This window comes from Hirundo rustica, chromosome 14, assembly GCF_015227805.2.
Source record: "Hirundo rustica isolate bHirRus1 chromosome 14, bHirRus1.pri.v3, whole genome shotgun sequence".
Classification (NCBI taxonomy): domain Eukaryota; kingdom Metazoa; phylum Chordata; class Aves; order Passeriformes; family Hirundinidae; genus Hirundo; species Hirundo rustica.
Window position 1 is genome coordinate 16,074,525 of NC_053463.1, and position 214,394 is coordinate 16,288,918.

Consider the following 214,394-nt stretch of genomic DNA (forward strand, 5'->3'; position numbering starts at 1 on the left):
CTGCTGGACAACACTTCATTATACCTCTTAATCATCACCTTAGTACAGAACAAATCTCTCTGCAAAGCTTTAGAAGCTTTCTAAATATCCTGCAACACGTTCAGGAGACTGCATTACGTGATGCATCTTCCATTCAGGAATTCTTTGAGTGGATTGTACTTACTGCTGTTGACCTCTGTGATGGGGTCATGGATCTCTGACAAAAATTGATGTCCAGCATCGTGGTGGCTGCCCCTATGTGCCTTACACAGCTTGTGCATTGTGGTAATGTTACAACTAGATTTCAAATTACTGAGCTGACAACAGATGGATGGCTTCTATATAAGAGCAGAAAGCAGGAGGATGTTTCAGAAAATGGTGTCTCTTTCCTAAAATATTTATCTGTTCCTAAAGGCAGCGTAAATCAGAAGTTGTTGAACAGAGGCTGTCAGTAGTACTAGATTTGTGTGATTATCTCTCAGAATTTCTTCTCCCATCAACTACAAACAAGCCTATTTTTTTGTTGTTGTTGGTTTGAAATTAAATAAGATTCTCAGTCTTATCACATTAGAGCTGTTGCTGTAATCCACCTCTTTGTTGGTACCAGGCCTCACTGGTTTTCTCCCTTGCAACATCCTGGACCAGTTTGGACATTTCCGTGTGGGAGCTGTGTTTTCAGCCAGCTGTGTCTCACTGTTCCAAAGCTGCTGAGCAGCTGGGCCATCATTCTGAATCCTACGTAAATGAAAACAGTATTATCATTTTTGCTTTTGTTGTTGCTGCTGTTGTGGTTCACCTTTAGGCAAGACTGCTCCTAAGAAAATTTTTGCTGTGTCTGGTGATGCTGGACCTCAATTATCTGTGCAGTTTGACATCTGTCTTGATTTTTCTGATGTTCTACTTGTGAAACTCGTGCATAAACAAGTAAAGATTATGTACAAGGCGAGAACACAGGTTCATTCTGTTCATCTTAAATGTTTTGCCAAATAGATTCTCAGATGCCTTTTAATGCACATTTAGTAGGAAGTGGGAGTCACTTGGTTTAGCATTTTAATGTAAATAGCTCCTACTCCACCTACCGAACAACTCTGCAGTGAGCATTTGTCTGCTCCTGTCACTGTATCCAGTACCCCGGCTTTCCCCTCAGAATGGCAGATGTTTCTGTATTGGGCACAGAGCCTTTTTCCCCATATGTTCCAAAGAATATTCACTTGAGTTTAGGGATTTAAAGGTTCAATTTAAGAGATTTATTCACCCAGACAGCCCACAGTAATCCTTAACCTCTCTCAGAATCACCTATGATTGGGTTTTGGGGTGCTTTTTCTGACTATTTCTTGCTTTAGTTACCTTGATTAATACATCAAGGAATAGAATGTGGTAGATGAAAGAAAAGAATGAGGAAGAAAAGACTTAGGTGTTAACTGCCACTTGCTAATGAGTGTAATGCATATTTTGAGTGGAAGGCTAAGAATCTCTCCAGTCCAGCGCTGAAGTTCCTGTCATCAGATATCCAGAGGTGATACCTTCTTTAAGTATCACTTTTAGAAGAAGAAAAAAGGAGACAAGCTTCTACCTTAGGGATTTAAGTGGGAGATTTGTAGTAGCGCAGGATATGATTGTTTCTCAAGATGTATTTTAAATCACTAAATCAGTCATGGACAAACCTGGGAATTGTACTTTAAACTAAGGCATGTGCTAAGAAATATTCTGTGTATGTATTCCTGACAGCTACATCTCTGAAGAGGTGCCTCTGACCCCTTTCCTTGTCTCTGTAAAGATTAAACAGAGGACAAGCATGTAGTAATGACTGTGGGCACAATTCTTTAAGCATGTTTTAAATGCTACAAGTACTTTCTGCATTAGAGACTCCGGCTTGACAGGGAAGCAAGTTAGGAGATTATTCAGCTGCTGGTGTCCCCTACACCAATCCAGATTCCCAGGGTTTAAGCTGGCTGCTGTCCTCACTTGCCCTGCAGCTGGGAGAAACCAGCACACTGCTCGATACTGCTGCAATTTCATTTCTGTTCAGTGGCAAGGGCAGAAAGCCAGCGCTGGGACCCCAAGGGATAAACCGATCCCCGTGGCTGCTCCATGACCTACATCCCCTCCCAAACCCCGCTCAGCCCAGCACTCTGGATCCCCCCTCACAATCTCACCCCTTCACTCATGAGCTCACATCTCCCCCTTCTCCCCAGCCTCTTGCTTGTGAGTCCCTGGATCTGAAATGGTTTCCCTGGATCTGAGTGTGTGCTCCTTTCCCCAGGGCCCCGAGCAGCACAACAGAACCCAGACCCTGAGGACAAGGGTGCTGATGGATGGATGGATAGCAGATGAATGGATGGGTAGATAGATAAATAAATGGATTAATGGATGGATACATTAATAGGTATATATATAAATGAAGAGATAGATAGATAGATAGATAGATAGATAGATAGATAGATAGATAGATAGATAGATAGATAGATATAATAGAGATAATAGAGATAATAGAGATAATAGAGATAATAGAGATAATAGAGATAACAGAGACCTGCCTCTCTCCGGGAGATTATCCCTTCCCCAGCCTGCCCCGCGGTGCTGCCGAGCCCGGGTGTTCCCGGCGCAGCCCCGCCGCGCCTTCCCGTGACTTGCATATTCTCCGCTGGGTCTTTCCTTTGTGGCGGCTGCGATCTGGTGGAAAAATTGGGAATTGCAGCAGCCGAATTCGAGCCTGTCGCCTCTGCCGTTCCCAGGGCAGAGTTCAGGACAAGGACCGACTTGTTGCTGGTCAATAAACTGCATTTAAGTGATCCCAAGGAGCGTCCAAGTCTCAGCTGATCAAGCCTGACCAAAAAAAAAGCGGCAATAGTTTTATATATGACAGATATACAGGGAGTACAAGCTGTTTTCTATTAGCCCTCCCCATCACTGATACAATCCAGAGGTTTTAATATAAAAATACTTTTTCTCCCCATCCCAAATGTATAAACCTGGCAGAAGAAGTATCATGACATCAGGATTGTGCTTCATCTATCCAGATATAAACTCTTTGGAAAATAAATTAGCTGTTATGCACTTTCAGTGGTATCTGCTAAATGTATTGTGTTTGTATCTCTTTACTTTATCATTTTTCACTAGGAATGGTATTTTTGCATCTGTCTTGAAATTGATTTTCAGTTTGTCTTTGCAAGTGTGTTCCCTCCTTTAGGAAATGGGATATGGACGTGAGTACCTGTCTGTTGCCTAAAAAATTAATAAGCTTTTTCTGGATTTCTGCCTACAGAATGGATGTTTTCTTTTTTTTTTCTGTAAGTCCCTTTTCTTTCAGAATATCTACATGCTGCTGGTCAAAAGCACTGAGCATGTCAAAGGATCATCCAACAGAAAGACGGCTTTTCACTGCCCAGTTTTGTCAAAATACAAAAGCATTTAAAAATAAAATAAAAGACAAGACACCAGGGTATGTTGGATAACAAGAGTGTAAACAGCACTGCTTTGTGTAAACAATGACCCACTGGTGAATGGTTTAGCTGTGTCAGAGGTCCGAGGGCTGTCCTGTGATCCCAAAGGGTGTCAGGTTTGCAGATGCTACTGGAATCACATGGGAGAAAGCGACCTGCAGCTGAGGACAAAGGAAGTTAAACAGAGGGCCCCAAACTCCTTTGGTTTCCTGAGTATCCTCCCCAAAGAAGGACATCTCTGCTCTTTCAGTAAAACGTAAGCCAGATTTCCCTTATGCTGGGATTACACCACCCTTAGCACTTAGCTGGGTTTGGTTTAGAAATAGCATTGGGCACTTATTTAACAGCTGAACTGGTCACTGTGTCTTCAGAAGCACTGGACATGAGCTGAGGGGTCATCTAACCCTCATCTGTGTTCACCTGTGCCATGAGTAAACACCATAACTCCCTTGATCTCGGTCTCCTTTGAAAACCTCAGTTCAGAACTTCTGCTTTCCTTCAGTGACTGGGCTGTCCATGAAGCTGTGCTTGAATCCCTTCTGCCCTGCCCTTCCCTTTAGATAGCACTGGGCCAAGTGTTTCTCTCGGCACTGGGCCAAGAGAGCTGATCTCGGTAGGTTAAGGCCAGCCAAGGGTTAAAGGATTTGGAGCCTGGCTTGCAGAAGGGTCAAACCTTGCATCAGGAGACACAAAGTTGGGTACTGGAGACTTCTTGTTACACTGGCTGAGACAGAAGGGTTCCTTTTGGTTTGCTGCTACCTTCTGATAATTTTTTTGCTCTCCCATTGGACAGAAAAGCATTCTGAGGAAGAAAGGTGGAAGTGAGGAAATCAAAGTCTTAAGCCAGACACTGAGAATTGAAGAAAGACCGGTGCAAGCTTAAAGGATCACATATACACTTTCTCCCTCCTACCTAACTCATTTGTTTCTTCCTTCTTTGTGTCTATTTTGGCTCCTTTCTGATCCGTGCACCTGCTTTGACTTCAAACTGCATTTACTGCCCTTCCTGCTTCTCCACAGAATTCCCTGTACCCTTTTCACTCTGGTTGATTGGACCCCAATTTCCCTTTAATGCCTGTTGTGATTCTCTTCTCACAGGTGCCACATCAACCAGCCCTTCCTAAGCTGCTCTCAGGATAGATCCTGCTGGTGTTTCTTTGTCCCTTCCCTGCTTGATCAGCCTTGTCAACCAAACAGCTTCGTGCTTGTCCTCTCTTGGTCCCTCTTGCACAGCATCTTCCCCTCCTCTAAGCTCTGCTGTCCCTTCCTTCTGCTCTCCCCTTCTCTCCCTCACTTTCAAATTTGCTTCCCAGCTGAATCCCTGTTTTCTTGCTCAGATCACCAGACAGATTTCTAAAATTAGCCCATCCAAATACAACCTCTTCCCATATCCATTCCTTCCTGACACATCCTTTTAAGACAAAATGCACTATTTCCCTGCTCAGGATGGCATATAGTCTACTAGCTGTTACTTTCTTATTATAATGCTCAGTTGTTTGAGCTTTTACTTCAAACAATTCTAATTCCTATCTTCAGGTAGCCAATCATAGAAAGATTTCTTCACAAGCCTGAAGATTCTTGCCCTTGCTCATGAACGCTTGTGTGGCACTTCCGTCCCTGGAATGTCTTTTTCAAGGCTTTCCAAATGTCGTTGAGAAAATCATCCTGTTCTCTGTCGCTTCATGAAAAACACACAGAAAGCCAAGGCTGTTTACCCAGTGAACTTGAATTACCTGACAACCTTGTGCTGCTTGACTGTTGAACACGTGAGTTTCCATTTGAATCTGTCTCCTCTGAGTCAACTGAAACAGCCTCATCAGGAAACTGTAGAAGGAGTCATAAAGAAATTGAAGAGAAAAATACAGGGAAAAGACCTCAGTACTTGCCCCACAGCTTCTAGACACTGAAATATTATTTGTTGGCCACCTGAGATCTCAGGACAGAAAAACTCCACATCAGTTTAGGGATTTGTGAGGAAAATTTCTGCATATTTGACTTAGGTGTGAGATTGAAGATGGAAAAATTGAATCCCAGTAAGCACAAAGTTTAAAATGACGGAAATACTTACTTGCCTTCAAAAGACATTTGTGGTAGTGAAGGGTTGCAGCTGAGAGAATTTATTTTCAAATTAGAAAAGAAAAAATGAGATTGTCATGGAGAGGAAAGAGAGAATTTGATGTCTTTGAAGGATAGAAAAGATCTAAGCACACATAGACTCACAGACTGGTTTGGGTTGGAAAGGACCTTCAAATCATCTTGTTCCAACCTCTTTCCATGGGCAGGGACACCTTCCACTGTCCCAGGTAGCTCAAAGCCCTGTCCAGCCTGGCCTTGGACACTTCCAGGGATGGAGCTGCCGCGGCTTCTCTGGGCAACCTCAGGGCCTCGCCATCCTCACAACAAGGGATTTCTTGTTAATACCTAATCTAAACCCACTCTCTGTCAGTGTGGCAGGCGTCTTCTGTCCAGAATTGTCTTTGGAGACTGGAGAAGGCACAATATCACTGAAAACACATGTGAACTCAGACTTTTGAAGCAGGGAGTTTTCCTCTATTCTTTAGAACTGGATGTGCACAGGGAGGTTTTAGAGCAGATGGACTCATGAACCGGTGTCATTAGAAAGCAAGTACTGCTGCCTAGGAAGAAATGTGCTCTCCATTGCATCTGAGGAGCAGCAGCAGCACAATTTCTGCCTCAGTCAAAACACTGAAGTCCTGACTTGAAAGGTGTCACGGTACCAAGGGCAGAACTGTCCGCACAGCAATGCCTGCAGGCTCACCTTTAAGATACTCTTTGGAAATCTATTGCAGCCGACCCACGGGGCAGCAGAGGTCCTGCTGTTAATTAACAGTGCTGCTGTTAATACTGAATTGGTTCTTGGCTGTGGAATACTTTAGGAGATCTCATCCCACAGATGGAGATCTCCTTCTGAAACAGAAAGTACTCAAAACTCAGCCCCCCACAAATAGCCTGTGCTTGAAAACGCCTTTATTTCCTGAGTTCTGGAAAATGCAGTGCACAGCACATGAGCAATGCTTGCTACGTTTGCCCGTGTCTTTGTTAAGCACACTTGACGGAAGGTCTGTGTAGGACGTTTCACGTTTGCCTGGAGTATTAATGCCAAACCAAAGTTCTCAACAAACACTAAGGGAGAGCATTTATGTGCCAAAAAGGGAAAAAATATTCCGGAATTTGCCCTTGCAATAGGCGGAAGGTGAGAGAGCAGATGCCTGCCGAGGCTCGGGGGAGACGCCCCTGTGCAGTTCCAGCGCTGGCCGCCCAGAGGCGCTCTTGGCCAGCGCTGGGCGCGCATTGCCGCTGCTGGGGGGCGGGGGGACACCAGCGAGCCCCGGGCGCGGGTGGCACCGGCTGAGAGCCCCGCAGAAACGCCCCGGTTGCTCCGGAATACGCCCTGGCTTAGAGCCTTTCCAAAGGATGTGCTGGGAATCGCCGCATGGAGACGTGCCCGGAAAAGCCAAGGGCGAAACAGAGAATGTGAAGGACGGAGACGGCCTCCCAAGGGTTTGGAAGGATTACACCGGAGGTCTGGGGTGACTCGGGGTCGGTTAGCTGGTAAGCACCGAGTTACGACCGGGAGAAATAAGTGTTTGCTTTGAACAGACTGACGGGGAAAGCACTCGCTGTGCTGAATGCAGACAGAGGCTGGTTTATCTCTCGGAAAATGAGCCTCGGAACAGGTACCTGTGGTATTTACAATACAACCTGGAGCCGGAGGGTTAGGAACCATTCTCCCAGCTTTGCTCACGTTTGCTGAGAGCTCCGGCCACCAGTTCCGCAGGATAGCTGGGAATTAGGAGCGCTGCCTGACTGTTACAGAGACGAAAGAAAAAAAAACCAAACATCCTGGGAGCTGTCTGGGAAGGAGAGGTCGGGAGTGTTGGTCCTTCTTCGCACTCAGGCGTGGAAAACGCTGTGACTCTGGGAAGTGTCTGTTCTTCTGCTCTTCAGGCTCCACCCGAGCCATCCTCTCCTCAGGGTGCTGGGGCCGGGGAGCGGACAGTGGCTCCAGGGGTGGAGAAGAAGCCTTTATCCGAGAGGACCACAAAACCTGGCACGAGACCTCTGAGATTTCACTCGGCAGATCGGAATTCCAAGATGAAAGACCAAGAAGGATTTTGGAAATTGAAATTGCTCATGCTTCAGAAGTGCGGGCAGAATTTTCTTTTAGCACCGCTGTGTTCCGGAACACAGAGCGATACCAGGAACTGAGCAAGAAAGATATGCTGCTGTAGTGCTTTTCTAGCATAAAGTTTTAAATGACAAAGTGAAGAGAACTGGGGGGTTTTTTTGTTCTTTTTGGATAAAGATGTCATCACTAAAACAAAAGATGAGGAAGCCTGCAATATCACTGTATGCCCAAGGAGATAGGTGAATTCTCTGGCACATGTATGCAAACCTTTCTTATTATGGGTATAGTTCCCTCGTTTGTCCTAAAATGCAGTGTGCCTCAGTCTGACAGTATTCAAACTTCTTTTTCATTAATTAATAACCATCCATTTCGCTTTTGTGGCCAAAAGGAAAATACCAGCATGGCTTTCTGGCACTGCACGGTAAGGGACCCTCTTTATCATTATCCTAAAATCTGAAAGAATATCGGTCACAGAGCAGCAGCATCATCTGAGCAGATATTGTTACAGCCAAGAGCTCCGTCAAGGATCGCTGTTTTTACACCCTTCTACACCTGAAGCTGGACGACACTATTTCCTTTCTGAAATGATGGGAGCGACAATAATTGGGCTCTTGCACGCAGGGTAGGATGTGTCTGTGGAAGCTCTTCTCGGCCTGTGTCTTTCCCCCTGCTGCGTAGTGATGCCAAAGATTAGGATAAGCGGAAGGAAATACACATTTTCCCCTCAGGAGGAGCCTACAGCTGAAAAAACGGGCACAGAGCAAGTGGATTAAAGGCGTCACAGTTATTTTTGCTCGGCAAAAAATGAGAGAAGCGACTTTCCCAGCAAATCTGTGCTGTGCTCGGCCTGTGGTTTGACTTCTCTGTTGGTGATGATTGCAGCTGGAGAGATGGACGTGTCCCTGGAATGGAAGAAAGGAGGAGCTGACCTTTGATGAATGTTAGTGGTTTAGATCTTATCACGCTTCCAAGTCAAGGGGCGATAAGAGGAAGTCGCCGAAAATTGCTTCGTTCGTGCAAGGTCTTTTAGTAGCTAAAGTTTCCGGGGATCCTAAAGTAAACCCTAGTTGCTACTTTCTCCTGCTGATACAGTCACGAAGTTTTTATTTTAAAGCAAATTAAGACATCGGAGAATTTCTAGGACATTGACCTCTTGAGTATTGTTTGACAGCTTAACTCCTTTTAGCAAACAAAAATAAGGGGAAAACAGCTAGGAAATTAAAGAAAATGTGTCAAAACCAAGGGAGTTATGATACTTTAAATTTTTTTTTTTTTAAAGATTAGTTCATTTTATAGTAAAATCTGAATTACAAATGGTCGAACTACAGGTAAATCGTGCAAGCTCTGTTTTGTTTTCTCCTTCGTTTTTTCATTCTATAAGAGGAAGGTTGGGCTGGGCTCGCAGGCAGTTGTGCACATCCTCAGCACAGTGTGTGCATTCGTCGCAGAAGCAGTCGAGCTGTAAATCTCTCTCCGGGGCCAGCCATACCTGCCTGACCCAGAGGCTTTTATCCGGTTTCCGGCAAGAATCCTGCCTCAGAATACCCGAATAATACTCGGTTTCTCCTCCTACCTCCGTTTTCCCACGGTTGTTCCTAACAGGGCTGCTGGCATCTCCCTCTTAGCGAGTTTGATTCTGCCTCTAATCATCTCATGATAAGCCTTGCAAATTCCTGGAGCCCCCTTCAAACACCTCGATATCAATTAGTTCTCTTCCATGACACTTTTTCTGATAATCCTTGATAATCTTTAGAATCCTTTTCTTTTCCTTTTACTGACTTTCTTGTTGAACCTCCAGAGTCTACATTTCAATTTTTCTGTTAATGGCCCATCAATTAGTGTGTTGGGAGCCTTATCTGTACTGTTGTCTCCGTTAGCTCCTCGTTAGCCTTTGTGTATCGAGGACTTTAACTCAGCGGCTCCCTCTTTGTTTCCCTGCCTTTCGTATTAACTGGTTGTTGGCCCTATACCCTTGGGCAGATACAGGACTCCAAGTTTAACATCTTTTTCACATAGAAACGTGTAAAAGTCGCGCGTGACATCCACTAAGGAAAAAAGAGCATTAGGGTGATGTGCCCCAGAACAGCATTCTCTTCCGGCTGTGATGGTGAAACCTTTAGTTAGGGACGATTTCTTGGCAGCTGCCTGGCACCAGCTTTCATTCTCAATAGCTTCTCTGGCTCTCCACACTTACTAATCGCCCCGTGCTGATTAACAAGTGGGGAAGAGAAGGGAAAACTCTGCTGTGGCAGTGGATCTTGCTGTGACCACCCAACGCAGAGCAAAAGCTGTGTATGAAGAGTCTGTGGTTGCAGCTCTCTGTACGCGGGCAGGGATCCCACTTCCGAGAGACGAGAGCATTTACACCGCATCTTTTTCCTTCTCTTTGGCACAAAGAGTGCGGATTCAAGCAGCAAACCCCGAACCAGCAGCGCTGCCCCGATTGAGAGGAAATATTCTCCCTTCGGACGCTGGGTGGGGATGTTGGCCGCGGACAGACGCGTTCCTCGGCCCGCCCCGGGTTTGCAGTCACAGGGAGACAAAAAAAAAACCCCGTGTGAGCTGAGCTGCTCTCAAAGGAGTCGGAGCACTCGGGGGCTTCCAGATTCCTACACCCCAGGGCAGCTGGCCAACACCGCTCTGCTCCGGACGCTGCTTAAAGATGCTGGGAGCCGCCGAGGACGGTGGATGGCTTTTTTGGAGAGTGATGGCGTGTGGGAGACAGAGCAGAGACAGGAAGAGGCAAGTGATCTTATTCATTCTGAGTGTTTGCGTGTGTCAGAGCGGGGCTGAAACCCTCCGCTACTCTCTGCCGGAGGAAATGGAGAGGGATTCCTTTGTCGCTAATATTGCAAAGGACCTGGGGGTTCCTCTGAGCCAGCTTGCGGCTCGCAAGGCCCGCGTTGTGTCCGAGGGGAACGAGCAGCTTTTCCGACTCGATCAAAACACCGGTGTCCTGACAGCAAAGGAATCGCTGGACCGAGAGGAGATCTGTCCGCAGAGCGATACCTGCACCCTCGTCTTTAAGATATTCTTTGAAAATCCATTGCAGCTTATCCGAGGGGAGGTGGAAGTTCGTGACGTAAACGACAACTCGCCCGTGTTCCCGGAGAAGGAGATGGTTTTAAAAATTATAGAAACAGCATCTCCTGGGTCCCGCTTTCCCCTGGAAAGCGCCCAGGACAAGGACGTGGGCATTAACGGTTTGCAGAACTACAGCCTCGGGCCCAATCCTCATTTCTCCCTCGATATTGGAACAGCGAAAGATGGAGTAAAATACCTGGAACTTGTCCTACAGCGCCAGCTCGATCGTGAAGAGCAGGGAGAGCTGAATTTACTTCTCACCGCCACCGACGGGGGGTCACCACCCAGGTCGGGCACTGCTCAGGTCCGGATCGTGGTGGTGGATGTCAATGACAACATCCCCGTCTTCGATCGGGAGGTGTACGAGGTGCGCCTGGCTGAGAACAGCCCCCTGGAGCAGCTGGCGGTCAGAGTCGCTGCCGCGGATCCCGACGAAGGGTCCAACGGGGAAGTGCGTTATGCCTTTACCCAGACATCGGAGCGATCCCGGCAGCTCTTCCAGCTGAACCGCACCACCGGTGAAATAAGAGTGGTGGGCAACCTGGATTTTGAGGAAGCAAAATCCCACAAGATGGTGGTGAAAGCCACGGACGGCGCGGGGCTTTCTGCGCATTGCAAAGTGCAGGTGGAGGTCCTGGACGTGAATGACAACGCCCCGGAGATAGCGCTCACATCCCTCACGGCCTCCATTCCCGAGGACGCCCCGCCACGCACCGTGGTGGCTCTGTTCAGCGTGCGGGACCGGGACTCCGGGGACAACGGCAGGACGGAGTGTTCCATCGACGGGGACTTGCCGTTCAGTCTCACCCCCACTTTTGATAATTACTACGAACTGAGAACAAATACGGCTCTGGACAGGGAGAGGAGGGCGGAGTATAACATCACCATCACAGCCACGGACTGGGGCACGAAGCGGCTGAGCTCTCGGGAAGGCATCTTCGTGCAGATATCGGATGTGAACGACAACCCCCCGGAGTTCACCCAGGAGGTTTACACCATGTCTGTCACGGAGAACAACAGCCCCATGCTCCGGATCGGCAGACTGAAGGCCACGGACGCCGACGAAGGAAAAAATGCCCGTGTGAACTACGCGCTGGTGCGGCAGGAGGGCAAAGAGCAGCGCGAAGTGTCAGTCAACGCTGAAAGCGGGGATGTTTATATCCTCCGCCCTCTGGACTACGAGAAGGTGCGCTCCTTCGAGGTGACAGTTCGCGCAGCCGACGGCGGCTCCCCGCCGCTCAGCGCCCAGGCCGTGCTGCGCGTGGTCGTGCGGGACGAGAACGACAACGCGCCCGTGCTGCTGCACCCGGCCCCCGACAGCAGCGCGGCCGGAGAGCTGGTGCCGCGCTGGGCCCCCTCCGGCTACCTGGTGGCCAAGGTGGTGGCGGTGGACGCGGACGCGGGGCAGAATGCGTGGCTGTCCTACGAGCTGGCCAAGGCCACGGAGCCGGCGCTGTTCCGCGTGGGGCTGCACAGCGGCGAGGTGCGCACGGCGCGGGCCGTGACAGACAGGGACGCGGCCCGGCACAGGCTGATCGTGCTGGTGCGGGACCGCGGGCAGCCGCCGCGCTCTGCCACTGCCACCCTCGCCGTGGTGCTGACGGACGGCTTCTCCGAAGCCCATTTACGGGTGAGCGAGGAGGCACCGGCCGCCGAGCCCGACGGGCCGCTCACTCTTTACCTCATCGCCTCCCTCGTCTGCGTGTCGGCGCTGTTCCTCGCCACCGCGGTGGCCGCCGCGGTAGCGAAGGTGCGGCGGGCCAGGCGGAGGGAGGCGGAGACTTTGCCCACCTTCCCCGCGACTACCACGGAGAGCAACGCGGGCTCCCTGCCCCGCAGCTACGTGTACGACGTCTGCTTCGCCGCCGGGACCGTCAACAGCGAGTTCCGTTTCCTCAGGCCCCTCTTCCCCTGCTTCCCCGCCGGGATGCCCCCCGGGCCGGGCGAACAGCGGAGCTCGGTGTGCTCGCAGGACGCGGCCAACCTCGGGGGCGAAGGCGGCTGGATAGCAGCACAGGTGAGGGACTGACAGGGCTGAGACGACAGGGCAGGCGGGGGGAGGTGTGCCACGTCCTGCCAGCAAGAGCTGTTGAGGTGGCAGAATTGCTAGTGGAGGAGTCCCTGGGGTGGGAGGAAGTGTTAGAAGGCGTCTCACAGAAGGCCGCTGGAGAGGCCTCCCAGGAGGATCCAGCAGGGCTCAGCTGCTCCCCAAATGCTGACTAACCACGCTGCCCTGCATCACAGAAGCATAGAATATTTTGGGTTGGAATGGACCTTTAAATGCTGTTAAGTCCAAACCCTCATGGAACGAGCACGGATAACAACCTAGATCATGTTGCTCTGAGCCCCGTCCGACCTGACCCTGGATATTTCCAGGGATGGGGCACCCACCCCCTCTCCTGGCAGCTGCCCCCATATCTCTGCTGAGTATTCGTGTTAGATCAAGTCTTTGGTGTCACTTCAAAGGGGAGGAGTTGGTCCATGAGAAGGGGAAAAGTACAGGTAGAGATGTATCCCCATAGGGAGTCCTGCCTACGCACTGTGTAGAGCCCATAGGGACCTGGAGCAGGAATGACACCATTCCTAGGGATATGACACCATTCCTAGGGATATGACACCATTCCTAGGGATACGTCCTCCCGGAGGTGGCAGTATAGGAATTTAGTGGCTTCTGCAACGTCAGGTGGGACTGCAGGGACAGCTGTGCAAAGGGGTGTCACCTGCGATGTCATCACGTACCATTCTCCAGGGTGGCGACAGTGCTGAATTCCAGCTGTCTTAAAAAACTGCTGGAGGCTGCTGAGGTGGGAACCTCTGCCATTAAATTCATTTATATTTTTGTGACTTGCACGGATACTGTTGGCCAGAAAAGTCATCGAAGTCAGTCACCCCTTAATATGGGATTCGCTGGGGACTCCGTGGAGAGTTTCCAAGGATCCATCCAGCACTTCACAGTAGACTGGATGAGGTTGGAGAATCACAAACACCTCCAGGGTCAGTTAATATTTTTGTATTTCATAAACACTGATGACTTGGAACTCACTTTACTGCAGGGTGTCAGAATCACAGTAGCCCCAGGGAAGACAAAGACCCTTCTTGATATATCAACGTTAAATCACATTTACTGTTTGTGAGAAAGTGGTCTAAGTTTGGGGCTCTTACCATTTTGAATTACTCAAAACTCATGAAAGTTTTATTCAGATTCAAAAGTTTTGCATTGATACCTTTTTGGAGGATGGTTTCTGACTTCATGTGATTTCCATTCAGGTCAGGGACCCACCAAGTCTTGTCTTCTCTTTGGCTCTCGGTAGAGAGGAGCGGTGTGACACAGGCAGTGGTGTAAGATATCCCCTAAGCTTCTCGGTGACGCCTGCTCTCCTTCAACACCCAAATGACAACCGCTATCTCTCTTCTTTCCAGGGCAGTGCTCCCCTCTCTGAAGACGCAGGGCCCAGAGCTGCAGATGCAGTTTCCCCTGCAAACAGGGAGCTGGAGCTAAATGTCAGTTCTGAGCAAAACCCTTGGCTCGCCCATCAGTAAGTGAAGAGAAAGACAAGTTTGTCTGTCCTCACAGGGAAAAGGGAACAGAGACCAAACACCTACCTAAAAGGGAGATGAAGCCTTCTCTGTGAGAGTACTTTCCCCTTGAGCAGTACTTTATTCATGAAGGTGTTTTGTGACTGTGATGTCGATGGAGGAGGAGAACCGTGCTGCATGTTAGTTACATAATAATGTGTGATTGTGAGAGTGCTACTGCTTCTACACTCTTCGAGAAATACCGAAAGCTGGCAGCAGATCTTTAACTTCCTGTTACACCGCCTTCTCGGGGGGTTTTCCTTTCGTGCTTTGCTTGTTTCTTTTGATGGAGAGAGCTTTGTAATAATATCCTAATTTTCTGCCGTGCATTCAACAACAGGCGAAACAAATATTATGCAAAATTAAGTGGTGCTTGCAAAGGAATTTCTTACAAAATAAGCAGAAGCTGTTTACATTTTGTACTGCTGGCATTGGCACACTTGGTGTATTTGACCAGGAGTTTACAGGTTCTCATAATCGTAAAGAGTGGTCTTTGAGCAATGTATTCTTTCTTCCTTTCTTTTTCTTCCCATAAAGTTGAAGTAACCATTTCACGATTTAAAAAAAGTAAGATAGTTACAAGTATTGTTTGTGGTTTTTCGGTAAAATAGACAAAACCATTTACTATTAACTTAGGACACTGTAGAATATAGCGTGGCAAGAAGCTTTCTGTTTTCTCTTTTGTCAGTCGGTATTAATCTATAAAATAATATGATAATTCCTGTCGTTGAACCATTTTAAAGAGTCAAATGAATGATGACAGAAAACAGTAAAATATACTTGGAACTCCCCCGGGTGAGTGTGCTATCTCTAGATCACCCACCACAGACATCGCTGAGGAAACAGCCAGCCCAAGAACAGGATTTCGGGAATAAATCCATGCATCTGGAGTGGAACTTTTGCAGGGGAAATCCTGGGAAACAGGACGGTCTCAGAAGCAGCAACTCCTCGGAGCAAGGCGGAGTTGTTTTTTTTCTGAGTGGAGCTAAGGTCTGAGATGCTGCCTCCGGCCGATTCCCAAAGGCTCCAGGCCTGAGAGGTCGTGAACTGCGGGAACAATCTCGGTCCATTCCAAGAATGACTCTGGCGATAGCTGCCGTGGCTAAAAGACCACCTCACCCGGCGGCTGGACCCCTGTAACAACACACAGCTGTTTTACCTGAACAGCCGGAAAGCAATTTATTCATCGCGTTCACACTGGGGGGAAGGGAGGGGGAACCAGAACAAAAGGAACAAGCCAGCTTTAAATAAATTCCGTTTTGAAGCAGAAGGCAAACAGAGGCACTGCTCATTCAGCCAGTGGCCATACTTTGAATACAGTTGTACGGACAGTTAAATCTCTATGCCTTGACCTCTGAAGAGAGAAATCGAGCCATTAATCTCTGCTTTCCGGGCTTTGCGCTGGGAAATCATCGAAGCCTTCTGCAGATCGGCCGCCGGGTGCCGCTGCTGACCGCGGAGGCTCCGCGCAGCTCCCAGTTCCGCCGGCCCCGCGATTCGGGCGGGCGGGGCTGCACCACCTCGGGCTGCTGCGTTCGGGGGTCGGCAGGCTGTATCGGCAGCTCCATCCCGCTTACAGGAGAGGAGACTGGGTCACTGGAAGGGAATGAAGCTCGGGAAGAACGAGGAACAGCTCCCGGGGCGAGCGGTGGCTCTGATCCTGGTCCTCTGCATCTCGGGAATGAGAGCAGAAACCGCTCGGTACTCTGTGCCCGAGGAGGTGGAGAGAGGTTCTTTTGTGGCGAATATCGCAAAGGATTTGGGGCTAACTGGAGAGGAATTACTGGCTCGTCGGGCTCGACTCGTTCCTGAAGGAGAAAAGCAGTATTTAGAGCTGAACCGGCACACCGGGGATTTGGTGGTGAGAGAGCAAATGGACCGGGAAGAGCTGTGTGGACAGAGCGAGCCCTGCTTGGTGCGTTTTGAGATGCTGCTGGAGAGCCCACTGCAGTCCTTCCGAGCTGAGGTAAGACTCACCGACATAAATGATAATTCTCCTGTGTTCTTAAATAAAGAGGTAGTTTTAAAGATCCCAGAATCTGCAACACTGGGGACTCGGTTTTTGTTGGAAAGCGCTCACGATCCAGACGTGGGGAACAATAGTCTTCAGTATTACAGTATCAGCTCGAACGAATATTTCCATGTGTACACCCAGCGGCGAAATGATGGCGGGAGGTACGCCGAGCTGGTGTTGGATCGAGCCCTGGACCGGGAGCAGCAGGCAGAAGTTGCTTTCAGCATCTCAGCTGTGGATGGTGGGACTCCACCTCGGTCTGGCACAGCTTTAATCCGCGTGGTAGTTCTGGATGTAAACGACAACACCCCGGTATTTACCCAGACTCTGTATAAAGTCTCTGTAATGGAAAACAGCTCCCAGGATACCTTAGTGGTGGTAGTGTCTGCTAGCGATTTAGACGCAGGAACGAATGGGGAAATAGTGTATTCCATATTTCAAAATTCAGAGGAAAATCTCCAAACGTTTAAAATAAACCCAGAGACAGGCCAGATTCGACTCAAAAAGCCTTTGGATTACGAAGAAAAAAAGACCTATGAGATAGACGTCCAAGCCACAGATGGAGGGGGGCTATCCACGCACTGCAAGGTGGAGGTGCAGGTGAAGGACATGAACGATAATGCCCCCGAGGTGATCATCACCTCTCTCACCAGCACCCTCTCCGAAGCCGCCCCGCCGAACACCGTAGTGGCCCTCTTCAACGTGCGGGACCGGGACTCGGGGAACAATGGCAGGACGACCTGCGAGCTGACAGGAGAGCAACCCTTCAGGATCACCCTGCTTGCAGCTGACGCCTACGCGCTGGTGACATCAGAGACACTGGACCGGGAGCAGGTGGAGGAATACAACGTGACAGTGCGGGCTCGTGATGAGGGCTCCCCCGCCCTCTCGGCATGGAAGACCCTGCTCGTGCGGCTCTTGGATGTGAACGACAACGCGCCCACCTTCACCCAAGATATTTACACCATGCTGCTGAGCGAAAATGAGCCCGCGGGGAGGAGCCTGGGCCGCCTCAGTGCCACGGACCCCGACGAGGGAGAAAACGCCCGCGTGAGATACGTGCTAGTGCCGCCACCGACAGGCACCCCTGCTGCCGCATCATTCGTGTCCGTGGACGCAGAGAGTGGAACCGTCCGTAGTTTGCGCCCGCTGGACTACGAGAAGGTGCGCTCCTTCGAGGTGACAGTTCGCGCAGCCGACGGCGGCTCCCCGCCGCTCAGCGCCCAGGCCGTGCTGCGCGTGGTCGTGCGGGACGAGAACGACAACGCGCCCGTGCTGCTGCACCCGGCCCCCGACAGCAGCGCGGCCGGAGAGCTGGTGCCGCGCTGGGCACCCTCCGGCTACCTGGTGGCCAAGGTGGTGGCGGTGGACGCGGACGCGGGGCAGAACGCGTGGCTGTCCTACGAGCTGGCCAAGGCCACGGAGCCGGCGCTGTTCCGCGTGGGGCTGCACAGCGGCGAGGTGCGCACGGCGCGGGCCGTGACAGACAGGGACGCGGCCCGGCACAGGCTGATCGTGCTGGTGCGGGACCGCGGGCAGCCGCCGCGCTCTGCCACTGCCACCCTCGCCGTGGTGCTGGTGGACGATTTCGCCGATGCCTTCCACCAGCTTGGTCACGATCCTGCCAGCGGACAGCAGCCGCAGGTAGTCGAGGAGGAATTGCTCACTACCTACCTCATCGCCTCCCTGTGCTGTGTCTCATCCCTTTTCCTCTTGTCCATCCTCGTCTTGACGGTGAGCACGCTCTGCAAAGCTCGCGTCCGGGCAGAACTTCCTCCTCCTTCTCCCAGCTGCTACGCGGACGGAGACTTCGTGAGTGACTTTGTGGGCGTGGGCAGCACGGGCACTCTGTCGCCAGCTTACCGCTACGAAATGTGTCTGACCAGCGGCTCGGGGAGGAGCGAATTTCCCTTCCTGAGGCCCATCCTGCCAATCCGTCATAGCAATGCTGAGGTGGGGCTTGACAAGGACGAGGAGCCACAACGCCAGTCGCAGGCTCCCTGCGACAGGGAAGCCCACGCGGCGAGCACAGCCGCTCCTCTCTTTTAGCCATAAGACAGGCCGGTAGGTGTGTGCGCCCATGCCTGAGCCGTGCTGGGATGCACCTCCTTTCCCCACTCTCGGCCTGAGATTCCCCTGTAGTTGTAGTGCCGTTCCCAGCTGTTACAGGCGTACTCTCCCTGCGTAGGTTCTAGGCTGGTTTCTCCTGCCGTGATGGTGGCTCAGCCCCTCCGAGTTCAGCCGCTGCCTCACCCTGCCTGGGAAAATGCGTTGTGCCCCTCTTCCAGCGCGTTTCTCGGGGGGCGCGGATTTGCCCCCGGCTAGCCGAGAGCACAACAGATCGCAGGCTCGGGGAAGCGAGAGGTGAGGAGGGACATGAAGCACCTGCCGACCACCCCCCGGTGCCAGGACTGCTCCAGAGCTACAGCCCACCCTCCCTAGCGCATCTGTCCCCAGCGGATGTCAGCTCGTCCCGCTGCAGGAGCGCCCGAGGGCGTGGGCGGGGCGAGCGGCAGCGCGGGCTGCGGGCGGCGGCGGGTGCAGTCCCAGCGCACACCGCTGGGTGGTGCCCTCGGCCAAGGCGGCGCCGAGCGGCTGCGGCAGCGGAGGCGGCCGAGCCCGGAGCAGCGCAGCGCAGCTCAGAGCAGCGGAGCTCAGAGCAGCGGAGCTCAGAGCAGCGGAGCTCAGAGCAGCGGAGCTGAGAGCAGCGGAGCTGAGAGCAGCGGAGCTTAGGGCAGCGCGGCTTAGAGCAGCGCAGCTTAGAGCAGCGGAGCTTAGAGCAGCGGAGCTTAGAGCAGCGGAGCTTAGAGCAGCGCGGCTTCGAGCAGAGCAGCTTCGAGCAGCGCAGCTCAGAGCACCTCAGCTTAGAGCACCGCAGCTTAGAGCAGCGCAGCTCAGAGCACCTCAGCTTAGAGCACCGCAGCTTAGAGCAGCCCAGCTCAGAGCAGCGCAGCTTAGAGCAGCCCGGCGCAGCCGGGCGGAGGTGGCAGCGGCTGCGGCGGCGAGCGCTGCCCCGGGTCACCCGCTGCCGGGACACCCCGGCTGCCCTAAGCGCCGCCGGCGGAATCGGACTCAGCGAGGGAAGGCGCCCGGCCCGCACTTGGCCGCTTTCCGCGGCGAATCGCCCGGGACATCCGATCCGCCACAGCGACACCGGCCGCCGCCGCCGCCGCGCCATGGCGATCGCAAGGCAAGTGCTTTGTGTCTGTGCTTTCCTCTCACTGCCGCACGCTGGCGCCGAGCCCATCCGCTACTCCGTAGCCGAGGAGGCGGAAAGCGGCTCCCTGGTCGGCAAGCTGGCCGAGGACGCGGGGCTGACGCCGGCGCAGCTCTCGGCTCGCCGCGCCCGCCTGGTGTCGGACGACGGCCGGCAGCATTTTCGCTTAGACCGCGCCTCCGGCCGCCTCGTCGTGGCGGGGAGGCTGGACCGGGAGGAGCTGTGCGGCCAGGCCGCCAGCTGCATGCTCCCCTTCGAGCTGCTGCTCGCCGAGCCGCTGCAGTTCTTCCGGGTCGAGGTGGCTCTGGAGGACATCAATGACCATTCACCTCTTTTCCCCGAGGAACGGGTCAGTTTTGACATCGTGGAAACGAGTGACCCGGGTTCGCATTTCCCGCTGGAAGTGGCTCATGATCTCGATATTGGCCACAATGGCATCCAGGCATACAGCATCTCTCCCGAGAATGAGTATTTCAGTATTTCCTATGAAAGTCACAGTGACGATGATACTTCTCTTGAACTGGTGTTGGAAAAAACCCTAGATAGAGAGGAGCAGGCAGAGATGAGTTTCAGTGTTATTGCTGAAGATGGGGGCTCTCCTCCCAGGAGTGGAACCACCCAAGTTAAAATTGTCATTCTAGATGCAAACGACAATGCTCCTGTCTTCACAAAAGAGCGTTATGTTGGGAAGGTTCTGGAGAACATGCCAGAAGGTTCTGTGGTTCTGACAGTGCTGGCAACTGATCAGGATGCAGGAGTTAATGGGGACATTTCCTATCAACTGAGCCAAGCAGTGGGACAGAGTGACTCAGCATTTGTGATTGATCCCAAAAGTGGAGAAATTAAAATCACAAAACCTCTGGACTATGAGGCAGCAGAGACTCATGAGCTCAGTGTGAGGGCCAGAGATGGAGGGGGCCTTTCAGCAATCTGCAAGGTGTTGGTGCAGGTGGTGGATGTGAATGACAATGCCCCAGAGCTGGTGGTCAGTTCCTTCAGCAGTCCCCTCCCCGAGAACACAGTGCCCGGCACAGTGGTTGCCCTGTTCTCGGTCAGGGACCGGGATTCTGGTGCCAACGGGAAGATCTCGTGTGCCCTGGAGGATCAGCTCCTCTTCTCCCTGCGGCCAGCCTATAAGAATTACTACGAGCTGGTGACAGTGAGCGCGCTGGACCGCGAGGAGACGGCTCAGTACGTGCTGAGTGTCACAGCAACAGATGCGGGGTCGCCTCCTCTCACGACCACGCAGACCTTCACCGTGGACGTCTCGGACGTCAACGACAACGCGCCCGTCTTCAACCAGACGTCCTACACCATGTACGTGCGTGAGAACAACGTCCCCACGGTGTTTGTTGGAGCGGTCAGTGCTGCAGACGCTGACGTGGGGCTCAATGCCAAGGTGACCTATTCCCTGGCCCCAGCGCAGGCGGCAGAGCGGCCCCGGTGCTCCTGCATCTCGGTGAACTCTGAGAACGGACACGTGTTTGTGCTGCGGCCCCTGGACTACGAGCACTTGCGGCAGACCGAGGTGACGGTCGTGGCCTCTGACGCGGGCTCTCCTCCGCTCAGAGCCAACGTCACCGTGCGCCTCGTCGTGCTGGACGAGAATGACAACGCGCCGCTGGTGCTGTACCCAGGCCAGGAGAGCGGCGCGGCGTCCAGCGAGCTGGTGCCCGTGTCGGCTGAGGCGGGCTACCTCATCACCAAAGTGGTGGCCGTCGACGCCGACTCCGGCCAGAACTCCTGGCTCTCCTACCACCTGCTGAGGGCCACCGAGCCCGGGCTGTTCACCGTGGCTGTCCAAAGCGGGGAGGTGCGTCTCAGGAGGCCGGTGACAGACAGGGACAGCGTCAAGCAGAAGCTCGTTGTCCTGGTCCGAGACAACGGCCAGCCCCCGCTGTCAGCCACCGCAGCTCTGAGCGCGCTCCTGCTCAAGGACTTCTCAGACGTGCGCCTCCCGCACAGCAGCGCGGCCACGGAGGAGCAGGACGGCTCCCTGACCACCTACTTAATCATCTCCCTGGCCTTTGTCTCACTCCTCTTCCTCATCTCCGCCGCGGTCTTTGTGGCTCGCAAGGTGTGCAGGAGAAAGGAGCTGCAGGCCGGCCATGTGCTTTATGGTGCCGACAACTTGCAGAGCGGCCTGGCCGATGCAGCCGCTGCAGGGACCCTGCCCCGCGCCTACTGCTACGAGATCAGCCTCACAACGGGCTCGGGCAACAGCGAGTTCAAATTCCTCAAGCCCATCCTCCCCAGCCTGCCACCACAGCACTGTGCCACGGGCCAGGGCCCTGAGGAGGGACAGGATTTCCCCTGTGTCCCTGTCAGCACAGAGGACATGGCACCAGACAATCCTGGGACTCTCTCTGCGCGACAGTTCAACGCTCTTTCCTTCGACTAGCTGGGCTCTGCACAGACAGAGGCTTCATGGCTAATTTTAGAATGTGAATCAGACTGCAGCATGTGCAATGGTTTCTCCAGAGATAATCTGTCTTTCCGTTTGGCATAATCAATTTCCTGCAAAGTCTAAGTCAGAATAAAAGTTGTCAGCTTCTCCAAAAACAGCGGGAAGAACATAAAAGAAAGACAGGCTCTCAATATAACACTAAAGTTGTTTAAGTTTGTATAGTCGTTTCTGTTTGTCTTTAAGAGAGGGGTTGGCAATCCAGCTCTGCACTCTTGCTGTCAAACCAGACCACGTGCCTCTTGCTGATTGCCATAAAACAGTAGCACAACTGAGTAGACAAATTTCACACTTACTGAAATGGCCCAAAGGCCTTTTCCAGTTCAGAAAAGCAAGGCAGTTCTGAATACTGTGCCACGATGTTCTGTTGGCATAGGGTTTTTCTTCCTCAGGTTTTGGCTGTCTCAGTCTGAGATGTATGGGCTCTCTGTGGTATTCTTATTTCTCTCAGTATGTCTGTTTGTAGAGCTCTTGTGCATCGGCAGGTCCTTCACTACTGCTGCCTGGTGAAACAGTGAATTTGTCCCATCCAGCCATTGCAATGCTGGCAATTCCAGCTCTGCAGGGTAAAAGGCTATTTTGGCCCTATGAGTACAGGGGATGTCATCTTCTTCAAGGCAGAGAGGAGCAGAAAAATGCGCAACTAATTTTTTCCTTGGCCAATGTGTGGGTTTGGTTTTCTGTCCCCTTCAGATTGTCATGGAAATAAAGCAGCAGATGATGTGTTAGGGTAGGCTATACCTGTAGAGAGCCATGAAAACTTACTGATTATCATTGTGTGCGTGAAAAGGCCACATGTCCATCAAAGAGAATTTTCTGACTTTAGAATCAAGAAGAACTTGAAAACAGGACTTTGACTTTTGTTTCCTCATTCTTCTTTCTGAATTCAGTGGCTTCTTGTTGGCACTAGAAAACTATCCATAAAGGATTTCTTTGTTTGTGTTAGAGCATTTGCATTCCCATTTCTGCCCTTTGTTCTTCTACCCTCTGCATTGTACTGTGCATTATTTTGCCTATTCCGCTAGAGAAGCACTGCCTCATCATTTATAATAACAGGTTGTTGGAATGATGTCTGTGACGCATGGAATTTTCTGAAAGCCTCACTCACTCTGTGTTGTGCAGAAGTTTTATAGTTTAAAATTGTGAGCTGTTATGCCACTGAGTTTGAAATATTGAAAAAAGTATGTAGAACTGAAATAAAGAGAACAACCTAATTCCTTTTGTGGAGATTGAATACTTTGTAGAAACGTTCTCTCTCTGGAAAGCTCGTTCAAGGCTTTTCAAAATTCGGCGACCCTTTTTCTCTCTCTGTCCCTTGTCTGAAGCGCTGTTCCGGACTGGATGCAGTTCCGGAGTTTGTGCATGCAGCCGGGAGAGTGTTGGTTAGCGTGCCCGTGCTTTTACCACTACCCTATCCGTGTGCGGTGTGTCCTGCCGGGCAGTGCGGTTTGGCCGTTGTTGCCGGAACCCCGGCATCAGGCTGTCCGGGGCAAAGCCGCGTTCCGTTCCTGGCCGCGGGTGTCTCGAAAGCTTCGGGACCGCGGGCGGGGCGAGCGGCAGCGCGGGCTGCGGGCGGCGGCGGGTGCAGTCCCAGCGCGCACCGCTGGGTGGTGCCCTCGGCCAAGGCGGCGCCGAGCGGCTGCGGCAGCGGAGGCGGCCGAGCCCGGAGCAGCGCAGCGCAGCTCAGAGCAGCGGAGCTCAGAGCAGCGGAGCTCAGAGCAGCGGAGCTCAGAGCAGCGGGGCTCAGAGCAGCGCGGCTTAGAGCAGCGCAGCTCAGAGCAGCGGAGCTCAGAGCAGCGGGGCTCAGAGCAGCGCAGCTTAGAGCAGCGGAGCTCAGAGCAGCGGAGCTCAGAGCAGCGGAGCTCAGAGCAGCGGGGCTCAGAGCAGCGGAGCTCAGAGCAGCGGAGCTCAGAGCAGCGCGGCTTAGAGCAGCGCAGCTCAGAGCTGCGGAGCTCAGAGCAGCGCAGCTCAGAGTAGCGCGGCTTAGAGCACCGCAGCTTAGAGCAGCGCAGCTTAGAGCAGCGGAGCTTAGAGCAGCGCAGCTCAGAGCAGCGGAGCTTAGAGCAGCGCAGCTCAGAGTAGCGCCAGCTTAGAGCAGCCCAGCGCAGCCGGGCGGAGGTGGCAGCGGCTGCGGCGGCGAGCGCTGCCCCGGGTCACCCGCTGCCGGGACACCCCGGCTGCCCTAAGCGCCGCCGGCGGAATCGGACTCAGCGAGGGAAGGCGCCCGGCCCGCACTTGGCCGCTTTCCGCGGCGAATCGCCCGGGACATCCGATCCGCCACAGCGACACCGGCCGCCGCCGCCGCCGCCGCCGCGCCATGGCGATCGCAAGGCAAGTGCTTTGTGTCTGTGCTTTCCTCTCGCTGCCGCACGCTGGCGCCGAGCCCATCCGCTACTCCGTAGCCGAGGAGGCGGAAAGCGGCTCCCTGGTCGGCAAGCTGGCCGAGGACGCGGGGCTGACGCCGGCGCAGCTCTCGGCTCGCCGCGCCCGCCTGGTGTCGGACGACGGCCGGCAGCATTTTCGCTTAGACCGCGCCTCCGGCCGCCTCGTCGTGGCGGGGAGGCTGGACCGGGAGGAGCTGTGCGGCCAGGCCGCCAGCTGCATGCTCCCCTTCGAGCTGCTGCTCGCCGAGCCGCTGCAGTTCTTCCGGGTCGAGGTGGCTCTGGAGGACATCAATGATCATTCACCTGTTTTCCCCGAGGAACGAGTCAGTTTTGAAATTCCCGAAACGAGTGACCCGGGTTCGCGTTTCCCCCTGGAGGGGGCTCAGGACCTCGATATTGGCAGCAACAGCATCCAGGCATACAGCATCTCTCCCGAGAATGAATATTTTAGGGTCTTCTATGGAAGCCGGATTACAGGCAAGAAGTATCTCGAACTGGTTTTGGAAAAGCATCTTGATAGAGAGGAGCAGGCAGAGATGAGTTTCAGTCTCATTGCCGTGGATGGGGGCTCTCCTCCCAGGAGTGGTACCACCGAAGTTAAAATTGTTGTTCTAGATGCAAATGACAATGCTCCCGTCTTCACGCAGGAGGAGTACATAGGGCAGATTTTGGAGAACATGCCAGAAGGCTCTGTGGTTCTGACTGTGCTGGCCACTGACCAGGATGCAGGAGTTAATGGGGACATTTCCTATCAACTGAGCCAAGGAGTGGGACAGAGTGACTCAGCATTTGTGATTGATCCCATAACTGGAGAAATTAAACTCACAAAACCTCTGGACTACGAGGCAGCAGCAACTCATGAGTTCAGTGTAAGAGCCAGAGATGGAGGGGGCCTTTCAGCAATCTGCAAGGTGTTGGTGCAGGTGGTGGATGTGAATGACAATGCCCCAGAGCTGGTGGTCAGTTCCTTCAGCAGTCCTCTCCCCGAGAACACAGTGCCCGGCACAGTGGTTGCCCTGTTCTCGGTCAGGGACCGGGATTCTGGTGCCAACGGGAAGATCTCGTGTGCCCTGGAGGATCAGCTCCTCTTCTCCCTGCGGCCAGCCTATAAGAATTACTACGAGCTGGTGACAGTGAGCGCGCTGGACCACGAGGAGACGGCTCAGTACGTGCTGAGTGTCACAGCAGCAGATGCGGGGTCGCCTCCTCTGACGACCACGCAGACCTTCACCGTGGACGTCTCGGACGTCAACGACAACGCGCCCGTCTTCAGCCAGACGTCCTACACCATGTACGTGCGTGAGAACAACGTCCCCACGGTGTTTGTTGGCGCGGTCAGTGCTGCAGACGCTGACGTGGGGCTCAATGCCAAGGTGACCTATTCCCTGGCCCCAGCGCAGGCGGCAGAGCGGCCCCGGTGCTCCTGCATCTCGGTGAACTCTGAGAACGGACACGTGTTTGTGCTGCGGCCCCTGGACTACGAGCACTTGCGGCAGACCGAGGTGACGGTCGTGGCCTCTGACGCGGGCTCTCCTCTGCTCAGAGCCAACGTCACCGTGCGCCTCGTCGTGCTGGACGAGAATGACAACGCGCCGCTGGTGCTGTACCCAGGCCAGGAGAGCGGCGCGGCGTCCAGCGAGCTGGTGCCCGTGTCGGCTGAGGCGGGCTACCTCATCACCAAAGTGGTGGCTGTCGACGCCGACTCCGGCCAGAACTCCTGGCTCTCCTACCACCTGCTGAGGGCCACCGAGCCCGGGCTGTTCATCGTGGCTGTCCAAAGCGGGGAGGTGCGTTGTCACCGAGACACACAAAGCAATCACACGCAGACAAGAGATTTTCGCAGAGGTTCCTCTGATCCAGCTCCCAGCTGAAAGAGCGGAGAGAAGAGACCCCTTTGTTTATTCTTTTACTTTTATACATTTGTGGGTCTAGCAGAAGATTGGCTTTTTGGGGTTTCCACCCCTCAGCCTCAGTGGCCAGACGAATTGTCAGTTACAATTGTTTTCAGGTTAGAAATATGCAAACAAAGGACAAAGAATGAAAAACAAAGGGTTTGTTTATATTACTTCTGTGGGAAAGGTAGAAAAACTGCTCTAATATTCTACAGTAACTAAAAGATCTGACTCCATTTATGAAAATCAAAAGGCTAATAAAAAACTCAGAAAAACCAGGGTAACATCTCACCCTTTTAACTTTAAAAAAAGAAAAAACAGAAAAAGAAAAATGAACAAATTTACAAAGGGAATATATACAAGTTCAATCACTGTCTGTGGAGGAATCATCAGAGTGATCACTCGAGGATTCATCCACTTGGTGGCTTTCAAGTTGATCACGGCTTCCACCTTGCCTGTCAGCTGAATTCTGCCTCTGTGGTCGCAGGTCAGGACGGACACACTTTGAAGGTAGCCAGCGTGTCCCAGTGTCCGTGGACACACACGCATACCCTCGCCCCATAGCGATTAGGTCATAGGGTCCTTCCCATTGCTTGGTGACTAAATTCCGGACCCGTACCTTCGCTCGAGGCTGTTGCTCACCATCCGAAGCCTGCAACGAGAGATGATGGTTCAAAATGACAGGATTATTTGAGTTCTGTGGCACCGTAAGGTGATTGATGGTGTACAAAGCCTTTGCCAACCGACTGTTTGGGGTTTCACCCTGCATTCCCCGTTTCTGCTTCTGAAGAACACGCTTGAGTGTACCATGATTGCGTTCTACAATCGCCTGTCCCGTCGGAGAATGAGGGATGCCAAAGTTATGTGACACACCCCATGACTGTAGGAACTGCCGTACCTGCTGCGAGGCATAAGCAGGACCATTGTCGGTTTTCACAGCAGAAGGTATTCCGAGAACAGCAAGGGCCTGCCTCCAGTGGGCAATGACATCACGGGCTTTCTCTCCTGTGTGAGCAGAAGCCCACATCGCAGATGAGAACGTGTCCACCGTGACATGCACATACTTGAGCCGGCCAAACTCGGCGACCTGGGTAACATCGGTCTGCCAAAGCTCCAAGGCTTTAAGGCCTCTGGGGTTAACCCCTGCCGGCAATGGCGCACCAAGGGCGTGACAGTCATCACATGACTCGACAATTTCACGAGCCTCAGTGGCCGTCAGTTGGAACTGCTTCTGCAGCGTATGCGCATTTTGGTGGAAAAACCCATGTGATGCCTTGGCCTGCGCGAGCACGTCAGGCTGAGGGGCTACCCACGCCGGGTTAGCCAACTTGTCAGCCCTCGCGTTACCTTCCGCTACAAATCCTGGCAAATTAGTGTGACTCCGTACATGCAGAACGTAGTATGGATGAACTCTGGCCTGAATTGCACACCACAGGGCTTTCAGTAAATCAAACAAGGCAGGGTTACTGACCTCCTTCAAAACTGAACAACTCAATCGCTGTGCGATGTCGGCAACATAGGCAGAGTCCGTGATCAAATTGAAAGGTTCCTGGGAAAATTTCTCAAATGCCATGACAGCAGCCTTTAGTTCAACCAGTTGGGCTGAGCCATCCTCATGGCCTTCCAAAACCTGCCACTCAGATCCATCCTGCCAGGTAACAATGGCTTTTCCTGTTTTCCCCGAACCGTCAGTGAAGACGGTGGGACCTTGCACTGGCTCTTGGCTACTTTTGGGTCGTAGAGAAAATTGAGTATTTTTGGCCACTTGCAATAGCTTGTGGCTAGGCAGATGATAAGTGATCTGCCCTGAAAAACCCTCGAGAGCACTTTGCAGCGAAACATTGTTCGCATAGCTCCAATCAAATTCCTCCCTCTGAACTGGGAGTATGATCTTTGAGGGATCTGCACCCATCAATTGCAAACAGCGTTGCCGGCACTTGATTATCAAGCGCGCAATCAATTCAAACAGCGCTGTCGCCGTCTTATGCGGCTGATGAGGCAGGAAGACCCATTCCAAGACGTGCAGAGGATCAGTCCAATCATCATTCCACTGGCCGATGATACCTGTAGGATGTAAATCAGGAGTGGTGATGAACACAGTAACATCAATGGAAGGTTCAATGCGGTACACCTGGCAAGCCGAAACAGCTTGCTGAACCTCCTCCAGCACTTTTCGTGCCTCAGGGGTCAATTCACGAGGTGACTTTAAATCAGTGTCCCCTTTCAACAATTCAAATAAGGGAGACAGTTGTGCTGTGGTCAGTCCCAAGTAAGGACGTAACCAAGTGATAACACCTACCAGCTTCTGAGCATCATTCAGTGTCTTCACTGATTGCACAAATTGCACCTCCTGGTGACGGATTGTCCGTTCCAGAATTTTGACTCCCAAATATTTCCAGGGAGGTTGTTGTTGTACCTTTTCTGGAGCCACCTGCAGTCCATGTGAATGCAGAGCATTCAACAACTGAGGCTGTAGCCTCAGCAGCTCTTCCTGAGTGGGCGTAGCCACCAAAATGTCGTCCATATAATGATAGACGTGAGCATCAGGAAACCGCTTGCGAACTCCAGACAAGGCACGGGCTACATACCATTGGCATAACATTGGGGAATTCCGCATTCCTTGAGGCAAAACTCTCCATTGATACCGCTGTGCGGGCTCGGCATTATTTATTGTTGGCACCGTGAAGGCAAATTTTGGTCTGTCATCGGGATGTAGAGGGATCGTAAAAAACAATCCTTCAGATCCACGATGAGGACCGGCCAGTCCGCAGGAAGCATGGTAGGCGATGGCATACCAGCCTGCAATGTCCCCATGCCTTCCATCACGGCATTGACCTTTCAGAGGTCTTGTAGCAACCTCCATTTCCCAGACTTCTTTTTGATACAAAAGACAGGAGTATTCCAGGGACTGGTAGATGGTTCCAAATGCCCCTGATCCAACTGCTCCTGTACAAGTTCACGAAGGGCGACTAGCTTGTCATGAGGGAGGGGCCACTGATTCTCCCAGATGGGTCTGTCCACCAGCCACCGTAAAGGAGGCGTGGGACATTCTGTGCCCTTCATCACAGTGGCCCCAATCAAAAATCCGTCCCCAGTCGCACCCCCCACGCGGCCAAAACGTCCCTCCCCCAGAGGTTCTGAGGAATCTCAGTAACATGAGGCCAAATTATGGCGGTCTGTCCCTCCGGGTTCGTGATGGCCACGGGATTCTGGCTCACGTAGCATTGCTTCGTTCCTCCTAAGCCCGAGATCGATGTCTGTGCCAGGGTCAAAGGCCACTGCGGGGGCCAAGCAGCCAGGGAGAGAATGCTCACGTCAGCCCCCGTATCTAGGAGGCCACGAAGGTGAATCTCCGATGGCGTGGCACCAACCATGGACACGGTACACAGCGTCTCAGGACGGTCTTTGGTCAGGACAGCAGTCCAGCGCACTTGAGGTGGCCCTGTAGAGCCGAAGCCACCGTCTCCCCGTGACCGGTCCTCGGTCCTGGAAACAGAAGACTTAAAAGGAACAAGTTGAGCAATTCGTGTGCCTTTTGGGATAGTCAGAGGGGGGGTGGGTGTGGAGACCATTGCATGAATCTGCCCTGAAAAATCTGCATCAATCAGTCCCAGGTGCACTATGATGCCCTGAATGGTGGCACTGGACCTCCCCATCAGGAAAGCACTCATGCCATCACCCAAGGGACCAAAGGCATCCAGGGGAACCTTGTGTATTTTGTCCGAATCAATCACGACAGACTCGGCTGTGCAGACATCAACACCTGCTGAACCGCGGGTGCTGGCTGCAAGCCTGCTGAGCAGATCTCCATTGGCTGGGGCTGAGGCAGAGACATTTGTGTCTGCACGCGTCTCACCTTCGCGCTCTGCGTCGCGTTTCCCGAATTGCCCAACGGCTGACCATTCACATGCACCGTTGCCTTACACGCATTCGCAGCGTGATTCGGCCTTCCACACCGTGCACAATAAAACAAGACAGCCGTAGGCTTCTGCGCCTTCCTCTGTTTCTTCCTGGCCTGAGCACCCCACTGCTGCTGTTGCACCCCTTGGGGAACAACCCAAGCAGGCTGCACAGCAGCAGCCACAGCCGGTTGCACGGCCGCAGGCACGGCCGGCTGGACCGCTGTAGCCACTGTCGGTTGGACAATCGTAGCCACAGCTGGCTGCACAGCTGTATGCACGGCAAGCACCTCTTGGCTGGAAGGGGATATCTTTGCACAGGCCCCAACCATGTCCGACATGGATGGTTCCCCGGGAAGGGCCTCAATAACCCTCTTGCAAACAGCATTACAGTTGCCCTGAGCAACAGACTGAATCATGAGCTTCCTTGCTGCCGGATCACTCACCTGCTTCTCAACCGCAGCAGTTAACCTCCCTGCAAAGCACAGGAAGGGCTCATCAACTCCCTGGACGATAGTCGCAAAGGGCTGCTGTGGAGTAGCCAGCTGTAAGGTCTGAACCAGGGCTGCCATGCCTGTCTGCTGGCACTGCTCCTGGACCAAGGGCTCATAACCAGCCTGCCCTTCGGCCCTGGTATAATTGCCTGTTCCCATTAGCATATCAATATTAACCATATGCCTAGGATCTCCTGGACCCAGTGTCCTATTCCGTTCCACCGCTCTGACTGCCAACTGAGTCCATTTACTCTCAAAGAAGTCATATTCGACCGGTGGGAAAAGGGCCCGAGCCAAGCTCCGAATGTCAAAGGGTGTCAAAAGACTGGCATTAAAAGAACGGAGAACCTGCATCACCTCAGCTGAGCCCAAACCATATTTCCCAACTGCATCACGCAGTTCTGACAAGGCCTGCCAAGCCAAGGGTTGATAGGTGTTATGAATAGCACCCTGAAGGACAGGGAAGGCCTGAAGACCCTCAGATGAAGCAGCAGCATCTGCCCTATCCTGCCCTGTGGACCCCACAGGGTCAGAGGCAGGCACTCGACTGGGAACCAGCTGAACATCAGACACGGCAGGTTCAGCACCAGCATCAGCATCTCCACTTAGTCCTTCAACCTTAGCCTTCACTTCCCCCCAAAAGCGCCCGCGGTCTTTTGGGCGTACAGTCACCTGACAAGGGGGTAGCGTCCAGGCTGTGGACGAAGAGCCAACAGCACGGGAATTTCTGCTCTTGTCAAAGACCGGCCGCATTTCGGCCGTGTCCCCGTTCGCACTGAACTTAAACACCTCGGCGCCTGCAGCCGGCGCAACGCTAGCAGCAGGAAGCGGAGGCGGGGTCGGACCAGCCACTGGCACTGGCCCCGCCGCATCCTCAGCGGCGCTGGAGCCCGCGCCAGCTGCCGGAGACCGGTCCGACGGCTCCGCGGTGGACACGCATCCCTGCGCGCCTGAGGAGCCCGTGCTGCGTTCAGGAGGAGGCGGCGACCGCGCCCCCGTGACTGGGGGTGCCGCGCCAGTCCCTGCTGGCAGCCCCTTAGAAGTAGCCGCACCAGAGCCTCTCCCCGCCCCGCCAGCACCGCCTGCAGCCCATGGGGCTGGTGCGGGAGGCGGAGTATCTGGAACCCCCCCGAGAAGGGGTCCCGCGGGGGCCCGGGAGCTCGTGGGCCCCCCCATCCCGGAGCCGGGCGAAGCTGTCAGCCCGCGCAGGGAGCCCCGCGCTGCCGGCGGCGCGGGGGCAGAGGCGGCCGACGCAGCCGCCTCCGGGCTCGGCCCAAGCGGCAGAGCGGGAAACTCCACACCGCCCGACCCCATCGGATACGTAACGGTCGTGCGGCAGAACAGACAATGCACCGTGACCGAATCACGGCCAAAAGAGAGGGGAGCCCGCTTTTCCGGGGCGCCCTCACCCACCAACGCCGGAAAGGCTTGGAGAGGAGGCGGCCCAGCCCCGCTCCGGCGGCTCCGCTGCGCGGGGCTCGGCAGGACCGGCGGGGCCGGCCCCAGGCTCGGCAGGGCTCTGCCCCCCCTCTGCCCGAGACCAGCGCCAGAACCCGAGGGGGGGGAAACCCCCCGCGCAGGAACGGGGGAGGAAGGGGAAGAATCCACATCACAAAGCAGCTGAAATTCAGATTCCGGGTCTGACATAACGACCCCACCCCCTCCCAGCTCTCCGTCCCGCTTCGGACTGGGGCTCTCAGCCTTCGAACTGTAAGGAGTCGACTTAAATACAGCTCTCTCAAATAATTTCAACTGCAATAAAAGTTCCGCAATGTCTTCATCGTATTCTATATCAAGAGAGTCTAACATACAGTCCCCCAGGAGGTACCACTCCCGTCGACTAAGCACAGACCCTGGCGTGGGAAAGAACCCATGCCGCCTGCCCCATGCAAACAGATCCTGTAGTCCCTCCTGGGATATCTGAGCATCCTTCCGCTCCAAGAGATCTCCCCAAAGTTCCAAAACTAAAGAATCCTCCATGATAAACACAAAACAGGGAAAAGGAGAAAGGAAGAACCTCACCACACTGTTCACCCACACTCAGGGTCACCAGATGTCACCATGAAACACAAAGAAATCACACGCAGACAAGAGATTTTCGCAGAGGTTCCTCTGATCCAGCTCCCAGCTGAAAGAGCGGAGAGAAGAGACCCCTTTGTTTATTCTTTTACTTTTATACATTTGTGGGTCTAGCAGAAGATTGGCTTTTTGGGGTTTCCACCCCTCAGCCTCAGTGGCCAGACGAATTGTCAGTTACAATTGTTTTCAGGTTAGAAATATGCAAACAAAGGACAAAGAATGAAAAACAAAGGGTTTGTTTATATTACTTCTGTGGGAAAGGTAGAAAAACTGCTCTAATATTCTACAGTAACTAAAAGATCTGACTCCATTTATGAAAATCAAAAGGCTAATAAAAAACTCAGAAAAACCAGGGTAACAGTGCGTCTGAGGAGGCCGGTGACAGACAGGGACAGCGTCAAGCAGAAGCTCGTTGTCCTGGTCCGAGACAACGGCCAGCCCCCGCTGTCAGCCACCGCAGCTCTGAGCGCGCTCCTGCTCAAGGACTTCTCAGACGTGCGCCTCCCGCACAGCAGCGTGGCCACGGAGGAGCAGGACGGCTCCCTGACCACCTATTTAATCATCTCCCTGGTCTTTGTCTCACTCCTCTTCCTCATCTCCGCCGCGGTCTTTGTGGCTCGCAAGGTGTGCAGGAGAAAGGAGCTGCAGGCCGGCCATGTGCTGTATGGTGCCGACAACTTGCAGAGCGGCCTGGCCGATGCAGCCGCTGCAGGGACCCTGCCCCGCGCCTACTGCTACGAGATCAGCCTCACAACGGGCTCGGGCAACAGCGAGTTCAAATTCCTCAAGCCCATCCTCCCCAGCCTGCCACCACAGCACTGTGCCACGGGCCAGGGCCCCGAGGAGGGACAGGATTTCCCCTGTGTCCCTGTCAGCACAGAGGACATGGCACCAGACAATCCTGGGACTCTCTCTGCACGACAGTTCAACGCTCTTTCCTTCGACTAGCCACGCTCTGCACACACAGACCCTTCAATGCTCCTGGGAGGAGGGGATCCAGGCTGCAGCATGTGGCAATGCTTTCTCCTGAGTAAATCTGTATTTGCAATTGGTTTAACCAACGTCCTGCAAGTTCTGTTAAGAATAAATATCTGCCACTCCAAAAAACAGTGAGGGAAATAAAAGAAGTCAAAGTTCTCTCATTTATTTAGCAATGACTTTGATCTCTGTTTCTGCCATTTCCCACAGGCTTTAAGTATGTGGCTAGCACTCCCAGCTATGGTCTTGTTTCTCTTGCTGTCTGAAAAGACAGAAGATGTTTTTATTCTGCGTTTTAAGACAATGTCATGGCCAAAGAATCATCTGAACTGAAATGGAAAAAATACTTTTTCACAGCTCTGCAAAGCAAGCAAGTCTTGAGCGCTGAGTCACAATGTCAGGTGAGCACTAGGCCCTTTCTTCCCTGGCTTCTGGATGTCTCTATCTGAGATGTGAGCTCTGTGTGCTTTGCTTTCTTGTCCCTGAGTTTGTCTGTGCAGACACTGACTATCTGCAGATGATTCCATAGTGCTGCCTGCTGAAGCAGGGAGTTGCTCCCACCCAGCCATGGCCACACAGGCAAGGCCAGCTCTGCAGGGAAGGAGGTGATTCGGGCCCTTTTGGAACAGCAGTCTCGTCTTCCTTGTCTAGCTCAGAGTAGAGCAGCAAAATTCACAACAGAATCTTCCTTTGATGTACCAGAAGTGCTTGGGTGTTCTGTCACCTCAGGATTGCCTTGGAAATACAGCAGCACAAACATTGTTAGGAGAGACTGTAACTGAACAGAGTTGTCGAAACAAGTTCATTGTCATTGTGTGCATTGAAGGAAAACTCCACAAATACTAAAAGACAATTATTGGAACTTAGATTCTTGAAGAACCTTTAAAATAACATGAAATTTGGTCTTTTCATTGTTGTTCCTGAATCCCAAGGCTTCCTGATGGGAGAGGAAAACTGTCTCCACAAGATTTTCTGCATTTTTGCTAGACCATTTGCATTCCTGTGTTTGCCCTTTCTCCTTCTGCTCTCTGAAGTGTCCTGAGCATTGTACCGAGCCTGTTCCTCTAGAGAAGGACTGCCACTTGATCTATAACATCTGTTTATTTGAATGATGTCTGTGATGCATGAAATACTGGGAAAGCCTCCCTCACGCTGAGTTGTGCCGATGTTTTATAGTTTAACCTTGTAAATTGGTATAACTCTGGGCGTAGAAACTGAAATAAAGGGAACAGCCTGACTGCTTTTGTGCAGACGGGATTCTTTGCAGCGGCGTTCTTTCTGGGAGAGGTCTTTCACGGCTTTTTAAAATTCTGAGAGTCTTGTTGTCAATTTGTGCCTTCTCTGAAGCAATATTTGATGGGTACAGCTCCTGAGTGTGGACATGTATCCAATAAGGGAGTGTTCACTGCCATGCCTGTGCTGTGACCACTGCACTATCCCTGCTCGGTTTCTGCTGATGAGGGATGAAGCTCTGTCCCTGTGGGCTGAGCCTGCAGTTTAAGCTGACCTGGGAAAAGCCGTGTTCTTTCCAAGAGGCTTAAAGTATGTAGTCAGAACTCCCAGCTGTGCTCTTATTTCTCTTGATGTCTGAAAAGACAGAAGATCCTTTATTTCGAGCTTTAAAGCAATGTCACGGCCAAAAAATCATCCTCACAGAAATGCAAAAAGACATTTCCCAGCTCTGCAAAGCAAGGAAATCTTGAATACTGAGTCACAGTGTCAGGTGAGCACTAGGCCCTTTCTTCCCTGGCTTCTGGATGTCTCTATCTGAGATGTGAGCTCTGTGTGCTTTGCTTTCTTGTCCCTGAGTTTGTCTGTGCAGACACTGAATATCTGCAGATGATTCCATAGTGCTGCCTGCTGAAGCAGGGAGTTGCTCCCACCCAGCCATGGCCACACAGGCAAGGCCAGCTCCGCAGGGAAGGAGGTGATTCGGGCCCTTCTGGAACAGCAGTCTCGTCTTCCTTGTCTCGCTCAGAGTAGAGCAGCAAAATGCACAACAGGATCTTCCTTTGATGTACCAGAAGTGCTTGGGTGTTCTGTCACCTCAGGCTTGCCTTGGAAATACAGCAGCACAAACATTGTTAGGAGAGACTGTAACTGAACAGAGTTGTAGAAACAAGTTCATTGTCATTGTGCGCATTGAAGGAAAACTCCACAAATACTAAAAGACAATTATTGGAACTTAGATTCTAGAAGAACCTTTAAAATAACATGAAATTTGGTCTTTTCATTGTTGTTCCTGAATCCGAATCTTCCTGATGGGAGAGGAAAACTGTCTCCACAAGATTTTCTGCATTTGTGCTAGACCATTTGCATTCCCGTGTTTGCCCTTTCTCCTTCTGCTCTCTGAAGTGTCCTGAGCATTGTACCGAGCCTATTCTTCTAGAGCAGGACTGCCACTTGATCTATAACATCTGTTTATTTGAATGATGTCTGTGATGCATGAAATACTGGGAAAGCCTCCCTCACGCTGAGTTGTGCTGTTGTTTTATAGTTTAACCTTGTAAATTGGTGTAACTCTGGGCGTAGAAACTGAAATAAAGGGAACAGCCGGACTGCTTTTGTGCAGACGGGATTCTTTGCAGAGGCGTTCCTTCTGGGAGAGGTCTTTCACGGCTTTTTAAAATTCTGAGAGTCTTGTTGTCAATTTGTGCCTTCTCTGAAGCAATATTTGGTGGGTACAGCTCCTGGTTGTGGACATGCAGCCAATAACGGAGTGTTCACTGCCATGCCTGTGCTGTGACCACTGCACTATCCCTGCTCGGTTTCTGCTGATGAGGGATGAAGCTCTGTCCCTCTGGGGTGAGACTGCAGTTTAAGCTGACCTGGGAAAAGCTGTGTTCTTTCCAAGAGGCTTAAAGTATGTAGTCAGAACTCCCAGCTGTGCTCTTGTTTCTCTTGATATCTGAAAAGACAGAAGATCCTTTATTTCGGGCTTTAAAGCAATGTCACGGCCAAAAAATCATCCTCACAGAAATGCAAAAAGACTTTTTCCCAGCTCTGCAAAGCAAGGAAATCTTGAATACTGAGTCACAATGTCAGGTGAGCACTAGGCCCTTTCTTCCCTGGCTTCTGGATGTGTCTGTCTGAGATGTGAGCTCTGTGTGCTTTGCTTTCTTGTCCCTGAGTTTGTCTGTGCACACACTGACTATCTGCAGATGATTCCATAGTGCTGCCTGCTGAAGCAGGGAGTTGCTCCCACCCAGCCATGGCCACACAGGCAAGGCCAGCTCCGCAGGGAAGGAGGTGATTCGGGCCCTTTTGGAACAGCAGTCTCGTCTTCCTTGTCTCGCTCAGAGTAGAGCAGCAAAATGCGCAACAGAATCTTCCTTTGATGTACCAGAAGTGCTTGGGTGTTCTGTCACCTCAGGATTGCCTTGGAAATACAGCAGCACAAACATTGTTAGGAGAGACTGTAACTGAACAGAGTTGTAGAAACAAGTTCATTGTCATTGTGCGCATTGAAGGAAAGTCCACAAATACTAAAAGACAATTATTGGAACTTAGATTCAAGAAGAACTTTTAAACTAACATTAAATTTGGTCTTTTCATTGTTGTTCATGAATCCGAAGGCATCCTGATGGGAGTGGAAAACTGTCTCCACTTGATTTTCTGTGTTTGTGTTAGAGCATTTGCATTCCATGTCTGCTCTTTCTCCTTCTACCTCTGAAATATATTGAGCATTGTGCTGAGCCTGTTCCTCTAGAGCAGGACTGCCACCCCATCTACAATAACTGGTTGTTCGATTGATGTCTGTGATGCATGAGATATTCAGAAAGCCTCCCTCAGACTGAGTTGTGCTGATGTTTTACAGTTTAACGTTGTAAATTGGTATAACTCTGGGCTTAGAAACTGAAAAAAATGGGTTAGACTGAAATAAAGAGAGCATCCTAATTCCTTTTGTGGAGACAGAATGCTTTATAGAAACGTTCTCTCTCTGGAAAGCTCCTTCAAGGCTTGACAAAATTCGGCGAGTGTTTTTCTCACTCGGTCCCTTCTCTGAAGCATTGGTGGGTGGATGCAGTTCCTGAGTTTGGAGATGCACGAGACACGAGAGTGTCAGTTTGCGTGCCTTTGCTGTTCCCACTGCCCTATCCACGTGCGGTTTATCCAGCCGAGCAATGCGGTTTGGTCGTTGTGCGTTGAGCCTCGTCTTTAAGGGTCCCTGGGCAAAGCCGCGTTCCGTTCCTGGCCGCGGGTGTCTCGAAAGCTTTGGGACCGCGGGCGGGGCGAGCGGCAGCGCGGGCTGCGGGCGGCGGCGGGTGCAGTCCCAGCGCGCACCGCTGGGTGGTGCCCTCGGCCAAGGCGGCGCCGAGCGGCTGCGGCAGCGGAGGCGGCCGAGCCCGGAGCAGCGCAGCGCAGCTCAGAGCAGCGGAGCTCAGAGCAGCGCAGCTCAGAGCAGCGGAGATTAGAGCAGCGGAGCTCAGAGCAGCGGAGCTGAGAGCAGCGGAGCTCAGAGCAGCGGAGCTGAGAGCAGCGGAGCTCAGAGCAGCGGAGCTTAGAGCAGCGGAGCTCAGAGCAGCGGAGCTTAGAGCAGCGGAGCTCAGAGCAGCGGAGCTTAGAGCAGCGGAGCTCAGAGCAGCGGAGCTCAGAGCAGCGGGGCTCAGAGCAGCGGAGCTGAGAGCAGCGGAGCTTAGAGCAGCGCAGCTCAGAGCAGCGCAGCTTAGAGCAGCGGAGCTCAGAGCAGCGGAGCTCAGAGCAGCGCAGCTCAGAGCAGCGCAGCTTAGAGCAGCCCAGCGCAGCCGGGCGGAGGTGGCAGCGGCTGCGGCGGCGAGCGCTGCCCCGGGTCACCCGCTGCCGGGACACCCCGGCTGCCCTAAGCGCCGCCGGCGGAATCGGACTCAGCGAGGGAAGGCGCCCGGCCCCCACTTGGCCGCTTTCCGCGGCGAATCGCCCGGGACATCCGATCCGCCACAGCGACACCGGCCGCCGCCGCCGCCGCCGCGCCATGGCGATCGCAAGGCAAGTGCTTTGTGTCTGTGCTTTCCTCTCGCTGCCGCACGCTGGCGCCGAGCCCATCCGCTACTCCGTAGCCGAGGAGGCGGAAAGCGGCTCCCTGGTCGGCAAGCTGGCCGAGGACGCGGGGCTGACGCCGGCGCAGCTCTCGGCTCGCCGCGCCCGCCTGGTGTCGGACGACGGCCGGCAGCATTTTCGCTTAGACCGCGCCTCCGGCCGCCTCGTCGTGGCGGGGAGGCTGGACCGGGAGGAGCTGTGCGGCCAGGCCGCCAGCTGCATGCTCCCCTTCGAGCTGCTGCTCGCCGAGCCGCTGCAGTTCTTCCGGGTCGAGGTGGCTCTGGAGGATATCAATGACCATTCACCTCTTTTCCCCGAGGAACGGGTCAGTTTTGACATCGTGGAAAGGAGCGACCCGGGTTCTCGATTCCCGCTGGAGGTCGCTCGGGACCTCGATATTGGCAGCAACACAGTCCAGGCATACAGCATCTCTCCTGAGAACGAGTATTTCAGTGTCTCCTATGGGACTCGGCTTACAGGCAAGAAGTATCTAGAACTGGTCTTGGAAAAACCTTTAGACAGAGAGGAGCAGGCAGAGATGAGTTTCAGTGTTATTGCAGAAGATGGGGGCTCTCCTTCCAGGAGTGGCACCACACAAATAAAAATTATCATTCTAGATGTAAATGACAATGCTCCAGTCTTCTCAGAGGAGGTGTACATTGGACAGGTTTTGGAGAACATGCCAGAAGGTTCTGTGGTTCTGACTGTGCTGGCCACTGATCAGGATGCAGGAGTTAATGGGGACATTTCCTATCAACTGAGCCAAGCAGTGGGACAGGGTGACTCAGCATTTGTGATTGATCCCAAAACTGGTGAAATTAAACTCACAAAACCTCTGGACTACGAGGCAGCAGCAACTCATGAGCTCAGTGTGCGGGCCAGAGATGGAGGGGGCCTTTCAGCAATCTGCAAGGTGTTGGTGGAGGTGGTGGATGTGAATGACAATGCCCCAGAGCTGGTGGTCAGTTCCTTCAGCAGTCCCCTCCCCGAGAACACAGTGCCCGGCACAGTGGTTGCCCTGTTCTCGGTCAGGGACCGGGATTCTGGTGCCAACGGGAAGATCTCGTGTGCCCTGGAGGATCAGCTCCTCTTCTCCCTGCGGCCAGCCTATAAGAATTACTACGAGCTGGTGACAGTGAGCGCGCTGGACCGCGAGGAGACGGCTCAGTACGTGCTGAGTGTCACAGCAGCAGATGCGGGGTCGCCTCCTCTCACGACCACGCAGACCTTCACCGTGGACGTCTCGGACGTCAACGACAACGCGCCCGTCTTCAGCCAGACGTCCTACACCATGTACGTGCGTGAGAACAACGTCCCCACGGTGTTTGTTGGAGCGGTCAGTGCTGCGGACGCTGACGTGGGGCTCAATGCCAAGGTGACCTATTCCCTGGCCCCGGCGCAGGCGGCAGAGCGGCCCCGGTGCTCCTGCATCTCGGTGAACTCTGAGAACGGACACGTGTTTGTGCTGCGGCCCCTGGACTACGAGCACTTGCGGCAGACCGAGGTGACGGTCGTGGCCTCTGACGCGGGCTCTCCTCCGCTCAGAGCCAACGTCACCGTGCGCCTCGTCGTGCTGGACGAGAATGACAACGCGCCGCTGGTGCTGTACCCAGGCCAGGAGAGCGGCGCGGCGTCCAGCGAGCTGGTGCCCGTGTCGGCTGAGGCGGGCTACCTCATCACCAAAGTGGTGGCCGTCGACGCCGACTCCGGCCAGAACTCCTGGCTCTCCTACCACCTGCTGAGGGCCACCGAGCCCGGGCTGTTCACCGTGGCTGTCCAAAGCGGGGAGGTGCGTCTCAGGAGGCCGGTGACAGACAGGGACAGCGTGAAGCAGAAGCTCGTTGTCCTGGTCCGAGACAACGGCCAGCCCCCGCTGTCAGCCACCGCAGCTCTGAGCGCGCTGCTGCTCAAGGACTTCTCAGACGTGCGCCTCCCGCACAGCAGCGCGGCCACGGAGGAGCAGGACGGCTCCCTGACCACCTACTTAATCATCTCCCTGGTCTTTGTCTCACTCCTCTTCCTCATCTCCGCCGCCGTCTTTGTGGCTCGCAAGGTGTGCAGGAGAAAGGAGCTGCAGGCCGGCCATGTGCTTTATGGTGCCGACAACTTGCAGAGCGGCCTGGCCGATGCAGCCGCTGCAGGGACCCTGCCCCGCGCCTACTGCTACGAGATCAGCCTCACAACGGGCTCGGGCAACAGCGAGTTCAAATTCCTCAAGCCCATCCTCCCCAGCCTGCCACCACAGCACTGTGCCACGGGCCAGGGCCCCGAGGAGGGACAGGATTTCCCCTGTGTCCCTGTCAGCACAGAGGACATGGCACCAGACAATCCTGGGACTCTCTCTGCACGACAGTTCAACGCTCTTTCCTTCGACTAGCCGGGCACTGCACAGACAGAGGCTTCAATGCTCCTGGGAGGAGGGGATCCAGGCTGCAGCATGTGGCAATGCTTTCTCCTGAGTAAATCTGTATTTGCAATTGGTTTAACCAACGTCCTGCAAATTTTATTGAGAATAAATATCTGCCACTTTAAAAAACAGTGAAGGAAATAAAAGAAGCCAAGGTTCTCTCATTTAGTTAGCAATGAGTTTCATCTCTGTTTCTGCCATTTCCCGTAGGCTTTAAGTATGTGGCTGGCACTCCCAGCTATGGTCTTGTTTCTCTTGCTGTCTGAGAAGACAGAAGATGTTTTTATTCTGCGTTTTAAGACAATGTCATGGCCAAAAAGTCATCTGAATTGAAATTGAAAAAATACTTTTTCCCAGCTCTGCAAAGCAAGGAAGCCTTGAGCGCTGAGTCACAATGTCAGGTGAGCACTATGCCCTTTCTTCCCCGGCTTCTGGATGTCTCTATCTGAGATGTGAGCTCTGTGTGCTTTGCTTTCTTGTCCCTGAGTTTGTCTGTGCAGACACTGACTATCTGCAGATGATTCCATAGTGCTGCCTGCTGAAGCAGGGAGTTGCTCCCACCCAGCCATGGCCACACAGGCAAGGCCAGCTCCGCAGGGAAGGAGCTGATTCGGGCCCTTTTGGAACAGCAGTCTCGTCTTCCTTGTCTCGCTCAGAGTAGAGCAGCAAAATGCACAACAGAATCTTCCTTTGATGTACCAGAAGTGCTTGGGTGTTCTGTCACCTCAGGATTGCCTTGGAAATACAGCAGCACAAACATTGTTAGGAGAGACTGTAACTGAACAGAGTTGTAGAAACAAGTTCATTGTCATTGTGTGCATTGAAGGAAGACTCCACAAATACTAAAAGACAATCATTGGAACTTAGATTCAAGAAGAACTTTTAAACTAGCATTAAATTTGGTCTTTTCATTGTTGTTCCTGAATCCCATGGCTTCCTGATGGGAGAGGAAAACTGTCTCCACAAGATTTTCTGCATTTGTGCTAGACCATTTTCATTCCCATGTTTGCCCTTTCTCCTTCTGCTCTCTGAAGTGTCCTGAGCATTGTACCGAGCCTATTCTTCTAGAGCAGGACTGCCACTTGATCTGTAACATCTGTTTATTTGAATGATGTCTGTGATGCATGAAATACTCAGAAAGCCTTCCTCACGCTGAGTTGTGCTGATGTTTTATAGTTTAACCTTGTAAATTGGTGTAACTCTGGGCGTAGAAACTGAAATAAAGGGAACAGCCTGACTGCTTTTGTTTAGACAGGATTCTTTGCAGCGGCGTTCTTTCTGGGAGATGTCTTTCACGGCTTTTTAAAATTCTGAGAGTCTTGTTCTCAATTTGTGCCTTCTCTGAAGCAATATTTGATGGGTACAGCTCCTGGTTGTGGACATGCAGCCAGTAAGGGAGTGTTCACTGCCATGCCTGTGCTGTGACCACTGCACTATCCCTGCTCGGTTTCTGCTGATGAGGGATGAAGCTCTGTCCCTCTGGGCTGAGCCTTCATTTTAAGCTGACCTGAGAAAAGCTGTGTTCTTTCCAAGAGGCTTAAAGTATGTAGTCAGAACTCCCAGCTGTGCTCTTGTTTATCTTGCTGTCCGAAAAGACTGAAGATCTTTTACTTTGAGCTTTAAGGCAATGTCACAACAAACTATACCCTCACTGAAATGCAAAATACATTTTCCCAGTTCTGCAAAGCAAGGAAGTTACGAATACTGAGTCACAATGTCATGTGACCACCAGGCCCTTTCTTCCCTGGCTTCTGGATGTGTCTGCTGAGATGTGAGCTCTGTGTGCTTTGCTTTCTTGTCCCTGAGTTTGTCTGTGCAGACACTGACTATCTGCAGATGATTCCATAGTGCTGCCTGCTGAAGCAGGGAGTTGCTCCCACCCAGCCATGGCCACACAGGCAAGGCCAGCTCCGCAGGGAAGGAGGTGATTCGGGCCCTTTTGGAACAGCAGTCTCGTCTTCCTTGTCTCGCTCAGAGTAGAGAAGCAAAATGCACAACAGAATCTTCCTTTGATGTACCAGAAGTGCTTGGGTGTTCTGTCACCTCAGGCTTGCCTTGGAAATACAGCAGCACAAACATTGTTAGGAGAGACTGTAACTGAACAGAGTTGTCGAAACAAGTTCATTGTCATTGTGTGCATTGAAGGAAACTCCATAAATACTAAAAGACAATCATTGGAACTTAGATTCAAGAAGAACTTTTAAACTAACATGAAATTTGGTCTTTTCATTGTTGTTCCTTAATCCAAAGGCATCCTGATGGGAATAGAAACTGTCTCCACATGATTTTCTGTGTTTGTGTTAGAGCATTTGAATTCCATGTTTGCCCTTTCTCCTTCTGCTATCTGAAATTTCCTGAGCATTGTAGCGAGCCTATTCTTCTAGAGCAGGACTGCCACTTGATCTATAACATCTGTTTATTTGAATGATGTCTGTGATGCATGAAATACTGGGAAAGCCTCCCTCAGACTGAGTTGTGCTGATGTTTTACAGTTTAACGTTGTAAATTGGTATAACTCTGGGCTTAGAAACTGAAAAAATGTGTTAGACTGAAATAAAGAGAAGAACGTATATCATTTTGTGGAGATGGAATACTTTATAGAAACGTTCTCTACCTGGAAAGCTCCTTCAAGGCTTTTCAAAAGTCGGCCAGTCTTTTTCTCACTCCATCCGTTCTCTGAGCACTGTTGGGTGGGTGATGCTCCTGAGTTCGGAGATGCAGCCAGGAGAGTCTCATTCAGCTTGCCCGTGCTGTTACCACTACCCTATCCGTGTGCTGTTTATCCAGCCGAGCAATGCGGTTTGGTCGTTGTGCGTTGAGCCTCGTCTTTAAGGGTCCCTGGGCAAAGCCGCGCTCCGTTCCTGGCCGCGGGTGTCTCGAAAGCTTCGGGACCGCGGGCGGGGCGAGCGGCAGCGCGGGCTGCGGGCGGCGGCGGGTGCAGTCCCAGCGCGCACCGCTGGGTGGTGCCCTCGGCCAAGGCGGCGCCGAGCGGCTGCGGCAGCGGAGGCGGCCGAGCCCGGAGCAGCGCAGCGGAGCTCAGAGCAGCGGAGCTCAGAGCAGCGGAGCTCAGAGCAGCGGGGCTCAGAGCAGCGGAGCTCAGAGCAGCGGAGCTCAGAGCAGCGGAGCTCAGAGCAGCGGAGATTAGAGCAGCGGAGCTCAGAGCAGCGGAGATTAGACCAGCGGAGCTTGGAGCAGCGGAGCTCAGAGCAGCGCAGCTTAGAGGATCGCAGCTTAGAGCACCGCAGCTTAGAGCAGCGCGGCTTAGAGCACCGCGGCTTAGAGCAGCCCAGCGCAGCCGGGCGGAGGTGGCAGCGGCTGCGGCGGCGAGCGCTGCCCCGTGTCACCCGCTGCCGGGACACCCCGGCTGCCCTAAGCGCCGCCGGCGGAATCGGACTCAGCGAGGGAAGGCGCCCGGCCCGCACTTGGCCGCTTTCCGCGGCGAATCGCCCGGGACATCCGATCCGCCACAGCGACACCGGCCGCCGCCGCCGCCGCCGCGCCATGGCGATCGCAAGGCAAGTGCTTTGTGTCTGTGCTTTCCTCTCGCTGCCGCACGCTGGCGCCGAGCCCATCCGCTACTCCGTAGCCGAGGAGGCGGAAAGCGGCTCCCTGGTCGGCAAGCTGGCCGAGGACGCGGGGCTGACGCCGGCGCAGCTCTCGGCTCGCCGCGCCCGCCTGGTGTCGGACGACGGCCGGCAGCATTTTCGCTTAGACCGCGCCTCCGGCCGCCTCGTCGTGGCGGGGAGGCTGGACCGGGAGGAGCTGTGCGGCCAGGCCCCCAGCTGCATGCTCCCCTTCGAGCTGCTGCTCGCCGAGCCGCTGCAGTTCTTCCGGGTCGAGGTGGCTCTGGAGGACATCAATGACCACTCACCTGTTTTCCCCGAGGAACGAGTCCGTTTTGACATCCCGGAAAGCAGCGAGCCGGGTTCGCGTTTCCTGGTGGAAGGGGCTCGGGACCTCGATATTGGCAGTAACAGCATCCAGGCATACAGCATCTCTCCTGAGAACGAGTATTTCAGTGTCTCCTATGCGTCTCAGAGTGCGGATGACAAATATGTTGAACTGGTTTTGGAAAAGGCACTAGACAGGGAGGAGCAGGCAGAGATGAGTTTCAGTGTTATTGCTGAAGATGGGGGTTCTCCTCCCAGGCGTGGAACCATACAAGTCCACGTTATAATTCTAGATGCAAACGACAATGCTCCTGTCTTCACAAAAGAGCGTTACGTTGGGAAGGTTCTGGAGAACATGCCAGAAGGTTCTGTGGTTCTGACTGTGCTGGCAACTGATCAGGATGCAGGAGTTAATGGGGACATTTCCTATCAACTGAGCCAAGCAGTGGGACAGAGTGACTCAGCATTTGTGATTGATCCCATAACTGGAGAAATTAAACTCACAAAATCTCTGGACTATGAGGCAGCAGAGACTCATGATCTCCGTGTGATGGCCAGAGATGGAGGGGGCCTTTCAGCAATCTGCAAGGTGTTGGTGGAGGTGGTGGATGTGAATGACAATGCCCCAGAGCTGGTGGTCAGTTCCTTCAGCAGTCCCCTCCCCGAGAACACAGTGCCCGGCACAGTGGTTGCCCTGTTCTCGGTCAGGGACCGGGATTCTGGTGCCAACGGGAAGATCTCGTGTGCCCTGGAGGATCAGCTCCTCTTCTCCCTGCGGCCAGCCTATAAGAATTACTACGAGCTGGTGACAGTGAGCGCGCTGGACCGCGAGGAGACGGCTCAGTACGTGCTGAGTGTCACAGCAGCAGATGCGGGGTCGCCTCCTCTCACGACCACGCAGACCTTCACCGTGGACGTCTCGGACGTCAATGACAACGCGCCCGTCTTCAACCAGACGTCCTACACCATGTACGTGCGTGAGAACAACGTCCCCACGGTGTTTGTTGGAGCGGTCAGTGCTGCAGACGCTGACGTGGGGCTCAATGCCAAGGTGACCTATTCCCTGGCCCCAGCGCAGGCGGCAGAGCGGCCCCGGTGCTCCTGCATCTCGGTGAACTCTGAGAACGGACACGTGTTTGTGCTGCGGCCCCTGGACTACGAGCACTTGCGGCAGACCGAGGTGACGGTCGTGGCCTCTGACGCGGGCTCTCCTCCGCTCAGAGCCAACGTCACCGTGCGCCTCGTCGTGCTGGACGAGAATGACAACGCGCCGCTGGTGCTGTACCCAGGCCAGGAGAGCGGCGCGGCGTCCAGCGAGCTGGTGCCCGTGTCGGCTGAGGCGGGCTACCTCATCACCAAAGTGGTGGCCGTCGACGCCGACTCCGGCCAGAACTCCTGGCTCTCCTACCACCTGCTGAGGGCCACCGAGCCCGGGCTGTTCACCGTGGCTGCCCAAAGCGGGGAGGTGCGTCTCAGGAGGCCGGTGACAGACAGGGACAGCGTCAAGCAGAAGCTCGTTGTCCTGGTCCGAGACAACGGCCAGCCCCCGCTGTCAGCCACCGCAGCTCTGAGCGCGCTGCTGCTCAAGGACTTCTCAGACGTGCGCCTCCCGCACAGCAGCGCGGCCACGGAGGAGCAGGACGGCTCCCTGACCACCTACTTAATCATCTCCCTGGTCTTTGTCTCACTCCTCTTCCTCATCTCCGCCGCGGTCTTTGTGGCTCGCAAGGTGTGCAGGAGAAAGGAGCTGCAGGCCGGCCATGTGCTGTATGGTGCCGACAACTTGCAGAGCGGCCTGGCCGATGCAGCCGCTGCAGGGACCCTGCCCCGCGCCTACTGCTACGAGATCAGCCTCACAACGGGCTCGGGCAACAGCGAGTTCAAATTCCTCAAGCCCATCCTCCCCAGCCTGCCACCACAGCACTGTGCCACGGGCCAGGGCCCTGAGGAGGGACAGGATTTCCCCTGTGTCCCTGTCAGCACAGAGGACATGGCACCAGACAATCCTGGGACTCTCTCTGCGCGACAGTTCAACGCTCTTTCCTTCGACTAGACGGGCACTGCACAGACAGAGGCTTCATGGCTAATTTTAGAATGTGAATCAGACTGCAGCATGTGCAATGGTTTCTCCAGAGATAATCTGTCTTTCCGTTTGGCATAATCAATTTCCTGCAAAGTCTAAGTCAGAATAAAAGTTGTCAGCTTCTCCAAAAACAGCGGGAAGAACATAAAAGAAAGACAGGCTCTCAATATAACACTAAAGTTGTTTAAGTTTGTATAGTCGTTTCTGTTTGTGTTTAAGAGAGTGGTTGGCAATCCAGCTCTGCACTCTTGCTGTCAAACCAGACCATGAGCGTCTTGCTGATTGCCATAAAACAGTAGCACAACTGAGTAGACAAATTTCACACTTACTGAAATGGCGCAAAGGCCTTTTCCAGTTCAGAAAAGCAAGGCAGTTCTGAATACTGTGCCACGATGTTCTGTTGGCATAGGGTTTTTCTTCCTCAGGTTTTGGCTGTCTCAGTCTGAGATGTATGGGCTCTGTGTTGTATTCTTATTTCTCTCAGTATGTCTGTTTGTAGAGCTCTTGTGCATCGGCAGGTCCTTCACTACTGCTGCCTGGTGAGACAGTGAATTTGTCCCATCCAGCCATTGCAATGCTGGCAATTCCAGCTCTGCAGGGTAAAAGGCTATTTTGGCCCTATGAGTACAGGGGATGACATCTTCTTCAAGGCAGAGAGGAGCAGAAAAATGCGCAACTAATTTTTTCTTGGCCAATGTGTGGGTTTGATTTTCTGTCCCCTTCAGATTGTCATGGAAATAAAGCAGCAGATGATGTGATAGGGTAAGCTATACCTGTAGAGAGCCATGAAAACTTACTGATTATCATTGTGTGCGTGAAAAGGCCACATGTCCATCAAAGAGAATTTTCTGACTTTAGAATCAAGAAGAACTTGAAAACAGGACTTTGAGTTTTGTTTCCTCATTCTTCTTTCTGAATTCAGTGGCTTCTTGTTGGCACTAGAAAACTATCCATAAAGGATTTCTTTGTTTGTGTTAGAGCATTTGCATTCCCATTTCTGCCCTTTGTTCTTCTACCCTCTGAATTGTACTGTGCATTATTTTGCCTATTCTGCTAGAGAAGCACTGCCTCATCATTTATAATAACAGGTTGTTGGAATGATGTCTGTGATGCATGGAATTTTCTGAAAGCCTAACTCACTCTGTGTTGTGCAGAAGTTTTATAGTTTAAAATTGTGAGCTGTTATGCCACTGAGTTTGAAATATTGAAAAAAGTATGTAGAACTGAAATAAAGAGAACAACCTAATTTTTTTTGTGGAGACAGAATGCTTTAGAGAAACGTTCTCTCTCTGGAAAGCTCGTTCAAGGCTTTTCAAAATTCGGCGACCCTTTTTCTCTCTCTGTCCCTTGTCTGAAGCGCTGTTGGGTGGGTGCAGTTCCGGAGCTTGTGCATGCAGCCGGGAGAGTGTTGGTTAGCGTGCACGTGCTTTTACCACTACCCTATCCGTGTGCGGTGTGTCCTGCCGGGCAGTGCGGTTTGGCCGTTGTTGCCGGAACCCCGGCATCAGGCTGCCCGGGGCAAAGCCGCGTTCCGTTCCTGGCCGCGGGTGTCTCGAAAGCTTCGGGACCGCGGGCGGGGCGAGCGGCAGCGCGGGCTGCGGGCGGCGGCGGGTGCAGTCCCAGCGCGCACCGCTGGGTGGTGCCCTCGGCCAAGGCGGCGCCGAGCGGCTGCGGCTGCGGAGGCGGCCGAGCCCGGAGCAGCGCAGCGCAGCTCAGAGCAGCGGAGCTGAGAGCAGCGGAGCTGAGAGCAGCGGAGCTCAGAGCAGCGGAACTGAGAGCAGCGGAGCTCAGAGCAGCGGAGCTCAGAGCAGCGCAGCGCAGAGCAGCGGAGCGCAGAGCAGCGGAGCTCAGAGCAGCGCAGCTCAGAGCAGCGGAGCTCAGAGCAGCGGAGCTCAGAGCAGCGGAGCTTAGAGCAGCGGAGCTTAGAGCAGCGCAGCTCAGAGCAGCGGAGCTCAGAGCAGCGGAGCTCAGAGCAGCGCAGCTCAGAGCAGCGGAGCTCAGAGCAGCGGAGCTTAGAGCAGCGGAGCTTAGAGCAGCGCAGCTTAGAGCAGCGGAGCTCAGAGCAGCGGAGCTCAGAGCAGCGGAGCTTAGAGCAGCGCAGCTCAGAGCAGCGCGGCTTAGAGCAGCGGAGTTTAGAGCACCGCAGCTTAGAGCACCGCAGCTTAGAGCAGCCCAGCGCAGCCGGGCGGAGGTGGCAGCGGCTGCGGCGGCGAGCGCTGCCCCGTGTCACCCGCTGCCGGGACACCCCGGCTGCCCTAAGCGCCGCCGGCGGAATCGGACTCAGCGAGGGAAGGCGCCCGGCCCGCACTTGGCCGCTTTCCGCGGCGAATCGCCCGGGACATCCGATCCGCCACAGCGACACCGGCCGCCGCCGCCGCCGCCGCCGCGCCATGGCGATCGCAAGGCAAGTGCTTTGTGTCTGTGCTTTCCTCTCGCTGCCGCACGCTGGCGCCGAGCCCATCCGCTACTCCGTAGCCGAGGAGGCGGAAAGCGGCTCCCTGGTCGGCAAGCTGGCCGAGGACGCGGGGCTGACGCCGGCGCAGCTCTCGGCTCGCCGCGCCCGCCTGGTGTCGGACGACGGCCGGCAGCATTTTCGCTTAGACCGCGCCTCCGGCCGCCTCGTCGTGGCGGGGAGGCTGGACCGGGAGGAGCTGTGCGGCCAGGCCGCCAGCTGCATGCTCCCCTTCGAGCTGCTGCTCGCCGAGCCGCTGCAGTTCTTCCGGGTCGAGGTGGCTCTGGAGGACATCAATGACCATTCACCTCTTTTCCGAGATGACCGTGTCAGTTTAAAAATCCCTGAAACCAGTGAGCCGGGTTCGCGTTTCCCGCTGGAAGTGGCTCATGATCTCGATATTGGCCGCAATGGCATCCAGGCATACAGCATCTCTCCCGAGAATGAGTATTTCAGTATCTCCTATGAAAGTCACAGTGAGGATGACACATCTCTTGAACTGGTCTTGGAAAAGTCACTAGACAGAGAGGAGCAGGCAGAGATGAGTTTCAGTGTTATTGCTGAAGATGGAGGCTCTCCTCCCAGGAGTGGCACCACACAAGTAAAAATTGTCATTCTAGATGTAAATGACAATGCTCCTGTATTCACAAAAGAGCGTTATATTGGACAGGTTTTGGAGAACATGCCAGAAGGCTCTCTGGTTCTGACTGTGCTGGCCACTGATCAGGATGCAGGAGCTAATGGGGACATTTCCTATCAACTCAGCCAAGCAGTGGGACAGAGTGACTCAGCATTTGTGATTGATCCCAAAACTGGTGAAATTAAACTCACAAAACCTCTGGACTTTGAGGATTCAGAGCATCATGAACTTCGTGTGAGAGCCACAGATGGTGGGGGCCTTTCAGCAATCTGCAAGGTGTTGGTGCAGGTGGTGGATGTGAATGACAATGCCCCAGAGCTGGTGGTCAGTTCCTTCAGCAGTCCCCTCCCCGAGAACACAGTGCCCGGCACAGTGGTTGCCCTGTTCTCGGTCAGGGACCGGGATTCTGGTGCCAACGGGAAGATCTCGTGTGCCCTGGAGGATCAGCTCCTCTTCTCCCTGCGGCCAGCCTATAAGAATTACTACGAGCTGGTGACAGTGAGCGCGCTGGACCGCGAGGAGACGGCTCAGTACGTGCTGAGTGTCACAGCAGCAGATGCGGGGTCGCCTCCTCTCACGACCACGCAGACCTTCACCGTGGACGTCTCGGATGTCAACGACAACGCGCCCGTCTTCAACCAGACGTCCTACACCATGTACGTGCGTGAGAACAACGTCCCCACGGTGTTTGTTGGAGCGGTCAGTGCTGCAGACGCTGACGTGGGGCTCAATGCCAAGGTGACCTATTCCCTGGCCCCAGCGCAGGCGGCAGAGCGGCCCCGGTGCTCCTGCATCTCGGTGAACTCTGAGAACGGACACGTGTTTGTGCTGCGGCCCCTGGACTACGAGCACTTGCGGCAGACCGAGGTGACGGTCGTGGCCTCTGACGCGGGCTCTCCTCCGCTCAGAGCCAACGTCACCGTGCGCCTCGTCGTGCTGGACGAGAATGACAACGCGCCGCTGGTGCTGTACCCAGGCCAGGAGAGCGGCGCGGCGTCCAGCGAGCTGGTGCCCGTGTCGGCTGAGGCGGGCTACCTCATCACCAAAGTGGTGGCCGTCGACGCCGACTCCGGCCAGAACTCCTGGCTCTCCTACCACCTGCTGAGGGCCACCGAGCCCGGGCTGTTCACCGTGGCTGTCCAAAGCGGGGAGGTGCGTCTCAGGAGGCCGGTGACAGACAGGGACAGCGTCAAGCAGAAGCTCGTTGTCCTGGTCCGAGACAACGGCCAGCCCCCGCTGTCAGCCACCGCAGCTCTGAGCGCGCTGCTGCTCAAGGACTTCTCAGACGTGCGCCTCCCGCACAGCAGCGCGGCCACGGAGGAGCAGGACGGCTCCCTGACCACCTACTTAATCATCTCCCTGGTCTTTGTCTCACTCCTCTTCCTCATCTCCGCCGCGGTCTTTGTGGCTCGCAAGGTGTGCAGGAGAAAGGAGCTGCAGGCCGGCCATGTGCTTTATGGTGCCGACAACTTGCAGAGCGGCCTGGCCGATGCAGCCGCTGCAGGGACCCTGCCCCGCGCCTACTGCTACGAGATCAGCCTCACAACGGGCTCGGGCAACAGCGAGTTCAAATTCCTCAAGCCCATCCTCCCCAGCCTGCCACCACAGCACTGTGCCACGGGCCAGGGCCCCGAGGAGGGACAGGATTTCCCCTGTGTCCCTGTCAGCACAGAGGACATGGCACCAGACAATCCTGGGACTCTCTCTGCGCGACAGTTCAACGCTCTTTCCTTCGACTAGCCGGGCACTGCACAGACAGAGGCTTCAATGCTCCTGGGAGGAGGGGATCCAGGCTGCAGCATGTGGCAATGCTTTCTCCTGAGTAAATCTGTATTTGCAATTGATTTACAAAATGTCCTGCAAGTTCTATAAAGAATAAATATCTGCCACTCCAAAAAACAGTGAAGGAAATAAAAGAAGCCAAGGTTCTCTCATTTAGTTAGCAATGAGTTTCAGCTCTGTTTCTGCCATTTCCCGTAGGCTTTAAGTATGTGGCTAGCACTCCCAGCTATGCTCATGTTTCTATTGCTGTCCGAAAACACAGAAGGTCTTTTTATTATGCATTTTAAGACATTATCACCACCAAAACGTCATCAGCAGTGAAATGCAAAATAAACTTTTTCCCAGCTCTGCAAAGCAAGGAAGTCTTGAGTGCTGAGTCACAATGTCAAGTGAGCACTAGGCCCTTTCTTCCCTGGCTTCTGGATGTGTCTGTCTGAGATGTGAGCTCTGTGTGCTTTGCTTTCTTGTCCCTGAGTTTGTCTGTGCAGACACTGACTATCTGCAGATGATTCCATAGTGCTGCCTGCTGAAGCAGGGAGTTGCTCCCACCCAGCCATGGCCACACAGGCAAGGCCAGCTCCGCAGGGAAGGAGGTGATTCAGGCCCTTTTGGAACAGCAGTCTCGTCTTCCTTGTCTCGCTCAGAGTAGAGCAGCAAAATGCACAACAGAATCTTCCTTTGATGTACCAGAAGTGCTTGGGTGTTCTGTCACCTCATGATTGCCTTGGAAATACAGCAGCACAAACATAGTTATGAGAGTCTGTAACTGAACAGAGTTGTAGAAACAAGTTCATTGTCATTGTGTGCATTGAAGGAAAACTCCACAAATACTAAAAGACAATAATTGGAACTTAGATTCTAGAAGAACTTTTAAAATAACATGAAATTTGGTCTTTTCATTGTTGTTCCTTAATCCCAAGGCTTCCTGATGGGAGTTGAAACTGTCCCTGCATGATTTTCTGTGTTTGTGTTAGAGCATTTGCATTCCCATGTCTGCCCTTTCTCCTTCTACACTCCGAAATGTCCTGAGCATTGTACTGAGCCTGTTCCTCTCGAGAACGACTGCCACTTGATCTATCACATCTATTTATTTGAATGATGTCTGTGATGCACGAAATACTGGGGTAGCCTCCCTCACGCTGAGTTGTGCCGATGTTTTACAGTTTAACACTGTAAACTGGCAAATCTCTGGGCTTAGAAACTGAAAAAATGTGTTTGACTGAAATAAATAGCACAACGTTAATTCCTTTTGTGGAGACTGAATGCTTTGCAAAAACGTTCTCTACCTGGAAAGCTCCTTCAAGGCTTTTCAAAATTTGGCGAGTCTTTTTCTCACTCCGTCCCTTGTCTGAGCACTGTTGGGTGGGTGCAGTTCCTGAGTTTGTGGATGCAGCCGGGAGAGTGTTCGTTAGCGTGCCTTTACTGTTCCCACTGCCGTAAACACGTGCGGTTTATCCTGCCGGGCAGTGCGGTTTGGTCGTTGTGGGTTGAGCCTCGTCTTTAAGGGTCCCTGGGCAAAGCCGCGTTCCGTTCCTGGCCGCGGGTGTCTCGAAAGCTTTGGGACCGCGGGCGGGGCGAGCGGCAGCGCGGGCTGCGGGCGGCGGCGGGTGCAGTCCCAGCGCGCACCGCTGGGTGGTGCCCTCGGCCAAGGCGGCGCCGAGCGGCTGCGGCAGCGGAGGCGGCCGAGCCCGGAGCAGCGCAGCGCAGCTCAGAGCAGCGGAGCTGAGAGCAGCGGAGCTGAGAGCAGCGGAGCTCAGAGCAGCGGAGCTCAGAGCAGCGGAGCTCAGAGCAGCGGAGTTTAGAGCAGCGCAGCTCAGAGCAGCGGGGCTCAGAGCAGCGGAGCTCAGAGCAGCGGAGCTTAGAGCAGCGGAGCTCAGAGCAGCGGAGCTCAGAGCAGCGCAGGTTAGAGCAGCGGAGCTTAGGGCAGCGCAGCTCAGAGCAGCGCAGCTCAGAGCAGCGGAGCTCAGAGCAGCGGAGCTCAGAGCAGCGGAGCTCAGAGCAGCGCAGCTCAGAGCAGCGGAGCTTAGAGCAGCCCAGCGCAGCCGGGCGGAGGTGGCAGCGGCTGCGGCGGCGAGCGCTGCCCCGGGTCACCCGCTGTCGGGACACCCCGGCTGCCCTAAGCGCCGCCGGCGGAATCGGACTCAGCGAGGGAAGGCGCCCGGCCCGCACTTGGCCGCTTTCCGCGGCGAATCGCCCGGGACATCCGATCCGCCACAGCGACACCGGCCGCCGCCGCCGCCGCCGCCGCCGCGCCATGGCGATCGCAAGGCAAGTGCTTTGTGTCTGTGCTTTCCTCTCGCTGCCGCACGCTGGCGCCGAGCCCATCCGCTACTCCGTAGCCGAGGAGGCGGAAAGCGGCTCCCTGGTCGGCAAGCTGGCCGAGGACGCGGGGCTGACGCCGGCGCAGCTCTCGGCTCGCCGCGCCCGCCTGGTGTCGGACGACGGCCGGCAGCATTTTCGCTTAGACCGCGCCTCCGGCCGCCTCGTCGTGGCGGGCAGGCTGGACCGGGAGGAGCTGTGCGGCCAGGCCGCCAGCTGCATGCTCCCCTTCGAGCTGCTGCTCGCCGAGCCGCTGCAGTTCTTCCGGGTCGAGGTGGCTCTGGAGGACATCAATGACCACTCACCTGTTTTCCCCGAGGAACGAGTCCGTTTTGACATCCCGGAAAGCAGCGACCCGGGTTCTCGATTCCCGCTGGAGGTCGCTCGGGACCTCGATATTGGCACCAACACAGTCCAGGCATACAGCATCTCTCCTGAGAATGAATATTTTACCGTATCTTATGGAAGTCGGAGTAATGATGACAAATATGTTGAACTTGTATTAGAAAAGGCACTAGACAGGGAGGAGCAGGCAGAGATGCAGTTCCTTGTTATTGCTGTGGACGGTGGCTCTACTCCCAGAAGCGGGACCATTGAGATCTCCGTTTTCATTCTAGATGTAAATGACAATGCTCCTGTCTTCACAAAAGAGCGTTATATTGGACAGGTTTTGGAGAACATGCCAGAAGGCTCTCTGGTTCTGACTGTGCTGGCCACTGATCAGGATGCAGGAGTTAATGGGGACATTTCCTATCAACTGAGCCAAGCAGTGGGACAGAGTGACTCAGCATTTGTGATTGATCCCAAAACTGGTGAAATTAAACTCACAAAACCTCTGGACTACGAGGCAGCAGCAACTCATGAGCTCAGTGTGAGGGCCAGAGATGGAGGGGGCCTTTCAGCGATCTGCAAGGTGTTGGTGCAGGTGGTGGATGTGAATGACAATGCCCCAGAGCTGGTGGTCAGTTCCTTCAGCAGTCCCCTCCCCGAGAACACAGTGCCCGGCACAGTGGTTGCCCTGTTTTCGGTCAGGGACCGGGATTCTGGTGCCAACGGGAAGATCTCGTGTGCCCTGGAGGATCAGCTCCTCTTCTCCCTGCGGCCAGCCTATAAGAATTACTACGAGCTGGTGACAGTGAGCGCGCTGGACCGCGAGGAGACGGCTCAGTACGTGCTGAGTGTCACAGCAGCAGATGCGGGGTCGCCTCCTCTCACGACCACGCAGACCTTCACCGTGGACGTCTCGGACGTCAACGACAACGCGCCCGTCTTCAACCAGACGTCCTACACCATGTACGTGCGTGAGAACAACGTCCCCACGGTGTTTGTTGGAGCGGTCAGTGCTGCAGACGCTGACGTGGGGCTCAATGCCAAGGTGACCTATTCCCTGGCCCCGGCGCAGGCGGCAGAGCGGCCCCGGTGCTCCTGCATCTCGGTGAACTCTGAGAACGGACACGTGTTTGTGCTGCGGCCCCTGGACTACGAGCACTTGCGGCAGACCGAGGTGACGGTCGTGGCCTCTGACGCGGGCTCTCCTCCGCTCAGAGCCAACGTCACCGTGCGCCTCGTCGTGCTGGACGAGAATGACAACGCGCCGCTGGTGCTGTACCCAGGCCAGGAGAGCGGCGCGGCGTCCAGCGAGCTGGTGCCCGTGTCGGCTGAGGCGGGCTACCTCATCACCAAAGTGGTGGCCGTCGACGCCGACTCCGGCCAGAACTCCTGGCTCTCCTACCACCTGCTGAGGGCCACCGAGCCCGGGCTGTTCACCGTGGCTGCCCAAAGCGGGGAGGTGCGTCTGAGGAGGCCGGTGACAGACAGGGACAGCGTCAAGCAGAAGCTCGTTGTCCTGGTCCGAGACAACGGCCAGCCCCCGCTGTCAGCCACCGCAGCTCTGAGCGCGCTGCTGCTCAAGGACTTCTCAGACGTGCGCCTCCCGCACGGCAGCGCGGCCACGGAGGATCAGGACGGCTCCCTGACCACCTACTTAATCATCTCCCTGGTCTTTGTCTCACTCCTCTTCCTCATCTCCGCCGCGGTCTTTGTGGCTCGCAAGGTGTGCAGGAGAAAGGAGCTGCAGGCCGGCCATGTGCTTTATGGTGCCGACAACTTGCAGAGCGGCCTGGCCGATGCAGCCGCTGCAGGGACCCTGCCCCGCGCCTACTGCTACGAGATCAGCCTCACAACGGGCTCGGGCAACAGCGAGTTCAAATTCCTCAAGCCCATCCTCCCCAGCCTGCCACCACAGCACTGTGCCACGGGCCAGGGCCCCGAGGAGGGACAGGATTTCCCCTGTGTCCCTGTCAGCACAGAGGACATGGCACCAGACAATCCTGGGACTCTCTCTGCGCGACAGTTCAACGCTCTTTCCTTCGACTAGCCGGGCACTGCACAGACAGAGGCTTCAATGCTCCTGGGAGGAGGGGATCCAGGCTGCAGCATGTGGCAATGCTTTCTCCTGAGTAAATCTGTATTTGCAATTGATTTACAAAATGTCCTGCAAGTTCTATAAAGAATAAATATCTGCCACTCCAAAAAACAGTGAAGGAAATAAAAGAAGCCAAGGTTCTCTCATTTAGTTAGCAATGAGTTTCATCTCTGTTTCTGCCATTTCCCACAGGCTTTAAGTATGTGGCTCGCACTCCCAGCTATGCTCATGTTTCTATTGCTGTCCGAAAACACAGAAGGTCTTTTTATTATGCATTTTAAGACATTATCACCACCAAAACGTCATCAGCAGTGAAATGCAAAATAAACTTTTTCCCAGCTCTGCAAAGCAAGGAAGTCTTGAGTGCTGAGTCACAATGTCAGGTGAGCACTAGGCCCTTTCTTCCCTGGCTTCTGGATGTCTCTATCTGAGATGTGAGCTCTGTGTGCTTTGCTTTCTTGTCCCTGAGTTTGTCTGTGCAGACACTGACTATCTGCAGATGATTCCATAGTGCTGCCTGCTGAAGCAGGGAGTTGCTCCCACCCAGCCATGGCCACACAGGCAAGGCGAGCTCCGCAGGGAAGGAGGGGATTCGGGCCCTTTTGGAACAGCAGTCTCGTCTTCCTTGTCTAGCTCAGAGTAGAGCAGCAAAATGCACAACAAAATCTTCCTTTGATGTACCAGAAGTGCTTGGGTGTTCTGTCACCTCAGGATTGCCTTGGAAATACAGCAGCACAAACATAGTTATGAGAGTCTGTAACTGAACAGAGTTGTAGAAACAAGTTCATTGTCATTGTGCGCATTGAAGGAAAACTCCACAAATACTAAAAGACAATAATTGGAACTTAGATTCTAGAAGAACTTTTAAAATAACATGAAATTTGGTCTTTTCATTGTTGTTCCTTAATCCGAAGGCTTCCTGATGGGAGAGGAAAACTGTCTCCACAAGATTTTCTGCATTTGTGCTAGACCATTTGCATTCCCATGTTTGCCCTTTCTCCTTCTGCTCTCTGAAGTGTCCTGAGCATTGTACCGAGCCTATTCTTCTAGAGCAGGACTGCCACTTGATCTATAACATTTGTTTATTTGAATGATGTCTGTGATGCATGAAATACTCAGAAAGCCTCCCTCACGCTGAGTTGTGCTGATGTTTTATAGTTTAACCTTGTAAATTGGTGTAACTCTGGGCGTAGAAACTGAAATAAAGGGAACAGCCTGACTGCTTTTGTTTAGACAGGATTCTTTGCAGCGGCGTTCTTTCTGGGAGATGTCTTTCACGGCTTTTCAAAATTCTGAGAGTCTTGTTGTCAATTTGTGCCTTCTCTGAAGCAATATTTGATGGGTACAGCTCCTGAGTGTGGACATGCAGCCAATAAGGGAGTGTTCACTGCCAGGCCTGTGCTGTGACCACTGCACTATCCCTGCTCGGTTTCTGCTGATGAGGGATGAAGCTCTGTCCCTCTGGGCTGAGCCTTCATTTTAAGCTGACCTGAGAAAAGCCGTGTTCTTTCCAAGAGGCTTAAAGTATGTAGTCAGAACTCCCAGCTGTGCTCTTGTTTCTCTTGATGTCTGAAAAGACAGAAGATCTTTTATTTCGGGCTTTAAAGCAATGTCACGGCCAAAAAATCATCCTCACAGAAATGCAAAAAACTTTTTCCCGGCGCTGAAAAGCAAGGAAGCCTTGAGTGCTGAGTCACAATGTCAGGTGAGCGCTAGGCCCTTTCTTCCCTGGCTTCTGGATGTCTCTGTCTGAGATGTGAGCTCTGTGTGCTTTGCTTTCTTGTCCCTGAGTTTGTCTGTGCACACACTGACTATCTGCAGATGATTCCATAGTGCTGCCTGCTGAAGCAGGGAGTTGCTCCCACCCAGCCATGGCCACACAGGCAAGGCCAGCTCTGCAGGGAAGGAGGTGATTCGGGCCCTTTTGGAACAGCAGTCTCGTCTTCCTTGTCTCGCTCAGAGTAGAGCAGCAAAATTCACAACAGAATCTTCCTTTGATGTACCAGAAGTGCTTGGGTGTTCTGTCACCTCAGGATTGCCTTGGAAATACAGCAGCACAAACATTGTTAGGAGAGACTGTAACTGAACAGAGTTGTCGAAACAAGTTCATTGTCATTGTGTGCATTGAAGGAAACTCCACAAATACTAAAAGACAATCATTGGAACTTAGATTCAAGAAGAACTTTTAAAATAACATGAAATTTGGTCTTTTCATTGTTGTTCCTTAATCTGAAGGCTTCCTGATGGGAGTTGAAACTGTCCCCGCATGATTTTCTGTGTTTGTGTTAGAGCATTTGCATTTCAATGTTTGCCCTTTCTCCTTCTGCTCTCTGAAATGTCCTGAGCATTGTACCGAGCCTATTCCTCTAGAGCAGGACTGCCACTTGATCTATAACAACTGTTTATTTGAATTATGTCTGTGATGCATGAAATACTGGGGAAGCCTCCCTCACGCTGAGTTGTGCCGATGTTTTGCAGTTTAACACTGTAAACTGGCAAATCTCTGGGCTTAGAAACTGAAAAAATGTGTTAGACTGAAATAAATAGCACAACGTTAATTCCTTTTGTGGAGACTGAATGCTTTGCAAAAACGTTCTCTACCTGGAAAGCTCCTTCAAGACTTTTCTAAATTTGGCGAGTCTTTTTCTCACTCCTTCCCTTGTCTGAGCACAGCTGGGTGGGTGCAGTTCCTGAGTTTGTGGATGCAGCCGGGAGAGTGTTCGTTAGCGTGCCTTTACTGTTCCCACTGCCCTATCTACGTGTGGTTTATCCAGCCGAGCAATGCGGTTTGGTCGTTGTGCGTTGAGCCTCGTCTTTAAGGGTCCCTGGGCAAAGCCGCGTTCCGTTCCTGGCCGCGGGTGTCTCGAAAGCTTTGGGACCGCGGGCGGGGCGAGCGGCAGCGCGGGCTGCGGGCGGCGGCGGGTGCAGTCCCAGCGCGCACCGCTGGGTGGTGCCCTCGGCCAAGGCGGCGCCGAGCGGCTGCGGCAGCGGAGGCGGCCGAGCCCGGAGCAGCGCAGCGGAGCTCAGAGCAGCGGAGCTCAGAGCAGCGGAGCTGAGAGCAGCGGAGCTCAGAGCAGCGGAGCTCAGAGCAGCGGAGCTCAGAGCAGCGCAGCTCAGAGCAGCGCAGCTCAGAGCAGCGGAGCTCAGAGCAGCGGAGCTCAGAGCAGCGCAGCTCAGAGCAGCGGAGCTCAGAGCAGCGGAGCTGAGAGCAGCGGAGCTCAGAGCAGCGGAGCTCAGAGCAGCGGAGCTGAGAGCAGCGGAGCTCAGAGCAGCGCAGCTCAGAGCAGCGGAGCTCAGAGCAGCGGAGCTTAGAGCAGCGGAGCTCAGAGCAGCGCAGCTTAGAGCAGCCCAGCGCAGCCGGGCGGAGGTGGCAGCGGCTGCGGCGGCGAGCGCTGCCCCGGGTCACCCGCTGCCGGGACACCCCGGCTGCCCTAAGCGCCGCCGGCGGAATCGGACTCAGCGAGGGAAGGCGCCCGGCCCGCACTTGGCCGCTTTCCGCGGCGAATCGCCCGGGACATCCGATCCGCCACAGCGACACCGGCCGCCGCCGCCGCCGCGCCATGGCCATCGCAAGGCAAGTGCTTTGTGTCTGTGCTTTCCTCTCGCTGCCGCACGCTGGCGCCGAGCCCATCCGCTACTCCGTAGCCGAGGAGGCGGAAAGCGGCTCCCTGGTCGGCAAGCTGGCCGAGGACGCGGGGCTGACGCCGGCGCAGCTCTCGGCTCGCCGCGCCCGCCTGGTGTCGGACGACGGCCGGCAGCATTTTCGCTTAGACCGCGCCTCCGGCCGCCTCGTCGTGGCGGGGAGGCTGGACCGGGAGGAGCTGTGCGGCCAGGCCGCCAGCTGCATGCTCCCCTTCGAGCTGCTGCTCGCCGAGCCGCTGCAGTTCTTCCAGGTCGAGGTGGCTCTGGAGGACATCAATGACCATTCACCTCTTTTCCCCGAGGAACGAGTCAGTTTTGAAATTCCCGAAACGAGTGACCCGGGTTCGCGTTTTCCCCTGGAGGGGGCTCAGGACCTCGATATTGGCAGCAACAGCATCCAGGCATACAGCATCTCTCCGGAGAATGAATATTTTAGGGTCTTCTATGGAAGCCGGATTACAGGCAAGAAGTATCTCGAACTGGTTTTGGAAAAGCAACTTGATAGAGAGGAGCAGGCAGAGATGAGTTTCAGTCTCATTGCCGTGGATGGGGGCTCTCCTCCCAGGAGTGGTACCACCGAAGTTAAAATTGTTGTTCTAGATGCAAATGACAATGCTCCCGTCTTCACGCAGGAGGAGTACATAGGGCAGATTTTGGAGAACATGCCAGAAGGTTCTGTGGTTCTGACTGTGCTGGCCACTGACCAGGATGCAGGAGTTAATGGGGACATTTCCTATCAACTGAGCCAAGGAGTGGGACAGAGTGACTCAGCATTTGTGATTGATCCCATAACTGGAGAAATTAAACTCACAAAACCTCTGGACTACGAGGTAGCAGCAACTCATGAGTTCAGTGTAAGAGCCAGAGATGGAGGGGGCCTTTCAGCAATCTGCAAGGTGTTGGTGCAGGTGGTGGATGTGAATGACAATGCCCCAGAGCTGGTGGTCAGTTCCTTCAGCAGTCCCCTCCCCGAGAACACAGTGCCCGGCACAGTGGTTGCCCTGTTTTCGGTCAGGGACCGGGATTCTGGTGCCAACGGGAAGATCTCGTGTGCCCTGGAGGATCAGCTCCTCTTCTCCCTGCGGCCAGCCTATAAGAATTACTACGAGCTGGTGACAGTGAGCGCGCTGGACCGCGAGGAGACGGCTCAGTACGTGCTGAGTGTCACAGCAGCAGATGCGGGGTCGCCTCCTCTCACGACCACGCAGACCTTCACCGTGGACGTCTCGGACGTCAACGACAACGCGCCCGTCTTCAGCCAGACGTCCTACACCATGTACGTGCGTGAGAACAACGTCCCCACGGTGTTTGTTGGAGCGGTCAGTGCTGCAGACGCTGACGTGGGGCTCAATGCCAAGGTGACCTATTCCCTGGCCCCGGCGCAGGCGGCAGAGCGGCCCCGGTGCTCCTGCATCTCGGTGAACTCTGAGAACGGACACGTGTTTGTGCTGCGGCCCCTGGACTACGAGCACTTGCGGCAGACCGAGGTGACGGTCGTGGCCTCTGACGCGGGCTCTCCTCCGCTCAGAGCCAACGTCACCGTGCGCCTCGTCGTGCTGGACGAGAATGACAACGCGCCGCTGGTGCTGTACCCAGGCCAGGAGAGCGGCGCGGCGTCCAGCGAGCTGGTGCCCGTGTCGGCTGAGGCGGGCTACCTCATCACCAAAGTGGTGGCCGTCGACGCCGACTCCGGCCAGAACTCCTGGCTCTCCTACCACCTGCTGAGGGCCACCGAGCCCGGGCTGTTCACCGTGGCTGCCCAAAGCGGGGAGGTGCGTCTGAGGAGGCCGGTGACAGACAGGGACAGCGTGAAGCAGAAGCTCGTTGTCCTGGTCCGAGACAACGGCCAGCCCCCGCTGTCAGCCACCGCAGCTCTGAGCGCGCTCCTGCTCAAGGACTTCTCAGACGTGCGCCTCCCGCACAGCAGCGCGGCCACGGAGGAGCAGGACGGCTCCCTGACCACCTACTTAATCATCTCCCTGGTCTTTGTCTCACTCCTCTTCCTCATCTCCGCCGCGGTCTTTGTGGCTCGCAAGGTGTGCAGGAGAAAGGAGCTGCAGGCCGGCCATGTGCTTTATGGTGCCGACAACTTGCAGAGCGGCCTGGCCGATGCAGCCGCTGCAGGGACCCTGCCCCGCGCCTACTGCTACGAGATCAGCCTCACAACGGGCTCGGGCAACAGCGAGTTCAAATTCCTCAAGCCCATCCTCCCCAGCCTGCCACCACAGCACTGTGCCACGGGCCAGGGCCCCGAGGAGGGACAGGATTTCCCCTGTGTCCCTGTCAGCACAGAGGACATGGCACCAGACAATCCTGGGACTCTCTCTGCACGACAGTTCAACGCTCTTTCCTTCGACTAGCCGGGCACTGCACACACAGACCCTTCAATGCTCCTGGGAGGAGGGGATCCAGGCTGCAGCATGTGGCAATGCTTTCTCCTGAGTAAATCTGTATTTGCAATTGGTTTAACCAACGTCCTGCAAGTTCTGTTAAGAATAAATATCTGCCACTCCAAAAAACAGTGAGGGAAATAAAAGAAGTCAAAGTTCTCTCATTTATTTAGCAATGACTTTGATCTCTGTTTCTGCCATTTCCCACAGGCTTTAAGTATGTGGCTAGCACTCCCAGCTATGGTCATGTTTCTCTTGCTGTCTGAGAAGACAGAAGATGTTTTTATTCTGCGTTTTAAGACAATGTCATGGCCAAAGAATCATCTGAACTGAAATGGAAAAAATACTTTTTCACAGCTCTGCAAAGCAAGCAAGTCTTGAGTGCTGAGTCACAATGTCAGGTGAGCACTAGGCCCTTTCTTCCCTGGCTTCTGGATGTGTCTGCTGAGATGTGAGCTCTGTGTGCTTTGCTTTCTTGTCCCTGAGTTTGTCTGTGCAGACACTGAATATCTGCAGATGATTCCATAGTGCTGCCTGCTGAAGCAGGGAGTTGCTCCCACCCAGCCATGGCCACACAGGCAAGGCCAGCTCCGCAGGGAAGGAGGTGATTCGGGCCCTTTTGGAACAGCAGTCTCGTCTTCCTTGTCTAGCTCAGAGTAGGGCAGCAAAATGCACAACAGAATCTTCCTTTGATGTACCAGAAGTGCTTGGGTGTTCTGTCACCTCAGGATTGCCTTGGAAATACAGCAGCACAAACATTGTTAGGAGAGACTGTAACTGAACAGAGTTGTTGAAACAAGTTCATTGTCATTGTGTGCATTGAAGGAAAACTCCACAAATACTAAAAGACAATTATTGGAACTTAGATTCTAGAAGAACCTTTAAAATAACATGAAATTTGGTCTTTTCATTGTTGTTCCTGAATCCCAAGGCTTCCTGATGGGAGAGGAAAACTGTCTCCACAAGATTTTCTGCATTTTTGCTAGACCATTTGCATTCCCGTGTTTGCCCTTTCTCCTTCTGCTCTCTGAAGTGTCCTGAGCATTGTACCGAGCCTGTTCCTCTAGAGCAGGACTGCCACTTGATCTATAACATCTGTTTATTTGAATGATGTCTGTGATGCATGAAATACCGGTAAAGCCTCCCTCACGCTGAGTTGTGCTGTTGTTTTATAGTTTAACCTTGTAAATTGGTATAACTCTGGGCGTAGAAACTGAAATAAAGGGAACAGCCTGACTGCTTTTGTTTAGACAGGATTCTTTGCAGCGGCGTTCTTTCTGGGAGAGGTCTTTCACGGCTTTTTAAAATTCTGAGAGTCTTGTTGTCAATTTGTGCCTTCTCTGAAGCAATATTTGATGGGTACAGCTCCTGAGTGTGGACATGCAGCCAATAAGGGAGTGTTCACTGCCAGGCCTGTGCTGTGACCACTGCACTATCCCTGCTCGGTTTCTGCTGATGAGGGATGAAGCTCTGTCCCTCTGGGGTGAGCCTGCAGTTTAAGCTGACCTGGGAAAAGCCGTGTTCTTTCCAAGAGGCTTAAAGTATGTAGTCAGAACTCCCAGCTGTGCTCTTATTTCTCTTGATGTCTGAAAAGACAGAAGATCCTTTATTTCGAGCTTTAAAGCAATGTCACGGCCAAAAAATCATCCTCACAGAAATGCAAAAAGACATTTCCCAGCTCTGCAAAGCCAGGAAATCTTGAATACTGAGTCACAGTGTCAGGTGAGCACTAGGCCCTTTCTTCCCTGGCTTCTGGATGTCTCTATCTGAGATGTGAGCTCTGTGTGCTTTGCTTTCTTGTCCCTGAGTTTGTCTGTGCAGACACTGACTATCTGCAGATGATTCCATAGTGCTGCCTGCTGAAGCAGGGAGTTGCTCCCACCCAGCCATGGCCACACAGGCAAGGCCAGCTCCGCAGGGAAGGAGGTGATTCGGGCCCTTTTGGAACAGCAGTCTCGTCTTCCTTGTCTCGCTCAGAGTAGAGCAGCAAAATGCACAACAGGATCTTCCTTTGATGTACCAGAAGTGCTTGGGTGTTCTGTCACCTCAGGCTTGCCTTGGAAATACAGCAGCACAAACACTGTTAGGAGAGACTGTAACTGAACAGAGTTGTAGAAACAAGTTCATTGTCATTGTGCGCATTGAAGGAAAACTCCACAAATACTAAAAGACAATTATTGGAACTTAGATTCTAGAAGAACCTTTAAAATAACATGAAATTTGGTCTTTTCATTGTTGTTCCTGAATCCCAAGGCTTCCTGATGGGAGAGGAAAACTGTCTCCACAAGATTTTCTGCATTTGTGCTAGACCATTTGCATTCCCGTGTTTGCCCTTTCTCCTTCTGCTCTCTGAAGTGTCCTGAGCATTGTACCGAGCCTATTCTTCTAGAGCAGGACTGCCACTTGATCTATAACATCTGTTTATTTGAATGATGTCTGTGATGCATGAAATACTGGGAAAGCCTCCCTCACGCTGAGTTGTGCTGTTGTTTTATAGTTTAACCTTGTAAATTGGTGTAACTCTGGGCGTAGAAACTGAAATAAAGGGAACAGCCGGACTGCTTTTGTGCAGACGGGATTCTTTGCAGAGGCGTTCCTTCTGGGAGAGGTCTTTCACGGCTTTTTAAAATTCTGAGAGTCTTGTTGTCAATTTGTGCCTTCTCTGAAGCAATATTTGGTGGGTACAGCTCCTGGTTGTGGACATGCAGCCAATAACGGAGTGTTCACTGCCATGCCTGTGCTGTGACCACTGCACTATCCCTGCTCGGTTTCTGCTGATGAGGGATGAAGCTCTGTCCCTCTGGGGTGAGACTGCAGTTTAAGCTGACCTGGGAAAAGCTGTGTTCTTTCCAAGAGGCTTAAAGTATGTAGTCAGAACTCCCAGCTGTGCTCTTGTTTCTCTTGATGTCTGAAAAGACAGAAGATCCTTTATTTCGAGCTTTAAAGCAATGTCACGGCCAAAAAATCATCCTCACAGAAATGCAAAAAGACATTTCCCAGCTCTGCAAAGCCAGGAAATCTTGAATACTGAGTCACAGTGTCAGGTGAGCACTAGGCCCTTTCTTCCCCGGCTCATGGATGTGTCTGCCTGAGATGTGACCTCTGTGTGCTTTGCTTTCTTGTCCCTGAGTTTGTCTGTGCAGACACTGACTATCTGCAGATGATTCCATAGTGCTGCCTGCTGAAGCAGGGAGTTGCTCCCACCCAGCCATGGCCACACAGGCAAGGCCAGCTCTGCAGGGAAGGAGGTGATTCGGGTCCTTTTGGAACAGCAGTCTCGTCTTCCTTGTCTCGCTCAGAGTAGAGCAGCAAAATGCACAAGAAAATCTTCCTTTGATGTACCAGAAGTGCTTGGGTGTTCTGTCACCTCAGGCTTGCCTTGGAAATACAGCAGCACAAACATTGTTAGGAGAGACTGTAACTGAACAGAGTTGTAGAAACAAGTTCATTGTCATTGTGCGCATTGAAGGAAAGTCCACAAATACTAAAAGACAATTATTGGAACTTAGATTCAAGAAGAACTTTTAAACTAACATTAAATTTGGTCTTTTCATTGTTGTTCATGAATCCGAAGGCATCCTGATGGGAGTGGAAAACTGTCTCCACTTGATTTTCTGTGTTTGTGTTAGAGCATTTGCATTCCATGTCTGCTCTTTCTCCTTCTACCTCTGAAATATATTGAGCATTGTGCTGAGCCTGTTCCTCTAGAGAAGGACTGCCACCCCATCTACAATAACTGGTTGTTCGATTGATGTCTGTGATGCATGAGATATTCAGAAAGCCTCCCTCAGACTGAGTTGTGCTGATGTTTTACAGTTTAACGTTGTAAATTGGTATAACTCTGGGCTTAGAAACTGAAAAAATGGGTTAGACTGAAATAAAGAGAGCATCCTAATTCCTTTTGTGGAGACAGAATGCTTTATAGAAACGTTCTCTCTCTGGAAAGCTCCTTCAAGGCTTGTCAAAATTCGGCGAGTGTTTTTCTCACTCGGTCCCTTCTCTGAAGCATTGGTGGGTGGATGCAGTTCCTGAGTTTGGAGATGCACGAGACACGAGAGTGTCAGTTTGCGTGCCTTTGCTGTTCCCACTGCCCTATCCACGTGCGGTTTATCCAGCCGAGCAATGCGGTTTGGTCGTTGTGGGTTGAGCCTCTTCTTTAAGCGTCCCTGGGCAAAGCCGCGCTCCGTTCCTGGCCGCGGGTGTCTCGAAAGCTTTGGGACCGCGGGCGGGGCGAGCGGCAGCGCGGGCTGCGGGCGGCGGCGGGTGCAGTCCCAGCGCGCACCGCTGGGTGGTGCCCTCGGCCAAGGCGGCGCCGAGCGGCTGCGGCAGCGGAGGCGGCCGAGCCCGGAGCAGCGCAGCGGAGCTCAGAGCAGCGGAGCTCAGAGCAGCGGAGCTCAGAGCAGCGGAGCTGAGAGCAGCGGAGCTCAGATCAGCGGAGCTCAGAGCAGCGGAGCTCAGCGCAGCGGAGCTCAGAGCAGCGGGGCTCAGAGCAGCGGGGCTCAGAGCAGCGGAGCTCAGCGCAGCGGAACTCAGAGCAGCGGAGTTCAGCGCAGCGGAGCTCAGAGCAGCGGAGCTTAGAGCAGCGGAGCTTAGAGCAGCGCAGCTCAGAGCAGCGCAGCTTAGAGCAGCGGAGCTCAGAGCAGCGGAGCTCAGAGCAGCGGAGCTTAGAGCAGCGCAGCTCAGAGCAGCGCAGCTTAGAGCAGCGGAGCTCAGAGCAGCGGAGCTCAGAGCAGCGCAGCTCAGAGCAGCGCAGCTTAGAGCAGCGCAGCTCAGAGCAGCCCAGCGCAGCCGGGCGGAGGTGGCAGCGGCTGCGGCGGCGAGCGCTGCCCCGTGTCACCCGCTGTCGGGACACCCCGGCTGCCCTAAGCGCCGCCGGCGGAATCGGACTCAGCGAGGGAAGGCGCCCGGCCCCCACTTGGCCGCTTTCCGCGGCGAATCGCCCGGGACATCCGATCCGCCACAGCGACACCGGCCGCCGCCGCCGCCGCCGCGCCATGGCGATCGCAAGGCAAGTGCTTTGTGTCTGTGCTTTCCTCTCGCTGCCGCACGCTGGCGCCGAGCCCATCCGCTACTCCGTAGCCGAGGAGGCGGAAAGCGGCTCCCTGGTCGGCAAGCTGGCCGAGGACGCGGGGCTGACGCCGGCGCAGCTCTCGGCTCGCCGCGCCCGCCTGGTGTCGGACGACGGCCGGCAGCACTTTCGCTTAGACCGCGCCTCCGGCCGCCTCGTCGTGGCGGGGAGGCTGGACCGGGAGGAGCTGTGCGGCCAGGCCGCCAGCTGCATGCTCCCCTTCGAGCTGCTGCTCGCCGAGCCGCTGCAGTTCTTCCGGGTCGAGGTGGCTCTGGAGGACATCAATGACCATTCTCCTGTTTTCCGAGATGATCTTGTCAGTTTAAAAATCCTCGAAACGAGTGACCTGGGTTCTCGATTCCCGCTGGAGGGTGCTCGGGACCTCGATATTGGCCACAATGGCATCCAGTCTTACAACATCTATCCGGAGAGTGAGTACTTTAGTGTCTCTTACGGAAGTCGGAGTCAGGATGACAAGTATCTTGAACTGGTCTTGGAAAAGCCACTAGACAGAGAGGAGCAGGCAGAGATGAGTTTCAGTGTTATTGCTGAAGATGGGGGCTCTCCTCCCAGGAGTGGAACCACCCAAGTCCATGTTGTAATTCTAGATGCAAATGACAATGCTCCCATCTTCACAAAGGAGGTGTACATTGGACAGGTTCTGGAGAACATGCCAGAAGGTTCTGTGGTTCTGACTGTGCTGGCAACTGATCAGGATGCAGGAGTTAATGGGGACATTTCCTATCAACTGAGCCAAGCAGTGGGACAGAGTGACTCAGCATTTGTGATTGATCCCAAAACTGGTGAAATTAAACTCACAAAACCTCTGGACTTTGAGGATTCAGAGCATCATGAACTTCGTGTGAGAGCCACAGATGGTGGGGGACTCTCAGCAATCTGCAAGGTGTTGGTGGAGGTGGTGGATGTGAATGACAATGCCCCAGAGCTGGTGGTCAGTTCCTTCAGCAGTCCCCTCCCCGAGAACACAGTGCCCGGCACAGTGGTTGCCCTGTTCTCGGTCAGGGACCGGGATTCTGGTGCCAACGGGAAGATCTCGTGTGCCCTGGAGGATCAGCTCCTCTTCTCCCTGCGGCCAGCCTATAAGAATTACTACGAGCTGGTGACAGTGAGCGCGCTGGACCGCGAGGAGACGGCTCAGTACGTGCTGAGTGTCACAGCAGCAGATGCGGGGTCGCCTCCTCTCACGACCACGCAGACCTTCACTGTGGACGTCTCGGACGTCAACGACAACGCGCCTGTCTTCAGCCAGACGTCCTACACCATGTACGTGCGTGAGAACAACGTCCCCACGGTGTTTGTTGGAGCGGTCAGTGCTGCAGACGCTGACGTGGGGCTCAATGCCAAGGTGACCTATTCCCTGGCCCCGGCGCAGGCGGCAGAGCGGCCCCGGTGCTCCTGCATCTCGGTGAACTCTGAGAACGGACAAGTGTTTGTGCTGCGGCCCCTGGACTACGAGCACTTGCGGCAGACCGAGGTGACGGTCATGGCCTCTGACGCGGGCTCTCCTCCGCTCAGAGCCAACGTCACCGTGCGCCTCGTCGTGCTGGACGAGAATGACAACGCGCCGCTGGTGCTGTACCCAGGCCAGGAGAGCGGCGCGGCGTCCAGCGAGCTGGTGCCCGTGTCGGCTGAGGCGGGCTACCTCATCACCAAAGTGGTGGCCGTCGACGCCGACTCCGGCCAGAACTCCTGGCTCTCCTACCACCTGCTGAGGGCCACCGAGCCCGGGCTGTTCACCGTGGCTGTCCAAAGCGGGGAGGTGCGTCTGAGGAGGCCGGTGACAGACAGGGACAGCGTGAAGCAGAAGCTCGTTGTCCTGGTCCGAGACAACGGCCAGCCCCCGCTGTCAGCCACCGCAGCTCTGAGCGCGCTGCTGCTCAAGGACTTCTCAGACGTGCGCCTCCCGCACAGCAGCGCGGCCACGGAGGAGCAGGACGGCTCCCTGACCACCTACTTAATCATCTCCCTGGCCTTTGTCTCACTCCTCTTCCTCATCTCCGCCGCGGTCTTTGTGGCTCGCAAGGTGTGCAGGAGAAAGGAGCTGCAGGCCGGCCATGTGCTTTATGGTGCCGACAACTTGCAGAGCGGCCTGGCCGATGCAGCCGCTGCAGGGACCCTGCCCCGCGCCTACTGCTACGAGATCAGCCTCACAACGGGCTCGGGCAACAGCGAGTTCAAATTCCTCAAGCCCATCCTCCCCAGCCTGCCACCACAGCACTGTGCCACGGGCCAGGGCCCTGAGGAGGGACAGGATTTCCCCTGTGTCCCTGTCAGCACAGAGGACATGGCACCAGACAATCCTGGGACTCTCTCTGCACGACAGTTCAACGCTCTTTCCTTTGACTAGCTGGGCTCTGCACACACAGACCCTTCAATGCTCCTGGGAGGAGGGGATCCAGGCTGCAGCTTGTGGCCATGGTTCCTCGACTGAAAACCTGTATGTCCAATTGGTTTAATCAGATCCCTGTAATTCTAAGTTGGCACAGATATTTTCTGCCACTCCGAAAACACAACCACCAAACAAACGAAACTCAGGTTCTCTCCCTGAGGCTATAGTATGTTTCACCTCTGTTATGGTCATTTCTGATCATCTTTAAGGAGGGTGTTAGCACTCCAGCTCTGCTCTTTTCTCTTTTGCTGTCCAGAATGACTGTGGAGCTTTTCTTCTGTCCTCTGACACAAGGGCACAGCTTGTCTGACAGGTCTCCTCCTTCACAGAATGTACAAAATCCCTTTCCCACCTCAGGAAAGCAAAGATGTTGAGAGTACAGTGTCACAATATTGAATGAGGAGTGGGCTCTTTCTTCCCTGGGTTCTGGATGCCTCTGTCTGAGATGTGTGGGCTGTGTGTGCTTTGGTTTCCTGTCAGTCAATACAGCCACTGTCTGTGTGCATATGATTCACCCGTGCTGTCCAGGGAATGGTGGAGTTGCTCCCGTCCAACCTTTGCAATGCAGGGAATTGCAGTTCAGCTGGGAAGAAGAGTATTCCGACCCTCTGAGTACTGGAGTCTCATCCTCTCCAGGGCAGAGGAGAGCAGTAAAATGTACAACCAGATATTCTTTTTGCCCTATAAAGCAGTGCTCAGTGTTCTGTCTCATTGAAATACAGAAATACAAATGGTGTTTGATTTACTATAGCTGTACAGAGTTTTGAAAACATGTTCATTTCCTTTGGCTATATTTCATGAAAACTACCTAAGTCTTTCAGAGAACATTTTGTGAAGGGTAGAAATCAACATGAAATGGTAAAAAGGAGTTTGATGTTGGTCTTCTTATTTTTCCTATATACAGTAGTTTCTTGCTAGGAGTCGAAAGCTGTCCCCACATGATTTTCTCCATCTGTGTTGGAGCATTTTCATTCCTATTTTTGCCCTTTCTCCTGCCACTCTCTGAACTGAGTTTGAGCATTGTCTTTCCTTTTCTGCTTAAGAGCTGTCACCCCACGTATAATAACTGATTACTTGAATGATATCTGTGATGCATGGAATATTCAGAAAGCCTCACATTGAGTTTTGTTGAAGTTATAAAGTTTAACATTGTAGACTTGGATACCCCTGAGTTTAAAACTGAAATAAAGAGAACACCTAAATGCCTTGTGTACCCCTGAGTTTAAAACTGAAATAAAGAGAACACCTAAATGCCTTGTGTGGAGACAGTCTTTGTATTTTCCTTTGGCCAAGGTGGTGGGTGAGTGGGTGCATTTTCCAGTTTCAAGATCAAGCTGAAACAGGATTCAGGAAAATTGGGAGGACAATGGAATTGCTATCAGGCCTCTATGGTTCTTTTGAGCACTGACCTTCTGTCTGGGATGGAGCCCAGTAATAAGCAGTTCAGGGGAAATGGGGCCGTACCTCAACAGAGGCCCTAGGTGTGCTCTGCCTCTGTAAAGCTGTGATGTGGGGGAGTGGCCTTGAGTGGGCTTCTCAAATCTTCTGACAGCTGCATCTGCAGATGGCAATTATGAGGTGTTTGTAACACTTATGGTATAGGAATTTTGGAAAAGAATGGCACAAAAATAGGAAGTTCTTCCCTTGAGAAGTATTTTTTGGGAGTGCCTGGAGGTGGGAATTTGGTGAGTAAAAACTACTACCAGGGAGAAGCTTTGGAATCACGAAATGCAGAGGACTTCAGCAGGAGGACTTCCACAAGGCCCAGATGAAAGGGTAAGTCCTGGGGAGGGAATGGTGTAATGATGCTGACCAGAAGACTGACAAACATCAAGGATGAAGTGATCCATAATCCAGTTGATCTGGGAAGACACAGCCCTCTGCTGTGCTGTGTCCTGCTCCACAAACACATTGGTGGAGAGTTAGATCCATCTCGTTTTGACCGAGGAACCTGCAGGCAGGTTCCCCCTTGCCACTGTTGAGAAAGCCACCTGCGAGCAAAAAGTCTGCATGCAAACTTTTTATGGAACTCTAAAAATAATTAATAAAACTGATTTACTGTATGAAAGTCCTGTGATGTCCTGACTGAGTGGAACAAGGGCACTCTCCCTTTCCTAGGAGCAGGATCTGCTTGGCATTCTGTGTGTGTCTGAATTCCTGTGTGAAGTTACTTTTACTAAATGTTCTCCACATCTAAAAGGATGTGGGACTACCTGTGCTAATCTCTTCCACCAGTATGTGTTACAAAAGAGAGTTGGTGTGTCTCTCTTACCAAGATCACGAGGGACCATCACCCTCTGTTGTTAAACTTCTGGGGTTTGGGTCATTCCAGTTTGAGGCTTAAGTGTCTGAGGCAGTTCATAAACGGATGGTTTATTATGGCTTTTAGCATGTGAGATGGGGGGGGGGGGGGCACTGTCCTGTCTTAAAAGGCCTGAACACACTGCTGAGTTCTCCCAAGAAGCTCACTGGAGGTGCCCTTTAGGAAGGATTAAGACCTTAGTCCAGCCCTCCTTACTAGAAGAAATGTTTTTCTGGACTTGTTGGTCATCAACACGGATGAGCTAATCAGAGATATCAAGACTGGAAGCAGCCTGGGCTGCCATGATCATCCACTGGTCAAGTTCATAGTCCTGAGGGATATGGATCAGGCAAAGAGTAAAGTCAGGACTGTGAATTTTAGGAAAGGAAACTTCCAGCTCTTAAATGATTTAATCAATGGGGCTCCTCAGGGGAATGTGCCCTGAAGGACAAGGGAGCAGAATAGGCCTGGCAGTTCTTTAGGGATGCTTTCCATACAGTGCATGATCTCTTGAACCCATGTGCAGGAAATCAGAAGAAGGGAAAAGACCAGCATGGCTGAGAGAAGTCTTGCTGGTCAAACTGAGGGGCAAGAAATAAATGTGTAGCAGTGGGATCAGGGACACGTGTCCTGGGAAGAGTATAGGGATGTTGGCTGATTGTGTCGGGATAGAGTCAGGTTGGCCAAGGCATGGCTGGAGCTGAACTCTATAAGGAATGCAAAAAACAGCAAGAAGAGCTTCTAGAGGTAAGTCAGATTGATGAAGAAGGTTAAAAATCCCTGTATGTCTCCTGATGAGCACAACTGACAAACTGATAAAAACAGACCACGAGAAGGCTGAGGTACTCAGCCATATCTTTGCCTCAGTCATCACTGACTAGGTCTCTTCCCATACCTATCAAGTGGATGGAGTTCAAGGCAGGGATTTGGGGAAAAAACGTCCCTCCCACTGTAAGAAACGATCAGGTTTGGGACCATCTGAAGAACTTGAACAGAGAAAAGTCCGCTGCTGGCTTGTGCTATCACATGGAGTTTGGAAATCTGAGGTTGCTAATGGCATTCCAATATTAAGATATATTGGCAGAAAAGGTGAGGGGAATAAAAAGATCATCCAATAATGACTGCTGAAAACGCTGGGCTATTAGCGGGGGAAATTGTGGTTTTGAACTAATGGACTCTGACTAGTAATACTTCTGCTTGTTCAGAGAACTTTATATCAATATTGTATCACCATTACAAAAACATTTTCCTGTACGGTAGAAACAGCACAAAGACGCCTCTGCCTTCTTACCAGTCTTGATCAGCTTCTCAAAGAAGAGATGGGCTGGAGAAAAGCAGAGGCAGGAGATCCCCGCTGGACGGGGCCCGATGTCTCCGTGGCGCCATGCAGTCCCCGAGAGGCTCCCGTGTGCGAGGCAGCGCTGGGCAGCGCTGGGTGCCTGCAGTGCCGGGAGGAGGCTGCGGGCGCCGCTGCTGACCGAGAGGAGCGAGAAGAGATGGGAGCGCTGCCGGCAGCCCCGCCCGCTGCGGACCGGCTCCATCGCTCGCTGCCTGTCAGGCTCGGCGACCGAGAGGTTTGCGATCGTCCCTGGGGTGCGGAACCGCGCTGCGGAGAGGCGGCGGTTCCGACAGAAGCGAGCTGAGAAGGAGCGGGAGCGGAATCGGCGGAGTGACCGGCGGGGAGCGGCCGAGGTGTTTGCAGTGCCGGCGGTGCCGCGGCGGAGATGTGCGCGGCGGGGAGGCGCTGGGGCCGGCGGCAGCGAGCTCTGCTCTGGGCCGTCCTGCTGGCGGCGTGGGAGGCGGCGTGGGGGCAGCTGCGCTACTCGGTGCCCGAGGAGATGCCCAAGGGCTCCTTCGTGGGCGACGTGGCCAACGACCTGGGGCTGCAGCTGCCGGCGCTAAGCGAGCGCGGCGTTCGCATTATAGAAAGAGGTAGGACTCAATACTTCTCTCTGCACGGGAGGACGGGACATTTAGTGACGGCGGAGAGGATCGACAGAGAGCAGCTGTGCCGGCTGGTGGAGAAATGCGTGCTGCGCTGTGAGCTGATCGTGGAAGGCGAAATGAACATTTATGAAGTAGAAGTGGAAATCATGGACATTAACGACAACGCGCCTAGCTTTCGAGAGGCAGAAGCAGAGCTGAGAATAAGCGAGATGACAGCCCCGGGGTCACGGTTTCCCCTGCCAGACGCTCACGACCCGGACTCGGGCCGGAATTCCCTGCAGAGCTACGAGCTGAGCGGTGACGAGCACTTCTCGCTGGCCGTGCAGGCGGGCCCCGGCGGCGATCAGCGTCCCGAGCTGGTGCTGGCCAAGGCGCTGGACCGGGAGGAGGCGGCGTTTCACGAGCTGGTGCTGAGGGCGAGCGACGGCGGCGATCCGGCACGGACGGGCACGGCTCGGATCCGTGTGACGGTGGTGGACGTGAACGACAACGCGCCCGTGTTCAGCCAGGCGGAGTACACGGTGCGTGTGCCCGAGGACGTGCCCGTGGGCTCTGTCCTCGTCACCGTCACAGCCATGGACGCCGATGAGGGGTCTAGCGGACACGTGAAATACAGTTTGCATAGAATTTCAGAAAGGGCAACCGAACTTTTTCACATTGATTCAAAGACAGGAGAAATAACTGTTAAGGACAACTTAGACTTCGAGGAAATTTCCTCATTTGAAATGGAGGTGCACGCACAGGACGGTGGAGAGTTATTCGATGCTGCTAAAGTAACGATCTCCGTGACAGACGTCAACGACAATGCCCCTGAACTGACAGTATCATCGGCATTGACTGAGATCTCTGAGGACGCCCCATCGGGGACAGTGGTCGCCCTCCTGCACGTGCAAGACCGGGACTCCGGGGCGAATGGCGAGGTGCACTGTTCGATCGACGGGGGCGTCCCGTTCCGGCTGCAGAGCTCACACGGCAGCTACTACCGCGTGGTGACAGCGAGAGAGCTGGACCGAGAGCAGGTGTCGGAGTACAAGGTGACGGTGCGGGCGGCGGACGGCGGGTCGCCGGCGCTGCAGAGCAGCGCGGTGCTGGCGCTGCGGGTGCTGGACGTGAACGACAACGCGCCGGTGTTCGCGGAGGAGCGCTACAGCGCGCGGCTGGCGGAGAACAACGCGGCGGGCGCGCTGGTGCTGAGGGTGCTTGCGACGGACGCGGACGCGGGGCAGAACGCGCGCGTGCGGTACCGGCTGCGGGAGGGGCGGGTGCGGGGCGCGCCGCTGTCGTCGTACGTGTCGGTGCAGGCGGAGACGGGCGCGCTGTACGCGCTGCGCTCCCTGGACTACGAGCAGGTGCGCGAGCTGCAGCTGTGGGTGGTTGCGGAGGACGGCGGCGCGCCGGCGCTGAGCGGCAACGCGTCGGTGCGGCTGCTGATCGCGGACGAGAACGACAACGCGCCGCGGGTGCTGTACCCGCCGGCGGGCGCGGGCTCGGGCGGCGCGTGGTCGGGCGTGGAGCTGGCGCCGCGCGGGTCGGAGGCCGGCGCGCTGGTGGCCAAGGTGGTGGCGGTGGACGCGGACGCGGGGCAGAACGCGTGGCTGTCGTACGAGCTGGCCAAGGCCACGGAGCCGGGGCTGTTCCGCGTGGGGCTGCACAGCGGCGAGGTGCGCACGGCGCGCTTGCCGCTGGCCCGCGACGCGGCGCGCCACAGCCTGGTGGTGGTGGTGAAGGACCACGGGCGGCCGGCGCTGTCGGCCACGGCCACGCTCAGCGTGCTGCTGGCCGACAGCGTGGCCGAGCTGCTGGCCGAGCTGGGCGGCGCGGCCGAGGCGGCGGCGCCGGGCGAGCCGGCCGGCGGCCTGACGCGCTGGCTCGTGCTGGCCGTGGCCGCCGTCTCCTGCCTCTTCCTCGCCTTCCTGCTGCTGCTGCTGGCGCTGCGCCTGCGGCGCTGGCGCCGCCGCCAGCTGCTGCCGCCCGCCGCCGCCGCCGCCTTGCGCGGCGTGCCCGTCTCGCACTTCGTGGGCATCGACGGCGTGCGCGCCTTCCTGCACTCCTACTCGCACGACGTGTCGCTCACGGCCGACTCGCGCAAGAGCCACCTGCGCTTCTCCCGCGACAGCTGCTGCGACACCCTCCCGGCCCGGCCGCTGCCCGACGAGCCCAAGCCGCTGCTCGGCGACGAGGATTCTGCCGGCCTTTGTCCCCAGGACCCCGCCTCAGTCCCGGTGAGTTACACACGCCGGAAGCTAAAATTTCGTTCGGCGACGCTTTCGTTCGTTTCACCACGGGGCGATGGACGTATAAGCCAGTTTTGGAGGAGATAGAAGTGGGGCTGCTGCCTGGTGCGTGTTTTTCTCGGGTCTTTGATTTTTTTCTCTGCCGCCCGGTCTCTTCTCGTTTTGCCCCCTCACCCGTATAATATAGTTTTTCTCTCCGTCTTAGTTCTTTCGAATGGATGTATTGCATTGTTAGCTAAGGGAATTTTGCATTATTAGCAGAATCTCTTTTCTTCCCGACAGCACATATGTCTGAGTGGAATGAAATACTCTTGTATGGGGTGCTGCCCTCGTTTTTATTCCTCTCTGAGAGTATTAGTCAGCCTTTAGTTTTTCTCATGATAAGCCAGTGAGAATTGTCTTTGCATTCATCTTTGTTTGGTCTTTGTGCACTTTCTGGAGGAACGTGTATATCTGTGTATGAAGGGCCACTGGAGGAAACAGTAGAGAAACTTTGCTGATCCCATGTCTTTTAAATTATTTTTCCTAAGTACTGCATATGCCTTAGCTTGAAAACTTCTCTTATGGCAAGAGCTGTACTAGAGGAGAAGGGGACAGTTTCCGGTTACAGATGGCATGGTGAGGAGGGGGAGAATGCCCTTATGCAGATTTTCACCATCTTAGTCTCTCCTAGAGGACTGCTCCTTTTTCCCTTCCTGAAGTTCGAAATGTCTTCCCAGTTCTCTACTGACCAAGCAGACGTGTCCTCCACCTTCATCACAGAGATGTGGAGACAGCTGTGTTAAGTCCATGGTGTGATGGTGTGTGCCGAAGAGAGCGGTCTAGGCCAGAGGGTGACTTCCATCTTTTCAAAGAGGCTTGACTAGAAGATTTTATTCCAGCTGTATTGGGAGCCCTGGGTGGTCTTTCCTGTGTATTTGCAGGTTGGTGTGACGTTTCTAATAGTTCCTGCTAAAGACTGAAATTATGTCTCTAGTCCAAGTGCCATAATCTGCAAGAGTTGGTTCTGACCTCTCATTTTCTGCACGCTTTGTTGTTAAGAGCTGAAGGTAAAATGACTCTAAAGATGTCTTATTTTTGACATCACAGTGCTCAGAATGTGACTGGTTAAGCATTGGGTTCATCAGGCTGCTTTCTTGTAGTCTCTTTCCTGTGAATGGCAGTTATTGAGCATCAGCATACAGTGAATGTCAAGGTCTGAGAGATACGAATCTTCCAAGCTGCACAACATGCTGAAGTGGGATGATGGTGTCTTTGAGCTGCTACTCTGATGACTGGGTTTTTAACAGATGTGCGTATTGCTCAATCACTTCAGGACATTTTAAATTTCTTTGAAGCATCATGATGAGCAAAGATATATCTTTGCATGCATGCATGTTGTGACTCTCATTCTCAGTACAGAGAAGTTGTGTGTGCCACTTTTCTCTCCTGGTGTCTCAAGAAGATAGAACAACTGAAACCATTTGCTGTGGTGTGATTAGAAATAATTGAAATATGGAAGGATAATGTAGAAGTCCAGTTTGTCTTAGTTGTTATACGAGTCCCACTGTAATGGTTGCATGCATTTCCCCCTTTTTTATTGTCCAGAGAAATTACACAGGGAAACAGAGGTTTTGGTCTTTGGTGTGAGCTCCAGTGTGAATGTTCTTTTGACTGTTTACCAACTAGGTGCCCTGCTTGAGGACCTACTACTGAAATATTAAGGTATTGAAGCTTGCCGAGGGAGGCACCTCCCCTTCCTGGTAAATGTTCACAGCCGGATCACAGGGCATGTTACATGTTGGTGGGGTTTTTGTTCCGTTTTGTTTTGGTTTTTTCCTTGTTTGTTTTGTTTGTTTGTTTGTTTTTTGTTTTGTTTTTTAGTTTTTGGGGTTTTTTTTCTGTGCATCTGGGAGTTTTATTCCATATTCTTGCAATTTATGAGGGTCTAAACTATGTAAGTTTAGAAGGCCTGGAGGTAGGAGTCCTGGGAGCTGTGTGTGTAGGTCTCTTTAAAGACACAAGAAATATGGTTTGCCCTTTTCCCTGACCAGTGCCTGGTTGTAGGATTATGCAATGTGGGTTTGATCATCCCAGAATGTTTAGCTGGATGACAGCTTGTTCCACCTGTATGGGGAGCCCCGTGAGATTCTCCCTATGAGTTTGCATCTTTTCATCGATTCTTAGCTAACAGCTAGAGTGTGTACTTATAACAAATACCACAATGGAAGATTTGGGAAGATCAAACACTTCACTTGCTACCTACTAAATACTGGAATAATGAAGCTACTCTGAGTGCCGCAACCTAGAACTGTATGGGATGATCCCTTCCCTTGTGCATGTGTTGATTTGTCGTGCTGCTTGATCTAATGAGCTAAAGATGGGCCTTTTTCTCTGAGAGTGTGTGGAAGATCACATCTGTTAGAGTTGTCTGACTGACCTGCATGTCCCTTCCATGTTTTCAGATCTAAAGAAAAAGACTTTCGTGGATGCCTTTTCACTAATCAGCACTTTATGAAACACTCCTTCTTGTCCAGTTTTCATGGTGAGAAGTCAGTGGAAGATCAGTGAGAGACTGGCCTCAGAAGGAAAGGAAGGGATTGTATGCTCCACCGGGCTCCGTGTGCTTTCACAGCATTCCCGGTGCCAAGGCCTGTGTGACTTATAGAATCCCCCCTTTCCCGGTATCCCAAAAAGACAGACTTGGATGAAGTTGTCTGCAGGCATACCCATGAAAGTGCAAACATGCTTCAGAGATTCTGTGGCTAAGAACTGTTGCTTTTCCAGCTATATGTCCTTGTAAGACGGTGATATAAAGTCTTGTCTTAGGTGTACTGAGCTTTCCCCAGCCGTGACCAACCTTCAGATGTTATTAATGGATCTTGCTCATAGGAAGTAACTGCTGACGTTTTGTTAGTGTTTAAACTGTTTGTTTGTGAAGAATGTAGGGCATGGGATGGTCGTTTTGTTAGGAAATTCTGGTTGGGGGACTTGAACATTTCCCATTCCTTGAAATGAGTGTGATGTGCAGAGACGTTTATGTGTGTGGATCTGTGCTGTGATCCTTATTCTCCATAAGGAGAAGCTGTGTGGGAAACCTGTCTTTTGAATGTGTCTGTTGACCAAGTTGTCCCTGGTGGGTGATGTTTGGCACATTGAAGCTTTCTGTCTGCACAGAGACAAGGCGAATAGAAGAGTTTGCTGTGGTATAGTTTGAGCCGTCTAAAAGGTTGGTATAAACATTCAATTTTCACTCTTTTTGTTCCCATATTTATGGTCGTGTGCACTTTTCTTGTTTTCCAAATAAATTATTTGGAGAACCATGCCTGTGGTCTTTGGTGTAAAGTCCATGTGATCCCCCTGCGTACCTGTTGCAAGGTAGATGGTGCTTCTTGTGTACCTACTACAATTGACAGAGTGTGAAGCGTTAAGCCGTGATTCTTAACCGTGATTCCATGATTCTGTGGCTTTCCTATTCCTTCCTGGTTTCTTATGTTCCACAAGTAGGCCTTGGCTTGGCTGATAGTCCTTGAATGTAGAGATCTGGTCAGATTATAAGCCCTGGGAGGTGTTCTCATCCATTTTCCCTGTGATGGTGTTCAGCTGCCAGCAGAAAGACTTTGAACCACTTATATTTTCCTAGAATGTCAGAAAATTATGTGATCTTTTGCTTGTGGCTGATGTACAGCCAAACGTTGGGTACGGCCTGTAGTATAAGTAGAAGTTGTTAATTGAGAGCAAAGAAGATGAGGGACTAGCTTGGAACCATGAAACGAGGTGGGTCCATGTGTTTTTGGATGAGCAGTGGTTTGGTTTCATGCCTGGTGCCAAGGCCTGTGCCATTTATGTTATGAGCCTGATTTCTGTGTTTTGAAAAGGCAACGGTAGTCATCTGACAATAAGGTGTTAGAATGTGTGTACCTAGAACAATGATGTCTGAGTAGAATGGCTTGTGATTCTTGTGTGAATCCTCCTTTATCCATCTCTGTGTCCCTGGAACATTATGATACACGCTTTCTTCACCATTGTAATTACACTTCCTTTCAGGCCTTTGTTTCCTGGAAGGTCATGGTTCATATTCCCTGCTTCTGGAGAAAAGGCATTTTGCATTAGAAGATGTAAGTGTTGTTTTGCAGCAAAAACTCGTTTCAATCACCCAAACCAGGATTTTTGGTGTGCAGAAAATGAAGAAAAAGCTAAAAAGCAGTCTCTCATATTTTCTCATAGTATGGGAACCAGGCCCATTTGAAAGCGGCCCATTCAGAGAATTTTATTTGTAGGGAAGTCCAGGCCACAGGTTGTGGAAAAACAACACACGAGAGCTGATGATGAATTAATAAAATGAAATTAGATGTGTACCACGCAATTTGTTTTGCTTCTACTCAAGAAATAAGTCTTGCCTTGCTTTTTGTTTTGAGCGTGACCTCAGGGTACCTGATCTCTTGTGGAATGTCCCATCCGTTCCTGTTGTCCAAGCGCAGGTGGAGTGCAAAGTGTTATAGACAGTATCTCAAGGCCCAGCTGGAAACTGCCAATGGGTGGTGTCTTCAAAGGCCTGTACTTGGACCAATACCTTCAGTATCTTTATCAGTGACACAGCTAATTGGATTGAGAGGACCCTCTACGGGTTTGCAGCTGACACCAAGCTGAGGAGTGCCATTGATTCAGTAGAAGGATGGGATGTCACCCCAGGGACCTTGGCAGCCTGGAGGAGTGGACTCATGTCAGCCTCATTAAGTTCAGCAAGATCAAGTACAAAATCATGCACCCGGGTCTGGGCAAGCCCCTTTTGATACAAACAGATTGAGAGCTGCCCTGTGGAGAAGGACATGGGGTCCTGGTGGGTGACAAATGGGATATGAACTGGCAGTGAGTCCTTGCAGGCCAGGAAGTCAATCATATTCTGTGCTGCATAACAAATAGTGTGGGCAGCAGGACAAGAGAGGAGATTTTCTGTGTTCACAGTGCTTTTGTGAGGCCTGTTAGAGGATGTTCAGAGAAGGACGACAAAAAATGTCAAAGGGATGGAACGTCTTTGCTGTGTAGATGGGCAGAGAGAAGTGCCTTTCACCCTCAGCCTGAGGTGAAAAGGTGCTGTGAAGAACTGATTGCAATGTTTACTGTATCAAATGTGTGAAAGAAATATGGGGAGTGACTTCCGATAGGGCTCATCTTGATAGGATAAGGTCAGTGGTTTGAAACGGAGAGAAGGTAGGGTTAGCCTGGTCATAAAGAAAACATGCTTTTTGATGAGCGTGCTGAGACATAGGAACACCTTGTCCAGAGAAGATATTGATGTACCGTGTTTGAAAGGGTTCAGGTTCTGGATGGATGGGGCTGTGAGAAAGCTGACTAGTGAGGTGTGGGGTCCATGACAAGATAGAAATGACATTTCCTTCAATGTGTTTCTGAATATTATTGACTATTCCAACACAACTATTACTTTCAGGGTATTTTTCCCAATTAATATAACAATTCAAAATATACTCGAATGCTAAAGCGCTTTTAAAGTCTTCCCCAGCTGTACTGTATTTTCTTCTTTGAATAATTGCACCTTCAATTTATTAAGAGTAGCAGACTTTCTTACTCTGCCACCAATATTTATTTCTGACTGTTCACTGCGACAAAAGGAAATGACCAAAAAGTACGGAAACTACCTTCTCAAATTTAATCGCCTTTGGAGTCGCATAAAGAAGGAGCTTCTGCTGTTGGTGTCGGCAGCAGCGGAGAGAGGCCGGTGCCGGTGTCGGCCCGAGCCCCGCCCAGAGCCGGGCCCCGTTGAGCGCGGCCGTGCGGCGGCTGCAGCGGCGTCGCGGCGCCTCCGGGTGCCGCTGTTGGCCGCCGCCGAGCGGCGCTGGAGCCGCGGCCGCCGCAGCGTCCTGCCCCCGCAGGCTGCTCGCTCGCCCGGCGCCGGCCGCAGCGGCAGCGGCAGCGGCGGTGCCTTTCAGGCAGCTTTCTGTCAGGCGAGAGCGGCCGCGAGGGAGGCAGGGCAGCGGCGGCGGCGGTGCGGGAGCGCGGCGAGCGCTGCGGGCCGGAGAATGGCGGAGAGGCGGCGGCAGAGGCGCGGGCCGGGCGGCGGGCGAGCGCTGCCGGCCGCGCTGCTGCTGTGCCTGTGGTGCCGGGCGGCGGCCGAGCGGGTCCGCTACGCCATCCCCGAGGAGCTGGCCGCAGGCTCGCTCGTGGGGCCGCTGGCGCGGGACCTGGGGCTCAGCGCGGACGAGCTGCCGGCGCGCAAGCTGCAGGTGGCGTCTGCCGGCAAGAAGCAGCCGAAATATTTCAGCGTGAATGAGGAGAACGGGAACCTGTACGTGAACGAGAGGCTGGACCGGGAGGAGATGTGCGGCGACTCGGCGACCTGCTCCGTCAGCTTCGAGGCGCTGGTGCACAACCCGCTCAATGTTTTCCGTGTCGAGGTGGCGATCGAGGACGTGAATGACAACTCCCCGGTGTTCAGCAAGGCTGCTCTGGACCTGGAGATCGGAGAATTAATCCCTCCTGGAGCTCGTTTTCCCCTGGAGACCGCACGAGACGCGGACGTTGGGAGTAACTCGCTGCTGACTTATCAGCTCACCAGCAACCCGTCTTTGACATTGGCTGTTACAGAGAACCCCGACGGAAGCAAGCAGCCGGAATTGGTGCTGGAGAGAGCGCTGGACCGGGAGAAGCAGAGCTCCTTTGAGCTCGTGCTGACGGCAGTGGACGGCGGGGATCCAGCGAGGTCTGGGACTGTCCAGGTTCGTATCAACGTGACAGACGCCAATGACAACCCGCCCGTGTTCAGCAAAAAGATGTACGAGGCGCGAGTGGCGGAGAATCTGCCGGTGGGGTCTCTGGTTCTAAAGGTGCGGGCCACGGATGCAGACGCGGGCACCAACGGGCGGGTTTCTTACTCCTTGGGCAACGTCCCTGACAGTATCAGCGCACTGTTTGCTGTCGAAAGGGAGAGTGGCGAGGTCATGACTGTGGGTCCCCTCGATTTCGAGGAGAGGAATAAATACAGCTTCGTCCTGGAGGCGAGGGACGGGGGGGGTTTGGTATCACACTGCAAAGTGCAAATAGACGTCACGGACGAGAATGACAACGCGCCCGAGATCACCATTCTGTCACTGTCGAGTCCTGTGCCCGAGGACGCACCTGCAGGCACAGTGGTGGCTCTCCTGAACGTAAATGACCCAGACTCCGGCGAGAACGGTCAGGTGTCGTGCGAGCTGTCGGGAGAGGCGCCGCTGTCGATCGTGGCGTCGGCGGGCGGCTCGTACAAGGTGGTGACGGCGAGCGCGCTGGACCGCGAGCAGGCGGCCGAGCACCGCGTGACGGTGGTGGCCCGGGACCGGGGCAGGCCGGCGCTGCGGAGCAGCGCGGAGCTGGTGCTGGAGGTGTCGGACGTGAACGACAACGCGCCGGTGTTCGAGGAGGCGGCGTACAGCGCGTACGTGGCGGAGAACAACGCGGCGGGCGCGCTGGTGCTGCGCGTGCAGGCGCGGGACGCGGACGCGGGCGCCAACGGGCGCGTGAGCTACTGGCTGGCGGGCGGCAGCGCGGGCGCGGCGGGCGCGGCGCCGCCGGTGTCGGTGGAGGCGCGGAGCGGCGCGCTGTACGCGCAGCGCTCCTTCGACTACGAGCGCTGCCGCGAGTTCGCGGTGGCCGTGCGGGCGCAGGACGGCGGCGCGCCGGCGCGCAGCTCCACGGCCACGGTGCGCGTCTTCGTGCTGGACCGCAACGACAACGCGCCGCGGGTGCTCTGGCCGGCGCCGGCGGCGGCGGCGGCGGGCGAAGCGGCGGGAGCGGCGGCGAGTCCTTTCGAGGTGGTTCCGCGCTCGGCCGAGGCCGGCTACCTGGTGGCCAAGGTGGTGGCGGTGGACGCGGACGCGGGGCGCAACGCGTGGCTGTCGTACGAGCTGGTGCAGGCGTCGGAGCCGGCGCTGTTCCGCGTGGGGCTGCACAGCGGCGAGGTGCGCACGGCGCGGGCCGTGTCCGAGCGGGACGCGGCCAAGCAGCGCCTGGTGGCCGTGGTGAAGGACCACGGGCAGCCGGCGCTGTCGGCCACGGCCACGCTGCACGTGGTGCTGGCCGAGAGCTTGCAGGAGGCGCTGCCGGAGCTGAGCGAGCGGGCGGCGGGCGCCGAGGCGCCGGCGGCCGAGCTGCACTTCTACCTGGTGCTGGCGCTGGCGCTGCTGTCGGCGCTCTTCCTGCTGAGCGTGGCGCTGGCCGTGCTGGCGCGCCTGCGCCGGGCCGGGCCGCCCGCCGTGCTGCGCTGCCTGGGCGCGCAGCGCTTCTCGGTGGCCGGCGCCGCCTTCCCGGCCGACTTCTGCGAGGGCACCTTGCCCTACTCCTACAACCTGTGCGTGGCGGCGCCGGCCCGCGCCCTGCCCGAGGCCGCTTGGCCGCCGCCGCCCGTGCCCGTCCTGTCGGCGGAGGAGCTGCTGAGCGGCGATTCCTGCCAGAAACCGAGCCCCAACAGCGGCGCCGAGACCGGGGAGCCGCCCGCCGACCCCGATGCACCGCAGGTCTGTAAAGCCTCTCGCTCGCGCTATTCGCATTGAGCATTTCCAAACTTTCATCCTCCTTTCCCTCTGTTTGCCTGAGATGTGTCTCTCTGCAGTGCCCGCGGGCTCCCACCCTCCTTCGGTGGTTACAGTTTCTGGAACAGTTTAGGGACTTTGACTACCTCTGCCATTTATACTTCCGGCTGTGAATGCGGTAAATCAATTTTCTTGGAGATTTTCCCTTCGATTCCTGTTTCTTAAGATTGATCTAGCTGACCTCTTTGTCAGCTGGGTGAATAATACTGTTTCGGTATGGGACAGGCACAAAGAAACACTTCCTGTGACATCCTGAACCACAAAGTTGCATATGATTCCTAGCCCTTTTCTCTTTATCCTCCCATGTGTTGCAGGTATGTTGATGTAGAAATGGTGGCCTTGCGGAGGGTGACTCTTATTTTCGAGGAATTATTTACCTGATGACAGGGCGTTAGCACCGCTGTTTCACTAATTAAAGTTGTAGATTGTTCTTCCCTATTGAATATTTCCACCTTCGGCTGTGTGTCCTTCCGGATTTTGCAAAGGCTGCTACAGAAATGGCAGCAGTAGTGGGATGGATAAATTGCATCCAGGCACGGTTTGTCCCGATCTTTGTAAAGTTCTTTTCTTGCCCTGTAGAATGTGACTGTCAATTCCTTTTACAGAGCACTGCTGTTTCATGGCAGACTTCTCTTAAAGGAAATCACGTTTGCAGTAGGATTTTTTCACTGAAATGTACGTGCTTTCACCACGAAGTCTTGTTCCTTCACCTTCATGGTGATGTAGGAGAGTGTTTGTCATGTTTCAGGGTTCGGTTTCTGTAGAGCTGGGAGCCTAAGTGGGACAGGTTACTTATTCCAGGATTCCAGGCATCGTTTCTCCCTGAAGGTATTTTTCTTCAGGTTTTGTGTTTATTTGTTTTGTTGGTTTTTTGGTATTTTTTCCCCCCATCCTCGGTGGTAGTTTCTTGTATTGAAGGCAGCAGTGAAGGTGCAGAGTGGGATATCAAAAGAAAAAAAAGTAAAATTCACAGGTGTAGTCTCAGTGAGGAGATTCTTGGCGTTCTACTTCTGCTGAGTGAAATATTGGAAATGTTTTGAAACTCCTCTTTGTTTCATCACACATTCAGGTTCAACTGAGGATATTTGTCTACAAATATTTTCATATTTTTTAGGATTTGCTTTACTCCTTAAAATGATTAACTTCCTGGTTGTTCTTTCCGGAAGCAATGTACATGGAGCTGGTTTATAGCTGGGCAAAACCCCGTCGGTTAATGCTCTTGAGATGCTGGGCTTCCAAAGGAGGTGCGTGGGGATCCGTGAATAGGAATTTACAGCTTGTTCCTCTGCCGTGTGCCTTCCCATCTTTTGAGGCATTGAGCAAATGCTTACACTGCAGGACGGATTTCTTTTGTTCAGACATTATTTAGCTGCAGCTAAGCCACAGAATTGGATCTTCAAAAGCAAAACTCTGGCGCTTCAGAGCCTGATTTGTATTTGTATGTCCCTTGTCCCAAAGAGACATTCGCTTTTTGGTGGCTTTTGTTTTTATTTTGGAATGGATGGCCAAGTTCCTGGGCATGGTTGGTGCCTGCTGTCCACGAAAGAACTGTGTGATGGGGGTAATGTGTGTAATCACGAGCTGTGCTGTTCCAGGCTACAATGAACAATCTGAAAGTGATGGCTGGAGAAGGTAAAACAACACAGGCTGATCCAGAGCATCCGACGAAGTGCAGGTGCAGGCTCACAAAGTCCGTAAAGGGAGGTCAGTCCCTTGGACAATTCACTTTGAGCGGGGATCGTCATCACTGCATCTGGTATGGTGGGGATTGGCAGACGAACGTCACTGATGTCATTCCAGTGAGTGTCGTTTTGGTTTATACAAAGGCAGAGACAAAATAAATCAAGCAAGGTGACTTATTAAAGAAAATATGGGTCCTGATGTAGTATCGATACCCAGCTGTGAGGGACAAAAGCTCTGTAACAGTTTAATGTTAGGAAGTGTATGTTTATACACGGGCAGCGGGCAGCGTGCGGGATAGCTCCCAAATACACAGCGGAATTTACAGGTGATCACAGAGTGCTTTTATTGACAAAAGCATTGAATACCCCAAACACAAATGCGTATTCATTACCCTGGTACATCCCATTCCCCGCCTCGTATGGTAATTAGCTCAAAAGCTATTAAGCAAGCGTAGTTTGTTCTTTGAAATGGGTCGGTGGTCCTTTTCATGGGGAGGGGTCCCCAAAATGAGGAAGTAAGGAAGTCTTCCTCGTTCTGACCTTTTCGATGCAAATGAGATAAAAGAACCCTTGGTAGGACTCCTATTTCCCGTCTTCGTGACAGTTCAATGGGTTTCTGGGCAGAGAAGGCCTACACTTGTCTTATGTTCCTAAAAGGTATTTATCAGCTTCTGCATTCTTCATTATAAACGCAGCTAACCAAACATAAATTTGACAAGTAATCAGTTATTCTAATACGGAAGATCGCGATGAGCTAAAAGGTCAAAGTCGAGATCTGCTGGAGACAAGCACAAGGCTGAAGGGGACCGCAGGACTCGGGGACGGCGGTGTGACCCCCGAGAGCCTCCCGTGTGCGAGGCAGCGCTGGGCAGCGCTGGGTGCCTGCAGTGCCGGGAGGAGGCTGCGGGCGCCGCTGCTGACCGAGAGGAGCGAGAGGAGATGGGAGCGCTGCCGGCAGCCCCGCCCGCTGCGGAGCTCGCTCGGTCGCTCTCGCGGTCTGTCTCTGCGGCGGACGGCCTGCGATCATCCCCGCCGGGAGGAACTGTGCAGCGGAGAGATAGAGTGGCCGGCAGCAGCGGCTGTGAGAGGCGAGCCGGAGAGTGAGCGGGAATTGGAGCAGGATCGACATTAGCGCGGCGGAGATGTGCGCGGCGGGGAGGCGCTGGGGCCGGCGGCAGCGAGCTCTGCTCTGGGCCGTCCTGCTGGCGGCGTGGGAGGCGGCGTGGGGGCAGCTGCGCTACTCGGTGCCCGAGGAGATGCCCAAGGGCTCCTTCGTGGGCGACGTGGCCAACGACCTGGGGCTGCAGCTGCCGGAGATCCGAGACCGCGGCGCCCGCATTGTTTCCGAAGGTAGGACGCAGTATTTTGCTCTGCACGGGAAGACGGGACATTTAGTGACGGCGGAGAGGATCGACAGAGAGCAGCTGTGCGAGAGTGTGCAGCAATGCGTGCTGCGCTGTGAGCTGATCGTGGAGGGAGAGATGCAAGTGTACGGAATCCAAGTGGAGATCACGGACATTAACGACAACGAGCCGAGCTTTCGAGTAGCGGAAAAAGAATTGAGAGTGAGCGAGACGACAGCCCCGGGGTCGCGGTTTCCCCTGCCTGATGCTCATGATCCGGACTCGGGCCGGAATTCCCTGCAGAGCTACGAGCTGAGCGGTGACGAGCACTTCTCGCTGGCCGTGCAGGCGGGCCCCGGCGGCGATCAGCGTCCCGAGCTGGTGCTGGCCAAGGCGCTGGACCGGGAGGAGGCGGCGTTTCACGAGCTGGTGCTGAGGGCGAGCGACGGCGGCGATCCGGCACGGACGGGCACGGCTCGGATCCGTGTGACGGTGGTGGACGTGAACGACAACGCGCCCGTGTTCAGCCAGGCGGAGTACACGGTGCGTGTGCCCGAGGACGTGCCCGTGGGCTCTGTCCTCGTCACCGTCACGGCCACGGACGCCGATGAGGGGCTGTACGGGCTCGTGAAATACTCGATTGAGAAAATGTCAGAGAAAGCATCGCAGATTTTCCAACTGGACGGCGACACGGGAGCTATCAGCCTGTTACAGAGCCTGGATTTCGAGGAGGACGATTCTTACGAACTAGGGGTGCAGGCACATGACGGGGGCGGCCTTTTTCACACGACAAAAGTCGTGGTCACTGTGACAGACGTCAACGACAATGCGCCCGAGATTTCAGTGCGGTCAGCACTGAGCGAGATCTCTGAGGATGCTCCATCGGGAACTGTTATTGCCCTGCTGCACGTGAGGGACAAGGACTCGGGGGCCAACGGCGCCGTGCGCTGCTCACTCGAAAAGGACGTCCCGTTCCGGCTGGAGAAGTCCTTTGATGATTACTACCGCGTGGTGACAGCGAGAGAGCTGGACCGAGAGCAGGTGTCGGAGTACAAGGTGACGGTGCGGGCGGCGGACGGCGGGTCGCCGGCGCTGCAGAGCAGCGCGGTGCTGGCGCTGCGGGTGCTGGACGTGAACGACAACGCGCCGGTGTTCGCGGAGGAGCGCTACAGCGCGCGGCTGGCGGAGAACAACGCGGCGGGCGCGCTGGTGCTGAGGGTGCTTGCGACGGACGCGGACGCGGGGCAGAACGCGCGCGTGCGGTACCGGCTGCGGGAGGGGCGGGTGCGGGGCGCGCCGCTGTCGTCGTACGTGTCGGTGCAGGCGGAGACGGGCGCGCTGTACGCGCTGCGCTCCCTGGACTACGAGCAGGTGCGCGAGCTGCAGCTGTGGGTGGTTGCGGAGGACGGCGGCGCGCCGGCGCTGAGCGGCAACGCGTCGGTGCGGCTGCTGATCGCGGATGAGAACGACAACGCGCCGCGGGTGCTGTACCCGCCGGCGGGCGCGGGCTCGGGCGGCGCGTGGTCGGGCGTGGAGCTGGCGCCGCGCGGGTCGGAGGCCGGCGCGCTGGTGGCCAAGGTGGTGGCGGTGGACGCGGACGCGGGGCAGAACGCGTGGCTGTCGTACGAGCTGGCCAAGGCCACGGAGCCGGGGCTGTTCCGCGTGGGGCTGCACAGCGGCGAGGTGCGCACGGCGCGCTCGCCGCTGGCCCGCGACGCGGCGCGCCACAGCCTGGTGGTGGTGGTGAAGGACCACGGGCGGCCGGCGCTGTCGGCCACGGCCACGCTCAGCGTGCTGCTGGCCGACAGCGTGGCCGAGCTGCTGGCCGAGCTGGGCGGCGCGGCCGAGGCGGCGGCGCCGGGCGAGCCGGCCGGCGGCCTGACGCGCTGGCTCGTGCTGGCCGTGGCCGCCGTCTCCTGCCTCTTCCTCGCCTTCCTGCTGCTGCTGCTGGCGCTGCGCCTGCGGCGCTGGCGCCGCCGCCAGCTGCTGCCGCCCGCCGCCGCCGCCGCCTTGCGCGGCGTGCCCGTCTCGCACTTCGCGGGCATCGACGGCGTGCGCGCCTTCCTGCACTCCTACTCGCACGACGTGTCGCTCACGGCCGACTCGCGCAAGAGCCACCTGCGCTTCTCCCGCGACAGCTGCTGCGACACCCTCCCGGCGCGGCCGCTGCCCGACGAGCCCAAGCCGCTGCTCGGCGACGAGGATTCTGCCGGCCTTTGTCCCCAGGACCCCGCCTCACTCCCGGTGAGTTACACGCGCCGGAAGCTAAAATTTCGTTCGGCGACGCTGTCGTTCGTCTCACCACGGGGTGATGGACGTATAAGCCAGTTTTGGAGGAGATAGAAGTGGGGCTGCTGCCTGGTGCGTGTTTTTCTCGGGTCTTTGATTTTTTCTCTGCCACCCGGTCTCTTCTCGTTTTGCCCCCTCACCCGTATAATATAGTTTTTCTCTCCGTCTTAGTTCTTTCGAATGGATGTTAGCTTTGCATTGTTAGCTAAGGGAATTTTGCATTATTAGCAGAATCTCTTTTCTTCCCGACAGCACATATGTCTGCGTGGAATGAAATACTCTTGTATGGGGTGCCACCCTCATTTTTATTCCTCTCTGAGAGTATTAGTCAGCCTTTAGTTTTTCTCATGATAAGCCAGTGAGAATTGTCTTTGCATTCATCTTTGTTTGGTCTTTGTGCACTTTCTGGAGGAACGTGTATATCTGTGTATGAAGGGCCACTGGAGGAAACAGTAGAGAAACTTTGCTGATCCCATGTCTTTTAAATTATTTTTCCTAAGTACTGCATATGCCTTAGCTTGAAAACTTCTTTTATGGCAAGAGCTGAACTAGAGGAGAAGGGAACAATTTCCGGTTACAGATGGCATGGTGAGCAGGGGGAGAATGCCCTTATGCAGATTTTCACCATCTTAGTCTCTCCGAGAGGACTGCTCCTTTTTGCCTTCCTGAAGTTCGAAATGTCTTCCCAGTTCTCTACTGACCAAGCAGACGTGTCCTCCACCTTCATCACAGAGATGTGGAGACAGCTGTGTTAAGTCCATGGTGTGATGGTGTGTGCCGAAGAGAGCGGTCTAGGCCAGGGGGTGACTTCCATCTTTTCAAAGAGGCTTGACTAGAAGATTTTATTCCAGCTGTATTGGGAGCCCTGGGTGGTCTTTCCTGTGTATTTGCAGGTTGGTGTGACGTTTCTAATAGTTCCTGCTAAAGACTGAAATTATGTTTCTAGTCCAAGTGCCATAATCTGCAAGAGTTGGTTCTGACCTCTCATTTTCTGCATGCTTTGTTGTTAAGAGCTGAAGGTAAAATGACTCTAAAGATGTCTTATTTTTGACATCACAGTGCTCAGAATGTGACTGGTTAAGCATTGGGTTCATCAGGCTGCTTTCTTGTAGTCTGTTTCCTGTGAATGGCAGTTATTGAGCATCTGCATACAGTGAATGTCAAGGTCTGAGAGTAACGAATCTTCCAAGCTGCACAACATGCTGAAGTGGGATGATGGTGTCTTTGAGCTGCTACTCTGATGACTGGGTTTTTAACAGATGTGCGTATTGCTCAATCACTTCAGGACATTTTAAATTTCTTTGAAGCATCATGATGAGTAAAGATATATCTTTGCATGCATGCATGTTGTGACTCTCATTCTCAGTACAGAGAAGTTGTGTGTGCCACTTTTCTCTCCTGGTGTCTCAAGAAGATAGAACAACTGAAACCATTTGCTGTGGTGTGATTAGAAATAATTGAAATATGGAAGGATAATGTAGAAGTCCAGTTTGTCTTAATTGTTATACGAGTCCCACTGTAATGGTTGCATGCATTTCCCCCTTTTTTATTGTCCAGAGAAATTACACTGGGAAACAGAGGTTTTGGTCTTTGGTGTGAGCTCCAGTGTGAATGTTCTTTTGACTGTTTACCAACTAGGTGCCCTGCTTGAGGACCTACTACTGAAATATTAAGGTATTGAAGCTTGCCGAGGGAGGCACCTCCCCTTCCTGGTAAATGTTCACAGCCAGATCACAGGGCATGTTACATGTTGGTGGGGTTTTTGTTCCGTTTTGTTTTGGTTGTTTCCTTGTTTGTTTTGTTTTTGTTTTGTTTGTTTGTTTGTTTGTTGTTTTGCTTTTTAGTTTTTGGGGGTTTTTTTCTGTGCATCTGGGAGTTTTATTCCATGTTCTTGCAATTTATGAGGGTCAGAGGACCCTATGTAAGTTTAGAAGGCCTGGAGGTAGGAGTCCTGGGAGCTGTGTGTGTAGGTCTCTTTAAAGACACAAGAAATATGGTTTGCCCTTTTCCCTGACCGGTGCCTGGTTGTAGGATTATGCAATGTGGGTTTGATCATCCCAGAATGTTTAGCTGGATGACAGCTTGTTCCACCTGTATGGGGAGCCCTGTGAGATTCTCCCTATGAGTTTGCATCTTTTCATGGATTCTTAGCTAACAGCTAGAGTGTGTACTTATAACAAATACCAGAATGGAAGATTTGGGAAGATCAAACACTTCACTTGCTACCTACTAAATACTGGAATAATGAAGCTACTCTGAGTGCCGCAACCTAGAACTGTATGGGATGATCCCTTCCCTTGTGCATGTGTTGATTTGTCGTGCTGCTTGATCTAATGAGCTAAAGATCGGCCTTTGTCTCTGAGAGTGTGTGGAAGATCACATCTGTTAGAGTTGTCTGACTGACCTGCATGTCCCTTCCATGTTTTCAGATCTAAAGAAAAAGACTTTCGTGGATGCCTTTTCCCTAAACAGCACTTTCTGAAACACTCCTTCTTGTCCAGTTTTCATGGTGAGAAGTCAGTGGAAGATCAGTGAGAGACTGGCCTCAGAAGGAAAGGAAGGGATTGTATGCTCCACCGGGCTCCGTGTGCTTTCACAGCATTCCTGGTGCCAAGGCCTGTGTGACTTATAGAATCCCCCCTTTCCCGGTATCCCAAAAAGACAGACTTGGATGAAGTTGTCTGCAGGCATACCCATGAAAGTGCAAACATGCTTCAGAGATTCTGTGGCTAAGAACTGTTGCTTTTCCAGCTATATGTCCTTGTAAGACGGTGATATAAAGTCTTGTCTTAGGTGTACTGAGCTTTCCCCAGCCGTGACCAACCTTCAGATGTTATTAATGGATCTTGCTCATAGGAAGTAACTGCTGACGTTTTGTTAGTGTTTAAACTGTTTGTTTGTGAAGAATGTAGGGCATGGGATGGTCGTTTTGTTAGGAAATTCTGGTTGGGGGACTTGAACATTTCCCATTCCTTGAAATGAGTGTGATGTGCAGAGACGTTTATGTGTGTGGATCTGTGCTGTGATCCTTATTCTCCATAAGGAGAAGCTGTGTGGGAAACCTGTCTTTTGAATGTGTCTGTTGACCAAGTTGTCCCTGGTGGGTGATATTTGGCACATTGAAGCTTTCTGTCTGCACAGAGACAAGGCGAATAGAAGAGTTTGCTGTGATATAGTTTGAGCCGTCTAAAAGGTTGGTATAAACATTCAATTTTCACTCTTTTTGTTCCCATATTTATGGTCGTGTGCACTTTTCTTGTTTTCCAAATAAATTATTTGGAGAACCATGCCTGTGGTCTTTGGTGTAAAGTCCCATGTGATCCCCCTGCGTACCTGTTGCAAGGTAGATGGTGCTTCTTGTGTACCTACTACAATTGACAGAGTGTGAAGTGTTAAGCCGTGATTCTTAACCGTGATTCCATGATTCTGTGGCTTTCCTATTCCTTCCTGGTTTCTTATGTTCCACAAGTAGGCCTTGGCTTGGCTGATAGTTCTTTGAATGTAGAGATCTATAAGCCCTGGGAGGTGTTCTCACGATTTTCCCTATGATGGTGTTCAGCTGCCAGCAGAAAGACTTTGAACCACTTATATTTTCCTAGAATGTCAGAAAATTATGTGATCTTTTGCTTGTGGCTGATGTACAGCCAAACGTTGGGTACGGCCTGTAGTATAAGTAGAAGTTGTTAATTGAGAGCAAAGAAGGTGAGGGACTAGCTTGGAACCATGAAACGAGGTGGGTCCATGTGTTTTTGGATGAGCAGTGGTTTGGTTTCATGCCTGGTGCCAAGGCCTGTGCCATTTATGTTATGAGCCTGATTTCTGTGTTTTGAAAAGGCAACGGTAGTCATCTGACAATAAGGTGTTAGAATGTGTGTACCTAGAACAATGATGTCTGAGTAGAATGGCTTGTGATTCTTGTGTGAATCCTCCTTTATCCATCTCTGTGTCCCTGGAACATTATGATACACGCTTTCTTCACCATTGTAATTACACTTCCTTTCAGGCCTTTGTTTCCTGGAAGGTCATGGTTCATATTCCCTGCTTCTGGAGAAAAGGCATTTTGCATTAGAAGATGTAAGTGTTGTTTTGCAGCAAAAACTCGTTTCAATCACCCAAACCAGGATTTTTGGTGTGCAGAAAATGAAGAAAAAGCTAAAAAGCAGTCTCTCATATTTTCTCATAGTATGGGAACCAGGCCCATTTGAAAGCGGCCCATTCAGAGAATTTTATTTGTAGGGAAGTCCAGGCCACAGGTTGTGGAAAAACAACACACGAGAGCTGATGATGAATTAATAAAATGAAATTAGATGTGTACCACGCAATTTGTTTTGCTTCTACTCAAGAAATAAGTCTTGCCTTGCTTTTTGTTTTGAGCGTGACCTCAGGGTACCTGATCTCTTGTGGAATGTCCCATCCGTTCCTGTTGTCCAAGCGCAGGTGGAGTGCAAAGTGTTATAGACAGTATCTCAAGGCCCAGCTGGAAACTGCCAATGGGTGGTGTCTTCAAAGGCCTGTACTTGGACCAATACCTTCAGTATCTTTATCAGAGACACAGCTAATTGGATTGAGAGTACCCTCTATGGGTTTGCAGCTGACACCAAGCTGAGGAGTGCCATTGATTCAGTAGAAGGATGGGATGTCACCCCAGGGACCTTGGCAGCCTGGAGGAGTGGACTCATGTCAGCCTCATTAAGTTCAGCAAGATCAAGTACAAAATCATGCACCCGGGTCTGGGCAAGCCCCTTTTGATACAAACAGATTGAGAGCTGCCCTGTGGAGAAGGACATGGGGTCCTGGTGGGTGACAAATGGGATATGAACTGGCAGTGAGTCCTTGCAGGCCAGGAAGTCAATCATATTCTGTGCTGCATAACAAATAGTGTGGGCAGCAGGACAAGAGAGGAGATTTTCTGTGTTCACAGTGCTTTTGTGAGGCCTGTTAGAGGATGTTCAGAGAAGGACGACAAAAAATGTCAAAGGGATGGAACATCTTTGCTGTGTAGATGGGCAGAGAGAAGTGCCTTTCACCCTCAGCCTGAGGTGAAAAGGTGCTGTGAAGAACTGATTGCAATGTTTACTGTATCAAATGTGTGAAAGAAATATGGGGAGTGACTTCCGATAGGGCTCATCTTGATAGGATAAGGTCAGTGGTTTGAAACGGAGAGAAGGTAGGGTTAGCCTGGTCATAAAGAAAACATGCTTTTTGATGAGCGTGCTGAGACATAGGAACACCTTGTCCAGAGAAGATATTGATGTACCGTGTTTGAAAGGGTTCAGGTTCTGGATGGATGGGGCTGTGAGAAAGCTGACTAGTGAGGTGTGGGGTCCATGACAAGATAGAAATGACATTTCCTTCAATGTGTTTCTGAATATTATTGACTATTCCAACACAACTATTACTTTCAGGGTATTTTTCCCAATTAATATAACAATTCAAAATATACTCGAATGCTAAAGCGCTTTTAAAGTCTTCCCCAGCTGTACTGTATTTTCTTCTTTGAATAATTGCACCTTCAATTTATTAAGAGTAGCAGACTTTCTTACTCTGCCACCAATATTTATTTCTGACTGTTCACTGCGACAAAAGGAAATGACCAAAAAGTACGGAAACTACCTTCTCAAATTTAATCGCCTTTGGAGTCGCATAAAGAAGGAGCTTCTGCTGTTGGTGTCGGCAGCAGCGGAGAGAGGCCGGTGCCGGTGTCGGCCCGAGCCCCGCCCAGAGCCGGGCCCCGTTGAGCGCGGCCGTGCGGCGGCTGCAGCGGCGTCGCGGCGCCTCCGGGTGCCGCTGTTGGCCGCCGCCGAGCGGCGCTGGAGCCGCGGCCGCCGCAGCGTCCTGCCCCCGCAGGCTGCTCGCTCGCCCGGCGCCGGCCGCAGCGGCAGCGGCAGCGGCGGTGCCTTTCAGGCAGCTTTCTGTCAGGCGAGAGCGGCCGCGAGGGAGGCAGGGCAGCGGCGGCGGCGGTGCGGGGAGCGCGGCGAGCGCTGCGGGCCGGAGAATGGCGGAGAGGCGGCGGCAGAGGCGCGGGCCGGGCGGCGGGCGAGCGCTGCCGGCCGCGCTGCTGCTGTGCCTGTGGTGCCGGGCGGCGGCCGAGCGGGTCCGCTACGCCATCCCCGAGGAGCTGGCCGCAGGCTCGCTCGTGGGGCCGCTGGCGCGGGACCTGGGGCTCAGCGCGGACGAGCTGCCGGCGCGCAAGCTGCAGGTGGCGTCTGCCGGCAAGAAGCAGCCGAAATATTTCAGCGTGAATGAGGAGAACGGGAACCTGTACGTGAACGAGAGGCTGGACCGGGAGGAGATGTGCGGCGACTCGGCGAGCTGCTCCGTCAGCTTCGAGGCGCTGGTGCACAACCCGCTCAATGTTTTCCGTGTCGAGGTGGCGATCGAGGACGTGAATGACAACTCCCCGGTGTTCAGCAAGGCTGCTCTGGACCTGGAGATCGGAGAATTTATCCCTCCTGGAGCTCGTTTTCCCCTGGAGACCGCACGAGACGCGGACGTTGGGAGTAACTCGCTGCTGACTTATCAGCTCACCAGCAACCCGTCTTTGACATTGGCTGTTACAGAGAACCCCGACGGAAGCAAGCAGCCGGAATTGGTGCTGGAGAGAGCGCTGGACCGGGAGAAGCAGAGCTCCTTTGAGCTCGTGCTGACGGCAGTGGATGGCGGGGACCCCGTGAGGTCTGGGACTGTCCAGGTTCGCATCAATGTGACAGACGCCAATGACAACCCGCCCGTGTTCAGCAAAAAGATGTACGAGGCGCGAGTGGCGGAGAATCTGCCGGTGGGGTCTCTGGTTCTAAAGGTGCGGGCCACGGATGCAGACGCGGGCACCAACGGGCGGGTTTCTTACTCCTTGGGCAACGTCCCTGACAGTATCAGCGCACTGTTTGCCGTCGAAAGGGAGAGTGGCGAGGTCATGACTGTGGGTCCCCTCGATTTCGAGGAGAGGAATAAATACAGCTTCAGCCTAGAGGCGAGGGACGGCGGGGGTTTGGTATCACACTGCAAAGTGCAAATAGACGTCACGGACGAGAATGACAACGCGCCTGAGATCACCATTCTGTCACTGTCGAGTCCTGTGCCTGAGGACGCACCTGCAGGCACTGTGGTGGCTGTCCTGAACGTAAATGACCTAGACTCCGGCGAGAACGGTCAGGTGTCGTGCGAGCTGTCGGGAGAGGCGCCGCTGTCGATCGTGGCGTCGGCGGGCGGCTCGTACAAGGTGGTGACGGCGAGCGCGCTGGACCGCGAGCAGGCGGCCGAGCACCGCGTGACGGTGGTGGCCCGGGACCGGGGCAGGCCGGCGCTGCGGAGCAGCGCGGAGCTGGTGCTGGAGGTGTCGGACGTGAACGACAACGCGCCGGTGTTCGAGGAGGCGGCGTACAGCGCGTACGTGGCGGAGAACAACGCGGCGGGCGCGCTGGTGCTGCGCGTGCAGGCGCGGGACGCGGACGCGGGCGCCAACGGGCGCGTGAGCTACTGGCTGGCGGGCGGCAGCGCGGGCGCGGCGGGCGCGGCGCCGCCGGTGTCGGTGGAGGCGCGGAGCGGCGCGCTGTACGCGCAGCGCTCCTTCGACTACGAGCGCTGCCGCGAGTTCGCGGTGGCCGTGCGGGCGCAGGACGGCGGCGCGCCGGCGCGCAGCTCCACGGCCACGGTGCGCGTCTTCGTGCTGGACCGCAACGACAACGCGCCGCGGGTGCTCTGGCCGGCGCCGGCGGCGGCGGCGGCGGGCGAAGCGGCGGGAGCGGCGGCGAGTCCTTTCGAGGTGGTTCCGCGCTCGGCCGAGGCCGGCTACCTGGTGGCCAAGGTGGTGGCGGTGGACGCGGACGCGGGGCGCAACGCGTGGCTGTCGTACGAGCTGGTGCAGGCGTCGGAGCCGGCGCTGTTCCGCGTGGGGCTGCACAGCGGCGAGGTGCGCACGGCGCGGGCCGTGTCCGAGCGGGACGCGGCCAAGCAGCGCCTGGTGGCCGTGGTGAAGGACCACGGGCAGCCGGCGCTGTCGGCCACGGCCACGCTGCACGTGGTGCTGGCCGAGAGCTTGCAGGAGGCGCTGCCGGAGCTGAGCGAGCGGGCGGCGGGCGCCGAGGCGCCGGCGGCCGAGCTGCACTTCTACCTGGTGCTGGCGCTGGCGCTGCTGTCGGCGCTCTTCCTGCTGAGCGTGGCGCTGGCCGTGCTGGCGCGCCTGCGGCGGGCCGGGCCGCCCGCCGTGCTGCGCTGCCTGGGCGCGCAGCGCTTCTCGGTGGCCGGCGCCGCCTTCCCGGCCGACTTCTGCGAGGGCACCTTGCCCTACTCCTACAACCTGTGCGTGGCGGCGCCGGCCCGCGCCCTGCCCGAGGCCGCTTGGCCGCCGCCGCCCGTGCCCGTGCTGTCGGCGGAGGAGCTGCTGAGCGGCGATTCCTGCCAGAAACCGAGCCCCAACAGCGGCGCCGAGACCGGGGAGCCGCCCGCCGACCCCGATGCACCGCAGGTCTGTAAAGCCTCTCGCTCGCGCTATTCGCATTGAGCATTTCCAAACTTTCATCCTCCTTTCCCTCTGTTTGCCTGAGATGTGTCTCTCTGCAGTGCCCGCGGGCTCCCACCCTCCTTCGGTGGTTACAGTTTCTGGAACAGTTTAGGGACTTTGACTACCTCTGCCATTTATACTTCCGGCTGTGAATGCGGTAAATCAATTTTCTTGGAGATTTTCCCTTCGATTCCTGTTTCTTAAGATTGATCTAGCTGACCTCTTTGTCAGCTGGGTGAATAATACTGTTTCGGTATGGGACAGGCACAAAGAAACACTTCCTGTGACATCCTGAACCACAAAGTTGCATATGATTCCTAGCCCTTTTCTCTTTATCCTCCCATGTGTTGCAGGTATGTTGATGTAGAAATGGTGGCCTTGCGGAGGGTGACTCTTATTTTCGAGGAATTATTTACCTGATGACAGGGCGTTAGCACCGCTGTTTCACTAATTAAAGTTGTAGATTGTTCTTCCCTATTGAATATTTCCACCTTCGGCTGTGTGTCCTTCCGGATTTTGCAAAGGCTGCTACAGAAATGGCAGCAGTAGTGGGATGGATAAATTGCATCCCAGCACGGTTTGTCCCGATCTTTGTAAAGTTCTTTTCTTGCCCTGTAGAATGTGACTGTCAATTCCTTTTACAGAGCACTGCTGTTTCATGGTAGACTTCTCGTAAAGGAAATCACGTTTGCAGTAGGATTTTTTTTTTTCACTGAAATGTACGTGCTTTCACCACGAAGTCTTGTTCCTTCACCTTCATGGTGATGTAGGGGAGTGTTTGTCAGGTTTCAGGGTTTGGTTTCTGTAGAGCTGGGAGCCTAAGTGGGACAGGTTACTTATTCCAGGATTCCAGGCATCGTTTCTCCCTGAAGGTATTTTTCTTCAGGTTTTGTGTTTATTTGTTTTGTTGGTTTTTTGGTATTTTTTCCCCCAATCCTCGGTGGTAGTTTCTTGTATTGAAGGCAGCAGTGAAGGTGCAGAGTGGGATATCAAAAGAAAAAAAAGTAAAATTCACAGGTGTAGTCTCAGTGAGGAGATTCTTGCCGTTCTACTTCTGCTGAGTGAAATATTGGAAATGTTTTGAAACTCCTCTTTGTTTCATCACACATTCAGGTTCAACTGAGTATATTTGTCTACAAATATTTTCATATTTTTTAGGATTTGCTTTACTCCTTAAAATTATTAACTTCCTGGTTGTTCTTTCCGGAAGCAATGTACATGGAGCTGGTTTATAGCTGGGCAAAACCCCGTCGGTTAATGCTCTTGAGATGCTGGGCTTCCAAAGGAGGTGCGTGGGGATCCGTGAGTAGGAATTTACAGCTTGTTCCTCTGCCGTGTGCCTTCCCATCTTTTGAGGCATTGAGCAAATGCTTACACTGCAGGACGGATTTCTTTTGTTCAGACATTATTTCGCTGCAGCTAAGCCACAGAATTGGATCTTCAAAAGCAAAACTCTGGCGCTTCAGAGCCTGATTTGTATTTGTATGTCCCTTGTCCCAAAGAGACATTCGCTTTTTGGTGGCTTTTGTTTTTATTTTGGAATGGATGGCCAAGTTCCTGGGCATGGTTGGTGCCTGCTGTCCACGAAAGAACTGTGTGATGGGGTAATGTGTGTAATCACGAGCTGTGCTGTTCCAGGCTACAATGAACAATCTGAAAGTGATGGCTGGAGAAGGTAAAACAATACAGGCTGATCCAGAGCATCCGACGAAGTGCAGGTGCAGGCTCACAAAGTCCGTAAAGGGAGGTCAGTCCCTTGGACAATTCACTTTGAGCGGGGATCGTCATCACTGCATCTGGTATGGTGGGGATTGGCAGACGAACGTCACTGATGTCATTCCAGTGAGTGTCGTTTTGGTTTATACAAAGGCAGAGACAAAATAAATCAAGCAAGGTGACTTATTAAAGAAAATATGGGTCCTGATGTAGTATCGATACCCAGCTGTGAGGGACAAAAGCTCTGTAACAGTTTAATGTTAGGAAGTGTATGTTTATACACGGGCAGCGGGCAGCGTGCGGGATAGCTCCCGAATACACAGCGGAATTTACAGGTGATCACAGAGTGCTTTTATTGACAAAAGCATTGAATACCCCAAACACAAATGCATATTCATTACCCTGGTACATCCCATTCCCCGTTTCGTATGGTAATTAGCTCAAAAGCTATTAAGCAAGCATAGTTTGTTCTTTGAAATGGGTCGGTGGTCCTTTTCATGGGGAGGGGTCCCCAAAATGAGGAAGTAAGGAAGTCTTCCTCGTTCTGACCTTTTCGATGCAAATGAGATAAAAGAACCCTTGGTAGGACTCCTATTTCCCGTCTTCGTGACAGTTCAATGGGTTTCTGGGCAGAGAAGGCCTACACTTGTCTTATGTTCCTAAAAGGTATTTATCAGCTTCTGCATTCTTCATTATAAACGCAGCTAACCAAACATAAATTTGACAAGTAATCAGTTATTCTAATACGGAAGATCGCGATGAGCTAAAAGGTCAAAGTCGAGATCTGCTGGAGACAAGCACAAGGCTGAAGGGGACCGCAGGACTCGGGGACGGCGGTGTGACCCCCGAGAGCCTCCCGTGTGCGAGGCAGCGCTGGGCAGCGCTGGGTGCCTGCAGTGCCGGGAGGAGGCTGCGGGCGCCGCTGCTGACCGAGAGGAGCGAGAGGAGATGGGAGCGCTGCCGGCAGCCCCGCCCGCTGCGGAGCTCGCTCGGTCGCTCTCGCGGTCTGTCTCTGCGGCGGACGGCCTGCGATCATCCCCGCCGGGAGGAACTGTGCAGCGGAGAGATAGAGTGGCCGGCAGCAGCGGCTGTGAGAGGCGAGCCGGAGAGTGAGCGGGAATTGGAGCAGGATCGACATTAGCGCGGCGGAGATGTGCGCGGCGGGGAGGCGCTGGGGCCGGCGGCAGCGAGCTGTGCTCTGGGCCGTCCTGCTGGCGGCGTGGGAGGCGGCGTGGGGGCAGCTGCGCTACTCGGTGCCCGAGGAGATGCCCAAGGGCTCCTTCGTGGGCGACGTGGCCAACGACCTGGGGCTGCAGCTCCTGGAGCTCGGCGATCGTGGAGTGCGCTTCCTGAACAAAGGTAGGACGCAGTATTTCACTCTGCACGGGAAGACGGGACATTTAGTGACAGCGGAGAGGATCGACAGAGAGCAGCTGTGCCGGCTGGTGGAGAAATGCGTGCTGCGCTGTGAACTGATAGTGGAGGGACAGATGCAGGTTTACGGAGTCGAAGTGGAAATCACGGACATTAACGACAACGCGCCCAGCTTTCGACAGGCAGATAAAGACCTGAGACTGAGCGAGACTGCAGCCCCGGGGTCGCGGTTTCCCCTGCCAGACGCTCACGACCCGGACTCGGGCCGGAATTCCCTGCAGAGCTACGAGCTGAGCGGTGACGAGCACTTCTCGCTGGCCGTGCAGGCGGGCCCCGGCGGCGATCAGCGTCCCGAGCTGGTGCTGGCCAAGGCGCTGGACCGGGAGGAGGCGGCGTTTCACGAGCTGGTGCTGAGGGCGAGCGACGGCGGCGATCCGGCACGGACGGGCACGGCTCGGATCCGTGTGACGGTGGTGGACGCGAACGACAACGCGCCCGTGTTCAGCCAGGCGGAGTACACGGTGCGTGTGCCCGAGGACGTGCCCGTGGGCTCTGTCCTCGTCACCGTCACGGCCACCGATGCCGACGAGGGGCTGAATGGTCACGTGAAATACAGCTTCCATAGAATTTCAGACCGAGCCTCAGAACTTTTTTATCTCGACTCTGAGACAGGAGAAATAACTGTTAAAGATGACTTGGATTTCGAGGAAATCTCCTCCCACGAACTGGAGGTGCAGGCACATGACGGAGGAGAGCTCTTTGACACAACCAAAGTCGCGATCTCTGTGACAGATGTCAATGACAATGCACCCGAACTGAAAGTATCATCGGCAGTGAGTGAGATCTCCGAGGATGCTCCGCCGGGGACAGTTGTGGCCCTGATACACGTGCAGGATGGTGACTCGGGGGTCAACGGCGCCGTGCGCTGCTCACTCGAAAGGGACGTCCCGTTCCGGCTGGAGAAGTCCTTTGACGATTACTACCGCGTGGTGACAGCGAGAGAGCTGGACCGAGAGCAGGTGTCGGAGTACAAGGTGACGGTGCGGGCGGCGGACGGCGGGTCGCCGGCGCTGCAGAGCAGCGCGGTGCTGGCGCTGCGGGTGCTGGACGTGAACGACAACGCGCCGGTGTTCGCGGAGGAGCGCTACAGCGCGCGGCTGGCGGAGAACAACGCGGCGGGCGCGCTGGTGCTGAGGGTGCTTGCGACGGACGCGGACGCGGGGCAGAACGCGCGCGTGCGGTACCGGCTGCGGGAGGGGCGGGTGCGGGGCGCGCCGCTGTCGTCGTACGTGTCGGTGCAGGCGGAGACGGGCGCGCTGTACGCGCTGCGCTCCCTGGACTACGAGCAGGTGCGCGAGCTGCAGCTGTGGGTGGTTGCGGAGGACGGCGGCGCGCCGGCGCTGAGCGGCAACGCGTCGGTGCGGCTGCTGATCGCGGACGAGAACGACAACGCGCCGCGGGTGCTGTACCCGCCGGCGGGCGCGGGCTCGGGCGGCGCGTGGTCGGGCGTGGAGCTGGCGCCGCGCGGGTCGGAGGCCGGCGCGCTGGTGGCCAAGGTGGTGGCGGTGGACGCGGACGCGGGGCAGAACGCGTGGCTGTCGTACGAGCTGGCCAAGGCCACGGAGCCGGGGCTGTTCCGCGTGGGGCTGCACAGCGGCGAGGTGCGCACGGCGCGCTCGCCGCTGGCCCGCGACGCGGCGCGCCACAGCCTGGTGGTGGTGGTGAAGGACCACGGGCGGCCGGCGCTGTCGGCCACGGCCACGCTCAGCGTGCTGCTGGCCGACAGCGTGGCCGAGCTGCTGGCCGAGCTGGGCGGCGCGGCCGAGGCGGCGGCGCCGGGCGAGCCGGCCGGCGGCCTGACGCGCTGGCTCGTGCTGGCCGTGGCCGCCGTCTCCTGCCTCTTCCTCGCCTTCCTGCTGCTGCTGCTGGCGCTGCGCCTGCGGCGCTGGCGCCGCCGCCAGCTGCTGCCGCCCGCCGCCGCCGCCGCCTTGCGCGGCGTGCCCGTCTCGCACTTCGTGGGCATCGACGGCGTGCGCGCCTTCCTGCACTCCTACTCGCACGACGTGTCGCTCACGGCCGACTCGCGCAAGAGCCACCTGCGCTTCTCCCGCGACAGCTGCTGCGACACCCTCCCGGCGCGGCCGCTGCCCGACGAGCCCAAGCCGCTGCTCGGCGACGAGGATTCTGCTGCCGCCCGCCCCTCGGACCCCTCCGCTCCCTCGGTGAGTTCCTCTGGCCACGTTTTCTCCCAGGCCAATTCCCCCGATGCTTCCCTGCCCTTCCCCCGCTCTGTTCCCTGCCTTGTGGAAGGAGCTTTGCTGCCAAGGAAGGTCACCTTTCGTTTCCCGACGCGCTGTGTTCTCGTGCAGATTCTTGCTGGGGGGAGATGGACGTGGGCTCGGTGCACAGTCTCATCTGGGTGGAAGCTGTGGCAGAAGGGAGGCTGCTCCTTGATAGACATTTTTAGACCATGGCTTAATTTTTTTATCAAGTGCCAGATTGTTTGTCATTGTGTTTCCAGACTGTGCCATTAGTTCTCCTTCTAACTTCTTCTGAATGGATGAATTAAGTTCCTAAGTTATTAGGGAATGGATGTTAAGTTATTGGTAGGATCGGTTTCTTTCCTAAAGCCCGTGAGTTTGCTTGGGTGAGGCCGTCTGAGTACTGTAACTCCACTTTTCTTCTTTCATTCTGCTCTCAGGATTTACGTTTCTCCATGATAATGCACGTTGGCCAGGAAATGTCTTGGCATTCGTCTATTCTGTCATCTTTGAGCCGCATGTAGAGCAATGGTCCAGGCAGCAGCTGGCCATTGACAATGTCTGTCTGCCTGTCAGGGAGAGCAAAGAGGAACCTGAATGTTCTTCTTCAGATGGGTTTCCTGATGCGTGGTGCTTCCTGTGACAGGCTGTTCTTGAGCACAGGTGGACACTTCACATTAAGGGTTGAGAGTTCTCTTCTCCATCTTGGGTGTGTGCTGTAACAGGATGAGGGGGTCTTGGAGCAGATTCTTTGATACCTGGGCTTGTATCAGAGCTCTGTATCGGTCGTGCAGTCGAGAACACTTTATTTCTGATAAGCAGAGAAGTCTCTTAGTGTCCATCCATGTTCTGATCTTTTTTCCCTGTAAGTTTCTCCATCCAGATTTTCTCCACCACGCTTTCTGCTGGTGCTCCCCTGCCCTTTCCCTGCCGTGTTCCCTGGCTTGCCTGGGGGATTTGGTTTAAAAGCAAGGTGGAGTTTCCTCTGGTGACATTCTGAAGGCTGGTGCCCGTGGGTGTCATTGTGTAAGCACAGGGTCGCTCCTCAGCGTTCCAGTTAGTGAGGAAGGAAGGAGGGAGAAGGCTGCTGCTGGCAGAGGCTGTTTGTGAGGTCAGAAGTTTGGGTATTTATCAGGTTCCTGCTGTTCTTCCCCTGTGTCAGCAGTGCTGTGTAGAATCCGTGTTCCTGTCAGTATCTGATCTTCTGAAGGGGTGTGTCACGTTTGTAAGAAGTACAACTTTTTAGCAGGCTCTTGTGTCTTCCCAACAGCAGATGTGCTTGAATAGGCTGAATGTGTCCTGAACAAAATGCTGGTGGCTTTGCCTGGAACTTCTCTGCACCTTGCTCTCAGCCTTTATCGTTCTCCATGATCCACAGTGGAGGACAGGAGAGAAAGATTTTGTGTCATCCATGCTTTGATCTTTGTCCACAACAGAGGATTGGGCCGAGCAACAAGTGTTCCTTGATGATGTCTGTCTGTCTGTCATGGAGATGAAGGATGCTCTTGAAGTTGTGACTCTTTGAAAAGCCTGTGTGGGGCTGCGTGTGGAGGAGGAAATGCAGGAGGAAATGGCAGAACTGATTTGGGTCGTGTGCTTTTCTTGTTTTTTAAAGTAGAGGTGTGTCAAATGGAGCTGGATGAGCCTTGGCTATGAAATATTTAGCATGGCAAGAGAATTGCGTGGGTGGGAAGGGAGAGATTCAAGGTGCAGTGGGAGATATAAGGCGGGCATAATTCCCCCTGTGCAGATATTCTCTGACTCAGGCTGTCTCTGAAGGCTGCTGGGCTCTTTCCTTTTGGGCCTATGAGGTGTCTTCACAGAACTTCAATGATGAGGCAAATGCAACTTCCATAGCACAGAGAAGTGAAGATAGCTCTGTGAAATGAGTGGTGTTCAGAAGCGTGCTCTGGGGAGCTGGGCCTCCCCTGTCAGGTGTTTTTAAGGTGTATGGGTGGAAGAACCGCATGGATGATGTGAAGGGTTGGAAATCTGAGTCCTGTGAGCTGTGTGTGGATGTCTGCTGAAAGACTCAAGGGAATGATTTCCTCCATGCCCTGTCCAGTTCCTATCTCTAGTGTGAGGCAATGTGAGGTTTTTCTTCTCATAGTAATTGTCTAGAGGATATGTATTCCAGCTGCATGGAGAACCCTGGGATGTTCTAACTAAGTATTTGCACACCATCATAATTGTGTCACTAAAAGCTTCATGTTGTACTTATGAAAGATGCCGTATGGGAAGATCAAGGTATGTTTGTGGTGCCTATAAACAAAGTTATTAATCATCTACTCTGAGTTATATGACCCAGAAGAGTGTTGTGAGCTCCTCAGTTCTGCAGGTGATGACTTTCTGTGTCACTGTTCTGATGATGTGAAGAAGGTTCCTTCATGTGTGTAGGTGAAAAGAGAGAGACTTCCATCGAGGTGTTTCTTTAAAATGTCTCTGTCAGAAATGCTTTTCTTGTCCCATGGCTGGGGTGAGAACTCAAATATTATCCGTGGTAAGGAGATACTGTGTGAGCAGCTTTCCATCTGGTGGAGTCTCTAAATTCGGAAGATCTGTGATAACCCCATGGGCTGTGAAGGGCCCGGGGGCAGTGTTGGGGGTGTGGTGTGTGAGGAGGCACTGCTGGAGACATGGCATGTGTTTTGTTGGTGCCCAGGGCTATTGCTGGCCTTATGAACACGAGTCAGGAGGAGTCTGATGGTTTGATGTTGTGTGCTTTGGGCTCAAATGGCCTACTTTGGGTTGGGTACTCTTTGGAATCCAGAGTGGTGGGCACACATGCTGTGAGGAGTCCATGTGCTGAAGAACGGTGATGTTGCCTTGGAGCTGACCCTTGGCTGCCTGGGTCTTTGACAGAGCTGGTAACCATTTATTGCCCATACGACATTTTCCACTTGTTGAAATAATTGGGAGGAACAGAATAATCTTAGTTGTGATGCTTGGGATCTGAGAAGCTGTACACACAGCTTTTCTTCTACCGACGTTCGTTGACAAACTTTGCTTTCCTGTTGTGTTTGGCCAGAGAGAAGAAGTCTGTCTATCCTGAGACAGGGCCGCTGCTGGAGTTCACTGTGATAGAGTCCAAAATGAATGAATGGATTGTGTCGAGTTCTATTTGTCCTAGTAGTGAGATGAGGCCCACAGCTGAGGTTCCAAGCTCTTTCTTTATCTTTCTCTGCAGGGAAATGACTGTCTGGGGTGAGCTCCTGTGTGAGGCCTCCTGTGCATCTGTTACAATCGAGTGTCCTGTGCTGTGTATATACTACAGCTGACACGATCTGAGATGTGAGGCCGTGATTGACACTCTCCTGGTGTTTTCCCATTCTTGGCTGGGTTGATTAAGTTTGTTTGGATGATTTGGTTGGGTTGGGTCCTTTGTTTGTTTGCTTGTTTTCTTGTCAAGGAGTAAAGTTGATGCTGATTGTGCCTGGCAATCCTGCAAACTCCAAACCATAGAATGATCCAGTAGGGAGGGTGTCTCTCATCCCTACCTTGAAGCTGTTCATGTAATCATAGAATCACGGAAACACAGAATCATAGAATGGTTTGTGTTGAAAAGGACCTTAGAGAAGATGTTGTTCCAACTCTTCTGACGTGGGCAGGGACATCTTCCACCAGACCAGGTTGCTCGTAGCACCTCCCAGCCTGACCTTGAATATTTCATTAAAGACATACAACTTCATAAATATATGTTTCCCCAAGGTGTTGTTTTCTCTGTGGCCAAGACACAACCAAAATGTTGGTATATGCTGATGGTGAACCTGAAGGCTGTGAATGCAGAGTGAGGAGGGTGAGAGCTCAGTTCTGTGCCAGGAAAAGCGGTGAATCTGTGTGGGTTTGGCTGAGAAATGGTTTGATTTGCTGCTTGGGGCCAAAGCCAGAGCCATTTCTGTTCTGTTCTGATCCTGGTTTCTCTCTCATCAAGGACAATGACCTCAACAGTAACTGTTCCTGTAGAACCATAATTCTTGTCTAGAACAGCTAATTAATCCTGTGTGAAACCTCCATCATCCATCTGTATTTCTGTGCAGGATTGCAATGTAGAATTTCTTCAGAGCTGTAATTGCACTTTCACTCAGGCCTTTGTTTCCAGGTTGGGTTGCAGCTCATTTTCACAATTCTCATCAGTACTTTTAAATTTGGAATTGTGCCAGTTGTTTTCCAGCAAATCCGTACTTCAGCCACCTAGGAAAGAATTGTGTGTGTGTGGGAAAGAGGAAGAATGGGAAGCAGAAGCAGTAAGAGAATCTGTTATCATTTGTCAGAAGATGTAACTTGAGAAAGAGGCGGATGAGAAGCTGTTTAAAGTGCTGGTTTCATAACTGTGCAAGGTGAGCAGGCCATGCAGTAGAAAAGTTGCTGAGGCCAGGACTAATTCTTCAAATGAAGGCCCCTGTCCTGCTGTCCAGTGTCAGTCTTTAGGGCCACACTTGCAGCTTGAGACCTGAGTGACTTCTCGGTGCTCTCAGGGATGAATTTGAAGGCCAAGGCCTAGAACCAAGGTCTAGAACCAAGGCCTTCACTGTGAGCATCTCTGAGAGCTTGTTGTCTTCTAATGTTTCCCTGCCTTATCTGATTCATGGTTTGGGGTTTTCTGCAGGCTTTTCTTTTTCATTTTGTTTTTCCTGGATTTACTCTGTATGTGGGTACACCTACAGTTATCAACAACCTATCTTTTTTAGGAATGTATGGTGTGTTCATGTCTCTTGCTCTTGTTCCAGTGGGAGTGGAAGGCAGGAGATGTGAGAGTGACTTTGTGTTCTGTTCCTGCTGCGAGAAATAGATGGAAATATGACTTTAGCAGAGGCTGCATGTGTGTGGTGGAGAAGAGCAGGTGATAAAGACAGGGAGGAGATTCCCTCTAAGCCAATGGTTTGATGAGCCACTCTCACTTGGATGAGTGCTGATCTTTTAGGATGGTTGTTTATCAACTGTGTGCTTTAGAATCCTTCAGTTCCTTACCATGATGGTGGTGAGCAGACAAATGTACCTCCCTTCTGGGTGTGGCTGCAGGGAACTATCATCTCATGATCAAGTGGACCAGAGAGGAGATGGCCACAAGCAAAACCTCCCAGCTGCATGGCGCAGAAGAAGAAGAAGAGGAGAGGGGAGCTGTGTGTGTGAGGCTGGAGAAGAAGTCGGTCATTCCCTTGCTTGTCATATGTCACAGATAACACAGGCCCGTGCCTGATGGAGTGCAGTGTGATTGGAGTTGCTTCTGTGGAGCAAGTGAGCCCTACAAAATGTTATTGCATCTGTTCATTTCTCTGTGTTCCTGACTCTTGCACTGCTTGTTGTCATGAGCTCAGCCTGAGCGTGTCTGATCTTGTGTGGAAGGTCTCCTCTGTCCCGATTGCCCGAGTGCAGGTGCAGTTCCCACACGCACCTGGGATGGTTCCAGCTGTAAAGAGGAAGGGTTTCATAAGCACAGCTGTGCTCCCCCAGGAACACTTTGTCTGTCGTGTAATAATGCAGAAACATCTCTGCTGCGGTCGTCAAAGTGCAGAGCAGCCACCCAGCCCAGCCAAGGTTTCCATGAACAGATCAGGGGCCAGGGGGAGAACCTGTGCAGTGTCCCCCACATCATCACCTGGAGGAAGATGCTGGGCAATCATCTGGAGGCTGTTAAATGGCAGAGGAACAGGCTGCACAGCCATCTCCAAGGAGTTATTGGCAGTGGCTCCATGTCCAGCTGGAAAGCAGTAACTTGTGTTGTCCCTCAGGGGTCCTTACTGGGACCAGGACTGTTTAGTACCTCCATGGACAATGGGATCGAGTGCACCCTGAGAACATTTGCAGCTGCCACCAGTGTGAGTTGATTCCCCAGAGGGCAGAGATGCCACCGAGGGCTGGGCTGGAGAAGTGGCCCCGTGCAACCATCACGGAGGTGAACAGGGCAAAGTGCAAGGTCCTGCACCCGGGGTAGGGCAATCCCCAGTGTGAACAGAGAGCAGGGGACAGGGAAGCGCTTAGCAGAGAAGTACTTTGGGTTCTGGGTGGGTGACAAGATGGGCCATGAGCCGCCCATGGGCACCTGCTGCTCCGATTGTGTCCTGCACTGCACAACAAGTTTTGTGCCCGGCAGGTCGAGGGAGATCCTTCCCCACCTCTAAACGCTTTTTGTGAGACCATAGACTGCATGCAGATCCTGGGCCAGTATCCCAAATGGACATGCTGGAGTCCCCAGAGGGATCATGGAATTGATCTGAGGGTTGGAACATCTCTGCTGTGCAGAAGGACTGAAGGAGTTTAGGTCTTCAAGCATGGAGAAATGATACCTCTGTGATGCCTTTTCAAATTATCTCGCTGTATGTATTTTTAAAATAAGTTGATAGGAAATATGGACAGATCCGCTTTTACAAGTGCTGGTGGTCATCGGACAGCAGAGAAGTGTTTTTAACTAAAAGAAGCGAGGTTTTGATTCGGAGAAAGCTTTGCAGTGTGTGTTGTGAGAAATTGGAACATGTTACCCAGAGCGGTTTTGGATAAACCTCCAAGGTTCAAGTCTAGCAGAAAGTGTTCAAGCTTATGGCAGGTGGTGTGGATTAAATGACCTTTAAAGAAAATTTCAAGTGTGCAACTGAACACATTGTTTAGCTCTTTGAAGGACTCAGCGTTGATTTGCACTTCCCACTGTCAGGCGCTCAGCTATGGAGATGCAGATGAAACAACTTTAATGAGTCAAATCAAAAGAGTAAACGTTTTTCTGCTATCTTGGCATGGGGGTTGCTGACATTGCTGTGGGCTGATTTATAGCTCCGATTAATTCATCCCAGTTAATGAAAGGCAATTCAAGAGATGTGATAAAGTTCGAAAAAACTCTTGCAATCGTCCCTAAATTATCGTTTATTGCAGCAGTAGATATGCCGTGATTTTATTAAAAAGAGCTAAATTCCATTTTTACTGCCCTTCCATGAATGTCTGCTTCCGAGTGTTCACTGTGACTGGAAAGAATGCGCTAAAAGCGGCGGAGAGCACATCTGAGAGAGGAGCGCCGTGGAATCGAATTAAGCCGGTGCCGGTGCTGTTGGTGTCGGCAGCGGCGGAGAGAGGCCGGTGCCGGTGTCGGCCCGAGCCCCGCCCAGAGCCGGGCCCCGTTGAGCGCGGCCGTGCGGCGGCTGCAGCGGCGTCGCGGCGCCTCCGGGTGCCGCTGTTGGCCGCCGCCGAGCGGCGCTGGAGCCGCGGCCGCCGCAGCGTCCTGCCCCCGCAGGCTGCTCGCTCGCCCGGCGCCGGCCGCAGCGGCAGCGGCAGCGGCGGTGCCTTTCAGGCAGCTTTCTGTCAGGCGAGAGCGGCCGCGAGGGAGGCAGGGCAGCGGCGGCGGCGGTGCGGGAGCGCGGCGAGCGCTGCGGGCCGGAGAATGGCGGAGAGGCGGCGGCAGAGGCGCGGGCCGGGCGGCGGGCGAGCGCTGCCGGCCGCGCTGCTGCTGTGCCTGTGGTGCCGGGCGGCGGCCGAGCGGGTCCGCTACGCCATCCCCGAGGAGCTGGCCGCAGGCTCGCTCGTGGGGCCGCTGGCGCGGGACCTGGGGCTCAGCGCGGACGAGCTGCCGGCGCGCAAGCTGCAGGTGGCGTCTGCCGGCAAGAAGCAGCCGAAATACTTCAGCGTGAATGAGGAGAACGGGAACCTGTACGTGAACGAGAGGCTAGACCGGGAGGAGATGTGCGGCGGCTCGGCGACCTGCTCCGTCAGCTTCGAGGCGCTGGTGCACAACCCGCTCAATGTTTTCCGTGTCGAGGTGGCGATCGAGGACGCAAATGACAACTCCCCGACCTTCAGCAAAGCTGCTCTGGAACTGGAGATTGGGGAATGGGCGCTTCCTGGTGCTCGTTTTCCGCTGGAGACTGCACGAGACGCGGACGTAGGGAGCAATTCGCTGCTGACTTACCAGCTCACCAGCAACCCGTTCTTCTCACTATTCATGATGGAAAAGGCGGGTGGAAAAAAGCATCCGGAATTAGTGCTGGAGACAGCTTTGGACCGAGAGAAGCAGAGCTCCTTTGAGTTGGTGCTGACAGCGGTGGACGGCGGGGATCCAGCGAGGTCCGGAACTGTCCAGGTTCGCATCAATGTGACAGACGCCAATGACAACCCGCCCGTGTTCAGCAAAAGCCTCTACGACGCGCGAGTGGCGGAGAATCTGCCGGTGGGGTCGGTGGTGCTGCAGGTGCGGGCCACGGATGCGGATGCAGGCTCGAACGGGCGAGTGTCCTACTCCTTCGGCAACGTCCCGGATACTGTCAAGGCGTTGTTCGCTGTCGAAAGTGACAGCGGGGAGGTCAGGACGGTGGGTCCCCTCGATTTCGAGGAGAGGAATAAATACAGCTTCAGCCTGGAGGCGAGAGACGGCGGCGGGCTCACCGATCACTGCGAAGTGCAGATCGACATCATGGACGAGAATGACAACGCACCCGAGATCACAATTCTGTCACTGTCGAGTCCAGTGCCCGAGGATGCCCCGACTGGCACCGTGGTGGCCGTGCTGAACGTGAACGACCCAGACTCGGGCGAGAACGGTCAGGTGTCGTGCGAGCTGTCGGGAGAGGCGCCGCTGTCGATCGTGGCGTCGGCGGGCGGCTCGTACAAGGTGGTGACGGCGAGCGCGCTGGACCGCGAGCAGGCGGCCGAGCACCGCGTGACGGTGGTGGCCCGGGACCGGGGCAGGCCGGCGCTGCGGAGCAGCGCGGAGCTGGTGCTGGAGGTGTCGGACGTGAACGACAACGCGCCGGTGTTCGAGGAGGCGGCGTACAGCGCGTACGTGGCGGAGAACAACGCGGCGGGCGCGCTGGTGCTGCGCGTGCAGGCGCGGGACGCGGACGCGGGCGCCAACGGGCGCGTGAGCTACTGGCTGGCGGGCGGCAGCGCGGGCGCGGCGGGCGCGGCGCCGCCGGTGTCGGTGGAGGCGCGGAGCGGCGCGCTGTACGCGCAGCGCTCCTTCGACTACGAGCGCTGCCGCGAGTTCGCGGTGGCCGTGCGGGCGCAGGACGGCGGCGCGCCGGCGCGCAGCTCCACGGCCACGGTGCGCGTCTTCGTGCTGGACCGCAACGACAACGCGCCGCGGGTGCTCTGGCCGGCGCCGGCGGCGGGCGAGGCGGCGGGAGCGGCGGCGAGTCCTTTCGAGGTGGTTCCGCGCTCGGCCGAGGCCGGCTACCTGGTGGCCAAGGTGGTGGCGGTGGACGCGGACGCGGGGCGCAACGCGTGGCTGTCGTACGAGCTGGTGCAGGCGTCGGAGCCGGCGCTGTTCCGCGTGGGGCTGCACAGCGGCGAGGTGCGCACGGCGCGGGCCGTGTCCGAGCGGGACGCGGCCAAGCAGCGCCTGGTGGCCGTGGTGAAGGACCACGGGCAGCCGGCGCTGTCGGCCACGGCCACGCTGCACGTGGTGCTGGCCGAGAGCTTGCAGGAGGCGCTGCCGGAGCTGAGCGAGCGGGCGGCGGGCGCCGAGGCGCCGGCGGCCGAGCTGCACTTCTACCTGGTGCTGGCGCTGGCGCTGCTGTCGGCGCTCTTCCTGCTGAGCGTGGCGCTGGCCGTGCTGGCGCGCCTGCGCCGGGCCGGGCCGCCCGCCGTGCTGCGCTGCCTGGGCGCGCAGCGCTTCTCGGTGGCCGGCGCCGCCTTCCCGGCCGACTTCTGCGAGGGCACCTTGCCCTACTCCTACAACCTGTGCGTGGCGGCGCCGGCCCGCGCCCTGCCCGAGGCCGCTTGGCCGCCGCCGCCCGTGCCCGTGCTGTCGGCGGAGGAGCTGCTGAGCGGCGATTCCTGCCAGAAACCGAGCCCCAACAGCGGCGCCGAGACCGGGGAGCCGCCCGCCGACCCCGATGCACCGCAGGTCTGTAAAGCCTCTCGCTCGCGCTATTCGCATTGAGCATTTCCAAACCTTCATCCTCCTTTCCCTCTGTTTGCCTGAGATGTGTCTCTCTGCAGTGCCCGCGGGCTCCCACCCTCCTTCGGTGGTTACAGTTTCTGGAACAGTTTAGGGACTTTGACTACCTCTGCCATTTATATTTGCGGCTGTGAATGCGGTAAATCAATTTTCTTGGAGATTTTCCCTTCGATTCCAGTTTCCTAAGATTGATCTAGCTGACCTCTTTGTCAGCTGGGTGAATAATACTGTTTCGGTATGGGACAGGCAAAGAAACACTTCCTGTGACATCCTGAACCACGAAGTTGCGTATGATTCCTAGCCCTTTTCTCTTTATCCTCCCATGTGTTGCAGGTATGTTGCTGCAGCAATGGTAGCTTTGCGTAGGGTGACTCTTATTTTCGAGGAATTATTTACCTGATGACAGGGCGTTAGCACCGCTGTTTCACAAATTAAAGTTGTAGATTGTTCTTCCCTATTGAATATTTCCACCTTCGGCTGTGTGTCCTTCCGGATTTTGCAAAGGCAACTACAGAAATGGCAGCAGTAGTGGGATGGATAAATTGCATCCAGGCACGGTTTGTCCCGATCTTTGTAAAGTTCTTTTCTTGCCCTGTAGAATGTGACTGTCAATTCCTTTTATAGAGCACTGCTGTTTCATGGCAGACTTCTCGTAAAGGAAATCACGTTTGCAGTAGGATTTTCTTTTTTCACTGAAATGTACGTGTTTTCATCACGAAGTCTTGTTCTTTCACCTTCCTGGTGATGTAGTGTCAGCGTGAAACACAAAGAAATCACACGTAGACAAGAGATTTCTGCAGAGGTTCTTCTGATCCAGCTTCCAGCTGAAAGGGCGGAGAGAAGGGACCCCTTTGTTTATTCTTTTACTTTTATACATTTGTGGGTCTAGCAGAAGATTGGCTTTTTGGGGTTTCCACCCCTCAGCCTCAGTGGCCAGACGAATTGTCAGTTACAATTGTTTTCAGGTTAGAAATATGCAAACAAAGGACAGAGAATGAAAAACAAAGGATTTGTTTATAGTACTTCTGTGGGAAAGGTAGAAAAACTGCTCTAATATTCTACAGTAACTAAAATATCTGACTCCATTTATGAAAATCAAAAGGCTAATAAAGAAACTCAGAAAAAACAGGGTAACAATGTAGGGGAGTGTTTGTCATGTTTCGGGGTTCGGTTTCTGTAGAGCTGGGAGCCTAAGCAGGACAGGTTACTTTTTCCAGGATTCCAGGCATCGTTTCTCCCTGCAGGTATTTTTCTTCAGGTTTTGTGTTTATTTGTTTTGTTGGCTTTTTGTATTTTTTTCTCCATCCTCGGTGGTAGTTTCTTGTATTGAAGGCAACAGTGAAGGTGCCGAGTGGGATATCAAAAGAAAAAATAATAAAATTCACAAGTGTAGTCTCAGTGAGGAGATTCTTGGCGTTCTACTTCTGCTGAGTGAAATATTGGAAATGTTTTGAAATTCCTCTTTGTTTCATCACACATTCAGGTTCTACTGAGAATATTTGTCTATAAATATTTTCTGAATTTCCTAAAAATGGAAAGATTCTTTCCGGAAGCAATGTACATGGAGCTGGTTTATAGCTGGGCAAAACCCCGTCGGTTAATGCTCTTGAGATGCTGGGCTTCCAAAGGAGGTGCGTGGGGATCCGTGAATAGGAATTTACAGCTTGTTCCTCTGCCGTGTGCCTTCCCATCTTTTGAGGCATTGAGCAAATGCTTACACTGCAGGACGGATTTCTTTTGTTCAGACATTATTTAGCTGCAGCTAAGCCACAGAATTGGATCTTCAAAAGCAAAACCCCTCTGTTTGGCGCTTCAGAGCCTGATTTGTATTTGTGTCTTTTGTCCCAAAGAGAGATTCGCTTTTCGGTGGCTTTTGTTTTTATTTTGGAATGGATGGCCAAGTTCCTGGGCATGGTTGGTGCCTGCTGTCCACGAAAGAACTGTGTGATGGGGTAATGTGTGTAATCACGAGCTGTGCTGTTCCAGGCTACAATGAACAATCTGAAAGTGATGGCTGGAGAAGGTAAAACAACACAGGTTGATCCAGAGCATCCGACGAAGTGCAGGTGCAGGCTTACAAAGTCCGTAAAGGGAGGTCAGTCCCTTGGACAATTCACTTTGAGCGGGGATCGTCATCACTGCATCTGGTATGGTGGGGATTGGCAGACGAACGTCACTGATGTCATTCCAGTGAGTGTCGTTTTGGTTTATACAAAGGCAGAGACAAAATAAATCAAGCAAGGTGACTTATTAAAGGAAATATGGGTCCTGATGTAGTATCGATACCCAGCTGTGAGGGACAAAAGCTCTCTAACAGTTTAATGTTAGGAAGTGTATGTTTATACACGGGCAGCGGGCAGCGTGCGGGATAGCTCCCAAATACACAGCGGAATTTACAGGTGATCACAGAGTGCTTTTATTGACAAAAGCATTGAATACCCCAAACACAAATGCATATTCATACCCCTGGTACATCCCATTCCCCGCCTCGTATGGTAATTAGCTCAAAAGCTATTAAGCAAGCGTAGTTTGTTCTTTGAAATGGGTCAGTGGTCCTTTTCATGGGGAGGGGTCCCCAAAATGAGGAAGTAAAGAAGTCTTCCTCGTTCTGACCTTTCTCCCTTTTCGATGCAAATGTGATAAATGAACCCTTGGTAGGACTCCTATTTCCTGTCTTCGTGACCGTTCAATGGGTTTCTGGGCAGAGGAGGCCTACACTTGTCTTATGTTCCTAAAAGGTATTTATCAGCTTCTGCATTCTTCATTATCAACGCAGCTAACCAAAGATAAAGCTGACAAGTAATCAGTTATTCTAATACGGAAGAGTGATCCCAGACCCAGTTTCTCTTAGTTAATGACTACCTTTGAATTTCAGCAAAGCCTACCTATCTACTTTAGTTAATTTCAGCAAAGCTTATCTCTAACTAAGATTTTAACCCCTCTAAAATCCTTAATTCTCTAAAGTTTATGTCTCAAAGACAGCCGCAAAAGCTGTGCCATTCGTATCAGAAACTGGGGTTTTGAACGAATTCACGTAACACTAGTTGTAATATTCTCCAAGCCATCTTAAAAGAACTGTATCATAAACCAGCATTCCAAGAATGTTTTCCAGTGCGGTAAATCAAATCAAATCAAATCAAATCACAGGAGTTCTCTACTTGGCGTCTGATCGCGATGAGCTAAAAGATCAAAGACGGGATCTGCTGGAGACAAGCACAAGGCTGAAGGGGACCGCAGGACTCGGGGACGGCGGTGTGACCCCCGAGAGCCTCCCGTGTGCGAGGCAGCGCTGGGCAGCGCTGGGTGCCTGCAGTGCCGGGAGGAGGCTGCGGGCGCCGCTGCTGACCGAGAGGAGCGAGAGGAGATGGGAGCGCTGCCGGCAGCCCCGCCCGCTGCGGAGCTCGCTCGGTCGCTCTCGCGGTCTGTCTCGGCGGCGGACGGCCTGCGATCATCCCCGCCGGGAGGAACCGTGCAGCGGAGAGAGAGAGTGGCCGGCAGCAGCGGCTGTGAGAGGCGAGCCGGAGAGTGAGCGGGAATTGGAGCAGGATCGACATTACCGCGGCGGAGATGTGCGCGGCGGGGAGGCGCTGGGGCCGGCGGCAGCGAGCTCTGCTCTGGGCCGTCCTGCTGGCGGCGTGGGAGGCGGCGTGGGGGCAGCTGCGCTACTCGGTGCCCGAGGAGATGCCCAAGGGCTCCTTCGTGGGCGACGTGGCCAACGACCTGGGGCTGCAGCTGCCGGCGCTAAGCGATCGCGGCGTCCGAGTGGTCTCGGAAGGTAGGACGCAGTATTTCGCTCTGCACGGGAAGACGGGACATTTAGTGACGGCGGAGAGGATCGACAGAGAGCAGCTGTGCCGGCTGGTGGAGAAATGCGTGCTGCGCTGTGAGCTGATCGTGGAGGGGGAAATGAAGTTTTATGAAATAGAAGTCAGTATCATGGACATTAACGACAACGCACCGAGCTTCAAGGAAATTGAGCTGGAAGAGAGAATAAGCGAGATGACAGCCCCGGGGTCACGGTTTCCCCTGCCAGACGCTCACGACCCGGACTCGGGCCGGAATTCCCTGCAGCGCTACGAGCTGAGCGGTGACGAGCACTTCTCGCTGGCCGTGCAGGCGGGCCCCGGCGGCGATCAGCGTCCCGAGCTGGTGCTGGCCAAGGCGCTGGACCGGGAGGAGGCGGCGTTTCACGAGCTGGTGCTGAGGGCGAGCGACGGCGGCGATCCGGCACGGACGGGCACGGCTCGGATCCGTGTGACGGTGGTGGACGCGAACGACAACGCGCCAGTGTTCAGCCAGGCGGAGTACACGGTGCGTGTGCCCGAGGACGTGCCCGTGGGCTCTGTCCTTGTCACCGTCACAGCCACGGATGCCGATGAGGGGCTGTACGGGCTTGTGAAATACTCGTTTAAAAAAATAACAGAAAGAGCCTCGAACATATTTCTTTTGGACTCCGAGACTGGAGCGATCACTCTTTTGCAAAGCCTGGACTTCGAGGAAGGAGACTCTTACGAACTGGAGGTGCAGGCACGGGACGGTGGAGCCTTTTTCGACACTGCCAAAGTCACGATCACCGTGACAGACATAAACGATAACACACCAGTGATTTCGGTAAGGTCAGCGCTAAGTGAGATCTCTGAGGACGCCCCATCGGGGACAGTGGTCGCCCTGCTGCATGTGAATGATCGCGACTCGGGGGCGAATGGCGAGGTGCACTGTTCGATCGACGGGGGCGTCCCGTTCCGGCTGCAGAGCTCACACGGCAGCTACTACAGCGTGGTGACAGCGAGAGAGCTGGACCGAGAGCAGGTGTCGGAGTACAAGGTGACGGTGCGGGCGGCGGACGGCGGGTCGCCGGCGCTGCAGAGCAGCGCGGTGCTGGCGCTGCGGGTGCTGGACGTGAACGACAACGCGCCGGTGTTCGCGGAGGAGCGCTACAGCGCGCGGCTGGCGGAGAACAACGCGGCGGGCGCGCTGGTGCTGAGGGTGCTTGCGACGGACGCGGACGCGGGGCAGAACGCGCGCGTGCGGTACCGGCTGCGGGAGGGGCGGGTGCGGGGCGCGCCGCTGTCGTCGTACGTGTCGGTGCAGGCGGAGACGGGCGCGCTGTACGCGCTGCGCTCCCTGGACTACGAGCAGGTGCGCGAGCTGCAGCTGTGGGTGGTTGCGGAGGACGGCGGCGCGCCGGCGCTGAGCGGCAACGCGTCGGTGCGGCTGCTGATCGCGGACGAGAACGACAACGCGCCGCGGGTGCTGTACCCGCCGGCGGGCGCGGGCTCGGGCGGCGCGTGGTCGGGCGTGGAGCTGGCGCCGCGCGGGTCGGAGGCCGGCGCGCTGGTGGCCAAGGTGGTGGCGGTGGACGCGGACGCGGGGCAGAACGCGTGGCTGTCGTACGAGCTGGCCAAGGCCACGGAGCCGGGGCTGTTCCGCGTGGGGCTGCACAGCGGCGAGGTGCGCACGGCGCGCTTGCCGCTGGCCCGCGACGCGGCGCGCCACAGCCTGGTGGTGGTGGTGAAGGACCACGGGCGGCCGGCGCTGTCGGCCACGGCCACGCTCAGCGTGCTGCTGGCCGACAGCGTGGCCGAGCTGCTGGCCGAGCTGGGCGGCGCGGCCGAGGCGGCGGCGCCGGGCGAGCCGGCCGGCGGCCTGACGCGCTGGCTCGTGCTGGCCGTGGCCGCCGTCTCCTGCCTCTTCCTCGCCTTCCTGCTGCTGCTGCTGGCGCTGCGCCTGCGGCGCTGGCGCCGCCGCCAGCTGCTGCCGCCCGCCGCCGCCGCCGCCTTGCGCGGCGTGCCCGTCTCGCACTTCGTGGGCATCGACGGCGTGCGCGCCTTCCTGCACTCCTACTCGCACGACGTGTCGCTCACGGCCGACTCGCGCAAGAGCCACCTGCGCTTCTCCCGCGACAGCTGCTGCGACACCCTCCCGGCGCGGCCGCTGCCCGACGAGCCCAAGCCGCTGCTCGGCGACGAGGATTCTGCTGCCGCCCGCCCCTCGGACCCCTCCGCTCCCTCGGTGAGTTCCTCTGGCCGCCTTTTCTCCCCGGCCAATTCCCCCGATGCTTCCCTGCCCTTTCCCCGCTCTGTTCCCTGCCTTGTGGAAGGAGCTTTGCTGCCAAGGAAGGTCACCTTTCGTTTCCCGACGCGCTGTGTTCTCGTGCAGATTCTTGCTGCCGGGAGATGGACGTGGGCTCGGTGCACAGTCTTATCTCGGTGGAAGCTGTGGCAGAAGGGAGGCTGCTCTTGGATGGAGATTTTTAGACCATGGCTTTATTATTTTATCAAGCGCCAGATTGTTTGTCATTGTGTTTCCAGACCTGTGCCATTGGTTCTCCTTCTAACTTCTTCTGAATGGATGAATTAAGTTCCTAAGTTATTAGGGAATGGATGTTAAGTTATTGGTAGGATCGGTTTCTTTCCTAAAGCCCGTGAGTTTGCTTGGGTGAGGCTGTCTGAGTACTGTAACTCCACTTTTCTTCTTTCATTCTGCTCTCAGGATTTACGTTTCTCCATGATAATGCACGTTGGCCAGGAAATGTCTTGGCATTCGTCTATTCTGTCATCTTTGAGCCGCATGTAGAGCAATGGTCCAGGCAGCAGCTGGCCATTGACAATGTCTGTCTGCCTGTCAGGGAGAGGAAAGAGAAACCTGAATGTTCTTCTTCAGATGGGTTTCCTGATGCGTGGTGCTTCCTGTGACAGGCTGTTCTTGAGCACAGGTGGACACTTCACATTAAGGGTTGAGAGTTCTCTTCTCCATCTTGGGTGTGTGCTGTAACAGGATGAGGGGGTCTTGGAGCAGATTCTTTGATACCTGGGCTTGTATCAGAGCTCTGTATCGGTCGTGCACTCGAGAACACTTTATTTCTGATAAGCAGAGAAGTCTCTTAGTGTCCATCCGTGTTCTGATCTTTTTTCTCTGTAAGTTTCTCCATCCAGATTTTCTCCACCACGCTTTCTGCTGATGCTCCCCTGCCCTTTCCCTGCCGTGTTCCCTGGCTTGCCTGGGGGATTTGGTTTAAAAGCAAGGTGGAGTTTCCTCTGGTGACATTCTGAAGGCTGGTGCCCGTGGGTGTCATTGTGTAAGCACAGGGTCGTTCCTCAGCGTTCCAGTTAGTGAGGAAGGAAGGAGGGAGAAGGCTGCTGCTGGCAGAGGCTGTTTGTGAGGTCAGAAGTTTGGGTATTTATCAGGTTCCCGCTGTTCTTCCCCTGTGTCAGCAGTGCTGTGTAGAATCCGTGTTCCTGTCAGTATCTGATCTTCTGAAGGGATGTGTCACGTTTGTAAGAAATACAACTTTTTAGCAGGCTCTTGTGTCTTCCCAACAGCAGATGTGCTTGAATAGGCTGAATGTGTCCTGAACAAAATGCTGGTGGCTTTGCCTGGAACTTCTCTGCACGTTGCTCTCAGCCTTTATCGTTCTCCATGATCCACAGTGGAGGACAGGAGAGAAAGATGTTGTGTCATCCATGCTTTGATCTTTGTCCCCAACAGAGGATTGGGCCGAGCAACAAGTGTTCCTTGATGATGTCTGTCTGTCTGTCATGGAGATGAAGGATGCTCTTGAAGTTGTGACTCTTTGAGAAGCCTGTGTGGGGCTGCGTGTGGAGGAGGAAATGCAGGAGGAAATGGCAGAACTGATTTGGGTTGTGTGCTTTTCTTGTTTTTTAAAGTAGAGGTGTGTCAAATGGAGCTGGATGAGCCTTGGCTGTGAAATATTTAGCATGGCAAGAGAATTGCGTGGGTGGGAAGGGAGAGATTCAAGGTGCAGCAGGAGATATAAGGCGGGCATAATTCCCCCTGTGCAGATATTCTCTGACTCAGTCTGTCTCTGAAGGCTGCTGGGCTCTTTCCTTTTGGGCCTATGAGGTGTCTTCACAGAACTCCAATGATGAGGCAAATGCAACTTCCATAGCACAGAGAAGTGAAGATAGCTCTGTGAAATGAGTGGTGTTCAGAAGCGTGGTCTGGGGAGCTGGGCCTCCCCTGTCAGGTGTTTTTAAGGTGTATGGGTGGAAGAACCGCATGGATGATGTGAAGGGTTGGAAATCTGAGTCCTGTGAGCTGTGTGTGGATGTCTGCTGAAAGACTCAAGGGAATGATTTCCTCCATTCCCTGTCCAGTTCCTATCTCTAGTATGAGGCAATGTGAGGTTTTTCTTCTCAAAGTAATTGTCTAGAGGATATGTATTCCAGCTGCATGGAGAACCCTGGGATGTTCTAACTAAGTATTTGCACACCATCATAATTGTGTCACTAAAAGCTTCATGTTGTACTTATGAAAGATGCCGTATGGGAAGATCAAGCTATGTATGTGGTGCCTATAAACAAAGTTATTAATCATCTCCTCTGAGTTATATGACCCAGAAGAGTGTTGTGAGCTCCTCAGTTCTGCAGGTGATGACTTTCTGTGTCACTGTTCTGATGATGTGAAGAAGGTTCCTTCCTGTGTGTAGGTGAAAAGAGAGAGACTTCCATCGAGGTGTTTCTTTAAAATGTCTCTGTCAGAAATGCTTTTCTTGTGCCATGGCTGGGGTGAGAACTCAAATATTATCCGTGGTAAGGAGATACTGTGTGAGCAGCTTTCCATCTGGTGGAGTCTCTAAATTCGGAAGATCTGTGATAACCACGTGGGCTGTGAAGGGCCCGGGGGGAGTGTTGGGGGTGTGGTGTGTGAGGAGGCACTGCTGGAGACATGGCATGTGTTTTGTTGGTGCCCAGGGCTATTGCTGGCCTTATGAACATGAGTCAGGAGGAGTCTGATGGTTTGATGTTGTGTGCTTTGGGCTCAAATGGCCTACTTTGGGTTGGGTACTCTTTGGAATCCAGAGTGGTGGGCACACATGCTGTGAGGAGTCCACGTGCTGAAGAACGGTGATGTTGCCTTGGAGCTGACCCTTGGCTGCCTGGGTCTTTGACAGAGCTGGTAACCATTTATTGCCCATATGACATTTTCCACTTGTTGAAATAATTGGGAGGAACAGAATAATCTTAGTTGTGATGCTTGGGATCTGAGAAGCTGTGCACACAGCTTTTCTTCTACGGACGTTCGTAGGCAAACTTTGCTTTCCTGTTGTGTTTGGACAGAGAGAAGAAGTCTGTCTATCCTGAGACAGGGCCGCTGCTGGAGTTCACTGTGATAGAGTCCAAAATGAATGAATGGATTGTGTCGAGTTCTATTTGTCCTAGTAGTGAGATGAGGCCCACAGCTGAGGTTCCAAGCTCTTTCTTTATCTTTCTCTGCAGGGAAATGACTGTCTGGGGTGAGCTCCTGTGTGAGGCCTCCTGTGCATCTGTTACAATCGAGTTTCCTGTGCTGTGTATATACTACAGCTGACACGATCTGAGATGTGAGGCCGTGATTGACACTCTCCTGGTGTTTTCCCATTCCTGGCTGGGTTGATTAAGTTTGTTTGGATGATTTGGTTGGGTTGGGTTCTTTGTTTGTTTGCTTGTTTTCTTGTCAAGGAGTAAAGTTGATGCTGATTGTGCCTGGCAATCCTGCAAACTCCAAACCATAGAATGATCCAGTAGGGAGGGTGTCTCTCATCCCTACCTTGAAGCTGTTCATGTAATCATAGAATCACGGAAACACAGAATCATAGAATGGTTTGTGTTGAAAAGGACCTTAGAGAAGATGTTGTTCCAACTCTTCTGACGTGGGCAGGGACATCTTCCACCAGACCAGGTTGCTCGTAGCACCTCCCAGCCTGACCTTGAATATTTCATTAAAGACATACAACTTCATAAATATATGTTTCCCCAAGGTGTTGTTTTCTCTGTGGCCAAGACACAACCAAAATGTTGGTATATGTTGATGGTGAACCTGAAGGCTGTGAATGCAGAGTGAGGAGGGTGAGAGCTCAGTTCTGTGCCAGGAAAAGCGGTGAATCTGTGTGGGTTTGGCTGAGAAATGGTTTGATTTGCTGCTTGGGGCCAAAGCCAGAGCCATTTCTGTTCTGTTCTGATCCTGGTTTCTCTCTCATCAAGGACAATGACCTCAACAGTAACTGTTCCTGTAGAACCATAATTCTTGTCTAGAACAGCTAATTAATCCTGTGTGAAACCTCCATCATCCATCTGTATTTCTGTGCAACCTTGCAATGTCGAATTTCTTCAGAGCTGTAATTGCACTTTCACTCAGGCCTTTGTTTCCAGGTTGGGTTGCAGCTCATTTTCACAATTCTCATCAGTACTTTTAAATTTGGAATTGTGCCTGTTGTTTTCCAGCAAATCCGTACTTCAGCCACCTAGGAAAGAATTGTGTGTGTGTGGGAAAGAGGAAAATGGGAAGCAGAAGCAGTAAGAGAATCTGTTATCATTTGTCAGAAGATGTAACTTGAGAAAGAGGCGGATGAGAAGCTGTTTAAAGTGCTGGTTTCATAACTGTGCCAGGTGAGCAGGCCATGCAGTAGAAAAGTTGCTGAGGCCAGGACTAATTCTTCAAATGAAGGCCCCTGTCCTGCTGTCCAGTGTCAGTCTTTAGGGCCACACTTGCAGCTTGAGACCTGAGTGACTTCTCGGTGCTCTCAGGGATGAATTTGAAGGGCAAAGCCTAGAACCAAGGCCTTCACTGTGAGCATCTCTGAGAGCTTGTTGTCTTCAAATGCTTCCCTGCCTTATCTGATTCATGGTTTGGGGTTTTCTGCAGGCTTTTCTTTTTCATTTTGTTTTTCCTGGATTTACTCTGTATGTGGGTACACCTACAGTTATCAACAACCTATCTTTTTTAGGAATGTATGGAGTGTTCTTGTCTCTTCTTCCAGTGGGAGTGGAAGTCAGGAGATGTGAGAGTGACTTTGTGTTCTGTTCCTGCTGGGAGAAATAGATGGAAATATGACTTTAGCAGAGGTTGCATCTGTGTGGTGGAGAAGAGCAGGTGATAAAGACAGGGAGGAGATTCCCTCTAAGCCAATGGTTTGATGAGCCATTCTCCCTTGGATGAGTGCTGATCTTTTAGGATGGTTGTTTATCAACTGTGTGCTTTAGAATCCTTCAGTTCCTTACCATGATGGTGGTGAGCAGACAAATGTACCTCCCTTCTGGGTGTGGCTGCAGGGAACTATCATCTCATGATCAAGTGGACCAGAGAGGAGATGGCCACAAGCAAAACCTCCCAGCTGCATGGCGCAGAAGAAGAAGAAGAGAGGGGAGCTGTGTGTGTGAGGCTGGAGAAGAAGTCGGTCATTCCCTTGCTTGTCATATGTCACAGATAACACAGGCCCGTGCCTGATGGAGTGCAGTGTGATTGGAGTTGCTTCTGTGGAGCAAGTGAGCCCTACAAAATGTTATTGCATCTGTTCATTTCTCTGTGTTTCTGACTCTTGCACTGCTTGTTGTCATGAGCTCAGCCTGAGCGTGTCTGATCTTGTGTGGAAGGTCTCCTCTGTCCCGATTGCCCGAGTGCAGGTGCAGTTCCCACACGCACCTGGGATGGTTCCAGCTGTAAAGAGGAAGGGTTTCATAAGCACAGCTGTGCTCACCCAGGAGCACTTTGTCTGTCGTGTAATAATGCAGAAACATCTCTGCTGCGGTCGTCAAAGTGCAGAGCAGCCACCCAGCCCAGCCAAGGTTTCCATGAACAGATCAGGGGCCAGGGGGAGAACCTGTGCAGTGTCCCCCACATCATCACCTGGAGGAACATGCTGGGCAATCATCTGGAGGCTGTTAAATGGCTGAGGAACAGGCTGCACAGCCATCTCCAAAGAGTTCTTGGCAGTGGCTCCATGTCCAGCTGGAAAGCAGTAACTTGTGTTGTCCCTCAAGGGTCCTTACTGGGACCAGGACTGTTTAGTACCTCCATGGACAATGGGATCGAGTGCACCCTGAGAACATTTGCAGCTGCCACCAGTGTGAGTTGATTCCCCAGAGGGCAGAGATGCCACCGAGGGCTGGGCTGGAGAAGTGGCCCCGTGCAACCATCACGGAGGTGAACAGGGCAAAGTGCAAGGTCCTGCAGCCGGGGTAGGGCAATCCCCAGTGTGAACAGAGAGCAGGGGACAGGGAAGCGCTTAGCAGAGAAGTACTTTGGGTTCTGGGTGGGTGACAAGATGGGCCATGAGCCGCCCATGGGCACCTGCTGCTCCGATTGTGTCCTGCACTGCACAACAAGTTTTGTGCCCGGCAGGTCGAGGGAGATCCTTCCCCCCTCTAAACGCTTTTTGTGAGACCATAGACTGCATGCAGATCCTGGGCCAGTATCCCAAATGGACATGCTGGAGTCCCCAGAGGGATCATGGAATTGATCTGAGGGTTGGAACATCTCTGCTGTGCAGAAGGACTGAAGGAGTTTAGGTCTTCAAGCATGGAGAAATGATACCTCTGTGATGCCTTTTCAAATTATCTCGCTGTATCAGTTTTTAAAATAAGCTTAAAGGAAATATGGACAGATCCCCTTTTCCAAGGGCTGGTGGTCATCAGACAGCAGAGAAGTGTTTTTAACTAAAAGAAGGGAGGTTTTGATTAGGAGAAAGCTTTGGAGTGTGGGTTGTGAGAAATTGGAACATATTGCCCAGAGAGGTTTTGGATATGCCTTCAACATTCAAGTCTAGCAGAAAGTGTTCCTGCTGATGGCAGAGTTGTGGACTAAATGGCCTTTAAAGAAAAGTTGGAGTGTGAAACTGAACACATTGTTTAGCTCTTTGAAGAACTCAGCGTTGCTTTGCACTTCCCACTGTCAGGTGCTCAGCTATGGAGATGCAGAGGAAACAACTTTAATGAGTCACAAACAAAAGAATAAATGTTTTTCTGCTATTTTAGCATGGGGCTTGCTGACAGTGCTGTGGGCTGATTTATAGCTCCGATTAATTCATCCCAGTTAATGAAGGGGCAATTCAAGAGATGTGATACAGTTCGAAAAAACTCTTGCGATCGTCCCTAATTATGGTTTATTGCAGCAGTAGATGTGCCGTGATCTTATTAAAAAGAGCTAAATTCCATTTTTACTGCCCTTTCATGAATGTCGGCTTCCGAGTGTTCGTTGTGACTGGAAAGAATGCGCTAAAAGCAGCGGAGAGCACATCTGAGAGAGGAGCGGCGTGGAATCGAATTAAGCCGGTGCCGGTGCTGTTGGTGTCGGCAGCGGCGGAGAGAGGCCGGTGCCGGTGTCGGCCCGAGCCCCGCCCAGAGCCGGGCCCCGTTGAGCGCGGCCGTGCGGCGGCTGCAGCGGCGTCGCGGCGCCTCCGGGTGCCGCTGTTGGCCGCCGCCGAGCGGCGCTGGAGCCGCGGCCGCCGCAGCGTCCTGCCCCCGCAGGCTGCTCGCTCGCCCGGCGCCGGCCGCAGCGGCAGCGGCAGCGGCGGTGCCTTTCAGGCAGCTTTCTGTCAGGCGAGAGCGGCCGCGAGGGAGGCAGGGCAGCGGCGGCGGCGGTGCGGGAGCGCGGCGAGCGCTGCGGGCCGGAGAATGGCGGAGAGGCGGCGGCAGAGGCGCGGGCCGGGCGGCGGGCGAGCGCTGCCGGCCGCGCTGCTGCTGTGCCTGTGGTGCCGGGCGGCGGCCGAGCGGGTCCGCTACGCCATCCCCGAGGAGCTGGCCGCAGGCTCGCTCGTGGGGCCGCTGGCGCGGGACCTGGGGCTCAGCGCGGACGAGCTGCCGGCGCGCAAGCTGCGCCTGAGCGAGGAGAAGCAATACTTCACCGTGAATGAGGAGAACGGGAACCTGTACGTGAACGAGCGGCTGGACCGGGAGGAGATGTGCGGCGACTCGGCGACCTGCTCCGTCAGCTTCGAGGCGCTGGTGCACAACCCGCTGAACATTTTCCACGTCGAGGTGGCGATCGAGGACGTGAATGACAACTCCCCGGTGTTCAGCAAGGCTGCTTTGGACCTGGAGATTGATGAATGGACGCTTCCCGGTGCTCGTTTTCCGCTGGAGATGGCCCACGATGAGGACGCAGGAAGCAACTCGCTGCTGATTTATCAGCTTACCAGCAACCCCTCCTTCTCACTGTCCTTGAAGGAAAACCCCGGTGGGAAGAAGCAGCCGGAATTAGTGCTGGAGAGAGCATTGGACCGGGAGAAGCAGAGCTCCTTTGAGCTTGTGCTGACAGCGGTGGACGGTGGGGACCCCGCGAGATCCGGAACTGTCCAGGTTCGCATCAATGTGACAGACGCCAATGACAACCCGCCCGTGTTCAGCAAAAGCCTCTACGAGGCGCGAGTGGCGGAGAATCTGCCGGTGGGGTCGGTGGTGCTGCAGGTACGAGCCACGGATGCGGATGCAGGCTCGAACGGGCGAGTGTCCTACTCCTTCAGCAGCGTCCCGGATACTGTCAAGGCGTTGTTCGCTGTCGAAAGCGACAGCGGGGAGGTCAGGACGGTGGGTCCCCTGGATTTCGAGCAGAAGAATAAATACAGCTTCGGCGTGGAGGCGAGAGACGGCGGCGGGCTGACCAGTCACTGCGAAGTTGAGATCGACATCATGGACGAGAATGACAACGCACCCGAGATCACAATTCTGTCACTGTCGAGTCCAGTCCCTGAGGACGCGCCGGTCGGCACCGTGGTGGCCGTGCTGAAAGTGCGAGACAGAGACTCCGGCGAGAACGGTCAGGTGTCGTGCGAGCTGTCGGGAGAGGCGCCGCTGTCGATCGTGGCGTCGGCGGGCGGCTCGTACAAGGTGGTGACGGCGAGCGCGCTGGACCGCGAGCAGGCGGCCGAGCACCGCGTGACGGTGGTGGCCCGGGACCGGGGCAGGCCGGCGCTGCGGAGCAGCGCGGAGCTGGTGCTGGAGGTGTCGGACGTGAACGACAACGCGCCGGTGTTCGAGGAGGCGGCGTACAGCGCGTACGTGGCGGAGAACAACGCGGCGGGCGCGCTGGTGCTGCGCGTGCAGGCGCGGGACGCGGACGCGGGCGCCAACGGGCGCGTGAGCTACTGGCTGGCGGGCGGCAGCGCGGGCGCGGCGGGCGCGGCGCCGCCGGTGTCGGTGGAGGCGCGGAGCGGCGCGCTGTACGCGCAGCGCTCCTTCGACTACGAGCGCTGCCGCGAGTTCGCGGTGGCCGTGCGGGCGCAGGACGGCGGCGCGCCGGCGCGCAGCTCCACGGCCACGGTGCGCGTCTTCGTGCTGGACCGCAACGACAACGCGCCGCGGGTGCTCTGGCCGGCGGCGGCGGCGGGCGAGGCGGCGGGAGCGGCGGCGAGTCCTTTCGAGGTGGTTCCGCGCTCGGCCGAGGCCGGCTACCTGGTGGCCAAGGTGGTGGCGGTGGACGCGGACGCGGGGCGCAAACGCGTGGCTGTCGTACGAGCTGGTGCAGGCGTCGGAGCCGGCGCTGTTCCGCGTGGGGCTGCACAGCGGCGAGGTGCGCACGGCGCGGGCCGTGTCCGAGCGGGACGCGGCCAAGCAGCGCCTGGTGGCCGTGGTGAAGGACCACGGGCAGCCGGCGCTGTCGGCCACGGCCACGCTGCACGTGGTGCTGGCCGAGAGCTTGCAGGAGGCGCTGCCGGAGCTGAGCGAGCGGGCGGCGGGCGCCGAGGCGCCGGCGGCCGAGCTGCACTTCTACCTGGTGCTGGCGCTGGCGCTGCTGTCGGCGCTCTTCCTGCTGAGCGTGGCGCTGGCCGTGCTGGCGCGCCTGCGCCGGGCCGGGCCGCCCGGCCGTGCTGCGCTGCCTGGGCGCGCAGCGCTTCTCGGTGGCCGGCGCCGCCTTCCCGGCCGACTTCTGCGAGGGCACCTTGCCCTACTCCTACAACCTGTGCGTGGCGGCGCCGGCCCGCGCCCTGCCCGAGGCCGCTTGGCCGCCGCCGCCCGTGCCCGTGCTGTCGGCGGAGGAGCTGCTGAGCGGCGATTCCTGCCAGAAACCGAGCCCCATCAGCGGCGCCGAGACCGGGGAGCCGCCCGCCGACCCCGATGCACCGCAGGTCTGTAAAGCCTCTCGCTCGCGCTATTCGCATTGAGCATTTCCAAACCTTCATCCTCCTTTCCCTCTGTTTGCCTGAGATGTGTCTCTCTGCAGTGCCCGCGGGCTCCCACCCTCCTTCGGTGGTTACAGTTTCTGGTACAGTTTAGGGACTTTGACTACCTCTGCCATTTATATTTGCGGCTGTGAATGCGGTAAATCAATTTTCTTGGAGATTTTCCCTTCGATTCCTGTTTCCTAAGATTGATCAAGTTGATCGCTTTGTCAGCTGGGTGAATAATACTGTTTCGGTATGGGACAGGCAAAGAAACACTTCCTGTGACGTCCTGAACCACGAAGTTGCCTATGATTCCTAGCTCTTTTCTCTTTATCCTCCCATGTGTTGCAGGTATGTTGATGTAGAAATGGTAGGTGTGTGGAGGGTGACTCTTATTTTCGAGGAATTATTTACCTGATGACAGAGCGTTATCTCTGTAGTGGGATGGATAAATTGCATCCAGGCACGGTTTGTCCCGATCTTTGTAAAGTTCTTTTCTTACCCTGTAGAACGTGACTGTCAATTCCTTTTACAGAGCACTGCTGTTTCACGGCAGACTTCTCTTAAAGGAAATCACGTTTGCAGTAGGATTTTTTCACTGAAATGTACGTGTTTTCACCACGAAATCTTGTTCCTTCATCTTCATGGTGATGTAGGAGAATGTTTGTCGTGTTTCGGGGTTCGGTTTCTGTAGAGCTGGGAGCCTAAGCGGGACAGGTTACTTATTCCAGGATTCCAGGCATCGTTTCTCCCTGCAAGTATTTTTCTTCAGGTTTTGTGTTTATTTGTTTTGTTGGGGTTTTTTTTGTATTTTTTCCCCCATCCTCGGTGGTAGTTTCTTGTATTGAAGGCAGCAGTGAAGGTGCCGAGTGGGATATCAAAAGAAAAAAAAAAAAGCAAAATTCACAGGTGTAGTCTCAGTGAGGAGATTCTTGCCGTTCTACTTCTGCTGAGTGAAATATTGTAAATGTTTTGAAACTCCTCTTTGTTTCATCGCACATTCAGGTTCTACTGAGAATATTTCTCTATAAATATTTTCTGAATTTCCTAAAAATGGAAAGATTCTTTCCGGAAGCAATGTACATGGACCCGGTTTATAGTTGGGCAAAACCCCGTCGGTTAATGCTCTTGAGATGCTGGGCTTCCAAAGGAGGTGCGTGGGGATCCGTGAATAGGAATTTACAGCTTGTTCCTCTGCCGTGTGCCTTCCCATCTTTTGAGGCATTGAGCAAATGCTTACACTGCAGGACGGATTTCTTTTGTTCAGACATTATTTAGCTGCAGCTAAGCCACAGAATTGGATCTCCAAAAGCAAAACCCCTCTGTTTGGCGCTTCAGAGCCTGATTTGTATTTTTGTATTTTGTCCCAAAGAGAGATTCGCTTTTCGGTGGCTTTTGTTTTTATTTTGGAATGGATGGCCAAGTTCCTGGGCATGGTTGGTGCCTGCTGTCCACGAAAGAACTGTGTGATGGGGTAATGTGTGTAATCACGAGCTGTGCTGTTCCAGGCTACAATGAACAATCTGAAAGTGATGGCTGGAGAAGGTAAAACAACACAGGTTGATCCAGAGCATCCGACGAAGTGCAGGTGCAGGCTCACAAAGTCCGTAAAGGGAGGTCAGTCCCTTGGACAATTCACTTTGAGCGGGGATCGTCATCACTGCATCTGGTATGGTGGGGATTGGCAGACGAACGTCACTGATGTCATTCCAGTGAGTGTCGTTTTGGTTTATACAAAGGGAGAGACAAAATAAATCAAGCAAGATGATTTATTAAAGGAAATATGGGTCCTGATGTAGTATCGATACCCAGCTGTGAGGGACAAAAGCTCTCTAACAGTTTAATGTTAGGAAGTGTATGTTTATACACGGGCAGCGGGCAGCGTGCGGGATAGCTCCCAAATACACAGCGGAATTTACAGGTGATCACAGAGTGCTTTTATTGACAAAAGCATTGAATACCCCAAACACAAATGCATATTCATACCCCTGGTACATCCCATTCCCCGCCTCGTATGGTAATTAGCTCAAAAGCTATTAAGCAAGCGTAGTTTGTTCTTTGAAATGGGTCGGTGGTCCTTTTCATGGGGAGGGGTCCCCAAAATGAGGAAGTAAAGAAGTCTTCCTCGTTCTGACCTTTTCGATGCAAATGTGATAAATGAACCCTTGGTAGGACTCCTATTTCCTGTCTTCGTGACCGTTCAATGGGTTTCTGGGCAGAGGAGGCCTACACTTGTCTTATGTTCCTAAAAGGTATTTATCAGCTTCTGCATTCTTCATTATCAACGCAGCTAACCAAAGATAAAGCTGACAAGTAATCAGTTATTCTAATACGGAAGAGTGATCCCAGACCCAGTTTCTCTTAGTTAATGACTACCTTTGAATTTCAGCAAAGCCTACCTATCTACTTTAGTTAATTTCAGCAAAGCTTATCTCTAACTAAGATTTTAACCCCTCTAAAATCCTTAATTCTCTAAAGTTTATGTCTCAAAGACAGCCGCAAAAGCTGTGCCATTGGTATCAGAAATTGGGGTTTATAACGAATTCACACAACACTAGTTGTAATATTCTCCAAGCCATCTTAAAAGAACTTTATCATAAACCAGCATTCCAAGAATGTTTTCCGGTGCGATAAATAAAATCAAATCACAGGAGTTCTCTACTTGGCGTCTGATCGCGATGAGCTAAAAGGTTAAAGTCGAGATCTGCTGGAGACAAGCACAAGGCTGAAGGGGACCGCAGGACTCGGGGACGGCGGTGTGACCCCCGAGAGCCTCCCGTGTGCGAGGCAGCGCTGGGCAGCGCTGGGTGCCTGCAGTGCCGGGAGGAGGCTGCGGGCGCCGCTGCTGACCGAGAGGAGCGAGAGGAGATGGGAGCGCTGCCGGCAGCCCCGCCCGCTGCGGAGCTCGCTCGGTCGCTCTCGCGGTCTGTCTCGGCGGCGGACGGCCTGCGATCATCCCCGCCGGGAGGAACTGTGCAGCGGAGAGATAGAGTGGCCGGCAGCAGCGGCTGTGAGAGGCGAGCCGGAGAGTGAGCGGGAATTGGAGCAGGATCGACATTACCGCGGCGGAGATGTGCGCGGCGGGGAGGCGCTGGGGCCGGCGGCAGCGAGCTCTGCTCTGGGCCGTCCTGCTGGCGGCGTGGGAGGCGGCGTGGGGGCAGCTGCGCTACTCGGTGCCCGAGGAGATGCCCAAGGGCTCCTTCGTGGGCGACGTGGCCAACGACCTGGGGCTGCAGCTGCCGGAGCTAAGAGATCGCGGCGTCCGAGTGGTCTCGGAAGGTAGGACGCAGTATTTCGCTCTGCACGGGAAGACGGGACATTTAGTGACGGCGGAGAGGATCGACAGAGAGCAGCTGTGCCGGCTGGTGGAGAAATGCGTGCTGCGCTGTGAGCTGATCGTGGAGGGGGAAATGCAGGTTTACCGAATCGAAGTGGAAATCACGGACATTAACGACAACGCGCCGAGCTTTCAGGAATTGAGCTGGAAAAGAATGAGAATGAGCGAGACTGACAGCTCCCGGGGTCGCGGTTTCCCCTGCCAGACGCTCACGACCCGGACTCGGGCCGGAATTCCCTGCAGCGCTACGAGCTGAGCGGTGACGAGCACTTCTCGCTGGCCGTGCAGGCGGGCCCCGGCGGCGATCAGCGTCCCGAGCTGGTGCTGGCCAAGGCGCTGGACCGGGAGGAGGCGGCGTTTCACGAGCTGGTGCTGAGGGCGAGCGACGGCGGCGATCCGGCACGGACGGGCACGGCTCGGATCCGTGTGACGGTGGTGGACGTGAACGACAACGCGCCCGTGTTCAGCCAGGCGGAGTACACGGTGCGTGTGCCCGAGGACGTGCCCGTGGGCTCTGTCCTCGTCACCGTCACGGCCACGGATGCCGATGAGGGATTGTACGGGCTCGTGAAATACTCGTTGAAAAAGGTTTCCAACATGGCATCGGATATCTTCCATCTGGACTCCGAGACTGGAGCGATCAGTCTGTTTCGAAGTCTGGACTTCGAGGAAGGAGACTCTTACGAACTGGAGGTGCAGGCACGGGACGGAGGACAGCTTTTTGACACTGCCAAAGTCACGATCACCGTGACAGACATAAATGATAATGTGCCAGTGATTTCTGTGAGGTCAGCGCTGAGTGAGATTTCTGAGGATGCCCCGTCAGGGACCGTGGTCGCCCTGTTACACGTGCAGGACCGGGACTCGGGGGCCAACGGTGCCGTGCGCTGCTCGCTTGAAAAGGACGTCCCGTTCCGGCTGGAGAAGTCCTTTGATGATTACTACCGCGTGGTGACAGCGAGAGAGCTGGACCGAGAGCAGGTGTCGGAGTACAAGGTGACGGTGCGGGCGGCGGACGGCGGGTCGCCGGCGCTGCAGAGCAGCGCGGTGCTGGCGCTGCGGGTGCTGGACGTGAACGACAACGCGCCGGTGTTCGCGGAGGAGCGCTACAGCGCGCGGCTGGCGGAGAACAACGCGGCGGGCGCGCTGGTGCTGAGGGTGCTTGCGACGGACGCGGACGCGGGGCAGAACGCGCGCGTGCGGTACCGGCTGCGGGAGGGGCGGGTGCGGGGCGCGCCGCTGTCGTCGTACGTGTCGGTGCAGGCGGAGACGGGCGCGCTGTACGCGCTGCGCTCCCTGGACTACGAGCAGGTGCGCGAGCTGCAGCTGTGGGTGGTTGCGGAGGACGGCGGCGCGCCGGCGCTGAGCGGCAACGCGTCGGTGCGGCTGCTGATCGCGGACGAGAACGACAACGCGCCGCGGGTGCTGTACCCGCCGGCGGGCGCGGGCTCGGGCGGCGCGTGGTCGGGCGTGGAGCTGGCGCCGCGCGGGTCGGAGGCCGGCGCGCTGGTGGCCAAGGTGGTGGCGGTGGACGCGGACGCGGGGCAGAACGCGTGGCTGTCGTACGAGCTGGCCAAGGCCACGGAGCCGGGGCTGTTCCGCGTGGGGCTGCACAGCGGCGAGGTGCGCACGGCGCGCTCGCCGCTGGCCCGCGACGCGGCGCGCCACAGCCTGGTGGTGGTGGTGAAGGACCACGGGCGGCCGGCGCTGTCGGCCACGGCCACGCTCAGCGTGCTGCTGGCCGACAGCGTGGCCGAGCTGCTGGCCGAGCTGGGCGGCGCGGCCGAGGCGGCGGCGCCGGGCGAGCCGGCCGGCGGCCTGACGCGCTGGCTCGTGCTGGCCGTGGCCGCCGTCTCCTGCCTCTTCCTCGCCTTCCTGCTGCTGCTGCTGGCGCTGCGCCTGCGGCGCTGGCGCCGCCGCCGGCTGCTGCCGCCCGCCGCCGCCGCCGCCTTGCGCGGCGTGCCCGTCTCGCACTTCGTGGGCATCGACGGCGTGCGCGCCTTCCTGCACTCCTACTCGCACGACGTGTCGCTCACGGCCGACTCGCGCAAGAGCCACCTGCGCTTCTCCCGCGACAGCTGCTGCGACACCCTCCCGGCGCGGCCGCTGCCCGACGAGCCCAAGCCGCTGCTCGGCGACGAGGATTCTGCTGCCGCCCGCCCCTCGGACCCCTCCGCTCCCTCGGTGAGTTCCTCTGGCCGCCTTTTCTCCCCGGCCAATTCCCCCGATGCTTCCCTGCCCTTTCCCCCGCTCTGTTCCCTGCCTTGTGGAAGGAGCTTTGCTGCCAAGGAAGGTCACCTTTCGTTTCCCGACGCGCTGTGTTCTCGTGCAGATTCTTGCTGCGGGGAGATGGACGTGGGCTCGGTGCACAGTCTTATCTGGGTGGAAGCTGTGGCAGAAGGGAGGCTGCTCTTGGATGGAGATTTTTAGACCATGGCTTTATTATTTTATCAAGCGCCAGATTGTTTGTCATTGTGTTTCCAGACCTGTGCCATTGGTTCTCCTTCTAACTTCTTCTGAATGGATGAATTAAGTTCCTAAGTTATTAGGGAACGGATGTAAAGTTATTGGTAGGATCGGTTTCTTTCCTAAAGCCCGTGAGTTTGCTTGGGTGAGGTTGTCTGAGTACTGTAACTCCACTTTTCTCCTTTCATTCTGCTCTCAGGATTTACGTTTCTCCATGACAATGCACGTTGGCCAGGAAATGTCTTGGCATTCGTCTATTCTGTCATCTTTGAGCCGCATGTAGAGCAATGGTCCAGGCAGCAGCTGGCCATTGACAATGTCTGTCTGCCTGTCAGGGAGAGGAAAGAGAAACCTGAATGTTCTTCTTCAGATGGGTTTCCTGATGCGTGGTGCTTCCTGTGACAGGCTGTTCTTGAGCACAGGTGGACACTTCACATTAAGGGTTGAGAGTTCTCTTCTCCATCTTGGGTGTGTGCTGTAACAGGATGAGGGGGTCTTGGAGCAGATTCTTTGATACCTGGGCTTGTATCAGAGCTCTGTATCGGTCGTGCTCTCGAGAACACTTTATTTCTGATAAGCAGAGAAGTCTCTTAGTGTCCATCCATGTTCTGATCTTTTTTCTCTGTAAGTTTCTCCATCCAGATTTTCTCCACCACGCTTTCTGCTGATGCTCCCCTGCCCTTTCCCTGCCGTGTTCCCTGGCTTGCCTGGGGGATTTGGTTTAAAAGCAAGGTGGAGTTTCCTCTGGTGACATTCTGAAGGCTGGTGCCCGTGGGTGTCATTGTGTAAGCACAGGGTCGTTCCTCAGCGTTCCAGTTAGTGAGGAAGGAAGGAGGGAGAAGGCTGCTGCTGGCAGAGGCTGTTTGTGAGGTCAGAAGTTTGGGTATTTATCAGGTTCCTGCTGTTCTTCCCCTGTGTCAGCAGTGCTGTGTAGAATCCGTGTTCCTGTCAGTATCTGATCTTCTGAAGGGATGTGTCACGTTTGTAAGAAATACAAGTTTTTAGCAGGCTCTTGTGTCTTCCCAACAGCAGATGTGCTTGAATAGGCTGAATGTGTCCTGAACAAAATGCTGGTGGCTTTGCCTGGAACTTCTCTGCACGTTGCTCTCAGCCTTTATCGTTCTCCATGATCCACAGTGGAGGACAGGAGAGAAAGATGTTGTGTCATCCATGCTTTGATCTTTGTCCCCAACAGAGGATTGGGCCGAGCAACAAGTGTTCCTTGATGATGTCTGTCTGTCTGTCATGGAGATGAAGGATGCTCTTGAAGTTGTGACTCTTTGAGAAGCCTGTGTGGGGCTGCGTGTGGAGGAGGAAATGCAGGAGGAAATGGCAGAACTGATTTGGGTTGTGTGCTTTTCTTGTTTTTTAAAGTAGAGGTGTGTCAAATGGAGCTGGATGAGCCTTGGCTGTGAAATATTTAGCATGGCAAGAGAATTGCGTGGGTGGGAAGGGAGAGATTCAAGGTGCAGTGGGAGATATAAGGCGGGCATAATTCCCCCTGTGCAGATATTCTCTGACTCAGTCTGTCTCTGAAGGCTGCTGGGCTCTTTCCTTTTGGGCCTATGAGGTGTCTTCACAGAACTCAATGATGAGGCAAATGCAACTTCCATAGCACAGAGAAGTGAAGATAGCTCTGTGAAATGAGTGGTGTTCAGAAGCGTGGTCTGGGGAGCTGGGCCTCCCCTGTCAGGTGTTTTTAAGGTGTATGGGTGGAAGAACCGCATGGATGATGTGAAGGGCTGGAAATCTGAGTCCTGTGAGCTGTGTGTGGATGTCTGCTGAAAGACTCAAGGGAATGATTTCCTCCATTCCCTGTCCAGTTCCTGTCTCTAGTATGAGGCAATGTGAGGTTTTTCTTCTCAAAGTAATTGTCTAGAGGATATGTATTCCAGCTGCATGGAGAACCCTGGGATGTTCTAACTAAGTATTTGCACAACATCATAATTGTGTCACTAAAAGCTTCATGTTGTACTTATGAAAGATGTCATATGGGAAGATCAAGCTATGTATGTGGTGCCTATAAATAAAGTTATTAATCATCTCCTCTGAGTTATATGACCCAGAAGAGTGTTGTGAGCTCCTCAGTTCTGCAGGTGATGACTTTCTGTGTCACTGTTCTGATGATGTGAAGAAGGTTCCTTCCTGTGTGTAGGTGAAAAGAGAGAGACTTCCATCGAGGTGTTTCTTTAAAATGTCTCTGTCAGAAATGCTTTTCTTGTCCCATGGCTGGGGTGAGAACTCAAATATTATCCGTGGTAAGGAGATACTGTGTGAGCAGCTTTCCATCTGGTGGAGTCTCTAAATTCGGAAGATCTGTGATAACCACGTGGGCTGTGAAGGGCCCGGGGGGAGTGTTGGGGGTGTGGTGTGTGAGGAGGCACTGCTGGAGACATGGCATGTGTTTTGTTGGTGCCCAGGGCTATTGCTGGCCTTATGAACATGAGTCAGGAGGAGTCTGATGGTTTGATGTTGTGTGCTTTGGGCTCAAATGGCCTACTTTGGGTTGGGTACTCTTTGGAATCCAGAGTGGTGGGCACACATGCTGTGAGGAGTCCACGTGCTGAAGAACGGTGATGTTGCCTTGGAGCTGACCCTTGGCTGCCTGGGTCTTTGACAGAGCTGGTAACCATTTATTGCCCATATGACATTTTCCACTTGTTGAAATAATTGGGAGGAACAGAATAATCTTAGTTGTGATGCTTGGGATCTGAGAAGCTGTGCACACAGCTTTTCTTCTACGGACGTTCGTAGGCAAACTTTGCTTTCCTGTTGTGTTTGGCCAGAGAGAAGAAGTCTGTCTATCCTGAGACAGGGCCGCTGCTGGAGTTCACTGTGATAGAGTCCAAAATGAATGAATGGATTGTGTCGAGTTCTATTTGTCCTAGTAGTGAGATGAGGCCCACAGCTGAGGTTCCAAGCTCTTTCTTTATCTTTCTCTGCAAGGAAATGACTGTCTGGGGTGAGCTCCTGTGTGAGGCCTCCTGTGCATCTGTTACAATCGAGTTTCCTGTGCTGTGTATATACTACAGCTGACACGATCTGAGATGTGAGGCCGTGATTGACACTCTGCTGGTGTTTTCCCATTCCTGGCTGGGTTGATTAAGTTTGTTTGGATGATTTGGTTGGGTTGGGTTGTTTGTTTGTTTGCTTGTTTTCTTGTCAAGGAGTAAAGTTGATGCTGATTGTGCCTGGCAATCCTGCAAACTCCAAACCATAGAATGATCCAGTAGGGAGGGTGTCTCTCATCCCTACCTTGAAGCTGTTCATGTAATCATAGAATCATGGAAACACAGACTCATAGAATGGTTTGTGTTGAAAAGGACCTTAGAGGAGATGTTGTTCCAACTCTTCTGACGTGGGCAGGGACATCTTCCACCAGAGCAGGTTGCTCGTAGCACCTCCCAGCCTGACCTTGAATATTTCATTAAAGACATACAACTTCATAAATATATGTTTCCCCAAGGTGTTGTTCTCTCTGTGGCCAAGACGCAACCAAAATGTTGGTATATGCTGATGGTGAACCTGAAGGCTGTGAATGCAGAGTGAGGAGGGTGAGAGCTCAGTTCTGTGCCAGGAAAAGCGGTGAATCTGTGTGGGTTTGGCTGAGAAATGGTTTGATTTGCTGCTTGGAGCCAAAGCCAGAGCCATTTCTGTTCTGTTCTGATCCTGGTTTCTCTCTCATCAAGGACAATGACCTCAACAGTAACTGTTCCTGTAGAACCATAATTCTTGTCTAGAACAGCTAATTAATCCTGTGTGAAACCTCCATCATCCATCTGTATTTCTGTGCAACATTGCAATGTCGAATTTCTTCAGAGATGGAATTGCACTTTCACTCTGGCCTTTGTTTCCAGGTTGGGTTGCAGCTCATTTTCACAATTCTCATCAGTACTTTTAAATTTGGAATTGTGCCTGTTGTTTTCCAGCAAATCCGTACTTCAGCCACCTAGGAAAGAGTTGTGTGTGTGTGGGAAAGAGGAAGAGTGGGAAGCAGAAGCAGTAGGAGAATCTGTTATCATTTGTCAGAAGATGTAACTTGAGAAAGAGGCGGATGAGAAGCTGTTTAAAGTGCTGGTTTCATAACTGTGCAAGGTGAGCAGGCCATGCAGTAGAAAAGTTGCTGAGGCCAGGACGAATTCTTCAAATGAAGGCCCCTGTCCTGCTGTCCAGTGTCAGTCTTTAGGGCCACACTTGCAGCTTGAGACCTGAGTGACTTCTCAGTGCTCTCAGGGATGAATTTGAAGGCCAATGCCTAGAACCAAGGCCTAGAACCAAGGCCTTCACTGTGAGCATCTCTGAGAGCTTGTTGTCTTCAAATGCTTCCCTGCCTTATCTGATTCATGGTTTGGGGTTTTCTGCAAGCTTTGCTTTTTCATTTTTTTCTCCCTTGATTTACTCTGTATGTGGGTACACCTACAGTTATCAACAACCTATCTTTTTTAGGAATGTATGGAGTGTTCTTGTTTCTTCTTCCAGTGGGAGTGGAAGTCAGGAGATGTGAGAGTGACTTTGTGTTCTGTTCCTGCTGGGAGAAATAGATGGAAATATGACTTTAGCAGAGGTTGCATGTGTGTGGTGGAGAAGAGCAGGTGATAAAGACAGGGAGGAGATTCCCTCTAAGCCAATGGTTTGATGAGCCATTCTCCCTTGGATGAGTGCTGATCTTTTAGGATGGTTGTTTATCAACTGTGTGCTTTAGAATCCTTCAGTTCCTTACCATGATGGTGGTGAGCAGACAAATGTACCTCCCTTCTGGGTGTGGCTGCAGGGAACTATCATCTCATGATCAAGTGGACCAGAGAGGAGATGGCCACAAGCAAAACCTCCCAGCTGCATGGCGCAGAAGAAGAAGAAGAGAGGGGAGCTGTGTGTGTGAGGCTGGAGAAGAAGTCGGTCATTCCCTTGCTTGTCATATGTCACAGATAACACAGGCCCGTGCCTGATGGAGTGCAGTGTGATTGGAGTTGCTTCTGTGGAGCAAGTGAGCCCTACAAAATGTTATTGCATCTGTTCATTTCTCTGTGTTCCTGACTCTTGCACTGCTTGTTGTCATGAGCTCAGCCTGAGCGTGTCTGATCTTGTGTGGAAGGTCTCCTCTGTCCCGATTGCCCGAGTGCAGGTGCAGTTCCCACACGCACCTGGGATGGTTCCAGCTGTAAAGAGGAAGGGTTTCATAAGCACAGCTGTGCTCACCCAGGAGCACTTTGTCTGTCGTGTAATAATGCAGAAACATCTCTGCTGCGGTCGTCAAAGTGCAGAGCAGCCACCCAGCCCAGCCAAGGTTTCCATGAACAGATCAGGGGCCAGGGGGAGAACCTGTGCAGTGTCCCCCACATCATCACCTGGAGGAAGATGCTGGGCAATCATCTGGAGGCTGTTAAATGGCAGAGGAACAGGCTGCACAGCCATCTCCAAAGAGTTCTTGGCAGTGGCTCCATGTCCAGCTGGAAAGCAGTAACTTGTGTTGTCCCTCAGGGGTCCTTACTGGGACCAGGACTGTTTAGTACCTCCATGGACAATGGGATCGAGTGCACCCTGAGAACATTTGCAGCTGCCACCAGTGTGAGTTGATTCCCCAGAGGGCAGAGATGCCACCGAGGGCTGGGCTGGAGAAGTGGCCCCGTGCAACCATCACGGAGGTGAACAGGGCAAAGTGCAAGGTCCTGCACCCGGGGTAGGGCAATCCCCAGTGTGAACAGAGAGCAGGGGACAGGGAAGCGCTTAGCAGAGAAGTACTTTGGGTTCTGGGTGGGTGACAAGATGGGCCATGAGCCGCCCATGGGCACCTGCTGCTCCGATTGTGTCCTGCACTGCACAACAAGTTTTGTGCCCGGCGGGTCGAGGGAGATCCTTCTCCCCTCTAAACGCTTTTTGTGAGACCATAGACTGCATGCAGATCCTGGGCCAGTATCCCAAATGGACATGCTGGAGTCCCCAGAGGGATCATGGAATTGATCTGAGGGTTGGAACATCTCTGCTGTGCAGAAGGACTGAAGGAGCTTAGGTCTTCAAGCATGGAGAAATGATACCTCTGTGATGCCTTTTCAAATTATCGCACTGTATCAATTTTTAAAATAAGCTTATACGAAATATGTATTTCTTTTTACAAGTGCTGGTGGTCATCGGACAGCAGAGAAGTGTTTTTAACTAAAAGAAGAGAGGTTTTGATTAGGAGAAAACTTTGCAATGTGGGTTGTGAGAAATTGGAACATATTGCCCAGAGATGTTTTGGATATGCCTCGAACATTCAAGTCTAGCAGAAAGCGTTCCTGCTGATGGCAGTGGTGTGGACTAAACGGCCTTTAAAGAAATGTTGGAGTGTGAAACTGAACACATTGTTTAGCTCTTTGAAGAACTCAGCGTTGCTTTGCACTTCCCACTGTCAGGTGCTCAGCTATGGAGAAGCAGAGGAAACAACATTAATGAGTCACAAACAAAAGAATAAATGTTTTATTGCTGTCTTGGTATGGGGGTTGCTGACATTGCTGTGGGCTGATTTATATCTCAGATTAATTCATCCCAGTTAATGAAGGGGCAATTCAAGAGATGTGATAAAGTTCGAAAAAACTCTTGAAATCGTCCCTTAATTATCATTTATTGCAACTTCCGATGCGCCGTGATTTTATTAAAAAGAGCTAAATTCCAATTTTTACTGCCCTTCCATGAATGTCTGCTTCCGAGTGTTCGTTGTGACTGGAAAGAATGCGCTAAAAGCAGCGGAGAGCACATCTGAGATAGAAGCGGCGCGGAATCGAATTAAGCCGGTGCCGGTGCTGTTGGTGTCGGCAGCGGCGGAGAGAGGCCGGTGCCGGTGTCGGCCCGAGCCCCGCCCAGAGCCGGGCCCCGTTGAGCGCGGCCGTGCGGCGGCTGCAGCGGCGTCGCGGCGCCTCCGGGTGCCGCTGTTGGCCGCCGCCGAGCGGCGCTGGAGCCGCGGCCGCCGCAGCGTCCTGCCCCCGCAGGCTGCTCGCTCGCCCGGCGCCGGCCGCAGCGGCAGCGGCAGCGGCGGTGCCTTTCAGGCAGCTTTCTGTCAGGCGAGAGCGGCCGCGAGGGAGGCAGGGCAGCGGCGGCGGCGGTGCGGGAGCGCGGCGAGCGCTGCGGGCCGGAGAATGGCGGAGAGGCGGCGGCAGAGGCGCGGGCCGGGCGGCGGGCGAGCGCTGCCGGCCGCGCTGCTGCTGTGCCTGTGGTGCCGGGCGGCGGCCGAGCGGGTCCGCTACGCCATCCCCGAGGAGCTGGCCGCAGGCTCGCTCGTGGGGCCGCTGGCGCGGGACCTGGGGCTCAGCGCGGACGAGCTGCCGGCGCGCAAGCTGCGCCTGAGCGAGGAGAAGCAATACTTCACCGTGAATGAGGAGAACGGGAACCTGTACGTGAACGAGCGGCTGGACCGGGAGGAGATGTGCGGCGACTCGGCGACCTGCTCCGTCAGCTTCGAGGCGCTGGTGCACAACCCGCTGAACATTTTCCACGTCGAGGTGGCCATCGAGGACGTGAATGACAACTCCCCGGTGTTCAGCAAGGCTGCTCTGGACCTGGAGATCGGTGAATTAATCCCTCCTGGTACTTGTTTTCCGCTGGAGATGGCGCGAGATGCAGACGCTGGAAGCAACTCGCTGCTGACTTACCAGCTCACCAGCAATCCGTCCTTCAGTTTAGCCTTAAAGGAAAACCCCGGTGGAAGGAAGCAGCCAGAATTGGTGCTGGAGACAGCTTTGGACCGGGAGAAGCAGAGCTCCTTTGAGCTGGTGCTGACGGCAACAGACGGTGGGGACCCGGCGAGATCTGGGACTGTCCAGGTTCGTATCAATGTGACAGACGCCAATGACAACCCGCCCGTGTTCAGCAAAAGGATCTACGAGGCGCGAGTGGCGGAGAATCTGCCGGTGGGGTCGGTGGTGCTGCAGGTGCGGGCCACGGATGCGGACGCAGGCTCGAACGGGCGAGTGTCCTACTCCTTCAGCAGCGTCCCGGATATTGTCAAGGCGTTGTTCACAGTCGATAGCGAGAGCGGGGAGGTCAGGACGGCGGATCTCCTCGATTTTGAGGACAAGAGCAAATACATGTTTGTTTTGGAGGCGAGAGACGGCGGCGGTCTCACGAGTCACTGCGAAGTGCAGATCGACATCACCGACGAGAATGACAACGCGCCCGAAATTACGATTTTGTCGCTGTCGACCTCCGTGCCCGAGGATGCCCCGACTGGCACGGTTGTGGCCGTGCTAAAGGTGCGGGACAGAGACTCGGGCGAGAACGGTCAGGTGTCGTGCGAGCTGTCGGGAGAGGCGCCGCTGTCGATCGTGGCGTCTGCGGGCGGCTCGTACAAGGTGGTGACGGCGAGCGCGCTGGACCGCGAGCAGGCGGCCGAGCACCGCGTGACGGTGGTGGCCCGGGACCGGGGCAGGCCGGCGCTGCGGAGCAGCGCGGAGCTGGTGCTGGAGGTGTCGGACGTGAACGACAACGCGCCGGTGTTCGAGGAGGCGGCGTACAGCGCGTACGTGGCGGAGAACAACGCGGCGGGCGCGCTGGTGCTGCGCGTGCAGGCGCGGGACGCGGACGCGGGCGCCAACGGGCGCGTGAGCTACTGGCTGGCGGGCGGCAGCGCGGGCGCGGCGGGCGCGGCGCCGCCGGTGTCGGTGGAGGCGCGGAGCGGCGCGCTGTACGCGCAGCGCTCCTTCGACTACGAGCGCTGCCGCGAGTTCGCGGTGGCCGTGCGGGCGCAGGACGGCGGCGCGCCGGCGCGCAGCTCCACGGCCACGGTGCGCGTCTTCGTGCTGGACCGCAACGACAACGCGCCGCGGGTGCTCTGGCCGGCGGCGGCGGCGGGCGAGGCGTCGGGAGCGGCGGCGAGTCCTTTCGAGGTGGTTCCGCGCTCGGCCGAGGCCGGCTACCTGGTGGCCAAGGTGGTGGCGGTGGACGCGGACGCGGGGCGCAACGCGTGGCTGTCGTACGAGCTGGTGCAGGCGTCGGAGCCGGCGCTGTTCCGCGTGGGGCTGCACAGCGGCGAGGTGCGCACGGCGCGGGCCGTGTCCGAGCGGGACGCGGCCAAGCAGCGCCTGGTGGCCGTGGTGAAGGACCACGGGCAGCCGGCGCTGTCGGCCACGGCCACGCTGCACGTGGTGCTGGCCGAGAGCTTGCAGGAGGCGCTGCCGGAGCTGAGCGAGCGGGCGGCGGGCGCCGAGGCGCCGGCGGCCGAGCTGCACTTCTACCTGGTGCTGGCGCTGGCGCTGCTGTCGGCGCTCTTCCTGCTGAGCGTGGCGCTGGCCGTGCTGGCGCGCCTGCGCCGGGCCGGGCCGCCCGCCGTGCTGCGCTGCCTGGGCGCGCAGCGCTTCTCGGTGGCCGGCGCCGCCTTCCCGGCCGACTTCTGCGAGGGCACCTTGCCCTACTCCTACAACCTGTGCGTGGCGGCGCCGGCCCGCGCCCTGCCCGAGGCCGCTTGGCCGCCGCCGCCCGTGCCCGTGCTGTCGGCGGAGGAGCTGCTGAGCGGCGATTCCTGCCAGAAACCGAACCCGAGCAGTAGCGCCGTTGTGGGAGAGGTGCCCGCTGACCCGGACGCAGCTCAGGTCTGTAAAGCGAATTCCTTCCTTCTGCGCCTTTAAATAACGATATGCTCGTGGCAGCGAGCTGCTGTGGTTTTTTTCCTTCCCGGAGTTTTTTAGTGGTTATGGCTTTTTTGCATGGCGCCCTGAAACAATCCTTTCTCGTGTTTATTTTTGCATTAAGTGCTGCGAACGGGCAATTGCTGCCTCATCAGCTGTAGGATTGGTAGTCTCATTGGGAGGTTCTTAACGTTCAGCAGTTTTGAAGCACATTTGATAATGACACATTCTGATTCAGCTGAAAGACTTTCTTTAGGAAAAATATGTTTTGTTAATTGTTACTCGTTATTAACAAAGGAGGCGGGCCTTTATTCTGTAGAATGAGATGTACATGCCGGGCTTGGTGTGGAGAGTTTTCCTTCTCGATAGTTTTTTATCGAAAGTATGTATTTGGACCGTCTGTTAGGTGGCCCAAACCCCTTCTTTTGAGGGAAAGCTCCTGTGGGAATGCTTATACTGATGAGTCAGGTTAATTTAGGATTTAAAAAAAACTCTGTGTGGGAGTACTACGTAATCAGATTGAGTGTTTTCATGCCTATATTGAATAAAATTGTAATGAAAAAATGAGAAGTCCGGATTGGAGAACCGGGAGTAATGCAGACTTATTCAGAGTAGTGTCTGATGTGCAGGGTCAAAATAGCAATGACCGGCCCTGCAGTGCTGGATTCGGTGACCACTGTGAATGTTGCGACTCTTCATAAGTAGTTTTCCTATTCCATAACACTAGTTTGATACGCTTTAAGGCTGTTCTGCAAGAACGACTGGTATAAAAACTGGGGTTGGTGGAGGAATTTGCAATTCAGACGCATGCCGTAAAACTCGTGATACCCTAGAGGTCATATTCAGAGATGGTTACAACTCATGTTATAGGGACATGATAAAGACATTTTTCCGGGCGGTAGAAATAGCATAATCACAAGGAAGCGTGCTACTTCTGTGCGGTCCTCATCAGTGGAGGATGAAAACAGAGGTCAGGTGGACAAAAGCCGAAGCAGGAGATCCGCGCTGGACGAAAAGCGAGGATTTCTTATCAGTTGTGTCCCCTCCGCTCGAGTTGTCCGCGGGCGAGGCAGCGCTGGGCAGCGCTGGGTGCCTGCAGTGCCGGGAGGAGGCTGCGGGCGCCGCTGCTGACCGAGAGGAGCGAGAGGAGATGGGAGCGCTGCCGGCAGCCCCGCCCGCTGCGGATCGGCTCCATCGCTCGCTGCCTGTCAGGCTCGGCGACCGAGAGCTTTGCGATCGTCCCCGGGGTGCGGAACCGCGCTGCGGAGAGGCGGCGGTTCCGACAGAAGCGAGCTGAGAAGGAGCGGGAGCGGAATCGGCGGAGTGACCGGCGGGGAGCGGCCGAGGTGTTTGCAGTGCCGGCGGTGCCGCGGCGGAGATGTGCGCGGCGGGGAGGCGCTGGGGCCGGCGGCAGCGAGCTCTGCTCTGGGCCGTCCTGCTGGCGGCGTGGGAGGCGGCGTGGGGGCAGCTGCGCTACTCGGTGCCCGAGGAGATGCCCAAGGGCTCCTTCGTGGGCGACGTGGCCAACGACCTGGGGCTGCAGCTGCCGGCGCTAAGCGATCGCGGCGTCCGAGTGGTCTCGGAAGGTAGGACGCAGTATTTCACGCTGCATGAGAAGACGGGACATTTAGTGACGGCGGAGAGGATCGACAGAGAGCAGCTGTGCCGGCTGGTGGAGAAATGCGTGCTGCGCTGTGAGCTGATCGTGGAGGGGGAAATGCAAGTTTACCGAATCGAAGTGGAAATTACGGACATTAACGACAACGCGCCGAGCTTCAAGGAAATTGAGCTGGAGGAGAGAATAAGCGAGACTGCAGCTCCGGGGTCACGGTTTCCCCTGCCAGACGCTCACGACCCGGACTCGGGCCGGAATTCCCTGCAGAGCTACGAGCTGAGCGGTGACGAGCACTTCTCGCTGGCCGTGCAGGCGGGCCCCGGCGGCGATCAGCGTCCCGAGCTGGTGCTGGCCAAGGCGCTGGACCGGGAGGAGGCGGCGTTTCACGAGCTGGTGCTGAGGGCGAGCGACGGCGGCGATCCGGCACGGACGGGCACGGCTCGGATCCGTGTGACGGTGGTGGACGTGAACGACAACGCGCCCGTGTTCAGCCAGGCGGAGTACACGGTGCGTGTGCCCGAGGACGTGCCCGTGGGCTCTGTCCTCGTCACCGTCACGGCCACCGATGCCGACGAGGGGCTGAATGGTGACGTGAAATACTCGTTGAAAAAGGCGTCCAACATTGCACCGGATATTTTCCAGCTGGACTCTGAGAAAGGAGCGATCACTATTTTGCAAAGCCTGGACTTTGAAGAAAGCGACTCTTACGAACTGGAGGTGCAGGCACGGGACGGCGGAGGCCTTTTAGACACTGCAAAAGTCACGATCACTGTGACAGACATAAACGATAATGTACCAGTGATTTCGGTGCGGTCGGCACTGAGCGAAATCTCAGAGGATGCTCCGCCGGGGACAGTTGTGGCCCTGTTACACGTGCAGGACCGGGACTCGGGGGCCAACGGCGCCGTGCGCTGCTCCCTCGAAAAGGACGTCCCGTTCCGGCTGGAGAAGACCTTTGATGATTACTACCGCGTGGTGACAGCGAGAGAGCTGGACCGAGAGCAGGTGTCGGAGTACAAGGTGACGGTGCGGGCGGCGGACGGCGGGTCGCCGGCGCTGCAGAGCAGCGCGGTGCTGGCGCTGCGGGTGCTGGACGTGAACGACAACGCGCCGGTGTTCGCGGAGGAGCGCTACAGCGCGCGGCTGGCGGAGAACAACGCGGCGGGCGCGCTGGTGCTGAGGGTGCTTGCGACGGACGCGGACGCGGGGCAGAACGCGCGCGTGCGGTACCGGCTGCGGGAGGGGCGGGTGCGGGGCGCGCCGCTGTCGTCGTACGTGTCGGTGCAGGCGGAGACGGGCGCGCTGTACGCGCTGCGCTCCCTGGACTACGAGCAGGTGCGCGAGCTGCAGCTGTGGGTGGTTGCGGAGGACGGCGGCGCGCCGGCGCTGAGCGGCAACGCGTCGGTGCGGCTGCTGATCGCGGACGAGAACGACAACGCGCCGCGGGTGCTGTACCCGCCGGCGGGCGCGGGCTCGGGCGGCGCGTGGTCGGGCGTGGAGCTGGCGCCGCGCGGGTCGGAGGCCGGCGCGCTGGTGGCCAAGGTGGTGGCGGTGGACGCGGACGCGGGGCAGAACGCGTGGCTGTCGTACGAGCTGGCCAAGGCCACGGAGCCGGGGCTGTTCCGCGTGGGGCTGCACAGCGGCGAGGTGCGCACGGCGCGCTCGCCGCTGGCCCGCGACGCGGCGCGCCACAGCCTGGTGGTGGTGGTGAAGGACCACGGGCGGCCGGCGCTGTCGGCCACGGCCACGCTCAGCGTGCTGCTGGCCGACAGCGTGGCCGAGCTGCTGGCCGAGCTGGGCGGCGCGGCCGAGGCGGCGGCGCCGGGCGAGCCGGCCGGCGGCCTGACGCGCTGGCTCGTGCTGGCCGTGGCCGCCGTCTCCTGCCTCTTCCTCGCCTTCCTGCTGCTGCTGCTGGCGCTGCGCCTGCGGCGCTGGCGCCGCCGCCAGCTGCTGCCGCCCGCCGCCGCCGCCGCCTTGCGCGGCGTGCCCGTCTCGCACTTCGTGGGCATCGACGGCGTGCGCGCCTTCCTGCACTCCTACTCGCACGACGTGTCGCTCACGGCCGACTCGCGCAAGAGCCACCTGCGCTTCTCCCGCGACAGCTGCTGCGACACCCTCCCGGCCCGGCCGCTGCCCGACGAGCCCAAGCCGCTGCTCAGCGACGAGGATTCTGCTGCCGCCCGCCCCTCGGATCCCTCCGCTCCCTCGGTGAGTTCTTCGACCGGATTGTGTCCGCGACGCTTCCTTCTTCTGATTCCGTGTCCTTTTATTACGTGGTGTCGTTCCCGAATAGGGAAATATTCTGAAAAGTAAGGCAGTGTCTCGATGGGCCATGCGGTGGTGCCTCTTGCTGCTGGGGAGGTCGCCGTAGCAGTCGGATCTCAGTCTTATCGTTGGTGGGCCTTTCAGGAGAATCCAGGCTCTCCTCTGCTGAAGATTCGGTGTTTGAGACCTTTGGTTTTATCAGTCCAGGTTGTTTAATTTCGTTTATCTTGCGTGTATTAGCACTTCTGATCCGCTGTATTGCATCGTAAAGAAGTGGAAGTTTGCTTTGTTAGCAGTGTCAGCTGCGTTCTCCACAGCACATTTCCTTTATTTGGGTGACATAGAGAACATTTGTGTTCCCATCTAGAAATTTCGAGTTCTGGATAATATTTTTATTTTGGACGCAATCTTGTGGGGTTTTGGGTTTTGGTATTTGTTTGTTTGTTTGTTTGTTTTTCCTCCCCGCCCCCGTATCACTATTTGCTGGTGCATATAGTACCATCTGGTCTTTTTTTAAAAATCATTTATTATAGTTTAAAACAGAGTATGAACTACACTGTACTATGGATTTTTAACAGCGGCACTTTTCTCAGGTCTGTCTTTGGTATACTTCATTATCACTCTCCCTGTATTCCTTTTCCTTTAGTAGTTTTTAGGTTAAATGTAAGCCATTGTTTGAAATGGAACGTGGACCCGTGCTTGTCTTCTTTGTTTTGGGTTTGTTACATTTCTTACTCTTGTAAGGGTCTCATTGAGTGTCCCTCTTTTTGTGGTTGCAGCACTGTCAAATTTGTGTTTTCCGGGAGACCATTCCCAGGCATTCTTCCAGGTTGCTTGGGGGAATTTCTTTGGTTAAGTGAAAAGTGAATTTCACACTCGGGAGCGAGTAGAGATGGTGGAAGAGTAGCGCAATTGCTTGCTGCTCATGTAGTTAAATCTAAATTATATGTTTTAGCACTGGTTTGTCACCTCGGGGTGCGTCATCGCTGTGCTCCTGCAAAGACTGAGTCGAAGGAGTGAATGTTCCAGAGAGATTGCTCAGGTTAGAGCCAATGTGCCTCTTTTTATGCCTTCAAACTATGGGTGAATATCTAGAAATCAGAGTGTATTGTCGAGGTTTCTGCTGAGATGTGTTACAGGCGGCCCGGCACTGCAGGGAATGTTGAGATACACTTTTGTGAAGGGTTGTTCGTTTGTGCTTTTTTACGTCGTCTTTAATCTTGTTTTGTATTTCTCTCTCTCTCGTGTAGCAGTGCTCGATCTTTCCATGCCGAGTGTTTAAAATAGATGCAACGTAGGAGGAAGAGTGTGGTGTACACTCTTAATGAATTACTGGTTAGCAGGGGTGTTTCTCTTTCTGTGCTCCGTAGCATCCGGTGAGCACAATCCAGAGTTACTGCACCTGGAGTGATTTTGTGAGAATGACCTGATTGTCCACGAGAAGCCTCTTCTGCCAAACAAAAGTTGATTTCCTGATTGAAGGATTGTTGCTGTTCCATGGGCAATTTTTGTCTATTTTACTCTTTGCCACTGTGCCTTTTTCAGAGATGTAAATACAGGTGGTGCTGTACCGAGGGTGTAGCGACAGTAGGTCCTAATGTGCCTAAAGTTCATTTGCAAATGTTAATTTCTTGATCACAGTGTTGCTCACAGTTTTGGACTCTTAGACATACACAGATATTTTCATTGTGAACTGTTTATTGGTTGAAGGTTTTTCCAAAAGTCAGTTGTCAGGTTTTGTATTCATTACAGATGTCGTACAATACAGAGTTTTAAATTAACGTTAATTATTTGAAAGCTTGAAAGCAGTGTCCAATTTATGTAATACAACAAAGGGTGAGGAAGGTCGAGACTCTACTTAAAAACTTTTTCAGCATTCTCTCTCTGAAGCCAGAGTGTGGCTGCTTCTTTTTGCGGGGGAAGACCCTGTTCTCACAGCAACGCTGAGGCCGAGTGATCATTTCCTAATAACTGCCACAGCAGCAGAAGCTTGTGAGATAAAAACTGACTCTTGTAGTTTCCACCTTTGTTTCTTTCAAGACAGTGGCAAGAGTGGCACAGCTGGGAACCGAGTTATCATCAGGACGCTGTCAATGAGCACAGTAATAATTCATGGAGTTATTTCTTGGGCAATAAAAGTGTTGGAAAAACCTGCTGTACCCGTAGTTTCCCAAAACCTGGTTTGTGTAGCGCTTGAAATAGTTCTGCTGATTATAACGTCCCTCGCTCTCTACAAGGTCACGAAACAAGAGCTGATGGTTTGTGGAGAGTCTTGTATTTCATGATTTCCTTTGGTTGCTGCAGAGATACGGTGTCAGTACAAACAGGCACCGAGGTGGATGAAGTGTTTTTTTTTTTTTTTTTCAATAGGCGTTGCTCTCAAGAATATTTTATCATTTCTGTTTTCAGACCATCCCACGCTGGGAGAGTTCAGTGTTTTATCGTGGCAGAGAACACGTCATTGCATTTGAGCTGTGGGTAAACCGCCTTCTCTAGTTTTGCCCTTCTAAGATTATTTTGCGGACTTTTTTTTTTTTTTTTTTTTTTTTTTTTTTTTTTTTTTTTTTTTTTTTTTTTGCTCGTCTTTTTATCTTGAAGTCTCTGTCCTGGGAAAGGTAGCTGACATGTCATGTATGCCTCGGGCATCACCAGAGAGGAGTAATAACCTTCTTTTTTACAATTCTCAGAGTAAAAATCCAGCACGCTGGTAACTGAAGTGTCCTGGGAGCATAGATACCTTTTTCAGTCTGCCCACGTTCTTAGATCTACTTATGCCGTTCACTGAAAAGGCTTTTTGAAGAAATGCTTTAACAGGTCGTTCTTCCCAGTTCCAGGACAAGAAGTTGTGGTAATCTCCATGATTTGTAAAACCAGGAACGTGTAAGGATACCACTGTTCTAGAGAATAAGACTTGCCATTTCCCCCCAGTCACAGTTGCTGTGAGAGGAATATAAAATAAAAGGAAAATAAACAAGAATCTCCAGAAGCAAAATGTTGCTTCTGGTGCTTCTATTCTACAAAGGCTTCACTTCCTAAGTATTTTGTAACCGTTACTTCAGAGAGATGGTAGAAATGAAATAAAAGTTCTGGGTCAAGGGAGCCCACAGCAGTAATAAAAGGGATAGAAACCTGCGAAGCATTTGATGCACAGTGCACCTGCTTATACTTGCCTGCACTCACCTGTGCTCCCTTGTACGAAGTCTGCGTGATCCTCCACTATTCCACCACACGTTCACCGGCCAGACTCTGCATTTTTGCTTCTGAAAAGGGCTCCTCTATTCCCCTTTCCGCGGGTATGAAAAAACTCGCCAAACTGAACTCTGAATCGCGCTTTTCGGTACCTGATGGAGGTGAGCTGCCAACGCTGCGGCCCGGGGCGAGACCCCCTCGGCGCGGCCGTGCGGCGGCTGCAGCGGCGTCGCGGCGCCTCCGGGTGCCGCTGTTGGCCGCCGCCGAGCGGCGCTGGAGCCGCGGCCGCCGCAGCGTCCTGCCCCCGCAGGCTGCTCGCTCGCCCGGCGCCGGCCGCAGCGGCAGCGGCAGCGGCGGTGCCTTTCAGGCAGCTTTCTGTCAGGCGAGAGCGGCCGCGAGGGAGGCAGGGCAGCGGCGGCGGCGGTGCGGGAGCGCGGCGAGCGCTGCGGGCCGGAGAATGGCGGAGAGGCGGCGGCAGAGGCGCGGGCCGGGCGGCGGGCGAGCGCTGCCGGCCGCGCTGCTGCTGTGCCTGTGGTGCCGGGCGGCGGCCGAGCGGGTCCGCTACGCCATCCCCGAGGAGCTGGCCGCAGGCTCGCTCGTGGGGCCGCTGGCGCGGGACCTGGGGCTCAGCGCGGACGAGCTGCCGGCGCGCAAGCTGCAGGTGGCGTCTGCCGGCAAGAAGCAGCCGAAATATTTCACCGTGAATGAGGAGAACGGGAACCTGTACGTGAACGAGAGGCTGGACCGGGAGGAGATGTGCGGCGACTCGGCGAGCTGCTCCGTCAGCTTCGAGGCGCTGGTGCACAACCCGCTCAATGTTTTCCACGTCGAGGTGGCGATCGAGGACGTGAATGACAACGCGCCGCACTTTCTTAAGGAAAATATCCGCTTGGAAATCATTGAGTCTACACCACCTGGTGCCCGATTTTCCGTGGATGTGGCCGAAGACGCAGATGTGGGCAGTAATTCGCTGAAGGGCTATGAGCTGGAGGCGAACGAGTACTTCGGGGTGGAGGTGAAAGAGAGCCAGGATGGGAGCAAGTTCGCGGAGCTGGTGCTGCGCCACTCGCTGGACCGAGAGAGAGAGCCGAAACTGCGGCTGCTGCTGACGGCGCTGGATGGCGGAGACCCGCCCCGGACTGGCACCGCCCAGCTCTGGATCAACGTCACCGACGCCAATGACAACCCACCCGTGTTCGCGCAGGACCGGTACCGCGTCAGCCTGCGAGAGGACGCTCCTCCGGGATCGACGGTGCTGAACGTCTCTGCCTCTGATGCTGATGACGGCGCCAACGCCCGCATCACCTATGGATTCGGGAAAATGCCGGCAAAGGTGCTCCAGAAGTTCACAGTGGAAGCGGAGAGTGGAACGATCACACTGAAAGAGCCACTGGATTTCGAGGAGACGCAAAGTTATTCGCTGTTGGTGGAGGCGAGGGACGGCGGCGGTCTGGTGTCACACTGCAAGGTGGAGGTGGAGGCGCTGGATGTGAATGACAACCCACCAGAGATCACCATTCTGTCACTCTCGAGCCCGGTGCCCGAGGACGCTCCGATCGGCACCGTGGTGGCCGTGCTGAATATAAAGGACACGGACTCCGGCGAGAACGGCCAGGTGTCGTGCGAGCTGTCGGGAGAGGCGCCGCTGTCGATCGTGGCGTCGGCGGGCGGCTCGTACAAGGTGGTGACGGCGAGCGCGCTGGACCGCGAGCAGGCGGCCGAGCACCGCGTGACGGTGGTGGCCCGGGACCGGGGCAGGCCGGCGCTGCGGAGCAGCGCGGAGCTGGTGCTGGAGGTGTCGGACGTGAACGACAACGCGCCGGTGTTCGAGGAGGCGGCGTACAGCGCGTACGTGGCGGAGAACAACGCGGCGGGCGCGCTGGTGCTGCGCGTGCAGGCGCGGGACGCGGACGCGGGCGCCAACGGGCGCGTGAGCTACTGGCTGGCGGGCGGCAGCGCGGGGCGCGGCGGGCGCGGCGCCGCCGGTGTCGGTGGAGGCGCGGAGCGGCGCGCTGTACGCGCAGCGCTCCTTCGACTACGAGCGCTGCCGCGAGTTCGCGGTGGCCGTGCGGGCGCAGGACGGCGGCGCGCCGGCGCGCAGCTCCACGGCCACGGTGCGCGTCTTCGTGCTGGACCGCAACGACAACGCGCCGCGGGTGCTCTGGCCGGCGCCGGCGGCGGGCGAGGCGGCGGGAGCGGCGGCGAGTCCTTTCGAGGTGGTTCCGCGCTCGGCCGAGGCCGGCTACCTGGTGGCCAAGGTGGTGGCGGTGGACGCGGACGCGGGGCGCAACGCGTGGCTGTCGTACGAGCTGGTGCAGGCGTCGGAGCCGGCGCTGTTCCGCGTGGGGCTGCACAGCGGCGAGGTGCGCACGGCGCGGGCCGTGTCCGAGCGGGACGCGGCCAAGCAGCGCCTGGTGGCCGTGGTGAAGGACCACGGGCAGCCGGCGCTGTCGGCCACGGCCACGCTGCACGTGGTGCTGGCCGAGAGCTTGCAGGAGGCGCTGCCGGAGCTCAGTGACGGAGACGCTGTGTCTGATCTGGCGTCTGATCTGAACCTCATTCTTGTTGTGTCGCTCTCCGTCGTGTCCTTATTGTTCGTTTCTACGGTCATTGTTTTTTTTTTCTTTAAATGTCGACAGTCGAGGAGCCCTCCCATTTTTATAACTTCTGACAAGGAACTATATTCCTCCTTGAGCTCAAAAGCACCGTACAACTACTGCAGCAGCACGCTGCCTTTGCCCTATTCCTACGAGGTGTGCTTAGCCTCCGAGTCGGGGCAGAAGGACTTCACGTTCCTGAGACCAGGGGCGGCAGCCTTGTCTGCCGGTCTGTCCGCTGATCCCGGCTCAGGCACTCATTCCGGGAAGGACCCTCCTAGCCCCGGGAGCTCGGCACAGGTGAGCCTCGGTCCTACGGTTCCTCTCTGTGAGGTTTTTGTGAATCTTTTTTTCTTCTTTTCTACCGTCGGTGGTCAGTGGGGATCCGGCAGTTCCGAACGTGCCAGCGCACTGCTCAATAGCTCAGGGGTGTGAGTGAGTGGGTGCGTATGTGAGATCTTGACTCATTCTTTTGACCTGCCAAGTCTAATCCGCAAATTGCTGATCGTCGCCGAGGAGCCACGCAAATATTGCCAGTACTTCTGTCAGTCTGTCCTGGAGAAGGACAGACAGGTGCGAGTTTCACCGCACCGGTGTGGTAAGGTGGTCTCGGGTTGCAGCGGGTTAAAAGTGTCGTGGAGTTTGAAGCTGAGACAACCCTTTCGCTTTGGTCTGGTGACCACTAATTGTCTCAGCCACATTTGGGCGCTTTCATGTGATAATGATGTGTGATCTATCCCGGTGTGTTGACTCAGTGGGGGCAGCCACGCTGTAGTTCTCTCCTTTTCTGGCAACTCTCTCGGTTCTTCAGCGCTCTGAATCCCTTTAACAGGTGCTGTGTACACCCGTAATTCAACTTTTCCCTTCCGTTTGTAGAGCTGGAGTTGGTGCTTCAGTGTAGCTCCAAGCCTGGCATCAAGCAGAAAGAGCTTTTTGCTCCTTACTGCCACCGGCTTCTCTGGAGCCCCAGTGGAGTCGGGAAAAATGCCGAAGTGAGTGGCTCAGGCTGGGATTTGGCTTCAACCCGTCCCCGAAGGAATTCCGGGTGCAGGGGAAGGCGTCTTCCCCCTCAGCTGTTGTACTTTTCCACTCCTCTCCCTCAAAACGGCGCTTTGGGGCCCTCTGAAGCGTCGTCTGCAATATTCAGGCTTCCCATCAAGGTGGGGGATATGTAATATCTCCCGAATAATCGAAATAGGATAGATGGAAATGTTCTGTCTTCCGTGCCTTTCCCGAGATCTCTTTTCTACTCATCTCTCCGCTGCTTGGGCATCCCACTACTGCTGGGATTGAAGGGAGAAGGGGCTCTGGAACTGGTGGAGCGTGCACTCGCAGGAAAGGGAAATTACTTGAGAACTGTGGTCCCCATGTTCGAGAAATTGTGTGGTAAATCGCGTGTAGGAAAAACCTGAAATGGGCAGTGATTGGGGAAAGGATTCAGACCTTACCGTGGCTGGATAAAGGGTTCAGAGTTTATTTCAGAGAAATAAGTTGCTGATGACTATTTCAAGATTTGGGTCGAAGAGAGCTGTGGATTTTCTTGGTTTTAGATTTTATGTAAGAAAGAAAGAAAATTGGGATTTGGTTTTCTATGAGAAAATAAGTGCTTTGGGAACGTTAGATGACTAATATTGGATTTTATCTGTGTGAAGCCCTATCACATGTGAACGCTATGTGAACTTTTATCACATTCTGTGGACAGGTGATAAGAACGATAATAGCGCTGATAAGTTCATCTTTTGGCAACGATTAATCATGAGAGAAGGGAGTAGCTGAGTATGTAGATAGGACAGATTGCGCCGACTCTCTCGATATTGCTCTTAATGTAAGCACAGAACTACTGCGTCTCTGGGTGGATCCCGTGTGCTCACGGCAGCTTTTAGGATTGTGTGTGGCGAGGGCACGCAGACCGAGTCGCGATATTCTCGCTCTGGCGAATGTCGCTGTCCAGCGCTGGTGCGGGTGGCTTTGCAACCCCTACGAGCTCAGCCACCAAAATTAGCGGGGTAACAAATAACCCTCCTCGAGTTTCCGAGCCAGTTCTGCAAGGCTTTGGGAGCCTCCATAAATGAATGAACGCCTGGGCGCTGATTTCCAGTCCGGTTTTTGCCGGGCTTCCTTGTCAGTGTCGGCTGTGGGTTGACACCTGGGCGCTGTGTCACAGCTGGGTTTTCACAAGGTTCCTGACGCTCCCTTATTAAGCTTCCTCGTCCCCTTTTCATTACCCTGTGACAGCTGAGCAGCTCTGAGAATTACAGACAACGAATGCCGAAATTTCGGTGATTTTGTCCTTTATGCGTGCGCGGAAAGTTGGAAAACCCCACGTAGCACGAGTTGTTGATGACAGCAACAACAACCCAAAGACAGGTTTTCGGCCACGCACTGCCGGTGCTGTGACCTGCCAGGCTGCTGCTGCGCGGGAACGGGATCCGCTCCCACCCCCGTGATCCTGCCCCGCCGGTCGCAGAGCGTGATTTCCCTGAGTCTGGCTGGTGGAAGAAAGTACCGGGGAGCAACCCGGGAGATGGCGGGAGTAGGAGGGCGCATTAAACCGAGATTTCTGCGGTTTGTCGGGAAGACGCCTGCTGGGAGAAGTGGTGGCAGTGGCGATCCCGCAGGAGGGGCGATGCTCCTGGAAATCCTGCGGCGGGAGCCGCCCCGCGGCCGGACTCTGTTGCGGCCGGGGGAGCCGCTCATAACTGGGCAGCACGAAGTCAGTGTCGCTTTGCCGGCCGCGCTGCTTTGGTGGCACACTGAGCAGCGACGTACCGACGCCTTGAAAGGGGCTTCCTCCCAGGAAGGGGCTGGCCAAGCATTTGGGTGGGAGGACCGGCATCCTGAAGGTCCTGGGAAACACTGGGAGCTGGCGTGTCGTGCCGGTGTACCCCGGAGGACCCTCCCCACCCATCCTCCCGCACTCTCCATTCCTCTTCTTGTTCCCGCTGCCTCATTCCACCCAAGTGTTCCCGGGACACGCACCCCAAACACCCCCCGTCTCCGTATCGCCCCTTTTGGCGTCACTATCTCTGCCAGCTTTTACACCTTCCCGTCTGCGCACGCCGTCCCTGTGCCCCCCGATCTACCCTGCCTCTGCCAGCGCTCCCCGCGCCCGCCTCTCCTTATGGCGAGGTTTCTCGCAGGGCTGTGCTCTCCCTTCAGGTTCTGCCGGCTCGAGCCCCGCTCTCCTCGGGCCGCGCTCCCTCCCGCGGGGCTCGGCGGCGGCGGGGCTCCGGCGCGCTGCGCTCTGTGCAGTTATTGGACGGGACTCTGTGTGCCGCTGTCGGCCAATGATGGAGCGGGGGGGAACTGGCGGCCCGGCCCCGCTCGGAGCCGGGATGAGGCGCAGACGGTCTCAGAAAGACTCTGGGAGTGAGTCACCGCCGAGCCCGCCGAGCAATGCCCGGCTCCCCGCCGCCGCCGCCGCTTCCCGGGGCCGCTGGGCAGCGGCATGACGGGGCGAGCTGAGAGTTTCTAGCCGGGGCGGGGGGGCGAAGCGGAGAGCGCGGCCGTCCTGTGCGATGAACGGCGTTGCTGTGAGGAGCCGCGGGGTGACGACGGGGCAGGTACTGAGCCTCTTGCTTTTGTTCGGCGTTTCCGACTGGGTTTCCGCCGCGATTCGCTATGCGATCCCCGAGGAGGCGCGGAGAGGCTCCGCGGTGGGGAATGTGGTAGCCGACCTGGCGCTGGACCTCGGGCGGCTGCCGGGGCGCCGATTGCGGGTGGTGTCCGGCGGCAACAAGAAGTACTTCGGGGTGGATCTGACGAGCGGGGCGCTGCTGGTGAACGAGAGGATAGACCGGGAGGAGCTTTGCGGAGCGCTCTCTCCCTGCTCCCTCGGCTTTGAGATCGTGGTGGAAAACCCGCTCGAGCTGTACAGCGGCACCGTAGAGATCCAGGACATCAATGACAACGACCCGGTTTTTCCCAGCAGCCAGGCGAGGCTGGAAATCAGTGAGTCGGTGGCTGCCGGAGCGCGCTTCCCGCTAGAGAGCGCGCAAGACCCCGATGTGGGAATTAACTCTTTGCAGACCTACCAGCTCAGCGCCAACCCGAACTTCGCGCTCGACGTGCAGACGAGGGTGGATGGCAGCAAGTACGCGGAACTGGTGTTGGAGAAGGAGCTGGACAGGGAGGAGCAAAGGGAGCTAAATTTGGTGTTGACTGCGCTGGATGGAGGCAGCCCGCCGCGGTCGGCCCACGTGCAGATCCACATTGACGTTGTAGATGCCAACGATAATGCCCCGGTCTTCAACCAGTCCACCTACAAGGCGAGCGTGAGGGAGAACACGCCCAGCGGCACCCTGGTGGCCAGGATCAGCGCGTACGATCTGGATGATGGGCCCAATGGAGACATCGTCTACTCCTTCAGCAGCCACACCCCCGCCAAGGTACGAGAACTCTTTGCTCTGGACTCAGCCACAGGGGAGCTGAGGGTCAAGGGACAGCTGGACTATGAGGAAACAAAGTTGTACGAGATTTACTTACAGGCTAAAGACAAGGGAGTCGTTCCTGGTGTGGCTCATTGCAAAGTGCTGGTGGAAGTCGTGGATGTGAATGACAATGCTCCGGAGGTGACAGTGACTTCTGTGTACAGCCCTGTGCCTGAAGATGCAGCCCCAGGAACAGTCGTAGCTCTGCTGAGTGTAACAGACTTGGACTCCCATGACAACGGCCTGGTGAACTGCTTTATTTCCCCTGGGATCCCGTTCATGCTCAGCTCCTCCCTCAAAAATTACTACACACTGAAAACAGAAGGGGCTCTGGACCGGGAAAAGGCAGCAGAGTATAACATCACTATCACAGCCAAGGACTCGGGCTCACCACCCTTGTCTGCAGTAAAACACATCCTGGTGCAGGTGTCAGATGTCAATGACAACGCGCCCAAGTCGTCCCAGGACTCCTACGATGTCTATGTTCCGGAGAACAACGTGCCCGGCATCCCCATCCTTAACGTGAGCGCCACAGATCCGGACCTTGGGCGCAATGCCCACCTCTCCTACACCATTTTGCAGGGCGACACCGCTTTTGGCCACCTCTTCTCCATCAACCGGGAGAATGGCACGCTCTACCTGCTCACCTCCCTGGACCATGAGGACCAGGTGGAGTTCAGCATGACGGTGCAGGTCCAGGACGGCGGCTTTCCGCCTCTGGCCACTAACGTCTCAGTCAGTGTGTTTGTCACTGACCTCAATGACAATGCCCCAATGGTGCTGTACCCTCTCCCCAACACCACCGCCACCTACACCGATGTGGTGGCACCAGGCACTCCTGCCGGGCACATGGTCACCAAGGTGGTGGCGGTGGATGCGGATGCAGGGTACAACGCCTGGATCTCCTATACCCTGTTGCAGGCCACTGACCCCAGCCTCTTCTCGGTTGGGCTGCACAACGGGGAGATCTTCACGGCCCGCCAGCTCCGCGAGGACGACGCCCCCGAGCACACCTTAGTCGTCCTGCTGAAAGACCATGGGGAGCCTGTGCTGTCCACCAGTGCCACCGTCTCCATCTCTGTGGCTGAGGTGGTCAAGGAGGTGCTCACTGACCTCACTGACGTGGCACCTGCCAATGATCCCAGGAGACATGTGACTTTCTATCTCATCCTGGCTGTGATTTTGGTGTCAGCAGCCTTCTTCATCACCATGTTGTCCGTGGGCATCTTCAAGTGCTACAAGTGGCGGCAGTCAAAGGAGCTGTACAGCAGCTCCAGGAGTACCACGTACAGGACACCAGGGCCCTTCCAGCACATTGATGCCGTGCGGGGTGGCTTCACGCCACCCAGCCTCTACCACCAGGTCTATCTCACCACAGACTCTCGCCAGAGCGATCTCCTGTGTAAAAAGCCCTTCACTTCCAGCCCCCTGGGGAGCCGCCAGGGCACCATAAGGAATGGTGAGCCAGGGCTGTACCACCAGATTGTGGGCACCGCCAGCCGGCTCCCCACGCCTGCCGAGGTAATGTAGCTCCTTCCTGGGCATCGCAGCGCGGGGCAGAGCCACGGTTCATTTGTGCTGTACACGTGTGGTTACGTGTTGGGGTTGGGAGGGATATCCGGTCGTGCCACGCCCCTAAAGAGTTCAGCTGTAGCTGAACAGGTGTTCTTTGGAGTCAAATGAGCCATCCCGAGGGCTGATGACTTTTGCACTGTGATGAGCAGGATCAAGTGAGTCAGTTTGCTCGTGTTGGCAATCATACGTCTTTTGGACGCAGTTTTGGGTACGCCTTGCATGAGTAACCGGTGGAGGCTGAGGTCAGCTTGAAACCACTTGTTAATCCTTGGCATGAAGTTTGTTGTTAATGGTATTTCCTTCCCTTTGCAAAAGCAGAGCCAAGGGGAGCACTTGCTTTGCAGGGGAACATCATCTCTGTGCATCGTGACTTGGTGGGGGCTGGAGAGGTGGTGGTGCAGACGGGGCTGGGAGCTGGGCATCGGCGTGTCGCCTCTGGCAGTGCAGCACACGGAGCTGAAGGACGATGCTGGTTCCTCTGGCAGACCGTGGTCACTGAGCAGTCCCGCCCACCCGTGTCGCTCCTCATGTTTGACTCCCGAATGGTTCCGGTTTTATTTCCATGGAAGTTCTGTGCCGATGTTCGCTCGGGGGGAGGGGGTGGGATTGCAGATTGCACTGCCCCAGTTGCTTGCAGGGCTCTGCTGAGCCGGACTTTGGCTCTGAGCAGGGTGGTGAGTCCTCCACTCAGATGTTATTCAAAAACCTCATTGCAAGCTCTGCATGATTCGTAATATGCTGTCTCTGGGTGATGTCTGATGTCGTGATGGAACAAACTGCAGTCTGGAAGGCGTTTGCGCATGGCAGCAGCTCCTGTGCTTCTCCCCCGATGGGAATTGTGCTGCTTAATTTGAAAGCTTTCAATTATAGGAATGCTGCAGTCTTCAGAGGTGAGGCCAGGTAGTGGATCCAGTGGAGGGGGAGTGTGGATCTGGTGGATATCCAAGGTCTTTGGTGCTGGTAATTTGCCCTTCCTGGGAGGCAGGGGTAGGAGCGACCGGTTCCTCAGAGCAGAAGGAAGTGAGGTGCAGCGGAAGCTGTTCTTGGGTGTGAGGCTGCGTGTGCTGCCTGCTCAGTGTGGCCAAATCACAGATGGAGGCAGAAACCTCTCAGAATTATTTTATGCGCCTTTTTTTTTTTTTTTTTCTTCCCCTGCTTGCGTCACTGCTCAGACTCAGCACTTCTGATTTGTGGCAGGTGAGAGTGGCTGCAGCAGCTGCAGGAGCAAGTGTTCCTCTGCACTGCGTGGACAGTGCTATGGCTGGGGACAAGGAAACCAAAACGTCCTGACCAGGTGCCCCTGGGGGTCAGGGCAATGAATGATTTGAGGGTGGGGGTGGAAGGAGGGCAGCAATGAGCCCCAGTCGTGACTCCCTCCTACTCCCCAGTGCCATCCTAGAAACCCTGTGTCTAGGATGGAGAAGGAGATGTTCCTCATTCCACAGGGTCAGAGCTCACTCTGTGGAAAGGCACCAAGCCAGACAACCCAGGGATCACCGGAGATCCAGGGTAGGATCCCTCATGGCAGGACATGCCACCTGCTACAGACAGGGCCAACACCCTTCCCACTGTATCACTTTTGGGGTCTGGCTGTGGCCTGCAGAGCAAGGAGGTGTAAAGCCTTTGCAGGCTTGACACAGTCTGTTGTCACCACAAAGACTGAAAATCCAGGGCACAGAGCCAGCCCAGCTGATTTCTCACTGCCAGAGCCTCCCCAATGTGAGCTCTGACCCTGTGGAATGAGGAACAGCTCCTTCTCCATCCTAGACACCCTGTACCCTCCCTGCCTTGTCACACTGTCCCCATCCCAGGCTTTGACAGGCCCAAACAGCAGCAGGATCCCCTGTGCAAAGCGTTTGCTCCAGCTCCTCGGTGACCGAGCCATCTCAGGACACTGAGTGGATTCTCCCAGGCTGCGTGGGCTTTGCAGGGAGCTTCTGCTGAGGCAGTGCAGCGGCACCGAACCCATTCCCAGGGATGCAGCAGCCTGTATTGCCGGCGGAAAGCTCTCTCACCCAGCTGTACTGTCCGGGCCCGGCCTGGGGTGGGGACAGGGCACATTCCAGAGCCAAGGTTGCAGTGGCAGCTCCCTGCTGGTGGCACCGTCAGGAGCCCTGGGGGGATGGGTAGGTACAAGCGGGGATTGGTCTCTGTGCGCTGGGGATTCCCTGGTCCAGTGTTTCTCTGCATTGTCTCTTTAAGGACGCCTTCTCCCCTCCTCCGGGGCCGGCAGTAGGTGGGACCCGGGCGGTGTTCTCACCATTCAGGAGGTTCTTCCCGGTGTCGCTCCCTGACTGGCAGCAGGGTGGTCCCGCCTCACGGCTCTTAGAATAGGCACGGAGGTGCTGCAGACGCGGGGGGGGAGGACCCTCGACTGCAGCTCCTTCACGGTCCCCGTCCCCGCCAGAAGGATGCTGTCCCTGTCACCATCCACCGTGCCGGGCACAGGTGCCCTCAGCCTCTCTCACCTATTCCCCAGGCCCCTCTGGGGCCCAGGCGGTGGGGACAGGCAGGATCCCGGGCAGGCGCTGGGTCCCCTGTCTGCCGCACCACTGCAGACCCCAGCCCCAGGGTCTGTGTGCACCCAAGGGAGGGTCAGGGTGGCCTTCAGTGCACCAAGGACAAAAGACAGGGAGGTACTTTTTACAAAAGTGTGTAGTGACAGGAGAGGAGGGAATGGTTCTAAACTGACAGAATTTTAAACTGACAGAAGGTTTAGATTAGATAACAGGTATAAAAATTCCTCCCTGTGAGAGTGGTGAGGCACTGGTACAGGCTGCCCAGAAAAGCTGTGGCTGCTGCAGCCCTGGAAGTGTTCAGGGCTGGATGGATCTCTGAGCAGCCTGGTCTAGTGGAAGGTGTCCCTGCCCACAGCAGGAGGTCGGAATGAGATTATCTATAAGGTGCCTTCCAACCCAGGCCATTCTGTGACTCTATGACTGCACAAGGCTTCTGCAGGGATGTGAACTGAGCTAAAGGTCTGCAGCTTGCCAGTATCTTCTGGGACAGGGAGAGCATGAAATTACTGTGTGCTCCCACCTGGGGAAGCTAAGACCCCTGCTTCTGCCCTCAGGAGATTGACTGCAAAGCTGTACCTGCCCAGAGTATCACTGTGTGTGTCTGCCAGGCAGGAGGCTTGGGCTTCCTTTCCACTCTGACATCCTGACCTGGTGGTGTGATCCTGTGGTGATCTAGTGGCCTTGTTGTCTGGCTCAGTGGGTTTGCAGTGATTTGGGCACTGTGAAGACTGACCCCTTCCTCGCCCCAGGGTGAGGAAGTGGCTTCCTGTCAGGTGTGCATTGGGAGCAACTGTATTTTGGCTTTGAATGGCTCACCTGCCTTTGCTTTTCCACCTCCAGCCTCCCACTCGCACGGTGGGCTGGCAGGAGTGGCCGTCTCTGTCTCAGAGCAAGGTCTCCTGGCCGGTGGTGGCACTGGTGGCAGTGATGCCTCACTCAGAGAGGCGATCATGGGGTGCAGGCAGCAGCCAAAGCAGTAGCCGAGGGGGAGAAGAGGGGTGAGAGAAGAGCCCCTGGCACCTCAGGGCTCTAACAAGCACCTTTTCATCGGGCATGAAAAGTCCTTTGGCCTGCGTTCATGACAGCTGCCCTTTGTCTGTGGGCATGATGTGAAGCCACCATTGTGGAGGGGGAGCACACAGGGAGGGCTTGTACCTTGCTTCCAGGCTGCCAGGACGTGCAGTTTCCCTGTGAACGCAAAGCGGGCTGTCGGAGCAAGTGAGTCAGGCTGGCAGAGGGGAGGCCGGGGGTGGCAGCCCCGCTGTTGCCGGCTCAGGCCCCTGCTTCCTGCACCTCCGGAGCCACTGCCGGCCGAGAGGGGATGGAGCTCTCGGCCAATTGGGCGCTGATCTGAAGCGAGGGGGGGGGAAATCTGCTTCTCCCCCCCTCCCACCTCCGCGCTGGGGCTGTGATTCAGTTCCCCTCCCCCAGCCCACCCCCTCTGCTTGGAGGCTGACAGTTGGAGCCGCAGCCTGCCGGAGCCCCGGAGCTGTTTTCTAAGCCGTGGAAGAGAGACCCAGGGATTTATTCGCGGTTCCTCAGTGCCTTCTGTGTCCCGGGCCGGATGTGCACGGACATGGAGAGTGTCAGCCTCCAGGGACCCGCCTGGAAATGGCAAGTACTGAGTTTGTTTTTGCTCTGCGGCTGGGGCTGGGTCTCCGGGCAGATCCACTACTCGGTGGTTGAGGAGTCGGAGTTGGGAACCGTGGTGGGGAACGTGGCCCGGGACCTGGGCTTGAAGGTGGAGGAGCTGCCAGGTCGCAGGCTGCGCCTGGGCTCAGAGGAGAGCTTGCGCTACTTCGCCGTGCGCCTGGACAGCGGCACGCTGGTGGTGAGCCAGCGGCTGGACCGCGAGCGTCTGTGCGGAGCAGCTGCCAGCTGCGTGCTGTCGGTGCAGGTGGTGACAGAGAACCCCCTGCAGCTCTTCCGCCTGGAAGTGGAGATCCTGGATCTCAATGACAACTCCCCGAGCTTCCCCACCGCTCGCCGCACCCTGCGCATCGCCGAGTCTGCCACGGTGGCTGCGCGCTTCCCCCTGGAGAGCGCGCAGGACCCCGACGTGGGCACTAATGCCGTGAGCTCCTACCGGCTGAGCCCCAACTCCCACTTCTCCCTGGACGTCAAGCAGCAGCCGGATGGCAAACTCTTCCCGGAGCTAGTGCTGGAGCGTGCCCTGGACCGGGAAGAGCAGCCAGAAGTGCAGCTGGTGCTGACGGCCGTGGACGGGGGAAGCCCAGCGCGCTCGGGCACGGCGCAGATAACGGTGCAGGTCCTGGATGTCAATGACAACGCGCCCACCTTTGACCACACCACATACAAGGTGAAAGTCCCGGAAAACACACCCGTGGGGGCTGTGCTCCTCCGGGTCAATGCGTCTGACCCCGATGAGGGTCCCAACGGGGAGACGCAGTACTCCTTCGGGGTGCACACCTCCGACTCAGTGCGGAGGCTCTTTGCCCTGGATCCCCGCTCTGGCGAGGTCCGGGTGAGCGGGGCCCTGGACTTTGAGGAGTCACGTTTCTATGAGATCTATGTGCGAGCCCACGACGGAGGGGTCCCAGAGCTGGAGGGCAATTGTGTGCTGCAGGTACAGGTGGAGGACGCTAATGACAACCCCCCGGAGGTGCTGCTCACCTCCCTGTTGAATCCGGTGCCAGAAGACACCCCACCGGAGACTGTCGTGGGGCTCTTCAACGTACGGGACCGAGACTCGGGGGCCAATGGGGCTGTGAGCTTGGAGATCTCCCCCGATGTGCCTTTTGCCATCAGGTCCCTTCAGAACCACTTCTCCCTGGTCACCCAGAAGCGCCTGGACCGAGAGTCTACCTCACAGTACGCAGTGGAGCTGATCGCCCAGGATGGTGGCTCTCCTGCCCTCACCACCACACTCACGCTGCTCCTCAATATATCTGACGTGAATGACAACCCCCCCACGCTTCTCGCAGCCCTCCTACGATGCCTTTCTCCAGGAGAACAACCCGCCTGGCTCCCTGCTGTGCACCGTCTCTGCCTCAGATCCTGACGACGGGGATAATTCCCGGCTTGTTTACTCCATAGAGAATGGCCAAGTGCAGGATGCCCCCATCTCCTCCTTTGTCCACATCAACCCCGACAATGGTAACCTCTACGCTCAGCGCACCTTCGACTTCGAGCTGCTGCAGGTTCTGCCAGTGTCTGTGGTCGTGAGGGACTCGGGGTCCCCCCCTCTCTATGCCAACGTTACCGTCTACGTCTTTGTGCTGGACCAGAATGACCATCCTCCCACCATCCTGCACCCTGCCAGTGACAGCGATGTGCCGGCACCCCAGAAGGTCCCGCAGTCTGCCCCACCGGGCTACCTGGTGGCCAAGGTGACAGCAGTGGATGCAGATGCCGGGCACAACGCCTGGCTCTCGTACCGGCTGTTGCCGGAGTCCACCGACGCCTCCTTGTTCCACGTGTCGCTGTACACCGGGGAGGTGCGGACGGCGCGGGCCTTCCAGGACAGCGACATGGCAGTGCAGCAGCTCGTCGTCCAGGTCACGGACAACGGTGACCCTCCTCTCTCCACCACCGCCACCATCACTGTGGCCCTGGAGGAGGCGGCCCCGGAGGAGAGCTTCAAGCCTCAGGATTTCCTGGCCGGTGCCAAGGAGAAGCCGGACCTGACCTTCTACCTGATCATCGCGCTGGCAGCCGTTAGCACGGTGGCGCTGGCCACCGTCACCATCCTGGCCGCCCGGTGCCTCCGGCGCAGGGGCCGTGCCGCCGTCTCACCCTACTGCTGCTGCTGGCTCAGCGAGTCGCCCTCCCGGGACTTCTGCAAGCACTCCAGCCCCAAGCTCCAGCTCAGCTCCGACGGCACCCTTAAGTACATGGAGGTCACGCTGCGACCCACCGACTCCCCGTCCCGGCGCTACAGCACCTGCTTCTCCCCCGGCTCCGAGCGGAGCGACTTCACCTTCCTGCGGCCCTGCCCGAGCCCCGCCACCCTGCCGAGGGAAAGCGGGGTTTTCCTGCCCGCCGCCGGCACGCTGCGGGACCGCGGCCAGGTGAGCGGCGATGCCGGGGCGGGGTCCGGCGGTGCCGGGCGCTCCGACGGCGCGGGGGGAGCGGAGCGGCCGCGCCGGTTCGCGGCGCGCGGCGGCGGCGGCGCGGGCCGTGATTGGCGCCGGTGTTGCTGTCCTGGGGAAGGAGCGCGGCGATTGGAGCGGCGCCGCCGCGCCCGCAGCCAATGGCGGGGCGGCTGCGCGGCCGCGCTCCCCCCGCCCCGTCGAGCCGCGTCCGCCCCAAACAATGAATGGGAGCGGCGAGCGCTGAGCGCGGCCCCCGGCGCCGAGGGCATCGCTCCCCGGCCGGCCACCCGGCAAGGATGCCGAGGGCAGGGCAGGCGCGCCGGTCCCTGGGGCTGCCGCGCGTCTTCTCCTTCTGTCTGTTCTTGCACAGCTCGTCTGCTCAGATCCGGTACAGCATCCCGGAGGAGCTCACGCGGGGTGCCTTTGTGGGCAATATCGCCAAGGACCTGGGCACCGATGTGGCTAAACTGGCGGCAGCTAATCTGCAGGTACTGTCGGATTCGGATTCCCAGTACTTCTCCGTCAATGTGAACACCGGTGTTATTATGGTCAGCGAGAGGATAGACCGGGAGCAGCTCTGCGGGCAGAACCCACGCTGCTTCCTGCACTTGAAGCTTGCCATCGAGAACCCAGTGGAGTTTTACCGTATTGAGGTGGAGATCCTGGACATCAACGACAACCCCCCGGAGTTCCCCAGCGATGAGGTTTCCTTGCGCATCTACGAGCTGGCGTCTCTGGGCGCCCGCTTCCCCATCCAGCCAGCCCAGGACCCCGACGTGGGCACCAACACCTTGCAGACCTATCACCTGAGCGCCAATGACAACTTCAACCTCAACGTGAAGGCCCGCACTGACGGTGGGAAGTTCCCTGAGCTGGTGCTGGAGCGGGCCCTGGACCGGGAACTCAGAGCTTTCCACTACCTGGTGCTGACTGCCGAAGATGGGGGCTCTCCCCCACAGTCCAGCAAGATACGCATCACCATCCAGGTCCTGGATGCCAACGACAACCACCCGGTCTTCGACAGACCGTCATACGGAGCACGCTTGGTGGAGAACTCGCCGCTGGGCACCCTCGTGGTGAAGTTAAATGCCACCGATGTGGACGAAGGACCCAACGGGGACATCCGCTACTCCCTCAGTAGCCACAACTCAGCTGCCTTACGCCAGATCTTCGCCATCGATGAGCAAACTGGGGAGATCCGTGTCCAGGGCAACCTGGACTTTGAGGAGGCGACAGTGTACGAGATCGAAGTGGAGGCCAAGGACATGGGATCGCCCACGATGGAGGAGCACTGCAGCGTGGTGGTGGAAATCACTGACGTCAATGACAACGCCCCTGAGGTCATTCTTACCTCCTTCTCAAGCACCCTGAGCGAGGATGCACTGCCGGGCACTGTGGTGGCCGTGATACACGTCAGAGACAGGGACTCTGGCGAGCAGGGCAGGGTCCTGTGTCACGTGTCTCCAGATCTTCCCTTCCAGCTGCGTAAGGACTACGAGCACCAGTACTCGCTGCTCACCAGCACCCGTTTGGACCGGGAGCACGTTGCCTACTACAATGTCACCGTCTCTGCCTCGGACCTGGGCCATCCCCCGCTCTCCCGCCACACCATCTTGCCAATCACCCTGATAGATGTCAATGACAACGCTCCCCAGTTTGAGCAAGCGTCCTATGAAGTGCTGGTGGCAGAGAACAATCCGGTGGGCAGCGTGCTGGTTACCGTCTCTGCCGCCGACCCTGACTCGGAGCAGAATTCCCGCCTGTCCTATTCCATCCTGCGAGCTGGTGGGACAGATCCAGGCCTGGATCCTACTCGCTACCTCTCGATACACCCCACGAATGGGCAGGTCACTGCCAAATTCCCTTTTGACTATGAGCAAACCACCTATCTCCAGTTCCACGTGGAGGTCTCTGATGGTGGCTCCCCAGCCCTGAGGAACAGAACACTGGTCCATGTTTTTGTAGTGGACCAGAACGACAACGCCCCTCGAGTGCATTTCCCCAGGGCTGGGGAGGACTCTGCTACTCAGTTCCGAATCTCCCCCTCCATCGTCCCTCCTGCCCTCATCACCAAGGTGGTGGCAATAGATGCGGACTCGGGGCGCAATGCCTGGCTATCCTACCACCTCGTGGAAGCCACAGACCTGGGGCTTTTCAGCGTGGCCCTGCGTTCCGGGGAGGTCCGGATCATGAGGGCCCTGCAGGAGACGGACGCCTCCGAGCACGAGCTGCTGGTGGTGGTCCGGGACGCCGGGGAGCCCCCGCTCTCCACAGCTGTCACACTGGTGGTGCTGGTGGAGGAGAAGGGTCCGGAGGCCCTGCAGGGCTCCGAGGCTCGGGCCGCTGATGGTGGGGGCTTGCCCACTATTACGCTTTATCTGATTGCGTCCCTGGTGCTCATCTCCACCGTCTCGCTGGTGGGACTGGCAGCGCTGGGCATTCGGTGCCTCCGGCGGGGCTCCGCACCTGCCGACCAGGGCTGCTGCGTGGAGAGCGTGAACACGCTTCAGCCTCCTCCCAGCCACATCTTTGGGCACTTGCACTATGAGCCTAAGAAAGGGGACACTGTGATGGGCGTGCAGGTGACGGCAACGGCGCCCCCCGCCCCTCGTTACCGCTCCTGCTTTTCGCCAGTCTCGGATATCAGCGAGTTCATGTTTGTGAAACCCTCCGCGGATCCCACCCTGTGCAGCGAGGTGAGCTCGGCAGCGTGGTCCCCAGCCCGAACGCAACCCCGGTGTTGGCGGGGCTCGGCACCGAACCGCCCGGCTTTGGGGAGGGGGTGTCCGCCGGTGCCAGCAGCCGGGCGGGGCGGAGCGGGGTTCCCGCTGCCGGGAGTCCCCGGCGCCCTCCCGGCGCTGCGGGGGCGGAGTGGCGGCAGCGGGGGAAGGGAGGAGGGGGGAGCTACGCCGTGCGTATTTTGGGGAAGGCGGTGAGATGGAGAAGGGGAGGAGGAGGGAGAGGAAAAGGAGGAGGAGGAAGAGGAGGAGGGGGCTGTGGAGAGACGTAAAACTGTCACTCGGTCCATCCCCTCCGCTCGCCGACTTTGTGTGTCTTTGCGTAGCGAGAAGCGGTTCAGCCGGCCGGGCTGCGCTCGCCCCCTCCCCCGCCTCCTCCATCCCTCCCTGTCCGGCTCCGGCGGCTCCGGCGGCGGCTTCCTCCCTGCGCACCCCGCTCGGACCCCTCCCGGGGCGCAGGGGTTCCGGCTGCCGGGGCCGGCTGCGGGGGCGGGGAGGAGGGGGAGGCTGCGCGGAGCCGCCGCCGCCGCTCTCCGCGCTGCTCCGTTCGCACACCCGGCACGGGATGCTCGCGGGACAGAGTTTGCCATGGCAGCTCCCGCTGCTGCTCGCAGCCCTCTCCTGCCGGCCGGCTCCCAGCTGCGCCCAGCTCCACTACTCCGTGCCCGAGGATCGCGAGCCGGGCTTCTCTGTGGGCGACTTGGCCAAGGACTTAGGGGTGGAGGTGCGGAGCCTGGCCGCCCGCAACCTGCGCCTGGTGAGCGAGGGTGGGCAGCGGCACTTCCAGGTGGACCTGGCGGCAGGTGTGCTGCTCCTGGACAGCAGGCTGGACCGGGAGGCGCTGTGTGGGCAGAGCCCCACGTGCTCTCTGCACCTCCAGCTCGTCATGGAGAATCCCCTCCAGCTCCACCGTGTCGAGGTGGACGTCCTCGACGTGAACGACAACGCGCCCCAGTTCCCCAAGCCAGAGGTGGTGTTGGAGATCACTGAGGTGGCCAACCCCGGGACTCGGCTGCCCTTGGAGGTAGCAGAAGACCCGGACATGGGCTCCAACTCCATCTCCACCTACGAGCTCAGCCCCAGCAAGCATTTTGCCCTGAGCATCAACGTGAGAGGAGATGGTGTTAAAATGCCAGAGATCGTACTTGAAAAAGCACTGGATAGAGAGAAAGTGCCTGTTCATCATCTAACGCTGACAGCCCTGGATGGAGGGAATCCAGTGAAGTCTGGCACTGCCAGGGTTACCATCCACGTCTTGGATGCAAACGACAACCCTCCTGTCTGTGACCCACCCATATCCAAGGTCCTCCTGGAGGAGAACGTGCCAGTGGGCACTCTGGTCACCAAGCTGAACGTCACCGACCTGGATGAAGGTCCCAACGGGGACGTGGAATATTCTTTCAAAACCAGCAATAATGCGCCTGGTAAATTCACCAAGCTGTTCTCCTTAGATGCCCGTACAGGGGAGATCAGAACCAAAGCCCCGCTGGATTATGAGGAATCCAGCGCTTACGAGATTGCTGTTCGAGCCAGGGACAAGGGATCCCCGGCCATGGAAGGCCACTGTCACCTGCGAGTGGAATTAATTGATATCAACGATAACAGCCCAGAGATCGTGCTGACCTCTGTCTCCAGCCCAGTGCAGGAGGACGCAGCCCCAGGCACGGTGATCGCCCTCATTGGTGTGAAGGACAGCGATTCCGGTGACAATGGGCAGGTCCGTCTGCAGATAGCAAAGGAGCTCCCATTTAAACTGGTGTCGTCTTTTAAAGAGCATTTCTCGCTGGTCACCAGTGGTCCCCTTGATCGGGAGAAGGCCAGTGGATACAACATCACAGTGAGGGCTGTGGATTCAGGGTCCCCCCAGAGGGCCACACAAAAAACCTTTTATCTCCGCATTGCTGACGTGAACGATAACGCCCCGAATTTCTCCAGCCCTTTTGATACAGCTCACGTTCAGGAGAACTCCCTTCCTGGAACTTCTGTCTTTTCAGTGTCAGCATCAGATCCTGATGAGGGTAGCAATGCCAAGCTGTCTTACTCCATCCTGGACAACGGGATGCAGGAGGTGCCTATCTCAACCTACTTCCGAATAGATCAGGACAACGGCACCATCTACACCGTGCGAGCTCTGGATTACGAGCAGGACAAGGTGTTCCAGGTGCCGGTGGAGGTGAAGGATGCTGGCTCCCCGGCTCTCAGTAGCACTGCTGTGGTCCATGTGTTTGTCCTGGACGAGAATGACAATGCTCCCAACATTGTCTACCCGTCTGTCCCCAGGGGCTCTGCCTTCCACCAAGCCATCCCGGCCTTGGCCGAGCCTGGCTATCTGGTAACTAAAATTGTAGCAGTTGATGCCGACAGCGGGCACAATGCCTGGCTGTCCTACCAGCTGCAGGACTCTGCTGAGGCTGTGCCTTTCCAAGTGGAGCGCCGCTCTGGAGAGATACGGGTTGCACAGGCTCTCAGGGAGTCAGAAGATTCCCACAGGCTGGTGGTCGAAGTGAGGGACAATGGCACTCCCTCCCTCTCGGCCTCCGTGGTAATAGTCATTTCTCCGGAGGAAAACAGCGTGCAGGACTTCTCCAAGTCCTTGGACCTCCCCCAGTCTTCTCCCGAGGATACCAACCTAACTCTTTACCTCATCATCTCCTTGGTGTCCATCTCCCTCGTGTCCTGCGTGATGTTTGGGCTGGTGGCTGCCCGGTGTCTCAAAGCTGGCAGTGCCAGCTGGACCTTCGCGGGTTGCTGCCGCGGGACTGGCCGCAAGCCCGCCTCCCATTTCCGAGGGCAGATGAAGCCAGATGGCTTCATCAAGTACCTGGACGTGGGAGGAGCGGGCTTGACCTCCCAGGCACAGAATTACACCTCTTGTTTCTCGCCCATGTCTGACCAGAGCGATTTCCTCTTTGTAAAGCCCTTCAGCCACTCCAGCACCGCGGAGACCGTGGCTGCCTATGAGCAGGTGACCAGCACCTTAGCGAGTCCCTGCGATGGGGTAAGAGATGGCTGTTTCTTACTGTCCTCTCTGCTGAGTGCAACAGTTTGTCATATCCAGGCCAGCTGGCTGTTCCCTGTCTGTCCTTCCTCCTAGGACGGTGGCCTCGGGGAACGTGTGTCACTGTCATCTCCTGAGAGGCGGCAGGTGAAAGTTTTGGCTGGGCTTGGTGGAGGTGGGGGAAGGGGCTGAGCAGCGTTACAGAATCAAAGACTCTGTGTTTGTAGCGGTGGAGAGCTTCCCCTTGGCCCCGCTCGTACTTGTTTCTGTTTAAAGTGATTCTTAGGGTGGTCTGGAACAGGTTTTTGGGGAGTTTAACTTCTTGATTCTGTTTAACCCCTTTTTCCTGCGTGGCACATGAACTGCGGTGCGGAGGAGGTTGTCTGAAAGGAAAGCCTGCCCGTGTTTCTTCTGCTCAGTTTTAGAGGTGCGCTGTAGGAATGGCTCATTTCTCAAAGCCCAACTGTTATTAATTACCGACTGTGCCTCGGCAAGGGATCATTTTCCAGCTTGGTCGTGTTGAGCGAGGAGCTGAATTCGGTATTGAGCACTAAAATGCTGAAATGTCAGGAGTGACACTGTTCACAAGGATCCTGGTGACCTTATGTGCCCTTGGGCTTGCTGAGGCTCAGGAGCGGCAAGCTTTGAAAACTTGAGCTGTTTGTACTCAGATGCCTAAATATAGATGTAGGTGACTGTGTTTAGCTGGAGCTTTTATAACTTCGGGATATAAAAAGTAAAGCAATTTTGTGCCACAAATGCCTGCCCTAAATTTGAAAATGGTAATTACAACAGGAATTCAAAATATGGAAGGGCTATTCAAAATATTGGGAAGGGCTTATCTAGTGCAGCATTGTGTGCAAAAATGTGTATCTGAAATCTGGAGGGCAAGTCTTTAAACAGCTTCATTTGCATGCAGCATGGGGACCAGTGGGGCATCTATTTTAGGGGAGTAATTTATTCCAATATCTTCTTTCATGAGTATCATCAAAGCTGCAGAGAAATTAGCGAGAGCACATCTACTAAATAAAAATCTAGGTCAGCTCCACTCGTCTTCACTTTTCCTTAGTAATTGCATGTACAAGCAGAATAATCCTGTAAAACTGATGTTCCACTGTGTGTGGACTATGAACTGCTCCTTCCTGAAATAGCTGAGGGAAGCGTAGTCCTTTCCAGGTAGTATGTCATCGCTCTGGAGTTAATTAAGATGATCGTGATTTTCGGAAGTGCGTGTGTTTTCCCGACAGAAACAGTTGTGCTATTTAGTGCTTTCCACAAAGGCATGATTCTAACAGGAATATACAAGCTTACTCCACGTCCTTCCTTATTTACAAAATGTTCATTGTCTGGCTGTAAAATAACACGGGCAGAGAGCGATACGAGGGCTTATTAATGAGGTTACAAAGAGTGCTGCTGTCTCTGAAGGTTATTGTGTCTCCTGAACAAATAATGCTTTTTCCTCTTGCTGTCGGAAGTTTATTCTTCTCTCTGCGAACTGAAAAAATATTGTAGTGCTCCAAGGCCACAGCAGCTAGGAAAAGTCATTCTAATATAATATGAGCAAACAAGGTCCCAGGCCAGGCCTCTTTGAGGACACAAGAAGGAGAGATCAGGAAGGTCTGTTACCATTTTACCTTCGAGTGTTAAAAGCATCTCTCTCAGTATCAATTAACTCTGCCACCCCCTCACGCCCCCCTTTCCTCCTCCAAGCTCATTACTGTGGTGCCACTGCTCCTGCTGAATTCGTGCCCTTATCAGTTTATTTCATGCTTCATTTCTTTCACAGCCTGGTTTCCTGAGCTGCTTTGGAAGATTATTCTCTGAGCAGTTTTTGTCATGCTTTTTGGTATTCATGCTGCTTCAGAAATACTCAAGAAAGGGGGAGGGGGAGCTTTCTCTTTGTTCTAATTGATTTGCTTCACTTGGACAGAACATGCTGATATTCCAGACCGAAATAATCCAGGATCAGCTCACTTTCATTCTCAAAGGCAAGAATGGAGGTATTAAAACTCTTCTTTTTCTTTGCAGCAAGCTCAGCCCAACACAGATTGGCGCTTCTCTCAGACCCAGAGACCTGGAACAAGTGGGTAAGTGGCTCTTTCTTCCTTTATCTGTGGGGTGAAGGTTTCTTTTCTTGGTGTGCCAGTTTCAGTGCTGGAAGGTCCATGAGTGGCAGCTCTGGGAGCGGGTGTCCCTGTGGCTGATGGAGGCAGAAATTGGGCTGCTCCTGTCTCAGCAGTGTTTGGTGGGGCTGTGACAGCTGCTGTTGGCAGTGCTGTGTCTGGGTTTGGTGTCTGCACTTCAGGAACTGGAAGGAACTCCAGGTGAAGTCGGGAGATGGCTGAAGGGCTGGACAATGGATTCACAGAGGAAGGCTTCTTTGCTAAAGCAGTCTTAGCATGTGAATTCCTTCCTGAGTCAAAAATCTTAATTCCTCTCCCTTCATGGAGGCCACTGGAAATCCCTCCCTTTGGCAGTCATGGAAAACCCTGAGCTGTGTGCTGCTGAGGTGTGTTCACAGAAGCCCAGGATGGGTCAGGAAGGAGGGAAGCACAGAGCTTCACCTGGTCCCACCTCCCTGCTCTGCAGGGTCATCCCAGGGCACACAGCGCAGGAGTGTGTCCAGACAGTTCTGGAATATCCCCAGTGAGGGGGATTCCACCACCTCTCTGTGAGGTGTGTGTGAGGTCAGAAAAGAGTCCCCAGAGCAGAGCAGGGCCCTCCCCAGTGAGCCCCCTGCTCTTGCCTGGCGCTCTCTTGCCTCTGGCCCGCCGAGGTTTGCTTGTCTTGGCCCCCGGTGACAGACCACTGACAACAAAATGTTGCTCTTGGCCTCTCCCAGCTTTTCTCCTGGTTCCTGAGCAGGGACAGAGATCCCCTTCAGAGGGTGAACTCCCTTGAAATAAAGAACTTTAGCTGAATTCCACCCCTCTCTGTGAATACCCCAGCCAGAGGTCACTGTGTATGAGGAGACTGGCTGCAGGAAAATTTATTTGTGGAAAGATTATATCTTTTGGGGCAGACCTGAGGATTATACTCTCTGAATAATCAGGAGGAAGTTTGGGTGATGTGCTTCCTCGTCTGTCTGGCTCGGGCACTGTCTCTCTGTGCCCTGTCACTCCTGGTGGCCGCCTGGGCAGCTCCCGTGGAGTTCAAAATGGTGTCATGGGAGTCGTGGGTGCTGTATTTTGGTGTCAGAGCTTGCAGTCAAACATCTTTAATGTAGCAGCTGCCTGTGCCTGACTCTTTCCCTGGGTCTGGCTCAATAATTTATCTTATCAGAAAATTAAGAGATTGCTATAGCCAACTTGTTGAAGTGATTAAACTTTGCTGTTGCAGCTGATAAAGCTAAAATGGAGTGAGGGTTTGATGTAATTAGATGAAGTGTTCACAGTAGAAACTGGCCTTGGACTTTAGACCAGAGCAATAGCTGGAATGGTTTTCTCAGAGGTCTGTTGATTTCCCCATCACTGACAACATTTTAATCAAGGAAAACCTTTCTAAGCATTTCCGCTCTAGTTCAAATGACGATTAACAAAGCCCTGTTGATGCAGAAGTGCACCACGGCTGCTGTAATTGTTTTGCTGTGAGAAGGCAGTAAATGAGCCCCATCAGAGCAGGCTCTACTGCTCCCTCTTCTAGCACCGTGCTGGGGCTCCTCAGGGCGCAGAGCTGACGCAGTCCAGACGCCTTAGCTCAGTGACAGGGGCTTTTCTCAGGTCATGGGACAGTGACTCTCACCCCAGCTCCCAGCCTCTGCCTGGATCTCTTCACAAGCTCCGTCCCCTTCCCAGTGCTTAAGAGACAGCAGCAGCTCGTGGCGTGGGAAGAGAGGGGGCAAGAGGAAAGGCAGGCTCAGACTGCTTGTGGGGGGCTGAACGAGGGAGACTTGTTAGTTCTGGTGCATGAGCCACAGATCCTCTGCTGAGGATCTGTGACCTGAGTGCCCAGGACAGTCCCTGGAGCAGCTGCTCTTCAATCACAGAATGGTTTGGGTTGGAAGGGGCCTTAAAGCTCATCTTGTTCCAACCCCTGGACACCTTCCCCTGGGCCAGGCTGCTCCGAGCCCCATGTTGTGACATGGGCTGAACCCTGGCTTTGGAAAGAGATTTTGCCCAAGCACAGGCTGCTGCTAAAATGACTGCTGCTGAAAACTCTGTGGATTTGAATTCCTGCTGGTTTTCCCCACTCAGCTGTGTCCACATTTCCAACAGAACGGCTCTTGCAGATTTTTTTTTTTCCCCCTGTTTCTTTCATCCTGCTTTAAGTTAAATGAAGGGGGATGTTTTTATCCCAAACCTGTGTGACGCTATTAAAGGATGGAAATAGAAAGCGCTCTCTCATGTTCAGTGGCCAGCCCTGACATCTCCCTGGTGATCAAACAGGCAGATCCTGGAAAGCAGCCCATTCCCCATTGTGCTGTTCCCGTGCTCTTCCCAGCGTTTTGATGCCTGGTGTGTGGATTCCCCAGGCACTGCTTGGTAGTACAGGCATTAAAGAGGGGCAATTGCAGCTGCCTGAGCCCGGCTCGCTCTTCTCTCTCCGCTGTTAAACCCTGTACAAATGTGTGTCCTGCTGACAGGTGAAGCTCTGTAGCACCACGAGCTCTCTGAGCTGCGAGGCCCTGCTCGGTGCTAGGGGAGCACAGCCCGCCTTTCAGCTGAAAATCAGAAAAGAAGGGGATGTGCTCTTAACTCTATTTGACCCAAATTAAATAACAATAAAGACACAGCGCCTTAGGCCAGGGGTTTCGGATGGATCGTGGGGGAAGCCTGGCACTGACCCTAAGCCAGAAGCAAGCTCAAACCCACGCTGGGATTTCTCCCTTGCTGTCTCCATGGGAGCTGGGGCAGAAGCAATCCTGCCCATCACAGCAAATCCCGCATGTGTCTGGTGCCTGGAACCAGGCAGAACAGGGGAAGCTCAATGAGGCAGGGACCAGCTCTTGATCTCGTACATCGCCGCTGCTCCAGGACAACAAAGGGAATCTGCTCTTTGTTCTGAAACACGGGAGAGCTCTGGTGCACATGCTCAGGAGAGGGGAGCTCACACAATACGCTCTGGAAATGTGGTAGCGAGGCAGACCTGAGCAAAACAGAATTAATCTTGTTTGGGAGAAATAGGAGGATGGGATGATTAAATTAGTGATGTGTGTGTTTTGTTTTTTCCTGAAAGAACACACCCATGCTGTCGCTGGGCAAATGTAAATGAATCCGGAATGATTCCGAGCAGCAGATGCCATCCCCAGACGAATCAGATCAGTGGCCGTAGTGGAGATTACAGTGATGAATTGGCCAAAGTGGAGTAAATGAATGGTCCGGCAACAGCTCAGGGTATCCCTGTGGGATCATCAGTGTGGGGTTTCCCCGTGGGAGGAGGCTGGTGGTGTGTGGGAGCAGAGTGCAGGGTCTGGGGCTGGTACAAAGGACCCATCTTGTTGTTTTGGTTTGTTTTCATTGTTGTGCCCTGCATGTTCATGGTGCTGCCTGACCCTGGCTGCTCTTTGTTTTGGTGTCTGTGTGATGATTTGTTCGGGAAAACACCGGGCTGGAGTCAGGGTTTCCTTCCTGGAGGATGGGGAGGGCTCTGTGTTGCTCACAGGTGGGCGTGAGAGGGTGAGACAGAGGCTCACCCGGGAGGCACGTCGTGGCAGGAACGAGGACAGTTTTGGGCTGTGTGGACAGGCTGGGAGGAGATGCCAGGCAGGAGACACCCCAGAGACAGCGGCAGGGGATTCACAAGGAGGTGGGAAGCTGAGTGAGAATCCATGGCAACTCCAGGGGAGGGAGGAGCAAAGCCTGTAGAGAAGACGCAGAGTTGCCATTTCACACCCCCCTTCCATTTGTTTTCTCCAATCCCAAATCCCCCTCTGTTAATGCTTCCCCAAGCTGTTGCCAGCCAGGCTTCCCCTCCCCGGCTGAGCACAGCCAATAGTGATGTTCACTTGGCTTCACTTGTTTATCAAAGAGCATCACAGCTGCCCTGCCAGGCCCTGCCAGGCCCTGCCATCATCCCCCCACCCACAGCACCAGGGGCTTGGGGCTGACACGGGAGTTGCTGCAGCAAGAGAGAGCCGGGAAGGAAAAGAGGGATTTTTTTTTTTTTTTTTTTTCTTTCCTCCATCCTTTGTTTTGTTTCCATGCAAGAATTTCAAGAGTTGGGCTTGCCAGGACTATCAACAGGCTGCCCGTGTGTGCTGGAGGCTGGGGAGAGTAATAAGGAATAGTCCTTAAAGCTCTCAGGGATGTTCTTGTGGCTCCAAGCATGCAGGTGTTGCCAAGGAGGGGGTTGTGGTGTGTTTTTGGGGTGCCTGGCAGGGAACCGGGACACTGACCCCACTTGTGTGTCTGGGGGGGACATCCCAGAGCAGCTGGGCCAGAGAGGGAAACGCGGACATTCCTGGGCTCACACAGCACGGGGGTGGATACCCAGCAGGACAACCGGCCGCAGCTGCAGGCTGTGCCCACATCCTTCCCAAAAATAAATCGTGGCAGACCCAGGAGCGGCAGGGGTGTCTGTGGGCGTTGTAAACAGCCCAGGAATTTACGCTGCGAGTTTGTGTCGCGTTGCGGCGGATCCGAGAGCGGGTGCTACAAAGCACCGGTGGGGCTGTGCAGATGAACGCTGATGGATTTGCCTTCTGCTCATTCATGGAAAACCTGGAAATGGGCACATGCCAGGCAGGGCTGCTGGACAGGCTGCAGCTCCTCACTGGCGGGAGCGAGGGAAGTGCCACTGTGGGCAGTTTAGGAAAGCATTACAACCCTCGTGTTCCCATCCCAGATGCACCCCAGGGTTAAGCCAGCGGTAGTATTTGCTTTGCCAGGCGTGGTTCCACACGTTTTGCAGGTGAATTAGGAAGTTGTAACAGCCTCTGGGCTAAAACTCCTGCTTCTTCTGACCGGGTTGTATTTGTTTGCCTGTTCGGTATTGAGTGGGTAGAGATTCCTCCACAATTCCTGCAGCATGTGGAGCGTGGAGCAGCTCTCAGCTGCCTCCCCAAGGCCTGGGGAAGGTGTGAGTGGAGCCCTGCAGCCTGAAAAATCACAGCAGCCTCTGGAAATCTATTTGAGGGCGTCGCTTTGAAGAAACAGCCATAATCTACATGACAGCGTTCTCCTAAGGGTGAGAGCTGCTGTGCTTTACTGTGGGCTGTCAATCTCTGAGGGCAGGAGTTGTGCCAGTGAAGGAGCTCTGCTCTGAAGGGTTTTTTTCCCTGCCACGCCCTTGGAGCTGAACAGCTCAAATCACCAACTTCTGCCACGTCCTGGGGAGCCTGGGAGAGAAGCTGCCTTTTTGGGAGTGTTTGGGGTGGTTGTTTGTGTCCAGAGATGAAGCCCACACCTGTTTGAGTGGCTTTTGCTCAGCAAACACCTTGGAGGGAACCACAGAAGCCCAGGAAGGGCCAGACTGTTTTATCTGTCATGTTTGACCTGGTGGGTTGTGAAACAGAAAAGGTTGAAGACAACTTAGAGCCTCATGGCTTGGAGGGGCTGGAACGTGTCCAGGGCAGGGAACGGAGCTGGGAAAGGGAATGGAGCCCCAGGAGAGGCTGAGGGAGCTGGGAAGGGAATGGAGCCCCAGGAGAGGCTGAGGGAGCTGGGAAGGGAATGGAGCCCCAGGAGAGGCTGAGGGAGCTGGGAAAGGGAATGGAGCCTCAGGAGAGGCTGAGGGAGCTGGGAAAGGGAATGGAGCCCCAGGAGAGGCTGAGGGAGCTGGGAAAGGGAATGGAGCCCCAGGAGAGGCTGAGGGAGCTGGGAAAGGGAATGGAGCCCCAGGAGAGGCTGAGGGAGCTGGGAAAGGGAATGGAGCCCCAGGAGAGGCTGAGGGAGCTGGGAAAGGGCTGAGCCTGGAGAAAAGGAGCTCAGGGGAACCTTGTGTCTCTGCACAAGTCCCTGACAGGAGGGGACAGCCGGGGGGGTCGGGCTCTGCTCCCAGGGAACAGGGACAGGAGCAGAGGAAAAGGCCTCGAGTTGCACCAGGGGAGGTGAAGATTGGATATTAGGGAAAATTTCTCCTCTGAAAGGGTGGTCAGGTGTTGGAACAGACGGCCAGGGCAGTGGTGGAGTCTCTATCCCTGCAAGGATTTAAAGGTTGTGCAGATGTGGCACCTGGGGCTTGGCTTAGCGCAGGAGCTGTCAGTGCTGGGTTAATGGTTGGACCCGATGATCTCAGAGGACTTTTCCAACCTAGCAATTCTGTGATTTACTCACTGGGCTTTCCTATCAACCCTGCAGACAAAGCTGCTTTTAAAGGACTGTGAGACTGCTCAGAGCTGGCTTTGCTCTGAGCAGGGGCTGCAGCCTTGTGGTGCAATTTTGGAGTGGATTTGGGTTGCTGGGGCAGGCAGGAGCTGTTTTAATGCTGGGAGCGGGACTCGTTCTCGGCTAACTCCCCTCCCTCCCCCTCTTCCTGCAGAGCTGATCTGCTCTTGGGGTTGGAAGCTGAAGGTTTTTGTAGAGATGTGTCCTGTCCCACCCACCTCCCCTCCCACAGTCAGGAGACCCCAGAGCTGGCCCTGTCTGCCACCTGCGAGCAGCCCTGCTTGCAGGGTCCACCCCTTTGTCTGTTAACAGCCCAAATCTCAGCAGATTCAGCATTTGGGCTTCTTTGTACATCACGTAGCCCTTTTAAACTGAGTATTTCCTTCCCTCATGGACCATTCTGGGCCAATAATCCCTTTATCTGCATTTGTCGTGGCCCTTGAGGTCTGAACCCTCCAGATCCTGCCAAGTGGGACAAAAGCTGTAAAGTCTTTTGTAGAGAAAAGGAAATATCCAGGTGATGGGATTTGTTTCTCATTGCGGAGAGCCCCCAGAATATCAGGAGGTTCATCACCAGTTTTATGCACACAAAAGCTATTTTAGGTAATTTAACAGGTGCTACGTGTATTAGTTTAATTTTTCTCTCCCCATCTGCTTCCTGCGCAGCTGAGCACGTGCCATGGCCGGCTGCAGAGATGGATCTGAAAAACAGGCACAGCAACCTTTCCAAAGAATTTCCCAAAATATCCTTCCTGGCACGTCTGGGACACGGGTGGTGGCAGGATGGTCCGGGGGAAATAATTACTGCTCTGGGCTCTGTCTCCTTCAGGAGGGTTGGAAGAGTTCCAGGGAGCAAGGAAACTGCCCTGACCCCATTTTTAGGAAGATTTTGGGCTTTTGTTCCACCTTCATGCAGCAGAGCAGCATCCCAGCAGCAATCCAGCGGCTCCCCAGGCTGGGAGTGCTTTGGGAGGCTGGAAACCTTCCCCCTCCACCTCGCACTTCCTCGCTAACATTTTCAATCGCGTCTTTGCAAAGTCACGATCTTAAAGCCGGGCTTCGTCCAGGCTCCCTGCCGGCCTTGTGCCTGCATTACCGAAGTGGCCGGGAATGTGCGGAGCCGAGGGATCGTGGGGGAAGGGAAGCGGCAGCATCCTCTCTCCGGGAAGGGAGGACGGGGAATCGTGGCAGTTCTGGAGCTGATCCCGTTGTTTTTTTCCGGAGGCCGGGGGAGGGGGGTGGGCTGCGGGATGCCGGCGTGGGCAGCGGGACGGGGGGATGCTCGGCCCGGGCTGTGTCCCCAGGCACGGGGCTGTGTCCCCACGCGCCTGGAGCGCGGCGGAGGCTCAGCCCCGGCCGGGACGGAGCTGCTCCCTCTCGCTTGTCACTTCGCCAGCCTGGGAACGCTCAGGCCGAGATTTTACTGCCGCTGCTGCCTCCGGCTGGAGCCGCGTGTGGGAGGCAGCGGGGGGATGGGGAGGGAGATGGGAGAGAGGAGTGCGGCGGGGCAGGGAATGAGGATGGAGGAATGGGGCAGGGAATGGGGATGGAGGAATGGGGCAGGGAATGGGGATGGAGGAATGGGGCAGGGAATGGGGATGGAGGAATGGGGATGGAGGAATGGGATCGGACGTACCCCAGGCGAGGGGAGGGCTGGGTGCTGCCCGAGGAAAAGTGGGAACAGCGTCCGCGGCTGGCGTGTAAATGAGAGTGAAAGGGGAAGGGGCCGGGAGGAGAAGTGAATCCCAGACGCTTGCACACAGTGGGGAAGGCTGGCAGCAGCCGGGCTGGGAGAGGTCCTGCCTGGGAGAGGGCACTGCCACAGCAGCCAGAAAGCCCCAGAAAAGAGAGGAGAGAGGATGCTGAGGCTGTCCCGGGAAAATCCCCAGCCCAAGCAGTGCCCACAGCCCTGCCAGAGCCTCAGAGTGCCGAGGTCTCGTCCTCGGGGCGCTGAGCTGCCCTCTGCACCCCCCGGGGCCCTGACAGCACTGCTCTGGCACGAATAAACTTTCCCAGTTTGTTGTGGCGCTGCTGTGACTCGCGTTTCCAACTGCAGAGCAAGGAAAACAATTTTTCAGGAATCCATCGGGCGATTGTGCAAATAAATGTTTGCGAGGCCTTTGGCTGCCATGGTGATGAGCTCCATGGCAACCCCGCAAGGAGATGAATAAATCCGTGCTCGAAGCGGAATAATTTTGTGCTGGAAGTGGAAGATAAAAAGGGACCTGATGGCTGAGGGTGCTGCCAGTTAGCTGATGGGCAAAGCACCCAAGTGCCCTCCGAGCTTGTGAGAGCTCTCGGTAATGGGGCGGTGTTGGGATGCAGATGGAAGCCGTGGGGCTGTGGCAGGGCTGCCAGAAAAGCCTTTTATTCCATGATTATTCCATGATTTCCGCGTGGCCAGGTTCCTTGAAGGCAGCTCCAGGCCGTGCACAGGCTGTACCTGCCTCTCCTGACACAGCACCTGGCCTGTGCTCCGTGTCCCCCACGCCCCTGAGGGTGCAGCACCCCTGGCTTTGTCTCAAATGTGGCTTTGATCCCTCCTCTCCAGTTCTAGCTACGCTGGAAGCGTTCCCAAAAACGAACGCCAGCTCTTTTCTGAGCTTTGAAGTGTGGAGTAGAACTGAACAGGGGAAAAAAAAAAAAAATTCTATCGTACGGGGGATGGGTTTTTTAGAAAAACACCCTATTGAATCAACACCATTTGTACTCAAACCTGCGAGTCCTTGGAGCATTTCCATAGGGACCGGCCCTCCCGTGCTGGGCAGGCTCCCTGCAGCAGCATCCAAAGCTGGGGGTGAGTGGGGAGCGGCGGCAAGGGGGGTCCTGGGCTGTGCCCGCCCCGGGCAGGGGCAGCAGGGCAGGGAAGCTGCTCCTTGTTGAGTCAGTGATTCACAGCTGTGACTCACAGCCCCGTCCTATAGCCGTGGAAGGCAGCCAGCTCTGGCCATCAGCTGTGTGCATTCTGCACTGTGAGGAGTTATTTTTGGATGTTTTTAGATTACAGCCTTTGGGTTTGGTTGGGTTTTTTTTTTTGTTTTTTTTTTTCCTGTGCCTCTGAATTCTGGATGATTGCGCTGCAAGTAATTGAGACACTTGAATTTCCTGCTTAGAGAAGTGAGTTCAATGCCTTTCTATTTTGCAATGCTAAGGCATTTCAAAAATAGCTTTTCTACGTGGCGTCATGAGGAGCAGGCACACAGCTTTGGGGCTCTTTGTGCAAAAATCGGGAATGCTGGGTGCGGAAAGGGTGAAAAAAAGGACATCGGGGTTGAAGAGGAATCACCAGTGCACCCTTGCTGTGATGGAGACTGACTGGTTTTACTGGTCAGGTTGTAGGCAGCAGGACAAGAAGTTGCCCTCGATTCCCCTACGGCACTCACAGATCCACACCTGGACCACTGTGCCCAGTTTTGGCCATATGAGAGCCACCAAAATGATCTGAGCACTGGAGCCTAAGGCAGGGTGGGAGAGGCTGAGAGCTCCTTTCTCTTGGAAGTGAGGGACCTAGGAGCACTGCAGGATCCTAAAGGACCCTTCCAACCCAAATCTCTGTAGGATTCTATGATTCACGCCCCTCTTCCAGTCTGATTTTGTGATCTCACAGGGAATTAGGGGGATGTTGGGCTTTGGGTATACCCCAGGCAGCGGGGTGATGGAGGGGCTGGTGAGGCTCGTCCCAGGAGTTCCTGTGTTCATCCCTCACTGAGACCACAAGGAAGGAAAAGGGTCTGGAATGCTGCCCATCCTGAGCCGGCTGGTGATGCACAGCCCTCCTTCCCTGGGGGACACAGCCCTAAACCAGGAGCTCAAAACAACCCGAGCCAGATCGGCGTTTCCCGGTGCAGCCCCTCCCCTTGGGCCGTGCGCTGGGCTGTGCCTGTGTCCCTGCCAGGCAGCAGGGACTCATCCCTTCATCGACCCTTCATCCCTCCCTTTCCAACCCATTCCTGGCCTGCCTCGTGCCCCGTGGTGCCGGCTCTCCTGTCTGTGCCTCCATGCAGCCTGGGGCTGGTGGGACGGGCAGCTGGGTGGGGTCAGGAGTCCTGGTGCAGGTGAATTTCCTGACCACAGGGCGAGCCTTTCCTTCCGTGCGTTCCCACCGTCCCAGGACACGGAGGCTTTGACAGGAGGCAGGAGGAATTTCTGTGCAGGGAAGCTGTTGGAATGCTAGAAATTTAGATTTAAGATTTTAGTGTATAGTAATATGTGTGAGTGAAGATGGAAGATTTTAGGTGTTGTCTTTGTCTGCAGGAAGCCTGAAGGAGTTGCCTAAAGGAGGGGTGGGAGAGGACAGAAGAGTCTTTTGGGAGGTGGAATGCGTGATGCTGGCACTGCCGCGTCAAAGAGGGAGTTGAACCTGAGCCTCTGATTTCACAACAGGGTTCAAACCACTGGAATACTGCATTAAAAACAAACAAACAAACAAACACAAACAACCAAACCCCAAACCAAACAACAACAAAAAACCAAACAACAACTGCAACAAAAAAAACCCCCGAAAAAACAACACACAAACAAACCCAAAATGTATTTGATACTTTCTTGTGCTTTCCCTCCCCCCATCTCTGGGTACCCCCACCACGTTAGGGCAGCTCCCAAAGCCAGGATCAGCGGCTGGCAGGCTCACGGAGGTTTCTGAGCAGCTCTCCTGAAGCCCTGAAAAACCTGGGAACCTCACCTTCCAGCTGGGGGTGGGGCAGGAGCTGCTGGGGTTAACGAGTGGCTGAATGGCTGTGGTTTGCAATGGAGTTTAGGTCCCTAAGTCCTTTATTGGATCTAGCCCGGGGCTCTATTCCCAGCGCCGTTTGTGACATTAGCGGGTCACTGCAGCCCCAGGGCCGTCCCCACCTTGTCCTGGCACCGCACAACCATCACGGGGGAATCAATTCGGGAGGCGAGCACGCCTCACTTCTGGCCTTTTGGAAACTGTGCCGCCACCCACGGCGCGCAGGAGGGCTATAAATAGTGCCCGGGATGCGCAGGTATTTCAGGATGCTGCCGGCAGGGTCGTGCCGGGGCAGCTTCTGCTCCGTTAGGGATTCTTTGCATCCTCTACGGATTACCTGGTGTGAGAACAGCGCCTTGTGCCCGGCTGGGGATGGATCAGGCACGGGATGCAGGAGGGGAGGGATGGTCCCGGGCTCCTGGCTCAGGTCCTGCACAGCTTTGGACGAGCTGCTTGAGACCAGGTTTTCTGCAGAGAGCCCAGGAGTGTCCCCACAGCACCCTTGCAGTCAGATGTTGTGTTTCAAAGGGAGTTTGAACATGTATCCGGAATTCCAGATTGGTTTGGGACGGAAAGGACCTACAGACCATCTCATTCCACGCCCTGCCACGGGCAGGGACACCTCCCACTGTCCCAGGTTGCTCCAAGCCCCAGTGTCCAACCTGCCCTTGGGCCCTGCCAGGGATCCAGGGGCAGCCACAGCTGCTCTGGGCACCTGTGCACAGGGAAGGATTTCACAGGGAAGGCGAGAGCTCACGTGTGTTCAAGGCTTCTCTCCTTGCAGAGCTTTGATGCAAGGTCACTGTGGCAGGTACAACCCTCAGGAAGGCGCCTGTGGGTCCATCCCAATTCCAAAATGTCCATATTGAGCCTGTTGTGTGTGTGAGGGCGCGGGTGGAGGGGGCACTCGGGCAGGGGGATGCCCGGCAGGGCGTGAGGAGCCCATCTGCTGCCCGGCACGGGGCACTGGGCACTGGGCTGGCACTGCCATGCCTGCGCTGGCACGTGCGGGGTGTGTGTGCTCAGGCACGGAGCTGCCGGCGGGGCACCCCAGAGCCGGGGATGTTCGTGCTTGAGCATGGCTGAGCAGGAATTCAGGGGCTGAGCAGGAATTCAGGGGCCGAGCTGGAATTCAGGGGCTGAGCTGGAATCTGGTGTCTGAACAGGATGTTGAGATCTCAGTAGGGCATTGGAGTCTGAGCAGTGTTGACGTCTGAGCAGTGTTGGGGTCTGAGCAGTGTTGGGGTCTGAGCACAGTGTTGGGGTCTGAGCAGTGTTGGGGTCTGAGAGGTGTTGGGGTCTGAGCAGTGTTGGGGTCTGAGCACAGTGTTTGGGTCTGAGCAGTGTTGGGGTCTGAGAGGTGTTGGGGTCTGAGCAGTGTTGGGATCTGAGCACAGTGTTGGGGTCTGAGCAGTGTTGGGGTCTGAGAGGTGTTGGGGTCTGAGCAGTGTTGGGATCTGAGCACAGTGTTGGGGTCTGACACAGTGTTGGGGTCTGAGCAGGGTGTTGGGGTCTGAGCAGTGTTGGGGTCTGAGCGGTGTTGGGGTCTGAGCAGTGTTGGGGTCTGAGCAGTGTTGGGGTTTGAGCAGTGTTGGGGTCTGAGCAGTGTTGGGGTCTGAGCAGTGTTGGGGTCTGAGCACAGTGTTGGGGTCTGAGCAGTGTTGGGGTCTGAGCAGGGCGTTGGGGTCTGAGCAGTATTGAGGTCTGAGTAGTGTTGGGGTTTGAGCAGTGTTGGGGTCTGAGCAGTGTTGGGGTCTGAGCACAGTGTTGGGGTCTGAGCAGTGTTGGGGTCTGAGCAGGGCGTTGGGGTCTGGCAGCTCCTGGGTGTAAGGGCTGTGACCACAGTGGTGGAGGAGGCCCCATCTGTGCCTTGTAGCCTGGTGCTCTGGGCACTTTCCTGGGAAATGGGGTAAGGTGTCTTCATGGGAAGGGCTTTCCAACCCCTCATCCTCCCCCGTCTCACTTCAGGCGGGCTCCCAGCTGCAGGAGCAGTGCAGCCCTCGTCCCAAGGGAGCCAGCACACAGCCAAGGGGTAAATCCTGGCATTCCAATGGATGGGCAGGGCTGTGGGCAGTCAGAGCAGCGGCTGGGAGAGGAGACAGCAGCGATCTGAGTGGTGGGGTTGTTTAGGGACAGAGCAGAGGGGACCCCAGGAAGCTGGTGAGATGTTTAGGAAGTGCAGAGGCTCTGGAGGGGCTCTGGGAGCACAGCCCCGAGCAGTGAGCGGTGGCTGAGCACAGCTGACACCTGGCAGACGTGAAAGCGGGGCTTGTTAGCCTGCACACAGAGTGCTGATTGTAGCCCTGGCCACAAAACCTCCTCAGCCAGAGCCTGTCAGCATCCCCCGAGATTTCCCAGCGGATCTGTGGTGCTCAGCACCCCCAGCAGCCGAGGCAGATGCCCAGGTGCTCCCTGCTCTCCTCTCCCTGCTGCTCCAGCCTCCCCAGGACTGATCTTGGACTCTTTTCAGAGCAAGTTCTGTGGTGCCAGGCAGCTGCTCTGCGATGATCCCAAATCTCACCACACCACGGGGTTTTCTCACCCTCCATCACATGAATGAGGCTGCAGAATGGAGCTGTAACCTGAAAGAGCTTGAAAGGTGCATCCCTTCACAGCCTGCAAAGTGACCTGGACATACAAGGGGGCATATGCACCTCGGGGCTTTAGGACTGCAGTTTTTATGATATTACACTGTAATTTTGGCAATGGCTTACATTCTATCCCATGGCAGGGGGTTGGGAATAGATGATCTTCAAGTTCTCCTCTGACCCAAATAATTCCCAAAATCCGCGGGATTTTGAGGAGAGGAGATGCTTGGCTGTAGCCTCTGAGGGCAGCAGGAGTCAGGAAGGTGTTCCTGGAAGCACCATTGGGTCCCCAGGTGCTTTTGGTGGTTATTGTTGAAGAGCCTGGTGAGGGATGGACGCCTCTGGAAGGGTCTTGGCTCCTGAGCACTATTTAATGGAAGGATTTAAACATGCACTGGTCCAGCCCACTCCTCCTGACTGAACTGGAGTAACTTGCTGTTTGTTTTCTTTTCCCATAGCTCCCAGAATGGAGAGGAAGCTGGAGCCTGGCCCAGCAACCAGTTTGACACGGAGATGCTCCAAGCCATGATCCTGGCTTCAGCCAACGGTTGGTGTCCATCACTCCTGGGAAAAGCCTGACTCCTGCCCTGGCGGGGTGGTTTCGGGTTCATGCTCAGAGATAAGACGCTGTGGGACTGATTTATCTGGGTTAGCTGGGCTGGCTGCAAAAGCTCTGCTTCAACAGATCCCAAAGCTGGTAGGAAAGCACTGGTGTCCCTGCAGAGAGAGGGCTCAGGGGGGATCCGGGCAGAGGAGGTACCTGGTTCCTGTAGGCAGGGACACCTCTTCCACCCAAACTCTGTTTGCTTTGCACTGAAACAACACCATCTGGCTGGGCTGTGGTTGTGGTACGGGCAAGAGCCAGTCTGGAGGTGATGCTTTATAAACCACTTGGTTCCAGAAAGTCACGGTAAATCAAAGCTGCTGTGAGGTGAGGAGGAAGGAAGGCTGAAGTCTGTGTGTGGCCAGAGGCTGGAACCAGGAAGCAGCAAATGCCTGACTCAGTATTCCCAACAAACCTCGTGTGCAGAGGAGCTCCCCGAGTCCCTCTGCTGAGCCATGGCCTCTCCAAGGTTTCTCCCCCTGGGTGCTGCTGCCTCCTGGCAGTTGTATCCGCAGGAGGGTGGTCTGGGGTCGTTTTGGGTTGCTCTGTTCTGGTTGATGGCAGTGCAGAAGCCTTGGGCAGGGAGGGATGTTCCCACGCACCCACAGTCTCCGTGGCTTCGCACAGGACAGGGACAATCACCACTCTGGGCAGCACTATGGGTAAAGAGCCTGGTTTTCATGGAGCCTTTATTTATAAATACCTCCAAGCCTTTCCCCCTTCAATTTAAAAACAGAAGCACAGCCATAAAACCCGGTGCAAAATGCTTCGGATGTTTCCTTTGAGTTGTTGGGAGGGAAGGAATCTGAGGGAGGAGGAATGGCTTTGGTGTTGCTTTCTTGGAAAGCTGCTGCAGCTGAACTTTGCTGCTCCACAGGCACCAGGAGACAGCTGCCACGGCTGGGGAGGGGGCGAAGGTCTGGGACAAGGGAGTTGTTTACACTCGAGAGAAAGAAACAATGTGAAAATGTGTCTTTGCTCTGAAAAAAGACCATGGAAAAATAGCCCTTGGGGTTGCATGTGGTTATCGTCACCCAGTGTCTCCAGATCCGGTTTCCTTGCTGGTAAATAAAGCTGTTTTTCTGGCTGCTGCTCCAGCAGTCCCCGGGATCAGAGTTAAGCAGCTCCCTTCCAGGTTAAGCACAGACTCTCATGGAGCCCCGGGCCCTACTGCAGCAAATCTGCCCCAATCCCCGAGTCTCGCACAGTCCTAACCTCTCCCACGGCTCCAATCCGCCCGGGGATTGATGGAAATCAAATCCCTCCTACAGATAATGGCTTTCCCTTATCCATCCTTTCCAGGCCCTTTCTGTGCTGGATGTGTGGATGGGGACACAGCACAAGTTCTTTCCTCCAGCACGGTGTTTTCGTGTCACCCTTGTTCTCTGTCCCAGTTTCTGCTCTCTTTAAAGCTAATAGTGTTGATTGGAGCAGGCTTTGATTAGGGGCAGCGCTAATTGCCCATTAAGCTTTGTGCTACCCATCCCTGGGTGTGATTTCCTGGCCATTCAAATAATCCTTATCTCTCAGTGTCACCCGCTGAGCTGTGTTTGAGCTCCGAGGTGACAGTGACACAGGCGATGCCTTGGATGCGTCCTTGCCCTGGGTCAGAGGTTTTCCTTGGCTTCAGCATGAGGCAGCGCTCGCCAGCGCCAGGCCAAGCCGGCACCATCCAGCCCTTTGGGGCTTAAATCCCTTTCCCAGTGGTTAAATTACCATCGCAGGTCGGAGTATCTGGGAACCCGATTTTCCCCGCAGGGCTGTGACCTTGCTGTAGGGTTCTGTCCCCCTTTCCAGCCATCCTTCCTCTGGATCTTCCTTCCTTGCAGCTGGGACCCATATGAAAAACACTAAGATACACAAGCTACACAGGGGCCAGGGCATTGGCCACAGAAAAACCTGACAAATTATACTGTATCAAAAGCAGTTAGAAGTGACTACAAACTGCACTATATCAAAATCGTTGTGATTAATAATAATTCGCAAAAGCCAATACGTGATAGCAAAAGCCAACAAGTACAGAATTATTTATAACAGAGCCATCCTTCCTCTGCATCTTCCTGCCTTGCAACTGGGAGCAATACGAAAAACCAGTGTTTCCAGCGATCTGAATGGGCAGAGGCAGCTGCTGGGACAGCACAGATGCTCCAGGACACCAGACACTCGAGGGCAGACATCCTGTCCTTAAAATACTCTGGCTCCCGGCGAGAATTCAGAGAGGTGCCACGGCATGGTGGGAGAGCAGACGGAGAGGCAGCCCGGGGCGGTGCCTGTGCCCCCAGGCAGGGCAGACACGCTATATCGGGTCCCCCGAAAGCCCCAACAGCAGCTGCAGCCGCTCGTGCTCTGGGGCTGCCCCCGGCCTCCCCTCTGCCCGCGGGGGCCGTGGAGCCACTGGCTGGTTATTTCTGCTGAAGCCCAAGTTCTTGTTTTCCTCCTCAGGACCGTTTGGGATAATGACAGGCTGCTGGTAGAGGCCGAGCGTGACCTTTCCAGCAACAAGAGCTCAAGTCCTTTGCTTGGCGAGAGCACCTCGGTGCCCGTTTATAACCCTCCATTGTTCCTGTTCTCTCTTCTGTTCAGCCTCAATGGCAGTGTTACCTAGGAACAGCCGGTCGCCCTTCCCCGGGACTGACGGGCGGGCTGGGAACTTCACCAGTGCCTTTTTCTCCCTGGTGGAAGCTGTGCTGAGACTGCAAATTAATTCATGGGGACTTGGGTGGTGCTGGCACCCCCAGCCCTTCACTGCTCAGAGCCCGGGGATGGCCCCGGAGGGACACAGGGCAGCAATACCCGGGGAAGAGAAGGTGCCCAGGTCCACCCAGCCTCTCACTGGGCTGACTCCAGCTGGGACAGTGCAGGAGGAGGCTGTAGTCCACCTGTGAGATGGTCCCTGCGCATCTCCAGTCATCCCATCCCGTGGGGATCATTTCTAACACCTCCATGGGTGTGGGCTTGAGTTGGTTGCTAATGAAAGAAGCCGCTGCTCAGACGAGTGAGGATTAGCAATAAATAATCACTAATTACAGACACATCTTCCCGGCGCAAGGTCCTCCAAGCCCTGCTAGGTCTGGAACCCGTTTCATGGGGACTCTGGAAGAATTCTCCTGCGGTGAACGCTTCCAGAGCGGGAAGTGAAAGGCATTTCCCCGCGCTGGGTCGCTGTGTTTGCTCACCACGGCCCCTGCCCCGGTGCACAATATCACGCCTGTTTTCGGCCTCGCTGTGTTTTCCTCCCTGCCCGCTCCAACAGAGCAGCTGCAACTTTTCAAACTGCAGTTGCTTCATCCTTCCGACCCCTGCAAAGGGAATGCGTGCACAGCCGTGTTTCAGGGGGATGGTGGGACGTGGTCCAGCTTTTTGTGCAGCTTTCTGGCTGCCTTAGGCCCTTCCATCTGCTCAGGGCATCTGCAAAGGCAACGCAGAGCATGCACAGAGCTGGCCTGGAGGGAGGAGAAACGCGAGGGGACCCAGCCCACCACCTCTGCCCATTGTTTTTCTTTGTTCCCACAATCTCTCTGCCTGCGAGAGGGAGGAGCAGTGCTCCTGGGCTCTGCCCTGGGTCCTTCGGGTGCTCCGGCTGGGTGTCCCCATCCTCCAGGAGAGCCCGGCCCCAGCCATGAGCGTGGGGCAGCTAAAGGCTGAGTTGGGAGCCACAGTCTCTCGAACAAAGGGCTTCAGCAAGCCATTTCTGAGCAGGGCTGTGCAAGGATCCCCCCCGAGCCGTGCACAGGCAGCTGCACCGGAGCAGACCGTGCAGCAGCATCACTTGGGCCCCGCCGTCCCCCCGTGCTCATTTCTCCCCGTCTCCATCTGCTCTCCAGCATCCAGCAGAGCCGCGGCATCCCGGGGGGGCCCTGTGCCCCTCCCCACCCCTCGCTCCGTGCTGGAGCTTTGCATAGCGACAGGAATGAATTTGCCTTCCCCTCCCCCTGCTCCCAGATCGGGACCGTCAGACGCGCTCTGGCATCGATTTCCTTCGCGCTCGGCTTCCTAGAGCCATTTTGCGGTATTGCAGGGGAGAGCTTTTCTTCCTCGTCTCCCGTGTCCTGCTCCCCGAATAAACCCGGCCGCAGAAAAATACCGCGGGCGGGGTTTTAAATGCGGCGGAAAAAGAAATAAATATCGGATTTCCTTTAATGCATCACTAATGGTGCCACTGCACAATATGTCCGTGATGGGCGTTTTCGGGGGTGGCTCTGTGCCAGGCTGCCCAGCGCAGCCCTGTGGGGAGCTGAAGGGCGATATTTGGGGTTGGCACCCTGAGGGGCTGCTGGGGCTCGGGCTGGGGGGTCTCCAGCTGCCTTTAACACCCTGCCTTTCTCTTCCCCCCCTTCCCCGGCGTTCCCCACAGAAGCTGCTGACGGTAACTCGACCCTGGGCGGCGGCAATGGCACGATGGGGCTGAGCGCTCGCTACGGCCCCCAGTTCACCCTGCAGCACGTCCCCGACTACCGGCAGAACGTCTACATCCCGGGCAGCAACGCCACCCTCACCAACGCCGGCAAGCGCGACGCCAAGAACGCCGCCCCCGCCGGAGGCAACAAGAAGAAATCCGGGAAGAAGGAGAAGAAGTAGTGAAGAAGAGAAAGGAGACCTTAGAGCTACAGGGCAGCCGGCTCCAGCACTCCCCCAAAACCACAGCCCAGGCCGGAGGACGAATGTGAAATTTTTCTTTTTTTTTTTTTTTTTTGTGGTGCAAAAGTAGGAAATGCTGCGAATGTATCTCGTCATCATCAGGGCTGAGAGCAGGGGCTCGCTGCTCTCAGGTCTCATGATGAAAACCAACCCAGAATCTAAAGCGAACGCAAACAAGTGCCCTGTGAATAACGTTTTATACAACCCCTCGGGTATTCGAATATGCAAGGGCGGACGGAAGGTCTTTTGCCGTGTCTTTGGATCCGATTTGCTCCCAGGTAGTCCGAGAAAGGCACAAGGCTTGTGCTCGGCTTTGCCCAGTGTAAATAATTTTAATGTGGATCATTTAATTTATAGCCCTTCGAGTATTTTTTGGAAAGGAAATGGAAGTTCTTAGCTTAGAGCCCGTGCTCCAGTTCTTCGCTCTTAAATTTTCCATTCGTAAAATTCACCCCCAAGCCAATGATAGCGATGGATTTTGGAATTTGGAAGTTGGTAGGGAGTGCTTCAGTTCCTGCTTACCTGTCATCTGAAAAAAAGAAAAAAGGGTTTATATTGCATGAGTCTATGGGATTATGGCAAAGCTGCATCCGAAACAATTATTTTTGGCTTTTTTTGGTTTTTTTTGTAATTTTTTTTTGTTGTTGTTGTTTTAAAGTGTAACCACTAATGGCCTGAAATACCATAAGGAAAAAGCCCTCCCGCTGTGTGAGAGGCAGGGAATTCCAAGAGGAGCACGCCGAGGCGTGCGGCAGCTGCCCCGGCGGTTCTAGGGGTCTCCGAAGAGCAGACAACATCTCAACCCTTCTTTGCAGTAAATATTTATATGTACAGTCGATGTTCTTATGGAATTAAGGCTAAGAGAGCCTCGCTCCCCCGCGGCCAGGCCTGGCCGGGTCCCCGCGCAGGGGACACGGGGACGACGCTTCGCTGTCTGCACACGGTGTCTGCATGCACGTCCCTCACCTCGCACCTGCACTAGCGCAGTAGCTCCACGGACCCGCACAAGTCCTGGCATGCCCACGCGGCGTGACCGCGCCGGCGGCCCCGAGCCTGGCGCGGGGCTGTCCTGGGGAAGGGGTGGGAGGGGGTGGGGTGGCTCAAGGCGGGCTGGGGAAACTCATTGTTGCTTCTAGTTGGGGCCCCAAAGGTTGTTTGGGGCGGTCGGGCGGTTCTACGAGGTGATTCTTGGGGGGTCTCGCCCAAAGCGGGGGGATCCCGTGGATCCAGCGGAGCTGCCGGTGCATGGCTTTGGTGCAGAGCGGGTGACTGAGCAAGTGATGGTTGTTTTGGTGGCGGGTGGGGACCAGATCCAGACCAGGGACCCGAGAGCAGGGGGTGACGCTGCAAAGCGGGGGGCAGTGACTGGGGGAGTGTCACACGGGACCACGCGGGGCCGGCCCGGAGGAGGTGATGCTCCCGCTGGCTTTGGGCCTTGTACCCTGCGGGGGAGAATTAAGGGATGAGGAGTAGAGTTTCTCCATGTGCCCATCATCGAAGCACCAGGCCGGCTTCCCAAACAAAGCAGCTCTGAGCCCCCGCGGGAGGCAGCTGGGGGCTTTGTGCAGCCAGAGCCAGGAGAGGAGCTGTGGGGTGGCCAGGAAGGGGACACTCCGAGTTTCCCGGGGGGGTGTGTGGTTTTTTTTTTTTTTCCTTTTTTAATCACTAACACGTAACTCACCCGAGCAGATCCAGCCTTTTCAGCCAGGCTCTCCCCACCCCTGCTCCCTCCCCAAACGCAGGGCAGCAGGAGCATCCTCCGCGCTCCATCCGGACCCAGCCGCCTCCGGCGCTGGCTGCGCTGGCAGCGGTTCCCACCCTGTCCCCTGCAGCTGCCACCTGCCCCCCCTCTAGAAATGCTGTAGCTGAATCGTAGTCTTTATATTTTCTTTTTAATCTGCAATCTGAGGTAGCGTAGTGAGTGTTGTGTATTTAGTGGCGTGTTATTTTTAATCGCGGTAACTAACTTGTGGACATCAGTATTTTCAATTTTCTCTGTATCTCCTTCCCATGTGCTCTGTGCTCCGAGTGTACGTGAAATGAAACACGTTTGCCCTTTCAATGTGTCTAATATTGAATTATACTTATATATTATATATATGCTTATATCCTTCTTATACCCATATAGACCAATGTCGATGTGTTACACGCAAGTTTTATACTCTAATATTTATATTGCTTTTTTTCTTTGGGAAAAAAAAAATAATAAAATGGTTTCTTCTGAATGAATGGTGTTTATTCTGATGGGAAAAGGGAGGCACAGACAGGGTCTGGCCATCCCGGTGCTGCTGGCAGTGGGGGGTTCAGCCCCTGCCTGGCTCCAGCAGTGGGGGTGCTCTCGGGGCACCCCCAATCTCGTGTCCCCCAGGCCTGCCCTGCTGGCACATCCATCCTCTGGTCACCCAGGCCTTTGAGTGGAGGGTGACGTGGCTGTGGATCACGACTGAGGACGTGATGGGGTCGGTAGCTGCAGCCCCGAGAGGATCCCGCTGCCCCTCTCCATCGCTGGCAGGGATCTGGTCACTGTTGCCCAGTCCCAGAGGATCTGGAGAACCAGACCCAGCTGGGATTCCACCACCCTTCCCCGTCACCAGCAGGAATCCACTCTCCCTCCTCCAGCCCTGATTTGCTTTCCGTGGTGTCCCCTCTCTGCACTTGGGGACAGTGGGTGGCAGGGCATTCGGACATTGTGACCGGAGCTCCCTGGCCAAGACAATCCTCCCACCCTCTCCCCGCGGGGGGGTCCGGCACAGGCTGAGGAAAAACATCCCGTGCCTCAGGGTGTCGCAACCCTGGAGGAAAAAATAAGCTGCTGCTGGCCAGATGTGAGGGGGAGGGTGGAGGAGGCGGGGGCAGAACGGTCCCAGGAGAGACAGACAGACAGACAGAGCCCGGGACTGGGGCTTGGGGCTGATCCCCCCGTTAGCAGAGCACCGGGTGTGCAGGGCACAGCCCCCCTCCCTGTATTCCCATCCGTCCCCACCCAGTGTCTCTGTCCAGGTGCAGCTCTGTGGCCTCCACCCTGTGCCCCCGAACACCCCCGGTTCTGCCCTCACACACTCCCTGAGCCCCCCTTGCAGACTGACAGACCCTTCCCAAATCCCCCAGCGCCCCACAGAGACACCAAACCCCATCCAGCTCCACAGAGACCCCTGATAATCCCCATGCATCTCTCAGAGGGACATCCTTCTCCCCAGATTCCCTCGGATCCCACAGATCCAGCTCTCCTCCCTCCCCTGTGCACGTGGGGACAGCCCTGGTCACACACACACACGAGGAGCGTCCCTAACCAGAGCATCCATCCTCCTTTGGGACAGGCGGTCCCAGGCCGCAGGGGAGGCCACCGGCCTCAGGGCAGTGACAGGGCTGGGATTCGCTGCTCTGGGGCCCCTGTGACACCGTGTCCTCTGCCCCCAGCCGCGGGGCTGCTGTCCCTCCCACGCTGGATCACCTGCAGCGCATCAGGGACAGCTCCAGGGGGATGATGGGGATCAATCACATCGACCCACGGCTAACGGGGAGCAGGGCTGAGCGCTTCCAGGTGCCACCCGCACCCAGGGCTGTCCCCAGCCCCTGTCCTAGCCGGGGTGGCTTCATCCCAGGGCTCTGGGCATCCCTGCCCGCTTGGCTGGTGTGCCGGGAGCTGAGGGCTGTTGGTGAAGGAACCGGGGACTGTCAAGCGAGTGTCCCCAGATGGGTGACAGCCACCACTGGCCGGGCGCAGAGGGGCTTGGCGGAACTCCAGGGATGGGCTTGGCTTGAGGAGCCGCAGCTCCCCCGGCGCGCTGAGCCCCGCGGTGTCCCCGCGCCCCAGCTGCGGGTGTTGGCGTCGGGGTGTGCGCAGGGAGAGGGGGCACATCACTTTCATTTCATTTCTCTTCTCTCTTGCCCTGAATTTACCCCAGGGCACGGCGAGAGCCGGGAAGGGGAAGCTGCAAACAGACCTGGCCAATTAGCGCTGATGAAGGAAACGCGGTCAGCCGCGCTAATTACCGGGGACAGGCGGGAGCGGAACGTGTTCAGTGCAGCGTGGAGAGCTGGGGGAATTCCCGAGCTGAGGCGGTGACACGGGGCTGGCCAACAGGAACAGAGCTGGAGTCACAGTCCTGCCAAAGGGACACAAGGAGCGTGGCAAGACACAGCCCCCGGCCGGCGCTCGGGACATCGCGGGGGTCGTGGCATTGCTCCCGGGAGGGGTGCCCTGGCCTCGGGAGGGAGGATGTGGCACGGGAGTTCCTTCACTGCGGCCGCGCTGGGGACTGCGGGGCCCTGCCTGCAGTGGGGCTGTGGGTCACAGCCCCCCTGCCCGTGTCCCCCTCAGAGCAGGGGGGATTCACCAGCAAACCCTGAGGGGTCTGGGCGGCTCCAGATGGGTGTCTGGGCCAGGGTATCCGTGCTGGCGTGCTCTGAACATCCTGCAGCGGCCAGAAGGGACTCGGATCTTCCTCCACCCTGGGGCCCTCCTGCTGCTGCTTCTCCCCTTCTCCATCTCCTTTCCCCATCCCTGGGATTGGCTCAGCACCTCTTCCTCCCCTCCCTGTCACTGTCCCAGGTACAACCATGGCGTGGGAGCAGGGAACCTTCAGGCTGCACAAGCGGCAGGGCTGGAAGCTCTTGGTGGTACAGGAACAGGTCACACGGTGGTGGAGACCCCTTTGTTCCCCCTCTGGGGATTGTCCCCAGCTCAATTCCTGCTCCTGACAGAGCTGGAACATCCAGATGCCACAGGCAGTGCTGGTCCCATGTCACCAACTTGTGGAGCCCTTGCTGCAGCAGGTGTGGGTTTTTTTGTTTGTGTGTTTGTTTGTTTATTTGTTTTTCCAATTGACCTTGAAAATTAAACCAAAGCACAAGAGAAAACTAAAACCAACTAAACAAAAAAACTGAAAAACCAAAACAACAACAAAAACAAACAAAAGGAGTTGATCCAAGCCAGTTTTCCATTTGATCTGTGAGCTGAGCTGACCTGTCACTCGGCCCCAGGGAGGGCTGGGTGTGGAGCTGGAATCTCCATCAGGCTGTGCTCATGGGCTGAGTCCCATCAGCAGCTCCTCCAGTCATGACTTCACCCAGCAAAGCCAGCGGGGTGGAAATCACCAAAAAACCTGAGTTTTCATGCAGCTCTCTCTCACCCCTTCCTTTGGGGTCCCCAAAGGCACCAGGGAGTTCACCCTGGGTCTGACACAGGGAGCTGGAGCCTGCTCGGAGCAGAAGACACCCCTGGGAGCTGGTGGCAGCAGGGGCTTCTCCTCCCATGAGTGCCTCAGAAGGGAGAGCAGCCAACACCGTCAGAAAGCTCTTGGGAATCGCAGGACTCGGGATACAAAACGTCCAAAAGGGATCCAGGGGGGCAGTGGGTGCAAAGGGCCGGGTGAGGAGAGGGGATATCCATGGAGGGGATGTGGTGGGAAAGGGCCCCACAGCCCCTCTGCCCTGCTCCCCTCCAGCCCCCCAAATCCTCTGGGATTTTATTGCCCTGACACAGCTGGCTCCTCTCACACCTCACATTCCTGGGGGGGAAGCGAGAGGCGTTTCACCGCCCTCCACATCCCTTCCCGCTCCACAAATCCACTTCCCGCCGCTGTGATTTATTATTATTTATAACAATAATAAAGCCTGCGTAGATGGAATAAAATTTGCCTTTTGCTGGCTGAAACCTTGTGACGGCGGGGAAGGAGAGGGCGGAGGGAGGGCCCTGCTGGCCCTTGGGGCTCGGGGGCTGCCAGAGGCTCTTCCATCACGTGGAGGAGCAGGACCAGCCCTCAGCCACCCTCGGGACAAAACTGGATGTGGTGGGATTTTGCCCTTTCGCAGCCTGTGTGACCTCGTGGTGGCCTCTGCCATGAGCTGCTGGGGGAACGCTCTGTCTGTCTGTCTGTCTGTCTGTCCTCCCTGTGGGACACAGCCCTTGTCCCGGCCGTGCTGGTGGCTGGGTGCCCGAGATCAGTCCCAGGGAAGCGGCCAGAACCTGAGGTCATGGGGCTGGGAAAGGGGAGGGCAAGGAGGAGAGGCAGGGGAGGAGAGCGATGCCAGGAGAGATGAGGACAGAGCAGACAAAGATTCTGGGCACAGAGTGGCTGGAGGGGCTCAGCTCCAAGGGGACACGGCTGTGAGTGTCCCCCACCCTGAGCCCCCCCTCCGCTGGAACTCGCGTGCCAGGGTCGCTGTCACCGAGCTGCTGGTGGCAGAGCCAGCCCGTGTGCCTGCTCCCAGGCTGTGCTGCTGCCTCTGCTCCCCCCAACCCAGGGCTGGGCCCTGCCAAATCATCCCTGGGGAATCCCCGGGAGCACAGAGCCAGGCAGAGTTAATTCCCTCATGGATACCTGCAGCCCCCGCCAACCACAGAGTTGGGGCAAAGGCAAAGCTTTGAAAACCCTCACCCCAAAACCAGGCCAAGAAAAGCCCAAATGCTCCTCTGGGAAGGTGCAGGGGCTGCCCATGCCCGACCCTTGTCCCTTTGGCACCGGATAAAAGTGGCCATGCCCAGTTTGGGAGGGGGTTTTTGGCCCCCTCTCCTCGTGAACAGACAGCAATGCTGAGCCCAACCACCCCAAGCTCTTCTCTGGGAGCAGGAAAGGGAATGGATCTGGCCGTGTTGGGGTGTGCTCCTCTCACGGGGGACGGGGACGTGGGTGACACGGAGCCCAGCACGTCCTGCTGGCCAAGGTTCGGAATCCACTGCCAGTTTTGTGCTGGGAAGCAGAGGCACCTCCTGGGAACCTCCCCTCCTCCTCCACAGCCCTCAGACAGGAGGGATTTGATTTGGAATTGGATTTGGGAATTGATTTGGGATTTGAGAGGAGCCCTCCTGGGTGAGGTCCGGGTGACACAGCCTGGCTGGCACAGGGAAGGGACAGGAGCCACTCAAGCCAAGGGCTGCAGGAGGAAAGGGCCCCCCAGGACCCCCCAGGACTCCCCAGCTCCAGAGGGCCTTGGAGAGCAGTGCGCAGAGATGTCCAGTGCCACCTGCACCGCTGGTCCCCAGGACGTGGGGACCCCAGGAGTGGGGACCCTGCCATCCTCCCCGTCACCTCCAGACTGGGGGCTTCCTGTGAGCTGCCAGGGGCAGTGGGGCCGGGACTGGAGGAGGAGGGTCCTGGTGCTGCAGAGCGAGATGGGACGGGCGCCAGGGAGGGAGAGCGGCCAGATGGGAGCAGAGGGACAGGAAGAGGGAGACAAAGCTGCTTTGTGAGGGGCAGTGTGCACTGCAGGGAAAGAGGGGGAATGGGGAAGGAGCTCGTGGGTGCCAGGGGAAGGGGCCAGGCTGCCTCCCTTCCACCCCACCATCCCCACAGTGCGGTGCAAGAGACAATCCGCAGGGGTGCAGGAAGAAAATGTGTTCTGCACCATTAACAACATCAAAAATGTTTAAACCCAGTGTTTGTTCATCTCTCCCCCGTCCTTTTTTACTTCACGTTTTCGCTTGTGCTTTGAACTTGTTAGCCCAGCAGTACGTGTAGGGAATTCATAAATCAATGAATATATTGGGCAGGAGGGGTGTGGAATAAAAAGCTGTGGAGCCTGGAGCTCTACACGGTGCGGGGGGTGCCTGCTGTTGTTAGAGACCAGGACTCCTCCCGCACTGCTGCAGCACCCCAGGGGTAAGGGGAGTCCCCCTGCTGAAGCTCACAGCAGAGATTTGGGGTGTCCCCAGCCCCTGACAGAGCAGCACCCCCGTGGTGTCTCTGAGGCCACCCCAGCCTGGCTCCTGTCCATCCCTCTGGGCCCTGCAGCCAGGCCCAGGATAAAAAACAATGGGGTTTTTTATCCTGGCTTTCTTTCCTCCCCCGTTTTCACAGGACACCGCGGGCCTCCCACTCCTCAATTAGCAACTTGTCATTGACAAGCTCATCAAAAGGCTGCTAAAAAAACCCCAAACTGAGATTTGATGCAAAGTAGGGCAGTAATCAGGTCTGTGCCCTGGTTTTGAAATGGTCCCAGCCGTCCCTGTGTGCCCACGCCTGTGGGGACCCACTCCTGAAAGCCTCGTGGAGCCAGCGCTGTCCAGCTGCCTCCATCCCAATGGAGCAGCAATGGGGATGGGAAAGGGGGCTGGGACACGTTTTGGGACACAGACCTGGCTGGTGGCCAGGCTGGGGGCAGGCAGGGGGGACAGGGCTGCTCCCCACCTCAGGCAGGGGGTACGGGAGCCCTGCCTGGCTGGAGGGGTTGGGGCTGGCCACGGGCAGGGATTGGGTACCCTTGGAGCACCCTGAGGTGCCAGCAGGACCTGGGCAGCAGAACTGCCGCTGCAAGGAGCCCCAGAGAGGAGCACAGCCGGGGCTGGGGTGTCCCTGTGCTGCCCTGGGCTCCAGCCCTGCACAGAACCGGAGCAAGGACAAACCCCTCCCGTGCCACCGAGCCGGGGCCACGTGGAGGAACATTTGTGCATCCAAAGTGGCCATCTGGGAGAAGGTGTCCTTCATCCCAGCAGAGCAGCAGGGAGCCGCAGCCTGGCCCAGTTCTGGCTGGTTTGATCTCTAAACCCCGCGGGTGGCCAGGCTGGTGTGACTTCAAGGGCAGGGGACCCTCTGGGGGTCACCGGGAGGGACACTGCTGTCACAGGGCTGGCACACAGGTGTGCACACCCTCGGGGACAAAAAGGCTCCAGTGGTGGGACCGGGGCTCTGCTTGCTGGTTTGTCCCTGGGGAATGTCCATCATGACATTCGAGGGTGGCCCCTGTCCCCCCCACCTCCCACCCACCTGGCATTCAGCCCTGGTGACATTTGGGCAGGGGGGACAGCTCCAGGCCCCGTGGCTGGGCTCTGAGACACCTCACCTGGTGTGCCAAGGTGGATTTTTGGGGCAGGGAAGGGGATTTCCAGCCTTCTCCAAGGATGTGGGGGCACTGCCCAGCCCACCACAGCTGTGATGCTGCCCCAGCTCCTCAGCTGCCCCCTCCAGCTTGGATGAGCTCCCTGCAGCTCAGTGCTGCAAGGCTCGGGGTTCAGCTCTGCACCAGCAAAGTTATGATATGGAGACAAAAAAAATCACACCAAAAATCATGTTTATTTCTCCGATTTTTGGTACGTTTTTTGGTAAAAGCTGTCACGATCATACCATGCTCTCAGAGCATCCCATTCCCACAGCTGCAAAGCCGTAAAAAAGGGAGCTGGTACAAGGAACTACAGACTCCCAGGCAGGGCTCCAGGCTGGCTCGGATTCAGCTCACATATCCCAATCCCTCTCTCATTTTCCAGGGCGTTTGGCAGCTCCTGCCTGCCCTGACCAGCCCTGGCACCCTGCCACGAGGGCGGCACAGCTCCCGGCCCCACAGGGAGCTCTCTCACAGCCCAGGTGCTGGAAGGCGGCGGGAGCAGAGCCGTCATTGCCCTACCCGCCCTTCTCTTCTGCCTCAGCCCCTCCTGAAGGCACGGGAAGGGGTCAAACCCTGTGTGCAGTGCTCCACCCCACAGCCTGCAGCCACGGGGGAGCTGCTCTTCACCCCGCTTCGAGCAGGGAGTCCCTGGCCAGGCCTTCAGTTTTATTTTTGCTGTATTTCATGTTCTGTGCTGCCCAGGGGTGCAGCTCTGAGCTCACACTCAGCGTCACTCAGCTCTCTGCACACAGCAGCGACACAAAACAAATCCTGCTCCTGCTGCACACCAAGGACAACTTTCAGCCCCAAAGCACAAACAAGGGTGGCTGGAGGGAGGAACAAGAGGGGTGGGACCTCACAGCCTGGAGCTGGAATTGGACAATGAAACCCCAATGTGCAAATGGACCAGAACTTATCAAAGTGTGAGACCTCGTGACCTTTTGCCCACTTTGTGACCATTTTGGGTCCATTTTGTGATCATTCTTAGTCCACCTTGGGTGTAGCCCTGGCCAGGCTCTGGTCCTGCCCAAGGTTTACCCTAAACGCCTTTCAATAAATCTCTGCTTTATTCTCCAGCTCTGTCCAGTCTCTGTTTCGGGTCAGTCTGCCCACGGCATTCACTGGACTGTGGCCAGAGGCTGAACCAGAGCAAATTCTGCCGTCTAAAATCAGCATTTCTCTCCCTTTCCCCTCTCCAGCACAGAACTCCCGTGCAGGAACGCCCCCACCTCCTCCCAGGGCCTCTCCACACGGGCCAGGCTCCGCAGCCCCGGGGATGGGGTTGGAGCGGCAGCGGGCGCCGTGCCCTGCACAAAGAGCCGCTCCCAGCGCAGCCGCTGCCGGGAGGGCACCGGTGGCTCTGCCACGTGCCAGGAGGGGCTGCAGGGCTGACCTGGCACCGGGGACACGCTGTGCTCGGCTCGCTCGGCTCTTTGTCACAGCTCCCGACCCGCGGTGTGATAACGAGCCCCAGGAATGCCCCAAATGCTATGAAAAAATGGAATTATTGTTATTACTGCTGAGCTCTTACTGTCATTGAACATAAAAGCTCGGAGCCATCTGCTCCAGGAGGCACCAGGAGGTGTCCCTGCTCATGGTGGGGGGTGGGGACAAGGTGAGCTTTAAGGTCCCCCCCAACCCAAACCTCTCTGTGATTTTATGAAAAATGCATTAAAATGAGAATCCCCAAAGGCTCTGAGTGACGCCGGGAGGGAGCAGCGCTCCCAGCAGCGCTCTGGTGTGCAGGGGTTCCTGCAGGAAATGGTGACCCCAGCCATGAGCCCAGAGCCTGCTGCCACACCAGCGCTGGCTCAGCCCCCTGCGGGGCTCTCACCCAGAGGGTGCCAATGCCTCCTCTCCACGAGCATTCCAGTCACCCCCTTTGCTTCTCCACCTTCCCAATACCCCAGCTCTTACCTGGGCTGGGACCAGCCTGCCTCTCCTGCAGGGATGTGACAGCAGCCAGGCTCTGTGCCAGCCCCAGGCCATGGACCCCTCCATTAGCTCAATGTTATAAATGTTAAATTAGGACAAGAAAAGAGCTCCAAAAGTGTAAGGCACAAGCTGGGGTAGAGTCATTCCCACTGTTAACTCCACCGGGAGCCAGAACCCTGCAAGGCCAGGCCTGGGGTCCCCGGCTGTCACCCCAGCACTGAGGGAAGTGGAGGCATGGCTGTGGCTTTGCTCTGTCCCTGCCTTTCTGCCCAGTCTGCTCCACCACCAGAGCCACAGAGGATGTTCCTCCCCTTGGCTGAGGCCTTTGACCCTTCAGCTGTCGGCAGGGACGGACCCAAGATGGGACAGGAGACCTAAAACAGCCCAAACCTGCCACAAACAGCCCCAGGAGGCAGAAGGAGAAGGAGCTGCTCATGCACAGGTCCCAGAGTGGAACTTTATTTTACTCACTGAAAGCTCATGTGGGTCCAGCAGCTTCCTGCCTTTTTCCAGGATCAATGTCCAGCTGGAGCAGCTGATGGTCTCAGGGCTGCTCCATTTCTCGTCGCCTCGCTGGCTTTGCTGGTTCTGAAAGCAAGGTGAGGGTAAAAGCAGGGGGAGAAGCTCGTCCAGGCCAGCTCTGGCACAGACCTTCCCCAGGAGCTCTGGAGGAGCCACCGGACCTGGGGACACCGCGGAGTGCAGACATTGCCACCACGGGCTGGGGGCTGCAAAGTGCGCCACGTTCGGGGTTCAGGCGTCCCCCTGTTTTCACCCCAGCCCCAGAGCGCCCCAGAGCTCTCAACGGGCAGCACTGCGACCCAAATGGGACTGCAGAGCTCCAGACACAACCTCCTTAGGGGCTGCCGTGCACCCCGTGCATTCCCTGCGTGTCCTGTGCATTCTCTTTGTGTCCTGTGCATTCCCTGTGTGTCCTATGCATTCCCAGTGCATCCTGTGTATCCCCAGTGCATCCTGTGCATTCCCTGTGTGTCCCGTGCATTCCCTGTGCGTCCCGTGCATTCCCTGTGTGTTCTGTGCATTCCCTGTGTGTCCCGTGCATTCCCGGTGCATCCCACGGGAGAGGCCAGCGGTGCGATGGAGGATGTTGCCCGCGGGCTCTCCCAGGGCTGTGCCGGCAGAGGGTTGCAGCCCCCCAGCCCTCCCCACGCTCCACACCTCGGCATTATCCAGCTGAGCCCAGCATCGCCTGCGGTGTCCCAGGCACCGGGCCCACACCGGGGTTTCCCCCCTTAAGAAGCCTTTGCAGCTTAAAGCCGGAGCTCATCCAGCTCATGACGCCGCGCCCGGGGCAGGAACCCCGAATTAGAGCGGCTGGCGGGTGCCAGCCGCCTCGGGGCAGCGGGTGGCCGAGGGCACGGGGTGAGTGTGGCACCGCCACGGCACGGCACGGCACAGCACAGCACAACACAGCCCGGCACGGCACGGCACGGCACGGCTCGGCACGGCACGGCACGGCTCGGCTCGGCACGGCACGGCACGGCACAGCCCGGCATGGCTCGGCACGGCACAGCCCGGCACGGCTCGGCACAGCACGGCACAGCCCGGCACGGCTCGGCACTGCACGGCACGGCATGGCCCGGCTTGGCACAGCATGGCACGGCACGGCTCGGCTCGTCACGGCATGGCACGGCACGGCATGGCACGGCACGGCTCGGCTCGTCACGGCATGGCACGGCACGGCACAGCACGGCACGGCACGGCTCGGCTCGTCACGGCATGGCACGGCACGGCACAGCACGGCACGGCACGGCACGGCTCGGCATGGCATGGCACGGCATGGCATGGCACGGCACAGCACGGCACGGCCCGGCACGGCACGGCACGGCACGGCTCGGCACGGCCCGGCACGGCACGGCACGGCTCGGCACGGCACGGCACGGCACGGCACAGCACGGCACGGCCCGGCACGGCTCGGCATGGCACGGCTCGGCACGGCACGGCACGGCACGGCACGGCACGGCTCGGCACGGCACGGCACGGCACGGCACGGCTCGGCACGGCACGGCACGGCCCCGCTCCTGCCGGCAGCTTTTACGATCGGGAGGAGGCGGGCAAAAGGGAGGGGACCTGCTCAGGGTTATGAAGCAGCAGCTGAGTTATTGCCCGGGCGCTGCAGGCGTGAGGATTTAACTCTTCCGGGGCTGAAAATCCTCCCGTGTCAGCTCCTGAGGCATCCCCTCCTCCAAAGGCAGGCCCGGGAAATCGTGCAGAGAGAAGGTGCAGGATTTAAAATCCTTCTGGAGACTGCTAAACAACAACCGCAAACGGAGCGCCCCTCTCGCACCATCTCCGTGCCCCCGAGCATCCCCGAGCATCCCCCTCGTCCCTCCTTGGCGCATTTGCTGCAAACGGAGGAGCACGGAGCTGCGGGCAGGAGATGTCAGCTCTGGCTCTGTCCTCAGCCCTGGAACGCAGCAAGGCGAGGGAAGCGGGGGGTGTGCGCAGGGCCCGTGCCCCATGCCCGGCGGGGCTGGGAGGGGACCCACAGCCCCCAGACCCGGACGTCTCCCGCTCCCTCGCCTTTCCAAGCCCTCCCCCGCTGGCCGTGGGTGTATTTTCGGCGCTGGGCTCCGTGCGGGTGCTGCGCTGGGTCACAGCGCCCGGGGCTCTGGCAGCAGCAGGGATGGAGCGTTTGGTGAGCGCAGACAACACAGGGAGCATTCAGAGCCGCCAGGCTTTGTGCGCGGAGCCCCGGGGCTGCGGGAAGGGGGTCAGGGGTGTCCCCCAGCTGCCAGCTGGGCTGGGGCAGAGCTGGACAGCGCTGAAAGGAAGCAGGAGCCTGCGCTCAATGCGCCGCTTGTCCTCCTGCCTCCGCAAACCCCGCTCTGAACCAGCAGCTCCTTCTCCCCCTCCCGGGCTTTGCTCTCCCACGCTCCCAATCCCGAGCCCGAAATTTCAGCGATAGCTTCTTGCTCCTCCGGGCAGAGCCGTCCCCCTCCCACAGCCCGTCTGTCCCCCCGGGTAACCCCTTCCACGGCAGCCCGGCCCCCGGACTGCTCCTTCCCTCCTCCCCTCCCCTCCGCTCCCCGCGGCTCACAATTACTCACTCCCTCACGCCCCCACCGACGCTCTCATCTTTCTCAGCCGCTGAATTTCCTCACATCCTCCCACCTTTTTATTCCATAAATGTATCCCATTGCTTTTTTTATCCCGGACAAACCGTAAGGATCCGCGACATCCTGTGCAGGGGAGGGCTGGGAAGTGACAGCTCGGCGTTTAAACCTGCCCCTCCCAGCTTCATTCAGCTCTTACTTCCACCGGGGACACAAGCACCTCCAGGTTATCGTTTCATACGCCTCCTCGGTGCCCCTTTCCTGAGTTCAGCGGCTCCAGGGCTATCCCGACCCCTTTGCTGCCTCCCTCTGTACCCGATCTGGCTCATGAGGTCCCTCCTCAGGCAGCAGAGCCGGAGCTGCAGGCAGCGAAGCTAAACTAAAACAAAGGGGAAAAAAAACCCCAACCAGACCAAACCCACTGCTGTGGTTGCTTTTTCTTCCTCTCTTTCCTTTCCCAGGGATTTCTGGATCTCAGAGGAGGCTTTGAAGTTTTAACTACTGCAGACATTACACGGACACCCCACACTTGGAGCATCCCTCTGTTGGTGGAGTTAAATGGGAAAAGCATCCAGGGCAGGAAAATCCTTCTGAGATCATAAAATCACAGAATGGTGAAAGGGACCTTAACATGAATCTCATTTCAACACCCAGCCATGGCAGGGACACCTCCCACTGTCCCAGGCTGCTCCAAGCCCCAGTGTCCAGCCTGGCCTTGGGCACTGCCAGGGATCCAGGGGCAGCCACAGCTGCTCTGGGCACCCTGTGCCAGGCCCTGCCCACCCTGCCAGGGAACAATTCCTGCCCAATCTCCCATCCAGCGCTGCCCTCTGGCAGTGGGAGCCATTCCCTGTGTCCTGTCCCTCCAGCCCTTGTCCCCAGTCCCTCTCCAGCTCCCTGGAGCCCCTTTAGGCCCTGCCAGGGGCTCTGAGGTGTCCCTGAATCCCTCTTTCCCCCGTGCTCCCAGCCCTCATAGCATCGTTGTCGCCCTCTAAGCCACCAAACATCCAGGTGAGGTCTCTCTGCATCCCTTCACAGTCAGGTTTTGGGTTTTTTTCCCCACTGAAATATTTTGAGAAATATTCCCACTGCTCCCAGCCTGCCTGATGTAATTTGTTTCCTGCCTTTTAGCCACTTAAATACCAGGTTGAAGCCACGGAGGAACCTCCCCTCTCCTCCCACAGGAGCTCAGCTTCAAGAGACCCCTTTTGGAAATCCAGGTGGGCTTTATCAACATGCCATCGACAGCAGGACAGGAAAGCACGGGAGCATTAAAAACATTTTGGGCAAAGAGTATTTATGGCTCGACCAAGGGATTGCTGGGCTGGAAACCTCTGCCCAAAGATGCTTTATCTCATCCCCAGCAGATCTGCTCTGAGATTGCAGTGGCTTTGGACAGGACTGACAAAACATGTCAGGAAGACTCAGAAATTTCTGCCTCTACCTACAACGCACAGATTTTTGTCCCAGCGTGGTTTTGTCACCGGCAAAGCAAAGACCTGCCCTGCTCCCCTGGCTCCATTTGGGGTTAGAGATGGACATCACCAGCTTCTCTCCCACAAAGCAGGGAAGGGCCTGGGCATCGGGGAGAGCGGTAACGAGTCTGATCTCTGCACCAGTGCCGGGTGGGAGAAACCAGAGTGCCCCCACAGCCAGCCCCTGCTCTCTCCCTGAGCTGGCGCTGATGGATTTGGGATCGATTTCCCGCCCTCACTCCCGGTGTGCTGGGGAGCACATGGCAGAGCTGTGACGTGGAGGTGACCGCAAAGGACACCGGCGGAGGCACTGAACCCGCGGAGCGGCTCCGAACGGTGCGGGAGCAGCTCTGGGGGCAGCACAAGCGCCGAGCCGGCCCGGGACCCCGAGCCCTTGTGTGAGCGCCCTGCCCGCCCTGAGATGCTGCTGCAGCTTCTCCCTCTCCCTGACCTCACTCCCCACAAGGGCTCCTTCAGGCAGCAGCCCCACGGCTTTTCCCGTTCCTTCCCAGCCTGGGGATGGAGCTGCTGGCGCCTGATCGGGCTCAGCTGCCTGGGCAGGACGGGAATCCGAGATCAGAGCTGACAGGGCTCCCACGCCGAGCTCCTCCTGCCTTCTCAGCAGCCGTGACAGGGGATGGAGAAATGTCCTGACAGCCGCAGGGGAATCCCGCTGGGAGAGCTCCACAAAGCATCAGACAGGATGTGCCTGGGGAGGAGGGCTCAGGGAAGCCCCGGCTCCAGCAGGATCCCACTCAGAGCAATGCCAGAACCAGCACAGCACCGGGAGCTGGGCTGGGCTATCGAGCTCTGCCCCACACAGCCCCTCCCTCAGTCCCCGCAGCGGGATGGGGCACAGCTGGAAGGGTGAGGGTTGGGATGAAGGTGGTTTAATAGATAAAGCAAGAGCCAGGCCTGCGAACAAAGCGAAAGAAGGAATTCATTCATCGCTTCCCCTTGGCAGGTGTTCGGTCACTGAGCAGCTGCCGGTGTTTAGCGGCTCACCAGGGTTCGGCCACGACAGGAACACACAGATGCCACCCTGCCCTGAAATCACCCTCTGAAAAGAGCAGAAAAAGGGAAAACCCAAGGGTCAGGAGAAGGAAATCCCATGAGGACAGGCAGAGTTCAGGCTCATGGGCCTGGGACTCCCCGCCCTGGCTCCTGCTCCCACGAGTGGAGCCCTCGTGTCCCCTGCACCCTGCAGACACTGAGTCAGGCCCCTTGTTGTTGCAGCTGTGGAAGGGGAAATCCTCCCCCTCCAAGGGAAGTTGGCCCTGCTGTGACAGCGGTCAGTGTCCCCTCAGGGTTTTGGTTACAGGGGGAGGGATCCTGTGATCCTCTGGGAAAGGGCTGGAGGGGTGAAGCCAGCTCAGGGGGATGTCAGTGGGACACAGAACACTGTCGCCACCAGCTGAGGTGGCATCTGGGCACACACGTGGTGCTGAGGCCGTGTGGACCTACAGCTTTTGGGCTGTGCTGACCCTGTCAGGGAGGAGGACAGGGACACCCCGTGTGTCACAGCACCAGGACACGGCAGCCACGCAGGGGCCAAGCCGCTGGGACAGCAGGGCTGAGCTAAGCACAGATTAACCTGGGACCCCACTGAGGCCAAAAGGCAGAAGAGCACGTTACAATCACGGAATTGTTTAGGTTGGGGAAGCCTCTGAGAGTCCAACCATCCCCCCCCCGGCACTGCTGTGTTCACCTCTGAACCGTGCCCCCAGTGCCGCATCCGTGTGGCTTTTGGACACTTCCAGGGATGGTGATCCCAGGGCTTGATCACCCTTTCAGTGAAGGAATTGTTCCCAATATCCACCCTGAGCCTCCCCTGGCCCAGCCTGAGGCCGTTCCCTCTGCTCCTGTCCCTGTTCCCTGGGAGCAGAGCCCGACCCCCCGGCTGTCCCCTCCTGTCAGGGACTGGTGCAGAGACACAAGGTTCCCCTGAGCTCCTCTTCTCCAGACTCAGCCCCCTTCCTGTGAAGGTTTTGGCTTCTTTTCTCCTCTGCCGAGGTCAGGACGAATAATACTCGGGAAACACGGAGCTCGAGTTTGGACTTGGAATGTTCATTACCTCTTATCTATTTACAGTATTTACAGGCTCAGGCACCGTGAGCTCTTAGAAAACAAAGGTAAAACGGAGCCCTTCTGACTCCTCCCAAGGTCATTTAAGCGATAATCACCCAATAAAGAGGTGACACCTCTACTATTTATACTTTTGACCCAATAATGACCACCCAAGGCCCGCAATGCGGATCTTTTTCACCCAAATACAGAAAACCACCCAAACCCATGAAGAAGAAGGAAGAAGAAGGTGAAGAAGAAGGACTTAGACAACACCCTGAATCCTCCCTTTTGACTCATATGCATTTCTATACACTAAACCCCCAATTTCTAAGTTTCTGGGATTCCAACCCCTTCCCCGCTCCCTCAGCCTCTCCTGGTGCTCCAGCCCCTTCCCCAGGTCTGTTCCTTTCCCTGGACATCCCCCAGCCCCTCCATGTTACTTTAAACCCCTGCTCTTTTCTGCATGTAAAAGATGAGCAAAAACCCCACTGCCAGTGTAGGCTGTGGAAACTTTGGAGATTTCTCTTCTTGCTCCTCCTGACTTTTCTCCTCCTCCTGTGTGAGAAAGAGAAAAGTTGTAGCATCTCCACCTCTACCTCTCTGCTCTGGTTTTCTTTTCCCAAATGCCTGGGTGAATGATCTTCCTCCCCTGCTCTTGTACCCTGGTGGAAGGTGCTTGGGGTTGGAAGCAGATGACCTTTAAATGCCCCCTTCAATCCAAACTGTCCAGTGGTTTCACGACTCTAAGAAAAACTTTGGCATTCTGGGCCTCATTCCCGGGCAGGAGAACAGACGATGGCACCGTGGAAGGTGCTCTGTCAGCCAGCACAAATGGAGGGGTGGAGGAGATATTTTGGATCCAAATTGAAAGGGCCAGGACACGTCAGCAACCGCAGCAATCCCAGCTGGGTATGTGGCCCACGCCACGGTTTCCTTGACGGCCGAGAGGAAGGAACAAACACTCCACGGCGAGAGCAGGTACTGCATTTTTCCATCCCTCCCAGCCCTGGAGCTCCCCGTGGGAAGGAGCTGGGCAGAGGCACAGCTCAGTGAGCACCTCCTGCCCTGCCACGCTCCCCTGCTCGGGCAGGGCTGCAGAACCTCCCGAGGAACACCCATCACTCCTGCCAGCCACGGGCAAGGAAAGCACAGGACCCGTGAGAGCAGCGTGGCAGGAGCAGGGAATGCAGGCCAGGCTCTGGGATGCCTCAGGGAGCCTTTGTGAGCAGCAGCCTCACACCCTGCTCTGCATCTTTTTCCTTTTCTGCCGTGGGAAAGGCCAGCAAATATTCCGTGTCCTGTCCCTCCACATCTCGGGCATGGGGTGAAGTCCGGTGGGTTTCCAATCTGGGTGTGCTTTAGGGAACGTTTTCATGCCCTTGAGTGTTAAAGGGGGGATGGGAAGGCATCCAAACCCCCCCTCTGGATGGGAGGGAATGGATTAGGGCCCAGACTGCCTGGCAACACCTTTCTCCCGGGGAGAAGGAGGTGGGGGATGCTCCACAAGGATTTTTTTGGGCACGTTCCTAAAGCCTGGCCCTTGCTGGGAGCCCCCAGCTGCTGTCTGCTGCCCACTGAGGCCCCTCTGGCTGCTCCTCTCATCTGCCCCGGGCTCTTCTCCCCCTCTGCTGGGCCCAGTTGTCTCCCCGTGCCTCTCCAAGGAGCCCCCCGGGCTGCCGGAGCCCCCCTGCGCTGTAATCCCCGTTTGGCTCGGGCGCTGCCGCTCATGCCCTAAGGAGATTAGCGCCGGCCGCAGCTGCTGCTGCTCCGCAGGGGCAGCGCTGTCACCCGGGGGGAGCCACGTGCGGGGGGGGACACATGCACGGCCACCGCCCCAGCGGCAGCGCGGCTCTGGTGCCCTCTCCTGTCCGGCCCCAGCCCCGGAGGAGGCGCCGAGCAGGGCGGGGACGAGCATTAATGGGATTATTTCCCCCTCACCCCGGGTGGGAGATGGGCACCCAACCTCACCTACGGGTCCGGCTCTTTTCGGGTGGGAGCCTCCCAGACTTGGAGAGGAGAGGAGAGGAGCAGGAGGCGCCGGCAGGAGACAGGACAGCCCTGCTGGGGCTCCAGCGGCACCGAGGCAGATTTGAAAAGGCGATCAGAACCCCGAGCCTAAAGGAAACAGCCGGCCCTACAAAGCCGGGCGGGGGTCGGGAGCTCCGGGCTCGGACCGCTCCCCCCGGCGCATCCTCCCTGGCACCGAGGGGGTTAAGGCCGAGCGCCCGGGCTCTCGCCGATCTCCGTTTCCGTGACAACAGCTCCCGATGAATCCCAGAGCTCTGAAATCCCATTAAACATCTGCGAGAGGCTGCCCGCGCCTCCCGCCCGGGCTGCCACCTGCCGGCACCCCAAAACCGGCGTGGGGGCGTGAAACCGGCTACCAGGGCCGGCCTGGGGCTAGTGAGGGGAGCCTGGGAGGGCTGAGGGCTCCTGCTGGCACCCCCGAGCCCCCCGAAGCTTTGGGGTGTCCTGGAAGGGAGCCGGCCCCAGCGCTGGATTTGGGCTGGCAGGGCTCCTCCGGCAGCAAACCTGCCCAAATTCACCGCCGGGGACGGGGATCGAAGTTCTGAGAGCAGGTTTGAGTGAGTGGCACCCATTGGGGCTTTTGGTGGGTTTTCCAGTGCTTGTGGTGGGTTTAGGGAGCTGTGAAGGGTCTCTGAGGATGGGAACATTGGGA

The 214,394-nt window shown here is 55.5% G+C and overlaps 19 protein-coding genes across 29 annotated transcripts; all 19 read left to right on the forward strand.

The window, feature by feature from the left end:
- The first annotated feature begins 10,234 nt into the window (after positions 1–10,234).
- LOC120759304 (protocadherin beta-15-like) lies at positions 10,235–14,579 on the forward strand. Its single transcript, XM_040078443.2, has 2 exons — positions 10,235–12,673; positions 14,077–14,579. Exons 1-2 carry the CDS (start codon positions 10,235–10,237, stop codon positions 14,194–14,196), a joined length of 2,559 nt encoding a protein of 852 aa, XP_039934377.1. The 3' UTR covers positions 14,197–14,579.
- Positions 14,580–15,744: 1,165 nt separating this feature from the next.
- LOC120759383 (protocadherin-16-like) lies at positions 15,745–23,084 on the forward strand. The gene is made up of 2 exons (XM_040078560.2): positions 15,745–18,268; positions 19,075–23,084. Exons 1-2 carry the CDS (start codon positions 15,839–15,841, stop codon positions 21,862–21,864), a joined length of 5,220 nt encoding a protein of 1,739 aa, XP_039934494.1. The 5' UTR covers positions 15,745–15,838; the 3' UTR covers positions 21,865–23,084.
- Positions 23,085–24,205: 1,121 nt separating this feature from the next.
- Positions 24,206–34,236, forward strand: LOC120759442 (protocadherin beta-15-like). 5 transcript variants are annotated; one of them, XM_040078663.2, is made up of 3 exons: positions 24,206–26,105; positions 26,768–26,774; positions 33,050–34,236. In XM_040078663.2, exons 1-3 carry the CDS (start codon positions 24,245–24,247, stop codon positions 33,621–33,623), a joined length of 2,442 nt encoding a protein of 813 aa, XP_039934597.1. In that variant the 5' UTR covers positions 24,206–24,244; the 3' UTR covers positions 33,624–34,236. The 5 variants fall into 5 exon arrangements, with proteins under 5 accessions (XP_039934597.1, XP_039934596.1, XP_039934594.1 ...); XM_040078662.2 differs by lacking the exon at positions 26,768–26,774 and adding an exon at positions 28,173–28,176 and having other exon boundaries at positions 33,047–34,236; XM_040078660.2 differs by lacking the exon at positions 26,768–26,774 and adding an exon at positions 26,292–26,298 and having other exon boundaries at positions 24,206–26,102; positions 33,047–34,236.
- A 4,362-nt stretch (positions 34,237–38,598) lies between these two features.
- Positions 38,599–43,610, forward strand: LOC120759158 (protocadherin beta-15-like). The gene has a single exon (XM_040078153.2). It carries the CDS (start codon positions 38,605–38,607, stop codon positions 41,044–41,046), a length of 2,442 nt encoding a protein of 813 aa, XP_039934087.1. The 5' UTR covers positions 38,599–38,604; the 3' UTR covers positions 41,047–43,610.
- Positions 43,611–44,571: 961 nt separating this feature from the next.
- On the forward strand, positions 44,572–48,285 carry LOC120759160 (protocadherin beta-15-like). The gene has a single exon (XM_040078155.2). It carries the CDS (start codon positions 44,578–44,580, stop codon positions 47,017–47,019), a length of 2,442 nt encoding a protein of 813 aa, XP_039934089.1. The 5' UTR covers positions 44,572–44,577; the 3' UTR covers positions 47,020–48,285.
- Positions 48,286–49,400: 1,115 nt separating this feature from the next.
- Positions 49,401–52,983, forward strand: LOC120759159 (protocadherin beta-4-like). The gene has a single exon (XM_040078154.2). It carries the CDS (start codon positions 49,440–49,442, stop codon positions 51,879–51,881), a length of 2,442 nt encoding a protein of 813 aa, XP_039934088.1. The 5' UTR covers positions 49,401–49,439; the 3' UTR covers positions 51,882–52,983.
- A 1,194-nt stretch (positions 52,984–54,177) lies between these two features.
- On the forward strand, positions 54,178–62,927 carry LOC120759384 (cadherin-87A-like). The gene is made up of 2 exons (XM_040078561.1): positions 54,178–56,618; positions 60,200–62,927. Exons 1-2 carry the CDS (start codon positions 54,178–54,180, stop codon positions 62,667–62,669), a joined length of 4,911 nt encoding a protein of 1,636 aa, XP_039934495.1. The 3' UTR covers positions 62,670–62,927.
- Positions 62,928–67,687: 4,760 nt separating this feature from the next.
- Positions 67,688–71,410, forward strand: LOC120759332 (protocadherin beta-15-like). The gene has a single exon (XM_040078492.2). It carries the CDS (start codon positions 67,694–67,696, stop codon positions 70,133–70,135), a length of 2,442 nt encoding a protein of 813 aa, XP_039934426.1. The 5' UTR covers positions 67,688–67,693; the 3' UTR covers positions 70,136–71,410.
- Positions 71,411–74,191: 2,781 nt separating this feature from the next.
- Positions 74,192–196,565, forward strand: LOC120759063 (protocadherin gamma-C3-like). 6 transcript variants are annotated; one of them, XM_058422425.1, is made up of 4 exons: positions 74,192–76,648; positions 175,546–175,604; positions 189,557–189,645; positions 194,057–196,565. In XM_058422425.1, the coding sequence occupies exons 1-4, from the start codon at positions 74,204–74,206 to the stop codon at positions 194,278–194,280; spliced, it is 2,817 nt and encodes a 938-aa protein (XP_058278408.1). In that variant the 5' UTR covers positions 74,192–74,203; the 3' UTR covers positions 194,281–196,565. The 6 variants fall into 6 exon arrangements, with proteins under 6 accessions (XP_058278408.1, XP_039933875.1, XP_039933876.1 ...); XM_040077941.2 differs by lacking the exon at positions 74,192–76,648 and adding an exon at positions 146,903–149,359; XM_040077942.2 differs by lacking the exon at positions 74,192–76,648 and adding an exon at positions 158,574–161,153.
- LOC120759386 (protocadherin gamma-B5-like) lies at positions 82,273–85,182 on the forward strand. Its single transcript, XM_040078563.1, has one exon. The coding sequence runs from the start codon at positions 82,273–82,275 to the stop codon at positions 85,180–85,182; it is 2,910 nt and encodes a 969-aa protein (XP_039934497.1).
- LOC131378654 (protocadherin gamma-A2-like) lies at positions 87,707–90,589 on the forward strand. The gene has a single exon (XM_058422515.1). It carries the CDS (start codon positions 88,046–88,048, stop codon positions 90,587–90,589), a length of 2,544 nt encoding a protein of 847 aa, XP_058278498.1. The 5' UTR covers positions 87,707–88,045.
- On the forward strand, positions 96,531–99,035 carry LOC131378655 (protocadherin gamma-B5-like). The gene has a single exon (XM_058422516.1). It carries the CDS (start codon positions 96,531–96,533, stop codon positions 99,033–99,035), a length of 2,505 nt encoding a protein of 834 aa, XP_058278499.1.
- Positions 101,562–109,476, forward strand: LOC120759064 (protocadherin gamma-A10-like). Its single transcript, XM_040077945.2, has 2 exons — positions 101,562–104,347; positions 109,406–109,476. Exons 1-2 carry the CDS (start codon positions 101,903–101,905, stop codon positions 109,421–109,423), a joined length of 2,463 nt encoding a protein of 820 aa, XP_039933879.1. The 5' UTR covers positions 101,562–101,902; the 3' UTR covers positions 109,424–109,476.
- Positions 111,306–114,245, forward strand: LOC120759156 (protocadherin gamma-B5-like). Its single transcript, XM_040078150.1, has one exon. It carries the CDS (start codon positions 111,306–111,308, stop codon positions 114,243–114,245), a length of 2,940 nt encoding a protein of 979 aa, XP_039934084.1.
- On the forward strand, positions 117,660–126,765 carry LOC120759065 (protocadherin gamma-A12-like). 2 transcript variants are annotated; one of them, XM_040077946.2, is made up of 2 exons: positions 117,660–120,275; positions 125,246–126,765. In XM_040077946.2, exons 1-2 carry the CDS (start codon positions 117,831–117,833, stop codon positions 125,330–125,332), a joined length of 2,532 nt encoding a protein of 843 aa, XP_039933880.1. In that variant the 5' UTR covers positions 117,660–117,830; the 3' UTR covers positions 125,333–126,765. The 2 variants fall into 2 exon arrangements, with proteins under 2 accessions (XP_039933880.1, XP_039933881.1); XM_040077947.2 differs by having other exon boundaries at positions 125,315–126,765.
- On the forward strand, positions 127,211–130,140 carry LOC120759349 (protocadherin gamma-B5-like). Its single transcript, XM_040078529.1, is given in 3 exon segments — positions 127,211–129,472; positions 129,474–129,830; positions 129,832–130,140. Coding segments are annotated over 3 exon segments (2,928 nt in total).
- LOC120759066 (protocadherin gamma-A10-like) lies at positions 133,041–141,929 on the forward strand. The gene is given in 3 exon segments (XM_040077949.2): positions 133,041–133,614; positions 133,617–135,661; positions 140,715–141,929. Coding segments are annotated over 3 exon segments (2,466 nt in total). The 5' UTR covers positions 133,041–133,211; the 3' UTR covers positions 140,733–141,929.
- On the forward strand, positions 142,609–145,536 carry LOC131378656 (protocadherin gamma-B5-like). Its single transcript, XM_058422517.1, has one exon. The coding sequence runs from the start codon at positions 142,609–142,611 to the stop codon at positions 145,534–145,536; it is 2,928 nt and encodes a 975-aa protein (XP_058278500.1).
- On the forward strand, positions 164,802–166,889 carry LOC120759068 (protocadherin gamma-C5-like). The gene has a single exon (XM_040077953.1). The coding sequence runs from the start codon at positions 165,291–165,293 to the stop codon at positions 166,746–166,748; it is 1,458 nt and encodes a 485-aa protein (XP_039933887.1). The 5' UTR covers positions 164,802–165,290; the 3' UTR covers positions 166,749–166,889.
- Positions 196,566–214,394: the final 17,829 nt, after the last annotated feature.

Excerpts from the sequence above, each read along its gene's own strand:
- LOC120759304 (XM_040078443.2), top strand. The coding sequence starts at position 10,235 with ATGCTGGGAGCCGCCGAGGACGGTGGATGGCTTTTTTGGAGAGTGATG. Across the intron at positions 12,674-14,076 it reads GCGGCTGGATAGCAGCACAG|GGCAGTGCTCCCCTCTCTGA; the intron begins GTGAGGGACTGA and ends TCTTCTTTCCAG.
- LOC120759383 (XM_040078560.2), top strand. The coding sequence starts at position 15,839 with ATGAAGCTCGGGAAGAACGAGGAACAGCTCCCGGGGCGAGCGGTGGCT. Across the intron at positions 18,269-19,074 it reads GCGACAGGGAAGCCCACGCG|AGCAGCTTCGAGCAGCGCAG; the intron begins GCGAGCACAGCC and ends GGCTTCGAGCAG.
- LOC120759442 (XM_040078658.2), top strand. The coding sequence starts at position 24,245 with ATGGCGATCGCAAGGCAAGTGCTTTGTGTCTGTGCTTTCCTCTCGCTG. Across the intron at positions 26,101-33,028 it reads GCTGTCCAAAGCGGGGAGGT|GGTAACAGTGCGTCTGAGGA; the intron begins GCGTTGTCACCG and ends CAGAAAAACCAG.
- LOC120759158 (XM_040078153.2), top strand. The coding sequence starts at position 38,605 with ATGGCGATCGCAAGGCAAGTGCTTTGTGTCTGTGCTTTCCTCTCGCTG.
- LOC120759160 (XM_040078155.2), top strand. The coding sequence starts at position 44,578 with ATGGCGATCGCAAGGCAAGTGCTTTGTGTCTGTGCTTTCCTCTCGCTG.
- LOC120759159 (XM_040078154.2), top strand. The coding sequence starts at position 49,440 with ATGGCGATCGCAAGGCAAGTGCTTTGTGTCTGTGCTTTCCTCTCGCTG.
- LOC120759384 (XM_040078561.1), top strand. The coding sequence starts at position 54,178 with ATGGCGATCGCAAGGCAAGTGCTTTGTGTCTGTGCTTTCCTCTCGCTG. Across the intron at positions 56,619-60,199 it reads AACGCTCTTTCCTTCGACTA|CGACACCGGCCGCCGCCGCC; the intron begins GCCGGGCACTGC and ends GATCCGCCACAG.
- LOC120759332 (XM_040078492.2), top strand. The coding sequence starts at position 67,694 with ATGGCGATCGCAAGGCAAGTGCTTTGTGTCTGTGCTTTCCTCTCGCTG.
- LOC120759386 (XM_040078563.1), top strand. The coding sequence starts at position 82,273 with ATGACCAAAAAGTACGGAAACTACCTTCTCAAATTTAATCGCCTTTGG.
- LOC131378654 (XM_058422515.1), top strand. The coding sequence starts at position 88,046 with ATGTGCGCGGCGGGGAGGCGCTGGGGCCGGCGGCAGCGAGCTCTGCTC.
- LOC131378655 (XM_058422516.1), top strand. The coding sequence starts at position 96,531 with ATGGCGGAGAGGCGGCGGCAGAGGCGCGGGCCGGGCGGCGGGCGAGCG.
- LOC120759064 (XM_040077945.2), top strand. The coding sequence starts at position 101,903 with ATGTGCGCGGCGGGGAGGCGCTGGGGCCGGCGGCAGCGAGCTGTGCTC.
- LOC120759156 (XM_040078150.1), top strand. The coding sequence starts at position 111,306 with ATGAATGTCTGCTTCCGAGTGTTCACTGTGACTGGAAAGAATGCGCTA.
- LOC120759065 (XM_040077946.2), top strand. The coding sequence starts at position 117,831 with ATGTGCGCGGCGGGGAGGCGCTGGGGCCGGCGGCAGCGAGCTCTGCTC. Across the intron at positions 120,276-125,245 it reads CGGACCCCTCCGCTCCCTCG|AATCCTTCAGTTCCTTACCA; the intron begins GTGAGTTCCTCT and ends TGTGTGCTTTAG.
- LOC131378656 (XM_058422517.1), top strand. The coding sequence starts at position 142,609 with ATGAATGTCTGCTTCCGAGTGTTCGTTGTGACTGGAAAGAATGCGCTA.
- LOC120759068 (XM_040077953.1), top strand. The coding sequence starts at position 165,291 with ATGTGCACGGACATGGAGAGTGTCAGCCTCCAGGGACCCGCCTGGAAA.
- LOC120759063 (XM_040077937.1), top strand. The coding sequence starts at position 168,006 with ATGGGAGCGGCGAGCGCTGAGCGCGGCCCCCGGCGCCGAGGGCATCGC. Across the intron at positions 175,605-189,556 it reads CAGAGACCTGGAACAAGTGG|CTCCCAGAATGGAGAGGAAG; the intron begins GTAAGTGGCTCT and ends CTTTTCCCATAG. Across the intron at positions 189,646-194,056 it reads GATCCTGGCTTCAGCCAACG|AAGCTGCTGACGGTAACTCG; the intron begins GTTGGTGTCCAT and ends CGTTCCCCACAG.